The 288,358-nt window shown below is 41.6% G+C and overlaps 2 protein-coding genes, 1 long non-coding RNA gene and 3 gene segments (V, D, J or C); 2 read left to right on the top strand and 4 right to left on the bottom strand.

The window, feature by feature from the left end:
• The first annotated feature begins 41,181 nt into the window (after positions 1–41,181).
• STARD3NL (STARD3 N-terminal like) lies at positions 41,182–80,207 on the top strand. 10 transcript variants are annotated; one of them, XM_077811015.1, is made up of 10 exons: positions 41,258–41,272; positions 51,497–51,920; positions 58,163–58,460; positions 62,954–63,031; positions 65,704–65,781; positions 67,801–67,854; positions 67,939–68,056; positions 72,714–72,812; positions 78,460–78,531; positions 79,685–80,207. In XM_077811015.1, exons 3-9 carry the CDS (start codon positions 58,236–58,238, stop codon positions 78,510–78,512), a joined length of 705 nt encoding a protein of 234 aa, XP_077667141.1. In that variant the 5' UTR covers positions 41,258–41,272; positions 51,497–51,920; positions 58,163–58,235; the 3' UTR covers positions 78,513–78,531; positions 79,685–80,207. The 10 variants fall into 10 exon arrangements, with proteins under 10 accessions (XP_077667143.1, XP_077667141.1, XP_077667144.1 ...); XM_077811014.1 differs by lacking the exon at positions 41,258–41,272 and adding an exon at positions 41,435–41,628; XM_077811016.1 differs by lacking the exon at positions 41,258–41,272 and adding an exon at positions 53,310–53,391.
• A 3,412-nt stretch (positions 80,208–83,619) lies between these two features.
• On the bottom strand, positions 83,620–90,918 carry LOC144261446 (T-cell receptor gamma chain C region C7.5-like). The segment is given in 4 exon segments: positions 83,620–84,286; positions 85,120–85,173; positions 86,708–87,013; positions 90,828–90,918. Coding segments are annotated over 4 exon segments (585 nt in total).
• A 15,905-nt stretch (positions 90,919–106,823) lies between these two features.
• Positions 106,824–125,518, bottom strand: LOC144260166 (T-cell receptor gamma chain C region C7.5-like). The segment is given in 5 exon segments: positions 106,824–107,435; positions 108,554–108,637; positions 109,898–110,203; positions 118,301–118,372; positions 125,449–125,518. Coding segments are annotated over 5 exon segments (675 nt in total).
• Positions 125,519–129,847: 4,329 nt separating this feature from the next.
• Positions 129,848–142,264, bottom strand: LOC144260571 (Ig lambda chain C region-like). The segment is given in 3 exon segments: positions 129,848–130,542; positions 132,028–132,333; positions 142,239–142,264. Coding segments are annotated over 2 exon segments (420 nt in total).
• A 7,388-nt stretch (positions 142,265–149,652) lies between these two features.
• On the bottom strand, positions 149,653–227,678 carry LOC144260165 (uncharacterized). Its single transcript, XM_077808722.1, has 11 exons — positions 227,239–227,678; positions 218,365–218,701; positions 192,790–192,964; positions 190,533–190,619; positions 170,225–170,527; positions 168,973–169,044; positions 167,629–167,769; positions 159,846–159,932; positions 152,790–153,095; positions 151,549–151,620; positions 149,653–150,332 (listed from the first exon to the last, which is right to left on the bottom strand). Exons 1-11 carry the CDS (start codon positions 227,676–227,678, stop codon positions 150,190–150,192), a joined length of 2,163 nt encoding a protein of 720 aa, XP_077664848.1. The 3' UTR covers positions 149,653–150,189.
• A 4,818-nt stretch (positions 227,679–232,496) lies between these two features.
• On the top strand, positions 232,497–239,660 carry LOC144261444 (uncharacterized). The gene is made up of 3 exons (XR_013345271.1): positions 232,497–233,097; positions 233,859–234,144; positions 237,624–239,660. It is a non-coding gene; the product is annotated as an uncharacterized LOC144261444 (long non-coding RNA).
• Positions 239,661–288,358: the final 48,698 nt, after the last annotated feature.

Here is a 288,358-nt window from a genome sequence, read left to right as displayed (position 1 = left end):
ACTGTCTTTACCTCTGTTTCTCTGTGAGGAAGCCGTTGATATGCCTGCATTCTGCTTTGCACTCTGAACCATTGTTTGGTGTTTTTTTCCGGTTGAATGTTTCCGAACTGCATCGACCCCATCATATGTTACCGTAAAGACACTCTGACAAATTGTGCAATGAGCATTTGATCAGCCAGTCTTTGGAGTCTGTTTTGTTTAGGCAGTTGTTATTGAATGTGCAGTTTCTGATGTGAGCATTTTATTTTCAGGGGTGTAGTAGGATCACTCACGTCATCCCCTGATCTTCCATTATTTACTGTGCCTCTCACGTCTCCTTGCTCTTGAGTGACTCAAACCCTCTCTCACACACATGCACAGTGCGCTTGCATGTTGGTGGGCAGACAGCTTCTGAATTTTCAACACTTTTGATCTGTTATCGCTTAAACTGCAGCATCTTTAGCTAGACACAGAAACTTTTAACATCGGATATCCCAGTGTATTCTGACAATAATGCAAATCTTTAAACCCACGTAAAAAAAATCCCGGCAGGTTAAATTTTTTTGGCAACTGAAAAATCCATGAAAAATCCAGTCAAATACCAGCCAGGTGGTAACCATAGCGTCAGCTCTACCTACCCTTAGAGGATCTGGCATCTAGCAGTTTTTGAATAGATCCAGGCCTCAGCCAAGCCTTCTCTCAAGGAGCTAGCATGGGAGGTTATCTCCCTTTCACAGACAGCCAATACTGATCTGGAATTTCCCTTTTTTATTCCTCCCATCACGATTTATGCCTCTTTCAAGACTCGTGGGCTAGAGACGTTTGAACCCATAGGCTCTCATTAACCCCTTCTTGGTTCATGTGGAGTCAATAGGCTGTTCCTTCATGCTGCATATTACTCCATAGCATGATGCAACATGGAATACCTCTCCCTGAGAGGATGAACATATTGGAGTAGAAGGACAGCGACAAGAAAGAGAAGGGCCACACCCATAGTTTGACCATGCCTCCACCATGAGTCAAGTATTGGAATAGGCTTCCAATGGAGGCTGTGGAATCACCAGCATTGGAAGTTTTTAAGAACAGGTTGGACAAACAAGTTGTAAACCTCTGCCTAAGTTTTCTGTGCATGCTGGGCTGCCTTAGCATTACCCTGCAGAACCGCCTCTGTCCAGCCCCTGATTCTCTCTGCTCTAGAGGCTCACTAACCCCTCTTGAATCCAGCTGCCATCTTCAATTACCAGTAATTTACTCTGCTGCTTGATGCAAGGATCTAGCAACCTAATACAGAGTGACTACTCAGAGTCATACATTCTTGTATCGGGTCCCAGGAGCTTTCCCTACTAGTACAGACCAGATGTCAGGTTTTGGCAACCTGGGAAAGGCTTAAGCTGAAAACATGGTTTGTGCACCAGCAGATGCCAGTTTCTAGCAGAGGTATGATTACATTAATTCAGCGTTTCAGTAATTTCAGTATATGTCAGGGAAAAGGAGAGTTTCCCAGTGAGGGAAGTGACAACATAGTGTAATTGCTGAAGCACCTGGGAAACATTTACAATTACAGCACAGTCCTGTTGTAAACAATAGTGCAGTAAACAATAGGTGAGAAGTAGGCTGGGGAGATCCCTTTCATCCGATTATGTTATTGGAACAGTCCATTGATCAGTTCTCTGTCTGCCTCCTGGTGTGCAGTGAGGCATAACATTGCACAAGTCAGGAAATTTTCAGTGAAAGGTTGTACCAGGTTTTCCTGAGGAACACCGCCTGTGAAAATCAAGTCAGAAGCATGGCAATGGCATGTAAAGAAATGTTTTCACAATCAAATCCAGACCCCACAGGGACACCATGTATTGTAGACTCAGTGCCATGGAGTGACTATGCTACAATCCTTCCTGTGTGGGGTGGGCAACTGAATATGTTTCCTGAGCTAACCAAACTGTCCTTCAGAAAAGGTCTTAAAAATCAAGGTCAGATCTCCTAGAAGCCCTGGTGGATTGGCAGGACTTGACTACAGGACTGCCATGCTGTGACACCCTCTGCACACAACAGAAGGCATTTCCAACAATAACAAAACAGAAGCCTGAAATACATTTTCTTCTGCAGTTTAGTAGTGAAGGATGGTGCTGTGCATGGGCAACACTTTATTTTATCCGAGCGTCTGCACCTGGCTAACAATTGTGCAACTGAACTCATGTCAGAATGTAAAACTTCATTTTATAGAGGTAATTGTTTCAAACATTAGGTGGTTCTTTGGGAACTTCCAGCTATTAGTTATAAGAACTCTTAATCACTTCAACATGTTTATATGAAGTATTAATCTCAAAGTTGCTTCAGCTTCAGAATCTTCTCTTCCTATGAGGTTTACAAATACTTTATGTTCTGAGACTAAAAGGTAGATTTTTCAAACGTGCTCAACATTTGTCTAAATCTGCTCCCATTAAAGCTCTCTTTCACCTATACCCTGTTCATAGAGAGGTACTCTACTGACTTCAGTGGAGTTACTGCTGCTTGTGACATCAGTGTAAGGAGGAGAATTAGGCTCTGTATCTTTCTGGAGCTGAACCAGCTTTGTCCTCCTTTAATTCATGGGAGGGCGGGGGGAGAGACTACATTCAGTGTCCATTAGACAAGGGAATAATGGGTGGATCAGATTATAAAGGAATATAACATTTCACATGCATATAGCACCAAGGAAGACATAGCCTTTATATCTACTGTGACGAGATGGCCAATGTTCATATGGTGGGTCCTGCTCTTTTCTTGGGGGGGAGGAGGCAAGACACCACCCTTTGCCCCTGCTCTTGGGCGCCGAAGGCCCTGCTAGTGGCCCGGGAAGGTGGTAGAGGAGGGAAGCAGGGGAGGGGTCTGGGTTTGCTCCTCACTCTGAGTCCCAGTACCTCTCAACCCCTGCAGGTTTCTTACCTTCTTCCCCCTTGGGTGGGGAACCTTTGGTCTTTAGATGCTGGGGGAGGGAGGGAGTCCCTCTGCCCTGCCAGGGCAGGGTCTCACTTCAATTCTCTGGTCTTTCAGCTCTCACAACACACCTCCAAGCTCCAGTCCTCTCTCCTTCCTCCTCTTCCCCTGACTGCCTGAAGCAGGGGGTTTTATTAGGTTCCTGACAGGGCCTTAATTGACTACAGGTGCTCCAATTAACCTGTAGCAACCCTCCCTAGTCTACAGGGAATCATACCTTAATTAGCCTAGGGTTTATATATTTCCCTTCTACACTCTACCACTGCTCCTTGGCCCTCCTGTATCACACTGCAGTGAACACTGACTTGAAACAGATGTCCCACCACAATGTCCTTCTCTTGTATCTGGCAAGGAGACTTGTTTTTGTAAAGCTGCTGAAGAAAGTTATTTGAATATATCTGTAATGGAGATACAATGTCTTACCTTTCTGTTTGTAGCTTTCTTTTGCCCTTTTTCCCTCTCCACTTTGTGTGTGGTGCGTTGCATGTGTTAAATTTAACTCCCTCTCCTTTCTGTGAAGAATACGAAAGAAAAATACAGCTGTAATATGCTAGCTTCACTGTCATAGGTATACAAAGAATAAGAACCCACTTTAATCTGAAGGCCTTTTAACAGTCCATTCAGATCTTGTAGTATTTTCATGCAGTTCAGAGTATTCAGCCACTGATATTCTGTATCTATGAGCTGCCGGGGTCATGTGCTTTTCAGGGTGCTTCTTTTCTGAATAGTTTAGGGAGAGGTTAGATTTCCTTGAGGATGAAGGCTGTTTATCAGTCTAGGCCAAAAACTCCTCCAGTGGTCCCCTTATAATTACTAGGGGAAAGCGACAATAGTCACAATACTCTTCTGTAGTGAAGTTACAAGTCTTTAATGACACCTAATTTGATCTTTTTTTTTTTTTCAAATACTGATAGCCTATTCTTTGAGTCACCTACAATATATTATTATCTTGGATCAGTTTACTTGAAAAAAGACTGTGCAGGGCATAAAATGTCCAGAAGAGGGAGCTGTCTCCCTTCCACAGGCAGTTGTTTCTGGAAATGTTCAGTGAGCTACAATAAATACCTCTGTTAAATCCACAGTGCTTCTCATTTGCTAATCTTGGTTCACCATTACAGATCTGCTGGAAGCAGGCTGGATGTGCTTTTCTTTCCTCTTTTCTCATGGCACTGTTTATTGAAATGAGGCGGGAGAGTAAAGTTTCAGGAAGAATGAGACGACGTGAGCTGATGAACTATTTACTCTGAATTGCATCTAGGAGATGCAGTGTCTCAAAAGACCATGTTTGTGGTTCTGGTTTCTCTGTTTGTAGACCCAGCATGTTACACTGTGAGGAGCTGGCCCTCCAGTTTGACGGTTGCTGGATCCCGTTAAACTGGTGTCAGGAATGCTGGTAGTTGAAACCCAGGATGCTGGCCAAGTCCCATCTCTGTGGTTCAATAACTCTTCTTGTGTGTGTACTTGATCCAGCACTTGACAGGAAAGGATCAGTGGAAGGATGACTCTCCCACGCTTGTTTGGTGGTTGAACGGCTCTGGTGTCTTGTCATTGCAGCTTGATGTTCTTGCGCTGTTTCAGGCCATGGTCACTGACCATAACCTCTTTGCCCATCAGGAATGATCCTTGCAGTGCACATCTTACATGGCTCTAATGTGCAGATCAGTGTCCAGCTGGTGGATCTTTGCTGGCAAACTGCCCAAGAAAGTATTAATTGAATGTGGATTCAACTCATTACAGGTGCAAAATAGTTTCTGCAAAAAATGGAGTTTCACCTTGTAAATGAGGCCATTGGGTATTTCGAAAATGCACCTGATTATGCATCCCAAGGCCCACGTATATTATTTAAAAAAATAAAAAATCCTGCACAGCATTTCACGAGAAAGACAGGTTTTGGGAACCATAAATGAGATACACAACAGTACAGGACCACTCCCTTCACCAGTGAGTGTGACAAAGGGTGGTATCTGCATACTTCACAAATAGAAACACATACAGTTACACAGATATTGTTAATTTGAAGTGAGAAACATTAAATATAAAGTCTGCTAAATAGCCAATAAATATTGCCATCTTTCCCTATTGCTCAATCAGGAAGAAGCCCAATTATCTTTATATCTGAGGTGCACTCGTAACAAAATGCTCTATCATGAGGGGAAAAAGGAAAAGTTTATGAAAGTGTCCTGAAATCCCTAGACCTGCTTACCACCCATGCAAGAGTGCTTGTGCTATCTCATTTGCATGCTATAGTACTTCTCTACCCTTTTTATGAGAGAATAAAACACCTGTGGGAACAAAAGAATCCAGCCAGGGAACAAAAGAATACTAAAGGATTTATGGAACAATCACACAGTGAATATCAAATTCACTTAAAAAAAATCTCCCCAAGAGTGGCACATAAGAAATCCATAGGAAGAAATACATTTGCATAAAATATCCTGTAAACAACTGTGACTAGTAAATGCACAGGAGGGGAAAAGACAAAATATGTCAACTTAGTTATTAGAAATTGTTCAGTTAATTCTAATGGTAATACAAGCATTATTTCCAGTCCCATGAGTACATTCTGGGAGGGAGGGAGAGTGGACACAAGAAGGGAGGGTTAAAAGAAGTTGAGAACAACTTGCTGTGCAAATGATGGATATCTGAGATGCCGTGTATAGAGTAGTGATGGATAACTTAGTTCAGTATTTCTTTGAAATGTTTTGATCAAAATGGCCTTTTTTGAAGAATAGGGTTTTTTTGCAAAAAAGTTGTCAACATTGTTCAAAACTCTTATAAAATGTTGTTGTGCTTTTAAAAATATTTCAAAGTGTGGTTGAAATGGATCTTCTGTTTACCAAAATCCTTTGTTTTGTTAAATGAAAGACTTCAGAAACCATTTCCATAACATTTTGCTATGTTGGATAATTTTATTAAATGAAAAAATTCATGAACAAATGCTTTAAAACCTCAAATGAGCTTTGAATGCTCAAAACAAAAACTAACAATTTTCATGAAAATGTTTTTATTTTTGAACAACCTTTGAGAAAGCAACCTTAACAGTACATAAAGAAAAATATTTGTTTGGTAAGGATAATAATATGGATGTAACTTTGATCTTTGAAGAATACTCCTGTAAATAAAATAAAATAAAATAAAAAAAAATCTCATCAAAATTTCCTCTAATAAACGTAAGTACTTAAATTTAAGAAATGCTTTTAAGATGGAAGTAACAGCCTACATGAGGCCAGAAAACACTCCTGTGTACTGAATAAGTCCAGATTAGCTAAGAAATAATTACTGTGTATAGCTTATTGGTAGTGTTGTAAGGCCCAATCATATGCAGTGCTGAACGCCTCTTCTGAGGTGCTGAGTACTCTCTGCTTACATTGAAGTGGAGGGTGGTCAGCACGCTTAGGAGATCTGGCCTTTTCTGAGTATTCCACGTCAGTGAAGTTGTTTATTTGGAGCTGCAGCTGTATTTTTGATGAACCCTGTTGTTCTGCTGTCTGAGGCTTTGCAGAATGAATATGATAGATGCTTCTTGGGTAACATCCAGTCTGGTGAAAAAATCCCTCAGTGTTGCTTACAGGGTGGTTTCTGTACAATAGTATGTGATTCGTTCATCTTTCAGCAAAATAAAATATTAGACTAAGCTGTCAGGGAAAAAAAACATCTTTAAAACTTCAGACCTTGTTTTTTCCTCCTCCTTTCTAATTTTAAGCTAGTTCCTATTTGCTGGAAAATGTCTGAGTTTCAGTAAATGTCTGAGTTTCAGTAAATCAGATAACAAGAATGGATAAAATGAAGTAATGTCATTTGAAGCTTCCTGCAACTACAAATTAAGATTTTTATTAGTCCTTAAGTGTGTGGGTATGCATGACTACCATTACCACTAATAGAATAAGATTTGGGGCTTTTGGGGAGAGAGAATATGCTCTTTTTTACAGCAGTATGATGGAGTTAATGAGAACCTGTTAGTGCAGTCAGCTTTGACCCACTAGTACACCTGCATTAGGTGTAAAGCCTGGAGGGAGAAGTTAGAAAGGCTGAACCTGGCTCAGTTAGGCCCTGGACTGAGCTGGCTGGGTCTGCCTGGAGAGCTGAGAGGGAAAATTTTCTGACCCCAAATGAAATCACTCTAGAAACTGAAGAAGAGTCTATTAGAGAAGGAGAATGGATACAAAGTAAGGAGGGGGGAAAGAAAAGAGTAGAGGCAGAATCAGATGATGATATCAGCAAAAAAGCAAAGTGGAGGAAGGACAACTCAAACGTTATAATTGTGAGATCCCTAGCCAAAGAAATAAGATGAGGTGATGTTCACCCTGTGAAAGTAGATGACTGGATTAATAACAAGCATAGGGGATATAGTAAGAGCCAGGAGGTAGTGAGATGAGGATCTTCTAGTTGAATGTAAAATCAAAGAGCAAGGGTGATAAACAGCTAAAAACTAAAATGGCGCAGGGAAAGTTAAAATAAGTTGCAGGGATCAAAATATTTGAATGAAACAAAGGGGGTTATATATGAAGTGCCATTAGAACTGACCAATGATGAGATAACAAAAAAGCATAGGAGAATATGAAGTGTTAGTAAATAAGTGACTAATCAGTAAAGGAGGAGGAGAAAGCAAACCATCAACAGGAGGGCTGATTACATTTAAGGGAGGGACGCTGCCTGAGAAATTAATACTAGGGTTTAGAACCTACATCCTCCTTCCCCTAGTGTGTTATAGTGCTAACATTATGGCCATGTACTAAATGAAAATGAGATGTGGTAAATGTACAGGAGAACATTCCTGGGACAATTGCACAGAAGGGGCAGAGGTCAAGTGTAGTAACTGGGATGGTAATCAGAGTCTGGCATAAAAGAGTTTGTATTGCACCAAGACAAGCTAAGGAGATACAAAAGACAAAAATTGTTAATAACATATCTTAAGCAGAAGCTGAAAGGAGACTCTCAAAACACCAGGTGGTGAAAGAAGAGAAAATCAGCACGGGAAAAGGGGAACTGCAGACAAAGCCTCACTCTCTAAAAAATATGATAAACACTGCAGAAAGAATAGGCAATGATATACTAGTAGTAAAGTAGTGAAATAAAGGTTTATTTCAATTATGATAGAGATCATAGAATATCAGGGTTGGAAGGGACCTCAGGAGGTCATCTAGTCCAATCCTCTGCTCAAAGCAGGACTGAGCCAAATTAAATCATCCCAGCCAGGGCTTTATCAAGCCTGACCTTAAAAACTTCTGTAAGATGATAAATTGTTTCTGATTTTTCCCCCCTGATTGTGATGTGCAAAGAAAATTATAGAAAGGGCAGTGGAAAAATACTTGTATATTAACAATCTGTCAATGGCCATATTCATGCGATTTTTGAATGAGCTTTTAATGGTGAAATATGGCTAGCATGGGGATCGCAATCTTTTGTTGGATGTGCACAATTTGATAGCACATAGTCAAGAACTATCCACACAAGCGGATGCTTATAGACTTATTGCCCTTACATTCTGTTTGGGTAAAATTATGGAGACAATGGTGGATGAAAAATAGGACACGGGGCAGCAGGAGAGAATATAAACCACTAAGTATTTAGGAATTATAGTTGATGGCAGCTATAGATTAAAGTTTGACTTTGCCATTTAAAAAGAATAAAGAAAAGTGAGGCCCTGACCAGGAAAGAGAGCAGATCTGTGCTTCTCACTCAGGACAAAGGCCTGTTTGGAGTCAGGGAACTGATTGGCAGACAGAGCCTCCCTGAAGGAAAGCATGCATGCAATAGGGAGCACAAAGTAGTTGGGAAGGAGCAGCGGAAAGTAAGTCTATCCAGGATTTTCTTTGCCGGAGGAGGGTGCTGCAGGGAGCAGGATGACTACAGCTTAATCAGGGACTGCCCTGTCAGGCGAGCAGAAAAACCTCCTCTCCAGCAGAACCGGTTGTATGGCAGAAAGTGCTAAGTACCCCTGCAGTGAAACGATGGAAGAGGCTTAGGGGGAGTGGAGCTGATATACTGGGAGCCTGGGAAGAGGCTGTGCGAAAGGCCTAAGACAGGCCAAGATAGAAAAACCACTGCAGGAAGGAATGGTTATCAGCAAGGGGTGCTAAAGGAGAGTCTGTGGCTATGTCTACACTACGAAATTAGGTCAAATTTATAGAAGTTGGTTTTGTAGAAAGCGTTTTTATACAGTTGATTGTGTGTGTCCCCACACAAATGCTCTAAGTGCATTTAGTTAGCATTTAGTCGGCAGAGTGTGTCCACAGTACCGAGGCAACTGTCGACTTCCGGAGCGTTGCACTGTGGGTAGCTATCCCACAGTTCCCGCAGTTCTCCACTGCTCATTTGAATTATGGGTACAAATCCCAATGCCTGATGGGGCAAAAACATTGTCGCGGGTGATTCTGGGTACATATCAGGCACCCCCTTCCCTCCCTCCCTCCCTCCGTGAAAGGAACAGCAGACAATCATTTCGCGCCTTTTTTCCTGGGTTACCTGTGCAGACGCCATACCACGGCAAGCATGGAGCCCACTCAGCTTACCGTTACCATATGTCTCCTGGATGCTGGCAGACATGGTACTGCATTGCTACACAGCAGCAGTTCATGGCCTTTTGGCAGCAGACAGTGCAGTATGACTGGTAGCCATCGTCGCCGTACTCTAGGGTGCTCTTTTAGCCGACCTCGGTGAGGTCGGTCAGGGGTGCCTGGGCAAACATGGGAGTGACTCAGCCAGGTCATTTCCCTTTTAAGTTTTGTCTCATGGCGATTCAGTCCTGCTGGCAGTCCTACTGCACCATCTTCTAATGAGCAGCCAGGAGACGACGATGGCCAGCAGTCATACTGCACCGTCTGCTGCCAGCAAGATGTATAAAGATAGATGAAGTGGATCAAAACAAGAAATAGACCAGATTTGTTTTGTATTCATTTTCTCCTCCCTTCCTCCCTCCCCCCGTGAAATCAACGGCCTGCTAAACCCAGGGTTTTGAGTTCTATCCTTGAGGGGGCCATTCTGTTTCTCCTTGATGCAAAGCCACCCCCTTTGTTGATTTTAATTCCCTGTAAGCCAACCCTGTAAGCCATGTTGTCAGTCGCCCCTCCCTCCATCAGACCAACGGCAGACAATCGTTTTGCGCCTTTTTTCAGCGCGGACACCATAGCACTGGGAACATGGAGCCCGCTTAGCTCACCGCAGCAATTATGAGCACTATAAACACCGTGCGCGTTATCCAGCAGGATATGCAGAACCAGAACCTGCAAGAAAAGTGAAACCAGGCGAGGAGAAGGCGACTGCAGCGCAGTGACAAGAGTGATGAGGACATGGACATAGACTTCTCAGAAAGTATGGGCCCCGCAATGTGCACATCATGGTGTCAGTTGGGCAGGTTCATGGCGTGGAACGCCGATTCTGGGCCCGGAGACAAGCACAAAGTAGTGGGACCGCATAGCATTGCAGGTCTGGGACGATTCCCAGTGGCTGCGAAACTTTTGCATGCCTAAAGGCACTTTCATGGAATTCTGTGACTTGCTTTCCCCTGCCCTGGAGCGCAAGAATACCAAGATGAGAGCAGCCCTCACAGTTGAGAAGCGAGTGGCGATAGCCCTGTGGAAGCTTGCAATGCCAGACAGCTACCGGTCAGTCGGGAATCAATTTGGAGTGGGCAGATCTACTGTGGGGGCTGTTGTGATGCAAGTAGCCAACGCTATCACTGAGCTGCTGCTATCAAGGGTAGTGACCCTGGGAAATGTGCAGGTCATAGTGGATGGCTTTGCTGCAATGGGATTCCCTAACTGTGGTGGGGCCATAGACAGAACGTATATTCCTATCTTGGCACCAGAGCACCAAAAGCCAGTGAGTACATAAACTGAAAGGGGTACTTCTCAATGGTGCTGCAAGCACTGGTGGATCACAAGGGATGTTTCACCAACATCAATGTGGGATGGCCGGGAAAGGTACATGACGCTCGCATCTTCAGGGACTCTGGTCTGTTTCAACAGCTGCAGCAAGGGACTTACTTTCCAGACCAGAAAATAACCGTTGGGGATATTGAAATGCCTATAGTTATCCTTGGGGACCCAGCCTACCCCTTAATGCCATGGCTCATGAAGCCGTACGCAGGCACCCTGGCCAGTGGTAAGGAGCTGTTCAACTATAGGCTGAGCAAGTGCAGAATGGTGGTAGAATGTGCATTTGGGCGTTTAAAAGCGTGCCGGCACAGTTTACTGACTCGGTTAGACCTCAGCGAAACCAATATTCCCATTGTTATTACTGCTTGCTGTGTGCTCCACAATATCTGTGAGAGTAAGGGGGAGACGTTTATGGCGGGGTGGAAGGTTGAGGCAAATCGCCTGGCCGCTGATTACGTGCAGCCAGACACCAGGCGGTTAGAGGAGCACAGGAGGGTGCGGTGCGTATCAGAGAAGCTTTGAAAACCAGTTTCAGGAATGGCCAGGCTATGGTGTGAAAGTTCTGTTTGTTTTTCCTTGATGGAAACTGCCCCTCTCGCCCTCCGCCCCGGTTTCACTCTACTTTCCTGTAAGCTAAGCACCCTCCCCTCCCCGCTTCGATCACCGCTTGCAGAAGCAATAAACTCATTGTTGCTTCACATTCATGCATTCTTTATTTATTCATCACACAAATGGGGGATAACTGCCAAGGTAGCCCAGGAAGTGTGGTGGAGGGAAGGTGGACGAGGGAAGCTCCGGGTGGGGTGGTGGAGGAAGGAAGGACAAGGCCACACAGCATTTTAAAACTTTAAAACGTATTGAATGCCAGCCTTCTGTTGCTTGGGCAATCCTCTGGGGTGGAGTGGCTGGGTGGCCGGAGGCCCCCCCACCACGTTCTTGGGCGTCTGGGTGAGGAGGCTATGGAACTTGGGGAGGAGGGCGGTTGGCTACACAGGGGCTGTAGTGGAGGTCTGTGCTCCTGCTGCCTTTCCTGCAGCTCAGCCATATGCTGGAGCATATGAGTTTGATCCTCCAGCAGCCTGAGCATTGACTCCTGCCTTCTTTCAGCAAGCTGACGCCACCTACCATCTTCAGCCTGCCACCTGTGCTCGTGGTCATATTGTGTTTTCCTGCACTCTGAGATTGTCTGTCTTCACGTACTTTGCTGTGCTGTCAGTGTGGGAGGACAGCATGAGGTCAGAGAACATTTCGTCACGAGTGCATTTTTTTCACCTTCTAATCTTCGCTAGCCTCTGGGAAGGAGAAACATATCCAGCTGGTGGAGGAAAAAAAAGGGAGAGTGGTAGTTAAAAAGACACATTTTATAGAACAATGGGTACACTCTTTCATGGTAAACCTTGCTATTAACATTACATAGCACATGTGCTTTCATTACAAGGTCGCATTTTGCCTCTTATTGAGGGTCTGCTGGTTTGGTGTGAGAGATCACTCACGCAGAGCCTGGCAGCAGAATTCGGCTTGCAGGCAGCCATGGTAAGCCACAGTCTTTTGGCTTCTTTAACCTTCCTAACATGTGGGAATGGTTTCAAACAGCAGCGCCCTCATTTCCTATGCGAAGTAGCCTTTGGGTTGGCCATTAAAAATGGGTTGGCCATTTAAAAGGAGGGGCTGCGGTTTCTGGGTTCACGTGCAGCAGAAACCCAACTAACCCCCCCCACACACACACCCAATTCTCTGGGGTGATGGCTTTACCTCTCCCCCCACCGCGTGACTAACAGCGGGGAAGATTTCTGTTCAGCCACAGGCAAACAGCCCAGCAGAAACGGGCTCCTCTGAATGTCCGCTTACTAAAACCACCCTATTTCAACCAGGGTGACCATGAATGATATCACCCTCCTGAGGGTAACACAGAGAAATAAAGAACAGATGTTGTTTGAATGCCAGCAAACACCGGGACCATACTCTGCAATGATTCCCAACTACGTGCTACTGGCCTGGCGTGGTAAAGTGTCCTACCATGGACCTCTACATCCAGGAGAGCTTTATGGAGATGTCCCTGGAGGATTTCCGCTCCATCCCCAGACACATTAACAGACTTTTCCACTAGCTGTACTGGCCGCGAATGCCAGGGCAAATTAATCATGAAACACGCTTGCTTTTAAACCATGTATAATATTTACAAAGGTACACTCACCAGAGGTCTCGTCTCCACCTTCAGGGTCCGGGAGCCCGCCATGGGTGGGTTCGGAGGGGTACTGGGTCCAGGTTCAGGGTGATAAACAGATCCTGGCTGTTGGGGAAACCGGTTTCTCCGCTTGCTTGCTGTGAGCTATCTACAATCTCCTCCTCATCATCATCTTCCTCGTCCCCAAAACCCGCTGCCATGTTGCGTCCCACTCCTTGGACAGAGTCAAAGCACAGGGTTGGGGTAGTGGTGGCTACACCCCCTAAATGGCATGCAGCTCATCATAGAAGCAGCATGTCTGGGGCTCTGAACCGGAGTGGCCGTTTGCCTCTCTGTTTTTTTGGTAGGCTTTCCCGAGCTCCTTAATTTTCACGTGGCACTGCTGCAGGTCCCTGTTATAGCCTCTGTCCTTCATGACATTGGAGATTTTTTCAAATATTTTGGCATTTCATCTTTTCGAACAGAGTTCTACCAGCACGGATTCATCTCCCCATATTGTGATCAGATCCCGTACCTCTCGTTCCGTCCATGCTGGAGCTCTTCGGCAATTCTGGGACTGCATGGTTTCCTGTGATGATGAGCTCTGCACGGTGACCTGTGCAGGTGAGCTCGCCACGCTGGCCAAACAGGAAATGAGATTCAAAAGTTCGCAGGCCGTTTCCTGTATACCTGGCCAGTGCATCTGAGTTGAGAGCGCTGTCCCGAGCGGTCACAACTTAGCACTCTGAGATAGTTCCCGGAGGCCAATACCGTCGAATTGCATCCACAGTACCCCAAATTCGACCCGGCAAGACCGATTTCAGCGCTAATCCCCTTGTCGGCGGTGGAGTAAAGAAATTGATTTTAAAAGCCCTTTAAGTCGAAAAAAAGGGCTTCGTAGTGTGGACGGGTGCAGGGTTAAATTGAGATAACACTGCTGAATTCGACCTAAACTTGTAGTGTAGACCAGGCATGTAATGCCATGCCCAGCCACCCAGAGTGCTGGTTTGTCAGTCACATACTTACAAGCAGTTAATTCACATATTAACACCAGAAAAAAATTCTATACCCAAAATAGAATATAGCCAACCATTCAAACAAATACGAATTGGTTTAGAGATGTGAATCTAGCTAAAAATTGCATATTGTAAGTGTAACCAGTGCACATATGAAATCTTTTCAGACTACAGGTGGAAGTTTTTGGGTAAAGATGGTAAGAAAACAAGGAAAAATGAAATTTGTTTGTATTTTTTTGTCAGATTTCTGATTCTATTTCTTAGGTCAAAAATAGTAAAAATTTCATAACGTGATTGAAAATTTGTTTTGGACAAAGTTTTCCAACCAGCTCTAACTTTGGGAGATGTTTGTTTTAATAGCACCAGGGGAGGAATGTTGAAACCATAAAGTTCCATAAGGATTGGAATTGTCCAGTTGGAGAAGCACAGATCTGAAGAAAATATAGCGACAGCAACAGGACCACTTTGAAGAAGGATTCAGCGACAACAGTCAGTGAGGGAAAGTTAGTAGGAAGCTGCATGTCATGCATGAGAAGAACAAGATAAGGGAGGTGAAGAAGGGAACAGAGTTTGTACAGAAGCAGAACCAGGGAGAAAGTGGCAGAAAATTAAAAATGGGCTGTGAAGTCATCCTGTAAAGATAAATCTGCACCAAGCTAACTCTAATGCATTGGTGGAGTAACAAAAAGTCAACAGCAATTCACACTGGTCTATTGTTTAAATATAAAAGGTATTCCTCTCCTTCGCCCCATTGATAAAACTCTTTATTTACCTCGTGTTGGTGAGGAGCAAGTGGATTCAGGGGGTTAAACTTCTGTTACTGAGCTGTTTATATAAGGTCGAATTATGTGGACTTCAGTTAGGCAAATCTCCTGTTGACTTGGAAGGGAGTTTTGTTCAACAATGGACTGCAGAATTTGGCCCATTTTGTGGAGTAGGAATTCAGGGTTTGTAGTCATGACTACTAAAATAGGGATACCTTTTAGTTTTAGGGGTATCCTACACCAGAAAGATATTTTGAACACGTAACCAGATGTTAAAGAAAACAATAGCCTATTGACAGTATTAGGCATCTAAGAATCAAGACTTGCTCCATGATTTTTACCCCAGAGACTGTACCTGCCCAAGTGCTTCAGAGGTTGTAATGATCAGACCCTCCAGTAGGGAACCCTGAAGATGGAACATAAGCAGTATTTATTTTGTAAAAACTAATATTATTTTATATCATATAAATTAATGGGGGTTTCATTTGGATCCCAAGCATCAGCTTTAATGCTTGATCTATCTGAAAATCCTTAGCTTGAAATCTAATGAGGGGTGGATTTATATAATGCCTAACAGGTGTTTTGATAGTCCACTGCCACTGAATCTAGCCTGCGTCAGTACGTTAATGCTAGAATGCTACATACAGTGCCTATCACAGTGGGGACCTGGTCCAGGAGTGGAGCTCTTAGATTCTATGGTAATACAAATAATAATATACCTACACACCATGCTGGAATGTCTCTTTGTGTGCTTTGAATGGGGTAGTTTGTTTAAAGTTAAAAGTGTGTAAGGGTCTCATCTTCAGGCAGCTAAAGATCTGCAATAGGGACATAAAGTAAAGGACTGTGTCTATTTCCAGCAAATGGAGATGCTTTAGCTAGAGCTCCCTCTTGCTGTTTGCATCTGAAGGTTGAATGACTTCTATAGTCGGTACATTGATTATGGCAATGGCAGTAATTTCACAAAATGTACTACTAATTCTCTTGTCCCTTCGATTAGTTTGTTTTTCATTGCTGTGGCCCAAAAAGTATCAGACTGGTGCTTTTATTCCTTTTCTATATTGTAATGAACTCTAAATTCACAAAACCATCATCAGGTATATTTACTGATGTAATTTATGGAATCTACACCACATTTGCCATGATGGGCATTGTCCCAGCTGGAAGTATTTCACTTCTGCCATCGATATACTTCCCACTTAGCAGTGTCCATAAAACTTATTTTTTTAGAGGTGATATGCCAAAAGGTGATAATGGGGAGAGAGATGTATAAACACCCAGGATAAAACTCTCCATAGAAGGAGTTAAAGATGTCATGCCGGAATCCTATCCAGAGTTGTGAAGAATACAATGTGGGTTAAAGTATTCTTTGTCTGGGCCAAAAGACTGTTTCTGAGCTTCTGTTGTTTTGTAAAGCAGCTGCACGAAAGGACATTTAATGGCCAGAGGAGAGCCCTGGACTTAAAATTTCCCAGGAGCTGGAGTTGGAACAGGTGTTAGGCAGTGAGATTGGCATGAAATCCTGGACAGAGACAAACACAAGGCAGGGGTGCTTGACCTGAGGTTTCTTCAAGAGGGAGTTGGCTGTGTGTAGTCTGTTACCACCTCTGTTCTGGCTTAGAGGATTGCATACACATTCTAAATGAACAAATGGTACTAAAAATACCCGACTCTGCATCACTAACTTCTGCTCCAAATGTGAAGCTGATCCACAAGGCAACAAAAATCTGCTACAGTTCAGCAAAGGGACAAGAATATGAACATTATTTAGTAGTAACAATCTACTACTCTGGAACTTGTCACTTCTTCAAGCACTCATCCACTCACAAGTACAGCAAACAATTGTACAGTTCATTAGTTTGGCAACTCGGGGGGAGGGGGGGGGGCGGAGGGGGGGACTGGGGGAGAACTGAAAGGTGTCCTGCAAAGGAAAAAACATGAATCTGTGATTTTTTTAATTCTTCATGACGAATATATTTCGCATTTCCCTCTCTGTTCTGATACAGTAAATTTGTCATCAGCTTTTAACATAAAGTGGGTGATATTTGTTCCAAGTGAAATCAAAAGGATCCAAGGCAGTGACCTTTACATTGCAACTGAGTTCCCAGAAAAGGTCCATTGATTGAAATAACTGAGTTCCCAGAAGAAGTTTTTGTGACTGGATATGTGGGTGGAGCGAACTGGCAACCTCCACTGTTACGTAGAAAGCAAAGGAGGGAATTATAGACCAAGTAGATGATGTACTTGTTGTTGAAAATGCCACCAGATATACTGAGAGGTCTTAATTTCAGTGATATAAATTATCTTAAATTATCTCTATTAAAGATGAGTCTTTAACCCACCCTGTCTAGATCCACGTTAAATTGCAAAAAATGTAGAAGCTTTTAACACAAATGCCATGTTATTCTGAGTTAACATTTTAAGTAAATGTTAGCAGATTATAGAAAAAGATGGAGTTGAATTTATAACTTGAAACAGAAGTTCCTGAATTGGTCTTACAACAGTGTAAGAGTGTAACAGTGGAGAGAGATTGGGGGTGAGGGGCAAGAGAAACATATGGAAAGGCAGCATTCCACCAAACCCTACCCTGGGTCAAAAGTTAGGGTAGACAGCTAAACACTGAGGATGGAGTGGAGGTCAAGGATAATCTAGGCATGGCCCAATATCTAAACAAATACTTTGCCTCAGTCTTTAATAAGACTAAAGAGGATCTTAGGGATAATGGTAGCATGACAAACGGGAATGAAGATATGGAGGTAGACATTACCATATTTGAGGTAGAAGCGAAACTCAAACAGCTTAATGGGACTAAATTGGGGGGCCCAGATAATCTTCATCCAAGAATATTAAAGGAATTGGCTCATGAAATTGCAAGCCCATTAGCAAGAATTTTTAATGAATCTGTAAACTCAGGGGTGTACCGTATGATTGGAGAATTGCTAACATAGTTCCTATTTTTAAGAAAGGGAAAAAAAGTGATCCAGGTATCTATAGGCCTGTTAGTTTGACATCTGTAGTATGCAAGGTCTTGGAAAAAATTTTGAAGGAGAAGGTAGTTAAGGACATTGAAGTCAATGGTAAATGGGACAAGATACAACATGGTTTTACAAAAAGTAGATTGTGCCAAACCAACCTGATCTCCTTCTTTGAGAAAGTAACAGATTTTTTAGACAAAGGAAACGCAGTGGATCTAATTTACCTAGATTTTAGTAAGGCGTTTGATACCGTGCCACATGGGGAATTATTAGTTAAATTGGATAAGATGGGGATCAATATGAAAATTGAAAGGTGGATAAGGAATTGGTTAAAGGGGAGACTACAACGGGTCCTACTGAAAGGTGAACTGCCAGGCTGGAGGGAGGTTACCAGTGGAGTTCCTCAAGGATCGGTTTTGGGACCAATCTTATTTAATCTTTTTATTACTGACCTCGGCACAAAAAGTGGAAGTGTGCTAATAAAGTTTGTGGATGATACAAAGCTGGGAGGTATTGCCAATTTAGAGAAGGACAGGGATATCCTACAGGAGGATCTGGATGACCTTGTAAACTGGAGTAATAGTAATAGGATGAAATTTAATAGTGAGAAGTGTAAGGTCATGCATTTAGGGATTAACAACAAGAATTTTAGTTATAAGCTAGGGACACATCAATTAGAAGTAACGGAGGAGGAAAAGGACCTTGGAGTATTGGTTGATCATAGGATGACTATGAGCTGCCAATGTGATATGGCCGTGAAAAAAGTTAATGCGGTCTTGGGATGCATCAGGAGAGGTATTTCCAGTAGGGATAAGGAGGTTTTAGTACCGTTATACAAGGCACTGGTGAGACCTCACCTGGAATACTGTGTGCAGTTCTGGTCTCCCATGTTTAAGAAGGATGAATTCAAACTGGAACAGGTACAGAGAAGGGCTACTAGGATGATCCAAGAAATGGAAAACTTGTCTTATGAAAGGAGACCCAAGGAGCTTGGCTTGTTTAGCCTAACTAAAAGAAGGTTGAGGGGAGATATGATTGCTCTCTATAAATATATCAGAGGGATAAATACTGGAGAGGGAGAGGAATTATTTAAGCTCAGTACCAATGTGGACACAAGAACAAATGGATATAAACTGGTCATTGGGAAGTTTAGACTTGAAATTAGACGAAGGTTTCTAACCATCAGAGGAGTGAAGTTTTGGAATAGCCTTCCAAGGGCAGCAGTGGGGGCAAAAGATCTATCTGGCTTTAAGATTAAACTCGATAAGTTTATGGAGGAGATGGTATGATGGGATAACATGGTTTTGGTAATTAAATATTCATGGTAAATAGGCCCAATGGCCTGTGATGGGATATTAGATGGGGTGGGATCCGAGTTACCCAGGCAAGAATTTTCTGTAGTATCTGGCTGATGAATCTTGCTCATATGCTCAGGGTTTAGCTGATCGCCATATTTGGGGTCGGGAAGGAATTTTCCTCCAGGGCAGATTGGAAGAGGCCCTGGAGGTTTTTCGCCTTCCTCTGTAGCATGGGGCACGGGTCACTTGCTGGAGGATTCTCTGCTCCTTGAAGTCTTTAAACTACGATTTGAGGACTTCATAGCACAGATATAGGTGTGAGGTTTTTTGTAGGAGTTGTGGGTGAAATTCTGTGGCCTGCGTTGTGCAGGAGGTCAGACTAGATGATCATAATGGTCCCTTCTGACCTAAATATCTATGAATCTATGGAATCCCAGGCTGAGGAAGTATGTAAGGCAGCTGCTTATGTAAACTTTTTTCAATTTCCGGTAATAGGGCCTGATCCAAAAACCACTGAAGTAAGTGAAAAGACTCCCTCTGACTTGACCAGGTTTTGGATCAGGCATGTAATTTTTAATCTCTTGAGGACACGCCTTGTTCAGACTGCACACAGGCATTTGTATGTTTCCACTGAAACATTCCACCAATCTCAGTTGCCTTTAGCTAAAACTGTTGTTTCTTGGGGCTGTGTTGTTTTCCACGTTCCCAAATCCAGAGTGCAGTGAAGAGGGTACCAGAGAGTATTGGGGAGGCAACACACAGTTCCCCAAGCGCAGTGATGAGCGGGCTAGCCAGTGGAGCCATCTTTTGTTGATCAACCAGCCTAAGAGGGGCTGCACTAACTGATGAATAATCTCTTTAATGTTTTGATCCTGCCAGGCACACAAGGGATAATGCAAGAATATAGAAGACCCCCCACCAATGCAAATCCCCAGTTGTGCCCAGTATGGAAGAAGACACACATACCTACAGAAGTGGTCTGTATACACCCAGTCTTGCTGCTAAGCTTCTTGGACTGTGACTTTGCATCTGCTGGCTGCAATCACTATCTTGGTCATGCTTCCATGCACCTCCTTCACTGCATGGCCTGATGGAGCCCCACATTGTGTCCCATGGAGACCACAGCATGGGCTTCACAAGACCCCTGTAAAGAACTCACCATATGCCATCTTCTACCTGCTCAGCCTAGGGATCTCCAGCACAGTCAACAGTTGAAAAGGGTTTTGAAGGCCACTGCTGGTCCTGCTGGTGTCTGTGTGCTACCTGGAATTTAACCAAGACTGCACTGCCAAATCCTACCACTTTGTTGTTTAACATTGCAGACATCCCCACTCAAAGATGGACACACTGAGGGTGATATTGCCACATCAGCCAGTGTCTGAATATTTCCTGTCTGCTCCCACCATATTTGAGGACAATCTTTATGTTCTCATAATCATGTTCACCAGTGTTTTGGTCTCAGCTCCAGACCAATTGATTGCCCTCTGTTTGATAACATTGTTAGAGTCCCCTGGATGTCCATCACCCTTGGAAATCACTCCTCCATTGTTTGGAAGATTTGCTAGCTCAGGCAGAACAACAATGTGGCAAGCTTTGATGCTTTTCCCCTATGTCTCCTAACCCAGGAGCATTCCCAAGGGGTGGTGATCCTCCTTTTCCAACCATGCTGTAATATCACCAAAAAAGGGCACAGCAGGAGTAGGTCCAATAGCTTGGCCTCAAACGGGTACCCTGTCCTACTTAGGTTAACTCATGGTCAACAACCACCTTACAGATATCATGACAGTGGTCACAGGTGATGCATTTGCAGAAGGATGGATGGAGTCTGCTAAACTCATCCCCACTGGAACACTGAGCACTTCCCCATTATGTCTGTCTTCCACTGACAGATGATCTGTGACACTGCAGGTGCCTCGACAGCAATATGTGTCATCTGTTTGCTTTCTTCCCCTTTAGGAGGCTGGTGCTGGCAAGTGAACATGTGTGCAGCTTGGCTCACAGGAGAGGCAGGTAGTTGATGTTAAGAATAGCATTTTTTAAATGTGATTCCACAGCTTCTGTCAGGCTGGAGGGTGTCTTTGGATGCAGCTGGGGAAGGTGTGCCTGTTGGTGTGACAGCAACATATGTGATCTCCACAATATGGCTCACCTTTGGGACCTGTCTTGGGAGAAGGAGGGCCTTGTCTAGGAGCCTGTGGCTGGAGAGAATGGCCAGGTTAGGGACATGAATCAGCAGGGCAGGGAACTAACAGCATGTGACTTAGTTACTTCACCTGACCCCACCTTATCTTTGGTGTGCCTATGCACTGGGGTTACCTCACTTATTACAGGAGGGATTTTTATGGGTGAAGGTCAATTTGAAGGGATGTGGCTGGGGAAGTGGTGGGTCTGCGTATATGTAGTGGCTCCCCCCTAGTCAGCACTCACTCACTTGTGCATTTGCCCCATTGCTTATCTTCCGGATTCTCTTTTATGGTGTTGTCCCAGCTTGGGGTAGGGAGGGGGCTGTGTTCCCTTCCTGTGCATCAGTCTGCCATCTCCAGCTCTGGATGCAGGTCAGGTTGGCATCTACAGTCGTGAACTAGACTCCCTGATGTCCTTTTATCCACCACCGTTCTGGCACGACAGCCGCTTCCTGTCCTGCCTCTACCCTAATGTGCGGATAAAGCTACAGCACAGTGCTGCAAGTGAGTGGGGTGGGGACAATGGGTATGTGAACTTACCTCTCCACAACCTGCAGGTGCAGGGTCTCATCCAGGGGACAAGGGGTTTTGTCCCACCGCTGTTGAGATTTGTTTTCCTTCCTTATTATACCTGTGGGCTCAGCCCACTCCATGGCCTGGAGTGATGCTATTGCTGGTTGGCCATTGTTTTTAGTCAAAAAAGCTAACAGAAAGTTAGGAGCCGTTAGGAAAAGGATAAATAATAAGAGAGTAAATATCTTAATGTCGCTATATAAATCCATGGCACGTCCACCCCTTGAATACTTTGTGCATTTCTGGACACCCCATTTCAAAAAAGATATATTAGAAATGGAAAAGGTACAGAGAAGGGTAACAAAAATGATTAAGGGTATGGAACAGCTTCCATAGGAGGAGAGATTAAAAAGACTGTGACTTTTCAGCTTGGAAAAGAGACGACTAAGGGGGGAGATGATAGAGGTCTATAAAATCATGACTGATGCAGAGAAAGTAAATCAGGAAGTGTTATTTCCTCCTTCTCATAACACAAGAACTAGAGGTCACCAAATGAAATTAATAGGGAACAGGTTTAAAACAAACAAAAGGAAGTATTTCCTCACATAACGCACTGTCAACCTGTGGAACTCTTTGCCAGAGGATGTTATGAAGGCCAAAACTATAACTAGATTCAAAAAAGAATTAGGTAAGTTTCATGGAAGATAGGTCCAATCAGTAAGTCCAATCTTTAAAAAAGGGAAGAAGGAGGATCCTGGGAACTACAGGCCAGTCAGCCTCACCTCAGTCCCCGGAAAAATCATGGAGCAGGTCCTCAAAGAATCAATCCTGAAGCACTTACATGAGAGGAAAGTGATCAGGAACAGTCAGCATGGATTCACCAAGGGAAGGTCATGCCTGACCAATCTAATCGCCTTCTATGATGAGATTACTGTTCTGTGGATGAAGGGAAAGCAGTGGATGTATTGTTTCTTGACTTTAGCAAAGCTTTTGACACGGTGTCCCACAGTATTCTTGTCAGCAAGTTAAAGAAGTATGGGCTGGATGAATGCACTATAAGGTGGGTAGAAAGTTGGCTAGATTGTCGGGCTCAACGGGTAGTGATCAATGGCTCCATGTCTAGTTGGCAGCCGGTGTCAAGTGGAGTGCCCCAGGGGTCGGTCCTGGGGCCGGTTTTGTTCAATATCTTCATAAATGATCTGGAGGATGGTGTGGATTGCACTCTCAGCAAATTTGCGGATGATACTAAACGGGGAGGAGTGGTAGATACGCTGGAGAGCAGGGATAGGATACAGAGGGACCTAGACAAATTGGAGGATTGGGCCAAAAGAAATCTGATGAGGTTCAATAAGGATAAGTGCAGGGTCCTGCACTTAGGACGGAAGAACCCAATGCACAGCTACAGACTAGGGACCGAATGGCTAGGCAGCAGTTCTGCGGAAAAGGACCTAGGGGTGACAGTGGACGAGAAGCTGGATATGAGTCAGCAGTGTGCCCTTGTTGCCAAGAAGGCCAATGGCATTTTGGGATGTATAAGTAGGGGCATAGCGAGCAGATCGAGGGACGTGATCGTCCCCCTCTATTCGACATTGGTGAGGCCTCATCTGGAGTACTGTGTCCAGTTTTGGGCCCCACACTACAAGAAGGAAGTGGATAAATTGGAGAGAGTCCAGCGAAGGGCAACAAAAATGATTAGGAACACATGACTTATGAGGAGAGGCTGGAACACATGATTTATGAGGAGAGGCTGAGGGAACTGGGATTGTTTAGTCTGCAGAAGAGAAGAATGAGGGGGGATTTGATAGCTGCTTTCAACTACCTGAGAGGTGGTTCCAGAGAGGATGGTTCTAGACTATTCTCAGTGGTAGAAGAGGACAGGACAAGGAGTAATGGTCACAAGTTGCAGTGGGGGAGGTTTAGGTTGGATATTAGGAAAAACTTTTTCACTAGGAGTGTGGTGAAACACTGGAATGCGTTACCTAGGGAGGTGGTAGAATCTCCTTCCTTAGAAGTTTTTAAGGTCAGGCTTGACAAAGCCCTGGCTGGGATGATTTAATTGGGGATTGGTCCTGCTTTGAGCAGGGGGTTGGACTAGATGACCTCCTGAGGTCCCTTCCAACCCTGATATTCTATGATTCTATGACCACTAGCCAAGATAGTCAGGGATGCAATCTCATGCTCTGGATGACCCTGCACCTCTGACTGCCAGATGCTGGGAATGGGTGACAGGGGATGGATCACTTGATGATTGCCTGTTCTGTTCATTCCCTGTGAAGCATCTGGTATTGGCCACTGCTGGAAGATATGTTACTGGGCTTGATGGACCATTGGTCTGACCCAGTATGGCCATTCTTAAGTTAAACTTAAGTGAGCTCCCTGCAATTTCTCAACCACTCTGCTTTTCTGAAGGTTTCTCATGTTCCCTGAGACTTCTAGACATTAACTGTCATCCAAACTGTGCAATATTCACTGTTTCAAAGTGAGAACAACAACAACAACAAAAATTGGTTACCTACCTTTCTGTAAGTATTGTTTTTCAAGATGAGTTGCACATGTCCATTCCACTGTAGGTGTGTGCGTGCCTCGTGCAGTACCCATCGGGGTGGTCTGAGTGCTCTCCGCTGCCATGTGCCACTGTGTGCTGGTAGAAGAGGGTGGAGCCATCCCTGACCCCTCTTAGTTCCTTTGTTCTGGATAGACTTCAATAGAGAAGGGAACGTGAGTGGGTTGTGGAGTTGACATGAGCAACACATCTCAAAGAATGACAGTAACAGGAAGGTAGGTAACTGTTTTTCTTCCCTGAGTGCTTAACATGTCCATTCCACTGTAGGTGATTCAGAAGCAGACAAATATGGAGATAGACTCAGAGTCTGCATGAACAGTGATTGTAAGACAACCCATCCAAAACTGGCATCATCCCTGGACTGATAGGAAATGGCATAATGTGAAGCAAAAGCGTGGACAGATGCTGCTTTACAAATGTCTATAATAGGTACTTGCACCAAGAAAGCCGCTTCTTGCCAGCACTCTAGTAGAATGCAACAATGCCCTAGTTGGTGGGGTTGTATTAGCCAACTGGCTGCATAAACAAATGCACAAAGAGAGCTAGGATTAAATCCTTTGGGTAAACACTGATCTGCAATTGCAATAAACAGTGGAGTAGAGGGCCTAAGTGACTTAGCATAAACTTGACGGAAAGCTAGAGCTCTTCTCACATCTTGCAAATGCGGTCTCTCCTCATCTCTATGAGCATGAGGTTTCAGAAAAAAAGTTGGCAAATAGAGTGCCTCATTAACATGAAAATTAGAGACTATTTTAGTAAGAAATTTTGGGTGAGGGAAAAGATAAACCTTATCCTTATGGAAAACTGTATAGGGAGGGTCAGATACTAGGGCTTTTAACTCTCCCACCCTTCTGGCTGAAGTAGTGGCCACTAGATATGCTACCTTCGAAGAGAGCTGCAGCAGAGGGCAAGTTGCAAGGGGTTCAAAAGGTGGTCCCATCAGTTTTGCCAGGACCAAGTTCAGAATCCCAGGAGGGATGGGATCTTGCATGTGTGAATACAATCTGACCAAACCCTTTAGGAATCTGATGATGATCTACTATCCACCAAGATGTGGAAGACCAAAATAGCTGCCAGATTCACTCTCAAAGTGCTAAAAGCCAAAGTCTTTTTTTTTTTTAATATAGAAAATAGCCAGTATGAGCTCCAGGGATGCACTCCGGAAATATGCCTTTCTGATGGGACCAAATGGAGAAACGCTTCCACTTAGTCAGGTAAGTGCTCCTCATTGAGGGTTTTCTGTCATTCAGAAGCACTTTCTGAATGTCCTTTGTACAGGATCTCTCAAATGGTGTTAACCATGAAGCATCCACGCTGTCAGATGGAGGGCTCTGAGGAGCAGGCGACTGTGGTCCTGGGAAATGACATCTGGATCCAACAAGAGAGATAGCAGAGGCTTGATTGAGAAGGCTAGTAGGGTTGAGTACCAGTGATGATGAGGCGAGCATGGTCTTGTTTGCTTTGAACAAGACTGTAATTAGGAAAGGAATCGGCGGGAAGGTCAACAGGAGGAGCTTCTTTCAGGATAAGAAAAAAACAGTTGTCAGTGTGCCTGGGCTGAGACCTCTCCAGGAACAAAACTGAGGGCATTTTCTGTTGGTCTTTGCTGCAAACAGGTCCAAGGACACTGCTGAGGGAAAAATTTCTCCAACTGTGTACAAGGTGTGTAGGCACTTACAGTGGAATGGACATATGCAAACATTCTAAGATGTAACGATAACCAGTTCTTCAAAAATTCTGTATTAATCCTCCAAAAGAAAAGGAGGACTTGTGGCACCTTAGAGACTAACCAATTTATTTGAGCATGAGCTTTCGTGAGCTACAGCTCACTTCATCGGATGCATACCGTGGAAACTGCAGCAGACTTTGTATATACACAGAGAATATGAAACAATACCTCCTCCCACCCCACTGTCCTGCTGGTAATAGCTTATCTAAAGTGATCATCAGGTTGGGCCATTTCCAGCACAAATCCAGGTTTTCTCACCCTCCACCCCCCCACACAAATTCACTCTCCTGCTGGTGATAGCCCATCCAAAGTGACAACTCTTTACACAATGTGCATGATAATCAAGTTGGGCCATTTCCTGCACAAATCCAGGTTCTCTCACCCCCTCACCCCCCTCCCAAAAACCACACACACAAACTCACTATCCTGCTGGTAATAGCTCATCCAAAGTGACTATTCTCCCTACAATGTGCATGATAATCAAGGTGGGCCATTTCCAGCACAAATCCAGGTTTTCTCACATCCCCCCCCCCACCCCCATACACACACAAACTCACTCTTCTGCTGGTAATAGCTCATCCAAACTGACCACTCTCCAAGTTTAAATCCAAGTTAAACCAGAACATCTCGGGGCGGGGGGGGGTAGGAAAAAACAAGAGGAAATAGGCACAAATCTTGGGAGACAGGCCAGTCCTTGCCTACAGACAGCCCCGCAACCTGAAGCAAATACTCACCAACAACCACATACCACACAACAGAACCACTAACCCAGGAACTTATCCTTGCAACAAAGCCCGTTGCCAATTGTGCCCACATATCTATTCAGGGGACACCATCACAGGGCCTAATAACATCAGCCACACTATCAGAGGCTCGTTCACCTGCACATCCACCAATGTGATATATGCCATCATGTGCCAGCAATGCCCCTCTGCCATGTACATTGGTCAAACTGGACAGTCTCTACGTAAAAGAATAAATGGACACAAATCAGATGTCAAGAATTATAACATTCATAAACCAGTCGGAGAACACTTCAATCTCTCTGGTCACGCAATCATAGACATGAAGGTCGCTATCTTAAAACAAAAAAACTTCAAATCCAGACTCCAGCGAGAAACTGCTGAATTGGAATTCATTTGCAAATTGGATACTATTAATTTAGGCTTAAATAGAGACTGGGAGTGGCTAAGTCATTATGCAAGGTAGCCTATTTCCTCTTGTTTTTTCCTACCCCCCCCCCCAGATGTTCTGGTTTAACTTGGATTTAAACTTGGAGAGTGGTCAGTTTGGATGAGCTATTACCAGCAGGAGAGTGAGTTTGTGTGTGTATGGGGGTGGGGGGGATGTGAGAAAACCTGGATTTGTGCTGGAAATGGCCCACCTTGATTATCATGCACATTGTAGGGAGAATAGTCACTTTGGATGAGCTATTACCAGCAGGATAGTGAGTTTGTGTGTGTGGTTTTTGGGAGGGGGGTGAGGGGGTGAGAGAACCTGGATTTGTGCAGGAAATGGCCCAATTTGATTATCATGCACATTGTGTAAAGAGTTGTCACTTTGGATGGGCTATCACCAGCAGGAGAGTGAATTTGTGTGAGGGGGTGGAGGGTGAGAAAACCTGGATTTGTGCTGGAAATGGCCCAACCTGATGATCACTTTAGATAAGCTATTACCAGCAGGACAGTGGGGTGGGAGGAGGTATTGTTTCATATTCTCTGTGTATATATAAAGTCTGCTGCAGTTTCCACGGTATGCATCCGATGAAGTGAGCTGTAGCTCACGAAAGCTCATGCTCAAATAAATTGGTTAGTCTCTAAGGTGCCACAAGTACTCCTTTTCTTTTTGCGAATACAGACTAACACGGCTGTTACTCTGAAACCTGTATTAATCCTGTTTCTCTCATTCATTGTTAGAAGTGTAACAATTACTACCTTCATTTTCTGTTGTTCAAATAACACCAGCCACTAGATGGTGCAGGGGCCAGATGATAGCCTCTAAATTTCATTATCTCTGTTACTTTATGTAGAAGTCTCTGATTTCATGGCATCCAGGTGAATCCTATTAAATGGCAAAAATAGCATGTTAGTTAACTGTTTAAACATTGCACTACTATAAAACATGCTGAGCAGTGCTACGCAGATACAGCATTGAATATTAAGTAGCTATCATTGCTGTGATCCTTGTGAATGTTTCTTCAAGATGACAGTCTTATTTCTATCTAACTCCTCAATGGATTATTAGAGTGTTGCATTGCAGTTCCACTTTGTCACTCTCTTATCACTTGGTGTGCGAATACTTATGTTATACACATTTTTTAGCTCTTCGATAGCATTGTTCATCCATCAATATCAAAGCACTTCGCAAAGGAGAAAAAGGATCAGTGCTCCCCGTTTTACAGCTGGGGAAACAGACAGAAGTGCAAGTCACTCAGCAGGTCAGTGCCGGAGTTTTTAGAATATAACCCAAGTCCCCTGACTCCAAGTCCTGGAGTCTCTCCACTGTACAACACTACCCTGCCCATTTTATGAGAAGAATGTACTTGCAGCCCCATCATTAAGGTTACAACACAGTTCCTGTTTAAAGCTGAATCTTCAAACCTGTGTAAAATCAATATATAAGGTTGGAGCACCTTGAATACTGGTATGCCAGTTAGGAGCCCAGGCAGGGTATGAGGTGCAAATATCTGCTCATTTGATTAAGAAGTTCTCTGAAGACAGCCCTCATTCTATGTACTGTTTTTAAAATTTGTAAAGTCTTCTAATGTGTTTTGCTCAGAGACGGGGAAGAGCAGGAGGGAAACATCGCTGGAATGCTTCCAGGGAGATCCAGCGCACAGTACTCAGAACAGGCCGCTGGGGCCGGTATTGGAGGGCCTGCCTGACCCACTCACTTTCTCCAAGGTATATGTGTATGAGAGGGGAGCATGGGAGAGTAAGTGTGATCATGGGTGGTGTTGGCAGCATACTCAGAGCAGTGGGCTCCCTGAGTGCTGGAGTGCCTCAGCTTTGTCAGGCTGCCTGCTCCTTTGTGATCTCATAATGTGAGCTGGACAAATCACTAGACATCTTATACAGACAGAATACATAAACTGGTAATTGAGTAAAAAGACATGATGCTGCATTAGTGGAGAATATTACAACTGAGTGAGTGTTAAGAAGACACGAGGCTGAAGACCAATGTATTAACAGCTTGAACAGATTTTATTCCCAAGTAATGAATAGGTTGTTCTTTGGCCATCGTATCATTTTGGGGAGCTTGTTGCTAAATTTAGAAAGGTTGTCATAAATTAATGTTTTTAACTACTACTGGATTCTGAAGTCTGTATGACTTCTGAACTTCTGTGTGTAGAGGGAAGTTCTTTGATGTGGATAAGGCTCAGTTGACATCCACATTGACATTGAATCTGGGCTGTGAACCAATAAAAATGTCAATGCAGTAATGTCATACTGCTTGCTAGGGGATGCAATTAATAACCTGTGTGCCAAACTGTATTAGCCCTCTAGCTAATCATATTGCTTGCGTACTTGTATCCATTTTTCTATGATAGGATGAGAATTGAAAAGACAGTTAATATATTTGCAAATTGATGTAAGAATACAGCTGAAGAGGTTGCATATTCATGTTAGACCGTGTGATTCTATCATGAATTTTGTTTAGGCCAAGCATACTGTGTCTGTGTTTGTTTTTAGTATGTTAAAACACACTCTCCAGACTGATCATTGTTTCAATATTTGATAGGCAGAAACTAAGGCCCATTCAAAGGCATATAGGGTGGTGTGTGTTACAACTTACTTACTCATGTGTAAGAGTCTAAGCTGGGGTGTAATTTATACAGAAGAAAGTATATTGGTGTTAACAAGAAAGTGTAAGAAGTCAAAGTGGAGACAGACCTCCATTAACTTACACATTGTTACACCCTTCTGTTAGCTTCTTTTTTTCCATGTTCCTTTGTGTTGCCTCTGTATTTGGGTTACATCGGATTAGACTATTGTTTTCAGTTAAACTTTTTTGCAGTCCAAATACTAAGTTGTTGTGTAAAAGCAGTGTGGCAAGGCACCTTCTCGGTCTCACCAGCCTCAGCTGTTTTTAGTCTTAGTGAGACGGGCTTGGGGTAAAACAGTTCCTCTTGGCTGCACGGGGCAGTCCGCTCCTTCTCTCAGCCAGTCTTTTAGGTTGGTTTTTCTCCCTTATAGGAGGGAATGCAGCCTCCCTTCCTGGTGAGGCTTGCTATCTTGCTGTTCCTCGCCTACTGGCAGCTTGACTCCCCCACTGCGCAGGGTTTAAAAAGCTCTCATGCAGCCCTTAGTTGAAATCAGCTGATCCTAATTGCCCTCAGGTAACTCCCTCTCATCTGATCCTAACTGATCTCTGGTAACTCCTTCTCAGATGAACCTGCTTGACCTATAGTCACCCCTCCTCAGTTGATAGGGAGGAGGGCCTTTTACCCTTCTGGGACTGTTTTCTACCCCACCCTTACAGCTGTCTGTCCTGAGTTTATCACAGCAGGTATAAACTGTGTGTTAGTAAGTGTCTGAGTGAGCCTTAAGTAAATAAATCCATGTATTCATGACTGAATATCGGTGATAGCATAGCAGAAATTTTAGAAGCTTTCATGATCCATCGCTCACTTTGAGCATGCTGCAGCTGACCTTCCAGTGATCTGCCACCACCATACATCCATCTCCTCTCTGGTTGTCTTCTACTACAATGAACATCCACCATTCCTGCACAATAACTTTCTCAAGGTTATTTCCATCTCTATGCCTAATGTGGCCAAAGTACATAAATTTGTACCTGTTTTTCTCCAACATCAAGGTTTGCTTCTCTTCAATACTATTTCTAATGTAGGCATTTGTCTTTTTTTTTTCAGTCCAGGAAATATGCAAGAATCTTCACCAGCACCACCTTTCAAAAACTTCAATTTTATTCTTGTTGGCAGCATTAATGTCCCATGACTCCCATCCATAAATCACTATAGAAAAAATTAGGCTTTTCACCAGTCACACTTTTGTACATTTTGAGAGGCCATAGCTAAGTTAGCCAACTCTAGTGTTCTTACGATTTCTTTGGAACAGCCTCCTTGGTTGTATATATATGATCTCAGATAATTAAATTCATCTGCTACTTCTACAGCTTGTCCAATAATCATAATGTCCACTAACATTCTGTTTTTCTTATAAATGTACATGCATTTTTTTCGTTGCATGCAAGAACAGATCATATTTCTCACTAACTGTTTTTACAGACTCCAACGTTTGTTACATTTCCTTGGCAGTTGTAGCAAGAGTGTTGTGTCATCAGCATATCTGTGGTCAGTTAAGAGGTATCCACCAATGGAGATCCCAGCTCCTTCCACTTTGTCAAAACCTTCCAAGGCTTGTCTCAGAATAATTTCTCTGTATATATTAAAGAGGTCTGGAGGACAAAATACATCCTTGTGTCTCACCCTGCCCAGTGGAAAACCACTCATTGTTTGCCCACATCGTGGTCTGGTGGTAGCAGACTTGCAATGGATTCAATGAGATGCTTTGCAATCCCCATATTTTCTAGAATCCTCCAAGATGGTCATGTCAGATGATGTTGAATGCTTTTGAGTTGTCAATGAAGCACATGATCAATGTATTTTTCAATGATGTAACAGTTGTGATTTGGTCATATGTGATTGGCCCTCCCTAAAACCAGCTTGCTGTGGTGGTAGTTCTGCTTTTAAACTTTATTTCATGCAATCCTGGATTATGTAGAGCAGAAATTTGCTGGCATGCAATATCAGGGAGATAGTACAGTAATTACTTACTCTGTCTCCCTTCTTTAATAAGGGCAGAAAAATCCCTTTATCCAGTCCTCCAGCCAATTTCTAGTCAGCCATATATCACTACAAATTTTCCACATAAGAGCAGTACCGTGTTCATCAATTGCTTTTAACAATTCTGAAGGTATATTATCTACTTCTGGTGCTTTCACACCCTTCATTTTCATAATAGTGTGCCCTACTTCTCACAGGATTGATGGCTCAGATTCTATATGCTTTTGTCATTATGAGTGGCTTTGGCGAGGCACACAGAATGGCACAATAATCTCTCTGTGTGTTTAATATCATCGCCCTCTGTGGGAACTCTGCCCTTGTGATCTTTTATAATGTTTGATTGTGGGGAAAACCTTTTGGTAAGAAGTCTGACCACTGTGAATATATCTTTTGTATTTTTACTCTCTTTATAATTCTCAAGTTCCATATACTTTGGCCCTCATATATTTGCTCTTGTCTCATCTAGTCTGCCTATGAATCTGTCTGCTAATTTCATTATATTCTATCCTACGTTCTTCCATCTCCAGGCCATTCTGTTTCACCCTGCATAGTTTCTTCTGTTAGCTCAAACATCTTCTCAGTTAACCATGGTGCAGTCCAACACTGACTTTTCAGAAGGTGTGCTTTGGCAGTTGCAAGTACGAGGGAGTGTAAGTCAATATAAAATACACATAAAGGGGCTAGAAGTTGTAACATAATAAACATTGACAGATTCCTTTTGAAGTAATTTACGTTCACCTCTGAATTTGGCCCTTTGTGTTTGTTTTGCAGTTCCAGAGTCAAAAGGAATAAGTACAATGGAGTTTGTTGATGAGTATATTGCATTGGTGGCAGCAACCATGGATCATACTAATTACATTTGCAATTAAGTCTGGCCATGGGATAGTTCACCTAGTGGCAATTTTATCATAGGTTTGCATAAATAACAAGTAAATAACTAAAATGTACTTTCTATTTCAAAATGCTTAATTTTCAGGAAAAATTTCCTTTCAGATAATGTAGCCCCTGGACAGAGAAGTGAATTCTTTCCCCACCTTCTATCCCAACTCCTCAAAAAACCTTTCAACTGTTCCTATTAGTTGCAAACCATCACTTTGAAAATTGTATTTCCATTTCAAAATTTTGTACATAATATTGTTACATATAGTCTCTGTTTTTCCAGTTTGCTTACATTGTACACTTGACAGCACTTTGGGGGAAGTCTTGGCCCTACTTGATGTTATTGGCAAAGCTCTCATTGTCTTCAGTAGGGCCTGGATTTTACACTTTGTGTTTAGTCATTTTCACTGTTTTGTTGATGGTCCATTGTAATTCCTGTTTTGTGCATTGTGCTGGGCCAGGGTAAAGTTCTCATGAACCTTTTAGCCTGGGCCCTGCAAGAAAATGCTTACCAGTAATAGTAGTAGCAAACATGAAACAGAAGGGTCAGCAGGCAGGTGAGTGCCTAGATTGAAAGGGAGAGGGCTGGAGGAGTGGACCCAAACATGTTTGCTCTTGGTCCTACCCAAATACCCTTTAAACAGTACTGGAAAAATCAGGCCATATAATTGCAAGGGTTTTCTGATAGAATAATTCATAATTTGAAATAAATTAATCTGAAAAATTATAAATTGATGGTGCCCCATTAATTTAGAGTTTTGCTTCCTCCCCAAATAATCTCTGTGCTAATACTGAGTTGTTCACTGGAGGATATTAACATATTTGTATATTGTTTTACCTTTTTTAAGGTCCTATACAGGTATGAAGTTGTTGGATTCATCTGCATTGCTGGAAATAGTTTTGCCTGTTTCTATAGGCATGATTACAATGAACGTGGGCTTATTTTCTGAAATGACATCTTAGGATGCAAAAGGAGAGGATGGTGGAGTTAGCCTAATAATACAAGAGATTGTCTTGGAATTTACTCATAGAGCAAGAGTACCAGCTCACTTTGTTACTCATACATTTGCAGGCATATAAACATTAACAAATGTATTCAACTCTGAATAGTGAGAACTTGTTTCTTCACTTATTGCATTGAGAAGACTGCAGCCAAGAAATCAGTTATTCTCCAACCAACAATCAAATAATCATAATTGGCAAATGTTCTTGGAACTATTTTTCTCCATTAGAATGCACTTTTACTGGTAAAAGATTAAAAACAATATTTAAGATTTTGTTTTATGTTACCATTTTGCTAATGCTACATTATTGTTGATTGGATTTGTTGTTTTCTAATGAAAATGTGCAGAAAACCATTTGTTTTATTGGAGGGGGTAAATATGTTTAGATGTGCTTAATAAACGTCATTGTTTTTAGTAAATTCTGTTAGCTTTTGTGATAGTACTGATAACAGACAAGTAAAGGCCTGGCAGAGTTTAATGTTCTCCTATTGATACTTTTGAAACTACATGTGTATGGCTCAGGTTATGGACATATGTACAGTATATACAAATAAAAAGAAGAGCTGTGAAAAAGGTCCTGTCTACACTACAAACAGAACAATGTTTAGTGTAACTGGATTGATAGTAGTAGTAAATATTTATATTATGGTATCATACTGTCTGGAGTGGCTCGTGACTGAGAATTTCTACCTTAGGGAGACTGTCAAAAGCAGGGCAGATACCTCAAACTGGTGGTATGTTCTATCATTCGATTTCAACAAACCAGTAACAAATGTGAACTCCTGAAATATTATGATAGTCTTATAATGGAGTCACAGACAGTCCCCTTAGACATCTTGTCACTCAGGCAAGCTGGACTATGTAATAAATAGTCATTTACACAAAAAATCACAAGTATTCCAGGTTACGCCCTCTCCCCAGAGACCAGTCACTCACCCAGGTCGATTTGCGTGCTTTATCTTGCACCAAAGACAATGCTGGTAGCCAATTTTGTACTAAACTAAGTAAAAGTGTATTAGCTAAGAAAAGGGAATGAGAGTTATTGAGAGGTTAAAGCAGGTGAAAATATATGTACAGGTGAGTCACAGTCTGTAATTCCAAATGGTAGCAGAGATGTAGTAATCTGCCAGTTTCCCAAAAGTCTCTCAGGGCTGGGGAGCTCCATCTTCTTGTTCAGTTATTCTGGCCTATTAGAATCCAAAAAGTCCAGAGATGAAGGGTATTTCGCTGAGTCCATACTTACAGTTTCTTCTCACAGAAAACAAGCTGACGGGGTGACCATCTACATAGGCTCTTTCTTTGATTGGCAGAGAGAGGAATAGATCATCACACATGATGATCACTTGCCTTCAAATGCACAAGAATTAGTACTTTCCTGTTAAAGTTCTTCATTTGTGTTACACAAGGCCTCTTTCTTGTTTGATGGGTTATTTAGTTACAGAGGACTACACAATGTAAATGTTTGCTATTACATTCTAACAGAATACAGATAAGTGAAAACAATTCATGTAACATCCCGTTACTTTTCATGAAGTTTTAAAACCAAATATATTTTTAGACATTTAACAATCATTTTGATCTATACTAATACACAAGTCAAACAGCCTGGCTTCCCACTATGCATTTGTAAGTGTTCAGTGAGGCCTGGAGCTTTGGCATGACCTGGCACCTGGTTTGCCAGCATCACATATGGTAGCAGCTAAAGTCCCCAGTTGGGATTAGAGTTCACTGGACTGGGTTGGGTTGTACAAACATATGTCTGTCGGACAAAGGTAGAGTTAATATGCTTTATCATGTGTATATACTGCAGTTTATTGATAGAGTTGACATGTTATTCTTATAAAAAGCACACGGAATCTTTTAAAGGGGATAAGGCAATACACCACTTTTATTGAGAGTACAGACACCCCCGACTTATGCAAGCGTACTGTCCAGAATGCCTTGCGTAAGTCAAAATTTGCGTAAGTCGGAAAAATATCTCCGGCCATTACGCAAATAAATAAATAAATTAAATAAACCCCCCTCCTATTTCTAGCTTACCAAAGTTTTTCTGTAAACTTGGATTTGCCTAAGTCTGGTTTGCGTAACCCTGGAAGCATCTGTAAAATTTAAGCATGCTTCTATTCACACACACACACACCCCAAAAGGTTCTGCAGCTGGATTTTATAGTTAACGGTCCTTAGTGGGTTCGGTCAGTTTCAGTGGCCAGCTGAAACTGAACACGAGAAAGGGGAGCTGGGCCTCTGTTGAACACATTTGAAGCTCCGATGTTGATGCAGAACTAACCCAAAGTCCCAGGGCATTACACCTTTCTTTTATAGTGATAAATTCCCATACAAGTCTCTGGAGCTTGCTGTGTTACACCGGAGCTGTTCAAGGTTGCTCCAATCAGCGTTATTTGGGTTGTTACTGGGAGTTATCCGCAGCTGTTTCTTATCTCATCCCTCTGGCTCCACTCTTTATCTTGTCCTTGGGGTGTATGCCTTTGCTTTAGGGTCATCAGTCTGCCATCCGGGTGAAAGTTGGCGCCTCTCCACTCTTCCACTCCCTTCTTGACCATCTGGCCTAGCTGTCCTTTCTCAGTTAATTACCATACATTCTTCACTCACACCAAACAGTAAATAAGGCAATGACAGCCATAAAACTTGTATCCTTCTAAAAACAATCATTAACACAATCAGTAAAGAATAAACTCAGAACAATTTCTTCTTACTAATTCAAGGCTACAATTTCTTCTTCACCTGGATCACCTGGATCGAATGGTCTTCAGCTGTTGTTAAGACTGCGCTGATCACAAAAAGTCCACCGTTCTTCTCACACTCTTGCCTTTCTTCTCCACATTCGTCTGAAACACTTAACGATGTCATCTTCCCATCTTCTTGGAGGCCGACCGGGTGGTCTTTTCTGTTCTCATGGGTACCACTCAGCAATGATTGCGATCCACCTATTGTCTGTGAGCTGTGCTGTGTGGCCCGCGCATCGCATCTTGTTATGTCTGCTTTCCATGACAATATCTTTCACACCACTGTGTTCTCTGATCATTTCATTTGGGAAGTGATCCAGAAGGGAAATTCCCAACATACCTCGGTCCATTGCCCTTTCAGCTACCGACAGCTGCTGTTCTCTCTTCGTCAGTGGCCATGTTTCACTGCCATACAGCATGGCTGGCAGCACTGTTGAATTGAAGATATTTGTACGTGTGGTCTTGTCGATTTTTCCTTTAAGGACAACCTTGATGGAATTAAATGCACACCATCCTGCCCGAATCCTTTGCGAGAGTTCTCCATTCAGGTCTTGGCGCATATTAACTTCTTGGCCCAAATATATGTACTGTTCCACTTCTTTGATTTCTTCTCCTGCTACCATTATTTGGGCTTTTCGTAAGATGTCTGATTGCATGTATTTCGTTTTGCAGCAGTTCATTTTCAGGCCGAACTGACTGCTTTTCTTGTCGAGTCTTCGTGGCATGCTTTGCAGTTGGTTGGTGCTTTCGGCAATTAGTACGATGTCATCTGCAAATCTGAGATGGGATAATCGTTCTCCATTTTATGTTGACACCACTCCTCCAGCTGATCTTATTCATAACCATTTTGAGGCAGGCGGTGAATAGTTTTGGTGAAATTGTATCTCCTTGCTTTACACCTTTCTTGATTTGGGATGCGGAGGGGAGTTATGAGGAGAGTAATGTCTGTTGTACATCCAGTATTCGCTTCCTTCAACAAACTGATGTACTGCATGTTAATGCCCTGCTCTGCGAGCGCCTTTAATATTGCGTTAAACTCGACGCTATCGAAGGCCTTTTCATAGTCAATGAAAGAAACGCACAGTGGGAATTTGTATTCCATCGCTCTTTCTAGTAGCTGGCTAAGGGTAAATATATGGGATAATATATGGGCGATTATGCTGAAATTTCTTCAAAACCCTGCCTGCTCTCTCGGCTGTTGTTCATCCAGAATCTGTGAGAGTCGTTCGTTATCACCTTTGTAAAGAGCTTGTAGATGTGAGAGAGCAGGCATATAGGGCGGTAGATCTTAAGATTTTCTCGATCACCCTTCTTGTGCAGCAAGATGGGATTCAACTCCTTCCAGCTTGATGGTATTTTTCCTTCTTCAAGATATCTACTAAATCTTAAAGCAAGGGCCTTCCAACGTTTTTCGCCTCCTGCAGAAATAATTTCTGACGTTATTCCATCTTTGCCTGGAGCTTTTCCCTTCTTCATCTGATGTAGTGCACTTCAGATTTCGCTGATGATTATTTGGGGGACGTGTTCTTCTGACTCTTGGAGCGCTGGGAAAGGGACGTTGATTCTTGATTTGAACAGTTCTGTATAGAAGTCCTTGCAGACCTCCTCTATCCCCGCTCTGTCGATTACTGTCTCTCCGTCCTTGTTCTTCAATGCTGTTATGCTCAATCCATACTGTGTCAATTCCCACTTGCATATCCTGAGGCTCTTGTGTGATTCAGCTGTTTTGAGGAGCTTTTCTTTCTGGAAGTTCTCAAAGTTGTCCTTCAGTTTTCACCATATAAGCGTGCACAGAATGGAGTTCTCAAGGTTGTTATCCGAGCTCCTTTTCATGTTTCTCCGCTTCTCCAAGAAGTTTTTTGTTTCTTCAAGATTCTTCCTTTCACCTTCTTCAGCTTTTCAATTTCAGCTGCTTTTATGCAACTTCTCAGCTTGTCAGCAAAGATACTATAGTCCTCGTCACACTTTTCCATCTGGCTCCAGTCAAACCCAGAAATCGCTTTCTTCAGCTTTGCTTCATTGTATATCTTCTGCCGCTGTTTCCTGTTTGCCATCTGTAACGCCTTCTTTTCCACCGCTTAGTTGAAAATCAACTTTGCTCTAAGCAGGCGATGGTCACTGGTAGTGTTGAAAGGCTGCACCACAGAGACGTCTTGAACTATGCGCCTTTTATTGATTAAAATATAGTGATTTCATTCTTGCTCTTCGCGTTTGGCGCGATCCATGTCCACCTTCTTGCGGTCTTCTTTTCGTACCAGGTGTTTGCCACGTAAAGTTCTTTCGTTTCTACCATCGCTACCAGCCTTACTCCTCTTTCATTCTTTTCACCCCTGCCATATCTCCCTATGAACTTTTTGCCAGCTTTCCCTTGCCCGACCTTGGCATTGAATCTCCCATCGTGACAGTGTAAATGGACTTTTGCACGAGGGCTCTTTTGAGCTCTCGGTAGAATTCTTCCACTTCTTCTTACAATTTCTTCTTACTAATTCAAAGCTAGCAAAATGGAGTATAAAGCAAAATAAGCAAAACGGAGTACAATTTTACTTGAGACAGTTTTTTTCCAATTAGGCTTTTGCTTACAGACACATCATTTTATGCGAGGACTTAGCTGTCTAAGGATTGCATAGATATAATAATACCTATATCGTGCTTATCGGTAGATCTCAAAGTGCTTTACTACGAATGTCAGTATCATTATCCCTATTTTACATGTACTAGTTGCAGTGGTGCAGGAGTGATTTTGGCACTGATATATTCAAACCCCAGTTACTTATTCAGTAAGCCTTTGAACTGTGGAGGTATATGCTGCACAGTAATCGAATGTGGAGTGAGAGAACGCAATATAGGTCAGGACAGGAACCCTTTAAGGATTTCAGAAGATGAATTACTGAGGTGACCCAAGAGACATTTAGATATATATTGATTTTCAAATCCCAGTTGTTCAAATAACAAAGCAATTGCATAAAGAAGGATGGGGCTGTTAAAGAACAGTATTTTGTACAGAAAAATAGCATTGGCAGGAGTGTCATTTCTTAGCTGATTCTTAGACAATTAGGCTAACTTAAAAATTTGTAGACACGTTTCTTAAGGTTCGAGCGAACACCTCTTATATATTTCAAAGACTGAAATGTAACTACATGAAAAAAATAGACCAGCCTGACTTTTTTTAAATGGAATTCCACTTTACAATCTTTTATTTATGTTGCAAAAATCATACATTTGAACAACTATGTGTATCACTTTGCCTGACCAGTTCCTGAAAACAAAATTATCTGAGCAAATGCTTCTTATTAGACAAGTCGCAGACTATTAGACACTAATAAGAGATGTTAACTAATATACAGCTATAGATATAGGATGAGTGGCCACTAGACTTGGAGACACCTGAGAACTACTTTATTTATACATACTCAATTCTTAGTTCCCTATTCAAATCAAATCAGGAATTTGTACAGTGCGAGGTAGTGGAGGGGCATGGGATGGTCTTCTCATTGGTTACAGCAGATCTGGAAGGTGATGCTATGGCACTGTATGTGGCATAAGGAGGGGCCACTTTGGCAGCATGAGGAGTAGAATTGGGATGGTGTATCAGCAACTTGTGGGGCACCTTTGTGTCTTGGATTATACATAATTTAAGGCCCTTCATTTTTGGTTTTTATTTTGTGTCCTGGGAATGTCAGTTTTTAAAAAAGAGGTGAAAAATCAGTAAAAACTGAAAATGAAGGGCTAGTGTTTGGGGTGTGTTAGGGATGTCTGCTACTCATGGGAGGTGGCACGAGGGAGCCTTCCATTGCCTACAAGCCTATTGCTGCAGTGGCCGGGTGATCTTGGCTACTGGGACTCATCTCCCTCCCCTCACTGCACTGGGGAAAGCCGAAACAGCTGTGCTGAAGGGCTGGGGTCAGGAGAGGCATCTGTCAGGCAGGGAAAGCAGATGGTGGCAATCACCTGCCTCTCTGCTCGTCTCATTCCCCCACACCCAGTAGCCATCCACTGGCAGTGACCCTCCTCTGCTCAGGCGTGCTGTGCTGTCGGGCAGGGCCTTTGTGAGGCTGATGGAGGTCTGGGTTGGTTTGCCAATTTTGGTTGGACGCATCCTTGGAGGTTTCAGCAAATGACGTAATCTTTAAAGATTCATTTTTAATTCCTGGAGACTCCAGAGCAAATACTGGAGGATTGGCAACCCTAGGTCTGGGTTGTTCCTGCACTTGCCAAATTCAGGTTAAAATCTGATGACTTGGTTTTTCAAAAATCTGGTAATGGGGGGGAGGGGCAAGGAAATGGGCAGACAGCGACACTTAAGGGTTGTGTAAGCGACCGCACTCGCGCAGCAGAGCAAGGGGCCTAAATGGTGACAATTAGATGCTGGGCTCGATATGTTCAGTTTCAGCCGTCCATGGGGCGCTGATAACCCATCTCCTTCTAAAATGGAGCTCGGTCCCTGTGGGAGGGCGGCTCTTGTGGCTGGGTTGCCGGCGACAGCAGGGACGTGATGACCCACACGCCCCGCCCCGCCCCGCCCGCTCTGAGCCAGTAACGCCTCCTCAGTGACCTGCCCCCAACCCCCCACCCGGCCCAACGCGGCCAAGGGAGGAGGAAGCCCCGCCCATGCTCCGCTCGGGGGCCCTCCACCTCCCCATTCGCTGCCGACGCGGGCTCCGCCCCCTGCCGCTCTCGTCACTGTGTGTGTGGCAGTGGCCAGGCCCCGCGGCGGCGTCTGTGAGTGCGCGGCCCCGTACAGCCGCCCCTCCCCCCTCAGCCGGGGCCGCTCCTTGCTACAGCGGCCCCGCCCCCGCCCGGCTGAGGTAAGGCCCCCCCGCTCTTCCGCCCCCCTCCCCCCACCGCTGGCCAGCCCCCTGCTCCCGCGCCCCCCCCCCCCCGGGTGGCTAGATCCCTCCGCGCCCCTCACTGATCTGCCCCCGCTCCGCCCCCTGGGGGCCTCGGCCTGTCTTACCCGCCCCCTCCAGGCCCCGGGGACGCGCCGCCGCCTATCCAGGATCTGAGGCCCCTTAGGCTGTGAGGGCCGGGCAGGCGCAGGCCCGGGCCCGGCTGTGCGGTGGGGCTGGATCGGGTCCTAGCCCCCGGCCGCTCCGGGGCCGGGGGGGGCCGCCCCGGGCCTTGGCCCACTCCGCCCGGCTGCCTGCAAGGGAAGCTGTGACAGGTGGGGGCGGGGGTCCGCCACTTCTGGGGCCTGGGTGGTTGGGTAGCTTGGTTGGGGCTGTTTCATTTTTGTGTCCGTGCAAAGTCAGGCTGGCGGCGGGGGGTGCAGCAGCAGCAGGAGCAGCGTTAAGAAAGTGTCATTGAAGTGCCAGTGACCCATCCCCTGCTTTTTGCCTCGGGGCGTTTCTGTGGGAGAGCAGGTAGGCTTTGAATCAGCGTTGAATAAAGGAGGGGCCAGTCCGCTCATCAAAGTAGAGGTTCCTCTAGAAACCTCCAGCGCTGTGCCCTGCATTCGCTGAAACATCTGTAATATGTGCAGATCAGTCATAGCTGGTTTTCGTGCTGTACAACTAAAGCTTACGGGGTTTTTTTTTCTAGGGGATGTCAGCAGGGGCAGTGGAAACTTCCTAAAATTGGGGGGGCCACCAGTGCCTGAACTGCCCCTTCCCCTCCAAGGCCCCACTTCTGTGCTGCCCCTTCCCCCCTGTGGCCCCGGTCACCCTCACAGACAGTAAAAAGTGGGAGGGCCCTTGCACCCCACCCACCCCCCATGTTCCGGCGCCCCTGGATGTCAATTTAACACCACCCAAGCCTCACTAGAACGTGGGATTTGGGATCCATGTGCAGTACCGTGTTAAAATGAATTGCAATTAAAGTAATTAAATTTGGGATCCATGGCCATGACTGCATTATATGCGAATTTGCGCTATATAGATGTGCGTTCTAGCGAGGGGCCGGTGTCAGGTGGTTCTCAACCCGCTGGCCACTTGCAGCCCAATCAGCACGCAGCTGCAGACCATGTGACATCCTCAGGCTCATATAGGTAGTATATTTATTGTGTGGATGCGATAGAGAGCTGCATTTGTGGCCCACAATGGTAAATCGGTTGAGAACCACTGGTTTAACAAATGGCCTGACATATACAATGCCACAGGAATTCTGTATCTCAGTGTATTGTCTCTGAAAACAGCGAAAACAAATTAATGTGGGCAACTCTTCGATTTTCCATACAGTGTGATCATATAAAGTGAATAATTCTAATGTCAAACTACACCCATTTAATAGTTACGTGAATTGCTGAGAGATGCTTTCTCATCTCAACATCAGGAAAGTTCAAAATTGATTCAGAAGTAGGTTGTGAGTTGAGCTATACAGAGCTGAACATAAATTTCAATTAACTTATACCAGTGAATCGAAAAAAGAGGAGGTCTATATGTTTGGGTTTTTTTTTTTACCAGCAACATTTGTCAACTGTCTACTTTCTGACAGCCATGTTCAAGTGAATACACTGATTGAATTGAGTGTGGATGGTTGGTAACCTTTATCCTTGAAGAAAATTTAAAATAAAGTATTTATATTACTGAGCTAGAAGCATAGATTAATGCACTGTCTGTGCACTGAATGGTGGTTAAGCATTTGAGTTGCCATCCATTTTAGTATTTATATATTATATCTTTGCTTTCATTTTCCATCATAAATGTCTCTTTGTAGTTAACTTTTTCACTTTGGAGGTGGGGAGCAGACATAATGCCAAGATTTAATCAATATTAAAAGCAATCTTTTTTTACTCTTACTGGAACACTGAAACATATGTATTGGTAGTGCTGGAGGTAGAATGCTTGACTAGATGGACGAGTGGTCTGTCCTGGTATTACTGTTCCTTAGCTTGCTGATAGGTTAGTGTTTGAAAAATAAGCCTCTTGACTTCTTTAGGAGTAAGTCAAGAGAGCTGAACTGTGTAACTTCTGTAGCTTTGAACTAGTCTTACATGGACTTGGAATTCATTTATCAGTGCATTGGAATTAAATGTTGTCGTCTCCTTAACTTGGTGATGTATTCTAACTAGATTAAATCTCACGGAAGTTCTTGTCCCAACTTTCTGAAGTCCATTCTCTATCATTATCTAGGGCCATAAGCTAATTTGGAAACTAATAACTTTTTAGACTTGACTTTCCCAGGTGAATTCTAGTGGTCTGCCTGGAAGTTTGATGTGTGATTTAACAACTTTATTTGTTGAAACGTTCTATATAACCAGATCTGGTTTCTAGTGAGTGAGAGAACCTAGACCAGTGGTTCCCAAACTTTAACAACCTGTGAACCCCTTTCACTAAAATGTGAAGTTTCGCGAACCCCCTCCTAAAAATTAATATTTCCATGGATTTTCTCCTTTACCTGAGTATAAATTATAAAAGCAGTGATCTTGGAACTATAAAATTTGTTTTTATGACATATTTATTACACACTATTTATTATGAATTATTATTTAGCATTATAGTATTTTTATTACATTATGAAAACGGCAGCACTCTTCCAAGATCTCACTTTTGTAGCTTGTACACTTTGAATAAACCTGTTATAAGACAAGGCTCCTATGTTTCATCAAGGAGTATCAGATGTGAAACAGCATGAAGGTATTTAAGAAGCCAACTCAAAGAGTTCCTCCTACACAAGCATTCAGCTCTTGAGCAGTCCAGGCAAACAATGCACGTTACAACAAAGCTTAAACTTGTTCTTCATGATAATTTTAAAAACAATACTAGATGCCTATTTAATTTTAAAAATAGCAAAATATATCCACCTCCCTTTCCATTTCTTATAAGGAGTCTTGAAGTTTAAATCTCCACAGTGTGATAGATATGCTTGCTTTGATCTGCTTAGCTCTTGGAAGTCCAGGGGCCCCAGGCTGCTGGCCCCAGGCTCTGTCCGCCATTAGGGAATTTTTTCCTGAGAACCCCCTGTTACGGGGGTTCATGAATCCCAGTTTGGGAACCACTGACCTAGACATGACTTTTACTGTGGCAGTATGTTAAATTCACAATTAGGAATAAGAACAATTAAAATTATTTTTGAAAATTGAATTAAATATGTAAGAGATACTCTAGCAGGTTTTAAAAATCATCTGAGCAATAAATTTGTTGTAAAACTGCATAATCAAACATCATGCTTCTGTGCATCAGCTGATCACTGCAAGGTCAGGAAGGATTTTTCCCTATGGCAGCATTGCAAAAATAGACAGGTACATTTTTATTTGGGATGTGGTAATGGTGGTAATATCTTACTCTAAAGATCAGGCATAATCCTCTGCCAGGCACAGTGTACTCAATTTGTACCATAAGTCTTATCCGGCATGGCAAATAGTCTGTTGTAAAGCTAAAGTTGCCAGAAAATAAAAGGGGCTATCTTACAACTATGTTATTGTTAGGGATCTCTTTCATAGCTATAAAATATGACTTTAAGTGTGAAAATGCTTGCAAAAGCATATCGCATTTTAAAATGACTCAGAATTTCTAAAATCAAATATTTCTTTAAAGGTTCTAAAGAATCCACAGGTATTCTTTGGTTTCCTGGAAAATGCATCTGACAGAGCCTGAGAGATTCCTTATGCCCCTAAAATGTAATTCCTAGTGAATGTAAAAGTTGCTGTATTGAAGACTCCCTTAATCCTACTCAGGAAAATACAATAAAAGCCTCTTATGCCCACACAGTGTTTGGATGATAGCCTGGGGCTCCTAAATTTGAAGTAGTTCATGAGTACAGTCTCATGAATATCTGAAAGTAGGAATACAACTAACTTGGCTCACTAGGGGAAAAATACTGGTGGCTTATCTACATTCTGAGGAATATAGCCTGTCAGGTCAGCATGTGGTAGGGTATGATCCAGTGGGGATCGATTTATCATGTCTAGACTAGACATGATAAATTGACCCCGAGTTTTCTCCCGTCGACTCCTGTACTCCAGCTCCACGAGAGGCACAGGCGGAGTCGACGGGTGAGCGGCAGCAGTCGACTCACCACGGTAAAGATACCACAGTAAGTCGATCTAAGTACGTCGACTTCAGCTACGTTATTCACGTAGCTGAAGTTGTGTAACTTAGATCGCTTCCCTCCCCCCACCCCCAGTTTAGACCAGGGCGTAGTGATAGCAAAGAAAAATAGCTTTAGTTATAGAGAGGAAAGCTACTACTACTTTAATTTTTGCTAATTCATTGTGTGCACGTCAAGATTTTACCAATTAATATTTAACATTTAAAGCCTTAATGGACCATTTTCCTTAAAAGGACCAACTGTTTCAACTGTGATTGGATGGATTGAAACTGATCATAGTCAGTCAAAAAGGAAGGTTTGGGAAAGAACAGGAGAGAGAGGTACTGCAGGAAACACAGGATTCTGGAATTCCTTCTTATTCACTAGAATGAAGTCTGTGGCATTTTTCTGCATAGACTGATTTGTTCGGTGCTTGTTATGAGCTTCATGAGTAGTTATTGCCTTATGTTGTCTGTATATTTTGAGAACCATAGGCTTATAAGGGGGAGCTAGCCAGGTAACCACCTCAAGCCTTCAATGGTTCTTGGCCCATGCTGCTTATAAAAATATTTATAAAATAGATATTGACCCGTGCTCAGTATCTATTTTATAAATTTTATTTAAAGTCAAACTAAAATAAAATTGAGCAAACATATCACCAAACCTAAAAAAATAAAACACTATCAGATTAGAATCAAATCATGATAAAATCAAGCATGTTAGTCTCAGTATTAGATTGGGATCAAATAAATACCAAGAATAACCAGTCCTTGTAAATTCTCAGGAGTTGATGAAGGTGGCTGTCTTCTTGGTAATAAGCCCCAGCTAAAGAATTTTATCAAAGTCCATCAGATCTATACTTTGAAAAGAGTTAAATATTGTAATAGTGAAAATAAATTGTCTGAACCTCAATGCCAATGATAAAGCTGCCTTCTTAGACTTAAGTTTTATTGTGGTGGCTAATCTTTCCTTCCCCCCATCCTAACAGAAATATTATAATACAGACTTCAACAGAACATTCCCGATAAACAGAAGTTTAACAACTCTTATTTACCAGAAATTACATATGACAGTTTAGTCTCCAAGGACTTGTAAACATGGAACATGCTTTAATGCATATCTGTGTGATGGCATTGAGGTCTGTTTAACCTGGGGAACTTCTTTCCCCATGTGGACTTTATGGGTGCACTCTCACAGATGCATACACAGCCATGCTCATGCCTCAAAAATAGAAAGGATGACTCCCAGTGAATAAAAAACAAGCTGACAATAGGAAAAAAAATAATTAAGATAACGGGTTTGTGAGCTCTTTACCTCCCACATTCTTCTAGATTCTTGTAGAACAGGAGCTGGAACTGCAGACGAGGAGCCAGACAGTGATCTCCTGGCACAGAGCTTATCACTCGTGGGCTTCCTTTGGATGCAGGGAAGGTTAGTCAAAGGCTGGTATAGGCTGTTTGTTGATGTTGTGACTTTCTCTCCCCAAGATGTTCAGCCTTGTTGATTCTGGAATATCAATCTTCCCTTAGATGCGTTATTAATTTGATAGTCAAGGTTTCTCAGTCTTACCACTGATGCTTATGGTTTACAAATTTTGCTTGCTTCACCGTGCAACTCTTTCCTCCAAGGTCTTCAGACCAATCAAGTGTGAAGTTTACCATGGAGACATTCAACTGTTTAGTTCAGCTTAAAATAGGTCATCATTTGTTTATCAAGTTGGAAAATCCTACTTAAAGCAGCAATTTTAAAAAATACTGTGGTCCACATCAGAGACAATGCATCTGCAATCACCCCCAAAATGTCAAAAACCTAGACACATAAGATCACATTCTGGAAGCTGATGTGGTCTTAAGACATTAAGTTACAAGTTTACAAAAGTATTCAACATGAAACCCTATGAAAATAATGAATAGGAAAAACCCTAGCACGGCAAAATCAGGTTCTCAGCATTCAGTCATCAGCAAAATAAAATAAATTGAGTCTTAAGACAAATTTCTTTGCTCCAGTTTCTTCTTTGCTAACCCACTTGACCTTGATGATCCCTTGGAATGTATTAACTACTTATGCTAAACAATCTGTTGCACCTTGAATTTAGTTGTTACACTCTGAGTACATTTTCCAGACCTGAAGAAGAGCTCTGTGAACACTCAAAAGCTTCTCTCTCACCAACAAAAGTTCATCCTATACAAGATATTACCTCACCTACCTTGATTCTCCAATATCCTGGACCAGCACAGCTACAAAAACCACTGTATATGATCTAAAAACAAATTATCTTTTTCTTCTGACAATCAAGGCAATTAAAATAACTTTTCTATTTTGGAACTGGGCTATAGGTCAGACAGCTTATCTTCTGAAAGCTACATGTTGATAAAGAAAAATTTCTTTAAATCTCATCAAGATGAAATCCATCTGAAAGATAAAATTTCAAATATTTTATAAGGTCTGTATACCCTTACAAGGTATTCTCACAGTGGGGTGTACTTAAACTTTGTGTGTTGGATAAGGAATATTCTTAAATCATAGGATGTTACAGATAAAAAAGACATGTCATATTTCCTGCCAAAGCAGGATTATTCCATATGGAACTCTTGTAACTTATTTTGGTTCACTGTTAAGTGTTCCAAGTGATAGGACTTCCACCACTGTTCTTAGACTCTTCTGAAGTCTACTACATCTCATACTGTGCTCTATTCCTGGAAATGTCTCCCTGTTATCATCTGCCAAGCACCCTCTTTTTTTAAAAACCCTCCTTAAATTTTTCATATATGTAATCAATAATCCCCACGCTTTCCCCTTTATTGAACGGTTGTAAAAGATTGAGGAGAGGTAGTGTTTTACACTGTAAAACACATGTAATGTCCTGCAGTGCTGTATTCTGTGGTTCTTAAACTGTGTGTCGGGATCCCATTTTAATGGGGTCGCCAAGGCTGGTGTTGGCCCTGGGCCCAAGCAAGTTTGAAGCCCAAGCCCTGCCGCCCAGGGGTAAGATTACATGCCCCCCATCCAGGGCAGAAGCCTTTGAGCTTCAGCTTTGGCCCCTGCACCCAGGGTGGCGGGGCTTGGGCAGGCTTGGGCTTCGGTCCCCCCTCCTGGGGTCGTGTAGTAATTTTTGTTGTCAGAAGAAGGTCATGGTGCAAGGAAGTTTGAGAACCACTGCTGTATTCCATTAACCTGTTCTTTCTGCTCCTGTTTTTGGATTCATTTGGGTAAGGTAGGTGTGGGTATTTGTGTAAGTAGCATGCACAGGCCCATGGGCATCAGCACCTAAAAGATTTTCACTGATAAATAGCTAACTGAGAATAAAGGAAGATAAAGGCATGGGTGAGGCTGGGGAATGTCCCTCACCATGCCTTTTCATTGGTCAAAAGCGCCATGGCAATGGAGACTGTGGAAGTTGCTACAGTAGTGTTCTTGGAATGGTGGAAAACCTCAGATTTGTCCCTTAAAGTAGTCAGCATGAAGGGAAACTCTAGTAATCTGTTGGAGGGATCTGACAGAAGGGATGTCACAACAGGAGAGGAAATGTGCAGAAAAATCTGGGCAATCCAACTTTGTCTGTACTGAGTGACTACATAAAATACAGAAAATCTTTCCTTTTTGTTCAGAGGGAAAAAAATCTCATTAGACTGAAGTATTTGTCAGGAGTGGCATCTACTGTATAAAAATCTCTAGTACTAGATTCATCTTCTGAACCTTGATGGTGATTCTTACACCTCTGTCTTCCACCACTAGCCCATCCCAGTGGATTCTGATTCAAAACTATTGTTGTATTTAACTGTATGTAAATTATTTGCATGTTTCTAGTCATGGTTTGATGATAGAGTATTGTCTGATCAAGTACAAAAATCTGATTAGAATTAACATTTTGTCCAGTTCTTACTCCTTTACAAATACTGACTAAGTGCATGCTGCACATATGTTGGTTGTTTTGAGGTCTTCCTTGACTCGTATATGGTAGCCTAAAATGTTTTTCAAGTCTTGATTAGGTACTGGCCTAGGTGGACAGGGCAAAATATATTAAAATAGTGGTTATTGTAATCATGGTTCTCAACACTTTTGTAAGTTTTGCCTCCCTCTGCTAGCAAAACTGTAATGTGAGACAAAGGCCAATCTTAAACTACTTCAGGGTTGCGGTATTTTTGGTACTGTGGACAGAAGTCTAGGAAGAAACAAGGAAGAGCCTAGAGAAGAATGTAGTTTTAACCAATGCATTTAAGACTACTTTGGAAACGACATACTGATGAACTCAAAGTTAACATACATGTTGGAAAGTATAATCCTGTAGAGTTTTATTTTGCTAAAAACATCAGGGAGGTGTTAGAATGCCTGCAACAGAGCTGTTTTTGTTGTTTGTTTTTTTTTAATCAATGGCTGGACAAAAGATCAAGTGGTGATTATCTCCATTTTCTGTAATTGTTACCTGTTTACTTCTTTGTGCTGTTAAGAGTTTGCATGGCTTGAGCTTTCATTCCCTCTTCTGTTTAGGCTGTTATCAGTAATTGTCTTCATTTTGTATACTTCTAGTGGTTTTTCTATTGCTCTTTCATGGAGCTTTCCAGGTGGACCAGTACGAGTGCTGTGTAGTATCTGTTCCTACTTGAATAGTTATATTCTCCATATGTAGGCTAAAACCTGAATTTGCAGAGTAGGCTATATTATTTGGTCATTCCTATCACTAGATTCTCTGTTTTGATGGTCAAGCTATAATACCAACCAACTGAAATTGAATCTAAGTTTAGGAAGCCTGTTTCTAAAAATTGTTTTGCAAGCAAATCAAGTATTTGGAGGAAGTGACAGTTATTGGGGAAGAGAAAACAATACTTAGCACATAACTAGTGCTGTGTCAAAACCTTCCATAAAGATTAAGACTAGCCTAGGAAAGTGGTATGTATTGAGTGGGGAAGGGGTGAGAGTCTTGAAGAGGATATTTGTGATTTAGATGTAGTTTGGGGTGGGCAGAAGTGACTATTGTAATGGTACTAGTAGCTACCATTCACTATAAGCTGATTTCTCTAAAAATGAGTTCTTCAGTCATCCTAAAAATATTGTCAACATAGAATGGCTTATTGATAGATAATGGTGAATAGAACTGTAGAGGAATTTGTCCAGTGGGATTCAGCAAAGCTTGGTGACAGGCTCAGTCCCAACAACTTCATTAAAATTTGGAAGGGGGTAAAAAGCACAAAATTAATATTACAGGTGTTACTACAGATACTACTTTTGGAGGTGCTCTCCATACCAGTGAAGATAAACGACACAGAACAAATTAGAGGTGAGAAATGTGGGCATGAAACAACCAAAACGAAATTCAAATTAAAGCAACAAACTAATAGTATAGCAGATAATAGGCTGGAGTACAGATTCACTGGCAAGCTGAAAAGTAGTAATGCTTAGAGACCTCGATGTGATAATAGACGGTAATTTAGAGTAGAATCCCAATTTTATTAACATAGATCATTTGAATGAACAGTTATAAACTATTTTTCTGCTGAATGTGCCTTCGGTCCTTCAGCCAACGTTGAAGCAGCTGTACAGGTTTGAAAAGACAGATTTGGTGGCAAAGAAGAGAGGTAGTCCTCTCAAAGAAAGAAATCAGGCACGCTATAAATTCGTTACTGTTCTTTATATACACTATCATTGAATGATTAAGAAGTTAAATTGTTCACTGTATATACTGTAATTATGAGATTTTCAATTTTGATTTTATGAACACGTTCATAACTTTGATGCAACTTTTTGATCTTATGGAAACAATCCCCAGTTAGCCCGTAAAATGGGGTACTAGTGGAATTATTTAATGCCTTATAACAGTAAAACTGGCCAGTGTGACTTTAGGTAGTATTGTTACAAGCATGTCATGGGGAAGGGAAGTAGTAGTCCTTTTTTATATGATTAGTGAGACTGCATTTTTACTTTGCTATGACTGTACATCATTTTACAGTGTTCCCCAGTGCACTCATCCCAAAATTCCTGTCCTGAAGCACTTAGTCTAAAGGCATAAGCAGGTAAATATAGACATTGTAATAACAAGATGTAATAACTCATAATATTATCATTTTTAGGCACTTCAGTTCCACAGTGACTACTCAGAAATTATTTGAGAAGAGGATCAGAAATGATTAGGGTTTGATTTCTGAGGAATACCTAAGAGCTGTGTATTGTAGTAGTGTAGCTGAAGGTTAACAATATCAAGGATGGAGAAATCAAGTAATGAGATGACATCAGAAAAAAAATCAGAAGCAAAATCAAGAAGATTTTGTTGATGGTGAGACCTACATTGTTAGTCCATGAAACATTCAAGGGAAATGGTGAAACTCACATTATTTTGGACACCTGAACGTAAACTAAACAAAACACTGTAGAATTACCTGCAAGAAGTGTCTGCACAGCAGGAGACACACAAGACACAACCAAGTCTTTTCCAGCTCTTAATTTCTTAGATGATGCATATCCTGGTGTAAGATGATCCAGTTGGACAAAATATTAGTAAGTAGAATTGAGGGACAAAATATTAAAGTAGAGGTGATGGGGAGGAATGAAAACAACTTCTGCAAAAAAAAATCTATAGATATGTTTAAAATATTGTTTGGCATGGAACAATTTCCTCAACTTTTGAAAAAATGAGAAAGGTGAAGTTATTATTAAAGTTAACATTTTTGTCATAGGTATTTTTAGTAAAAGTCATGGACAAGATGTGGGCAATAAACAATAAATCATGGAAACTTGAGCCTTGCAGCATGGGGCAGGAGCTGAAGCCTCACCACGCGGGGCTGAAGTTGTGGAGATCATGTAAAATCATAGAATCTGTGACTGACTCATAGCCTTCGTTATAATGTTTAACTTTTCCTTTTACCACTCTGTCTTTTTGAAAGTTGGGGAAATTTTAAAAAGTTGAATGGGGAGGGGAGATTTTTAGTCTGTTAAATTCAGTGGCAAAAAAAGCAGAGGGAGCAAAGACAATGATATTAATTTTGAAAGTGTTTTTAAAAATAAACACAATGAAAACTTCAATTTGAAACAAAATGCAAACTTATTTAGTTATGAATAGGGCCATGAAATATCTGTTATGGACCATGAAATAAACCCTTCCCCATGAAATCTAATCTCCCCCTTGCTCCTGCTTCTAGCTGCAAGTCCCCATTGGGCTGGGGAGGGACAGGACTTGTCCTTCTCCTGCATGGCCACTCCCGGTCTCCGGTCTGTGTGTGGGGAAATGGCCCACCTAGGAGTGCCTTCTCCTGCTGTAGGAAGCTCCCTGCCCAGCACCGGAGGTTCCTGCAGCTGGAGGAGACTCGTGGAATTGGGTCTGATCTCCCCCTGCTCCTGGAAGCTCCCCAGTTAGGGGACTCCTAGCTGTGAGTCCATGCTGGGCTGGGGAGAGACAGGACTTGTCCTTCCCTTGCATGGCAGCTCGGGGCAGGGGGTGGGGGAGGGAAGGGAAGAGAGCTCAGACCCACTTCCGGCTACCTTTTGGTTTGGGCCCCCATGGTTACAACACTGTGAAATTTGAGATGTAAACATCTGAAAATGTGAAATTGACCAATTAAAAAACCCTCTGGCTGTTAAATTGATCAAAATGGACTGTGAATTTGGTAGGGCCCTAATTATGAAATTTCCCATTGAGAAATCAATGTTGTTAATTACTTACCAGTTCAGAGGTTCACCTGGATTTGTTCTGTCTCAGTCAGATAGAAGACCCTTCATTTAAAGTCGCGAGGTTCTTTTGGGTCATGTTCTATGTGGGTAGTATTTTTTACCCTCAGGGGAGAAGCTCCATCTTCTCCTTGTCTTTAATACAAAACAAAATCATCTATCTAGCACACCATCATTTCCTATTAAATGAGCTGATAGTCTGTTTCTTGGCTGCAAGAGTAGATGGTCCAGCTGCCCCAAATGTGCATTCCTCCGCAGCTCAACACTTCCACCCTCCCAAGTATTACCCAGCCTTCCCAAACAGGTAAGTGGCTTTGGGAGAAAGGGGGGATAGCAACATCTATATAACAGATGACATTTTGTATAAATGATCCAGCAAGTTCTATGTCTAGTTCCAGTGCATCCAGTGTATAATTTCACGTATATGACTACTACGATCTAAGGATTCTGGTATCCACATTTTGTATACTCAGTGAATTTTGGGTAGCTTTGTGCCAGTTTATCAAGGTGCATATACTTTTTTTTTTTACTGTTGTTATTTTCCTCAATAAAGATAATAGCCACCGCACAGCTGGAGTTGGAGGGCTGGGCCGGTGCCCGCCACTGCATGGCTGGAGCTGGGGGCCTGCACCCAGGGCTAGAGCTCACTGCTGCGTGGCCAGGGTCCGGAGCTAGGGGACAGAGTCCAGGGCCGCATTGCCAGAGTGGGGGGTCAGTGCCTGCTGCCACATGGCTGGAGCTGGCATTTGCTGCTGCGTCTCAAAGGTCGGCACCTGGGGTCAGCTCCTGCCACCAGGGGTTGGCACCCGCTGCCACAGGGCTGGGGCAGTATGGCTGGAGCCAAGGGTCAGCACCTGCCACTGCGTGGCCAGGGGTCAGCACCTTGGAGCCTGGGACTGGAGCTGGGGACCAGTGCCTGCTGCTGCATGGCCAAAGCAGGGAGGGCCGGCGTCCAAAGCCCCACAGCTGGAGGCTGGGGCCACATGGTTGGACACAGGAACCGGAGTCACGGGTCGGTGCCCAAAGCCCCAAGGCCAATATCTTGAAGTCCAGCCGCTGGAGCTCGCCGCCCAACCACCCTAGGGCTGAAGCCTGAGCCCTGTCATGCCCCCACCGACCCCAGTGGGTTGAGAACTCACCTTGCTCATGCAGCGTTGTGCCTCGCCTGTCTCCAGAGGCTATGCAGGGAGGCACAGCCAGGAGCAACAGGGAGGAAGGGAGAGGGGCCAATGCTTTGCCCCACTCCCTTCATCACCACTCAGGAGACTGTTGTGGCTGCACAAAAAGCCACTGGTGGCCACATTTGAGAAACACTAGAATCTGTGTCCTTAGAGAAGGATTGAAGGATTGTAAGAGTCTTTTCTTTTTTTTCCCTCCCCCCCCCCCCTAATTTAAACAAAAGCGTTCCCTTAACTAAAGAGAATATCTTGGCAATCAAACTTATATTGCAATAAGTTTGATTTGCAAATGTGGGGTGGAGAGTGAGAGAGAGACAATGAGACAGTCTATTGCTACTATACCACAACATTAAACTTTTCTTGTTTGAAAAGAGGAAGGGGTTGGTTTTGAAAATCTTGTAGGCAGGTGTGATATTTTCCTCATTCCATATTTTTTAAGGTACTGGACATCTAGTGCAATTTTGGGCATTGAAAAGACAAAATTGGTCCTCTAGAATTTTTTGAGCCTCAATAGACAAACATCTCTGACAGAGAAGAAACACTGTAATGAGAGCTCACCCTTCTCTCCAAATAGAGTCATAGAAGTTACTGTAATTCTTCCTTCATTTTGGTTAGTGGAACTTTAACAAAGAGTCCCTGAGAGCCTTCTCAAGCACATTGTTCCTCCTGCTAATTCTGTCCCAGATACTGTTTTCTGGTAGTACTCTGCAGCTCTGACATGGAGTGCAGTAGAAAAACTCTCACATGCATAGTTGTATGAGTGCTGGATATCTTACTGTATATATACACCCTTTCTGTGCAGTGTTGTTACTTTTGTATTTTTAGCATAAATCTAAATGTGATACTTAAATACCACTTCCTTTCTCTCCTAGAATAGTTACTTAATTTTACTTTCACTTGACTGAACTGCTGATATGTGCTTTGACCTCTTCTTTCTCTAAAAATAGTAATAGTTTTATTATTTGATGAAAAACGCTTGAACATATTTTCCTGGCTGTTTTTAATTTACTTTAATATTGTGTCCTTCTCTTTGTGTAAGAGACAGAATGGTAGAAGATTAGAGTCTTAGTATTATAAGAAGTTGTACTATAGGTCCCAACTTGAGACATCATGCATGTACAGTGAATAGGACAAAAAAATTGGGGGGAGAGGTGTATTGGTAGGGGAACAAGTATATAAAAATATGACCTGGGTTTTTTTCTAAGCATGGTTTATCTATTAATTGGCTTTTGTTTTTGTGATTCTTTTCTTCAGTATTAGTTGTTGGTGGATTTTACCAGATGTCATTTTTTTGAGCATAAGCAAAAGTTAATTTGTAGTCACTAGGCAGCAGTTGATGAGAACATTTTTCTTTATTTTAAGTGGGTTTTAGGAGAGTTTATGAAGTTCCAAGTTAGAGTTCGTATAACAGACGATTTAACTATGTATCTGACACTGAAAAAATATTGCAACCCTGACTCAACTAACTTAATTAGTTCCATTATTTTTCATTTGACTGGGATTCTTGAATACAACATTTGAGGATCTCAAGAGTATTTGATTTCCTCTTGGGAATTTTCACTTGCACTAGTTTTATTTCTTCTTGGGTGGCTTTTAAGAAATGGTTTGTCATTGGGCTTTCAAAAGTTATGGATTCTGTTACTTCCTATTTTTTATATATATGTTGTATTCAAGAATCCCAGTCAAATGAAAAATAATGGAACTAATTAAGTTAGTTGAGTCAGGGTTGCAATATTTTTTCAGTGTCAGATACATATATATATTTTAACCCTGTTGACTTCTACAGTTTAACTTTCTTGGGGTTGAAGTGTTGCAGTTTTCTTGGAATTGGGGGAGGGGAGGGGGTGAGTTTCACTACTTCACCCTATGTGTGACTTAATAGAGAACAACCTGTACAAAAAAACCCCAGTCTTTGATTTGTAAAAGAATATACTGAGTACAGTATACTCCTGTTTATCCAAAACCTATTATCCAAACCTCCATATTGTTCAAATCCCTTAGTTGTCCACCAGCAGGAGATACATGCCCTCTGCAGAGGAGACAAGGAAGGGGTTTGGATAACAGAGCAGAGATTTACACCCGCACCCAAGGCTAGGAGAAGCCCCTGGCCGCAGCGGAGGCTACCCTGTTGCTGACTGGCTCCTGTAACAGAACGGGGACCACAGGGAGCCCTCTGTGGCTGGGCTGTCACAGGAGTGAGCAGGGCCATGATAGTGGAATTGCTGAGGGCTCCCTGTGTTGCCAAAGGGCTGGTGACAGCTGATTCCTGCAGGCACAAGGTTGTGAGGGTGGTGTCACTGGCACTGCAACAGCACAGGGAGTCCTCTACAGCCTTATGTCACAGGAACGGGGCAGAGCAGAGACCCCTGGCCAGGACTGTGAGGAGGAGGAGAAGCCCCCAGCAACTGGGGAGGCAACCCTGCTGCTGAATGGCTCCTGCCCTCTCAATTATCTGAGCTGCCCGATTATTTGAATAAAATCGGTCTCCCCCATGCTATTCAGATAATTGGGAACATACTTTACTTCCTAAGTCGGCTACAACTGTTTTGTATCAGAAGATGCATAATCTTCAGTTGCAGAAATTGTTTTGGAATAAATATAACACATTTTTTATTAATACTGTTGGAGAAAACTAATCTGTTTTTTATATCTGTTGAAACATATGACCACCTTAGTCAGCTGTCTTTGAGGACATTTCCGGAAAAAAGTGCAACAGCAAGTGGTAGAAAAAACCCCCTGCAGCTGCTTGGTATATGAATAAATGTATCAGTTTGAGACACCCGAGAGCACTTAATATACAAATGCAGCATAGTGAACAGACTTAGGCATCTGTTGACCTTTATATGTTACCATTAAGTTCTATGTATTATAGCTTCACAGAGATACACACTGGTAATGTAACGTGGTGTAAACTATGGGGCAAGATTTAAGATATCGGCTCAATAGAACAGGATACCCAGTAGTAGAGATGTCAATAGTTGTAATGACCCTTTGACTTGTTCCTGTTTCTTTCCCAGCCAAGTCAGTCATACCCTGACCAGTGATAAGTGTGGATGGCAGACACCCTACGTTTAAGAAGTTGTACCAAATAGACCTCTGTTCTCTTACAACTTGTCTAAACACAGAAGTCACACTGGTTTAACTAAAGATGTAATGTTGCTTCAGTTTAGTTAAACCAGTGGATCTTTGTGTACATTTAGACCGGTTTAGCTAAATCAATCTAACATTACATCTTTGGTTATATCAGTACAACTCTCTGTGTGGACCAGACCTCACTTTGCAGACAGCACGTCCCTCATTCCCTTTCTTCAAATTATCTGAAGCTTGACCTGGTCCTGAGTACTTTGACTTACTGCGTAAAAGTTTTAGATACAGTATGCTGGTGTCTGAAAGTCAAGTAATCATTCCATGAAGCAGTGATGAAAGTGATGGAAAGAGTAGGCCCGGCTAGAGAATCTACTTTTACTAATCGTTTATAGAGTTCTTTCTAAATTTGAAGTACCATGCAAGCATTAACTAATCAGTCTGCAAAACATCCATGTGAGGTATTAACCACAGTTTTGCAGTTGGAGACAGCAAGACAAGCTGAAGTAACTTGCGCAAGACCACCCAATCAATCAGTAGCAAACCTGAGATTAGAGTTTGAAAATTTACAACTCTAGACTATGTTTCCTGAGATAAGGCTCACATTGCTATATATTTAAATGTTAATATCCTGTCTCAAAAAGGGATTTATAAGTGAACTTAGAAAATGTGTTAAAAGCATTTTTCAGTACACAGTTGCCAAAGAAACTCAACTGTTGGATTACAGAAAACAGTTCAGGTCTGATTAGATTAAGTTTGCTTAGTAGCAGTCAGTTTGCTATGATTAACATTTTGGATTTGTTCTTTCTAAAGACCTCTCCTCCTATATGGATCAACCTGCTAGTGATGGTGAAGCTGGGAAAAGGCTACTCTAACCACAGCCAGGATGAATCGGCTGCCAGATGATGCAGAAAATGCTCAGAGCAGCAGTCGGGGCTCCTGTCCTTCCTTGCAGGATGTCCATTCCATCAACCCAGCGCAGCTGATGGCAAGGATTGAATCATATGAAGGAAGAGAGAAGAAAGGCATATCAGATGTCAGAAGGACTTTCTGTTTGTTTGTTACTTTTGACCTTTTATTCGTAACCTTGCTGTGGATAATAGAGCTAAATGTGAGTCTTGTTTTTCAAACTTTTTTTAGATTTGTTGTTTTCCATCAGGGGTTGGTGGGCTCAGAAATGGCTAATTGCCACCATTCCCTCCAACTCAAAGTGTGTACTGTCACCCCAGTTTGACATGTTACATTATAACGAATATCTTGCCATCTAACATCAGTGAAAACAGATACCCATTTAGCTCAGCAGTGGCAACTCTGTTTTTAATTGCTGGGGTTTACACTTCATTATTATCCATTTGTATTGTTAGATCTTTTCTGACAACACTTCAATCTTAATCATAATTATTAACTATGTCAAACTAGAACAAGGAAAGTGCAGTGTACTTAACAAAGAATCAAAAAGATTCAAGCTTCCATGAATTTGGATATTAAGTATGAATTTCAGTCTAACAAGGGTTTAGTCTTGTTACCGCGTGACACATTGAAAACAATATTTTCCTGCATTGCTCATCACTTGTGAGAGATATTCCCCTCAGGGGTGCTCTCGGCCAAAGTTTGTTTTGGTTTTTCAAATAAAATATTTGCCTTGTGCCAAGTTTACTCTATGATTGATTTTTAAAATATATTAGTTTTGCTGTTGCTGAGGTCTTCTCCCTTAACTACTTTGATTAATAATCTGGAATGTATCCCCAGAAATATCAAAGTGGCTGTTTGTTGTGGGTAAGCACTGAGATTACTCAATTCAAACAGCTGTTCCTAGGTCCTGGATTTGAAATCATACCAAAAGGTATGTAATAATGTAAAGTCCCATATTTTTGGTATTTACACGTGAAACATTTTATTGTGAAATTTGGATATGAGGTGTCTCTATCTAGACCTTTAACCACATTTTTGAGGAGTTTGACCCAAGAGCAAGCTGAAACAAAAGATTTAATTTCTTAGAGATACACAATTTTGATTTTAAAATATGTCAATAAGAAAACAACTCACATGAAAAGATAGATCTAGATGAGTGGCTCTTTGTGGGAAAGAGGATATACAATCTTCAATTTGTATAGCTTATGAATCTTTTTTTAATAAATTACTGTATAGATTTACCCAGTTAAGATCATCATATTTTTGCAACTAAGGAGGTGCTCTGCTGGACGTGTTTTAGGGAAAGGAGAACATACTTGTACATGTGGTGGTTGTGTCCCAAATTAGATGGTTTTGGGAGGAAATTATTAAAGTGTTTAATCTTATGACAAAATGCTGGCTTTCTAGAGATCCCCTGTCCTGTTTACTTAATGCTCCAGTAAAGGATCTACATTTTAAATAGAATGTCAAATTATTTTTTTTAATTGTTGGCAGCTAATCTTTGTACTGCACATAACTGGAAACATGTGAGCCCTCCTCCTATGGAATTGTGGTATAGTAAAATGTGGACTATCCTTGTAATGGATAAGCCTGCGCACCAAGTGCATATGCAAGAGAAGCACCAAAAGGAGGATAGATATTTAGAAATTTTGTAGCCCTTTCTAGTTTATTCAGTGGAGGAGGGCTCCCTAGCCAGCAAGACCCGAATCTTTAGCCAGGTTCTTTGAATATTAACCTGATCCTGAATAAGTGATATATGATATAGTATGGTAATGTTTTGTTGTAATTCTTCCTCTAGTAAAAATGTAAAGAACCCACGAACACTCCAACATCACAAGATAAAAAGAACATGATTTTTTAAAAAGTTTTAAAATATCATGATTTTTAAACTAGTCTCATGACTCGGGGGTGTGTGGGTATGTGTGTGTGTGTCCAACTCTTGATTTTTAAACACTGGGTGTTGGTGCAATTGATACAGAATCTGCTGTGTTCTGGCTTCCTCACTGGTGAACAACTAGTGTGGTTTGGAGAAGACACCAGTCTTTTCATAAACCAGAAAATGTTTCTCTGCCACTTTTGGACCCGAACTGGTTAGCATCACAAGTTGTTGAACACTTGGTAGTTTAATATAAATCTCAGAGCGGATTGCTTTGTAGGAGTGCTAGGAGGGAGGAGGAAGAGGAAGTGTTTTTTTTGTTTTTTTGCTTACTTCTGTATGACACACTAAAATTGTTTTTCTCCTGACCTTATTAAGATGTTCGTTTCCTGAGGCTGAAGTGCTTACACATCAGGATATTTTTAAACTTTCGGTGCTGTGGTTATGTCAAGTGATTAAAATGGCATATTTGTTATCTCTTGTTTTTCTTACTGGTTTTTTTTCTTTTACACAGTTCTGTTTTCCAAAGGCTTTTGTTCAGGCTGGGTAGCATTCCCCAAGTTTTTTTATGTTATAAACATGGCATAAAGGCAAATAGATGCAAGAGGACAGCGTGCAGAAGGAAGGATTTTTGGCAAGTTGTCTCTGAGAATTGGAAGAGTATTTTGGAGCTCAAATTGAGAGGAGATGGAAGTGTTTAGGGTTGCATTGGCCCCTGTGAGGTATAGAGGGGGGATGGGTGTCAATGACGTAGTATTGGGAAGCATCCAATCTCCCTCGGTTCCATGCCCTTTAGCCTCCTTTGTCTGTAATATCTGTGCACTCTCCCTACTTTAGTTTTGGTCCTGTGGCTATGTGAGGAGTGTAACAATGCACTCTTCCTGTCAGTCAAGCACCACCTCTGTGATTTCAGGTTGTGCTACTTTAGAAATTAAGCAGTTAACATAATTGTCTTTTGTGTGGACTTTTCTTTGGCTTTGCAACAACCTACTGTTGCACTTGAATGGTTCAGGTGAGAATTGAAGCATCCTGTTCCAGCTGTCAAACATCTAAAGTCTCATGCGTCTGGATTGGCAGGCATGTTGTCCTTCCCGGCAAAAAGAGCCTTGTTCTCCAAACCCACAAGGAGGTCAGACCAGATGATCATACTGGGCCGTTTTGGCCTTAAAACATATAACTCTCTGGAACACAGACTTTAGGTTTTCCAAATCTTGGATTTAGAACCCACTCTGAATTGTTCATGTTTATCCATACCAATTTTTTTACACTATGAACAGTGTAATAATGGTAGCCATGTAACTTGCTCATCTCCGATACATGAGTTAGCTGTTACTGTGCAAGTCTCATTAAATTCAGTATTTGTATTCTATAAGTAATAGTGATCTATTTTCACGAGGTTGTATTGTATTGAATTTGGGTTCTTAATCTTTTTCATCCCCAACTTTCAAAAAAAAGGTGTTTGTTTTGTTGCAAATCTAAAAAGAGGTGCTGTCAACAGAAAAGCTAAATACTAAGTAAGTATACTAAAATATTGATACCATATTTTAAACTGAAAAACCAAGCCATTTAAAAACACTAGAGCGTTTAGTCTTTCAACACCCCTGTTAGGTAAGAAGATAGGGAAACAGGTAGAGCTCAAGTGACTTGCCCAAGAAGTTAATATTAATACTTGATCTCATTTTAACAGATAAACTCCTAAGATTTAAAAAAAAATGAGGTAAATTTTAGAAATGAATTGACTTTTAATGGGGCCAGAAATGGAGATGGCTTAGAGCTGCTTTCTGTAGCTCCATCATGATCATCATAAAATGGGGGAAGTCGGGGAGCTGACCCCTGCTTTTGAGAAACTTGCAAGTCGCTATCTGCTGAAACAGTCATTTAGAACTGGTGTTCGTGAACACAGATAGTGAGTGCTTCCCTGTGTGGAGTAAGGAAGTAGTGCAAGTTGATGAGGATTTGCTGTCACTGCACTGCTGTGAGGGAGCACTGTTGTGTCCTGGTAGTAGACAACAGATAACACTCCACTAAAAAAGAAAGAGGAAGACAATTTTTTTTTTCAAGTTACTCTGTCCTGATGCTCTTTGTGAGAGAATTTAAAATAATGTTTTTTACATGAGAAAGTTCTTTGGACTAGCCAACTTATGATTGGCAGGGGAATGTTGAATGAGGTGATGATAAAAGGAGCCTTAAGAAAGGGAAGGAAAAAAGGGACAGTGAAATAGCAGCAGGCCATTAAAGAGTAGTAGAGAAAATAATCTGAACACAAGGTCTTTAACAAAAAAAGGGATACATCTCGAGAGCAGGAAGATGGAAAGAGAACTTGTTGTCCCAACACAGATATAGGAGGTAATTTTTTATTGGTTTCTTGTTTTACGTTGATAGATTTAAATAACTTATTCAGCTTATTAGACATGCAAGGAATTTTGGTTTCTTGATCACGAAATGTGGCAAAATACTTAGGCCTGACTAAGTCTTCCACTAACAGTTTCTTCACTGTTATCTCAGGGTGAGAATCGGGAAGGCAGCCTCAGTAGGTCATAGAGTAATTAAAAATAGTGATAATCTTAGATCCATTAGACTTTTTGAAAATACTAAATGCATTTTGATGGAAAAAAGTACATTTGTAACAATGCCACTCCTCTAATGATGTTTCTAGAATAGTAACTTCTCTGGCCTATATGTTTCTTGTCTTGGAGTCAGGCAGAGAAATGCTTTGAAACAGTTACTTGTACAGTTACAAATGGCAAGTGTTTTAACTTCAGTAATTTCCCAGTTTCTGAAGCTGTAAATGCTAAGACTAATTTGTTCTTTTATAGGTAAATGGGGGCATTGAGACTACCTTAGAAAAGGAAGTCCTGCAGTATGACTACCATTCTTCATATTTTGATATATTTGTAAGTATTTTGTTTTAGAATTTCTTTAAAACATGCTTAATGCAAGAATTGGGATTGTTTTTTTTATCCAGAGAGGCCTTATCTTTTATTATCCCATAGTCTGAGTCCTGTGCCAGGGTTAGATTTTCTTGTAAATTAAAAGAGAGGGAAAATGTACTCTAAATCACATCTCTCTTTAAATTAGGATATATAATCTTATGTTTGGGCAATATTCCAGAAATAGATCCAGCAGTAGTGAGGGAAGAATTGATCCCAGGACAATAGCTGACATCTGTATATGTCAGGTTTGTTGCAGATTTCTGTATTTCAACCAAAGTAAATTATTATTTTAAATTTTTATTAAAATCAATATTTAGATTCTATTTTAAATATGGATGACTATAGACATAATGACCCAGCTGCTTCCCTCTACACACAGGCACTAGGAACAAGGAGGAGGGGGGGAGCAGCACCACCATTGCTCATTCACTCTCCATATGGGTGGACAGAAGCCCTCCACTCTCTCTTTTTTTTGAGACTGCAGCTTTGTGGCAGTGTGAAAGGGGACAAAGTCAGGAAGCAGTATTCTCCACAGCATGAACCATGCAGATATTCACATGCAAATAAATGCTTTTTTTGTCTTTCGATCAGCAGGATTTGTAGGCTGTGCCCCCTTTTTTTTCATAACCGTTAAGGTAATATTAGGCCTTGTCTATCCTAGAGAGAACAACTGTTGACATTGCATTTGTTATATACCAGTTGTTCCACCACTGATGGGTGCATCGAGACTACTTATCTGGAATTAGTGTAAAATGTTGCTCTCATTTCCACACTGGTGCTGCCTTATACCACTTTGGATGACATGGCTGTTATGTTCAACTGCTCCAGCAGCCAAGAGTTGTCCCCTCTGGTGCCTCCCACCATGCCACCTTCAGCAGTGCCCCTGCAGTATCTCCCATCTCATAAAGCTAAAATAGCTATCTGATCATTATGATAATCCTGCAAATAAATCCAGCCTATAGTTAAAGCTGCTTATGTAGAAAAACATATAACTTGGAATGGAAAACTCTTGATAGGAGACATTGAAATCCATAAATGATTTAGAACTTACAAGTAAAACTACTTCTGCCTCTAGCACAAATGTAATTAATCTTATTCAACTTTATACTTAGACTTGGTTGTACTTCCGAAGCTATTCTCAGCTTTGATATTTTAATTGCCAAGGGAAAGACAATTCTCTTAAATTGAAGTGTTTGCCTGTTTCAAGTTTTGTGAAATTTTTTTTGTAAACTCGTTTGAACAGATGATGCTTTACAGGTAGCATGGTCTCAAGTAGGGCCCTACCAATTTCACAGCCATGAAAAACATGGCACAGACTGTGAAATAAGCCCTTTTCTGTGAAATCTGATCTCTGCCGTGCTGCTGGGAGCACCCCAGCCTGGGGCTCATAGCTGCGTGTCCTGGCTGGGCTGAGGAGGTACAGGACTTGCCCTTCCCCTGCACAGCCACTCTCAGGGGGAGATCAGAGCCACCTCTGGGTGCCTTCCCCTGCTACAGGAAGCTCCGGGGTTGGACAACAGCCCAGGAGGTTCTTGCAGCCGGAGGCGGCTCGTGGAGGTGGGTCTGAACTCCCCCTTGGTGCTGGGAACGCCCCAGCCAGGGGCTCCTAGCTGCTAGTCTCAGCTGGGCTGGAAATGGACAGGACTTCCTCCTCACCTGCATGGCGGCTCTTGCGGGGAGGCGAGAATGAGATCTGACCCATGTCCGGGTACCTTTTGGGTTGGGACCCCCACAGTTTCAACACTGAAATTTCAGGTGTAAACATCTGAAAATGTGAAATTGGCCAATTAAAAACCCTCTGGCCATGAAATTGATCAAAATAGATTGTGGATTTGATAGGGAATGGAAGATTGGGAACTCTAATTCAGAATTCTAATCACACCTGTGCCACTGACTTATTCTTTGGCCTTGGGAAGGTTCCATAAGCTCTCTGCGTCAAATTCTTCCTTGTAAAATGTGGGTAACTCTGTGTCTGGAAAAATTATTCACATAGATCTTTGAAAATGTCCAATGCGCAAGACTAATTTTTTGGACACAGAAAATAAGAGTAAAACACAAATGAAAAATTGCAGGCATTCTCTAAAGGGAAACAAATAAGGATGACTATATGAATAGTTGTAAAACCTTTATTTCAGTAAACCTTTTAAATTCTTCAGTTACAGAAATCATTGTATAAATATGTTCATTCCCATCCCATCATTTGTAAGGTAAAATATTTAAAATATACTTACACAGTAACCCATTAGGTATTTGGCAGATTAACTATCTGAAAAGCTTAAATGTTCAGGTCCTGAACTATACACAAATGTACCATGTACCTATGCAGATTTAATGTACTTCAGCTGGGTGTCATACTGGTGCATGCTTGGAGGCCCTCATCTTGCAAACATTTAGGCATATGCTTAATTTTAGTCTCATTGACAGCAGTGTTTTATAACTGAGAAGCCAAAATGTTGAGCTTATATCTTAATAAGCAAATCCACTTTCAAAACTTTTTCCTAATAACCAAATTCCTTTCTTTGTGGTGTCCTGTTCATTTACATTACAAGCAGTTGGTATTTTCAGATAGCTGAATATCTTGCTGTTTTTTATACATTTGGAATTAACCAACAATTTTTTTCTTTTCTCTACAGCTACTGGCAGTCTTTCGATTTAACGTGTTAATACTTGCATATGCAATGTGCAGACTGCGCCATTGGTGGGCAATAGCTGTGAGTAGTAGCCAAGCACAACAGAGTTAACTAGAAATGGGTCAAACTTTGGCAAATTTTAGATGCCTCCAAACAGTATATTGAGAAGCTTCTATATATATTAAAATAAATGTAAGAATGTGCAACAGGTAGCATGCCAAACAAATGAGTCCTGGTCTCGAAAATTTTTATGATCCTTATTTGGTATACAAATAGTACAAGGTAGTGACTCCTGAAGACCCATTTCCATTCTTTGAAGAATTCCAGCTATGAATTCCTTTTTGAAATGAAAATGGGAGGGGATAGATGTGCCTTTTTTTCTTACACTTTCTTATAATGCTCTTAGCACATGTTGCTGTATTTGCCATGCCACTTCACAACCTCTTGTTCCATCTGACTTGGTTTCTTGAGACCAGAGTTTGAAAAATCCAGTTAATCACTGGAAACTAGGCAGCTTTATTCGGGGAGGGTTGTGGGAAAGGAGAATGCCATATTGATACCAGAGTTAGTGTGCAGACATTCAATTACATGCTGCCGCCCCAAACTCTTGAGTTCATGTGTTGTACTCACTTCCACTTTCCGGAGATTTTAGGCATGTTTCACTGTGCTCATCTTGTTCTGTACTCTGATTCAAAGTGCTGCCCATAGGCCCCCTGTAAAATGGGAAATTCTTAAGGTTTTTTGAGTGTATTGGAGTAAAAATACACACAGCTATTTCTGTAACTGATATGAAGAGGAGAGGGAATTTAACACATTTAATGGCTCTGACTCATACTTCCATCCGTATGGTGGTTTACAGTGAATACTGCAGGCTGTAATATAATAAAGCACCTGCTGCTGGCTCATTATATTGTAGATCCAAGAAAGCAATTTTTTTTCTATATTGTGCTGCTATATTTGTTTCATTGGTTGTGTTTGCATTTCTATGTAGAATGTTTTCAAAGGAGCAATATACAATATGTCTTGCACTAGGCTGATTCTGAGCCTGAGTCTCTTGATTCAGTAAAAGTACAGTGTTCTCTTGCTACAGGTGTACATCAAATAGAAATTGCTGCTGAATTTGAGGGACTAGTGATTTTTTTATTCTAAAGTGTGCATCTCAAAATCCCCTTGCCTATAGTTTTGACTTGTAGATTGCATCTTCCATCTTTACACAAGGGGCTGGGAGATAGCAAGCCAGACCCATCACAAGTGGTAAGCATTAGAGGAGATGCAAAAACAGATTAGGAGTTTTTCTGGAAGAAGTGAATCTCATTTTAAATCTCTTGTGTTCTCATCAGAAGAGAACCACATGATTTGCTGTAAATTGGTATTACTTGGAGAGACGTTGGACCATTGTGCATTAACAGAGCCATGTAGTGAAGGATGCATAGTGTCTGTTCACAGTATGTATAGGGCAAGTGAATACCATTAGCCCCTTGCTTTCATGATCACAAATTTCATTCACAAATTTATTTTTATTCTCTCCTATTGCACTTAGCAACCCCCCACCCCAACTTTCCCCAAAAGACTTCACTATTCATACCACTTGAAGTATTTTTCTAAGTTGTTTACCCAAATATAGTAGCTATCTGAGTGTTTGATTCTGTAAAATGGCTCGTAAAATGAATAGCAGGGTAGGTGGGTTGGTATTTGGAGTAATAGCTGTGTTTATTTTTTTCTGAATTAGGTATATCTTTAAATGGGTGATGATTTACAAAATAAGGTATCATCAATATGTAGTTAAATTACAATTTATAATAACTCAGTATCTGCACAGTTTCTAAGTTACCATCTCTGCTGTATCAAAATAGGTGTTTTGAGGCATCCAAATTAAAATGGCTACGCCCGTGGACCCTCAAATTTGAGTTGAAGTTTCAACATCCTGTCACCTCAATCTTATTAATCTGTGACCTTGTTAATTGTTGGGTAACTTTTAATGATATTGCTGTGATTTTGGATTTCATGCCTTAGCGATTAATAAATTACTGTATTGTGCTGAGAAAGTAAATCCACAGTTATTAGTGTAGTTTTAACTATTTTTAACACTGTCTTTTTCAGTTCACAACAGCAGTGACCAGTGCCTTTTTATTAGCAAAAGTAATTCTCTCAAAGGTACGTATTCAGATCAAATTCTGATTTATTTATTTAATATCATGGTTTTCTATGAGGAAAAATGTGGTGTTTTGTTTTTTCAAGTTGTTTTCCCAAGGTGCTTTTGGCTATGTGCTGCCCATTATATCCTTCATACTTGCTTGGATAGAAACCTGGTTCCTGGATTTTAAAGTGTTACCACAAGAAGCAGAAGAAGAAAACAGTAAGTTTACTTGTTATAGTCACCTCAGTTATTGCAGTCCACCTCATACTTTTTTCTACCTTTTACAATAAAAGAGTATTCTCCCCCCCGTCACACTAGCAGATTTTGAGTGGATCTGATCCTTGAGACAAAGTGGGGGAGGTAATATCTTTTATTAGTCCAATAAAAGATGTTACCTCAACCAGCTTGTCTCTCTAATATCCTGGGGCCAACACAGCTGCGATAACACTGAATGTCTTATCCTTATCTTTTCTCCCATCTTCAAAAGGAGGAGGAATTTCTATACAGAAGGAGGTGTGTTTTATCTAGTTCAGGAATGCCAAAATTACACATCATGGGAGGGCCACATTGGCAACTTGCCATAAACCCAATAGTGTGTCTTATTTTCATATATCTTTACATCTTTTAATAAAAAACATTGTATGTAGCTGGGGCAAGTACAATTTTTGGGTGAGTGGAGTGCGGAGCTGAGCTGCTGGCTCCTTCTCTTGAAGGGAGCGAAAGAGTTCAGAATAGACCAGGTGCCTCTAGTTGTTTTTGAAAAAGGATGGAGAAAGGAGAGAATAGTGCTCCTGGAGCTATTGTATCTGTCAGAGTATGGTACCAGGGCATCCTATAAACTGCTGCTCCTTCAAGAAGAGGCAAGTGAGGGGCAGAGGAGGAGCTTGGAGGATGAAGACCTCCTACAGACTTATGGAGCAAAGGTAGAGGGATTCACGTTAATCGACTTTATTTTATTTTTATATGTTTTTAGTAAGGGATAACATTAATTGGGCAGGATCTTGAAAAAGTGCACGTATTTCTACAAGAAACATCCTCTAGTTTCAACCACTGGAAGATTCAGACTGGGTAATAGTACAGTGAACCTTTTGTAATTACATAAACAATTTAAATCTGGTCTGAAACAAGTGACCGTAAGTAAATGTTTGCCTCTAGGTCAATAAATCTTGATCGTGGTATCAACAGTGGAGCTCAGTGTCTTCTCACCAAAGCACGTTACAGTTAATCCAGCACATTGGAGCACCAAATTTTTTCACCCTCTCAATCTCCCTTACCATCAAAAAGAAGATAATTAAATTAGAGGGGTTTGTTTATTTAAAAAAACCCAAAACACTAAATAGGAAAATGTAACACATCATTTTTTGCCTTGCAAATTAGCCAGTTATTTTTATTCTGTCACTTACATCACACAGGATCCCAGCAGCTAAGCAGCCTGGTGAATTCAAAGTCGAGCGTTGTTTTAAAATTAGCAGCCTGGATTTTTAAGTACGTCTTTTACAATGAATACTCATAAGCGAAGAAAAGATTTCTCATGTGCAACCTGCATCTTTTTGAGGTTCAGTTCATAGAAATTGTTGAAAACCTAAATGTGTTTTCCATTTTTGGTGGGTTAAAGGAGATAGTTATAGTTTTGTTCTATAGAAGTCTATTGTTTTGAAGTACAGTGTGCTCTTGTTTGAGTTACTAAGATTTTTAAAGAAAATGCTGTGTTCCCTGGTGTAGAGCATTGTTGTGCAGTTACTTCAGACACTCCACAGAGCTCTTTCCTTCTATTTGAGAATTCCAAGTGCTCAGTATGTCTTGGGATTTCTCCCAAGTTTGTGGTTGTATATGTTCTGTGTTTTTATGTATAATACACCGTATGAAATCTTGCTACAATAGGAATTCTGATCTGGACAGCTGAAAAAATCTCTATAATTACACCACTTGGGGGAAGAAAAATGATATTTTTAAGAACTCCTTTGCTGTGAAGAAAGATAGTCGTGTGTTCCAAGTTAAAGCAAGAATTATGGAAAGTACAATAGTTTTCTTCTTTTTCTGTGTTTTAGAAAAAGATGGACTGTAGGATACTATGATTCTAGTTAAATATTTTCATATGCATGTATTTATTATAACTAGACGTGGGCTAACCACCTGGATAAAACTACCTTGAGCCATTTGAACAGAACCCACATTTATTTTGAGATTTGAAAAAAGAGATTAACTCTATGTATTGTATTTGATTCTCACATATGTCTGTATTTTGTGGTTCCTGCTAAAATATGGAGAGAATTTCCAGACATGCTAGAAGTAAAAGCACTGGAAACCTCATGGGAGCTGCTTCTTGTAAGACTTTCAGAACAGTCTTGTAAGCCAAGAAGTGCAGGTAAACATCCAGGTGTTTGGTGCTTCCCTGCACTGAGCTGCCTAATTTTGAGGTTTACCCATGAGGTGAGGTTTTAAATTGTAGAGCCATTTTTAATTCCTCCTTTGTTTTTATTCTCCTATTGACTCATCACTTGTGATAGCCATTTTGGTCTCCGTTTTCCCACTTGCCACTAATATTTGGTTTCTTAGATTGTTGCCTCCCAAGGAACTGGTTGGCAGGATAAATTGCTATCTGCAAATAAGTGGCTGAGATGGAAAACAAGGTTCAGCTCTGATTAGAAAATAACCTATTATCACACTATGTTTGCCATTAGTTATTTCAGTGTTTAGTACAGATTCAGTGACAGTAACATTTTAAGAAAACAGGGCAGTCCCTATGGCACAGTAAATAAAAGATGGGAAATTTGAATTTGTTCAAGTACCAAAAAAAGTAGGGAGCATTCCTGCATTGGCATGGAAATGCATTAAAAGCCCTAGTACGTCTTCCATGTCCAACACCTGCGATTCTGAGACTGGCTGAATGTAAATGGAACAAGTAACATTACTAATCCACGCAGGCTCATTATGCATGATTTTCCTTTCTTTGCTACCCCAGGGCTTGAATTCATTCCCATAAGTAGAACTTCGTTAGCAAGGATATATTGTATTGCCTGGAGTGAACAGTTCACACTTTAGGGGAAAAAAAAACTGTCCAAAGTAAAGTGGTATGATTGGCACAAATTAATAACTAGAAGGTGTTCCCTATTTACTGGGTGGTATTCATAGCTTTACTCAGAATTATTACTCATCCCTTCAGCTTTACTCAGAATTACCTATCCTCATCATCAAAACAAATAGGACTGTCTGAGATTCAGACTTCTTTTCCACAGCACTCTTTGCTTCTTAGAATCATAGAATACCAGGGTTGGAAGGGACCTCAGGAGGTCATCTAGTCCAACCCCCTGCTCAAAGCAGGACCAATCCCCAACTAAATCATCCCAGCCAGGGCTTTGTCAAGCCTGACCTTAAAAACTTCTAAGGAAGGAGATTCCACCACCTCCCTAGGTAACGCGTTCCAGTGTTTCACCACCCTCCTAGTGAAAAAGTTTTTCCTAATATCCAACCTAAACCTCCCCCACTGCAATTTGAGACCTTTTCTCCTCGTTCTGTCATCTGCTACCACTGAGAACAGTCTAGATCCATCCTCTTTGGAACCCCCTTTCAGGTAGTTGAAAGCAGCTATCAAATCCCCCCTCATTCTTCTCTTCCCGCAGGCTAAACAATCCCAGTTCCCTCAGCCTCTCTTCAGAAGTCATGTGTTCCAGTCCCCTAATCATTTTTGTTGTCCTCCGCTGGACGTTTTCCAATTTTTCCACATTCTTCTTGTAGTGTGGGGCCCAAAACTGGACACAGTACTCCAGATGAGGCCTTACCAATGTCGAATAGAGGGGAACAATCATGTCCCTCGATCTGCTGGCAATGCCCCTACTTATACATCCCAAAATGCCATTGGCCTTCTTGGCAACAAGGGCACACTGTTGACTCCTATCCAGCTTCTCGTCCACTGTAACCCCTAGGTCCTTTTCCGCAGAACTGCTGCCTAGCCATTCGGTCCCTAGTCTGTAGTGGTGCATGGGATTCTTCCGTCCTAAGTGGAGGACTCTGCACTTGTCCTTGTTGAACCTCATCAGATTTCTTTTGGCCCAATCCTCTAATTTGTCTAGATCCCTCTGTATCCTATCCCTACCCTCCAGCATATCTACCTCTCCTCCCAATTTAGTGTCATCTGCAGACTTGCTGAGGGTGCAATCCGCACCATCCTCCAGCTCATTAATGAAGATATTGAACAAAACCGGCTCGAGGACCGACCTTTGGGGCACTCCACTTGATAGCGGCTGCCAGCTAGACATGGAGCCATTGCTCACTACCCGTTGAGCCCAACACTCTAGCCAGCTTTCTGTCCACCTTATCGTCCATTCATCCAGCCCATACTTCTTTAACTTGCTGGCAAGAATACTGTGGGAGACCGTGTCAAAAGCTTTGCTAAAGTCAAGGAACAACACGTCCACTGCTTTCCCCTCATCCACAGAACCAGTTATCTCATCATAGAAGGCAATTAGATTAGTCAGGCATGACTTGCCCTTGGTGAATCCATGCTGATTGTTCCTGATCACTGTCTTCTCCTCTAAGTGTTTCAGAATGGATTCCTTGAGGACTTGCTCCATGATTTTTCCAGGGACTGAGGTGAGGCTGACTGGCCTGTAGTTCCCAGGATCCTCCTCCTTTCTTTTTTTAAAGATGGGCACTATATTAGCCCTTTTCTTGCGATGCTTAGTCCCTCCTCCCCAAATCCCACCCATCAAAGAGTAAGTCCTAACTTTTTGTGAGTTCTTTTGTATTGAAATAATGTCTTGCAGTAACACAACTTACACAGACCACAATGGAAACAAACTTTTTATAATATAGTACCTTACATTCTGACTGATAGTGGTAACAATGATGCACATTTCTAATTACTGCTTTTTTTTAGGGCTCTTACTGGTGCAAGATGCGTCTGAGCGAGCAGCTCTTCTTCAGCCAGGACACCTCTCTGATGGGCAGTTTTATTCTCCTCCTGAATCTGCAGCAGGTAATTTTGTTCAGAGTGTGTATGCAGAGAATAATTTTCTGTTGCTGTTAGGTTTCCTGCAGATTCCCACAGAGCGTATATCTAATCTAAAGGGCAGTGACACAGTAATTTTATAATTTGGGTCCAGAAAATGTGATTTGAATTTATCAGAGTTTGATCTGATTTGATCAATTTGCAGTTTACGCTTCCCAGTTGTAATTTTTGCTACAATATATAAGACACTTGTTGCAAGTAAAATTCCATGTAGCATTTAACACTGCAGAAATAAGACTTATCCATTGCTATAAAGCTTTACAATATGAAGTTACATTTATTTTGAAATCTGTCAGCTGGTCAGTTTGACAACTAAAATAATCTCTCAAATCCTTTTCTAGTAGTGTCAAGAAATATAAAACCTGTTCTTTAGATATCTGATTTTTAGATCTGTTTAGTTAAATAAGTTTACTGTTCAGAGAGGAGACATGATACTGATATATAACCTAATGAATGGAGTAGGGAGGTCTGAGTCCTATCATACATAATACAAAAGCAAGATGACAGTCAATTAAACTGAAAGGCCAACAAATTTAAAACAGATCAGAATTTGAGATCAAGGGATTTCCTGCTCTCATGTCATCAGAAAATCTGAACAGAAATAAGGGCTTGTCTACACTACTGCTTAAGTTGATGTAATTTACGTCGTTCAGGGGCAACGTAAGTTAGTTTCACTTAAAGCAGTGTCTATACCACGCTATGTCGGCAGGAGACACTTTCCCACCAACATAGCTTCCGCCTCTCATTGAGGTGGAGTAATTATGCCAATGGGAGAGTGCTCTCCTGTTGGCATAGTGCATCTTCACCAGACGTGCTATAGCGGCACAGCTGCGTCGATGTAGCATTGTAGTGTAGACTAGCCCTAAGTGTTATAGATAGATAAAGTGTAAGCATGCTGAGTTCTGTTGAGGCAAACTTCACTTGCATCTTAACTACACTTATGGTGCACCTCAATTGGGTCAGTGTAAGAGGTGACTAGACACAAGCCAGAAAGAAACAGCTTTACTATCTGATTCAAGGATGAGTTTGCAGGGAGTGCAGATACTGTCATCTGTTTACTTGTAGAATGAACTACAGCTGAATTCTTTAAGAAACAAATATGGAACCCCACAATACCACGCTAGTCATTTTTCAGAATAGGATTGCACTTTCATGCAGTCATGCTGTCTGTTCATACCTTTTAAAATATGAAATCAAATCAAATATTGTCATCTGCAAAATATTATAAATATCTTCTTGTAATCTTGTAAGGTGTGCTTTATAAATGCCTACTTTGGCATTATTTTTCACAGGTTAATTGAGTTGCTACCCTTACAGTTCCATTAGGGACTCTTCACAGCTCTCTGATCTGTCAGATGTGGGGGGTGAAACAAAAACAATTGTGTCAGATTTCTGTGAGGAGCTTATCTGTCAAGAATCTGGACTTCTGGTCTTGTTACAGTGTTGTAGATAGCTGGCTGAATGGCTTTTGGCACCAAGCAAAACAGTTCCTGGAAGTGATCCCATCTCAGTCCTTCTGCTGCTATCTTGCTGCTGCAGCAGGATCAGAGCAATGCAGTGGTCACCCCAGTGACTGGAGTGAGCCTGGTCCTTCCAGTGGCAGGCCTTTTCCATGCTTGCCCCAGGGCACCTACGGTGTTCCTTGGATGTATCCCAAGCCATTAAAATTAAACCCTGAATTTTTGGAAATCAAACTTTGTTTTTTGTTACTGAAAGTGCAACAAAGAGGAGAAAGTCTTTGCAGTTATTCATAGCTGTATTCCTGCACTAAGGAAATCTACATAGAATGCTTCAGTTCTCAGGTGCTTTGAGGAAGTGTTACAGGTTAGGAAATCTTTCACTGGGCTGAGAGAGAGGCTTGTACAGGATTTAGACATGGTAACAAAAGCTTCAATAACCAGCTGTAGGGTGGAGGTACCCGTAATAAGGAGCAACAACATAAAGGTCACACTGGCAATCTCTGTACAAAGGAGAAACTTACATGGGAAGATCACATATCCATTTTTTAATAACTTTGTACTGGTGATAAATTCAGTATTTTATGTCCATAAGGCTACTATTGACAGTTATTTTGCATGTTATGTGGAGGTTAATGTAGAAGTATCACTCAAGAGCAAGAGTGCAATATAATCAAGGATGATCTTATTATGATGATTTATAACTGAAGAACGGATATTAACTGCTGAATTTAGTATAAGGTTAAACTGTTTAGCATCATAGTATAATAAAGATAGCTGTCGTATAGTTCCATCTAGTGGTGGTAAGAGGCATTAGGACAATTTAGAGCACAGAATAAAACAGCTAATTGCTCCTGTACCCATATGCTTAGTCACCTGTTGTATCTGAGAGATGATGATATCTATCTAGTAGGTTGTAATTCTGAGACATTAAGAATACAGGCTGAGTATCAGAAGTATTGCATCGTTACCCTTGTAACCTTATTTTGAAATCCACAATGCTGCATTATTTCTTGCCTGTAGAATCATGTGAAGATGCATAGAGTAAAAATAAGTCATACAGGTAACTTTAAATCAGAAAATATTTTAGAAAATTATAATGTCCACTGGTTTAATCTGGTTTTCAGTAGATTTTGAGGAATAATGGCAGAAGTAAGCAGCCAGATCTAATCCAATCTAGTGGCACAAAAGCAGAGTTTTAAACAAAAAATTAGGGATATGCTGTCCAGTCTACTGCTACAGACAAGAGAATTGGGGTTTGATAGCAGCCTTTGAGACTGGGATTTTTAAAGTTCTGCTGAAGAGTATACTCATTCTAGAAATGATCCTTACTGCTGTCATGGATTAAAGCTTCCTTAGATTGTGTGAGCCAAGTTTATTGCACACACCAGGGGATCCTTGCATTCTTCCATTCCATCCCACATCCATCCATTCCATCCCTGTCTATCATCTTCCCATCCCTCTCTGTTTTAGGGACTCCCCCCAACCTCTTCCTGACAGGGATTCTGTGTGTCCCATTCCTCTATCCCTCCATGCCAGTGTCCATCAGTCTCTCCATAGCAACAGCTCTGTGTGCATCCCATACCAAAGTCCTTCCAATTTCCCTCTTCCAAAAATGATGTGCCCGCCATTCTTCCCTCCCCTTATGCAAGTTCCCCCAGGGGCTTTCTGTGAACCTCCATTGTCCCCTTCACACCAGGGGCTGTGTGCATGCCCCCACCTGCATGCCCTCCATTCCCCCCATACCATTATTATTTTTGTGAGAGGTGTATCATTCAGGGTGTCAATATGTTACTGTATTGGAAAGACAAGCAGAGGTTGGATAGGGTGTTGTCGTGCTGGAAGGTGTTATTCGGTGCCAGCAACCAGTTGTTTGATCTGTGGACTATTATAGAGGTGCTTAAAGTGTTGTTCCTTGTTTTCCCCATTCTGGTTTTCCAGTTTTCCTCAAAATAAATATGGGTCTGGCCTAGAATATTTCTTGGAATTTTAGAATTGAAAGATATTGAATTATGAACAGAGAAATGCCATCAAGTTGAGTGTAAGACCTTTGCAAGCTCAGCCAATAAATTTAAAGTCAGAAATAGTATAGACAATATCACTGGAGATATAAATTGATGACCATATTTTTCATTGTCAATGAGGAGAGACTAAAAAGAGAATGAGCAACATTGGGATATAATTAGTTTAAGAGATAATAAATCAGAATGTTTCAGTATATATCTAGGTGGTGGTCTAGAATGTCACAAAATAGTTTGCAGTCCATTGGGAAAGCTGGCAAATAAACATCTGATAAAATTTAAGGGACACTCTTAACTTGAAAATCATACGTTTGAAAATTCTGTACCTACTATTGCTAAAAGTAAAACCAGTGATTATTGTAACTAAAAGATGGTAAAAAAAAATTTCTCTATCAGTTCATTTCCTTTGTGTGTCTGATAGCTTTACATAGAGTTACTTTCAACGCTCCCCTTGCTAATCGGCTTCTTCTATGGTAAAAAGACCAATAGGAGAGCAGAAAAATCCTTTACACTTTTTTGTTTTTAAATTTTTAGGGCTTGTCTACATGGCATGGCCACATGCACCAGAGGGGTGTAAACTCTAGAGTGTTCTAAAATATTGCACTCTGCCCCTTAATGCACTCTTAATGCATGTTAATACAGTACTGTGTCATATGGGACGATATCAACACACAGTAGGGACCTTTTAGAGCAAGTCAACAGGGCAGTTAGAGTACAACACATAGGAGCACTTTACAGTTTACACCCTTCTGGTGTACTGTGTAGACAAGCCCTAGTGGAACATGGAATAGTTTTAAGTTAGTCCTTTCAAAAATGTAAAGCTGTGTCCCTTTAAGAGGAATAGCTCAGTTTCAGTTTACTGTACTTACAGCCCCTTTATCTTCAATAAGCAGCTAATGGTTGCTGAGTAACCATTGTGGTGAGAGCAGGTGCTAACTGAGCCAGGCAGCAGTTAGATTTTTACAGTTTCTTTTAAAATTCAACTTCAAAATAATAGAGGCAGTTAAGCCACGACAAAGAATTTTAATGATTTGAAGTAGTTTAGTTTAAAAAAAAAATCCCTTCATGCTCTGTGACTTTTTTACCACAGATTTCATGTGAAAAATATAGCATTACTTTTGTGGTCCACAATCTGGCTTAAAGATAGTGGCACAGATCTCCAGAGTAAGTTTCCCAGGCATTTTTCATCATAAACAGTTACAATCAAATGAGATTCTCACAGGAAAAATAACTGTCCAAGACACATACTCAAAGCTGGAATGGTTCAGAGGCTGAGAAATTTCTCACTGACCGCAAGCAGTGTTCAGTGCCAGGTGTGGTGGGAACAAAGGAATCTATAACTCAAAACATAGCTACAGAACTTCTGTTTGCTGGTCCGCATCTGACCAGTTTAGTATCCCTGTTGAGTTGGCACTAGATTCTGAAGGGACACTCCCTCCAGTGTGGCACAGTAGGTTGAGGTTCTAGGCGGGGGTATAGAAAGGGTCCACCTCCACTCTAAAGGGTTTACTGATTATAGATGTGTGTAGTACAGTGGTTCGAGCTTAAGACTGGGAGTGAAGTTCTCCAGAATTCTAACCCCATCTCTGATACTAATGCATTCTGTGATCTTGAGTACGTATTCCTGTCTCTAAAATGGGGTTAATAATTAACCAATGGTGGTCACAACTGTGCTGTGATAATTCTGATTAGTTCAGTCTTCACGTCATATAAATGGATACCATTATTTCAGTAATTGTGTTTGGATTACTAATGACCTGATGCTTATAAAATACTTTACTGAGGCCTTTACTAGCATTTCCATTTTACACAAAAATCTCTTATTTTAGATTAAACATCAACAGACCCCGGTCGTCGGCGGGTGGCATCGAACCCGGGACCACTGGAGCTTAGTGCATGAGCCTCTACTGCGTGAGCTAAAAGCCGTATGCCTCTTAGCTAAGGCTGCAGAGCAGACTCATTAATCTCTCTCTCTCTCAAGTGGTCTCAGTGCTACTAGCTGGGACAGAACACCACACCCACCCCAGTGTGTGGGTTACATTAGAAAAACCTTATCTTCACAATTTGAACTGGTTTTTTAATAAAGACTCTGAGTTTCTCTTACCAAACTAATAATGTTATTCTTTTCCTGTTTAGGATCTGATGAAGAATCTGAAGAAAAACAGGATAGTGAAAAACCAATTGTATAGCAACTATGAGAGATAACAGGCAAGTCCTTCTTTAGGGAAAATGTCTCTTGCATAAAAAGTCTTTTATTAATCACCTAGGAATTAGCCACAATCCAAATGGTTAATGCTGTTGGAACTGGCCTGTTTCTAATGTCTGAGATGGCTGTTAGGGAGCAGAAGCAGATACATCTGATTGCTGAAAGGGTGAATTAGGACCCACCTACAAGGAGTTCTGAGTATCCCCATTTTTCCTCTTCCTAGAGACAGCAACAGGTGAGGTCAAGGCACACTGGGTACTCTGGTAGGGTCTGAGATGAACTGTCATGGAGCACATAAAAGGAAGTGGGCTAGCCGTGTGTGTGCATCTGTTGGCCCCCTGACATTCCTCCCATTTCTCACCTTGGAAGATGGGGAAGAACAAGAAGTTAGAGGATCTTGAGTAGAAGAGAGAAAGGAGCAGAAGTTACTTTGAGTCCTTTCTCTTAGGTCGGGCCTACGCTGAAAAGTTAGGTCAACATAGTTGCTGTGAAAAAATCCACACATTAGAGTGCTGTAGCACCTCCGCTCCCCTCCCCCCAACGTAGACACAGCTAGGTTAATAAAAGAATGCTGCTGTCCCCTCGGGAGGTCAAGTTCCTACAGCCAGGGAAAAAACCCCTTCCGTTGCTGTAGTATCCATGCTGCGGTGCTACAGTGGTATAGCTATGGTGCTGTATCTGTAGTGTAGACATGACCTAAGTGTAGAATGTTGGCGGATTCTGTGTGTTAAAGTGTTTTAAACAACAGAAAGAAGAGGGACAGGAGACCATACCAGGGTCAGGAAAGGGTTTGGCTACTTGGTGTATGCCTTACGTTTTATGTGTTACCCTCTCTTAATTCTTAGTACAAATTATTTTCTTACCTATCAATTTTATTAACTATTGAAGAAACAGAATTCTTTCTATAATATTTCACAGTAGTCTTTCCCTCAAATGTGCTCACTGTACTAAAACTGATATTGTTTCTAATTGATGGGGAATTAATCCTCTTAAGAGGCTTAAGTTCCTACCTGTCTTTTTTTCATAGCTTATTTCTGATTTTTTTTTTGTGAGTAGTAATGAGATATTGCTCTCTCTTTTTGAGCCTCTCTCTCTCTTAATGTCCATTGTCTTGGATCCAACTCTATTCATCTTGACTTGTTTTATCTCTTACAGAGTGAAAATCTGAATCAAAGGCCATTAGGAAATTGCCTATTTTGAAACTGTAATGACAATGTCTGCAGTTGACTTATTGGTGGAACTGCTAACAAAAGAATTTATTTATTAGCGAGGAAAGAGGAGTGATTCCCGTGTACTATAATACCTCACAAAGTTGTTCTGTTCACATATATATATTAGACTGCCTCATGGCTGTTATGAAAAATTACTCATCCATATTGTATTCAGTGATTCTTGAAGTTGATCTTCTAACGACTAGGTAGCTACTAGAAAGTGTTGTGCTTGTGTAACTAATCAGTAGACCTGGTAATATATTGAAGTAACACTTCTGTATGATGGAAGTATATTTAATGATTGTTTGAATTCACCAGATAAAATTTATTTTACATTGTTAAATATTTGTCTTGTTAATTTTTACATTTTCTTTTTTTTTTAAACTCCATGCTTTTTTTTTAATGGACTTATGCACTCTTTGTAAAATAAAGAAAAATGTTAATAAAAACAATGTGACATATTGCGACATGTTTGTCTGTCCCTTCACGTAGTATGAAGACCTGCCTTTCCAACCTCCTTGTCTCTCACTGGGAAACAAATGGTCTATGTTGACTTTCATTTTTGTATAGATTTTATGGGACAGCACTGTAAAGTTAATTTATTCCTGCCTATTGTGACAGACTCGTGTGGTGGAGTGTAATCTCTAAATATAGCCTGTGCAACAGTAGAATCCTGTTTATTCAAGCAGGAGGCAAATGTGGAATTTATTCTAATAAATGTTTTGGACAAAGTTTTCAATGCAAAGAGTAAACAACTCTGTTTTGGTGAAGGGTTTCAGGAAATGAGCTTCTACAATAATTATGTGGATTGTGGGAGGGTGGAAACTGTAACCTACTTTAAAATGAAATTAAGGCCTAGGATATGAAAACTATTCACAGACAGAAAATCTATTCAGTTTTTATTGATAGTCTCCTTTTTAAGTGGCATTAGCCAGAGAAAACAGGAAACTTTAAACCTATGGGTGTGATTTTTGGGAGTCTCAGTTTTTGGGTGCTCAACTTGGGACACCTCAAAGGGGCCCTGATTTTCAGAAAGTGCTGAGCACCTGCACTTAAGGTGTCACAAATTGGATAACCCCAAATTACTAGTTACTTCAGAATCTTGTGCCATTTGGCTGTTAATTTTAACACCCAGGTGCATAACAGCCATGCTCCTATACCTTCTTATGTGGGTGTCCATGCTTTACTCAGGGTTTAATGAGTAGCAGGTGCCCTGTGATATGATAGCAGTACTTTCAAAACCTAGCCATACATTACCAAGTAGAAAAACAGTGAAACCGTAGCTTTTTTCACAGCTCTATAACAGCCATTAGCAGATCATATTTCATCCAGAGTTGCATGAAGCATTTACTTGAGGGGGAGAATAATCCATGGGTAGTTGCCATAACATGTATCGGTGTTTTGGTAGTGAACGTTACATTATTCAAGTTTTCTGTGTAAGAATCTTACTTGTGCTCTACTGGCAGACGTCACTGTATGGTGTTTATTTCTAGAAGTACCGCATGCTTCCTTCAGACTGTGAATCCCTTGTCATTTTTCTAGCATTTTTATCAACAATTGCTGTTTTATCATCAATGTGCGGTGGGTGGAATTTGTACATTATTCATATTTCTTAGTAACTGTTGCCCTGATTGAATGTGGATTGTCATTCTGGCACTGTGACCTATGAAATCATAACCGGTAGAAAATAGCTATTCAACCGTGTGTGTGGATACAGTATGGTAGGACGCTTGCGCTCATAGTTGACAAGATGGTTATCTCCTGAATGGTATTAACCTCACTAGACAAAATCTAACTTCATGTAATGACTTCATAGTAGGAAGGAGGAACATCAGTGCATGTAGCTTTCCTGCAATCCTCCTAGTCTTGCAGTGGTAGTCTATGTGCATTAATGTGCCTCCAACACACTGTAGATTAAACTGCACTATTTCTACAGATACCATGGTAATAGACTCTGAAGTGTTACTGTACTCTCTACATGTAACTCAGGCATGTCTTTGCATTACTTTGTATTTCCATTAGCTGTGGCTTGTAAATATGTATGTGGTGGGGCGCAGGACTGGCTGTGGTTTAACTGTCCTCATGTTATCTCACACACCAATCACAAGCTACCTTTTCTGAAACAGCAGTGACTAGCTTAGTTTATAGAATTTTCCACTAAATAACCACATCTTCCAGCAAACAAAATAACTCAAGCCTCAAAAATAAACAAGCCTTAAAACAACCCCCGGCTCCCATGTTCAGCATGTAAAAGTGCAGCAGGAGGTCACGTTCGGTGCTCATGAGCCATTGCAGCTGTGAAATTTGCTACCGCAAACTTGATAAACCTCAGTAATTGCTACAAGGTAACTTCACTCAGGGCTGGGGGTAAGCAAAGGCCTTTCCACAAGAAGCTTAAAAACATAAAAATATGTTCTGCTTATGGCTATGAACATAGCTCCCATAAAAACAAACAGAGAGGGCAGAATCGGCACTACAAATCTAATTATTGCAATCTAATTAATTTTTAAAAGTTTCCCCTCTTCCTGCTATCATGTTCAGGGTGTTGTGTAAACAAAATGAAATCATAGTACAAAATAAGTCTCAATGGTAAGTATTTTTGGTAAATATTTTTCTTTAAAACTCAGGCCTGATTCTGAGCTGAAGAGCTATGATAATTTACGTCAGCTGAGGATCTGCTCTGGTCAGAGCAAACTTGGCTTATTAATGTTAGTGGATTGTGCTATGTCTTCTTGTGTTCTGGACTGCAACAGCAGCAATAGGGGTGTGTTTCGTTTTGTTTTTCTCCAAAATATAAATGTGTACTAGAGTCCATCGTAATTGTATATAAAGTATTTGGTCCAAAGATAGCTTTGTAGGTATTTATTTTCACTTAAGCAGGCCAAGCTAGACAATTTAAATACCAGTATGTTTGAAAAGTTTCAAGGCTAAGACATTACCTACTGAATAAGGGCCAGACGCTCCACCCTTATATTGAACAGTACATAGTATCCTAATCTATAACTAATCCTGTTGATTTCATTGGGCAAATTACTCTAAAATGAGTGGGAATGGCAGAATTTGGTACAAAGTACTTAGTTTTCCTGCAAATGTTGCCATCCTTTGAAAACAGAAGTATTTTAGTTACAGTATGTTTTTCCCACTTCCCTGTTCCGTAGGAAACTTTTTTATTAAATTGTTTTGTTGGTTAAGTAATGGAAAACACATCCTATGTATGATTCGGGAAATAACACAATTGTTTTCTTTAAAGAATTTTAACCTCTTCAGAAGTAAATACAAGTATGCAGAACCTGTGTAATCTTCATACAGGATGTGGGAATACTAAGAACATAGCTGCACAGGCTATTAAAGATATACTGCTAATTGTGTATATATGTAAAATACAGCTAATATGATTTTTCCTATATGGATACTGCAAGCATTCAGGGCCCAATGTGGTTGTACTTATGCCAATAATTTGCCCAGACTTGGACAAAAATTTTAGAACAGATTAATATTAATGAAAATAAGGACTTGCAGAGTTTGGAGACGCGGAAAAGTTCAGAGTGATATCCGAGAACTCTTGCCTTTATTTATTGGTTTAAAATGAACTGTTTGAGCTTAAAGTATGCATTAAAGAGAGTATTTCACTTTTTGAAATTCTTTAGGCATGTACTGAAGAGGGTATATCCAGTTAAGATTGTATTTCATTCATTGTAACTTGTATGTTGTTAAAAGATATAATATGGAAGTTTGCCATGTATAAGGCAGGTGTGTGTGTTTAGCTTTACCATTCTTTTCCAGACTTGTGTATGTCTGCCTTGAAAAAACTGTTTAAAAAGTGTTTAGATTTCCTTTAAATAAATAAACTGGACAGAATATTTTGTAATGCTGAATTTTATTTAAAATACATTAATCTTTCCATTTTTAAAACAATTACTCATATTTCAAAGCCTTATTTTGTTTTATAAAGGAAATAAATGAAATTAATAGAAATGAAATGACAAATCATTTTAAATTACAGATTGGGACTCTAGCCCTGCAAATATTTATGGGACGAGTCTTCCCATTGACTTTGCTGAATGCAGTTGGCCTATCCACATCCAAAAAGTTCTTTGTGTGCACAAGTGTTTTTGCAGGATAAGAGCCTAAGAAACTGATCCTGCACTGCTTTGTGATGCAAAATTCCCATTGAAATCAAGGAGCCCTTTAAGTTCCACAGTTTCAAAATTAAAATAATAAAATAGAAAAAATGAACACGTGAAACTGTGCGCTCTTAAGCAGAAGAAGCCATCTGTGCAGAGAAATAACCAACAAAATCAAATTGAAATGCATGTCTTAATATTTAGAGCAAGGTGTTTCATATGAACAGGCTTATGGCAAAGCAAAGTAAATTTCAGACACAAATGCTGACATTGGAAGGTGTAAGAAGTTTAAGGTTTCTTTCCCTGGCGCTTGATTGGACTTCGCGTTCCGTACATGAGGAAGAGTACGATGACGTAGTACATGGTGCTTTTCAGGAGTAAGACAATGTATATTAAATACGCCGTCCTGTGCATGAAACTCACTGTAATAGCAACACAAGATTTAAAAAAAACCCAGTTAATGGTGCATATTCTACAGCCTCAAAGGAAAAAAAAGTATAAAACCATGTGTCTGATAGTGGAAGGTCTATACAGTAATCAACTGCAGTAACTATATTGGTTAAACAGACTATGCATAAATGAGTGTGTCTGCTAACCAGGTCTACATTCCGAATATACCTGCTCATTCAGCAGAGCTGGTAGAAAAGAGGCACTCTCAATGCTGGTATCGCTACTGTCTGCTAAGGAGTAGGCATGATGCTAGTGCTTCTGGCACTGACAGTTTACAGAAGAGTGTTGCCATGATTTTAGGCCAAAATTTTCAAACCTGGATGCTTAAGTTTCTTCTAAGTCCATATTCAAGCAGCTAAATAAAAGTGGTTTGATTTTAAGACTTCTTGATCACCCACAAATTATACTGAAATCAGTTGGGTCATCAAGCATTCAGCACCTTTACACACCATTTGAAAATTTTGGCCTTGGATACTTTTTATAATTTAACATGTTACGTATTAGATTAAAGAACAGTTGCATGTGTTGGCTAAAGAAGAATGACACACGTGGCATGTTAACAGAGCACAACAATTCCCACCGAAACATGTATTTCAGCAGAACCTCTACAGTGTTTAACCTGAGCTGCCCATGGGCATTAGTTACTGGACACACTGCAAATGTTAACTTTCGGCAGTGTTCCACATCGAGAATAGTTATGTGTGGACTATTTACAAGAGAATATTTTCATTTTTGTCTGAACCATATGAAATAGTGCTTAATTCTTAAGTATATTGTAGAGAGAATGAGAATTGGACACAATTACCTGTGAAAAGTCTGTTGGTACAGCCTGCTGTGGTTTGAGTCACTACGGAGGTGTCTGCAAGGATAGAAGCATAACATGTAAAGAGGGCTTTAATTGTCAAATGGGATTCTTGTTGAAAATTAACACACCCATTTCTTGACAGAAGTTCAAAGAAAAAAAAGATGGTAAAAGTATTATAACTACAGTGACTCAAATATTGAAAGTTAATATTATAAAAAATGAGCACCGAGATTCCATCCAGAGTAAATGCTCTGTAGCACGTAGCTGATGTACAAAACCAACTAGAGATAAAACTGGAAAAATGCATATGCTCCTGCAAGTGAGTACTTGTATGCCTTATATCGAGATTTAGGTACTGATGTTGCAATGAGATCAGTCAGTGCAAACCTCTGTGCCTGTTAGGAGCTCACTTGAAGTCTTTGGCATTTGCATGGGTGCAGAGGTCTGGACTAGCCGATCTGATTGCAGGTTCTGGACGTTGGCCCTTCTGTGTATGCAAGTTTCTGTTCATGTCGAGCCAGATGCATTTTGTCCCACCAAATTACTCAGTTGTGTTTGCCCCTTTGGAACGTGTACGTATACTTGGGGGATAAAAACCTGGCCGCCTGAGGCAGCCTGAGATTGTTGGCATTCTGGGTAGGGGTGATGTTGTTTAATAGCTGTACAAGAGATAGAAGAAAATAATCCTGATCAGCATACAGTCTAAGGCCCATGTTTTAGGCATTTTGGATGTGCAAGGGGGGTGGTGGTCGGTGGTCAATAAGCCTATTTTTCCATTGTATTTGAAATAGATAAATTTGTATATGCTCTTATTAATTGCTTCCATGCTGACTGAGACCTGGGGGTAAGATACATACTGCAAATCAATAAATAACCTTAAAATATATTTTTAAGGCGCTTTGAGATGGCACTTTGAGAACTGAAATGTAAGGATAATGGGCTAGATTCTGAGCTAATGTCAATTGGCCTGGTTCTATTAACTTGACTAGAGCTATGCCAGTTTACACCATCTGAGAATCTAGCTATCTGTGAACAGAAGTTGGAAAAATACCTATCCAGTCAAAAGAATGGAGAAAGATTTTGTTCTTAAAGATCTGAGATCTGGTAGAGATAAGAACTAAACAAATCTCTTAATTTATTTTCTCTTTCTCTTGCATTATCTTTTTCATTTTGGTTTGTGTAATTCTTCTGGTCTGCTGCAACAAGTTAGATGCTGTGTGTGTTATTACTTTTGTTGCAATATGTATCACTTGTTCAAAACCAAACACTGTAGGCCGGGTCCGTGGCTGGTGTAAATCTACAGAGCTCCATTGATGTCAGTGGCGTTTTGCTGCTTTACACTAGCTGAGGAGCTCAGCCAACATTTTCAGTCATTATAGAAAGATTTTAAATTGGGGGAGAGGAGCCAAAACTGAGCTTCTGATGGAGAAGCTTCAGTGACAGCCAGCTTATGGAGAGATGGAAACTAATAGTGGCCTGGAGAGCGCAAACCCTTTCAGGAACAGTCATACATTTTACTGTTTTATTGTAAAGAAACGGTGAACTCTTTAAATATATATAGCACTAGTTTTCATAATATAGTATATACCTGTAGATTTGATAGGGACAAAACCTTCTTTGTGTTCATGTTGATATTTGCAGTGATAATTCTTGCCGCTATTTTTATCTACGGTCAGCCAGCTGCTTATTGAGTATGAAAGTTGATTGTCATCAGGGGGCCAAATTTCCCCATGCACTGCATTTTCCTCTGCATTCTTCTTGTCGTCTTCCCAAGTCACCTTAATGACATTTGGGTAAAAATCCTCAATAAGGCATATGTGTGTTACTTTCCCATCTTGTTCAGTAGAAGGAGGCAGAACCTGGATCTTCGTGGGATCGAGTTTTGCTTCTGTCTCTGGATTCATTTTAGAGAGAGAAATGAATGTGTTAGAAATTAAGTAAATTCAGAATTGCAGTATACATGGTATGCTGTGCTTTTGAAACAATAAAGAATTCACAGATTTGAAAGCGGAAGAGAGGCAATTTCATTTCTTGAATCCAACCCCTCGAACTTGCACTCAAGCCCACAATCTTAACTCTGAGTTCAGCATGTGAACAATATTCTGTTGCCAAATGTATTTGAACTATTTAAGTCTATAATATATTGTTACTGCATATTAAATTGTGAAGGTAGGAGTAAATTATCCACTTATGGGATACAGCTTTAGGGAGCTGGAATTGCAGAAGTTTACGTGCTAGAATTGAATGCAGGTTTTTGTGGAACAGAAAACTGCCTACTAACTTTATGTTCTGGTTCATTTCAAAACATTTGTGACTTTGAAAATCTCCCCTTTATTTACCCAAAATGTGTATGTAAAAGACACCACGATAATGAGAGGAAGGGTACAGCTACCCCACAGTAAAAGACATGACCACAACTGGCCCAAGTCTCCTGATTCTGACTTGCAGGGCTGGGGTTGTGCTGCTAAAAATTGCAGTGTAGATGTTTAGGCTTGAGCTGGAGCACAAGCTCTGAAACCCAACAACAGAGGTGGCCTAAGAGCCCAGGCTCCAGTCAGAGCCTGAATGTCTGCACCGCAGTTTTTAGCACCAAAGCCTGAGCCCCACGAGCCCAAGTCAATTGATCCAGACTCAGAGACTTGGTGTAACGGGATTTTTATTACAGTGTAGATGTACCAGAAGGGAAGGGTATTAAAGATTCCACAAACCTTTAAGGCCTCTCTCTTTAAGAATCACTAGAATATTCTATCAGGAGATAAATTTGCCCTGAACTATCTGCATTTACTATTTAAGAACCTGGGTTAGCACCTTTAAAAAGAGAGAAAAGTAATCCACACTAAGAAACTGAACCTTTGTGAAAACATTTTTTATCAATTTTTCACCTTAAAATGATATAAGAACACACAAGATATATTCTAGTGCAGACCCAGCCGATACAACTTCGGGGAAACTGTTGCTGAACACCATTTTGGGAAATTACAGTAAATACAGTAACCTGTATCCCTCAATGACAAATATCAATTACAAAATTAGCAAGGATGATACATCCTGAAATGACTTTGTTCATGTATTTGGCCGGTGTCATGGAGCGTTATGCATAATGCTCAACACTTCTGAAAATCAAGAAACTTAAATGCCCAAATAAGTATTTAGGAGCCTAACTTTAGTCAACCACTTTTGAAAATCTTGATTCTGAAGCATTATTAACAATGGAGCTCTCAACAGAGCTCAGCGATCAAATCTTTGCTGAGGAATAGAGCTGTGGCTCTCAAACTGGTGACCCCTTTCACATAGCAAGCCTCTGAATGAAACCCCCCCCCCCTTATCAATTAAAAACATTTTTTATATATTTAACATCATTATAAATACTGGAGGCAAAGCAGGGTTTGGGGTGGAAGTTGACAGCTTGCGACCCCCACACCCATGTAATAACCTCGTCACCCCCTGAGGGGTCCCGACCCCCAGTTTGAGAACCCCTGGAATAGAGGGAATGTTGAATTTTATTTCATCCCCAAGTTTGTGTAAGTGCATGAAATAAGACTGAACCAGGTCAGAAAAGACTTCCCTACCAAAATCATGATCTGTCTGCTCCTGTTATATGGCTGACAGTAAACGATACATTTTTTTAAACAGTATATTGAATTTACTAGTAATCACAAGAAGTGAGCAGGTTGAAAACACATCTACTGCTGCTAATTTCAAATCCCTATTTGTCATTGTGGGATACAACCAAGAGAATAAGGTTCCCAACCCAGCTAACTGCCAAAGAAGTATTCTCTGCAGAACAAGGCAACGTTCTCATGTTATAAATGTGCACCACAAAGAAGAAACGGAAGGTTGTTGATATTTCAGTAGTGTCAAAGGTCCCCAAATGGGCACCATGTATTCTGTGCGTTTTCTATTTGTTCCAACACTTAATTGCAGGTGAAAAATTAGAGGCCATTTAACAAAATAGTTGGCCTATACTCCACAAAACATTTAGTTGGAATTTTTAAAGGCAGTAAGAAGGGATTTCGGTGCCCAAATCCCTTTCAAATTCAGGCTCCTTTGATAATGTCAGCCATTGTCTTTAGTCAACTGAGACACAAATAGATTAGGCCCTGCTCCCACAAAGTCTTACACATGTGCTTAATTTTATGCTTTGTGAGTAGTCCCCCTGATGTCAAAGCTTGTGAAGGTTCCTTTTCTAAAATGGTTTCAGCTTATTTTTGTGCTGTCTGGCTATTCTAGAGTTTTCTGAAACTACTTGGAACTGAACCAGACTATAACCTTGTAATTAGAGTTGTGTCAAAAAGGATTTAAAATATCTTGAAATTAGAAGGAAATAGATAGCTGAAATGTAAGACTACCTAACCAAGAAAAATCTCTTCATTAAAGAACTCCCTCACTTTGGAAATTGTCACCAATTTAGGGAATTGATTTTTCTGTTCTTTTCAATTTTGATCCTCATGCTCCAGCACTAATTAGTTCAACATTTGGAGCTCAATCTTACATTCCAAATAAACGATAAGCACCCAGGAATACAGGATTGGGCTTGACCAGTAGGTTTACCAAATGATTTACTCACTCAAGTCTTGTTTGTATTCAGAAAACCTTTACATAGCTTCGTGCCCAGTGATGTTGTGCTTTGCAAAAACGAATGATTATTTCTGGCATTTCTCATTAGATGTTTTTAGAAATTGGAGTCACGTTTACATGTTGATACTTCTGCAAGCATGTAGTTTTTTGTATTTGTAAATGGTTAGATGGGTGTCTATCCAATATAAAATCTGAATTTTGTACATATATAAGCAGCATGTGTGTGCGCATAAATGGGCAAAATCTGTTTTAACTATCTCGCCTCATTTTAGGCGAGATATAAAACCCCTTAAGGCCAAAGGGCTTTTTTCCGTTGGCTTCAATGGCCTTTGAATAAGACACTTTAAGAAGATAAGACTCTTAATTTCCAAGTCAATTATAGTTTCCAGTGTGGAGCTACTTGTTGTTTTGGTCCAATTTAACTTTTCAAAACACCTCGCTTGTCTAATTTATTTAAGTGGAATTTTTAACAAGGAAGGCATGCTGTAAAAGAATACACATGATATACTCTTACTACTTTAAATATCACTTCTCTTTTTTAAGACGGCAATTTACTTTGGGCCCTTTGGCTTCCCTCCTTGCTCAAAGGAAATTCCTATTAGTTTCAATGGGAGGTTTTCTAAAGGGAGAATTGCAGGGTTAAGTTGTAATTGACTCAGTGCTACCTCTTTTTGTGTGCGTTTGCAATCTGCATGCCACTTACAGGTAAACTATCATACGTAAATAATGCTGATGTTTGAGAACAAAGTCCTTTATGCCGTCAGAATTTATTAAAAAATAAGTAAATGGTATGCTTGTAATTTTAATTTTGCATTATGTGCTTGGTCCAGCAAAGCGCTGAATGCTCCTATGAAGTTCTGAATGCTTCTCATTTCCCACTGAAGCCAACGGACATTGAGGGTGCTCAGCATCTGGTATTATTTACACCCAAAAGAGAAAAGGATTGTTACGACATTTCTGTTGCTAGCCAGTGACTTATGGTTTCATTAACATTAGTGTTGTTAATAAATTATTACACTCATAATAAAATTTTAGCCAGTGTACATTCTTGCATCGAGATAAATGATTGAGCTTAATTTGATGGATTTTGCCATTATGAAACGTTTAAAATAGTTTGTCTGAAAACTTACTAGTTACGACAAGTTTTGTGCCAGTTCCAAAGATTTTCGCAGCTCCCACAGTGTTACAACTTACAACAAAAACTGCCCAAGGCATGTCCATTCCGAGGGATCAGATCTGAACAAATATTGCTAAATAGGCACAACTGAGAGCCAGTTAATTCAAGCAAGGAAATGGTGGAAATTTCAATACATTGAGCTTACACTGGTATTTTCAAATACTATATATTAATATTAATCAATACCGGGTGAGCTTACATTGGTGTTTTCAAATACTGTATATTAATATTAATTTGGTAGCTTTTAAATTCTGTTTAAACAAAAATCATTCATTTCACTGACAGAGAGGATCTGTTTGACATTTGAGACTTAATGTTGGACTTGTACCTATTTTCTCTTGCCTAGTGGATTGATGGAAAAGGGTATTTCAGTTAAGTTCTGCTGGATGCTCAGTGTTTTTGTCCCTGTACTGCCAGAGTGGTCAAATGGGTGCATTTTTAAAATGCCAAAATAAATAAACATATCATTAGAAAAAATACTCATTTTACAGTAGACAGTGACCTATCTTCTTTTCTCAAGACGTTGTCATGACATCTTTCCACCCACTAACTTCTTACATCTGCTGACTAATATGTACTTGTGATATGAGATGCTAAATCCTGGTCACTGCACTAAGCTGAGTAAAGGGGGTTTCTCTAGGAGAGCTACGTGATGGATGGGAAGATGAAATCTTTCCCCCAACCTAGCTAGAGCATCATAGTCCAGGAGCTTCAGTAAAGTCCATGCAGTTGGCCACCCACTGAGCAGGTGTTTTGGCCAGTTGATTTCACTAGTGTCAGACCCACTAGCCATTCCATGCCCTCACCACTCCCCTACCCCCGATCCCCACTGTTCTTTGGTTTACAGGGGTACCCTAGTATTGCCTCTTTGGCTTGCACCCTGCACTGGATGTTCTCGTGGTCTGAGGCATTGACCCCTACACAAGAGAACAACCCAGCTTTGACTCAGGATGAGTAAAATACCCCTCTATATCAATAATTGTCAATGTGATCACTCATCTGTTTTACTCTCAACTCTGTACATTAACCTCATATTTAGATAGTAAAGACATTCATTCTTCTACTGTAGATTGCATATCACGTTTCCATTGTCCGTTATGCTTTTTGAATAAATTGTGCTCTGCAGTCTCTAATTTTATATTATCACATATAATTTTTTTTCTATGCTACCAGAGAACTTACTTGAAACAACGAGCTTTGTGCCAGAGCCGAAGACTTTGATATAATTGTTGTCACTGTGTTCATGTGCTTTGCAAAAACTCATGGGCCAGATCGTCAGCTGCTGCAAATCAAAGGTGCTCCACTGAGGATCTGGCTCATATAGCTTCCATATGGTCCAATATAGCTTCATATTGTTTGATGTGCAATTGTGAACAGAAGTTGATAGAATCATTTTAATATACTAGGCTTGTGATTTAAATGGCTTTTCCTTACAAAATGGCAAATGCTTGATCCTGTATTCCTCTGACACCCCAAACTCCAATAGATTGCACTGGATGTTTGGAGTACTTCAGGAGTGGACATACACAATAAGTCAAAAACTTCAAATGCATTAGAATTTCCTCAGGCTGGGATCCCTCAGCATCACTTGAAATTTCAATTTTTCTTCTAAAGTGAATTTAGTGCTTGCGAAAGGTGCCAAACTGACAGCACTGGAAACTGCCTACATTGAAAATACTTTAGCATTCTACAACAGTGGCCCAGTGCTTAGTAATGCCATTGTAAAATGTGATGGGTGATTTTGGACCATTGCTGGAGAATCTGTTTTATTTCATGATGGATTTCTCACCTGGTCCAAACAGTGTATTTGAAACCTATTTGCAAAGGTCACCTTTAAAGGATGAGATGGTAAATTATTCTTAATATCCCTTAAATTCTTGGTATTTCTGCTAAAAATGCCAGCAACAGTGTCTATCGTGATGAAGTTTTTTCAGGTGGACACCTGTCCTCTGAAGATTCTTTGCTCACAACTGCACATCCCTTTCTGCCATAAATTTGGATTTGGTCTTTTAGGGCCAATGGGATTTAGATCAGATACTTATGTATTTTTTCCTATAAAGAGTTTGTTATATTCAGTCGTAATGTCAAAAATCAATTCCTAGAACTGTTTCAAAAGGCAGCAAACCAATTAAAACCAACCCTAGACTACTTGAGAATCTTATCAAAATAAATACCAGTAATAGTAGCTCCTTTGTACTTTATAACTAATCTGCACTGATCACTCTGTTCTTAATGCACTCTGTTTTACCAGATCCCAAGTAAGTTCCATCATATAATGGACAACCTTTTAATAAGCATTCCAAATATTTTTGCATTTATTTCTTCTATGAAACTTAATGTATAGTTTTGGTGAATTATTTTTCTTATTTTCAAATAAAATGACCGAGTGCTTCTGAAAGTTGCCATATACATAGCATTATAGACTTAATCCCTTTCTACACAGGAGAGATACAACACAGGCAGGTACAAGGGAAGCTTCTTCACACCATCCCACCAAGCCATGTCAATTTTGTCCTGGAAGGACAACCTCTAGGGCTGAGAGGGGACAGTTCAGTCTCCACATTCAATTCAGTCTTTGGCTTCTGCACTGAGCCTGCCATTAGTACCAGGTTTTTTTCTAGAATATTACATTCAGAAGAATCCAGTTCTAACATTTTAATGTAAACTTCTTTCATGATGACTAGATGCACTTTAATGGATATAATATGAGAAGCACCATTATTCCTATGTCAGGCTTGTTGACAGCACCAAGCTTGGTTCTGTTTCCAAATCTTTTTACTCATCTATTCCACTAAGCAAGAATTCTGAAGAATTCTGGTAGGTATAGACCCTGCTCTCAATTACACTGCCCCGATTCCTGTAATTCTGGAGTCAAATTCAGCCCTGGCACAAACAGCCACAATTTCTTTTGATTTTACTTAGAATTGTGCCAGGATCTGAATTTCTCCATGATCTTAGATTTTTTTCTTTTCTCAGGAGGAACTTACTTAGCCAATATTTGATATTTCTCTTTGAAAAGATATTTTATTACTGAAACATTTGATTGTATCCTACAGGTTTAATACATTAATAAAGCAAGTGAGCAATCTTAGCTCTTCATGCTGTAATAAATAATCTACGCATATCACAGACATGGTTCTCCATTCCTTACACAGTCAAAACAGCTGGTAAAGCTGTGGGAGTTTTACCTGTCAAAGAGTGCAGGATCTTATACAGGTAAGAGGATTTACCTGTATAAGATCCTGCACTCTTTGACAGGTAAAACTCCCATAACTTTACCAGCTGTTTTGACTGTGGTAAGAGGAAAACCGTCCATTTTAAACTATAATGCTAACTAAATTGTATCTACATTCTTAATACCACAGAATATTCACTGAAAGCGACATGCTGATCCTGATCTGATATTTTTAGAATTAATTATGGTAGTGTATGTATTTTAATTGGCAGCATTACAGCAATTTACCTTTAGTTGAGAGCTATAGGGGTACTAAGGTAAACTTGATTGTGAATTCAGGTTTAAAATAGACTGACCGTTCTAGTTGATTTATATAAATGTGCAGAGAGTGATTCTAAGAGAGTAAGGAGCTGATTTTCCTTTGTCCTGTGTTTGTGCAGTCAGTTATACCAATGCAAACTGGGGGTAACATGCAACTTAATCAGAATGGTAGCACTTCCCATCGACTTTTCATGAGCGTAAATGGCTTCCAAGAGCAGGGCAAAGAAGACTCAATCCCTAAGTATATATATTATATAATTGCAAGTGTCAGTTTGCCTGCAATGCCAAGGTACGTCACACAAGAGGACAATCTCTAGGGCCAAATTCTTTCACTTACACTGGTGTAACTACAACATTTCAGCTATGAAGATACTGAGTACTGCAGAGATTGCTTCTTTTGTTTTAAATGAGAAGCATGATGTTGCTTCTTTCAGAGTTGTTTAATTTTATGCATGTTTTTTGTATAAATGAATTTTAATAAATGAAATAGAGTAATATCAAAGCTAAGACAAATTTTTGCAACTGGACCAAGAACCAGCATGCTTATGGTGGCACATCCTCTGAAAAATGACGTTTAGTAGCTGAAATATTAGAAATATTTATTTCCTTGAAAAAAATCTACTTTAAATCCCTCAGTAAATATTGCAGGTTTGCTCTGGGATTGAAAAGTTGATGTATTTGGAATCAAATCATACCAGGTGCCAACAACCCTGACTTGCACTGAAGTCTACAAGAATTGATAGTGTTCAGCACCTAACATTAAGTGCTCAGTACTTCACAAGATCAAGCTTACAATTGTTGACCTTACCTGTAATAAAAAGATTTTCAATGATCACAATAAGTCTCTTTAGCTTTGCATTACTGTAATTACCACATAACTTACCTGTTACAATGAGCTTGGTACCAGAGCCAAATACTTTGATATATCCACTAGAAGTATCACAGTGAGCAAATCCTTTGCAAAATACTGTACAGATCTAGTATCATTATATTGATGGATCATGGTGAAGTTAGATGTGCCACTGAAAATCTGTCCCTAAAATTAATCTGATTCAATATGGTTTAGATTAGCTGTTACTAATAATTTGTGGAAAGGAACAAATTACTTTTAAAATTAGGGTCCACAGGCTGAGGTAATAAAATTAAGCCTGCACGCTGCCATCGTTCCATGATGGTGCTCCTAATGATAACGATAGATTGAGGGTAGAATATAGCTCTTAAATTGGGTATATTCATAACAATTATTTTGGCTAACTTCTGCCATTTGGTGTAATCAGAAATATTTACCCAACAGAAAACATTTGCTCTTCAGAAATATTTGTTTGTCTCAAGGACTAGGCACCCAGCAAGGACCATTTATCAGTATCTGGAGGGAAGACTAAACCTAATTAAAGACACAGAATTCTCTCAATCCCATGAAATCCAAACATGGCTGAAACATTTTAACAATTGGAAATTATCTTTAAAAAATAAAATTGAGAATTGTATTATTGGATCAATTATCGTACTTTATTCAAAGGATTACTCTATCATGTATACCTTCTGTTTATGTAAAAAATAAGCACACCTCTTTATTCACCATCACTATCTGGAACATGATTTACTGCATTTTGGCCTTGTTTTGGCCTTTAATTAAGCGCAAGCTTAAATACGTTGCTGAATACGAACGAAAAGATGTTTAAGTGCCTTTCTGAACTGCAGCTTTTTTTAGGAAAGGAATATCTTAATGCAATTGAGTTTTCTACTAGAAATGTACCTTTTAATGCTACCTAATGCCCAGATCCTCCAAGTGCTGATCATCCTCAACTCCTATTTAAATGAATGAGCATTAAAGAAGCTCAACAACTGATATGAGGGGGTGCTAAATATACAGTATTGTACAAAACCCATAAGGCTCAACACCTCTGAAAATCACGCCACTTAAATACCCCAATAAGTATTTAGGAGCCTAACTTTAGTCAACCACTTCTGAAAATCTTGATTCTGAAGCATTATTAATAATGGAGCTCTCAACAGAACTCAGCGATCAAATCTTGCTGAGGAATAGAGAGAATGTTGCTGCTCGTGTCCAAATCCCGAAACTGATGAGCAAAGTGCCAATTAGTGAACTTCTGCTGTATCTCCTGAATTATTTTTAAATAATTCTGCCACAGTATTAAATTTGTCACTCTTGGAATAGAGCTGATCAAAAAAAATTGCAAAAAAATCACTTCATGAAATTTATAAAAATTGCTGCCTGCTATAAATGGATAAAACAGAACCAAAATATTTTTATTAAAAGTCTGAACTAGAAAGGATAAAAATATTATTTGATCCCTGAATTTCTGTAAGTACATGAAAAAATAAATTCTGAACTAGACCAAAAAAGACTTCCATACTAAAATCGCTATCTGTCTGCTCGTTTCATATGGGTGACAGTAAACAATACATTTTTTTTAAACAGTATATTGAATGTACTAGTTATCAGAAGAAGTGAGCAGGTTGAAAACACATCTACTGCCACTAATCTCTGTTTCCTGTTTGTCACTGTGGGCTAGAACCAAGAGAATAAGGTTCCCAACCCAGCTAACAGCTAAAGAAGTGTTCTCTGCAGAACGAGGCAAGATTCTCATGTTATAAATGTCCATCACAAAGAAGAAACAGAAGGTTGTCGATATTTCAGTAGTGTCAGAGGTCCCCAAATGGGCATCATGTATCTTTTGCATTCTCCATTTGTTCCAACACTTAATTAGAGGTGAACAATTAGAGCCCATTTAACAAAATAGTTGACCTTTTATTTATTTATTTTATTTATTTATTTGGAATTTTTAAAGGCAGCAAGAAGGGATTTAGGTGCCCAAATCCCTTTCAGATTCAAGCTCCTTTAATAATGTCAGCTGTTGTCTTTAGTCAACTAAGACACAAATAGATTAATAAATACTAAAGCCCTGCTCCCACAAAGTCTTACACATGTGCTTAATTTTATGCTTTGTGAGTAGTCCCACTGATGTCAAAGCTTGTGAAGGTTCCTTTTCTAAAATGATTCCAGCTTATTTTTGTGCTGTCTGGCTTTTCTAGAGTTTTCTGAATCTATCTTGAATGGAACCAAACAATAACCCTGTAACTAGGGTTGTATCATAAAGTATTTAAAATATCTAAAAATTTAGAAGCAAATGAAGACAGCTGAGATGTTAGACTACCTAACCAAAAAAAACACCTTCATTAAAGAACTTTCCCTCATTTTGGAAATTGTCACCAATTAAGGGAATTGATTTTTCAGTTCTTTTCAATTTAGATGCTCATGCTCTGGTACAAATTAGTTCAACATTTGGAGCTCAATCTTACATTCCATGTGCACCAAAAACACCCAGGAATACAGGATTGGGTTTGACCAGTAGGTTTACCAAATGATTTACTCACTCAAGTCTTGTTTGTATTCAAAAAACCTTTACATAGCTTCCTGTCCAGTGATGTTGTGCTTTGCAAAAACTAATGATGATTTCTGGCATTTCTCATTAGATGTTTTTAGAAATTGGAGTCACATTTACATGTTGACAGTTTTGCAAACACTTGCATTTTTTTTTTGTATTTGTACATGGTTAGATGGATGTCTATCCAATATAAAATCTGAATTTTGTACATATATAAGCAGCTTGCCTGTTTGCACAAGTGGCTGTGCAGATGCATTAGCAAAATCAGTTTTAAATTTCTGGCCTCAGTTTAGATTTCTGGCTTCACTGCTCTAAAATCCCTTGAGGCCAATGAGATTTTTCTCCTTTGGCTTCAATGGGCTTTGTATAAGACATTTGAAGAAGATCAGACCCTTAATTTCCAAGTCAAATATAGTTTCCGGTGTGGAGCTATTGTTGCTTTGGTCCAACTTAACTTTTCAAAACACCTTGCTTGTCTAATTTAAGTGGAACTTTTAACAAGGAAGGCACGTTGTAAAAGGATAGAATGTGATATATTATTATTTTAAGTATCACTTCTCTTTTTTTCTAAGATGGCAATTGACTTTGGGTCCTTTGGTTTCACTCCTTGCTCAAAAGAAATTCCTATTAGTTTCAATGGGAGGTTTTCTAAAGGGAGAATTGCAGGGTTAAGTTGTGAGTGACTCACTGCTAACTATTTTTGTGTGTGTTTGCAATCTGCATGCCACTTATGGGTAAACTATCACACTTAAATAACGCTGATGTACTATTTGAGAACAAAGGCCTTTATGCCATCAGAATTTTTTAAAAAATAAGTTAATGGCATGCTTGTAATTTTAATTTTGCATTATGTGCTTGGTCCACCAAAGTGCCGAATGTGCCTTTGAAGTTCTGAACACTTCTCATTTCCCACTGAAACCAATGAATATTGAGGACGCTCAGCACCTGGTATTATTTACACCCAAAAGAGCAAAGGATTGTTATGACATTTCTCTATTGCGAGCCAGTGACTTACAATTTCATTAACATTAGTGTTGTTAATAAATTATTACACTCGTAATAACATTTTTGACTCTTTACATTCTTGCATTGAGATAAATGATTGAGCTTAATATGATAGATTTTGCCATTATGAAACATTTAAAATAGTTTGTCTGAAAACTCACTCGTTATGACAAGTTTTGTGCCAGTTTCAAATATTTTTGCAGCTTCCACAGATCAGATCTGAACAAATATTGCTAAATAGGCACAACTGAGAGCCAATGGTGAAAATTTCAATATATTTATGTAATATCATACATTGGTATTTTCAAATACTGTATATTAATATTAATTTGGTAGTTTTTAAATTCTGTTTAACAGAAAATCATTCACTTCATTGACTAGAGAGGATCTCGTTGACATTTGAGACCTATTGTTAGACTTGTATTTTCTCTTGCCTTGTGGATTGATGGAAAAGGATATTTCAGTTAAATTCTGCTGGATACTTAGTGGTTTTGTCCCTCTACTGTCAGAGTGGTCGAATGGGTGCATTTTAAAAATTTCAATATAAATAAACATATAATTAGAAAAAAAATTTACAGTACACTGTGACCTATCCCCTTTTCTCAAGATGTTTCATGACATCTTTCCACCCATCAAACACTATTTTGAATGATTTCCTGAATGGTTTCAAATGTAAAACTGTCTAATCCAATTTTGCTTTCCTGTGCAGTATAATTAAAAGGAATCGTAAAACGCCAGTAGGCTTGGGGATTGGTTATATTCCTATTGAAGTCTCAATGACAAAGAAGAGAGATACTTTGAGATGCATATTTTAGCAACCTAAATGTAGCTGGCCCTATGGAACATTATGCAACAAGGGCCAAATCCTAGTTCGACTTTCTATAGCACATGTTGCGTAGAGTCTCGCTGATATAGACAGGCTACAAAATATGTTGGGCCAAATTCTCGAGAGAGCAGAGATTGAGTTGTACTGATGTAATGAGAGGAGAATTTGATTCAGACTATAGAATATCTTCCTTCATATTGCTTGAGTTTGTTGTTGAGAACAATCACTGATTTAATTGTTGCAAAATTTGGAAAATTCCGTGTCTTATGACAACAGTATTTCAATATGTTGGGGAAGAAACCCGCTAAATTAGTGTGCCTAAATTAGTCCAGAACTGACAGGGACTCTGATCCTGAGGTACTGAGTTGCCTCAACTCCCTTCGAAGTCAGTGGCAGACCAGAACCTCTCAGGACTGGGCTCACAATGCATGTTACAAGCTCAATCCTATACTTATTAAAATATGGGGAATTTTAATGCTGGATCAGACCCTTTTTATTCCTGCACCCCTCCACTCTTTTGTGATGGCATTTATGTTTTAGTATGAATTTGAACTGATTTTGTGCAATAGAAAATTACAATACTAATCTAAAATGCTTATGTCAGTAATCACATATACAGTATTCACAAATATTGGCTCTCTTGGTTCCAGTGCTCATCCTTTCTCCCAAACCTTTCACCTGCCCCTATGCCACCCACTGAGCAGGCATTTTGGCCAGTTGATCTCACTAGTCACAGACCCACTAGCCATTCCATGCCCTCACCACTCACCTATCCCTGATCCCCACAGTTCTTTGGTGCACAGGGGTACCCCAGTATAGTCTCTTTGGCTTGCCCCCCCACAGAGAATGGAACTATGGATGTTCTCCTGGTCTGGGGTATAGACCCCTACACAAGAGATGATTATTCAGATGATTACTCTGTCACATGTACCTTGTGTTTATGTAAAAAAAAGCACACCTTTTTATTCCCCATTATTATATGGAATCAACAAGATTTATTGCATTTTGGCCTTTGTTTTGGCCTTTAATTAAGCGCAAGCTTAAATACGTTGCTGAATATGAATGGAAACATGCTTAAGTGCCTTCCTGAACTGGAGTTTTTTTTAGGAAAGAAAACACAATTGCATTAAGATATTACTACTATAAATGTACCTTTTAATGCTACGTAATGGCCAGATCCTCCAAGTGCTGATCATCCTCAACTCCTATTTAAATGAGTGAGCATTAAAGAAGCTCAACAACTGATATGACGGGGTGCTAAATACATGGTATTGTACAAAAACCATAAATTCTACATTTCACATTTACTGCTAACAATGGGTGGTTCCACTTCAGAATATCTTTGCATAATCATCTCCCAGTGTGATAATACCAAACAAGATCTCCAAACAGTTTACATCATTCTCATTGATTACGCAAGCGTAACTGGTTCGTTCTCAATTAGAGAGACTAGAATGGGTGAAATCCTGACCCCAATGAAATCAATTGCAGTTTTGACCTTGACTTTAGTGGGATCAGGATTTCACCCAGTATATTTATGAATAGCTTGCTTTTGTCATGGATAACAATCATGGTAAATACCCAGAGTAAATGTATGCTTTGAAAACATCTTGAGAAACTTACTTGAAACCAACAGTTTGGTGCCAGAGCCAAAGTACTTTACTCCATACTCACATCATTGAAATCCTCTACAAAAACTAATGAATCATGAAGGTATGAATTTCACTGAATTCAAATTCTGACGTTCATATTTTAAATACAAAGTCCACAATCTAAACAAGGCTTGCTATCGGCTACTTAATTGTGGGAGTATTAAATTGAGTTTATGCGCTTTGTGAATTCCTGTGCCACCTTCCACCAAAAATGGTTTTTGTTCCTTGAAATACATCTCGGCATGGAAGATTGAGTGGGGTGAATTCCTGGTCACCACACACTTTCATTAATTTCAGTGGATGAGCAGGATTTAGTCCTATGATCTCCAATGTGCCTGGATAGGAGGGATGGTCTTGTGGTTAAAGCACCAGAGTGAGACTCAGGAGATTTGCCTTTTTTTCTGGCTCTCCCTCTCTGCCCTTTGTCAAAGCACAATCTCTGTGTTTCACTTTACATTTTAACATGCTCTTAATGTATAGTTTAGAAAATGACATTTGTTACGTACTCAACATTAACTAGCACTTGCATTATTGATTGGACTGTTTCTGTAGCTTTAATCAGATAAATAATATTATACGCAAAAGGGAAAAGATACTTTTGGTAAAACAACTTTCCGAGAACCTGAAGACTGTTGCACCTTCGGCAATTTTCCTCCGTTAATCATCGTACACTGATATAGTCCTAACAATAACAAACTTTTTAATAATCCCACACCTGCTAAATTGAAACCTGTGCTGTGAATTTTACACTTGCTGGCGTTTGTACTCTCTTTCAATGGAGTTGCAAGAGAGATGAACTTGGCCCAATGTTTTAAATGTAAAGCTCTCCATTTCCCTCCTTCCCGATTCTTAACAGCTATTCAGTAAATATTCCAGCCTTTTACTCTTGTATTCACTTGACTCGTTAGGATCATATACTGTCCTCAGTGAACCCAGTGGTGTCCTTGGGAGTTCTAGACACAGGTCAAGAGCAAAACACGGATTATGTGCAAATTCCTTGTTTAATATTTATTTATTCGGTCCAATTTTTTTGTCCTTTGATTCTATTTACCAAAAGAAAAACAACCAAGAATAAAAATACTTACCCGAAACAACTAGTTTGGTTCCTGTGCCAAAGTAGTTGATCCAGCTTGAAGTGTCACGTTGACTTTTCATATTACAAGAAGCTGTGGCACTCTGACCAAAATGGGGAAAATACTTCGAATGAAGCATTCCTGGTTTCTTGACTGTTCGGAGAATTTAATGATTTCACATTTTTGTGCCCCCATAAAGCTGATACCTAAATTCTCCTCCCAGTCACTCTATTTACTTGTCCTTCCAGCTTTTCTGCTAATTAATCCTCACTCCTTTAAAATGGCAACTAGATTACAGCTTCCATTTGATTTTAATGTTGTAAATAGACCGTTGGATCAGGTGGTTCTCAAACATTTTCATTGTGTCTTCCACATATTAAAAGAGAGACTGTTTCATGGACTACAACCCCTCTCCCATTCCCAATAGCATTGACCACCTCCTCCTTCTCTCATCCGCAATCACATCACATCTCTGTAGCAATTGCTTACATGTAAAAATGATACCTGGAAAGAATTTCATTCTTACGTGTATTACTGAAATTGAATAGATGACAATGAGGAGGACCCAGCATTATGTGATCAGCCAGCTCTCTACAGCCTAGCACAAGGAGCTCCATAGACTGCAGCTGGGAGCCTGTACCCTGGTTATATATTTTGCTTTATGTTGGGATTGTTGTAGTTGGTGTGTTACCAATTTACTGGTGTCTTTTTACATGACTGCTGGGGGGGGGCACCAGGGAGGTGGGGGGATATGGTCCTCCTCTGCATACACAGGCATTTTAGAACAGAACAGAGCTAACATCTGAGAGAGCCCACCTCATTTCAGACAAAAGGGGTGGATGACACTCTAGCAATTGGAAGGGAACTAACCAGAGTATTTGATCTCACTCACAGACACAGACACGGCCATCCCCACCTCACTCACCTGCAGAATAATTCTGGGAAATAACTGACAGTGGGTATGAAAAATAGAAAAGGAACATACAGTGAGAGGTTCCTCCCAAATGTACAGGTGGTTGTGTCAAAGGGCTTGTCTACTACCCAAGAGTTTATTGGGAATATCTCCCAGCATTGCCATCGTGCTGGTGAATCTTCCCTGGTGATCCCTGGGAGAACTGGTGTAGTGAGGGCAAAAGCCTTCACTGGCCTGTTACCACCATGTCTTGTAGACCTGCTCTGAGCAGGGTTAAGTGACACCAGCATAAAAACGCCAGCACGAACACTGCTGCACTTGGTGTCCTTGGTGGGGCTCGACTGACGTTAGTGCCACGGCGGGAGGTTTCACAAAATACACCCAAATTATTGAATTTCATCCTATTTCCTTCAGACCATTTCTCCAGTTTGTCTAGATCATTTTGAATTTTAATCCTGTCCACCAAAACACTTGCAACAGCAGGAAGGGAAGCTGTTTAACACCTTTCCTTTTGTAGCAGCGTAGATAACCCTGGCTCATACCAACTGGGATCACCCCAATGCATCACCACTCCGCCACTTCAGTGATGAGCGATAAATGACAGCATAAAATAGGATATGGAAGGCTATAGACTACACAATGATTTCTGTGATAGATTGTAAGGACTGGTCAAAATCTCCTCACTTCTAGGACCCAGGAGCAGTGAATAAAAGAGAAATACAAGAATCATCCTCTCTCCTCCTCCTCTTGCTGACTTTTTCTATTTTAAATGTGCAACCATAATTATACATTCACACAGGTGTTTACATTTAATAAAAATGGGTTTGTTGTAGGTGGATGAAGTGGTAAGAGACAGATACACGTAGGGCCTTGATATCAAGGTGCGTGATATGGACAAACATTTAATTATTGGTGGCACACTTTCATGACAGATGCCTATAAGTTAACGTTGCCTGAAATTTCCCATTACAAGACTCTGTTTTCAGTTGCTTATACCTTTGTCAATCTTAAACTGTTCTGCCTGAAACTTTCCATGCCAGCTTTCTGCTTTAGGCTGATGTTAAAAAAATTAGTTTTGGCAAAACGGTGCAGTCATTTGTAGAAGTAGATTTCAGGAAAATCCATTTTTTGCCCACATCAAAATAATTCTTACACCTGTGTTGTTCACAATGCCGGTGGGAAAAATGCCCAGGTTTGGCCAAAGTTATCAGCCTTTGAAAAAATCTCAGTTTGCACATGTCAGGAGACACTTTGAAGTTGGGCAGCTCCAGTCCCTGAAGACTCCATCTGCAATAAGCACGCTCTAGCTAGCGCCCTCCCAGTTCAGACGTGTGGTCAGTCTGCCCATGTGGCATCCCCACAAAGCTTCTGAGCTGGTGCTTCGGGGGCTGAGCCGGACTTTCCTTGTAATCGCTGCTCAGTGTTGCCAACCTCGGCAATTTTTCACTGACTTGGTGACTTCTGAAAGGCCTCAGCAGCAAACCTCCCCCCCCCACCCCAATAACCCTTTAGCTGGCGACAGGTGACCCTTTGGGTGATCTCTGGGTGATTCAGATGGGCCCTGTCCCTGCTGCCACGGCTGGCCTTTGTGCATGAGCAGCCACCACGGCGCGTGCACAGCTGGGTGGGGATGTGGGGGAGGGGTCTAAACCCCGAATTGTTCCACGTGCGAGTGAGCCGCGGCTGCTGCCATGACGCCTCCACGGCGCGCCCGGGGCAGCAGCTCCCAGCGCCTGTTTCATCCAGCGGGCGGTGGCACCTTTTCCCTCCTCCCACCTGGAGCTATTTCCTCTGCTGCTTTGTGCCCCTCCCCCCACGCAGCACAGCACCAGCGAGCGAGGGGAGAGGCTGAGTAGCTGCAGCCCCCAGTCCCAACGGTGCCCCTCTCTGTGGTATGGGGGGAATGGCTGCAGGTAGAGCCCAGGGCGGGGCCAGGCCTGGTGTTTGCAGCTGGCTCACAGAAAGCAGCCGGGCCTGAGCCGGCACAGGAGCTGTGAGTTGAGGCCTTATTGTGAGGTCCATTTTGCACAGGCAATGGTGGGTGGCGTGGAGTCTCAGGGGCAGAGCCAGGGGAACGGCCACCTGCCCATAGCCACTGCCATGATTTTAGGCACAATTTTCTCCTGGCAAATTTATGAGTGGCAGCAGGCCAGGGTCATATAACAGCAAAAGTTCTCGCGTCCATGACAGTGGTGACAAGCGTGACATAGCTGTATCCTTAGCCACCACGTTTGTTTGCTTTCAATACGTGTGTAGAAGAGGAGGAGGTGGGAGGTGGGGTGACCAGGCAACAGAGAGCCAGGCAGGCAGTGGAGCGAGCAGTGTGAGAAGTGGATGCTGCAGCCACAGGTACGGGGAGGAGCCAGGGAGAACAGCAGCCTGTGTGTGTACATCCCTTGGGGGTTACTGCGGGGGCAGGGATGCAACGATATTCCCAAAACATGGGGTCATGGCACTACTTAGGTTTGGCTCATCGGCCCCCTCCATCTCCACCGCCCAGTTTAGCCACTGGAAAGATTGGGACTGATGTACTGGAGTGCTGTGGGGAGGAGGGGAAGAGTGTTACTGCTGGGGGAGGGGGAGTGTGGAAGGAGCAGTGTCACCAGCCTCAGTGATTTTAGGGGGTACTTTTCACACGTGTTTGCCAAAACCTCAAGTGTTGAGGCTGACAACACTGTTGCTGCTGCAGGCCACTTTAGCACCAGATGTGAGAGCAAGGACCCGCTCTCTTCTGTGTGATCAGTGCCTCCCCACCCCCGCCGCTAGCACCCAGGGGATGAGGAGGAGGAAGCAGCCTGACTGAGAATGCAGAGGGGTGAGGAGTGTGTGTGTGTGTGTGTGGGGGTAACACAGGGAGAGACAGGTGCAGGAGCCAGAGTGTGAGAAGAAGGAGAGTGGGAGGGGGGAATGGTTGGCAGAAGTGGGGGGAAGCAGTGGGGTACAGGAAACATGTGGGGAGGAGGGGACAGGGGGGACAGCAGAGGAGGAAATGGACTGGAGTTAACAGGTGGTGGATCAGATTATAGGGAGTGGCAGAGGGAGGCATATCAGTGTGTATAGGCATGGATGTGGGGGAGGATAGGAGCTGAAGGGGAGGGGTGAATATGAGAGAGGGGGACAGAAACAATTTTGGGGCTGAAGGGACGAGGCATGGTCTAGTGCTTAGTGCTAGCCTGGGACCTGGGAGACGTGGATTTAATTCTGTCTTCTGCCACAGGCTTTCCATGTGGCTTTGGGCAAGTCACTTAGTCTCTACAGACTTCAGTTCTCCATCTGTAATATGGGCATAATAGTACTTCCTTTCTCACAGCGGTGTTGTGTGGATAAATGCATTAGAGTTTGTGAGGCATTCAGATACTACCGTGGTAAAAGCTTGATAAATATGTTACATGGTTGGGTGCAGGGGATGAAAGAAATGGGTCTCTGACCCCTGGGGAATCCTCCCTTGCAGTTCCTAGAATTGATTTCCTTGAAAGATATAAATAATGGACAGGACTCTGCAATGCTGAATTTTATTTAAAATCCATTAATGTTTCAGTTAAAAAAATTAGTCATATTTCAGAAGCCTGTTTTTGTTTATAAAGCAAATAAGTGTAATTTGTAGAAAGAAATGACAAATATTTTTAAATTCTAGATTACAACTCCACATCTGCAAATATTTATGGGACGAGTTTTCCCATTGACTTCACTGAATGCAGTTGGCCTTTCCACAACCAAAAAGTTCTTTGTGTTTTTGCAGGATAAGGGCCTAAGAGACTGGTTTGTGATGCAAAATTCCTATTGAAATCAAGGAGTGTAGCCTCAGCCCTTGAAGTTCCACAGTTATAAAATTAAAATAATAAAATAGGAAATATGGTCACATATAAAACTGTTCGCTCTCAAGCAGAAGAAGCCATCTGTGCTAATTAGAGAAATAGCCAATCAAATCAAATTGAAATGCAAGTCTTAATATTTAGAGCAAGGTGTTTCTTATGAACAGGCTTATGGCAAAGCAAAATAAATTTCAGACACAAATGCTGACACTGGAAGTTGTAAGGAGAAGTTTAAGGTTTCTTTCCTTGGTGCTTTATTGGACTTTGCATCCTGTAGATGAAGAAGAGTACGATGACGTAGTACATGGTGCTTTTCAGGAGTAGGACAATATATATTAAATACGCCGTCCTGTGCATGAAACTGTCTGTAACATCTACAACAACAACAAGTGGTTAATGTTGCACATTCTATAGCCGCAAAGAAAAATAACTATAAAACCATGTGTGATAGCGTAAGATATACATGGTATATGATTGCAGTAATTATAACACCTAATCAGTATCTGATTGTGTCCTCTAAAGAGGTCTACGTTCTGATCAGACCTTCCCCATCCAGCAGAACTGAGAGAAACAAAGAGGCACTCTCAATGCTGGCATCGCTGGTGTCTGCTCAGGAGTAAGCAGAATGCTAGTGCTTCTTATAAATAGGCTGTTGCCACAATTTTAGGCCAAAATTTTCAGACCTGGGTGCCTCCATTTGTTCTGAGTCTGCATCTAAGCAGCTGATCAATCAAGTGGTCTGATTTTCAGAAGTACTGAAATGACACTGAAATCAGTTGGGTCTTCAAGCTTTCGGCACCTTTACGCCCCATTTGAAAAGTTTGGCTTTGAATACTTTTTGTAATTTAACATGTTAAATGTTCGATGAAGGACCAGTGGCATGTGTAGTTTAAAGAACAATGACCCATGAGGCATGTTAACAAAGCACAACAAATCCCACCAAAATATATATTTCAGCAGGACTGCTACAACGTGTAACCTGAGCTGCCCGTGGGCATTAGGTTTTGGACCCTTTTGGTAACCCACAGCAGATGTTAACTTATAGCGACAGGTGCCGACTTTCTCCTTTCCCGGTGGGTGATCCACCCCACTTCACTGCTTCCCCTAAGGTCCCACCCTGGCTCCGCCTCTTCTCCTCCCTGCTCTGCCCCCTTCCCCATGGCCCAGCATCTGCCCCACCTCTTCCCACCATGATCTGCCCCCTCTCCTGAGCGCGCCCTGCCCTTACCCCACTTCTTCCTCCCCCCCTCCGGCCCCTCCCCCAATGCCTCCCACTAAACAGCTGATCGGCAGGTGGCTGGTGGGTACTTAGCACCCACTATTTTTTTTCCATGGGTGCTCCAGCACCAGAGCACCCCCAGAGTTGGAGTCTATCCACATCTAGAATAATGATGTTTGGAGCTTTTAGAAAGAGAGAATATTTTCACTTTTGCCTTAACCATATCAAATAATACTCAATTCTTAACTGTATTGTATAAAAAATGAGAATTACCTGTGGAAATCGTGGTGCCGTTTTCAGCATTCTTGTTACAACCTCCCATGGTTTGAGGCACTACAGTGGTGTCTGAAAAGGTGTCTGACAAAAGCATAACATGTAAAGAGGGCTTTAATTGTCAAATGGGATTCTTGTTGAAAATGAAGGTATACTTTTCTTGATAGAAGTTCAAAGAGAAAGATGGTGAAAGTATTAAAACTACAGTGACTCAAATATGGAAAGTTTATATTTTAGAAAATGAGCACTGAGATTCCATCCACACAGTAAATGCTCAGTAGCACATAACGGATGTGCAAAACCAACTAGAGATAAAACTGGAAAAATGCATATGCTCCTGCAAGTGAGTACTTGTATGCCTTATATCGAGATTTAGGTACTGATGTTGCAATCAGATCAGTCAGTGCAAACCTCTGTGCCTGTTAGGAGCTCAATTGAAGTCTTTGGCATTTGCGTGGGTGCAGAGGTCTGGACTAGCCGATCTGATTGCAGGTTCTGGACGTTGGCCCTTCTGTGTTTGCAAGTTTCTGTTCATGTCGAGCCAGATGCATTTTGTCCCACCAAATTACTCAGTTGTGTTTGTCCCTTTGCAATGTGTACGTATACTCGTTAGATAAAAACCTGGCTGCCTGATTTTGTCTCGAGCCTGAGGCAACCTGAGATTGTTGACATTTTGGGTAGTGGTAATGTTGTCTAATAGCTGTACAAGAGACAGAAGAAAATAATCCTGATAAGGATACAGTCTAAGGCCCATCTCTTAGGTATTTTTGATGTGCAAGAGAGGGATGGTAATAAACCCCTTTTTTCCATTACGTTTGAAAGAGAGACATTTTTATCTGCTGTAATTAATTTATTGTATCTCAGATAAGAACCAAACAGAAATTACTTCTCTTAATGCAAGAGAAAAGGGATTATCTTTTTCATTTTGGTTTCTGTAATTCTTCTGGTCTGCTGTAACAAGTTAGATGCTGTGAGTGTTATTACTTTTGTTGCAATATGTATCCCTTGTTCAAAACCAAACACTGTAGGCCAGGTCCGTGGCTGGTGTAAATCTACAGAGCTTCATTGACTTAAGTGGAATTTTGCTGCTTTACAGTAGCTGAGGAGCTCAGCCAACATTTTTCATTCATTATAGAAAGATTTTAAATTGGGGGAGAGGAGCCAAAACTGAACTTTTGATGGAGAAGCTTCAGTGACAGCCAGTTTATGGAGAGATGGAAACTGATAGTGGCCTGGAGAGTGCAAACCCTTTCAGGAACGGTCATACATTTTACTGTTTTATTGTAAAGAAACAGTGAACTCTCTGAATATATATAGCACTAGTTTTCATAATATAGTATATACCTGGAGATTCGATTGGGACAAAACCTTCTCTGCTTTCATGTTGATATTTACAACGATAATTCTTGCCGCTATTTTTATCTATGGTCAGCCAGCTGCTTATTGAGTATGAAGGTTGATTGTCATCAGGGGGCCAAATTTCCCCATGCACTGCATTATCCTTTGCATTCTTCCCGTCTTCTTCCCAAGTCACCTTAATGACATTTGGGTAAAAATCCTCAATGAGGCATATGTGTGTTACTTTCCCATCTTGTTCAGTAGAAGGAGGCAGGACCTGGATCTTCGTGGGATCGAGTTTTGCTTGTTTGTCTGGATTCATTTTAGAGAGAGAAATGAATGTGTTAGAAATTAAGTAAATTCAGAATTGCAGTATACTTGGTATGCTGTGCTTTTGAAACAATAAAGAATTCACAGATTTGAAAGCGGAAGAGAGGCAATTTCATTTCTTGCATCCAATCCCTCCAAATTGCACTCAAGCACACAATCTTAACTCTGAGTTCAGCATGGGAACGATATTCTGTTGCCAAATGTATTTGAACTATTTAAGTCTATAATATATTGTTACTGCATATTAAATTGTGAAGGTAGGAGTAAATTATCCACTTATGGGTTACAGCTTTAGGGAGTTGGAATTGCAGAAGTTTACGTGCTTGAATTGAATGCAGGTTTTTGTGGAACAGAAAACTGCCTACTAACATGGCTTCCAAACTCAAAATATATTAAACACTTTTTGAATGAATGCTGAGTACAGCTGATGTTTAGGCTTGAGCTGGAGCACAAGCTCTGAAACCCAACAACGTAGGTGGCCTAAGAGCCCAGGCTCCAGTCAGAGCCTGAATGTCTGCACTGCAGTTTTTAGCACCAAAGCCTGAGACCACAAGCCCAAGTAATTTGACCCAGGCTCAGAGACTTGGTGTTACAGGATTTTTATTACAATGTAGATGTACCAGAAGGGAAGAGTATTAAGGATTCCACAAACCTTTTAATAAGGCCTCTCTCTTTAAGAATCACTAGAATATTCTATCAGGAGATAAATTTGCCCTGAACTATCTGCATTTACTATTTAAGAACCTGGGTTAGCACCTTTAAAAAGAGAAAAAAGTAATCTTTAAGCCTTTTCCACACTAAGAAACTGAATCTTTGTGAAAACATTTTTTATCAATTTTTCACCTTAAAATGATATAAGAACACACAAGATATATTCTAGTGCAGACCCAGCCGATACAACTTCAGGGAAACTGTTGCTGAACGCCATTTTGGGAAATTACAGTAAATACAGTAACCTGTATCCCTCAATGACAAATATCAATTACAAAATTAGCAAGGATGATACATCCTGAAATGACTTTGTTCATGTATTTGGCCAGTGTCATGGAGCGTTATGCATAATGCTCAACACTTCTGAAAATCAAGAAACTTAAATGCCCAAATAAGTATTTAGGAGCCTAACTTTAGTCAACCACTTTTGAAAATCTTGATTCTGAAGCATTATTAACAATGGAGCTCTCAACAGAGCTCAGCGATCAAATCTTTGCTGAGGAATAGAGCTGTGGCTCTCAAACTGGTGACCCCTTTCACATAGCAAGCCTCTGAATGAAACCCCCCCCCTTATCAATTAAAAACACTTTTTATATATTTAACATCATTATAAATACTGGAGGTAAAGCAGGGTTTGGGGTGGAAGTTGACAGCTTGCGACCCCCACACCCATGTAATAACCTCATGACCCCTTTGAGGGGTCCTGACCCCCAGTTTGAGAACCCCTGGAATAGAGGGAATGTTGAATTTTATTTCATCCCCAAGTTTGTGTAAGTGCATGAAATAAGACTGAACCAGGTCAGAAAAGACTTCCCTACCAAAATCATGATCTGTCTGCTCCTGTTATATGGCTGACAGTAAACGATACATTTTTTTAAACAGTATATTGAATTTACTAGTAATCACAAGAAGTGAGCAGGTTGAAAACACATCTACTGCTGCTAATTTCTGTCTCCTATTTGTCACTGTGGGATACAACCAAGAGAATAAGGTTCCCAACCCAGCTAACTGCCAAAGAAGTATTCTCTGCAGAACGAGGCAACATTCTCATGTTATAAATGTGCACCACAAAGAAGAAACGGAAGGTTGTTGATATTTCAGTAGTGTCAAAGGTCCCCAAATGGGCACCATGTATTCTGTGCGTTTTCTATTTGTTCCAACACTTAATTGCAGGTGAAAAATTAGAGGCCATTTAACAAAATAGTTGGCCTATACTCCACAAAACATTTAGTTGGAATTTTTAAAGGCAGTAAGAAGGGATTTAGGTGCCCAAATCCCTTTCAAATTCAGGCTCCTTTGATAATGTCAGCCATTGTCTTTAGTCAACTGAGACACAAATAGATTAGGCCCTGCTCCCACAGTCTTACACATGTGCTTAATTTTATGCTTTGTGAGTAGTCCCCCTGATGTCAAAGCTTGTGAAGGTTCCTTTTCTAAAATGGTTTCAGCTTATTTTTGTGCTGTCTGGCTATTCTAGAGTTTTCTGAAACTACTTGGAACTGAACCAGATTATAACCTTGTAATTAGGGTTGTGTCAAAAAGGATTTAAAATATCTTGAAATTAGAAGGAAATAGATAGCTGAAATGTAAGACTACCTAACCAAGAAAAATCTCTTCATTAAAGAACTCCCTCATTTTGGAAATTGTCACCAATTTAGGGAATTGATTTTTCTGTTCTTTTCAATTTCGATCCTCATGCTCGAGCACTAATTAGTTCAACATTTGGAGCTCAATCCTACATTCCATATAAACCATAAGCACCCAGGAATACAGAATTGGGCTTGACCAGTAGGTTTACCAAATGATTTACTCACTCAAGTCTTGTATGTATTCAAAAAACCTTTACATAGCTTTGTGCCCAGTGATGTTGTGCTTTCCAAAAACGAATGATTATTTCTGGCATTTCTCATGAGATGTTTTTAGAAATTGGAGTCACGTTTACATGTTGATACTTCTACAAGCACGTAGTTTTTTGTATTTGTACATGGTTAGATGGGTGTCTATCCAATATAAAATCTGAATTTTGTACATATATAAGCAGCATGTGTGTGCGCATAAGTGGGCAAAATCTGCTTTAACTATCTTGCCTCATTTTAGGCAAGATATAAAACCCCTTAAGGCCAATGGGCTTTTTTCCTTTGGCTTCAATGGCCTTTGGATAAGAGACTTAATTTCCAAGTCAATTATAGTTTCCAGTGTGGAGCTACTTGTTGTTTTGGTCCAATTTAACTTTTCAAAACACCTCGCTTGTCTAATTTATTTAAGTGGAATTTTTAACAAGGAAGGCATGCTGTAAAAGAATATACATGATATATTCTTACTACTTTAAGTATCACTTCTCTTTTTTAAGACGGCAATTTACTTTGGGCCCTTTGGCTTCCCTCCTTGCTCAAAGGAAATTCCTATTAGTTTCAATGGGAGGCTCTCTAAAGTGAGGATTGCAGGGTTAAGTTGTGAGTGACTCACTGCTAACTATTTTTGTGTGTGTTTGCAATCTGCATGCCACTTATAGGTAAACTATCATATGTAAATAATGCTGATGTACTATTTGAGAACAAAGGCCATTATGCCGTCAGAATTTATTAAAAAATAAGTAAATGGTATGCTTGTAATTCTAATTTTGCATTATGTGCTTGGTCCAGCAAAGTGCTGAATGCTCCTATGAAGTTCTGAACACTTCTCATTTCCCACTGAAGCCAACGGACATTGAGGGTGCTCAGCACCTGGTATTATTTACACCCAAAAGAAAAAAGGATTGTTACGACATTTCTCTGTTGCTAGCCAGTGACTTATGGTTTCATTAACATTAGTGTTGTTAATAAATTATTACACTCATAATAAAATTTTAGCCAGTGTACATTCTTGCATCGAGATAAATGATTGAGCTTAATTTGATGGATTTTGCCATTATGAAACGTTTAAAATAGTTTGTCTGAAAACTTACTAGTTACGACAAGTTTTGTGCCAGTTCCAAAGATTTTCGCAGCTCCCACAGTGTTACAACTTACAACAAAAACTGCCCAAGGCATGTCCATTCCGAGGGATCAGATCTGAACAGATATTGCTAAATAGGCACAACTGAGAGCCAGTTAATTCAAGCAAAGAAATGGTGGAAATTTCAATACATTGAGCTTACACTGGTATTTTCAAATACTATATATTAATATTAATCAATACCGGGTGAGCTTACATTGGTGTTTTCAAATACTGTATATTAATATTAATTTGGTAGCTTTTAAATTCTGTTTAAACAAAAATCATTCATTTCACTGACAGAGAGGATCTGTTTGACATTTGAGACCTAATGTTGGACTTGTACCTATTTTCTCTTGCCTAGTGGATTGATGGAAAAGGGTATTTCAGTTAAGTTCTGCTGGATGCTCAGTGTTTTTGTCCCTGTACTGTCAGAGTGGTCAAATGGGTGCATTTTTAAAATGCCAATATAAATAAGCATATCATTAGAAAAAATACTCATTTTACAGTAGACTGTAACCTATCTTCTTTTCTCAAGACGTTGTCATGACATCTTTCCACCCACTAACTTCTTACATCTGCTGACTAATATGTACTTGTGATATGAGATGCTAAATCCTGGTCACCGCACTAAGCTGAGTAAAGGGGGTTTCTCTAGGAGAGCTACGTGATGGATGGGAAGATGAAATCTTTCCCCCAACCTAGCTAGAGCATCATAGCCCAGGAGCTTCAGTAAAGTCCATGCAGTTGGCCACCCACTGTGCAGGTGTTTTGGCCAGTTGATTTCACTAGTGTCAGACCCACTAGCCATTCCATGCCCTCACCACTCCCCTACCCCCGATCCCCACTGTTCTTTGGTTTACAGGGGTACCCCAGTATTGCCTCTTTGGCTTGCACCCTGCACTGGATGCTCTCGTGGTCTGAGGCATTGACCCCTACACAAGAGAACAACCCAGCTTTGACTCAGGATGAGTAAAATACCCCTCTATATCAATAATTGTCAATGTGATCACTCATCTGTTTTACTCTCAACTCTGTACATTAACCTCATATTTAGATAGTAAAGACATTCATTCTTCTACTGTAGATTGCATATCACGTTTCCATTGTCCGTTATGCTTTTTGAATAAATTGTGCTCTGCAGTCTCTAATTTTATATTATCACATATAATTTTTTTCTATGCTACCATAGAACTTACTTGAAACAACGAGCTTTGTGCCAGAGCCGAAGACTTTGATATAATTGTTGTCACTGTGTTCATGTGCTTTGCAAAAACTCATGGGCCAGATCGTCAGCTGCTGCAAATCAAAGGTGCTCCACTGAGGATCTGGCCCATATAGCTTCCATATGGTCCAATATAGCTTCATATTGTTTGATGTGCAATTGTGAACAGAAGTTGATAGAATCATTTTAATATACTATGCTTGTGATTTAAATGGCTTTTCCTTACAAAATGGCAAATGCTTGATCCTGTATTCCTCTGACACCCCAAACTCCAATAGATTGCGCTGCATGTTTGGAGTACTTCAGGAGTGGACATACACAATAAGTCAAAAACTTCAAATGCATTAGAATTTCCTCAGGCTGGGATCCCTCAGCATCACTTGAAATTTCAATTTTTCTTCTAAAGTGAATTTAGTGCTTGTGAAAGGTGCCAAACTGACAGCACTGGAAACTGCCTACACTGAAAATACTTTAGCATTCTACAACAGTGGCCCAGTGCTTAGTAATGCCATTGTAAAATGTGATGGGTTATTTTGGACCATTGCTGGAGAATCTATTTTATTTCATGCTGGATTTCTCACCTGGTCCAAACAGTGTATTTGAAACCTATTTGAAAAGGTCACCTTTAAAGGATGAGATGGTAAATTATTCTTAATATCCCTTAAATTCTTGGTATTTCTGCTAAAAGTGCCAGCAACAGTGTCTATCGTGATGAAGTTTTTTCAGGTGGACACCTGTCCTCTGAAGATTCTTTGCTCACAACTGCACATCCCTTTCTGCCATAAATTTGGATTTGGTCTTTTAGGGCCAATGGGATTTAGATCAGATACTTATGTATTTTTTTCTATAAAGAGTTTGTTATATTCAGTCGGTAATGTCAAAAATCAATTCCTAGAACTGTTTCAAAAGGCAGCAAACCAATTAAAACCAACCCTAGACTACTTGAGAATCTTATCAAAATAAATATCGGTAATAGTAGCTCCTTTGTACTTTATAACTAATCTGCACTGATCACTCTGTTCTTAATGCACTCTGTTTTACCAGATCCCAAGTAAGTTCCATCATATAATGGACAACCTTTTAATAAGCATTCCAAATATTTTTGCATTTATTTCTTCTATGAAACTTAATGTATAGTTTTGGTGAATTATTTTCTTATTTTCAAATAAAATGACCGAGTGCTTCTGAACGTTGCCATATACATAGCATTATAGACTGAATCCCTTTCTACACAGGAGAGATACAACACAGGCAGGTACAAGGGAAGCTTCTTCACACCATCCCACCAAGCCATGTCAATTTTGTCCTGGAAGGACAACCTCTAGGGCTGAGAGGGGACAGTTCAGTCTCCACATTCAATTCAGTCTTTGGCTTCTGCACTGAGCCTGCCATTAGTACCAGGTTTTTTTCTAGAATATTACATTCAGAAGAATCCAGTTCTAACATTTTAATGTAAACTTCTTTCATGATGACTAGATGCACTTTAATGGATATAATATGAGAAGCACCATTATTCCTATGTCAGGCTTGTTGACAGCACCAAGCTTGGTTCTGTTTCCAAATCTTTTTACTCATCTATTCCACTAAGCAAGAATTCTGAAGAATTCTGGTAGGTATAGACCCTGCTCTCACTTACACTGCCCCGATTCCTGTAATTCTGGAGTCAAATTCAGCCCTGGCACAAACAGCCACAATTTCTTTTGATTTTACTTAGAATTGTGCCAGGATCTGAATTTCTCCATGATCTTAGATTTTTTTCTTTTCTCAGGAGGAACTTACTTAGCCAATATTTGATATTTCTCTTTGAAAAGATATTTTATTACTGAAACATTTGATTGTATCCTACAGGTTTAATACATTAATAAAGCAAGTGAGCAATCTTAGCTCTTCATGCTGTAATAAATAATCTACACATATCACAGACATGGTTCTCCATTCCTTACACAGTCAAAACAGCTGGTAAAGCTGTGGGAGTTTTACCTGTCAAAGAGTGCAGGATCTTATACAGGTAAGAGGATTTACCTGTATAAGATCCTGCACTCTTTGACAGGTAAAACTCCCATAACTTTACAGCTGTTTTGACTGTGGTAAGAGGAAAACCGTCCATTTTAAACTATAATGCTAACTAAATTGTATCTACATTCTTAATACCACAGAATATTCACTGAAAGCAACATGCTGATCCTGATCTGATATTTTTAGAATTAATTATGGTAGTGTATGTATTTTAATTGGCAGCATTACAGCAATTTACCTTTAGTTGAGAGCTATAGGGGTACTAAGGTAAACTCGATTGTGAATTCAGGTTTAAAATAGACTGACCGTTCTAGTTGATTTATATAAATGTGCAGAGAGTGATTCTAAGAGAGTAAGGAGCTGATTTTCCTTTGTCCTGTGTTTGTGCAGTCAGTTATACCAATGCAAACTGGGGGTAACATGCAACTTAATCAGAATGGTAGCACTTCCCATCGACTTTTCATGAGCGTAAATGGCTTCCAAGAGCAGGGCAAAGAAGACTCAATCCCTAAGTATATATATTATATAATTGCAAGTGTCAGTTTGCCTGCAATGCCAAGGTACGTCACACAAGAGGACAATCTCTAGGGCCAAATTCTTTCACTTACACTGGTGTAACTACAACATTTCAGCTATGAAGATACTGAGTACTGCAGAGATTGCTTCTTTTGTTTTAAATGAGAAGCATGATGTTGCTTCTTTCAGAGTTGTTTAATTTTATGCATGTTTTTTGTATAAATGAATTTTAATAAATGAAATAGAGTAATATCAAAGCTAAGACAAATTTTTGCAACTGGACCAAGAACCAGCATGCTTATGGTGGCACGTCCTCTGAAAAATGACGTTTAGTAGCTGAAATATTAGAAATATTTATTTCCTTGAAAAAAATCTACTTTAAATCCCTCAGTAAATATTGCAGGTTTGCTCTGGGATTGAAAAGTTCATGTATTTGGAATCAAATCATACCAGGTGCCAACAACCCTGACTTGCACTGAAGTCTACAAGAATTGATAGTGTTCAGCACCTAACATTAAGTGCTCAGTACTTCACAAGATCAAGCTTACAATTGTTGACCTTACCTGTAATAAAAAGATTTTCAATGATCACAATAAGTCTTTTTAGCTTTGCATTACTGTAATTACCACATAACTTACCTGTTACAATGAGCTTGGTACCAGAGCCAAATACTTTGATATATCCACTAGAAGTATCACAGTGAGCAAATCCTTTGCAAAATACTGTACAGATCTAGTATCATTATATTGATGGATCATGGTGAAGTTAGATGTGCCACTGAAAATCTGTCCCTAAAATTAATCTGATTCAATATGGTTTAGATTAGCTGTTACTAATAATTTGTGGAAAGGAACAAATTACTTTTAAAATTAGGGTCCACAGGCTGAGGTAATAAAATTAAGCCTGCACGCTGCCATTGTTCCATGATGGTGCTCCTAATGATAACGATAGATTGAGGGTAGAATATAGCTCTTAAATTGGGTATATTCATAACAATTATTTTGGCTAACTTCTGCCATTTGGTGTAATCAGAAATATTTACCCAACAGAAAACATTTGCTCTTCAGAAATATTTGTTTGTCTCAAGGACTAGGCACCCAGCAAGGACCATTTATCAGTATCTGGAGGGAAGACTAAACCTAATTAAAGACACAGAATTCTCTCAATCCCATGAAATCCAAACATGGCTGAAACATTTTAACAATTGGAAATTATCTTTAAAAAATAAAATTGAGAATTGTATTATTGGATCAATTATCGTATTTTATTCAAAGGATTACTCTATCATGTATACCTTCTGTTTATGTAAAAAATAAGCACACCTCTTTATTCACCATCACTATCTGGAACATGATTTACTGCATTTTGGCCTTGTTTTGGCCTTTAATTAAGCGCAAGCTTAAATACGTTGCTGAATACGAACGAAAAGATGTTTAAGTGCCTTTCTGAACTGCAGCTTTTTTTAGGAAAGGAATATCTTAATGCAATTGAGTTTTCTACTAGAAATGTACCTTTTAATGCTACCTAATGCCCAGATCCTCCAAGTGCTGATCATCCTCAACTCCTATTTAAATGAATGAGCATTAAAGAAGCTCAACAACTGATATGAGGGGGTGCTAAATATACAGTATTGTACAAAACCCATAAGGCTCAACACCTCTGAAAATCACGCCACTTAAATACCCCAATAAGTATTTAGGAGCCTAACTTTAGTCAACCACTTCTGAAAATCTTGATTCTGAAGCATTATTAATAATGGAGCTCTCAACAGAACTCAGCGATCAAATCTTGCTGAGGAATAGAGAGAATGTTGCTGCTCGTGTCCAAATCCTGAAACTGATGAGCAAAGTGCCAATTAGTGAACTTCTGCTGTATCTCCTGAATTATTTTTAAATAATTCTGCCACAGTATTAAATTTGTCACTCTTGGAATCGAGCTGATCAAAAAAAATTGCAAAAAAATCACTTCATGAAATTTATAAAAATTGCTGCCTGCTATAAATGGATAAAACAGAACCAAAATATTTTTATTAAAAGTCTGAACTAGAAAGGATAAAAATATTATTTGATCCCTGAATTTCTGTAAGTACATGAAAAAATAAATTCTGAACTAGACCAAAAAAGACTTCCATACTAAAATCGCTATCTGTCTGCTCGTTTCATATGGGTGACAGTAAACAATACATTTTTTTTAAACAGTATATTGAATGTACTAGTTATCAGAAGAAGTGAGCAGGTTGAAAACACATCTACTGCCACTAATCTCTGTTTCCTGTTTGTCACTGTGGGCTAGAACCAAGAGAATAAGGTTCCCAACCCAGCTAACAGCTAAAGAAGTGTTCTCTGCAGAACGAGGCAAGATTCTCATGTTATAAATGTCCATCACAAAGAAGAAACAGAAGGTTGTCGATATTTCAGTAGTGTCAGAGGTCCCCAAATGGGCATCATGTATCTTTTGCATTCTCCATTTGTTCCAACACTTAATTAGAGGTGAACAATTAGAGCCCATTTAACAAAATAGTTGACCTTTTATTTATTTATTTTATTTATTTATTTGGAATTTTTAAAGGCAGCAAGAAGGGATTTAGGTGCCCAAATCCCTTTCAGATTCAAGCTCCTTTAATAATGTCAGCTGTTGTCTTTAGTCAACTAAGACACAAATAGATTAATAAATACTAAAGCCCTGCTCCCACAAAGTCTTACACATGTGCTTAATTTTATGCTTTGTGAGTAGTCCCACTGATGTCAAAGCTTGTGAAGGTTCCTTTTCTAAAATGATTCCAGCTTATTTTTGTGCTGTCTGGCTTTTCTAGAGTTTTCTGAATCTATCTTGAATGGAACCAAACAATAACCCTGTAACTAGGGTTGTATCATAAAGTATTTAAAATATCTAAAAATTTAGAAGCAAATGAAGACAGCTGAGATGTTAGACTACCTAACCAAAAAAAATACCTTCATTAAAGAACTTTCCCTCATTTTGGAAATTGTCACCAATTAAGGGAATTGATTTTTCAGTTCTTTTCAATTTAGATGCTCATGCTCTGGTACAAATTAGTTCAACATTTGGAGCTCAATCTTACATTCCATGTGCACCAAAAACACCCAGGAATACAGGATTGGGCTTGACCAGTAGGTTTACCAAATGATTTACTCACTCAAGTCTTGTTTGTATTCAAAAAACCTTTACATAGCTTCCTGTCCAGTGATGTTGTGCTTTGCAAAAACTAATGATTATTTCTGGCACTTCTCATTAGATGTTTTTAGAAATTGGAGTCACATTTACATGTTGACAGTTTTGCAAACACTTGCATTTTTTTTTTGTATTTGTACATGGTTAGATGGATGTCTATCCAATATAAAATCTGAATTTTGTACATATATAAGCAGCTTGCCTGTTTGCACAAGTGGCTGTGCAGATGCATTAGCAAAATCAGTTTTAAATTTCTGGCCTCAGTTTAGATTTCTGGCTTCACTGCTCTAAAATCCCTTGAGGCCAATGAGATTTTTCTCCTTTGGCTTCAATGGGCTTTGTATAAGACATTTGAAGAAGATCAGACCCTTAATTTCCAAGTCAAATATAGTTTCCGGTGTGGAGCTATTGTTGCTTTGGTCCAACTTAACTTTTCAAAACACCTTGCTTGTCTAATTTAAGTGGAACTTTTAACAAGGAAGGCACGTTGTAAAAGGATAGAATGTGATATATTATTATTTTAAGTATCACTTCTCTTTTTTTGTAAAATGGCAATTGATTTTGGGTCCTTTGGTTTCACTCCTTGCTCAAAAGAAATTCCTATTAGTTTCAATGGGAGGTTTTCTAAAGGGAGAATTGCAGGGTTAAGTTGTGAGTGACTCACTGCTAACTATTTTTGTGTGTGTTTGCAATCTGCATGCCACTTATGGGTAAACTATCACACTTAAATAACGCTGATGTACTATTTGAGAACAAAGGCCTTTATGCCATCAGAATTTTTTAAAAAATAAGTTAATGGCATGCTTGTAATTTTAATTTTGCATTATGTGCTTGGTCCACCAAAGTGCCGAATGTGCCTTTGAAGTTCTGAACACTTCTCATTTCCCACTGAAACCAATGAATATTGAGGACGCTCAGCACCTGGTATTATTTACACCCAAAAGAGCAAAGGATTGTTATGACATTTCTCTATTGCGAGCCAGTGACTTACAATTTCATTAACATTAGTGTTGTTAATAAATTATTACACTCGTAATAACATTTTTGACTCTTTACATTCTTGCATTGAGATAAATGATTGAGCTTAATATGATAGATTTTGCCATTATGAAACATTTAAAATAGTTTGTCTGAAAACTCACTCGTTATGACAAGTTTTGTGCCAGTTTCAAATATTTTTGCAGCTCCCACAGTGTTGCAACTTACTACAAAATCTGCCCAAGACATTTCTATTCAGAGGGATCAGATCTGAACAAATATTGCTAAATAGGCACAACTGAGAGCCAATGGTGAAAATTTCAATATATTTATGTAATATCATACATTGGTATTTTCAAATACTGTATATTAATATTAATTTGGTAGCTTTTAAATTCTGTTTAACAGAAAATCATTCACTTCATTGACTAGAGAGGATCTCGTTGACATTTGAGACCTATTGTTAGACTTGTATTTTCTCTTGCCTTGTGGATTGATGGAAAAGGATATTTCAGTTAAATTCTGCTGGATGCTTAGTGGTTTTGTCCCTCTACTGTCAGAGTGGTCGAATGGGTGCATTTTAAAAATTTCAATATAAATAAACATATAATTAGGAAAAAAATTTACAGTACACTGTGACCTATCCCCTTTTCTCAAGATGTTTCATGACATCTTTCCACCCATCAAACACTATTTTGAATGATTTCCTGAATGGTTTCAAATGTAAAACTGTCTAATCCAATTTTGCTTTCCTGTGCAGTATAATTAAAAGGAATCGTAAAACGCCAGTAGGCTTGGGGATTGGTTATATTCCTATTGAAGTCTCAATGACAAAGAAGAGAGATACTTTGAGATGCATATTTTAGCAACCTAAATGTAGCTGGCCCTATGGAACATTATGCAACAAGGGCCAAATCCTAGTTCGACTTTCTATAGCACATGTTGCGTAGAGTCTCGCTGATATAGACAGGCTACGAAATATGTTGGGCCAAATTCTCGAGAGAGCAGAGATTGAGTTGTACTGATGTAATGAGAGGAGAATTTGATTCAGACTATAGAATATCTTCCTTCATATTGCTTGAGTTTGTTGTTGAGAACAATCACTGATTTAATTGTTGCAAAATTTGGAAAATTCCGTGTCTTATGACAACAGTATTTCAATATGTTGGGGAAGAAACCCGCTGTACCATGCAGTGTGCCTAAATTAGTCCAGAACTGACAGGGACTCTGATCCTGAGGTACTGAGTTGCCTCAACTCCCATCAAAGTCAGTGGCAGACCAGAACCTCTCAGGACTGGGCTCACAATGCATGTTACAAGCTCAATCCTATACTTATTAAAATATGGGGAATTTTAATGCTGGATCAGACCCTTTTTATTCCTGCACCCCTCCACTCTTTTGTGATGGCATTTATGTTTTAGTATGAATTTGAACTGATTTTGTGCAATAGAAAATTACAATACTAATCTAAAATGCTTATGTCAGTAATCACATATACAGTATTCACAAATATTGGCTCTCTTGGTTCCAGTGCTCATCCTTTCTCCCAAACCTTTCACCTGCCCCTATGCCACCCACTGAGCAGGCATTTTGGCCAGTTGATCTCACTAGTCACAGACCCACTAGCCATTCCATGCCCTCACCACTCACCTACCCCTGATCCCCACAGTTCTTTGGTGCACAGGGGTACCCCAGTATAGTCTCTTTGGCTTGCCCCCCCCACAGAGAATGGAACTATGGATGTTCTCCTGGTCTGGGGTATAGACCCCTACATAAGAGATGATTATTCAGATGATTACTCTGTCACATGTGCCTTGTGTTTATGTAAAAAAAAGCACACCTTTTTATTCCCCATTATTATATGGAATCAACAAGATTTATTGCATTTTGGCCTTTGTTTTGGCCTTCAATTAAGCGCAAGCTTAAATACGTTGCTGAATATGAATGGAAACATGCTTAAGTGCCTTCCTGAACTGGAGTTTTTTTTAGGAAAGAAAACACAATTGCATTAAGATATTACTACTATAAATGTACCTTTTAATGCTACGTAATGGCCAGATCCTCCAAGTGCTGATCATCCTCAACTCCTATTTAAATGAGTGAGCATTAAAGAAGCTCAACAACTGATATGACGGGGTGCTAAATACATGGTATTGTACAAAAACCATAAATTCTACATTTCACATTTACTGCTAACAATGGGTGGTTCCACTTCAGAATATCTTTGCATAATCATCTCCCAGTGTGATAATACCAAACAAGATCTCCAAACAGTTTACATCATTCTCATTGATTACGCAAGCGTAACTGGTTCGTTCTGAATTAGAGAGACTAGAATGGGTGAAATCCTGACCCCAATGAAATCAATTGTAGTTTTGACCTTGACTTTAGTGGGATCAGGGTTTCACCCAGTATATTTATGAATAGCTTGCTTTTGTCATGGATAACAAGCATGGTAAATACCCAGAGTAAATGTATGCTTTGAAAACATCTTGAGAAACTTACTTGAAACCAACAGTTTGGTGCCAGAGCCAAAGTACTTTACTCCATACTCACATCATTGAAATCCTCTACAAAAACTAATGAATCAGGAAGGTATGAATTTCACTGAATTCAAATTCTGACGTTCATATTTTAAATACAAAGTCCACAATCTAAACAAGGCTTGCTATCGGCTACTTAATTGTGGGAGTATTAAATTGAGTTTATGCGCTTTGTGAATTCCTGTGCCACCTTCCACCAAAAATGGTTTTTGTTCCTTGAAATACATCTCGGCATGGAAGATTGAGTGGGGTGAATTCCTGGTCACCACACACTTTCATTAATTTCAGTGGATGAGCAGGATTTAGTCCTATGATCTCCAATGTGCCTGGATAGGAGGGATGGTCTTGTGGTTAAAGCACCAGAGTGAGACTCAGGAGATTTGCCTTTTTTTCTGGCTCTCCCTCTCTGCCCTTTGTCAAAGCACAATCTCTGTGTTTCACTTTACATTTTAACATGCTCTTAATGTATAGTTTAGAAAATGACATTTGTTACGTACTCAACATTAACTAGCACTTGCATTATTGATTGGACTGTTTCTGTAGCTTTAATCAGATAAATAATATTATACGCAAAAGGGAAAAGATACTTTTGGTAAAACAACTTTCCGAGAACCTGAAGACTGTTGCACCTTCGGCAATTTTCCTCCGTTAATCATCGTACACTGATATAGTCCTAACAATAACAAACTTTTTAATAATCCCACACCTGCTAAATTGAAACCTGTGCTGTGAATTTTACACTTGCTGGCATTTGTACTCTCTTTCAATGGAGTTGCAAGAGAGATGAACTTGGCCCAATGTTTTAAATATAAAGCTCTCCATTTCCCTCCTTCCCGATTCTTAACAGCTATTCAGTAAATATTCCAGCCTTTTACTCTTGTATTCACTTGACTCGTTAGGATCATATACTGTCCTCAGTGAACCCAGTGGTGTCCTTGGGAGTTCTAGACACAGGTCAAGAGCAAAACACGGATTATGTGCAAATTCCTTGTTTAATATTTATTTATTCGGTCCAATTTTTTTGTCCCTTATTTCTATTTACCAAAAGAAAAACAACCAAGAATAAAAATACTTACCCGAAACAACTAGTTTGGTTCCTGTGCCAAAGTAGTTGATCCAGCTTGAAGTGTCACGTTGACTTTTCATCTTACAAGAAGCTGTGGCACTCTGACCAAAATGGGGAAAATACTTCGAATGAAGCATTCCTGCTTTCTTGACTGTTTGGAGAATTTAATGATTTCACATTTTTGTGCCCCCATAAAGCTGATACCTAAATTCTCTTCCCAGTCACTCTATTTACTTGTCCTTCCAGCTTTTCTGCTAATTAATCCTCACTCCTTTAAAATGGCAACTAGATTACAGCTTCCATTTGATTTTAATGTTGTAAATAGACCGTTGGATCAGGTGGTTCTCAAACATTTTCATTGTGTCTTCCACATAATAAAAGAGAGACTGTTTCATGGACTACAACCCCTCTCCCATTCCCAATAGCATTGACCACCTCCTCCTTCTCTCATCCGCAATCACATCACATCTCTGTATCAATTGCTTACATGTAAAAATGATACCTGGAAAGAATTTCATTCTTACGTGTATTACTGAAATTGAATAGATGACAATGAGGAGGACCCAGCATTATGTGATCAGCCAGCTCTCTACAGCCTAGCACAAGGAGCTCCATAGACTGCAGCTGGGAGCCTGTACCCTGGTTATATATTTTGCTTTATGTTGGGATTGTTGTAGTTGGTGTGTTACCAATTTACTGGTGTCTTTTTACATGACTGCTGGGGGGGGCACCAGGGAGGTGGGGGGATATGGTCCTCCTCTGCATACACAGGCATTTTAAAACAGAACAGAGCTAACATCTGAGAGAGCCCACCTCATTTCAGACAAAAGGGGTGGATGACACTCTAGCAGTTGGAAGGGAACTAACCACAGTATTTGATCTCTCTCACAGACACAGACACGGCCACCTGCAGAATAATTCTGGGAAATAACTGACAGTGGGTATGAAAAATAGAAAAGGAACATACAGTGAGAGGTTCCTCCCAAATGTACAGGTGGTTGTGTCAAAGGGCTTGTCTACTACCCAAGAGTTTATTGGGAATATCTCCCAGCATTGCAGTCGTGCTGGTGAATCTTCCCTGGTGATCCCTGGGAGAACTGGTGTAGTGAGGGCAAAAGCCTTCACTGGCCTGTTACCACCATGTCTTGTAGACCTGCTCTGAGCAGTGTTAAGTGACACCAGCATAAAAACGCCAGCACGAACACTGCTGCACTTGGTGTCCTTGGTGGGGCTCGACTGACGTTAGTGCCACGGCGGGAGGTTTCACAAAATACACCCAAATTATTGAATTTCATCCTATTTCCTTCAGACCATTTCTCCAGTTTGTCTAGATCATTTTGAATTTTAATCCTGTCCACCAAAACACTTGCAACAGCAGGAAGAGAAGCTGTTTAACACCTTTCGTTTTGTAGCAGCGTAGATAACCCTGGCTCATACCAACTGGGATCACCCCAATGCATCACCACTCCGCCACTTCAGTGATGAGCGATAAATGACAGCATAAAATAGGATATGGAAGGCTATAGACTACACAATGATTTCTGTGATAGATTGTAAGGACTGGTCAAAATCTCCTCACTTCTAGGACCCAGGAGCAGTGAATAAAAGAGAAATACAAGAATCATCCTCTCTCCTCCTCCTCTTGCTGACTTTTTCTATTTTAAATGTGCAACCATAATTATACATTCACACAGGTGTTTACATTTAATAAAAATGGGTTTGTTGTAGGTGGATGAAGTGGTAAGAGACAGATACAGGTAGGGCCTTGATATCAAGGTGCGTGATATGGACAAACATTTAATTATTGGTGGCACACTTTCATGACAGATGCCTATAAGTTAACGTTGCCTGAAATTTCCCATTACAAGACTCTGTTTTCAGTTGCTTATACCTTTGTCAATCTTAAACTGTTCTGCCTGAAACTTTCCATGCCAGCTTTCTGCTTTAGGCTGATGTTAAAAAAATTAGTTTTGGCAAAACGGTGCAGTCATTTGTAGAAGTAGATTTCAGGAAAATCCATTTTTTGCCCACATCAAAATAATTCTTACACCTGTGTTGTTCACAATGCCGGTGGGAAAAATGCCCAGGTTTGGCCAAAGTTATCAGCCTTTGAAAAAATCTCAGTTTGCACATGTCAGGAGACACTTTGAAGTTGGGCAGCTCCAGTCCCTGAAGACTCCATCTGCAATAAGCACGCTCTAGCTAGCGCCCTCCCAGTTCAGACGTGTGGTCAGTCTGCCCATGTGGCATCCCCACAAAGCTTCTGAGCTGGTGCTTCGGGGGCTGAGTCGGACTTTCCTTGTAATCGCTGCTCAGTGTTGCCAACCTCGGCAATTTTTCACTGACTTGGTGACTTCTGAAAGGCCTCAGCAGGAAACCTCCCCCCACACACCAATAACCCTTTAGCTGGCGACAGGTGACCCTTTGGGTGATCTCTGGGTGATTCAGATGGGCCCTGTCCCTGCTGCCACGGCTGGCTTTTGTGCATGAGCAGCCACCACGGCGCGTGCACAGCTGGGTGGGGATGTGGGGGAGGTGTCTAAACCCCGAATTGTCCCACGTGCGAGTGAGCCGCGGCTGCTGCCATGACGCCTCCACGGCGCGCCCGGGGCAGCAGCTCCCAGCGCCTGTTTCATCCAGCGGGCGGTGGCACCTTTTCCCTCCTCCCACCTGGAGCTATTTCCTCTGCTGCTTTGTGCCCCTCCCCCCACGCAGCACAGCACCAGCGAGCGAGGAGAGAGGCTGAGTAGCTGCAGCCCCCAGTCCCAACGGTGCCCCTCTCTGTGGTATGGGGGGAATGGCTGCAGGTAGAGCCCAGGGCGGGGCCAGGCCTGGTGTTTGCAGCTGGCTCACAGAAAGCAGCCGGGCCTGAGCCGGCACAGGAGCTGTGAGTTGAGGCCTTATTGTGAGGTCCATTTTGCACAGGCAATGGTGGGTGGCGTGGAGTCTCAGGGGCAGAGCCAGGGGAACGGCCGCCTGCCCATAGCCACTGCCATGATTCTAGGCACAATTTTCTCCTGGCAAATTTATGAGTGGCAGCAGGCCAGGGTCATATAACAGCAAAAGTTCTCGCGTCCATGACAGTGGTGACAAGCGTGACATAGCTGTATCCTTAGCCACCACGTTTGTTTGCTTTCAATACGTGTGTAGAAGAGGAGGAGGTGGGAGGTGGGGTGACCAGGCAACAGAGAGCCAGGCAGGCAGTGGAGCGAGCAGTGTGAGAAGTGGATGCTGCAGCCACAGGTACGGGGAGGAGCCAGGGAGAACAGCAGCCTGTGTGTGTACATCCCTTGGGGGTTACTGCGGGGGCGGGGATGCGACGATATTCCCAGAACGTGGGGTCATGGCACTACTTAGGTTTGGCTCATCGGCCCCCTCCATCTCCACCGCCCAGTTTAGCCACTGGAAAGATTGGGACTGATGTACTGGAGTGCTGTGGGGAGGAGGGGAAGAGTGTTACTGCTGGGGGAGGGGGAGTGTGGAAGGAGCAGTGTCACCAGCCTCAGTGATTTTGGGGGGTACTTTTCACACGTGTTTGCCAAAACCTCAAGTGTTGAGGCTGACAACACTGTTGCTGCTGCAGGCCACTTTAGCACCAGATGTGAGAGCAAGGACCCGCTCTCTTCTGTGTGATCAGTGCCTCCCCACCCCCACCGCTAGCACCCAGGGGATGAGGAGGAGGAGAAGGAGGAAGCAGCCTGACTGAGAATGCAGAGGGGTGAGGAGTGTGTGTGTGTGTGTGGGGGGGGTAACACAGGGAGAGACAGGTGCAGGAGCCAGAGTGTGAGAAGAAGGAGAGTGGGAGGGGGGAATGGTTGGCAGAAGTGGGGGGAAGCAGTGGGGTACAGAAAACAGTGCGGGGAGGACGGGGCAGGTGGGACAGCAGAGGAGGAAATGGACTGGAGTTAAAGGGTGGTGGATCAGACTAGAGGGAGCGGCAGAGGGAGGCATATTGGTGTATATAGGCATGGATGTGGGGGAGGATAGGAGCTGAAGGGGAGGGGTGGATATGAGAGAGGGGGACAGAGACAGGTTTGGGGCTGAAGGGATGAGGCATGGTCTAGTGCTTAGTGCTAGCCTGGGACCTGGGAGATACGGGTTTAATTGTCTGTTCTGCCACAGGCTTTCCATGTGGCTTTGGGCAAGTCACTTAGTCTCCACAGACTTCAGTTTCCCCTCTGTAATATGGGCACAATAGTACTTCCTTATCTCACAGTGGTGTTGTGTGGATAAATGCATTAGAGATTGTGAGGCATTCAGATACTACCGTGGTAGAAGCTAGATAAGTATGTTACATGGTTGGGTGCAGGGGATGAAAGAAATGGGTCTCTGACCACTAGGGAATCCTCCCCTGCAGTTCCTAGAATTGATTTCCTTTAAAGAAATATATAATGGACAGAACTCTGCAATGTTGAATTTTATTTAAAATCCATTAATCTTTCAGTTAAAAAAAATTAGTCATATTTCAGAAGCCTGTTTTTGTTTTATAAAGCAAATAAGTGTAATTCGTAGAAAGAAATGACAAATATTTTAAAATCTTACAATAGGACTCCACACCTGCAAATATTTATGGGACGAGTTTTCCCATTGACTTCACTGAATGCAGTTGGCCTATCCACAACCAAAAAGTTCTTTGTGTTTTTGAAGGATAAGGGCCTAAGAGACTGGTTCCGCACTACTTTGTGATGCAAAATTCCTATTGAAATCAAGGAGTGTAGCCTCAGCCCTTGAAGTTCCACAGTTACAAAATTAAAATAATAAAATAGGAAATATGGTCACATATAAAACTGTTCGCTCTCAAGCAGAAGAAGCCATCTGTGCTAATTAGAGAAATGGCCAACCAAATCAAATTGAAATGCATGTCTTAATATTTAGAGCAAGGTGTTTCTTATGACAGGCTTATGGCAAAGGAAAGTAAATTTCAGACACAAATGCTGACACTGGAAGTTGTAAGGAGAAGTTTAAGGTTTCTTTCCCCGGTGCTTGATTGGACTTTGCATCCTGTAGATGAAGAAGAGTACGATGACGTAGTACATGGTGCTTTTCAGGAGTAGGACAATGTATATTAAATACGCCGTCCTGTGCATGAAACTGTCTGTAACATCTACAACAAAATACAACAACAACAAGAACAATAAGTGGTTAATGTTGCATATTCTATAGCTGCAAAGAAAAATAACTATAAAATCATGTGTGATAGCGTAAGGTATACATGGTATTTGATTGCCGTAATTATACCACCTAATCATAGTATGCATAAATCAGTATCTGATTGTGTCCTCTAAAGAGGTCTACGTTCTGATCAGACCTTCCCATCCAGCAGAACTGAGACAAACAAAGAGGCACTCTCAGGGCTGGCATCGTTGGTGTCTGCTAAGGAGTAAGCAGAATGCTAGTGCTTCTTTTAGTAGTCTGTTGCCACAATTTTAGGCCAAAATTTTCAGACCTGGGTGTCTCCGTTTGTTCTGAGTCTGTATCTAAGCAGCTGATCAATCAAGTGGTCTGATTTTTAGAAGTACTGAAATTACACTGAAATCAGTTGGGTCTTCAAGCTTTCAGCACCTTTACGCCCCATTTGAAAAGTTTGGCTTTGAATGTAATTTAACATGTTAAATGTTCGATGACGGACCAGTGGCACGTGTAGGTTAAGGAACAATGACCCGTGTGGCATGTTAACAAAGCACAAAAAATCCCACCAAAATATATATTTCAGCAGGACTGCTACAACGTGTAACCTGAGCTGCCCGTGGGGATTAGGTTTTGGACCCTTTTGGTAACCCACAGCAGATGTTAACTTATAGCGACAGGTGCCGACTTTCTCCTTTCCCGGTGGGTGATCCACCCCACTTCACTGCTTCCCCTAAGGTCCCACCCTGGCTCCGCCTCTTCTCCTCCCTGCTCTGCCCCCTTCCCCATGGCCCAGTATCTGCCCCACCTCTTCCCACCATGCTCTGCCCCCTCCCCTGAGCGCGCCCTGCCCTCACCCCACCTCTGCCTCCACCTAGCTCCGGCCTCTCCCCTAAATGCCTCCCACCTGCCACCGAGCAGCTGATCGGCTGGGCCCACCAAACAGCTGATCGGCAGGTGGCTGGTGGGTACTCATCACCCACTATTTTTTGTCCATGGGTGCTCTTAATCTCTTAATCTTTTCTCTCTTGCATTATCTTTTTCATTTTGGTTTGTGTAATTATTCTGGTCTGCTGTAACAAGTTAGATGCTGTGTGTGTGTTATTACTTTTGTTGCAATATGTATCACTTGTTCAAAACCAAACACTGTAGGCTGGGTCTGTGGCTGGTGTAAATTTACAGAGCTCCATTGACTTCAGTGGAGTTTTGCTGCTTTACACTAACTGAGGAGCTCAGCCAACATTTCCAGTCATTATAGAAAGATTTTAAATTGGGGGAGAGGAGTGGAGCCAAAACTGAGCTTTTGATGGAGAAGCTTCAGCTTATGGAGAGATGGAAGCTAATATTGGACTGGAGAGCGCAAACCCTTTTAGGAACAGTAATAGATTTTATTCTTTTATTGTAAAGAAACAGTGAACGCTCTAAATATATATAGAACTAGTTTTAATAATATAGTATATACCTGAAGATTCGATAGGGACAAAACCTTCTTTGCTTTCATGTTGATATTTGCAGCGATAATTCTTGTTGCTATTTTTATCTACGGCCAGCCAGCTGCTTATTGAGTATGAAGGTTGATTGTCACCAGGGGGCCAAATTTCCTCCTGCACTGCATTTTCCTCTGCGCTCTTCGTGCCGTCTTCCCAAGTCACCTTAATAACATTTGGGTAAAAATCCTCAATGAGGCATATGTGTGTTACTTTCCCATCTTGTTCAGTAGAAGGAGGCAGGACCTGCATCTTGCTGGGATCAAGTTTTGCTTGTATGTCTGGATTAATTTTGGAGAGAGAAATTTATTTGTTAGGAATTAAGTAAATTCAGAATTGCATTATACATTGCATGCTTTGCTTTTGAAACCATAAAGAAAGAATACACAGATCTGAAAGTGAAGCAAGAGGCAATTTCATTTCTTGCATCCAATTCCTCCAACTTGCACTCAAGCACACAATCTTAACTTTGAGTTTAGCATGAGAACAATACCTCGTTGCCGAACATATTTTAACTACTTTATTTCTATAATATATTGTTACTGCCTATTAAATTCTGAAGATGGGAGTAAACTGTCCACTTAAGGGTTACAGCTTTAGGAGTTGGAATTGCAGAAATTTACGTGCTTAAATTGAATGCAGGTTTTTGAATTTGGAAAATTCCTTGTTTTATGACAACAGTATTTCAATATGTCAGGAAAGAAACCTGTTCCACTATGCAGTGTGACTAAATAAGTCAAGAACTGACAGGGGCTCTGATCCCGAGGAGCCTCAATGGCAGATCAGAACCTTTCAGGACTGGGCTCTCAATGCATGTTACAGGCTCAATCCTGCACTTATTAAAAATATGGGGAATTTTGATGCTGAATCAGGCCCTTTTATTCCTGCACCCCTCCAATCTTATGTGATGGCATTTATGTTTTAGTATGAATAGAAAATTACAATACTAATCTAAAATGCTCATGTCAGTAATGACCTATACAGTATTCACAAATATTGTATCTCTTGTTTCCAGTGCACATCTTTTCTCCCAGACCTTTCGCCTGCTCCTACACTCTTAACAAGAGAGGAAAAAATAGGATGAATTCAGGGCTCCATCCAAGTCAATGTCAAAACTCTCATTGACATCAACAGGGCCAGGATTTCACCCCTAACGTCTTAAGTCTCCTGACTAATACGTACTTGTGATTTGAGAGGCTAAATCTTGGTTACCGCACTAAAGAGAATAAAGAGGGTTTCTCTCGGAGAGCTACATGATGATGGGAAGATGAAATCTTTCCCCCAACCTACCTTGTGCATCATAGGCTGGGAACTTTAATAATGTCCATGAAGTTGCCCCAACGACTGCGCAGGGATTTTGGCCAGTTGATCTCCCTAGTCACAGAGCCACTGGCCATTCCATGCCCTCACCACTCCCCTACCCCCAATCCCCACTGTTCTTTGGTGCACAGGGGTCCCCTAGGAGTGCACCCCGCACTGGATGGAACTGTGGATGTTCTCCTGGTCTGGAGTATTGACCCCTACAGAAAAGAACAACCCAGCTTTGACAAAAGGTGAGCAAAAAAATTCTATGTCAATAATTAATTGTCAATGTGATCACTAATCCGTTTTACTTCGAATTCTGTACATTAACCTTACATTTAGATACATTCATTCTTCTACTGTAGATTGCATATCACGTTATCAGTCTGTTATCTTTTTTGAATAAATTGTGCTCTGCAGTCTCTAATTTTATATTATCACAAGTAACTTTTTCTCTTTGCTACTGTAGAACTTACTTGAAACAACGAGCTTGTGCCAGAGCCAAAGACTTTGATATCACTGTTCTCACTGTGTTCATGTGCTTTGCAAAATCTCACGGGCCAGATCTTCAGCTGCTGGAAATCAAAGGAGTTCCATTGAAGATCTGGCCCATATAGCTTCATACTATTTGCTGTGCAATTGTGAACTGAAGTTGATAGAATCACATTAATATACTAGACTTGTGATTTAAATGGCTTTTCCTTACAAAATGGCAAATGCTTGATCCTGTATTCCTCTGACACCCCAAACTCCAATAGATTGCACTGGATGTTTGGAGTACTTTAGGAGCAGACATGCAAAATAAGTCAAAAACTTCAAATGCATTAGAATTTCCTCAGGCTGGGATCCCTCAGCATCACTTGAAATTTCGATTTTTCTTCTAAAGTGAATTTAGTGCTTGTGAAAGGTGCCAGACTGACAGCACTAGAAACTACCTACATTGAAAATACTTCAGCATTCTACAACAGTAGTCCAGTGCTTAGTAATGCCATTGTAAAATGTGATGGGTGATTTTGGACCATTGCTGGAGAATCTTTTCTTTAATGCTGGATTTCTCACCTGGCCCTAACAGTGTATTTGAAACCTGTTTGCAAAGGTCACCTTTAAAGGATGAGATGGTAAATTATTCTTAATATCCCTTAAATTCTTGGTATTTCTGCTAAAAGTGCCAGCAACAGTGCCTATCGTGATGAAATTTTTTCAGGTGGACACCTGTCCTCTGAAGATTCTTTGCTCATAACTGCACATCACTTTCTGCCATAAATTTGGATTTGGTCTTTTAGGGCCAGGTGAGATTTAGATCAGATACTTATATATTTTTTCTATAAAGAGTTTGTTATATTCAGTCGGTAATCTCAAAAATCAATTCCTAGAACTGTTTCAAAAGGCAGCAAACCAGTTTAAACCAACCCTAGACTACTTGAGAATCTTATCAAAATAAATATCAGTAATAGTAGCTCCTTTGTACTTTATAACTAATCTGCACTGATCACTCTGTTCTTAATGCACTCTGTTTTACCAGATCCCAAGTAAGTTCCATCATATAATGGACAACCTTTTAATAAGCATTCCAAATATTTTTGCATTTATTTCTACTACGAAACTTAATGTAAAGTTTTGGTGAATTTTTTTTTCTTATTTTAAATAAAATGACTAAGTAATTGTGAAAGTTGTCAGATAGCATTGTAGACTGAATCCCTTCTTCATGGGATAGATACAACACATGCAGGGACAGGGGAAACTTCTTCACACCGTCCCACCAAGCCATGTCAGTTTTGTCCTGGAAGGACAACCTCTAGAGATGAGAGAGGACAGTTCAGTCTCCATATTCAATTCAAACTTTGGTTTCTGCACTGAGCCTGCCATTAGTCCCAGGTTTTTTCTAGAATATTACGTTCAGAAGAATCCAGTTATACCATTTTAATGTAAACTTCTTTTGTGATGACTAGGTGAACTCCCTTAATAGATACAATAAGAGAAGCACCATTCTTCCAATGTCATGCTTGTAGTCCTCATGAAGCTTGGTTCTGTTTCCAAATCTTTTTACTCATCTATTCCACTAAGCAAGAATTCTGAAGAATTCTGGTAGGTATTGACCCGGCTCTCATTTACACTGGTGTAAATCTGGAGTAGCTCCATTTTAAATGAATGGAGGGAAGTCAGTTTAAAAAGAGGAATGACTAGTGTGAGGGCCAAATCAGGACTGCTAACTATATAGGACTTTAAAAGCAATTACTGCTTCTTCAGTAACCTTGTAAATAATGTTGTCCCTGCTAAGAGGTACACTTATACAACATGGGTAATTTCCTGGCCCCAAAGTCATTGCCATTGAGTTCTGTGGAGTCGGGATTTCACCTCATGTTCTTAGAATGGAAAAGCCCCGATTCCTGTAATTCTGGAGTCAAATTCAGCCCTGGCACAAACAGCCACAATTTCTTTTGATTTTACTTAGAATTGTGCCAGGATCTGAATTTCTCCATGATTTTAGGTGTTTTCCTTTCTCAGGAGGAACTTACTTAGCCAATATTTGATATTTCTCTTTGAAAAGATATTTTATTACTAAAAGGTTTGATTGTATCCTACAGGTTTAATACACAAATAAATCAAGTGAGCAATCTTAGGTCTTCATGCTGTAATAAATAATCAACACCTATCACAGACCTGCTTCTCCATTCCTTACACAGTCAAAACAGCTGGTAAAGCTATGGGAGTTTCACCTGTCAGACTGCTGGACCTTATATAGGTAAGAAGATTTAGGAAAACTGTCGATTGTAAACTATAATGCTAACTAAATTGTATCTACATTCTTAATACCACAGAATATTCACTGAAAGCTACATGCTGATCCTGATCTGATATTTTTAGAATTAATTATGGTAGTGTATGTATTTTAATTGGCAGCATTACAGCAATTTACCTTTAGTTGAGAGCTATGGGGTACCATTCTAGCTGATTTATACAAATGTGCAGAGAGTGATTCTGTGAGAGTAAGGACCTGACTTTCCTTTGACCTGTGTTTGTGCAGTCAGTTATACCAATGCAAACTGGGTGTAACATGCAACTTATTCAGAATGGTAGCACTTCCCATCGACTTTTCATGAGCGTAAATGGCTTCCTAGAGCAGGGCAAAGAAGACTCAGGCCCCAAGTATATATTGTGAAACACTATTAAGAATAATTGCAAGTGTCAGTTTGCCTGCAATGCCAACGTACTTCACACAAGATGACAATCTCTAGGGCCAAATTCTTTCACTTACACTGCTGTAACTACAAGTATTCAGCTGTGAAGATACTGACTACTTCAGAGGTTGCTTCCTTTGTTTTAATTGAGAAGCATGATGTTGTTACTTCTTTCAGAGTTGTTTAATTGTATGCATGTGTACAAATTTTAGTTTAAGAAATTTGAGTAATAACAAAGCTAAATAAATTTTTGCAATTGGACCAAGGACCCGCATTCTCAGGCTGGAAATTCCTCTGAAAAATGACATTTAACAGCTGATCTTTAGAAATATTCCTAAATTTAAAGTAGATTTTTTTGAGTTCATCAGTAAAAATTGCAGGTTTGCTCTGAGATTGAAAAGTTGATGTATTTGGGATCAGATCCCAGTAGGTGCTAACTTGCACTGAAGTCTACAGGAACTGATGGTGTTTAGCACCTCACATTAAGTGCTCACTACTTCACAAGGTCGAGCTTACAATTGTTGACGTTACCTGTGATAAAAATATTTTCAATGATCACAATAAGCCTCTTTATCTTTGCGTTACTGTAATTACCACATAACTTACCTGTTACAATGAGCTTGGTACCAAATACTTTGACGATATAGCCCCTAGAAGTATCACAATGAGCAAATCCTGTGCAAAATAGTGTACAGATCTAGTATCTTTATATTGATGGACCAGTAGTTGTTGCTTTAAAATCTGATTTGCTATTTAAATTGCTTTCTGGCCTAGTAGTAAAATAGTAAATAAGTAGAGTGCATGTAAAATAATGTGAAGACCGTGGAGGCGATTTTCAAATGGGTAAAAGACACTTACACATAGAATCATAGAATCATAGAATATCAGGGTTGGAAGGGACCTCAGGAGGTCATCTAGTCCAACCCCCTGCTCAAAGCAGGACCAATCCCCAATTAAATCATCCCAGCCAGGGCTTTGTCAAGCCTGACCTTAAAAACTTCTAAGGAAGGAGATTCCACCACCTCCCTAGGTAACCCATTCCAGTGTTTCACCACCCTCCTAGTGAAAAAGTTTTTCCTAATATCCAACCTAAACCTCCCCCACTGCAACTTGAGACCATTACTCCTTGTCCTGTCCTCTTCTACCACTGAGAATAGTCTAGAACCATCCTCTCTGGAACCACCTCTCAGGCAGTTGAAAGCAGCTATCAAATCCCCCCTCATTCTTCTCTTCCGCAAACTAAACAATCCCAGTTCCCTCAGCCTCTCCTCATAAGTCATGTGTTCCAGACCCCTAATCATTTTTGTTGCCCTTCGCTGGACTCTTTCCAATTTATCCACATCCTTCTTGTAGTGTGGGGCCCAAAACTGGACACAGTACTCCAGATGAGGCCTCACCAATGTCAAATAGAGGGGAACGATCACGTCCCTCGATCTGCTCGCTATGCCCCTACTTATACATCCCAAAATGCCATTGGCCTTCTTGGCAACAAGGGCACACTGCTGACTCATATCCAGCTTCTCGTCCACTGTCACCCCTAGGTCCCTTTCCGCAGAACTGCTGCCTAGCCATTCGGTCCCTAGTCTGTAGCTGTGCATTGGGTTCTTCCGTCCTAAGTGCAAGACCCTGCACTTATCCTTATTGAACCTCATCAGATTTCTTTTGGCCCAATCCTCCAATTTGTCTAGGTCCCTCTGTATCCTATCCCTGCCCTCCAGCGTATCTACCACTCCTCCCAGTTTAGTATCATCCACAAATTTGCTGAGAGTGCAATCCACACCATCCTCCAGATCATTTATGAAGATATTGAACAAAACCGGCCCCAGGACCGACCCTTGGGGCACTCCACTTGACACCGGCTGCCAACTAGACATGGAGCCATTGATCACTACCCGTTGAGCCCGACAATCTAGCCAACTTTCTACTCACCTTATAGTGCATTCATCCAGCCCATACTTCTTTAACTTGCTGACAAGAATACTGTGGGAGACCGTGTCAAAAGCTTTGCTAAAGTCAAGAAACAATACATCCACTGCTTTCCCTTCATCCACAGAACCAGTAATCTCATCATAGAAGGCGATTAGATTGGTAAGGCATGACCTTCCCTTGGTGAATCCATGCTGGCTGTTCCTGATCACTTTCCTCTCATGCAAGTGCTTCAGGATTGATTCTTTGAGGACCTGCTCCATGATTTTTCCGGGGACTGAGGTGAGGCTGACTGGCCTGTAGTTCCCAGGATCCTCCTTCTTCCCTTTTTTAAAGATTGGGACTACATTAGCCTTTTTCCAATCATCCGGGACTTCCCCCGTTCGCCATGAGTTTTCAAAGATAATGGCCAATGGCTCTGCAATCACAGCCGCCAATTCCTTCAGCACTCTCGGATGCAACTCGTCCGGCCCCATGGACTTGTGCACGTCCAGCTTTTCTAAATAGTCCCTAACCACCTCTTTCTCCACAGAGGGCTGGCCATCTATTTCCCATGTTGTGATGCCCAGCGCAGCAGTCTGGGAGCTGACCTTGTTAGTGAAGACAGAGGCAAAAAAAGCATTGAGTACATTAGCTTTTTCCACATCCTCTGTCACTAGGTTGCCTCCCTCATTCATTAAGGGGTCCACACTTTCCTTGGCTTTCTTCTTGTTGCCAACATACCTGAAGAAACCCTTCTTGTTACTCTTAACATCTCTCGCTAGCTGCAGCTCCAGGTGTGATTTGGCCCTCCTGATTTCATTCCTACATGCCCGAGCAATATTTTTATACTCTTCCCTGGTCATATGTCCAACCTTCCACTTCTTGTAAGCTTCTTTTTTATGTTTAAGATCCGCTAGGATTTCACTGTTAAGCCAAGCTGGTCGCCTGCCATATTTACTATTCTTTCGACTCATTGGGATGGTTTGCCCCTGTAACCTCAACAGGGATTCCTTGAAATGCAGCCAGCTCTCCTGGACTCCTTTCCCCTTCATGTTAGTCCCCCAGGGGATCCTACCCATCCGTTCCCTGAGGGAGTCGAAGTCTGATTTCCTGAAGTCCAGGGTCCGTATCCTGCTGCTTACCTTTCTTCCCTGTGTCAGGATCCTGAACTCAGCCAACTCATGGTCACTGCCTCCCAGATTCCCATTCACTTTTGCTTCCCCTACTAATTCTTCCTGGTTTGTGAGCAGCAGGTCAAGAAAAGCTCTCCCCCTAGTTGGCTCCTCTAGCACTTGCACCAGGAAATTGTCCCCTACGCTTTCCAAAAACTTCCTGGATTGTCTATGCAATCTAACTATCATTCCTGGTACCTGCGTGCCATTGAAAATCTGCCCCTAAAATAAATCTGATAAAACATGGTTATGATTAAGCATGAAGAAATTACTTTTTAAATTAGACTCCACAGGCTGATATAAAAAAATTAAACCTGCATGCTGCCATCATTCCATCATGGTGCTCCGAATGATAACGATAGATTGAGGGTAGAATATAGCTCTTAAATTGGGCGTATTCATGAGACTAATTTTGGCTAACTTCTGCCATTTGGTGTAACCAGATATATTCCCCAACAGAAAACATTTGCTCTTCAGAAATATTTGTTTGTCTCAGGTACCAGGCACCCAGCAAAGACGATTTAGCAGTATCTGGAGGAGTATCATTGGAGTATCATTGTATTAATGAACCAGTAGTTGTTGCTTTAAAAAAAAATTGCTTTCTGGCCTTGCAATAAAATAGTGAACAGTATCTGGAGGGAAGAATAAGTGAACAGTATCTGGAGGGAAGAATAAACTTAATTAAAGACACACAATTCTCTCAATCCCATTAAATCCAAACATAGCTAAAACATTAACAATTGGAAATCATCTTTAAAAATAAAGGTGAGAGTTATATTATTAGATCAATTATTGTATTTTATTCAAATGATTACTCTGTCACATATACCTTGTATTTATGTAAAAAAATGCACACCTTTTTATTCCCCATTATCATATGGAATCAACAAGATTTACTGCATTTTGGCCTTTGTTTTGGCCTTTAATTAAGCGCAAGCTTAAATACGTTGCTGAATACGAATGGAAACATGCTTAAGTGCCCTCCTGAACTGGAGGTTTTTTTAGGAAAGAAAACACAATTGCATTAAGATATTCCTACTATAAATGTACCATATAGTGCTACCTAATGGCCAGATCCTCCAAGTGCTGATCATCCTCAACTCCTATTTAAATGAGTGAGCATTAAAGAAGCTCAACAATTGATATGACGGGGTACTAAATACATGGTATTGTACAAAAACCATAGGTTCTACATTTCACATTTACTGCTAAAAATGAGTGGTTCCACTTCAGAATATTTTTGCATAATGATCTCACAGTGTGACAATACCAAACAAGATCTCCAAACAGTTTACATCATTCTCATTGATTACGCAAGCGTAACTGGTTCGTTCTGAGTTAGAGAGACTAGAATGGATGAAATCCTGACCCCAATGAAATCAATTGCAGTTTTGCCTTTGATTTTAGTGGGATCAGGATTTCACCCAGTATATTTATGAATAGCTTGATTTTGTCCTGGATAACAAGCATGGTAAATACCCAGAGTAAATGTATGCTTTGAAAACATCTTGAGAAACTTACTTGAAATCAACAGTTTGGTGCCAGAGCCAAAGTACTTTACTCCATACTCACATCATTGAAATCCTCTACAAAAACTAATGAATCAGGAAGGTATGAATTTCACTGAATTCAAATTCTGACGTTCATATTTTAAATACAAAGTCCACAGTCTAAGCAAGGCTTGCTATCGGCGACTTAATTGTGGGAGTATTAAATTGAGTTTATGCACTTTGTGAATTCCTGTTCCACCTTCTACCAAAAATGTTTTTTGTTCCTTGAAATACATCTCGGCATGGAAGATTGAGTGGGGTGAATTCCTGGTCACCGCACACTTTCATTAATTTCAGTGGATGAGCAGGATTTAGTCCTATGATCTCCAATGTGCCTGGATAGGAGGGATGGTCTTGTGGTTAAAGCACCAGAGTAAGATTCAGGAGATTTGCCTTTTTTTCTGGCTCTCCCTATCTGCCCTTTGTCAAATCACAATCTCTGTGTTTCACTTTACATTTTAACATGCTCTTAGTGTATAGTTTAGAAAATGACATTTGCTAAACAATGGATTATAAATACTGTTATGTACTCAACATTAACTAGCACTTGCATTATTGATTGGACTGTTTCTGTAGCTTTAATCCGATAAAGATTATTGTACACAAAAGGGAAAAGATACTTTCAGTAAAACAACTTTCTGAGAACCTGCAGATTGTTGCACCTCCGGCAATTTTCCTTCGTTAATCATCATACACTGATTTAGTCCTAACAATAACAAACTTTTTAATAATCTCACACCTGCTAAATTGAAACCTGTGCTGTGAATTTTACACTTGCTGGCATTTGGACATTATTTTAAATTTAAATCTCTCCATTTCCCTCCTTCCTGATTCTTAACAGCTATTCAGTAAATATTCCAGCCTTTTACCCTTGTACTCACTTTACTCATTAGGATCATAAACTGCCCTCAGCGAACCCATTGGTGGACGTGGGAGTTCCATACCCAGGTCAAGAGCAATACATGGATTATGTGCAAATTCCTTTTTTAATATTCATTTATTAGGTCCAATTTTTTTGTCCGTTCCCTTGATTCTATTTACCAAAAGAAAAACAATCAAGAATAAAAATACTTACCCGAAACAACTAGTTTGGTTCCTGTGCCAAAGTACTTGATCCAGCTTGAAGTGTCACGTTGACTTTTCATTTTACAAGAAGCTGTGGTACTTTACTTATGCAGCTGTGTCCTTGCTCAAATATCCAGGCACTCTAACCAGTAGCTGGGAAAATACTTCTAATGAAGCATTCCTGGTTTCTTGACTGCTTGGAGAATTTAATGAATTCACATTGTTGTGCCCTCATAAAGCTGATACAAATAGAATCACTGGAAAGAGAATTTATGAATGTCCTTGCAGCTTTTCTGTCAATGAATCCTCACTCCTTAAAATGGAAACTAGATGGTGGCTTCTATTTGATTTTAATGTTGTAAATAGACTGTTGGATCAGGCGGTTCTCAAACATTTTCATTGTGTGGTCCACATACTAAAAGAGAGTATGTCTCATGGACTACAACCCCTCTCCCGTTCCCAATAGCATTGACCATCTCCTCCTCCTCGCATCCGCAATCACATCACATTCTGTAGCAATTGCTTACATGGAAAAATAATACCTGAGAGAGAATTTCATTTTTAGCTGTATTACTGAAATTTAATAGATGGTAATGAGGGGGAACCAGCATTATGTGATCATACAGCTCTCTAGAGACGAACACAAAGAGGTCTATGGACTGCAGCTGGGAGCTTGAACGCTGGTTATATATTTTGCTGTATGTTGGAATTGTTGCAGTTTGTGTTACCAATTTACTGGTATCTTTTCACATGGCTGCTGGGGAGGGGAAAAATATTTTCCTCTGCATACACAGACATTTTAGAACAGAACAGAGATAACATCTGAGAAAGCCCACCTCATTTCAGACAAAAGGGGTGGATGACACTCTAGCAATTGGAAGGGAACTAACCAGAGTATTTGATCTCTCTCACAGACACAGACACGGCCATCCCCACCTCACTCACCTGCAGAATAATTCTGGGAAATAACTGACAGTGGGTATGAAAAATAGAAAAGGAACATACAGTGAGAGGTTCCTCCCAAATGTACAGGTGGTTGTGTCAAAGGGCTTGTCTACTACCCAAGAGTTTATTGGGAATATCTCCCAGCATTGCAGTCGTGCTGGTGAATCTTCCCTGGTGATCCCTGGGAGAACTGGTGTAGTGAGGGCAAAAGCCTTCACTGGCCTGTTACCACCATGTCTTGTAGACCTGCTCTGAGCAGGGTTAAGTGACACCAGCATAAAAACGCCAGCACTAACACTGCTGCACTTGGTGTCCTTGGTGGGGCTGTACTGACGTTAGTGCAACAGCGGGAGGTTTCACAAAATACACCCATTGTTGCCCCTCCACCTAGCAAATATACCAAGTCATGGTCACGCATTATATAGCACGGTAGTTGTTGTATGATTTGGTCTTGCAAGTCTGGAGAGAGCAAAACTGAATGTTAGCCATGGTCTAGTCATCATGCGTAATAACTTGCACTGGTGTTGCATTTTCTATCCTAGAATTTCAATGTACTTCAGTGCATTAAGCTTCAATGTCTATGTGAGGCAGGTATTGTTCACAGCAGGAGAAACTGAAACCCAGAGAGGATAAGTGACTTGGTCATGCAAGAAAGGGTGCGGAGGTGCAAGGGGCAGAGACTTGGGAGAAAGAGGAGGAGGAGAAGAGGTTGGGGTCACAGTCCTGGTGCCAGTCGCCCCCCAGTTCCACACAGGTTCCAGCACCCCGTAGGGGCTCCCAAATTGGCCCCAGCCCTGGGCATGGGCTCCATGGGGCCATGCATTAAACTACTACTGAGTAGAGCAGAAGAATTGCTTATCACACGCCTGCTAATACACGGAAGAATGACATTCACTTTTCTTGCAACAGTGTTACATTGTTGACTCGTATTTAACTTGAGAGTCACTATAAGCCCAGATCCCTTTCCACAGTACTCTTTCCTAGGCAGTTATTTCCCATTTTGTATGTGTGCAATTGATTGTTCCTTCTTCAGTGGAGTACTTTGCATTTGTTCTTACTGAATTTCATCCTATTTCCTTCAGACCATTTCTCCAGTTTCTCCAGATCTTTTTGAATTTTAATCCTAGCCTCCAAAACACTTGCAACTGTAGGAAGGGAAGCTGTTTAACACCATTCCTTTTGAAGCAGCTTAGACAACCCTTGCTCATACCAACTGGGATCACCCAAATGCATCACCACTCCGCCACTTCAGTGATGAGCGATAAATAACAATATAAAATAAGACATTGAAGGCTATAGACTACCAATGGTTTCTTTGATAGGTTGTAAGGACTGGTCAAAATCTCCTCACTTCTGGGACCCAGGAACAGTGAATAAAGGAGAAATAGAAGAATCATCCTCATTCCTCCTCCTGTTGCTGACTTTTTCTATTTTAAATGTGTGACCAAAATTATACATTAACATAGATGTTTACATTTAATAAAAATGGGTTTGTTGTAGGTGGATGAAGTGGTAAGAGACAGATACTGGCAGGGCCTGGATTTCAAGGTGCGTGATATAGACAAACATTTTAATTATAGAAGGCACACTTTCGTGATAGTGTAGTTGGGTGGCTACCCCACTCCTGCAGAACAGGGAATAAAAGCATCCCTGGAGAGGGCTGTGGCTGGGGAAAAGGAGTGAAAGCAGGAAACCAAGCCTGTTTGGGGAAACAGCCATAGCTGTGGCCAGCTCAGTTAGGGCCCAGCTGGTCCTGAGAAGAGGGCTGTGGGCCAGGAGCTGAAGAGGAGGCTCACTCTAGCCTTGGAGGGAGAAGGGCTGTCTGGCTGGGAGCTGAAGATGCGGGAGCAGGAGCTGGAGCTCCTTCCTGGTAAACCCCCAGGCTGCAGGCCTTGGTGAAGGCCTGCACAGGTACTGGGGTTGCAGAGGTAGCTAGCGCTACCCCCTTGCCTGTGATGAGTGGCCATTACAGACTGCAGTCTTCCCTACTGAGTGGGGGCTAGATGATGACTGGCAGTAGCCACTGAGGCAAGGTGGGCTTAGCGGGTTGGGGTTCCCCTGGGATGGGAGACCCAGAGTGTGGTGGGGTACTGCTGGGGCAGCACCCCAAGGTAAAGCGCACTGGGGTCTGGAAGGGACATGGAGCCTGCAGATGGCGCTCCATACTCTGGAAAAGAGCTAATTCCCAGATGACCAGCAGGAGGTGCCACCCTGGTGCATTGTTGCCTTGCTACAGATAGATGCCTGTAAGTTAACATTGGCTGAAACTTCCCATTGCAAGACTCTGTTTTCAGTTGCTTATACCTTTGCCAAACTTAAACTGTTCTGGCTGAAACTTTCCATGCCAGCTTTCTGCTTTAGGCTGATGTTAAAAAAATTAGTTTTGGCAAAATGGTGCAGCCATTTGTAGAAGTAGATTTCAGGAAAATCCATTTTTTGCCCACATCAAAATAATTCTTACACCTGTGTTGTTTACAATGCCGGTGGGAAAAATGCCCAGGTTTGGCCAAAGTTATCAGCCTTTGAAAAAATCTCAGTTTGCACATGTCAGGAGACACTTTGAAGTTGGGCAGCTCCAGTCCCTGAAGACTCCATCTGCAATAAGCACGCTCTAGCTAGCGCCCTCCCAGTTCAGACGTGTGGTCAGTCTGCCCATGTGGCATCCCCACAAAGCTTCTGAGCTGGTGCTTCGGGGGCTGAGTCGGACTTTCCTTGTAATCGCTGCTCAGTGTTGCCAACCTCGGCAATTTTTCACTGACTTGGTGACTTTTGAAAGGCCTCGGCAGCAAACCTCCCCTCACAACCCAATAACCCTTTAGCTGGCGACAGGTGACCCTTTGGGTGATCTCTGGGTGATTCAGATGGGCCCTGTCCCTGCTGCCACGGCTGGCCTTTGTGCATGAGCAGCCACCACGGCGCGTGCACAGCTGGGTGGGGATGTGGGGGAGGGGTCTAAACCCCGAATTGTCCCACGTGCGAGTGAGCCGCGGCTGCTGCCATGACGCCTCGACGGCGCGCCCGGGGCAGCAGCTCCCAGCGCCTGTTTCATCTAGCGGGCGGTGGCACCTTTTCCCTCCTCCCACCTGGAGCTATTTCCTCTGCTGCTTTGTGCCCCTCCCCCCACGCAGCACAGCACCAGCGAGCGAGGAGAGAGGCTGAGTAGCTGCAGCCCCCAGTCCCAACGGTGCCCCTCTCTGTGGTATGGGGGGAATGGCTGCAGGTAGAGCCCAGGGCGGGGCCAGGCCTGGTGTTTGCAGCTGGCTCACAGAAAGCAGCCGGGCCTGAGCCGGCACAGGAGCTGTGAGTTGAGGCCTCATTGTGAGGTCCGTTTTGCACAGGCAATGGTGGGTGGCGTGGAGTCTCAGGGGCAGAGCCAGGGGAACGGCCGCCTGCCCATAGCCACTGCCATGATTTTAGGTACAATTTTATCCCAGTAAATGTATACGTGGCAGCAGGGCAGGGTCATATAACAGCAAAAGTTCTCGCGTCCATGACAGTGGTGACATGCGTGACATAGCTGTATCCTTAGCCACCACGTTTGTTTGCTTTCAATACGTGTGTAGAAGAGGAGGAGGTGGGAGGTGGGGTGACCAGGCAACAGAGAGCCAGGCAGGCAGTGGAGCGAGCAGTGTGAGAAGGGGATGCTGCAGCCACAGGTACGGGGAGGAGCCAGGGAGAACAGCAGCCTGTGTGTGTACATCCCTTGGGGGTTACTGCGGGGGCGGGGATGCGACGATATTCCCAGAACTCCCCAAATCTTGGCATTTGTGTGACTGTCCTTTGACCCCCCCCCACTTCCCTGTTTGCCCCAGGCCCCACACCAAGTGGCATCGTGACCTAGTGCATAGGGTCATGGCACTACTTAGGTTTGGCTCATCGGCCCCTCCATCTCCATCGCCCAGTTTAGCCACTGGAAAGATTGGGACTGATGTACTGGAGTGCTGTGGGGAGGAGGGGAAGAGTGTTACTGCTGGGGGAGGGGGAGTGTGGAAGGAGCAGTTTCACCAACCTCATTGATTTTGGGGGGTACTTTTCACACGTGTTTGCCAAAACCTCAAGTGTTGAGGCTGACAACACTGTTGCTGCTGCAGGCCACTTTAGCACCAGATGTGAGAGCAAGGACCCGCTCTCTTCTGTGTGATCAGTGCCTCCCCACCCCCGCCGCTAGCACCCAGGGGATGAGGAGGAGGAAGCAGCCTGACTGAGAATGCAGAGGGGTGAGGAGTGTGTGTGTGTGTGTGTGGGGGTAACACAGGGAGAGACAGGTGCAGGAGCCAGAGTGTGAGAAGAAGGAGAGCGGGAGGGGGGAATGGTTGGCAGAAGTGGGGGGAAGCAGTGGGGTACAGGAAACAGTGCGGTGAGGAGGGGACACTAGGCCAGCAGAGGAGGAATTGGACTGGAGTTAACGGGTGGTGGATCAGTCTAGAGGGAGCGGCAGAGGGAGGCATATCATAGAGTCATAGAATATCAGGGTTGGAAGGGACCCCTGAAGGTCATCTAGTCCAACCCCCTGCTTGAAGCAGGACCAATTCCCAGTTAAATCATCCCAGCCAGGGCTTTGTCAAGCCTGACCTTAAAAACCTCTAAGGAAGGAGATTCTACCACCTCCCTAGGTAACGCATTCCAGTGTTTCACCACCCTCTTAGTGAAAAAGTTTTTCCTAATATCCAATCTAAACCTCCCCCACTGCAACTTGAGACCATTACTCCTCGTTCTGTCATCTGCTACCATTGAGAACAGTCTAGAGCCATCCTCTTTGGAACCCCCTTTCAGGTAGTTGAAAGCAGCTATCAAATCCCCCCTCATTCTTCTCTTCTGCAGGCTAAACAATCCCAGCTCCCTCAGCCTCTCCTCATAAGTCATGTGTTCCAGACCCCTAATCATTTTTGTTGCCCTTCGCTGGACTCTCTCCAATTTATCCACATCCTTCTTGTAGTGTGGGGCCCAAAACTGGACACAGTACTCCAGATGAGGCCTCACCAATGTCGAATAGAGGGGGACGATCACGTCCCTCGATCTGCTCGCTATGCCCCTACTTATACATCCCAAAATGCCATTGGCCTTCTTGGCAACAAGGGCACACTGCTGACTCATATCCAGCTTCTCGTCCACTGTCACCCCTAGGTCCTTTTCCGCAGAACTGCTGCCTAGCCATTCGGTCTCTAGTCTGCAGCGGTTCATTGGATTCTTCCATCCTAAGTGCAGGACCCTGCACTTATCCTTATTGAACCTCATCAGATTTCTTTTGGCCCAATCCTCCAATTTGTCTAGGTCCCTCTGTATCCTATCCCTCCCCTCCAGCGTATCTACCACTCCTCCCAGTTTAGTATCATCCGCAAATTTGCTGAGAGTGCAATCCACACCATCCTCCAGATCATTTATGAAGATATTGAATAAAACCAGCCCCAGGACCAACCCTTGGGGCACTCCACTTGATACCGGCTGCCAACTAGACATGGAGCCATTGATCACTACCCGTTGAGCCCGACAATCTAGCCAGCTTTCTACCCACCTTATAGTGCATTCATCCAGCCCATACTTCCTTAACTTGCTGACAAGAATACTGTGGGAGACCGTGTCAAAAGCTTTGCTAAAGTCAAGAAACAATACATCCACTGCTTTCCCTTCATCCACAGAACCAGTAATCTCATCATAAAAGGCGATTAGATTAGTCAGGCATGACCTTCCCTTGGTGAATCCATGCTGACTGTTCCTGATCACTTTCCTCTCATGCAAGTGCTTCAGGATTGATTCTTTGAGGACCTGCTCCATGATTTTTCCGGGGACTGAGGTGAGGCTGACTGGCCTGTAGTTCCCAGGATACTCCTTCTTCCCTTTTTTAAAGATTGGCACTACATTAGCCTTTTTCCAGTCATCCAGGACTTCCCCCGTTCGCCACGAGTTTTCAAAGATAATGGCCAATGGCTCTGCAATCACAGCCGCCAATTCCTTCAGCACTCTCGGATGCAACTCGTCCGGCCCCATGGACTTGTGCATGTGCATATTGCTGTGTATAGGCATGGATGTGGGGGAGGATAGGAGCTGAAGGGGAGGGGTGGATATGAGAGACCTGGATATGAGAGGGGGACAGAGACAGGTTTGGGGCTGAAGGGAGGAGGCATGGTCTAGTGCTTAGTGCTAGCCTGGGACCTGGGAGACACGGGTTTAATTCTGTCTTCTGCCACAGGCTTTCCATGTGGCTTTGGGCAAGTCACTTAGTCTCTACAGATTTCAGTTCTCCATCTGTAATATCGGCATAATAGTGCTTCCTTATCTCACAGCAGTGTTGTGTGGATAAATGCATTAGAGATTGTGAGGCATTCAGATACTACTGTGGTAAAAGCTAGATAAATATGTTACATGGTTGGGTGCAGGGGATGAAAGAAATGGGTCTCTGACCACTATGGAATCCTCCCTTGCAGTTCCTAAAATTGATTTCCTTGAAAGAAATAAATACTGGACAGAATTCTGCAATGCTGAATTTTATTTAAAATAGATTAATGTTTCAGTTAAAAAAATTAGTCATATTTCAGAAGCCTGTTTTTGTTTTATAAAGCAAATAAGTGTACTTAGTAGAAAGAAATAACAAATAAATTTAAGTTCTAGATTAATACTCCACACGTGCAAATATTTATGGGACGAGTTTTCCCATTGACTTTACTGAATGCAGTTGGCCTTTCCACAACAAAATGTTCTTTGCAGGATAAGGGCCTAAGAGACTGGTTCTGCACTACTTTGTGATGCAAAATTCCTATTGAAATCAAGGAGTGTAGCCTCAGCCCTTGAAGTTCCACAGTTACAAAATTAAAATAATAAAATAGGAAGTATGGTCACATATAAAACTGTTCGCTCTCAAGCAGAAGAAGCCATCTGTGCTAATTAGAGAAATAGCCAACCAAATCAAATTGAAATGCATGTCTTAATATTTAGAGCAAGGTGTTTCTTATGACAGGCTTATGGCAAAGGAAAGTAAATTTCAGACACAAATGCTGACGTTGGAAGTTGTAAGGAGAAGTTTAAGGTTTCTTTCCCCGGTGCTTGATTGGACTTTGCATCCTGTAGATGAAGAAGAGTACGATGACGTAGTACATGGTGCTTTTCAGGAGTAGGACAATGTATATTAAATACGCCGTCCTGTGCATGAAACTGTCTGTAATATCTACAACAAAATACAACAACAAGAAGAACAACAAGTTGTTAATTTTGCATATTCTATAGCCACAAAGAAAAATAACTATAAAATCATGTGTGATAGCATAAGGTATACATGGTATTTGATTGCCGTAATTATACCACCTAATCAGACTATGCATAAATCAATATCTGATTGTGTCCTCTAAAGAGGTCTATGTTCTGATCAGACATTCCCATGGTATGGTAGAGCTGAGAGAAACAAAGAGGCACTCTCAGGGCTGGCATCGTTGGTGTCTGCTAAGGAGTAAGCAGAATGCTAGTGCTTCTTATAAATAGGCTGTTGCCACGATTTTATGCCAAAATTTTCAGACCTGGGTGTCTCCGTTTGTTCTGAGTCTGCATCTAAGCAGCTGATCAATCAAGTGGTCTGATTTTCAGAAGTACTGAAATTACACTGAAATCAGTTGGGTCTTCAAGCTTTCAGCACCTTTACGCCCCATTTGAAAAGTTTGGCTTTGAATACTTTTTGTAATTTAACATGTTAAATATTAGATTAAGGACCAGTGGCACATGTAGTTTAAAGAACAATGACCCATGAGGCATGTTAACAAAGAATAACAAGTCCCACCAAAACATATATTTCAGCAGGACTTCTACAGCATGTAACCTGAGCTGCCCGTGGGGATTAGGTTTTGGACCCTTTTGGTAACCCACAGCACATGTTAACTTACAGCGACAGGTGCCGACTTTCTCCTTTCCCGGTGGGTGATCCACCCCACTTCACTGCTTCCCCTAAGGTCCCACCCTGGCTCCGCCTCTTCTCCTCCCTGCTCTTCCCCCTTCCCCATGGCCCAGCATCTACCCTACCTCTTCCCCCCATGATCTGCCCCCTCCCCTGAGCGCACCCTGCCCTCACCCCACCTCTACCTCCCCCCCTCTCCGGCCCCTCCCCCCAATGCCTCCCACCTGCTGCCAAGCAGCTGATCGGCTGGGCCCACCAAACGGCTGATCGGCAGGTGGCTGGTGGGCACTCGGCACCCACTATTTTTTGTCCATGGGTGCTCCAGCCCCGGAGCACCCGCAGAGTCGGGGCCTATGCTTACAGCAGTGTTCCACATCTAGAGTAATTATGTTTGGACATTTTAAAAAGAGAGAATATTTTCATTTTTGTCTTAACCATGTCAAATGGTGCTTAATTCTTAACTGTATTGTATAGAAAATGAGAATTGGGACAGAATTACCTGTGGAAAGCGTGGTGCCGTTTTCAGGTTTGTTGATACAACCTTCTGTGGTTTGAGACACTACGGGGGTGTCTGAAAGGATAAAAGCATAACATGTAAAGAGGACTTTAATTGTCAAATGGGATTCTTGTTGAAAATGAAGGCATACTTTTCTTGATAGAAGTTCAAAGAGAAAGATGGTGAAAGTATTATAACTACAGTGACTCAAATATGAAAAGTTTATATTTTAAAAAATGAGCACCGAGATTCTATCCACAGAATAAATGCTCAGTAACACATAACTGATTTGCAAAGCCAACTAGAGCTAAAACAGGGAAAAATGCATATGCTCAGGTAGTGCAGAGCCCTGTGCCTGTTAGGAGCCCGCTTGAAATCTTTGGCATTTGCATGGGAGCGAGAGTCTGGACTAGCAGATCTGATTGTAGGGTCTACACATTGGCTTTTCTGTGTATGCAAGTTTTTGTTTATGTCGAGCCAGATGCATTTTGTCCCGCCAAATTACTCAGTTGAGTTTGCCCCTTTGCAATGTGTATGTATACTAGGGGGATAAAAACCTGGCTGCCTGATTTTGTCTCGAGCTTGAGGCAGCCTGAGATTGTTGGCATTCTGGGTAGTGGTAATGTTGCCTATTAGCTGTACAAGAGACAGAAGAAAATAATCCTGATGAGGATACAGTCTAAGGCCCATCTCTTAGGTATTTTTGATGTGCAAGAGGGGGATGGTCAATAAACCCCTTTTTTCCATTACTTTTGAAAGAAGTACATTTTTATCTGCTGCAATTAATTTATTTTATCTCAGATAAGAACCAAACAGAAATTACTTCTTTTAATTCAAGAGAAAAGGGATTATGTTTTTGATTTTGTTTTGTGTAATTCTTCTGGTCTGTTTTAATAAGCTAGGTGCTGTGTGTGTTATTACTTTTGTTGCAATATGTATCCCTTGTTCAAAACCAAACACTGTAGGCCAGGTCCGTGACTGGTGTAAATCTACAGAGCTTCATTCACTTCAGTGGAGTTTTGCTGTTTTGCACTAGCTGAGGATCTCAGCCAACATTTTCATTCATTATAGAAAGATTTTAAACTGGGGGAGAGGAGCCAAAACTGAGCTTTTGATGGAGAAGCTTCAGCTTATGGAGAGCGCAAATGCTTTTAGGAACAGTAATAGATTTTATTCTTTTATTGTAAAGAAACAGTGAACTCTCTAAATATGTCTAGAACTAGTTTTAATAATATAGTATATACCTGGAGATTCAATTGGGCGAGAACCTTCTTTGCTTTCATGTTGATATTTGCAACGATAATTCTTGTTGCTATTTTTAACTACGGTCAGCCAGCTGCTCATTGAGTATGATTGTTGATTGGCATCAGGGTCCCAAATTTCCTCATGCACTGCATTTTCCTCTGCACTCTTCGTGCCGTCTTCCCAAGTCACCTTAATAACATTTGGGTAAAAATCCTGAATGAGGCACATGTATGATACTTTCCCATCTTGTTCAGAAGAAGGAGGCAGGACCTGAATCATGCTGACATTAAGTCTTGCTTTTATGTCTGGATTCATTTTGGAGAGAGAAATGAATTTGTTAGGAATTAAGTAAATTCAGAATTGCATTATACATTGCATACTTTGCTTTTGAAACAATAAAGAAAGAATTCACAGATTTGAAAGCGGAAGAGAGGCAATTTCATTTCTTGCATCCAATTCCTCCAGATTGCACTCAAGCACACAATCTTAACTCTGAGTTCAGCATGAGAACTATACCTCGTTGCCAAATGTATTTTAACTACTTTATGTCTATAATATATTGTTACTGCCTATTAAATTCTGAAGATAGGAGTAAATTGTCCACTTATGAGTTAGAGCTTTAGGGAGTTAGAATTGCAGAAGTTTACATGCTTGAATTGAATGCAGGTTTTTGTGGAACACTAGAATCTGTGAGAGTGCCTACTAACTTAGCTTCCAAACACAAAATATATTAAACACTTGTTGAATGAATGCTGAGTAGATCTTTATGTTCTGGTTCATTTCAAAATATTTGTGACTTTGAAAATCTCCCCTTTATTTACCCAAAATTTGTGTATAAAAGACACCGTGATAATGAGAGGAAGGGTACAGCTACACTGCAATAAAAGACCTGCGGCATGACCACAACTGGCCCAAGTCTCCTGATTCTGACTTGCAGGGCTGGGGTTGTGCTGCTAAAAATTGCAGTGTAGATGTTTAGGCTTGAGCTGGAGCGCAAGCTCTGAAACCCAGCAACGGAGGTGGCCTAAGAGCCCAGGCTCCAGTCAGAGCATGAATGTCTGCGCCGCAGTTTTTAGCACCAAAGCCTGAGCCCCACGAGCCCAAGTCAATTGACGCAGGCTCAGAGACTTGGTGTAACGGGATTTTTATTACAGTGTAGATGTATCTGAAGCGGAGGATATTAAAGATTCCACAAACCTTTTAATAAGGCCTCTTTTTAAAAATCACTAGAATATACTATCAGGAGATTAATTTGCCCTGAACTAACTGTGTATACTATTTAAGAACCTGGGTTAGCACCTTTAAAATGAGAGTTAGAAAAGTAATCTTTAAGCCTTTTCCACACTAAGAAACGGAACCATTTTGAAATTTTTTTTTATCAATTATTCACCTTAAAATGATATAAGAACACACAAGATGTATTCTATTGTAGACCCGGCCGATACAACTTCGGGGGAAATGTTGCTGAATGCTGTTTTGGGAAATTACAGTAAATATCTTAACATGTATCCCTCAATGACAAATATCAATTCCAAAATTAGCAAGGATGATGCATCCTGAAATGTCTTTGTTCATGTATTTGGCCAATGTATTGGAACGTTATGCTTAAGGCTCAACACCTCTGAAAATCACGCCACTTAAATGCCCCAATAAGTATTTAGGAGCCTAACTTTAGTCAACCACTTCTGAAAATCTTGACTCTGAAGAATTATTAACAATGGAACTCTCAACAGAACTCAGCGATCAAATCTGAGGAATAGAGAGAATGTTGCTGCTCGTGTCCAAATCCCGAAACTGATGAGCAAAGTGCCAATAAGTGAGCTTCTGCTGTATCTCCTGAATTATTTTTAAATAATTCTGCCACAGTATTAAATTTGTCACTCTTGGAATAGAGCTGATCAAAAAAAATTGCAAAAAAATCACTTCATGAAATTTATAAAATTGCTGCCTGCTATAAATGGATAAAACAGAACCAAAATATTTTTATTAAAAGTCTGAACTAGAAAGGATAAAAATATTATTTGATCCCCGAATTTGTGCAAGCGCCTGAAATCATAAATACTGAAGTAGACCAAAAAAGACAGTATAATTAAAAGGAATCGTAAAAGGCCAGTAGGCTTGGGGATTGGTTATATTCCTATTGAAGTCTCAATGACAAAGAAGAGAGATACTTTGAGATGCATATTTTAGCAACCTAAATGTAGCTGGCCCTATGGATCATTATGCAACAAGGGCCAAATCCTAGTTCGACTTTCTAAAGCACGTGTTGCGTAGAGTCTCGCTGATATAGACAGGCTACAAAATATGTTGGGCCAAATTCTCGACAGAGCAGCGGTAGAGTTGTACTGATATAATGAGAGGAGAATTTGATTCAGACTATAGAATATCTTCCTTCATATTGCTTGTGTTTGTTGTTGAGAACAATCACTGATTTAATTGTTGCAAAATTTGGAAAATTCCGTGTCTTATGACAACAGTATATCAATATGTTGGGGAAGAAACCCGCTGTACCATGCAGTGTGCCTAAATTAGTCCAGAACTGACAGGGACTCTGATCCTGAGGTACTGAGTTGCCTCAACTCCCATCAAAGTCAGTGGCAGATCAGAACCTCTCAGGACTGGGCTCACAATGCATGTTACAGGCTCAATTCTATACTTATTAAAATATAGGGAATTTTGATGCTGGATCAGACCCTTTTTATTCCTGCACCCCTGCACTCTTTTGGGATGGCATTTATGTTTTAGTATGAATTTGAATTGATTTTGTGCAATAGAAAATTACAATACTAATCTAAAATGCTCATGTCAGTAATCACATATACAGTATTCACAAATATTGGCTCTCTTGATTCCAGTGCTCATCCTTTCTCCCTAATCTTTCACCTTCCCCTACGCCCTGAACAAGAGAGGAAAAAAATTAGGATGAAATCCGGGCTCAATCCTAGTCAATTGCAAAACTCCCATTGACATCAACGGTGCTGGGATTTCACTCCTAACATCTTACATCTCCTGACTAATACATACTTGTGATATGGGAGGCTAAATCCTGGTCACCACACTAAGCAGAGGAAAGGGGGTTTCTCTAAGAAAGCTACATGTTGGACAGGAAGATTAAATCTTTCCCCCATCCTAGCTAGAGCATCATAGCCCAGGAGCTTAAGTAATGTCCATGCAGTTGCCCACCCACTGAACAGGCATTTTGGCCAGTTGATCTCACTAGTCACAGACCCACTAGCCATTCCATGCCCTCACCACTCACCTATCCCTGATCCCCACAGTTCTTTGGTGCACAGGGGTACCCTAGTATAGTCTCTTTGGCTTGCCCCTCCCACAGAGAATGGAACTATGGATGTTCTCCTGGTCTGGGGTATTGACCCCTACACAAGAGAACAGCCCAGCTTTGACTCAGGATTAGTAAAAAAACCCTCTATATCAATAATTGTCAATGTGATCATTCATCTGTTTTACTCTGAATTCTGTACATTAACCTCACATTTAGATAGTAAAGACATTCATTCTTCTACTGTAGATTGCATATCACGTTTCCATTGTCTGTTATCCTTTTTGAATAAATTGTGCTCTGCAGTCTCTAATTTTATATTATCACAAGTAACATTTTCTCTACGCTACCATAGAACTTACTTGAAACAATGAGCTTTGTGCCAGATCCGAAGACTTTGAAATAACTGTTGTCACTGTGTTCATGTGCTTTGCAAAAACTCGTGGGCCAGATCTTCAGCTTCTGGAAATCAAAGGCGCTCCATTGAGGATCTGGCCCACAGAGCTTCCATATGGCCCAATATAGCTTCATATAATTTGATGTGTAATTGTGAACAGAAGTTGATAGAATCACTTTAATATACGAGACTTGTGATTTAAATGGCTTTTCCTTACAAAATGGCAAATGCTTGATCCTGTGTTCCTCTGACACCCCCAAACTAAAGTGAATTTAGTGCTTGTGAAAGGTGCCATGTTGACAGCACTGGAAACTACCTATATTGAAAATACTTCAGCATTCTAGAGTGTGCTGTCCCGTTCTTAATAATGTTGTTGTAAATTGTGATGGGTGATTTTTGACCATTACTGGAGAATCTTTTATTTCATGCTGGATTTCTCACCTGGTCCTAACAATGCATTTGAAATCTGTTTGCAAAGGTCACCTTTAAAGGATGAGATGGTAAATTATTCTTAATATCCCTTAAATTCTTGGTATTTCTGCTAAAAGTGCCAGCAACAGTGCCTATCGTGATAAAGTTTTTTCAGGTGGACACCTGTCCTCTGAATATTCTTTGCTCACAACTGCACATCACTTTCTGCCATAAGTTTGGATTTGGTCTTTTAGGGCCAGTGGGGTTTGGATCAGATACTTATATATTTTTTTCTATAAAGAGTTTGTTATATTCAGTCGGTAATGTCAAAAATCAATTCCTAGAACTGTTTCAAAAGGCAGCAAACCACTTTAAACCAACCTTAGACTACTTGAGAATCTTATCAAAAAAATATCAGTAATAGTAGCTCCTTTGTACTTTATAACTAATCTGCACTGATCACTCTGTTCTTAATGCACTCTGTTTTGCCAAATCCCAAGTAAGTTCCATCATATAATGGACAACCTTTTAATAAGCATGCTAAATATTTTTGCATTTATTTCTTTCACAAAACTTAATGTAAAGTTTTGGTGAATTTTTTTTTCTTATTTTAAATAAAATGACTAAGTACTTGTGAAAGTTGTCAGATAGCATTGTAGACTGAATCCCTTCTTCATGGAATAGATACAACACAGGCAGGGACAGGGGAAACTTCTTCACACCATCCCACCGAGCCATGTCAGTTTTGTCCTGGAAGGACAACCTCTAGAGATGAGAGGGAACAGTTTAGTCTCCACATTCAATTCAGTCTTTGGCTTCTGCACTGAGCCTGCCATTAGTACCAGGTTTTTTCTAGAATATTACGTTCAGAAGAATCCAGTTATATCATTTTAATGTTAACGTCTTCAGTGATGACTAGATGCACTTCAATGGATACAATAAGAGAAGCACCATTATTCCTATGTCATGCTTGTTGACAGCGCCAAGCTTGGTTCTGTTTCCAAATCTTTTTACTCATCTATTCCACGAAGCAAGAATTCTGAAGAATTCTGGTAGGTCCTGACCCTGTTTTCACTTACACTGGTGTAAATCTGGAGTAGCTCCATTTTGAATGAATAAATGGAGGAAGTCAGTTTAAAAAGAGGAATAACTAGTCTGAGAGCAAAATCAGGACTGCTAACTACATATGACTTTAAAAGCAATTTCTGCTTCTTCAGTATACTTGTGAATAATTTTGTCCCTGCTAAGAAGTACGGTTATACAACATGGGTAAAATCCTGGCCCCAAAGTCATTGCCATTGAGTTCTGTGGAGTCAAATTCAGCCCTGGGCACAAATGGCCACAATTTCATTTGAATATTACTTAGAATTGTGCAAGGGTCTGAATTTCTCCCTGATCTTAGGTGTTTTTTTTTTCAAGAACTTACTTAGACAATATTTGATATTTCTCTTTGAGAAGATATTTTGTTACTAAAATATTTTATTGTATCCTACAAGTTTAATACACTGATAAATCAAGTGAGCAATCTTAGCTCTCATGCTGTAATAAATAATCTACACATATCACAGACATGGTTCTCCATTCCTTACACAGTCAAAACAGCTGGTAAAGCTATGGAAGTTTTGCCTGTCAAAGAATGCAGGATCTTATACAGGTAAGAGGATTTAGGAAAACTGTCCATTGTAAATATAATGCTAACCAAATTGTATCTACATTCTTAATACCATACAATATTCACTTAAAGCAACATGCTGATCCTGAACTGATATTTTTAGAATTAATTATGACCATGTATTTATTTTAATTGGGTAATCACATACACAATATTCACAAATATTGGCTCTCTTGATTTCAGTGCACATTCTTTCTCCCAAACCTTTCACCTGCCCCTACGAGCTTAACAAGAGAGAAAAAAATTAGGATGAAATCCAGGCTCCAACGTAGACAATATAATTGTAAGGTTTTGTTTTTTTTATATAATTTAAGTTGATACACCATGACTAGTGAACTATGTGCTTTGAGCACAGATGCTAGAATATGTTCAACTTAAATGACCCTGTCCCACATCACCAGGATAACTAGGTGGTACTAAGGTAAACTTGATTGTGAATTGAGCTTTAAAATAGACTGACCGTTCTAGTTGATTTATATAAATGTGCAGAGCATGATTCTGAGAGAGTAAGGACCTGATTTTCCTTTGTCCTGTGTTTGTGCAGTCAGTTATTCCAATGCAAACTGGGTGTAACATGCAACTTAATCAGAATGGTAGCATTTCCCATTGACTTTTCATGAGCGTAAATGGCTTACAAGAGAAAGGCAAAGAAGACTCAGACCCCAAGTATATATTGTGAAACACTATTAAGAAACTTGGAAGCGTCAGTTTGCCTGTAATGCCAAGGTACTTCACACAAGACCATAATCTCTTGGGCCGAATTATTTTGCTTATACTGGTGTAACTGCAAGAATTCAGCTATGAAGATACTGACTACTTCAGAGATTGCTTCTTTTGTTTTAATTGAGAAGCATGATGTTGCTTCTTTCAGAGTTGTTTAATTTTATGCATGTTAAAGAATTTGAGTAATATCAAAGCTAAGATACATTTTTGCAATTGGACCAAGGACCAGCATCCTTATGGCGGCACATACTCTGAAAAATGACATTTAACAGCTGATCTTTAGAAATATTAATTAACTTGAAAAAATCTACTTTAAATTTATCAGTAAAAATTGCAGGTTTGCTCTGGGATTGAAAAGTTGATGTATTTGGGATCAGATCCTACGAGGTGCTAACAACCCTAACTTGCACTGAAGTCTACAGGAACTGATGGTATTTAGCACCTCATATTAAGTGCTCACTACTTCACAAGATCAAGCATAAAATTGTTGACCTTACCTATGATAAAAATATTTTTAATGATCACAATAAGCCTCTTTATCTTTGCATTACTGTAATTACCATATAACTTACCTGTTACAATGACCTTGGTACCAGAGCCAAATACTTTGAAAATATAGCCACTAGAAGTATCACAGTGAGCAAATCCTTTGCAAAATACTGTACAGATCTAGTATCTTTATATTGACGAACCAGTAGTTGTAGCTTTAAAAAAAAATCCGATTTGCTATTTAAATTGCTTTCTGGCCTTGCAATAAAATAGTAAATAAGGAGAGGTTTCAGAGTAGCACCCGTGTTAGTCTGTATTCGCAAAAAGAAAAGGAGTTCTTGTGGTACCTTAGAGACTAACCAATTTATTTGATCATAAGCTTTCGTGAGCTACAGCTCACTTCATCGGATGCAACTTCATCCGATGAAGTGAGCTGTAGCTCACGAGAGCTTATGATCAGATAAATTTGTTAGTCTCTAAGGTGCCACAAGTACTCCTTTTCTTTTTGTAAATAAGGAGAGTGCATGTAAAATAATGTGAAAACTGTGGAGGCAATTTTCAAATGGGTAAAAGACACTTAGACATCTAACTATCGTTCCTGGGCACCTGCGTGCCTTTGAAAATCTGCCCCTAAAATAAATCTGATAAAACATGGTTAAGATTGGGCATGTCAAATAAGTTGTGGAAAGGAACAAATTACTTTTTACATTAGGGTCCACATGCTCACCTGCATATTGCCACCATTCCACCATTGTGCTCCTAATGATAAAGATAGATAGAGGGTAGAATATAGCTCTTAAATTAGGTATATTCATGACAATTATTTTGGCTAACTTCTGCCATTTGGTGTAAACAGAAATATTCCCCAACAGAAAACATTTGCTCGTCAGAAATATTTGTTTGTCTCAGGGACTAGGCACCCAGCAAGGTCTATTTAGCAGTATCTAGAGGGAAGAATAAGCTTAATTAAAGACCCAGAATTCTTTCAATCCCATTAAATCCAAACACGGATAAAACATTTTAATAATTGGAAATCATCTTTAAAAAATTGAGAATCATATTATTGGATCAATTATCGTATTTCATTAAAAGGATTACTCTATCATGTATGCCTTGTGTTTATGTAAAAAATAAACAAGATTTACTGTATTTTGGCCTTGATTTGGCCTTTAATTAAGTGCCTGCTTAAATACATTGCTGAATATGAATGGAAACATGCTTAAGTGCCTTCCTGAACTGGAGCTTTTTTTAGGAAAGAAAACACAATTGCATTAAGTTATTACGAATATAAAGGTACCTTTTAATGCTACCTAATGGGCAGATCCTCCAAGTGCTGACCATCCTCAACTCCTATTTAAATGAATGATCATTAAAGAAGCTCAACAACTCATATGATGGGGTGCTAAATATACGGTATTGTATAAAAACCATAAGTTCTACATTTCACATTTACTGCTAACATTGGGTGGTTCCACTTCAGAATATTTTTGCATAATCATCTCACAGTGTGACAATACTAAACAAGTTCTCCAAACAGTTTACATCATTCTCATTGATTACGCAAGTGTAACTGGTTCGTTCTGAATTAGAGAGACTACTATGGGTGATGTTCTGACCCCAGTGAAATCAATTGGAGTTTTGCCCTTGCCTTTAGTGGAAGCAGGATTTCACCCAGTATATTTATGAATAACTTGATTTTGTCCTGGATAACGAGCATGGAAAACATCTTGAGAAACTTACTTGAAATCACCGACTTGGTGCCCGAGCCAAAGAACTTTACTCTGTATTCAAATCATTGAAATCCTATACAAAAACAAATGAATTATCAAGTTATGAATTTTAACATACTAAAATTCTGAAGTTCATATTTTTAATTGAGTGCCCACAATCTAAACAAGGCTTGCTGTCGGCCACTTAATTGTGTGAGTGTTAAATTCCTGTGCCTTCTTCTACCAAAAATGTTTTTCTCCTTGACATATATCACAGCAGGGCAAATGGAGTGGGGTGAATTCCTGGTTACCACACACTTTCATTAATTTCAGTGGATGAGCAGGATTTAGTCCTGTGATCTCCAATGTGCCTGGATAGGAAGGGTGATCTTGTGATTAAAGCACCAGAGTGGGACTCAGGAGATTTGCCTTTTTTTCTGGCTCTCCCTCTCTGCCCTTTGTCAAATCACAATCTCTGTACTTCACTTTACATTTCAACATGCTCTTAACATATAATTTAGAAAATGACATCTCCTAGACAATGTCATTATAAATACTGTTGTGTACTGAACATAAACTAGCACTTATATTATTGATTGGACTGTTTCTGTAGCTTTAATCTGATAAAGAATATTGTACACAAAAGGGAAAAGATACTTTCAGTAAAACCACTTACTGAGAACCTGAAGACTGTTGCACCTCAGGCAATTTTCCTCCGTTAATCATTGTACACTGATATAGTCCTAACAATAACAAACTTTTTAAGAATCCCACACCTGCTAAATTGAAACCTGTGCTGTGAATTTTACACTTGCTGGCGTTTGGACTCTTTCAATGGAGTTGCACGAGAAATGAACTTAGCCCAATATTTTAAATGTAAAACTCTACATTTCCCTCCTTCCCGATTCTTAACAGCTATTCAGTAAATATTCCAGCCTTTTACTCTTGTATTCACTTTACTCATTAGGATCATATACTGCCCTCAGCGAACCCATTGGTTTACGTGGGAGTTCCATACTCAGGTCAAGAGCAATACATGGATTATGTGCAAATTCCTTGTTTAATATTAATTTATTTAGTCCAATTTTTTTGTCCCTTGATTCTACTTACCAAAAGAAAAACAACCAAGAATAAAAATACTTACCCGAAACAACTAGTTTGGTTCCTGTGCCAAAGTACTTGATCCAGCTTGAAGTATCACATTGACTTTTCATTTTACAAGAAGTTGTGGTTCTTTACTTATGCTATTGTGTCCTTGCTCAAATAACCAGGCATTCTGACCAGTTGCTGGGAAAATATTTCTAATGAATTATTCCTGGTTCCTTGACTGCTTGGAGAATTTAATGAATTCACATTTTTGTGTCCTCATAAAGCTGATACATAAATTCTCTTCCCAGTGACTCTATTTGCATTTCCTTGCAGCTTTCTGTTAATGAATCCTCACTCCTTAAAATGGCAACTAGATGACAGCTTCCATTTGATTTTAATGTTGTAAATAGACTGTTGGATCAGGCCCTTCTCAAACATTTTCACTGTGTGGTCCACATATAAAAAGAGAGACTGTCTCATGGCCTACAACCCCTCTCCCATTCCTAATAGTATTGACCACCTCCTCCCTCTCTCATCCGCAATCACATCACATCTCTGTAGCAATTGCTTACGTGGAAAAATAATACCTTGAGAGAATTTCATTCTTAGCTGTATTACTGAAATTTAATGGATGGTAATGAGGAGGAACCAGCATTATGTGATCAGCCAGCTCTCTACAGACCAGCACAAAGACCTCCATAGACTGCAGCTGGGAGCCTGTACCCCAGATACATATTTTTCTGTACGTTGGGATTGTTGTAGTTTGTGGGTTACCAATTTACTGGTATCGTTTTAAATGGCTGCTGGGGCGGGGAAAATATTTTCCTCTGCACACAGACGTTTTAAAGCGGAACAGAGATAACATCTGAGAGAGCCCACCTCATTTCAGACAAAAGGGGTGGATGACACTCTAGCAATTGGAAGGGAACTACCCAGAGTTTTTGATCTCTCTCACAGACGCAGACACGGCCACCCCCACCGCAATAACGTGCAGAATAATTCTGGGAAATAACTGACAGTGGGTATGAAAAATAGAAAAGGAACATACAGTGAGAGGTTCCTCCCAAATGTACAGGTGGTTGTGTCAAAGGGCTTGTCTACTACCCAAGAGTTTATTGGGAGTATCTCCCAGCATTGCCATCGTGCTGGTGAATCTTCCCTGGTGATCCCTGGGAGAACTGGTGTAGTGAGGGCAATAGCCTTCACTGGCCTGTTACCACCATGTCTTGTAGACCTGCTCTGAGCAGGGTTAAGTGACACCAGCATAAAAACACCAGCACGAACACTGCTGCACTTGGTGTCCTTGGTGGGGCTCGACTGACGTTAGTGCCACAGCGGGAGGTTTCACAAAATACACCCAAATTATTGAATTTCATCCTATTTCCTTCAGACCATTTCTCCAGTTTGTCTAGATCATTTTGAATTTTAATCCTGTCCACCAAAACACTTGCAACAGCAGGAAGGGAAGCTGTTTAACACCATTCCTTTTGTAGCAGCGTAGATAACCCTGGCTCATACCAACTGGGATCACTCCAATGCATCACCACTCCGCCACTTCAGTGATGAGCGATAAATGACAGCATAAAATAGGATATGGAAGGCTATAGACTACCAGTGGTTTCTGTGGTAGGTTGTAAGGACTGGTCAAAATCTCCTCACTTCTAGGACCCAGGAGCGGTGAATAAAAGAGAAATAGAAGAATCATCCTCTCTCCTCCTCCTCTTGCTGACTTTCAAGTTCGGCAGCTCCAGTACCTGAAGACTTCATCTGCAATAAGCACTCTATAGTGCCCTCCCAGTTCAGATGTGTGGTCAGTCTGCCCATGTGGCATCCCCACAAAGCTTCTGAGCATGCTGCAACCTTGGTACTTTGGGGCTGAGCCGGACTTTCCTTGTAATCGCTGCTCAGTGTTGCCAACCTCGGCAATTTTTCACTGACTTGGCGACTTTTGAAAGGCCTCGGCAGTAAACCTCCCCCCCCACCCCAATAACCCTTTAGCTGGCGACAGGTGACCCTTTGGGTGATCTCTGGGTGATTCAGATGGGCCCTGTCCCTGCTGCCACGGCTGGCTTTTGTGCATGAGCAGCCACCACGGCGCGTGCACAGCTGGGTGGGGATGTGGGGGAGGGGTCTAAACCCCGAATTGTCCCACGTGCGAGTGAGCCGCGGCTGCTGCCATGACGCCTCCACGGCGCGCCCGGGGCAGCAGCTCCCAGCGCCTGTTTCATCCAGCGGGCGGTGGCACCTTTTCCCTCCTCCCACCTGGAGCTATTTCCTCTGCTGCTTTGTGCCCCTCCCCCCACGCAGCACAGCACCAGCGAGCGAGGGGAGAGGCTGAGTAGCTGCAGCCCCCAGTCCCAACGGTGCCCCTCTCTGTGGTATGTGGGGAATGGCTGCAGGTAGAGCCCAGGGCGGGGCCAGGCCTGGTGTTTGCAGCTGGCTCACGGAAAGCAGCCGGGCCTGAGCCGGCACAGGAGCTGTGAGTTGAGACCTTATTGTGAGGTCCATTTTGCACAGGCAATGGTGGGTGGCGTGGAGTCTCACGGGCAGAGCCAGGGGAACGGCCGCCTGCCCATAACCACTGCCATGATTCTATGCATGATTTTATCCTGGTAAAATGATGCGTAATTCACAGCACAGTCGTGGTAAAAACAGATCAAGTCACTCCATGGTCATGGGTCTCGGCCACCTTTGGATCCACTGGCTCAAAGCGAAGTCACGAACTGTTCATGTGAGGCAGGTGATCAAAGTGACCTAACTGTCTAACACTGCGTGGTAGCAGGGCCCGTGTAATGGGCAAAGTTCCTGGCCCATGACAGTGGTGACAACAGTGACATAGCTGTATCCTTAGCCATCATGCTTGTTTGCTTTCAATAAAAGTGAGGAAGAGGAGCAGGCGGGAGGTGTGGGGAACCAGGAAACAAAGAGCCAGGCAGGCAGTGGAGAGACTATATTACCAGAACTCTCAAAAGTCCTAGATTTTGTGGGACTGTCCTTTGACCCCGCACAATCCTCTGTTTGCCCCAGGCCCCCTACCAAGTGGCATCGTGACCTAGTGCATGGGGTCATGACCCCACTTAGGTTTGGCTCATCTGTCCCTCCGTCTCCATAGCCCACTTTAGCCACTGGAAAGGTTTGGATGTATGCACTAGACCGCTGTGGGGAGGAGGGGAAGAGTGTTACTGCTGGGGAAGGGGGAGTGTGGAAGGAGCACACCGGGTTATTTTGGGGGCTACATTTCACATGTGTTTGCCAAAAACCTCAAGTGTTGAGGCTGACAACACTGTTGCTGCTGCAGGCCACTTTAGCACCAGATGTGAGAGCAAGGACCCACTGTTTTCTGTGTGATCATTGCCTCTCCACCCCCGCTGCTAGCACCCAGGGGATAAGGAAGAGGAGGAAGTATCCTGACTGAGAATGCAGAGGGGTGAGGAGTGTGTGCGTGTGTGCGGGGGAGGATGGGGGACACACAGGGAGAGACAGGTGCAGGAACCAGAGTGTGAGAAGAAGCAGAGTGGGAGTGGGGATGGTTGCCAGCAGTGGGCTACAGGAAACAGTGCGGTGAGGAGGGGACAGGTGGGACAGCAGAGGAGGAAATGGACTGGAGTTAATAGGTGGTGGATCGGACTAGAGGGAGTGGCAGGGGAGGCATATCGGTGTATATAGGCATGGGGGGGGATATAGGATGTGGGGGAGGATAGGGAAGAAGGGGAGAGGTGGATATGAGAGATGGGGACAGAGACAGGATTGGGGCTGAAGGGAGGAGGCATGGTCTAATGCTTAGTGCTAGCCTGGGACTTGGGAGACCCTGGTTTAATTCTTTCTTCTACCACAGGCTTTCCTTGTGGCTTTGGGCAAGCCACTTAGTTTCTACAGACCTCAGTTCCCCCTCTGTATTATGGGCATAATAGCACTTCCTTATCTCACAGCGGTGTTGTGTGGATAAATGCATTAGAGATTGTGAGGCATTCAGATACTACCGTGGTAAAAGCCATATAAATATGTTTCATGGTTGGGTGCAGGGGATAAAAGAAATGGGTCTCTGAACAATAAAGAACCCTTCCTTGCAGTTTCTAGAATTGATTTCCTTTAAAGAAATAAACTGGACAGAATTTTGCAATGCTGAATTTTATTTAAAATCCATTAATCTTTCAATTAAAAAATTAGTCATATTTCAGAAGCCTGTTTTTGTTTTTATAAAGCAAATAAATGCAATTAGTGGAAATGAAGTGTCAAATCATTTTAAGTTACAGATGAGGACTCCACCCCTGCAAATATTTATGGGACAAGTTTTCCCATTGACTTCACTGAATGCAGTTGACCTTTCCACATCCAAAAAGTTCTTTTTGTGCACGTTTTTTTGCAGGATAAGGGTTTCTTTGCAGGTGCCGAGTTTCTTCTTTCCGGGTGGGTGCTCCACCCCACTCCACTGCTTCCCCTAAGGTCCCACCCTGGCTCCGCCTCTTCTCCTCCCTGCTCTGCCCCCTTCCCCATGGCCCAGCATCTGCCCCACCTCTTCCCACCATGCTCTGCCCTCACCCCACCTCTACCTCCCATCCCCGCTCCAGCCCCTCCCCCCAATGCCTCCCACCTGCCGCCAAGCAGCTGATCAGCAGGATAAGCTCTATGTCAACAGGAGAGCGTCTCCTGTGGACACAGTGACTGCCTCTCCAGCAGGTGGAGTAACTATGCCAACAGGAGAAGCTCTTCACTAAAGAGCTACAGCTTTTTAAGTGTAGATCTGTCCTTTATTGTACTGCTAAATCCTCTGGGTCTGCACTACTTTGTGATGCAAAATTCCCATTGAAATCAAGGAGTGTAGCCTCAGCCCTTGAAGTTCCACAGTTACAAAATTAAAATAATAAAATAGGAAATATGGTCACATATAAAACTCTTCGCTCTCAAGCAGAAGAAGCCATCTGTGCTAATTAGAGAAATGGCCAACCAAATCAAATTGAAATGCAAGTCTTAATATTTAGAGCAAGGTGTTTCTTATGAACAGGCTTATGGCAAAGCAAAGTAAATTTCAGACACAAATGCTGATGTTGGAAGTTGTAAGGAGAAGTTTAAGGTTTCTTTCCCCGGTGCTTGATTGGGCTTTGCATCCTGTATATGAAGAAGAGTACGATGACGTAGTACATGGTGCTTTTCAGGAGTAGGACAATGTATATTAAATACGCCGTCCTGTGCATGAAACTGTCTGTAATATCTACAACAAAAAAACAACAACAACAATTGGTTAATGTTGCATATTCTATAGCCGCAAAGAAAAATAACTGTAAAACCATGTGTGATAGCGTAAGGTATACATGGTATTTGATTGCCGTAATTATACCACCTAATCAGACTATGCATAAATCAATATCTGATTGTGTCCTCTAAAGAGGTCTACGTTCTGATCAGACCTTCCCATGGTATGGTAGAGCTAAGGGACACAAAGAGGCACTCTCGGTGTTATTATCGCTGGTGTCTGCTCAGGAGTAAGCAGAATGCTAGTGCTTCTTATAAATAGGCTGTTGCCACGATTTTATGCCAAAATTTTCAGACCTGGGTGCCTCCGTTTGTACTGAGTCTACATCTAAGCAGCTGATCAATCAAATGGTCTGATTTTTGGAAGTACTGAAATGACACTGAAATCAGTTGGGTCTTCAAGCTTTCAGCACCTTTACGCCCCATTTGAAAAGTTTGGCTTTGAATACTTTTTGTAATTTAACATGTTAAATGTTCGATGAAGGACCAGTGGCACGTGTAGGTTAAAGAACAATGACCCATGAGGCATGTTAACAAAGCACAACAAATCCCACCAAAACATGTATTTCAGCAGGACTGCTACAGCATGTAACCTGAGCTGCCCGTGGGGATTAGGTTGTGGATCGTTTTGGTAACCCACAGCAGATGTTAACTTACAGCGACAGGTGCCGACTTTCTCCTTTCCAGGTGGGTGCTCCATCCCACTTCACTGCTTCCCCTAAGGTCCCACCCTGGCTCCGCCTCTTCTCCTCCCTGCTCTGCCCCCTTCCCCATGGCCCAGCATCTGCCCCACCTCTTCCCACCATGCTCTGCCCCCTCCCCTGACGCGCCCTGCCCTCAGCCCACCTCTACCTCCCCCTCCCGGCCCTCCCCCTAATGCCTCCCACCTGCCGCCAAGCAGCTGATCGGCTGGGCCCACCAAACAGCTGATCGGCAGGTGGCTGGTGGGCACTCGGCACCCACTAATTTTTGTCCATGGGTGCTCCAGCCCCGGAGCACCCGCAGAGTCGGGGCCTATGCTTACAGCAGTGTTCCACATCTAGAGTAGTTATGTTTGGACATTTTAAAAAGAGAGAATATTTTCATTTTTGTCTTAACCATGTCAAATGGTGCTTAATTCTTAACTGTATTGTATAGAAAATGAGAATTGGGACAGAATTACCTGTGGAAAGCATGGTGCCGTTTTCAGGTTTGTTGATACAACTTTCTGTGGTTTGAGACATTACGGAGGTGTCTGAAAGGATAAAAGCATAATATGTAAAGAGGACTTTAATTGTCAAATGGGATTCTTGTTGAAAATGAAGGCATACTTTTCTTGATAGAAGTTCAAAGAGAAAGATGGTGAAAGTATTATAACTATAGTGACTCAAATATGGAAAGTTTATATTTTAAAAAATGAGCACCGAGATTCTATCCACAGAATAAATGCTCAGTAGCACATAACTGATTTGCAAAGCCAACTAGAGCTAAAACAGGGAAAAATGCATATGCTCAGGCAGTGCAGAGCCCTGTGCCTGTTAGGAGTCCGCTTGAAATCTTTGGCATTTACATGGGAGTCAGAGTCTGGACTAGCAGATCTGATTGCAGGGTCTGCACGTTGGCTCTTCTGTGTATGGAAGTTTTTGTTTATGTCGAGCCAGATGCATTTTGTCCTGCCAAATTACTCAGTTGAGTTTGCCCCTTTGCAATGTGTATGTATATTCGGGGGATAAAAACCTGGCTGCCTGATTTTGTCTCGAGCCTGAGGCAGCCTGAGATTGTTGGCATTCCGGGTAGTGGTAATGTTGTCTATTAGCTGTACAAGAGACAGAAGAAAATAATCCTGATGAGGATACAGTCTAAGGCCCATCTCTTAGGTATTTTTGATGTGCAAGAGGGGGATGGTCAATAAACCCCTTTTTTCCATTACTTTTGAAAGAAGTACATTTTTATCTGCTGTAATTAATTTATTGTATCTCAGATAAGAACCAAACAGAAATTAATGCAAGAGAAAAATCTTTTTGATTTTGGTTTCTGTAATTCTTCTGGTCTGCTGTAACAAGTTAGATGCTGTGTGTGTTATTACTTTTGTTGCAATATGTATCACTTGTTCAAAACCAAACACTGTAGGCCGGGTCCGTGGCTGGTGTAAATCTGCAGAGCTCCACTGACTTCAGTGGAGTTTTGCTGCTTTACACTAGCTGAGGAGCTCAGCCAACATTTTCAGTCATTATAGAAAGATTTTAAATTGGCGGAAAGAAGTCAAAACTGAGCTTTTGATGGAGAAGCTTCAGCTTATGGAGAGATGGAAGCTAATATTGGACTGGAGAGCGCAAACCCTTTTAGGAACAGTAATAGATTTTATTCTTTTATTGTAAAGAAACAATGAACTCTCTGAATATATATAGATCTAGTTTTAATAATATAGTATATACCTGGAGATTCGATAGGGACAAAAGCGTCTTTGTTTTCATGTTGATATTTGCAGCTGTAATTCTTGCTATTTTTATCTACGGTCAGCCAGCTGCTAATTGAGTATGATTCTGGATTGGCATCAGGTTTCCAAATTTCCTCATGCACTGCATTTTCCTCTGCAGTCTTCGTGCCGTCTTCCCAAGTCACCTTAATAACATTTGGGTAAAAATCCTGAATGAGGCACATGTATGATACTTTCCCATCTTGTTCAGAAGAAGGAGGCAGGACCTGAATCATGCTGACATTAAGTTTTGCTTTTATGTCTGGATTCATTTTGGAGAGAGAAATGAATTTGTTAGGAATTAAGTAAATTCAGAATTGCATTATACATTGCATACTTTGCTTTTGAAACAATAAAGAAAGAATTCACAGATTTGAAAGCGGAAGAGAGGCAATTTCATTTCTTGCATCCAATTCCTCCAAATTGCACTCAAGCACACAATCTTAACTCTGAGTTCAGCATGAGAACTATACCTCGTTGCCAAATGTATTTTAACTACTTTATGTCTATAATATATTGTTACTGCCTATTAAATTCTGAAGATAGGAGTAAATTGTCCACTTATGAGTTAGAGCTTTAGGGAGTTAGAATTGCAGAAGTTTACATGCTTGAATTGAATGCAGGTTTTTGTTGAACACTAGAATCTGTGAGAGTGCCTACTAACTTAGCTTCCAAACACAAAATATATTAAACACTTGTTGAATGAATGCTGAGTAGATCTTTATGTTCTGGTTCATTTCAAAACATCTGTGACTTTGAAAATCTCCCCTTTATTTACCCAAATAAATACCTATTTGTATGAAGTGACAAAAATTGATGATTTTTGCAATTTTTTTTATCAGCTCTATTCCAAGAGTGACTAAATTAATACTGTGGCAGAATTTTCTGCCACAGTATTAATTTAGTCACTCTTGGAATAGAGCTGATAAAAAAAATTGCAAAAATCATCAATTTTTGTCACTTCATACAATTTTTAAAAATTGCTGCCTGCTATAAATTGGATAAAACAGAACCAAAAGTATTTTATTAAAAGTCCGAACGAGAAAAGATAAAAATATTTTTTGATCCCTGAGTTTGTGTGCATGAAATAATAAGTACTGAACCAGGCCAAAAAATACTTCCCTACTAAAATCTGTCTGCTCGTTTCATATGGGTGACAGTAAATAATACTTTTTTTTAAACAATATATTCAATGTACTAGTTATCACAAGAAGTGAGCAGGTTCAAAACACTTTTACTGCCTCTAATTTCTGTCTCCTGTTTGTCACCGTGGGATACAACCAAGAGAATAAGGTTCCCAACCCAGCTAACAGCTAAAGAAGTGTTCTCTGCAGAACGAGGCAAGATTCTCATGTTATAAATGTCCATCACAAAGAAGAAAGGGAAGGTTGTCGATATTTCAGTCGTGTCAAAGGTCCCCAAATGGGCACCATGTATCTTGTGCATTCTCCATTTGTTCCAACACTTAATTAGAGGTGAACAATTAGAGCCCATTTAACAAAATAATTGGCCTATTTGCCACAAAACATTTTGATTGGAAATTTTAAAGGCAGCAAGAAGGGATTTAGGTGCCCAAATCCCTTTCAAATTCAGGCTCCTTTAATAATGTCAGCCATTGTCTTTAGTCAACTGAGACACAAATATTAATAAATACTAAAGCCCTGCTCCCACAAAGTCTTACACATGTGCTTAATTTTATGCATTGTGAGTAGTCCCACTGATGTCAAAGCTTGTGAAGGTTCCTTTTCTAAAATGATTCCAGCTTATTTTTTTGCTGTCTGGCTAGTCTAGAGTTTTCTGAAACTATTTGGAACTGAACCAAACTGTAACCCTGTAACTAGGGTTGTGTCAAAAAGTATTTAAAATATCTAAAAATTTAGAAGCCAATGAAGACAGCTGAGACATTAGACTACCTAACCAAGAAAAATTCCTTCATTAAAAAACTTTCCCTCATTTTGGAAATTGTCACCAATTGAGGGAATTGATTTTTCTGTTCTTTTCAATTTCGATCCTCATGCTCTGGCACTAATTAGTTCAACATTTGGAGCTCAATCTTACATTCCATACGTACCAAAACCACCCAGGAATACAGGATTGGGCTTGACCAGTAGGTTTACCAAATGATTTACTCACTCAAGTCTTGTTTGTATTCAGAAAACCTTTACATAGCTTCCTGCCCAGTGATGTTGTGCTTTGCCAAAACTAATAATGATTTCTGGCATTTCTCATTAGATGCTTTTAAAAATTTGAGTCACATTTATATGCTGACACTTTTGCAAACACATATCATTTTTTGCATTTGTACATGGTTAGATGGGTGTCTATCTAATATAAAATCTGAATTTTGTACATATATAAGCAGAATGTGTGTTTGCATCAGTGGCTGTGCAGATGCATGAGCAAAATCAGTTTTAAATTTTTCGGGCCTCACTTTAGGTCTGATCTAAAATCCCTTGAGGCCAATGGGATTTTCTCCTTTGGCTTCAATGGGCTTTGCATAAGACACTGTAAGAAGATCAGATCCTTAATTTCCAAGTCAATTATAGTTTCCAGTGTGGAGCTACTTGTTGTTTTGGTCCAACTTAACTTTTCAAAATACGTTGCTTATCTAAAAGAAAAGGAGTACTTGTGGCACCTTAGAGACTAACAAATTTATTAGAGCATAAACTTTCGTGAGCTATAGCTCACTTCATTGGATGCACACAGTGAAAAATATAGTGGGGAGATTTTATATACACAGAGAACATGAAACAATAGGTGTTACCATACAGACTGTAACAAGAGTGACCAGGAAAGGTGAGCTATGACCAGCAGGAGAGCGGTGGGGTGGGGTGGAGGGGCGGGAGGAGAAGCCTTTTGTAGTGATAATCAAGGTGGATCCTTTCCAGCACTTTACAAGAACAGTAGGAGAGGAAATAAACAAGGAGAAATAGTTTTACTTTGTGTAATGACACATCCACTCCCAGTCTTTATTCAAGCCTAAGTTAATTGTATCCAGTTTGCAAATTAATTCCAACTCAGCAGTCTCTCCTTGGAGTCTGTTTTTGAAGTTTTTTTGTTGAAGAATTGCCACTTTTAGATCTGCAATTGAGTGACCAAAGAGATTGAAGTGTTCTCCAACTGGTTTTGGAATGTTACAATTTGATGTTACACCATCATAGGGCCTAATCACATCAGCCACACTATCAGAGGCTCGTTCACCTGCGCATCTACCAATGTGATATATGCCATCATGTGCGAGCAATGCCCCTCTGCCATGTACATTGGCCAAACTGGACAGTCTCTACGTAAAAGAATAAATGGACACAAATCAGATGTCAAGAATTGAACATTCAAAAACCAGTTGGAGAACACTTACTACAAAATCTGCCCAAGACATTTCTATTCAGAGGGATCAGATCTGAACAAATATAGCTAAATAGTTACAACTGAGAGCCAGTTAATTCAAGCAAAGAAATGGTGGAAATTTCAATGTATTTTTCAGGGTGAGCTTACATTGGTATTTTCAAATACTCTATATTAATATTAATTTGGTAGCTTTTAAATTCTGTTTAAAAGAAAATAATTCATTTAACTGACAGAGGATCTGTTTGACATTTGAGACCTAATGTTGGACTTTGAAATCTATACATTAACCTCACAGATAGTAAAGACATTCATTCTTCTACTGTAGATTGCATATCACGTTTCCATTGTCTGTTATCCTTTTTGAATAAATTGTGCTCTGTAGTCTCTAATTTTTTCTTCTCACACGTAACTTTTCTCTATGCTACCAGAGAATTTACTTGAAACAATGAGCTTTGTGCCAGAGCTGAAGACTTTGATATCATTGTTCTCACTGTGTTCATGTGCTTTGTAAAAAACTTGTGGGCCAGATCTCCAGCTGCTGGAAATCAAAGGCGCTTCATTGAAGATCTGGCCCATATAGCTTCCATATGGCCCAATATAGCTTCATATTATCTAATGTGCAATTGTGAACAGAAGTTGATAGAATCACTTTAATATACGAGACTTGTGATTTAAATGGCTTTTCCTTACAAAATGGCAAATGCTTGATCCTGTATTCCTCTGACACACCAAACTCCAATAGATTGCACTGGATGTTTGGAGTACTTTAGGAGCAGACATGCAAAATAAGTCAAAAACTTCAAATACATTCGACATACCAAAGGTCTAGAATTTCCTCAGACTGGGATCCCTTAGCATCACTTGAAATTTCTATTTTTCTTTTAATGTGAATTTAGAGTTTGTGAAAAGTGCCGAATTGACAGCACTGGAAACTGCCTATATTGAAAATACTTCAGCATTCTACAACAGTGGCCCAGTGCTTAGTAATGCCATTGTAAATTGTGATGGGTGATTTTAGACCATTGCTGGAGAATCTCTTTTATTTCATGCTGGATTTCTCACCTGGTCCTAACAGTGCATTTGAAATCTGTTTGCAAAGGTCACCTTTAAAGGATGAGATGGTAAATTATTCTTAATATCCCTTAAATTCTTGGTATTTCTGCTAAAAGTGCCAGCAACAGTGCCTATCATGATGAAGTTTTTTCAGGTGGACACCTGTCCTCTGAAGATTCTTTGCTCACAGTTGCACATCCCTTTCTGCCATAAATTTGGATTTGGTCTTTTAGGGCCAATGGGATTTAGATCAGATACTTATATATTTTTTCTATAAAGAGTTTGTTATATTCAGTCGGTAATGTCAAAAATCAATACCTAGAACTGTTTCAAAAGACAGCAAACCAATTTAAACCAACCCTAGACTACTTGAGAATCTTATCATCAAAATAATTATCAGTAATAGTAGCTCCTTTGTACTTTATAACTAAAGATCTACACTGATCACTCTGTTCTTAATGCACTCTGTTTTATTAAAAAAACAAGTAACTTCCATCTTATAATGTGACATATGATCTTTGGGTCTGTCTTTTAATAAGCATGCCAAATACTTTTACATTTATTTCTTCTATGAAACTTCATGTAAAGTTTTGGTGACTTAATTTTCTTATTTTAAAATAAAATGACCAAATGCTTCTGAAGCTTGCCAAAGAGATAGCATTGTAGACTGAATCCCTTTCTACACAGGAGAGATACAACACATGCAGGGACAGAGGAAGCTGCTTCACACCATCCCACCAAGCCATGTCAATTTTGTTCTGAAAGGACAACCTTTAGAGAGGAGAGGGGATAGTTCAGTCTCCACATTCAGTTCAATCTTTGGCTTCTGCACTGAGCCTGCCAGTTTTTTTTCTAGAATATTGTGTTCAGCAGAATCTAGTTATACCATTTTAATGTAAGCTTCTTTAATGATGACTCGATGCACTTTAATGGATACAATAAGAGAAGCACCATTATTCCTATGTCATGCTCGTTGAAAGCAGTAAGCTTGGTTCTGTTTCCAAATCTTTTTACTCATCTATTCCACTAAGCAAAAATTCTGAAGAATCCTGGTAGGTCCCGACCCTGCTTTCACTTGCACTGGTGTAAATCTAGAGTAGCTCCATTTTAAATGAATGGAGGGAAGTCAGTTTAAAAAGAGGAATGACTAGTGTGAGAGCAAAATCAGGACTGCTCACTATCTAGGACTTTAAACGTAATTTCTGCTTCTTCAGTATACTTGTGAATAATGTTGTCCCTGCTAAGAAGTACGTTTACACAACATGGGTAAAATCCTGGCCGAAAAGTCATTGTCATTGAGTTCTGTGGAGTCAGGATTTTACCTCATGTTCTTAGAACAGAAATGCCCCAACTCTCATAAAGCTGTAATCAAATTCATAGCTGGCACAAACAGCCACAATTCCTACTGATTTTACTTAGAATTGTGCCAAGGTCTGAATATCTCCATGATCTTAGGGTTATTTTTTTCTTCAGAGGAATTTACTTACCCAATATTTGATATTTCTCTTTGAGAAGATTTTTTTTACTAAAACATGTTATTGTATACAGTTTATATACACTAATAAATCAAGTGTGCAATCTTAGGTCTTCATGCTGTAATCGACAATCTACACATATCACAGACTTGCTTCTCCATTCCTTACGCAGTCAAAACACCTGGTAAATCTATGGGAGTTTTGTCCATAGAATGTTCACTTAAAGCAACCTGCTGACCCTGATCTGATATGCTTAGAATTAATTATGATAGCGTATTCATTTTAGTAGGCAGCATTACAACAATTTATCTTTAGTTGAGAGCTATAGGGCTACTGAGGTAAACTGATTGTGAATTAAGGTTTAAAATAGACTGACTGTTCTAGCTGATTTAAATTAATGGGCAGAGCATGATTCTGAAACAGTAAGGACCTGATTTTCCTTTGTCCTGTGTTTGTGCAGTCCGTTATACCAGTGGAACTCAGGTGTAACATGCAAGTTAATTAGAATAGTAGTATTTCCCACTGACTTTTCAGGAGCATAAATGACTTCCAAGAGCAAGGCAAAGAAGACTCCGGCCCCAAGTATATATTGTTAAACACTATTAAGAATGTACATGTACATTGGCCAAACTGGACCACCAGTTTGCCTGCAATGCCAAGGTACCTCACACAAGATGACAATCTCTAGGGCCAAATTCTTTCACTTATACTGACTACTTCAGAGATTGCTTCTTTTGTTTTAATTGAGAAGCACAACGTTACATATTTTACAGTTTAATTTTATGCATGTTTATGAATTTTAGTTAAAGAATTTGAGTAATATCAAAGCTAACATAAAAACAACAAGGAGTCCAGTGGCACCTTAAAAACTAAGACTTATTTGGGCATAAGCTTTTCGCAAAGCTAACATAAGTTTTTGCGTCTGGACCAAGGACCAGCATGCTTATGGCAGCACATCCTCTGAAAAATGTCATTAAACAGCTTAGAAATATTAATTAACTTGAAAAAAATCTACTTTAAATCTATTAGTAAATACTGCAGGTTGGGATTGAAAAGGTGATGTATTTGGAATCAGATCCTACAAGGAGCTAACAGCCTTAACTTGCACTGAAGTCTACAGGAATGGATGGTGTTCAGCGCCTCACATTAAGTGCTCAGTACTTCACAGGATTGATCTTACAATTGTTGACCTTAGCTGTGATAAAAAGCTTTTCTATGATCATAATAAGCATCTTTATCTTTGCATTACTGTAATTACCACATAACTTACCTGTTACAATGACCTTGGTACCAGAGCCAAATACTTTGAAGCTATAGCCACTAGAAGTATCACAGTGAGCAAATCCTTTACAAAATACTGTACAGATCTAGTATCATTATATTGATGGACCAGTAGTTGTTGCTTTAAAAAAAATCTGATTTGCTATTTACATTGCTTTCTGGTTTTGCAATAAAATAGTAAATAAGGAGAGCGCATGTAAAATAATGTGAAAATGGTGGGGAATATTTTCGAAAGGGCAAAAGGCACTTAGACATCTAGCTATCATTCCTGGGCATCTACGTGCCATTGAAATTCTGTCCCTAAAATTAATCTGATTCAATATGGTTTAGATTAGCTCTTTCTAATAATTTGTGGAAAGAACAAATTACTTTTTAAATTAGGGTCCACAGGCTGAGATTATAAAATTAAGCCTGCATGCTGCCATCGTTCCATGATAGTGCTCTTAATGATAATGATAGATTGAGGGAAGAATATAACTCTTAAATTGTGTATATTCAGAAGAATAATTTTGGTTAATTTCTGCCATTTGGTGTAATTAGAAATATTGCCCAACAGAAAACATTTGCTTTACAGAAATATTTGTTTGTCTCAGGGACTAGGCACCCAGCAAGGACCATTTAGCGGTATCTAGAGGGAAGAATAAGCTTAATTAAAGACACAGAATTCTCTCGATCCCCTTAAATCCAAACTTAGCTAAACCATTTTAATAATTGGAAATCATCTTTAAAAACAAATTTGAGAATCATGTTATTGGATCAATTATCGTAGTTTATTAAAAGGATTACGTCTATTATATATTCCTTATGTTTATGTAAAAAATAAGCAAATCTTTATTTCTCATTACTGTATGGAAACAAGAAGACTTACTGCATTTTGCCCTTGATTTGGCCTTAAAGTTAAGCACATGCTTAAATGCCTTGCTGAATAGGAATGGACACATGCTTAAGTGCCTTCCTGAAGTGGAGCCTTTTTTAGAAAAGAAAAGACATTTGCATGATTGTTACTATAAATATACCCTTTCATGCTAGCTAAAGGCCAGATCCTCCAAGTGCTGATCATCCCCAATTCTTATTTAAGGAATGAGCATTGAAGAAACTCAACAACTCATGTGACGCGGTGCTAAATATACGGCATTGTATAAAAAAACATAAGTTCTACATTTCACATTAACTGCTAACAATAAGTGGTTCCACTTCTGAATATTTTTACATAATCATCTCAGTGTTACAATGCTAAACAAGATCTCCAAATAATTTACATTATTCTCATTGATTACACAAGTGTAACTGGTTCTTTCTCAATTAGAGAGACTATCATGGGTGAAATTCTGACCCCATTGAAGTCAATTGGAGTTTTGCCTTTGACTTCAGTGGAATCAGGATTTTACCTTATAGATTTATGATTAGCTTGCTTTTTGTCCTGGATATCAAGGATAGGAAATGCCCAGAGTAACTGTCTGCTTTGAAAACATCTTGAGAAACTTACTTGAAACCACCAATTTGGTGCCTGAGCCAAAGTACTTTACTATTCCATACTCACATCATTGAAATCCTCTACAAAAACTAATGAATTATCAAGTTATGAATTTTATCAGACTAAAATTCTGAAGTTCATATTTTAAATACAAAGTCCACAGTCTGAACAAGACTTGCTATTGGCCAGTTAATTGTGTGAGTATTATACTGAGTTTATGCACTTCGTGAATTCCTGTTCCTTTTTGCTACCTAAAATGTTTTTTGCTCCTTCACATACATCAGTGCATGGCAAATTGAGTGGAGTGAATTGCTGGTAAGCAAGCACTTCAATTAATTTTAGTGGATGAGCAGGATTTAGTCCTCCAATCTCAAATGTGGATGGGAAGGATGGTCTTGTGGTTAAATCACCGGAGTGAGATTTGTCTTCGTTTCTGGCTCTCCCTGTGTGACCTTGGGCAAATCACAACCTCTGTGCTTCACTTTACATTTTAACATGCTCTTAATGTATCGTTTAGAAAATGACATTTCCTAGACAATGTGCAGTATTATAAATACTGTACTCAACATTAACTAGCACTTATAGTATTGATTGGACTGTTTCGGTAGCTTTAATCTGATAAAGAACATTACACGCAAAAGGGAAAAGATACTTTCAGTAAAACGACTTACTGAGAACCTGAAGACTGTTGCACCTCAAACAATTTTCCTTCATTTATCAACATACACTGATATAGCGCTAAAAATAACAAACTCACGCGTGCTAAATTGAAACCTGTGCTGTGAATTTTACACTTGCTGGCATTTGGACTCTTTCAATGGAGTGGCATGAGAGACTAATTTGGCCCAATATTTTAAATTTAAAGCTCTCCATTTCCCTCCTTCCTGATTCCTAACAGCTATTCAGTAAATATTCCAGCCTTTTACACAGTTTACTCATTAGGACCAAAACTCCCCTCAGTCAATCCATTCGTGTCCTTGGCAGTTCCACATTCTGATCAAGAGCAATACATGGCTTATGTGCAAATTCCTTTTTTTATATTAAATTATTCAGTACAATTTTTCTGTCCTTTGTTTTTCTTTTGGTAAATAGAGTCAATCAAGAATAAAAATACTTACCGGAAACAACTAGCTTGGTTCCTGTGCCAAAGTACTTGATCCAGCCTGAAGTATCATGCTGACTTTTCGTTTTACAAGAAGCTGTGGTATTTTACTTATGCTGCTGTGTCCTTTCTCAAATAACCAGCACTCTGACCAGTAGCTGGGAAAATACTTCTAATGAAGTATTCCTGGTTTCTTGACTGCTTGGAGAATTTAACAAATTTCACATTTCTGTGCCACCATAAAACTGGTAGATAAATTCTCTTCCCAGATTCTAATTGCATGTCCTTGCAACTTTCCATTAACAAATCCTCACTCCTTAAAACGGAAACTAGATGACAGTTTCTATTGATTTTAATGTTTTAAATAGACTGTTGGATCAGGCGGTTCCCAAACATTTTTATTGTGTGGTCCACATATGAAAAGAGAGATTGTCTCTTGGACTACCTTCCCAATAGCATTGACCACCTCCTCCTTCTCCCGTCGCAATCACATCACATCTCTGTAGCAATTGCTTACATGGAAAAATGATACCTGGAAAGAATTTCATTCTTAGGTGTGTTACTGAAATTGAATAGATGACAATGAGGAGGAACCAGCATTACGTGATCAGCCAGCTCTCTACAGACCAGCACAAAGAGCTCCATAGGCTGCAGCTGGGAGCCTGAACCCTAAATATATATTTTGCTGTATGTTGGGATTATTGTAGTTGGTGTGTTACCAATTTACCGGTGTCTTTTTACATGGCTGCTGGCGGGGGGGAGGGGAAGATGAGGGGATATTGTCCTCTGCATACACAGACATTTTAAAATAGAACAGAGATAACATCTGAGAAAGCCCACATCATTTCAGACAAAAGGGGTGGATGAGAATCTAGCAGTTGTAAGGGAACTAACCAGAGTATTTGATCTCTCTCACAGACACAGAGACCGCCACCTCTACCTCACTGCAGAATAATTCTGGGAAATAACTGACAGTGGGTAAGAAAAATAGAAAAGGAACATACAGTGAGAGGTTCCTCTCAAATGTACAGGTGGTTGTGTCAAAGGGCTTGTCTACTACCCAAGAGTTTATTGGGAATATCTCCCAGCATTGCAATTGTGCTGGTGAATCTTCCCTGGTGATCCCTGGGAGAACTGGTGTAGTGAGGGCAAAAGCCTTCACTGGCCTGTTACCACCATGTCTTGTAGACCTGCTCTGAGCAGGGTTAAGTGACACCAGCATAAAAACGCCAGCACGAACACTGCTGCACTTGGTGTCCTTGGTGGGGCTTGACTGACGTTAGTGCCACGGCGGGAGGTTTCACAAAATACACCCATTGTTGCCCCTCCACCTAGCAAATATACCAAGTCATGGTCACGCATTATATAGCACGGTAGTTGTAACATGATTTGGTCTTGCAAGTATGGAGAGAGCAAAAATGAATTGTAGCCATAGTCTAATCATCATGCATAATAACTTTAACTGGTGTTGCACTTTCCATCCAAGAATGACGATGGACTTTAATGCATTAAGCTTCAATGTCTATGTGAGGCAGGTATTGTTCACAGCAGGAGAAACTGAAACCCAGAGAGCACAAGTGACTTGGTCATGCAGGAGGTGTGCAAAAGAGAGCCAGACATTGAATCCAGATCTCCTGAGGCCCAATCCTGTACTTTAACCTGGAGCTGGGCAGTAATAAGAGCCACCAGGGAGCACAGGCAGCTCTGGGAAGCCCCAGACCCTCTGCCTCACCCTGGGTGGTGTGCTCCAGAGGTGCGGGGATGCAGGGGGCAGAGCCTTGTACTTTTTGAATCAATCCTAAGTATACTGCAATCAAAGACCCCGGCTGGTCCAGGTCTCCTGACTCAAACTTGCAGGGCTGGGGCTGAAGGGCTAAAATTGCAGTGTAGACATTTGGGCTTGAGCTGGAGCGCGGGCTCTGAAACCCAGCGAAGCGGTAGGTGTCAGAGGCCAAGCTCCAGCCCGAGCCTGAATGCCTACACTGCAGTTTTTAGCTGCACAACCCAAGCCCCACAAGCCCGAGCCAATTGACCCAGGGTCTGAGACGAGGTGCCATGGGATTTTTAATGCGGTGTCGCCGTACCCAAGGGGAAGGGAAATAAAGGTTCCAGATACCTTTTAATGAGTCTTCTTTTCAAAAATCACTAGCATATTTGGTCAGGAGATATATTTGCCCTGAACTAAGTATGTATACTACTTAAGAACTTTGGTTAGCACCTTTAAAAAGAGAGTTAGAAAAGCAATCTGTAAGCCTTGTCCACACTGAAAAACTTAACCATTGCTGACAATATTTTTCTTCAATGATTCACCTTAAAATGATATAGGGGATGACCTATGTTCAGTTGAGGACCCACTTAATATCACTTCAGGGGGAACTTTTGCTGAAAGCCATTTTGAGAAATTACAGAAAATACATTAACATGTATCACTCAATGACAAATATCAATTAAGAAATTAGCAAGGATGATACATCCTGAAATGACTTTGTTCATTTATTTGACAAATGTAATGCAGTGTTATGCATAACACTCAGCACTTCTGAAAATCACGCCACTTAAATTCCCAATTAAGTATTTAAGGAGCCTAACTTTAGTCAACCACTTCTGAAAATCTTGATTCTGAAGCATTACTAACAATGGAGCTCTCATCAGAACTCAGTGATCAAATCTTTGCTGAGGAATAGAGGGAAGGTTGCCTGTTGTGTCCAAATCCCGAAACTGTCAAGCAAAGTGCCAAATAGTGAACTTCTGCTGAATCTCCTGAATTATTTTTAAATAATTCTGCCACAGTATTAATGTTGTCACTCTAGAAATAGAGCTGATCTAAACATATTTTTTTCACTTTATGCAATTTTTAAAAATTATCACATGCTATAGAGTTGGATAAAACACAACCACGCTTTTTTTTATTAAAAGTTTGAATTAGAAAGGATGAAAATATCCTCATTTTATCACTGAACTTCTGTACGTGCATGAAATAACAAATACTAAATCAGGTTGAAAAAGAATTCTACACCAAAATCATTATCCATCCACTCGTTTCACACGGCTGACTGCAAGTGATACATTTTTTTAAATAGTATATTGAATGTACGAATTATTGCAAGAAATGAGCAGGTTCAAACACTTTTACTGCAGCTAATCTCTGTCCCCTGAGAATAAGGTTCCCAACCCAGCTAACTGCCAAAGAAGTATTCTCTGCAGAAAGAGGCAACATTCTCATGTTATAAATGTGCATCACAAAGAAGAAACGGAAGGTTGTTGATATTTCAGTAGTGTCAAAGGGGTACTGGGTGTAACATGCTACTTAATCAGAATGTTAGCATTTCCCATTGACTTTGCATGAGTGTAAATGGCTTCACAAGAGCAGGGCAAAGAAGACTCAGGCCCTAAGTATATATTGTTAAACGCTATTAAGAATACATGCAACCACTAGTTTGCCGGCAATGCCAAGGTACTTCACACAAGACGACAATCTCTCGGGCCGAATTCTTTCACTTACACTGATGTAAGTGCAGGAATTCAGCTATGAAGATACTGACTACTTCAGAGATTGCTTTCTCTGTTTTGATTGAGAAGTATGACATTGTTACTTATTTCACAGTTGTTTCATTTTATGCATCTTTATGAATTTTAGTTAAAGAATTAGAGTAATATCAAAGCTAACACAAATTTTTGCAACTGTGCCAAGGACCCGCAAGCTTATGGTGGCACATCCTCTGAAAAATGTCATTAAACAGCTGATCTTTAGAAATATTCGTTAACTTGAAAAAAATCTACTTTACATCTATCAGTAAAAATTGCAGGTTTGCTCTGGGGTTGAAAAGTTGGTGTTTTCAGGGTCAGATCCTACGAGGTACTGACAGCCCTTAACTGCCATCGAAGTCTACAGGAATTGTCTGTTTTCAGCACCACACTGAAAGTGCTCTGTACTTCACAAGATCGAGCTTACAATTGTTGACCTTACTTGTGATAAAAAGCTTTTCTATGATACAATAAGCCTCTTTATCTTTGCATTACTGTAATTACCATATAACTTACCTGTTACAATGAGCTTGGTACCGGAGCCAAATACTTTGATGAGAATACCACTGGTAGTACTAAGTAGCACAGTGAATAAATCCTTTGCAAAAATTTATACAGAGCGGGTATCTTTTTGTTGATGAACAAGTAGGTGTTGCTTTAAAATAAATCTGATTTGCTATATAAATTACTTTCAGACATTACAATAAAATAGTAAATAAGGAGAGTACCCGTAAAATAATGTGAAAACTGTGGGGGAGACTGACAAAGGCACAAAAGACATTTTGGTGTCTAACTATCATTGAATTTCAATGGGCATTGGGCACATAAATGCCATTGATAAAATGGCTTAGATTAAGGGTGTTGAATATTTTGTGGAAAGGAACAAATTACATTTTAGTTTGTGGTGCACTGGCTGAGTTTATAAAATTAAGCCTGTACACTACCATCATTCCACATCTCCCAATGATAACAATAGATTGAGGGTAGAATATAGCCTTTAAAATGGTATATTCATGGGGAAATTTCTGGCTAATTCCTGCCATGTGGTGTAATCAGGAATATTACCAACAGAAACCTTTTTCTCTTCAGCAATATTTGTACAACACCGGGATTAGGCACTCAGCAAGGATGATTTAGCAGGATCGAGAGAGAAGAATATGCTTAAAGACACAGAATACTCTGAACCTCCTTAAATCCAAACATGACTAAAATATTTGAACAATTGAAAATATCTTTTAAAATATCTGTCTCCCTCTATCACGTACCTGGTCTTTATGTAAAAAATAAGCAAAGCTCTTTATTCCCTATTACTGTATGGAATCAAGAAGATTTTACTGCATTTTGGCCATAAAGTTAAACACATACTCAAATTCTTTGCTGAATAGGAATAGAAACATGCTTAAGTGCCTTACTGAACTGGAGTCTTTATTAGGAAAGAAAACACAATTGCATAAATGTATTGTTACTATAAATGTACTCCTTAATGCTATCTAAGGGCCACATTCTGCAAGTGCTGAATGTCCTCAACTCCCATTTAAATTAATGAGCATTGAAGTACCTCAATACCTCACAGGACTGGGTGCTAAATTTACTATATTGCATAAAGAACATAAATTCTACATTTCACATTTACTGCTAACAATAGGCTTAGTTCCACTTCTGAATAGTTTTGCATAATTATCTCACAGTCTTACAATGCTAGACAAGATCTCCAAACACTTTACATTGTTCTCAGTGAAGTGTAACTGGTTCTTTTTGATTTAGAGAGACTAGTATGGGTGAAATCCTGACCCCCAATGAAGTTAATTGGAGTTTTGCCTTTGCCTTCAGTGGAATCAGGATTTCACTCAGTATATTAATGAATAGCTTGATTTTGTCCTGGATAACAAGCATAGTAAATGCCCAGAGTAAGTGTATGCTTTGAAAACATCTTGAGAAACTTACTTGAAACCAACAGTTTGGTGCCGGAGCCAAAGTACTTTATTCCATACTCACATCATTGAAATCCTCTACAAAAACTAATGAATCACCAAGGTATGAATTTCACTGAATTCGGATTCTGACATTCATATTTTAAATACAAAGTGCACAATCTTAACAAGACTTGCTATAGGCCAGGATGTTATGTGAGTATTAAACTGAGTTTTTGCACTTTGTGAATTCCTGTGCCTTTTTCTACCAAAAATGTTTTCTGCTCCTTGACATACATCACTCCATGGCAAATTGATTGTGGTGAATTTGTGGTCACCATGCAATTCCATTAATTTCAGTGGATGAGCAGTATTTAGTTCTTTGATCTCCAATGTGCCTGGATAGGAAGGATGGTCTTGTGGTTAAAGCACCAGAGTGGGACTTAGGAGATTTGTCTTTGTTTCTGGCTCTCCCTGTGTGACCTGGGGAAAATCACAACCTCTCTTCTTCACTTTACGTTTAAACATGCTCTTAATGTATTGTTTAGAAAAAATAAGTACATTTTTTGGCAAAGTATTATAAATATTTTTTTTTGTACTCAACATTGTTAACACACTTATATTATTGATTGGACTGTTTCTGTGGCTTAAATACTATAAAAAGAATATTATACATAAAAGGGAAAATTACTTTCATAAAACCACTTACTGAGAGCCTGAACACTGTTTCATCTCAGAGAATTTTCCTTCATTAGTCATCATACTCTGATTTTACCCTAAAAATAACAAAAGTTTTAAAAATCTCACACCTGCTAAATTGAAACCTGTGCTGTGAATTATACACTTGCTGACATTTGGACTCTTTCAATGGAGTTGCATGAGAGATGAACTTGGCCCAATATTTTAAATTTAAAGCTCTCCATTTCCCTCCTTCCTGATTCTTAACAGCTATTCAGTTAATATTCCAGCCTTTTACACTTGTACTCACTTTACTCATTAGGACCAAATACTCCCCTCAGTCAAATCTTTGGGAGTTCCACATTCTGATCAAGAGCAATACATGGCTTATGTGCAAATTCCTTGTCTTATATTCACTTATTTTGGTACAATTTTTTTTGGTCCTTTGATTCTATTTACCAAAAGAAAAACAATCAAGAATAAAAATACTTACCAGAAATAACTAATTTGGTTCCTGTGCCAAAGAACTTGATCCTGCTTGCAGTATCACGTTGACTTTTCGTTTTACAATAAGCTGTGGTTCTTTACTTATGCTGCTGTGTCCTTGCTCAAATAACCAGGCACTCTGACCAGTAGCTGGGAAAATACTTCTAATTAAATATTCCTGGTTTCTTGACTGCTTGGAGAATTTAACTAATTTCACATTTGTGTGCCATCATAAAGCTGATACATAAATTCTCTTCACAGTGATTCTATTTCCATGTCCTTGCAAATGAATCCTCATTCCTTAAATGAATCCTCATTCCTTAAAATGGAAACTAGACAACAGCTCTATTTGATAATGGTTTAAATAGACCCTTGGATTAAGCGGTTCTCAAACATTTTCATTGTGTGGTCCATATACTAAAAAAGAGATTGTGTCATAAACTACAGTATCCCATTCACAATAACATTCACCACCTCCTCACTCTGTAATCACATCACATTGCTGTGGCAACTGTAGCAATTGCTAACAAGGAAAAATAATACCTGGAAAGTATTTCATTTCTTCGCTGTATTACTGAAATTTAATAGATGGAAATGAGGAGGAACCAGCATTATGTGATCTGCCAGCTCTCTACATACCAGCACAAAACATTTGATGAACAGCTGCTGGGAACCTATATCCTAGATACATATTTTGCTACCCAACTTAATGTTGTTCTAGATTCTGTATTAACAATTTACTGCTATCTTTTTATATGGCTGCTGGGGAGGAGAAAAAATATTTTCCTCTGCATACACAGTCCCTTTAAAACAGAACAGAGATAACATCTGAAGAAACCCAGCTGGAAGATGATTTAGCAAGTGTAAGGAAACGAACGAGAATATTTGCTCTCTCTCTCTCTTTCTCACAGACACCCACACCTGCAACCCCATTCCCCTGAAGAATAATTCTGGGAAATCACTGACTGTGTATGAAAAATTGAAAAGGAACACATATAGAGAGGGCCCTCAAAAATGTGCAGGTGGTTGTGTCAAAGGGGTTGTCTACCCAAGACTGTTTTGGGATCGCTCCCAGCATTGCAGTAGTGCTGGTGAATCTTCACAGGTCAGCATTGGGAGAACTGGTGTAGTGAGAACGATGGTGTTCACCGCCATTTTGTCACCAGGTCTTCAGACGTGCTCTGAGCAGGGTTAAGTGACACCAGCATAAAAATGCCGGCACTAGCACTGCTGCTGTGCTGTCATTGGCCGGGTTGTACTGATATTAGCACAACAGCGGCAGGTTTCACAACATAAGTCCATTGTTGCCCCTCTACCAGGCAAATCTACCAACTCGCAATTGTACGTTCTAGTTGTTATAATATGATTGGTCTTGCCGATAGGGAGAAAGCAAAAGAGAGTTTAGCCATATTGTAGTCATCACACATAATAACTTGCACTCTTGTAGCACTTTCCACATTGCTGTTTGTGTCCAAATCTTGGAGTGGATTAGCAAAGTGCCAATTAGTGAACTTCCGCTGTATCTGCTGAATTATTTTTAAATAATTCTGCCACAGTATTAATTTAGTCACTCTTGGAATAGAGCTGATCAAAAAAAATTGCAAAAAAATGAATCTTTTGTCACTTCATAAAATTTTTAAAAATTGCTCGCTGTTATAAATTGGATAAAAAAGAACCAAAAATATTTTTATGAAAATTCTGAACTAGAAAGGATAAAAATATTATTTGATCCCTGAATTTCTGTAAGTACATGAAAAAATAAATTCTGAACTAGACCAAAAAAGACTTCCATACTAAAATCGCTATCTGTCTGCTCGTTTCATATGGGTGACAGTAAACAATACATTTTTTTTAAACAGTCTATTTACCAGTTATCAGAAGAAGTAAGCAGGTTCAAAACACTTTTACTGCCTCTAATCTCTTTCGCCTGTTTGTCACTGTGGGATACAACCAAGAGAATAAGGTTCCCAACCCAGCTAACTGCCAAAGAAGTGTTCTCTGCAGAACGAGGCAAGATTCTCATGTTATTAATGTCCATCACAAAGGAGAAAGGGAAGGTTGTTGATATTTCAGTCTTGTCGAAGGTCCCCAAATGGGCACCATGTATCTTCTGCATTCTCCATTTGTTCCAACACTTAATTAGAGGTGAAAAATTAGAGCCCATTTAACAAAATAGTTGGCCTATACTCCACAAAATATATTGGTTGGAATTTTTAAAGGCAGCAAGAAGGGATTTAGGTGCCCAAATCCCTTTCAAATTCAAGCTCCTTTAATAATGTCAGCCATTGTCTTTAGTCAACTGAGACACAAATATTAAAAAATACTAAGGCCCTGCTCCCACAAAGTCTTACACATGTGCTTAATTTTATGCATTGTGAGTAGTCCCACTGATGTCAAAGCTTGTGAAGGTTCCTTTTCTAAAATGATTTCGGCTTATTTTTGTGATGTCTGGCTATTCTAGAGTTTTCTGAAACGATTTGGAATGGAACCAAACTGTAACCCTGTAACTAGGGTTGTGTCAAAAAGTATTTAAAATATCTAAAAATTTAGAAGCCAATGAAGACAGCTGAGACGTTAGACTACTTAACCAAGAAAAATTCCTTCATTAAAGAACTTTCCCTCATTTTGAAAATTGTCACCAATTGAGGGAATTGATTTTTCTGTTCTTTTCAGTTTCGATCCTCATGCTCTGGCACTAATTAGTTCAACATTTGGATCGCAATCTTACATTCCATATGCACCAAAACCACCCAGGAATACAGGATTGGGCTTGACCAGTAGGTTTACCAAATGATTTACTCACTCAAGTCTTGTTTGTATTCAAAAAACCTTTACATAGCTTCCTGCCCAGTGATGTTGTGCTTTGCAAAAACTAATGATGATTTCTGGCATTTCTCATTAGATGCTTTTAAAAATTGGAGTCACATTTATATGCTGACACTTTTGCAAACACATATCATTTTTTGTATTTGCACATGGTTAGATGGGTGTCTATCCAATATAAAATCTGAATTTTGTACATATATAAGCAGAATGTGTGTTTGCATCAGTGGCAGTGCAGATGCATGAGCAAAATCAGTTTTAAATTTCGGGCCTCACTTTAGGTCTGATCTAAAATCCCTTGAGGCCAATGGGATTTTCTCCTTTGGCTTCAATGGGCTTTGCATAAGACACTTTAAGAAGATCAGACCCTTTAATTTCCAAGTCAATTGTAGTTTCCAGTGTGGAGCTACTTGTTGTTTTGGTCCGACTTAACTTTTCAAAACACCTTGCTTGTCTAATTTATTTAACTGGAACTTTTAACAAGGAAGGCACGTTGTAAAATGATAGAATGTGATATATTATTATTTTAAGTATCACTTCTCTTTTTTAAGATGGCAATTGACTTTGGGCCCTTTGGTTTCACTCCTTGCTCAAAAGAAATTCCTATTAGTTTTAATGGGCGGTTTTCTAAAGTGAGGATTGCAGCGTTATGTTGTAATTGACTCACTGCTAACTATTTTTGTGTGTGTTTGCAATCTGCATGCCACTTATAGGTAAACTAACATACGTAAATAATGTTGATGTACTATTTGAGAATAAAGTCCGTTATGCAGTCAGAATTTATTTTTAAAAAAGGAAATGATATGCTTGTAATTTTAATTTTGCATTATGTGCTTGGTCCAGCTTCTCATTTCCCACTGAAACCAATGGATACTGAGCGTGCTCAGCACCTGGCATCATTCATACCCAGAAGAGAAACGGGTTGTTACGACATTTCTCTATTGCGAGCCAGTGACTTATGATTTCATTACCATTAGTGTTGTTAATAAATTATTACACTCGTAATAACATTTTAGACTCTTTACATTCTTGCATTGAGATAAATGATTGAGCTTAATTTGATAGATTTTTGCCATTATGAAACATTTAAAATAGTTTGTCTGAAAACTTACTCGTTGTGACAAGTTTTGTGCCAGTTCCAAAGATTTTCGCAGCTCCCACAGTGTTGCAACTTACTGCAAAAACTGCCCAAGACATTTCTATTCAGAGGGATCAGATCTGAACAAATATTGCTAAATACTCACAACTGTGAGCCAGTAAACTCAAGCAAAGAAATGCTGGAAATTTCAATGTATTTTTCAGGGTGAGCTTACATTGGTATTTTCAAATACTGTATATTAATATTAATTTGGTAGCTATTAAATTCCGTTTAACAGAAAATCATTCACTTCATTGACAGAGAGGATCTCATTGACATTTGAGACCTATTGTTAGACTTGTATTTTCTCTTGCCTAGTGGATTGATGGAAAAAGGATATTTCTGTTAAATTCTGCTGGATGCTTAGTGGTTTTGTCCCTCTACTGTCAGAGTGGTCGAATGGGTGCATTTTAAAAATATCAATATAAATAAACATATAATTAGAAAAAAAATTTACAGTACACTGTGACCTATCCCCTTTTCTCAAGATGTTTCATGACATCTTTTCACCCACCAAACACTATTTTGAATGGTTTCAGAGTAACAGCCGTGTTAGTCTGTCTTCGCAAAAAGAAAAGGAGTACTTGTGGCACCTTAGAGACTAACCAATTTATTTGAGCATGAGCTTTCGTGAGCTAGAGATTTCCTGAATGGGTTCAAATGTAAAACTGTCTAATACAATTTTGCTTTCCTGTGCAGTATAATTAAAAGGAATCGTAAAAGGCCAGTAGGCTTGGGGATTGATTATATTCCTATTGAAGTCTCAATGACAAAGAAGAGAGATAATTTGAGATGCATATTTTAGCAACCTAAATGTAGCTGGCCCTATGGAACATTATGCAACAAGGGCCAAATCCTAGTTCGACTTTCTATAGCACGCGTTGCATAGAGTCTCGCTGATATAGACAGGCTACAAAATATGTTGGGCCAAATTCACGACAGAGCAGCGGTAGAGTTGTACTGATATAACTAGAGGAGAATTTGATTCAGACTATAGAATATCTTCCTTCATATTGCTTGTGTTTGTTGTTGAGAACAATCACTGATTTAATTGTTGCAAAATTTGGAAAATTCCGTGTCTTATGACAACAGTATTTCAATATGTTGGGAAAGAAACCCGCTGGACCATGCAGTGTGCCTAAATTAGTCCAGAACTGACAGGGACTCTGATCCTGAGGTACTGAGTTGCCTCAACTCCCATCAAAGTCAGTGGCAGATCAGAACCTCTCAGGACTGGGCTCACAATGCATGTTACAGGCTCAATCCTATACTTATTAAAAATATGGAAAATTTTAATGCTGGAGCAGATCCTTTTATTCCTGCATCCCTCCACTCTTCTGTGATGGCATTTATGTTTTAGTTTGAATTTGAATTGATTTTGTGCAATAGAAAATTACAATACTAATCTAAAATGCTCATGTCAGTAATCACATATACAATATTCACAAATATTGGCTCTCTTGGTTCCAGTGCACATCCTTTCTCCTAGACCTTTAACCCGGTCCTATGCAGAGAGAAAAAATTAGAATGAAATCCAGGCTCCATCCAAGTGAATGTCAAAACTCCCATTGACATCAACAGGGCCAGAATTTCACCCCTAATGTCTTACATCTCCTGACTAATGCATACTTGTGATACGAGAGGCTAAATCCTGGTTACCACACTAAAGAGAATAAAGGGGGTTTCTCTAGGAGAGCTACATGATGGATGGGAAGATGAAATCTTTCCCCCAAACTAGCTTGAGCATCATAGGACTGAGAGCTTTAATAATGTCCATGCAGTTGCCTCCCCACTGAGCAGGGATTTTGGCCAGTTGATCTCCATAGTCACAGAGCCACTGGCCATTCCATGCCATCGCCACTCACCTACCCCCGTTTCCTCTATTCTTTGGTGCACAGAGGTCCCCTAGAATTGCCTTTTTGGCTTGCATCCCGCACTGGATGGAACTGTGTATGTTCTCCTGCTCTGGGGCATTGACCCCTACACAAGAGAACAACACAGCTTTGACTCAGGGTGAGCAAAAAAAATTCTATGTCAATAATTAATTGTCAATGTGATCACCAATCCATATTACTTTGAATTCTGTACATTAACCTCATATTCATTCTTCGACTGTAGATTGAATATCACATTTCCATTGTCTGTTATCCTTTTTGAATAAATTGTGCTCTGCAGTCTCTAATATTATATTATTGCATGTAACTTTTTCTCTATGCTACCATAGAACTTACTTGAAACAACGAGCTTTGTGCCAGAGCTGAAGACTTTGATGTCAGTGTTCTCACTGTGTTCATGTGCTTTGCAAAAACTCATGGTCCAGATCTTCAGCTGCTGGAAATCAAAGGTGCTCCATTGAGGATCTGGCCCATATAGCTTCCATATGGTCCAATATAGCTTCATAATATTCTATGTGCAATTGTGAACAGAAGCTGATAGAATCACTTTAATATACGGGACTTGTGATTTAAATGGCTTTTCCTTACAAAATGGCAAATGTTTGATCCTGTATTCCTCTGACACCCCAAACTCCAATAGATTGCATTGGCTATTTGGAGTACTTCAGGAGTGGACATGCAAAATAAGTCAAAAACTTCAAATGCGTTCGACGTACCAAAGACTTAGAATTTCCTCAGGCTGGGATCCCTCAGCATCACTTGAAATTTCTATTTTTCTTTTAATGTGAATTTATAGTTTGTGAAAGGTGCCAAATTGACAGCACTGGAAACTGCCTGTACTGAAAATACTTCAGCATTCTACAACAGTGGTCCAGTGCTTAGTAATGCCATTGTAAATTGTGATGGGTGATTTTGGACCATTGGAGAATCTCTTTTATTTCATGCTGGATTTCTCACCTGGCCCTAACAGTGTATTTGAAACCTATTTGCAAAGGTCACCTTTAAAGGATGAGATGGTAAATTATTCTTAATATCCCTTAAATTCTTGGTATTTCTGCTAAAAGAGCCAGCAACAGTGCCTATCGTGATGAAGTTTTTTCAGGTGGACACCTATCCTCTGAAGATTCTTTGCTCACAACTGCACATCCCTTTCTGCCATAAATTTGGATTTGGTCTTTTAGGGCCAATGGGATTTAGATCAGATACTTATATATTTTTTCTATAAAGAGTTTGTTATATTCAGTCGGTAATGTCAAAAATCAATACCTAGAACTGTTTCAAAAGACAGCAAACCAATTTAAACCAACCCTAGACTACTTGAGAATCTTATCATCAAAATAATTAACAGTAATAGTAGCTCCTTTGTACTTTATAACTAAAGATCTACACTGATCACTCTGTTCTTAATGCACTCTGTTTTATTAAAAAACCAAGTAACTTCCATCTTATAATGTGACATCTGATCTTTGGGTCTATCTTTTAATAAGCATGCCAAATACTTTTACATTTATTTCTTCTATGAAACTTCATGTAAAGTTTTGATGACTTAATTTTCTTATTTTAAAATAAAATGACCAAGTGCTTCTGAAACTTGCCAAAGAGATAGCATTGTAGACTGAATCCCTTTCTACACAGGAGAGATACAACACATGCAGGGACAGAGGAAGCTGCTTCACACCATCCCACCAAGCCATGTCAATTTTGTCCTGAAAGGACAACCTTTAGAGAGGAGAGGGGATAGTTCAGTCTCCACATTCAGTTCAATCTTTGGCTTCTACAATGAGCCTGCCAGGTTTTTTCTAGAATATTGTGTTCGGAAGAATCTAGTTATACCATTTTAATGTAAGCTTCTTTAATGATGACTCGATGCACTTTAATGGATACAATAAGAGAAGCACCATTATTCCTATGTCATGCTCGTTGAAAGCAGTAAGCTTGGTTCTGTTTCCAAATCTTTTTACTCATCTATTCCACTAAGCAAAAATTCTGAAGAATCCTGGTAGGTCCCGACCCTGCTTTCATTTGCACTGGTGTAAATCTAGAGTAGCTCCATTTTAAATGAATGGAGGGAAGTCAGTTTAAAAAGAGGAATGACTAGTGTGAGAGCAAAATCAGGACTGCTCACTATCTAGGACTTTAAAAGTAATTTCTGCTTCTTCAGTACACTTGTGAATAATGTTGTCCCTGCTAAGAAGTACGTTTACATAACATGGGTAAAATTCTGGCCCAAAAGTCATTGCCGTTGAGTTCTGTGGAGTCAGGATTTCACCTCATCTTCTTAGAACAGAAAAGCTCCGACTCTCATAATTCTGTAATCAAATTCATAGCTGGCACAAACAACTACAATTCCTACTGATTTTACTTAGAATTGTGCCAAGGTCTGAATTTTTTCATGATCTTAGGGTTATTTTTTTCTTCAGAGGAATTTACTTACCCAATATTTGATATTTCTCTTTGAGAAGATATTTGGTTACTAAAACATTTTATTGTATCCTACAGTTTTAATACACTAATAAATCAAGTGTGCAATCTTAGGTCTTCATGCTGTAATAAATAATCTACACATATCACAGACATGCTTCTCCATTCCTTACACAGTCAAAACAGCTGGTAAAGCTGTGGGAGTTTTGCCTGTCAAATAGTGCAAGCTCTTTTAAAGGTAAGAGGATTCAGGAAAACTGTCCAAATAAATTGTATCTACATTCTTAATACCATAAAATATTCACTTAAAGCAACATGCTGATCCTGATCTAATATTTTTAGAATTAATTATGACCGTGTATTTATTTTAATTGGCAGTATTACAAAAATTTACCATTTGTTGGGAGCTATAGGGGTATTGAGGTAAACTTGATCGTGAATTAAGGTTTAAAATAGACTGACCGTTCTCGTTGATTTATATAAATGTGCAGAGCATAATTCTGAAGAGTAAGGACGTGATTTTCCTTTGTCCTGTGTTTGTGCAGTCAGTTATACCAACGCAAACTGGGTGAAACATGCAACTTAATCAGAATGGTAGCATTTCCTCATTGACTTTTCATGAGTGTAAATGACTTCCAAGAGCAAGGCAAAGAAGACTCAGGCCCCAAGTATATATTGTTAAGAATACTTGCCACCGCCAGTTGGCCTGCAATGCCAAGGTACTTCATACAAGATGACAATCTCTTGGGCCAAATTCTTTCATTTACATTGATATTGCTACAGGAATTCAACTATGAAGTTGCTGACAAGATTGCTTCTTTTCTTTTAATTGAGAAGCATGATGTTACATATTTTACAATTTAGTTTTATGCATGTTTATGAATTTTTGTGAAAGAATTTGAGTAATATCAAAGCTAACATGAATTTTTGCCTCTGGACCAAGGACCAGCATGCTTATGGTGGCACATCCTCTGAAAAGTGTCATTAAACAGCTGATCTTTAGAAATATTAATTAACTTGAAAAAATCTAATTTAAATCTATCAGTAAATATTGCAGGTTTGCTCTGGGGTTGAAAAGTTGATGTATTTGGGATCAGATCCTACGAGGTGCTAACAACCCTAACTTGCACTGAAGTCTACAGGAATGGATGGTGTTCAGCACCTCACATTCAATGCTCAGTACTTCACAAGATCGATCTTACAATCGTTGACCTTACCTGTGTTAAAAAGCTTTTCTATGATCACAATAAGCCTCTTTATCTTTGCATTACTGTAATTACCACATAACTTACCTGTTACAATGACCTTGGTACCGGAGCCAAATACTTTGAAGTAATAGCCAGTAGAAGTATCACAGTGAGCAAATCCTTTACAAAATACTGTACAGATCTAGTATCATTATATTGATGGACCAGTAGTTGTTGCTTTAAAAAAAATCTGATTTGCTATTTACATTGCTTTCTGGTTTTGCAATAAAATAGTAAATAAGGAGAGCGCATGTAAAATAATGTGAAAATGGTGGGGAAGATTTTCAAAGGGGCAAGAGACACTTAGACATCTAACTATCATTCCTGGGCACCTGCATGCCATTGAAATTCTGTCCCTAAAATTAATCTGATTCAATATAGTTTAGATTAGCTCTTTCTAATAATTTTTTTGTAAAGGAACAAATGACTTTTTAAATTAGGGTCCACAAGCTGAGATTATAAAATTAAGCCTGCATGCTGCCATCGTTCCATGATAGTGTTCTTAATGATAATGATAGATTGAGGGAAGAATATAGCTCTTAAATTGTGTATATTCAGGAGAATAATTTTGGTTAATTTCTGCCATTTGGTGTAATTAGAAATATTGCCCAACAGAAAACATTTCCTTTACAGAAATATTTGTTTGTCTCAGGGACTAAGCACCCAGCAAGGACCATTTAGCGGTATCTAGAGGGAAGAATAAGCTTAATTAAAGACATAGAATTCTCTCAATCCCCTTAAATCCAAACATGGCTAATCCATTTTAATAATTGGAAATCATCTTTAAAAACAAATTTGAGAATCATGTTATTGGATCAATTATCGTAGTTTATTAAAAGGATTACGTCTATTATAGATACACCTTACGTTTATGTAAAAAATAAGCAAATCTTTATTTCTCATTACTGTATGGAAACAAGAAGACTTACTGCATTTTGCCCTTGATTTGGCCTTAAAGTTAAGCACATGCTTAAATGCCTTGCTGAATAGGAATGGACACATGCTTAAGTGCCTTCCTGAAGTGGAGCCTTTTTTAGAAAAGAAAAGACATTTGCATGATTGTTACTATAAATATACCCTTTCATGCTAGCTAAGAGCCAGATCCTCCAAGTGCTGATCATCCTCAATTCTTATTTAAATGAATGAGCATTGAAGAAGCTCAACAACTCATGTGACGGGGTGCTAAATATACGGCATTGTATAAAAAAACATAAGTTCTACATTTCACATTTACTGCTAACAATAAGTGGTTCCACTTCTGAATATTTTTACATAATCATCTCAGTGTTACAATGCTAAACAAAATCTCCAAATAATTTACATTATTCTCATTGATTACGCAAGTGTAACTGGTTCTTTCTCAATTAGAGAGACTATCATGGGTGAAATTCTGACCCCATTGAAGTCAATTGGAGTTTTGCCTTTGACTGCATTGGAATCAAGATTTTACCTTATATATTTATCATTAGCTTGCTTTTTGTCTTGGATAACAAGGATAGTAAATGCCCAGAGTAAATGTATGCTTTGAAAATGTCTTGAGAAACTTACTTGAAACCACCAGTTTGGTGCCCAAGCCAAAGTACTTTACTATTCATGCTACAGTTCATATTTTAAATACAAGTTCACAGTCTGTACAAGACTTGCTATTGGCCACTTAATTGTGAGAGTATTCAACTGAGTTTATGCACTTTGAGAATTCCTGTTCCTTTTTGCTACCAAAAATGTTTTTTGCTCCTTATCATACATCAGTGCATGGCAAATTGAGTGGAGTGAATTGCTGGTAAGCAAGCAGTTCCATTAATTTTAGTGGATGAGCAGGATTTAGTCCTCCAATCTCAAATGTGGATGGGAAGGATGGTCTTGGGGTTAAAGCACTGAAGTGGGACTCAGGAGATTTGCCTTTGTTTCCTGCTCTCCCTATGTGACAATGGGCAAATCACAACCTCTGTGCTTCACTTTACGTTTTAACATGATCTTAATATATAGTTTAGAAAATGACATTTTCTAGACAATGCATTATAAATACTGTTGCATACTCAAGATTAACTAGCACTTATAGTATTGATTGGACTGTTTCGGTAGCTTTAATCCGATAAAGAACATTGTACACAAAAGGGAAAAGATACTTTCTGTAAAACCACTTACTGAGAACCTGAAGACTACTGCAATTTTCCTTCATTAATCAAGGTACACTGATATAGCACTAACAATAACTCACTCATACCTGCTGAATTGAAACCCGTGCTGTGAATTTTACACTTGCTGGCATTTGGACTCTTTCAATGGAGTACACGAGAGATTAATTTGGCCCAATATTTTAAATGTAAGGCTCTCCATTTCCCTCCTTCCTGATTCTTAACAGCTATTCAGTAAATATTCCAGCCTTTTACCCTTGTACTCACTTTACTCATTAGGACCCAAACTCCCCTCATTCAATCCATTGGAGTCCTTGGCAATTCCACCTTCAGATCAAGAATAATACATGGTTTATGTTCAAATTCCTTGGCTTATATGCAATTATTCAGTACAATTTTTCTGTCCTTTGTTTTTCTTTTGGTAAATAGAATCAATCAAGAATAGAAATACTTACTGGAAACAACTAGCTTGGTTCCCGTGCCAAAGTACTTGATCCAGGCTGAAGTATCACGTTGACTTTTCTTTTTACAAGAAGCTGCGGTACTTTACTTATGCTGCTGTGTCCTTGCTCAAATAACCAGCACTCTGACCAGTAGCTGGGAAAATACTTCTGATGAAGTATTCCTGGTTTCTTGACTGCTTGGAGAATTTAACTAATTTCACATTTCTGTGCCACCGTAAAGCTGATACATAAATTCTCTTCCCAGTGATTCTATTTGCATGTCCTTGCAACTTTTCCGTTAACGAATCCTCACTCTTTAAAATGGCAACTAGATGATGGCTCCTATTTCATTTTAATGTTGTAAATAGACTGTTGGATCAGGTGGTTCTCAAACACTTTCATTGTGTGGTCCACATCTTAAAAGAGAAATTGTCTCATGGACTACAACCCCTCTCCCGTTCCCAATAGCACTGACCACTTCTTCCTTCTCCTGTCGCAACCACATCACATCTCTGTAGCAATTGCTTACATGGAAAAATGATACCTGGAAAGAATTTCATTCTTAGCTGTATTACTGAAATTTAATAGATGGTTATGAGGAGGAACCAGCATTTTGTGATCAGCCCGCTCTCTACAGAGCAGCACAAAGAGCTCCATAGACTGCAGCTGGGAGCCTGAACCCTAGATACCTATTTTTCTGTATGTTGGGATTATTGTAGTTTCTGTGTTACCACTTTACTGGTATCTTTTCACATGGCTGCTGGGGAGGGGAAAAAATTTTTCCTCTGCATACACAGACGTTTTAAAACAGAACAGAGATAACATCTGAGAGAGGCCACCTCATTTCAGACAAAAGGTGTGGATGACAATCTAGCAATTGGAAGGGAACTAACCAGAGTATTTGATCTCTCTCACAGACACAGACACGGCCACCCCCAGCTCACTCACTTGCAGAATAATTCTGGGAAATAACTGACAGTGGGTATGAAAAATAGAAAAGGAACATACAGTGAGAGGTTCCTCTCAAATGTACAAGTGGTTGTGCGAAAGGGCTTGTCTACTACCCAAGAGTTTATTGGGAATATCTCCCAGCATTGCAGTCGTGCTGGTGAATCTTCCCTGGTGATCCCTGGGAGAACTGGTGTAGTGAGGGCAATAGCCTTCACTGGCCTGATACCACCATGTCTTGTAGACCTGCTCTGAGCAGGGTTAAGTGACACCATCATAAAAACACCAGCACGAACACTGCTGCACTTGATGTCCTTGGTGGGGCTCTACTGACGTTAGTGCAACAGCGGGAGGTTTCACAAAATACATCCATTGTTGCCCCTCCACCTAGCAAATATACCAAGTCATGGTCACGCATTATATAACATGGTAGTTGTAACATGATTTGGTCCTGCTGGTATGGAGAGAGGAAAACTTAATTTTAGCCATGGTCTAATCATCATGCATAATAACTTGCACTGGTGCACTTTCTATCCAAGAATTCCAATGTACTTCAGTGCATTAAGCTTCAATGTCTATGTGAGGCAGGTATTATTCACAGCAGGAGAAACTGAAACCCAGAGAGCACAAGTGACTTGGTCATGCAGGAAGCGTGTAAAAGAGAGCCAGGCATTGAATCCAGATCTCCTGAGGCCCAATCCTGTACTTTAACCAGGAGCTGGACAGTAATAAGAGCCACCAGGGAGCCCAGGTGGCTCTGGGGAGCCCTGGAACTTCTACCTCACCCTGCATCCGATGAAGTGAGCTGTAGCTCACGAAAGCTTATGCTCAAATAAATTGGTTAGTCTCTAAGGTGCCACACATACTCCTTTTCTTTTTGCGAATACAGACTAACACGGCTGCTACTCTGAAACCTGTCACCCTGGGTGGTGTGCTCCAGAGGTGTGGGACTGCCGGGGGCAGAGCCTTGTACTTTTTGAATCGATCCTAAGTACAGGTTTACATTCTGGTTCATTTCAAAACAACTCCAGGAGTACTCAGAAATGGAGTGTGTAGACAATATTTTAACTTTTTTAAGAGAGCTAAGATACGGTGTTGTGTTTTGGCACACTCTCAAAATTCAAAATCAGCCAAATGGATTTGGCTCAAATTTTCCAAAATTGTTTATCTTTAATTGCTGGGTTACACAGATGCTGTCTCAGTCTTGAGAATAATCAGTTTGAACTCTGATGCTATCCCATAGAAAAGCACTTCACTAATGTAAATAAAGGTGCATTTCCTGATCGTGTAATCAATAACTATCAAGGAAATCAAAGTGAAGGCAACCTTAACATCCACACCACTCTCAATTCTCTTACTTAACCAGTGAGCATTTAATAAACTAGGGGAGATTTTTAAAGGCACATATGGTAGGTAAAGACCTACTTTGAAAATCTCTCCTTTAGTTAACCAAAACTTTGAGATTAAAAAACACAATGATAATGTGAGGAAGGGTATGTCTACACTGCAATCAAAGACCCTGCTGGTCCAGGTCTCCTGACTCAGACTTGCAGGGCTGGGGCTGAAGGGCTAAAATTGCAGTGTAGACATTTGGGCTTGAGCTGGAGCGTGGGCTCGGAGAACGCAGTTAATATACCTTCAGGGGGAAATTTTCTGAAAGCCATTTTGAGAAATTACAGAAAATATATTAACATGTATCACTCAGCACTTCTGATAATCACGCCACTTAAATACCCAATTAAGTATTTAGGAGCCTCACTATAGTCAACCACTTCTGAAAATCTTGATTCTGAAGCATTATTAACAATGGAGCTCTCAACAGAACTCAGCGATCAAATCTTTGCTTAGGAATAGAGGGAATGTTGCCTGTTGTGTCCAAATCCTGAAACTGATGAGCAAAGTGCCAATTAGTGAACTTCTGCTGAATCTGCTGAATTATTTTTAAATAATTCTGCCACAGTATTAATTTTGTCACTCTAGAAAAAGAGCTGATCTAAACATATTTTTTTCACTTTATGCAATTTTTAAAAATTATCACATGCTATAGAGTTGGATAAAACACAACCACGCTTTTTTTTATTAAAAGTTTGAATTAGAAAGGATGCAAATATCCTCATTTTATTACTGAGTTTCTATACGTGCATGAAATAATAAATTCTAAATCGGGTTGAAAAAGAATTCTACACCAAAATCATTATCCATCCACTCGTTTCACACGGCTGACTGCAAGTGATACATTTTTTTTAACAGTATATTGAATGTATGAGTTATTGCAAGAAATGAGCAGGTTCAAACACTTTTACCGCAGCTAATCTCTGTCTCCTGTTTCTTATTGTGGGATACAACCCAGAGAATAAGGTTCCCAACCCAACTAACTGCCAAAGAAGTATTCTCTGCAGAAAGAGACAATGTTCTCATATTATAAATGTGCATCACAAAGAAGAAACGGAAGGTTGTCGATATTTCAGTCTTGTCGAAGGTCCCCAAATGGGCACCATGTATCTTGTGCATTCTCCATTTGTTCCAACACTTAATTAGAGGTGAAAAATTAGAGGCCATTTAGTTAGCCTATACTCCACAAAATATATTAGTTGGAATTTTTAAAGGAGCAAGAAGGGATTTAGGTGCCCAAATCCCTTTCAAATTCAGGCTCCTTTGATAATGTCAGCCATTGTCTTTAGTCGACTGAGACAAAAATAGATTAATAAATACTAAGGCCCTGATCCCTCAAAGTCTTATACATATGCTTAACTTTATGCATTGTGAGTAGTCCCACTGATGTCAAAGCTTGTGAAGGGTCTTCTGCTAAAATGATTCCATCTTATTTTTGTACTGTCTGGCTAGTCTAGATTTTTCTGAAACTATTTGTAACGGAACCAAACAATAACCCTGTACCTGGGGTTGTGTCAAAATGTATTTAAAATATTTTGAGTTTTGAAGCAAATAAAGACAGCTGAGATGGAAGAAATCCTAATCAAGAAAAATCCCTTCATTAAAGAACTTTCCCTCATTTTGGAGATTGTCACCAAATAAAGAGGATTGATTTTTCTGTTCTTTAAAATTCAGATCCTCATGCTCCAGCACTAATTGGTTCAACATTTGGGGCTCAATCTTGCATTCCATATGCACTGAAAACAGCCAGGAATGCAGGATTGGGCTGAACAGTATGTTTACATTACAGTAGGTTTACCAAATGATTTACTCACTCAAGTCTCGTATGTATTTAAGAGACTTTTGCAGAGCTTCCTGCCCAGTGATGTTGTGATTTGCAAAAAATAATGATTATATCTGGCATTTCTCTTAGCTGTTAAGAGCCTGTTTTTTTAAAAATTGGAGTCACATTTACATGCTGACTTTTGCAAGCACATGTCCAGATTGGGGATTATTGTATATGTACATGGAATGCAAGATGGAATGAGTGTCTATCCAAAATAAATTCTGAATTGTGTACATAAATAATCAGCAAGTGTGTGTGCAGAAATGGATATGTTGATACATAAGCAAAATCAGTTTTAAACGTGTGGCTTCACTTTAGTCCAGAACTAAAACCCATTCAGGTCTATGGGATTCTTTCTCTTGGCTTCAATGGGCTCAGGATAAGACAGATTTCTGGGAAGATCAGATCTTAATTTCGAATGGTTTCCAGCATGGAAGTACTTCTTACAAGATCTGAATTTCTCCTTGATCTTAGGTGTGTTGTTGTTTTTTTTAGGAGAAACTTACTTATCCAATATTTGATATTTCTCTTTGAGAAGATATTTTATTACTAAAACATTTTATTGTATCCTTTAGTTTTAATACTTAATAAATCAAGTGAGCAATCTCAGGGTCTTCATGCTGTAATAAATAGCCTACACATATCATAGACTTGCTTCTCCATTTTTTACACAGTCAAAATATCTGGTAAATCTATGGGAGTCTTGCATATGCAAAGAGTACAGGAAACTTGTCAATTGTAAACTGTAATGCTGAGTAAATTGTAACTATGTTGTTAATACCACAGAATATTCACTTACAGCAACACACTGATCCTGATCTGATATGTTTAGAATTAATTATGATAACAAGAGCAGGGCAAAGAAGACTCAGGCCCTAAGTATATATTGTTAAACACTATTAGGAATACATGCAACCACTTGTTTGCCTCCAATGCCAAGGTACTTCACACAAGACGACAATCTCTCGGGCCGAATTATTTCACTTACACTGATATAGCTAAAAGAAAAGGAGTACTTGTGGCACCTTAGAGACTAACCAATTTATTTGAGCGTAAGCTTTCGTGAGCTACAGCTCACTTCATCGGATGCATACTGTGGAAAGTATAGAAGATCTTTTTATACACACAAAGCATGAAAAAACGGGTGTTTACCACTACAAAAGGTTTTCTCTCCCCCCACCCCACTCTCCTGCTGTGGGGACAATGTATACCTTCAAATCAGCGGCACTGCTATGGGTACCCGCATGGCCCCACAGCATGCCAACATTTTTATGGCTGACTTAGAACAATGCTTCCTCAGCTCTTGTCCCCTAACGCCCCTACTCTACTTGCGCTATATTGATGACATTTTCATCATCTGGACCCATGGAAAAGAAGCTCTTGAGGAATTCCACCATGATTTCAACGATTTCCATCCCACCATCAACATCAGCCCGGTCCAGTCCACACAAGAGATCCACTTCCTGGACATTACAGTGCTAATAAATGATGGTCACATAAACATCACCCTATACCGGAAACCTACTGACTGCTATTCCTAACCTACATGCCTCCAGCTTTAACCCTGACCACACCACACGATCCATTGTCTACAGCCAAGCTCTGCGATACAACCGCATTTTCTCCAGCCCCTCAGACAGAGACAAACACCTACAAGATCTCTATCAAGCATTCTTACAACTACAATTCCCACCTGCGGAAGTGAAGAAACAGATTGATAGAGCCAGAAGAGTTCCCAGAAGTCACCTACTACAGGACAGGCCTAACAAAGAAAATAACAGAACGCCACTAGCCGTCACCTTCAGCCCCCAACTAAAACCCCTCCAACGCATTATTAAGGATCTACAACCTATCCTGAAGGATGACCCAACGCTCTCACAAATCTTGAGAGACAGGCCAGTCCTTTCCTACAGACAGCCCCCCAACCTGAAGCAAATACTCACCAGCAACCACATACCACACAACGGAACCACTAACCCAGGAACCTATCCTTGCAACAAAGCCCGTTGCCAAGTGTGCCCACATATCTATTCAGGGGACACCATCACAGGGCCTAATAACATCAGCCACACTATCAGAGGCTCGTTCACCTGCACATCCACCAATGTGATATATGCCATCATGTGCCAGCAATGCCCCTCTGCCATGTACATTGGGCAAACTGGACAGTCTCTACGTAAAAGAATAAATGGACACAAATAAGATGTCAAGAATTATAACATTCATAAACCAGTCGGAGAACACTTCAATCTCTCTGGTCACGCGATTACAGACATGAAAGTTGCGATATTACAACAGAAAAACTTCAAAACCAGACTCCAGCGAGAGACTATTGAATTGGAATTCATTTGCAAATTGGATACAATTAACTTAGGCTTGAATAGAGACTGGGAGTGGCTAAGTCATTATGCAAGGTAACCTATTTCCCCTTGTTTTTTCCTAACCCGCCCCCCCCAGATGTTCTTGTTAAACCCTGGATTTGTGCTGGAAATGGCCCACCTTGATTATCATACACACTGTAAGGAGAGTGGTCACTTTAGATAAGCTATTACCAACAGGAAATTGGGTTTGTGTGTTTGGGGGGGGTGGGGAGAAAACCTGGATTTGTGCTGGAAATGGCCCAACTTGATTATCATACACATTGTAAGGAGAGTGATCACTTTAGATAAGCTATTACCAGCAGGAGAGTGGGGTGGGGGGAGAGAAAACCTTTTGTAGTGGTAAACACCTATTTTTTCATGCTTTGTGTGTATAAAAAGATCGTCTATACTTTCCACAGTATGCATCCGATGAAGTGAGCTGTAGCTCACGAAAGCTTATGCTCAAATAAATTGATTAGTCTCTAAGGTGCCACAAGTAATCCTTTTCTTTTTGCGAATACAGAATAACACGGCTGTTACTCTGAAAACTGATATAGCTGAAAGAATTCACAAAAGCACCATTTCAAACTGCTCTGACTAGATGCTGAAAAGCATTTGAGCAACCGGAATGACCCTTCCTCATCTTTACGCTAAGGAAATAGGATTGGAAACTTATTCCTGTATATGGGCATATGCTGTCGAGAGGCATCCACAGGCTACTCTTCTAGTCAGTGGCTAAGAAGGATTTGTCACTCAAGAACCATGAGGAAGGGAAGCTGTTTAATGTCATTCTTTTGTAGCAACTTGGGTAACCCTCGCTCATAGCAACTGGGATCGCCTTAATGTGTCACCACTCAGACACTGCAAGGATGAGTGATAAATAACAATATAAAATAGCCATGAAAGGCTACAGACTACCTGCGGAATCTGGGTTAGGTTGTAAGGACTGGCCAAAGTCTCCCCACTTCTAGGCCCCAAGAACAGTGAATAGAAGGATGATCTTCTTTCCTTCTCCTCTTGCTGACTATTTCTATTTTAAATGTGCAACCATAGTTATACATTCACATAGGCTGGATCACAGTTGCTAAAACTTTTTTTTTTTTTTTAAATCAGCCTTAAGCAGAAAACTGGCATGGAAAGTTTGAGTCAGAACAGTTTAAGTTTGGTAAAGATAAAAGCAACTGAAAAGAGTGTCTTTTAATGCGAAGATTCAGGCAAGCTTAACTTGCAGACATCTATAATTAAAGTGTGCCACCTTTAATTAAAATGTTTGTCTATACCACACACCTTGAAATCCAAGCCCTGCCAGTGTCTCTCTCTTATCACTTCATCCACCTCAATAAAGTCATTTTTATTAAATGTGTCTGGCTTCATACTCTTGAAAGGCTGTGACTCAGAATGCAGAGTGGGTTTTTGTATGGGTTGTCTATGGCTTTCTAGTACTGTGCGATCCCAGGCGGCACAATAATAGGTTGCAGCATCATCTTGGGTTAGTTGGTGTACTCTGAGATTAGGGGTGGACCCAGAAACATCATTTCTAGCTTCAAACTTTTTGCTATCAAAGCCTTCTTCCATAAAAGCTGATCCTGATCCAATATACAGAATCCTCTTTGGAGCTGCCCCAGGGTTCTGTCGATACCAGTGTATATAATTAGTGTTAAAATCAAAACCAGAAATTTTACAGCTCATACGTGCACTTTTAGATACCGTTCTGGTGACAGACAATGGAGTTTGTAGCAGAGTTATTTGTGAATATCCATCTAGAAAGAAAAAAGGAGAAATGATACTATAAACCTGAAGCCGAAGGAATTTGGAAAGTGTTTGGTAGCTGAAGGAATGTGTACATGTGGGAAAGAACAGAATGGAAAAATGACTTACAAGACCATGTCGAAATCACAATAAGAACCTGCAGCAGTAACATTCTTGCTGGCTGGGTTGAACTTGAAACAGAGGACTATGAAATAACCCCTCAGTTGGAGAGAGGTGCAGCTGGGGAGAGGAAATGGGTTGTTTAAGCCGTTTCCAATGATAGCTCTCCTGGCTGCAGATATGTGGGGCTAAGTTTTCAGAAGAGTCAAACTATGTATGTAGTCAGGTGGTCAGAAGCTAAAATCCCAGGAGGGGGGAGGGGGCTGAAGTCTCATCTGTTTTCATAAACCAACTGGAGGGGTAAAAATGTTTGCAAATCAAGGATTGTGTCCTCCAGATAATGCAGCCACACATTCTAAAGCAGAAGTGAAGGCAAGTATGGTAAAACTTGTGTAGTTGTTTGCATAGAATCCCATCTGATTGCCATCTGTCAGGGGCTTTATTTTTGGTTTGTTTTACAGGCAGAGGAAGCAGGGGCATGCACAGGAATTTAAATTTGACCTTTTGGATGGGCACGTTGGAACAGTGTCCGGGGGTCGGGGACAGGAGCAGGGGCTGGGTCAGTGCATGGCCAGGACTGGGGCACTGAACAGTGGTCGGCCGCCAGGGTTGGAGTAGCGGCCAGGGCTGGGGCTGGAGCTGGAGCAGAAATGTATTTTTTTAGATGAATACTGGAGGGGGGGGGGCTGTGCCCCTGCTTGCCCCCACTTGTGCATGCCCCTGGGCACAGGCATATTAGGAGAGCATGTAAAGTGGTTATTAGCACGCTTCATTGCTGCTAGAGGTGCCTAAATCTGTGCTCACATGGGCCAGCACGGATGTCCATGCTGGCTGGGCAGGAGCACGCTCCCTCCCATTACAAATCTGAGTCTGCGTCTTCTCTCAGGTGTACACATAGTCACTGGGCTGCACACCCGTCATTGTCAGTTCAGTTGTGTGCTATTGGTGCCGTCTACTGGATTCTGTATTACCCATTTACTGGTATCTTTTTACATGGCTGCTGGGGAGGGAAAAAAATATTTTCCTCTGCATACACAGACACTTTAAAACAGAACAGAGATCTGAGGAAACCCACTTGGAAGATGATTTAGCAAGTGTAAGGAAATGAATGAGAATATTTGTTCTCTCTCTCTCTCTCTTTCTGTGTCTCACAGGCACCCCCCACCCCCATTCCCCTGAAGAATAATTCTGGGAAATCACTGACTGTGTATGAAAAATTGAAAAGGAACACATATAGAGAAGGCCCTCAAAAATGTGCAGGTGGTTGTGTCAAAGGGGTTGTCTACCCAAGACTGTTTTGGGATCGCTCCCAGCATTGCAGTAGTGCTGGTGAATCCTCACAGGTCAGCACTGGGAGAACTGGTGTAGTGAGAACGATGGTGTTCACCGCCATTTTGTCACCAGGTCTTCAGACGTGCTCTGAGCAGGGCTAAGTGACACCAGCATAAAAATGCCGGCACTAGCACTGCTGCTGTGCTGTCATTGGCCGGATTGTACTGATATTAGCACAACAGCGGCAGATTTCACAACATAAGTCCATTGTTGCCCCTCTACCAGGCAAATCTACCAACTCGCAATTGTACGTTCTAGTTGTTATAATATGATTGGTCTTGCCGATAGGGAGAAAGCAAAACAGAGTTCAGCCATATTGTAGTCATCACACATAATAGCTTGCACTCTTGTAGCACTTTCCATCCAAGAATTTCAATGAACTTTGATGCATTAAGCTTCAATGCCTATGTGAGGTAGGTATTATTCACAGCAGGGGAGACTGAAACCCAGGGAGGTTAAGTGACTTGGTCACACAAGAAGTGTGTGAAAGAGGGCCAGGCATCAAATCCAGATCTCCTGAGGCCTTATCTTGTACTTTAACCATAAGACCATCCTTCTTCTCCCAAAATGCAGACACACACCTTCCTAAGACTGAAAGAGCAACTGAGGTCAGAAAGAATGGATGATGCAGTCTCTCAAGAAGAATTTATTCTCTAGGAAGAAGTAAGTTCCCAAATCCTATGAAGACTCTGTAGACTATGTTGCTGATCTCAATAAGTGACAAAAGAAAAGGTAAAGTCAGAGTGGACTGTGTTTCATGCAGCCTGGTCTCCCTTTTGAACTGAGATATAGAAATCTTTGGCAATGACATCTAGCGTTCTAGCTCCTGACATTTATCTGCATAGAGCTAGTCTGGGTGAGCTAGTTTATCATCAACAAAAAGAGAGCAAATAATAGGTAAAAAATTCAAAAGCACCTAAACAAATTAGGAATCCAATCCCATTAAATGTCATGATTGTTGGACTCCTGATTCATTTTAAGTACTTTTGAAAATTTAACCTGATATCTGCAGGAACTTTAATGTGATCCAGTTTGCCTCATTCACAAAAGCACCATTTCAAACTGCTCTGACTAGATGCTGAAAAGCATTTGAGCAACTGGAATGACCCTTCCTCATCTTTACCCTAAGGAAATAGGATTGGAAACTTATTCCTGTATATGGGCATATGCTGTCGAGAGGAATCCACAGGCTACTCTTCTAGTCAGTGGCTAAGAAGGATTTGTCACTCAAGAACCATGAGGAAGGGAAGCTGTTTAATGTCATTCCTTTTGTAGCAACTTGGGTAACCCTCGCTCATAGCAACTGGGATCGCCTTAATGTGTCACCACTCAGACACTGCAGGGATGAGTGATAAATAACAATATAAAATAGCCATGAAAGGCTACAGACTACCTGCGGAATCTGGGTTAGGTTGTAAGGACTGGCCAAAGTCTCCCCACTTCTAGGCCCCAAGAACAGTGAATAGAAGGATGATCTTCTTTCCTTCTCCTCTTGCTGACTATTTCTATTTTAAATGTGCAACCATAGTTATACATTCACATAGGGGGTTTAGATTTAATAAAAATGACTTTATTGAGGTGGATGAAGTGATAAGAGAGAGACACTGGCAGGGCTTGGATTTCAAGGTGTGTGGTATAGACAAGCATTTTAATTAAAGGTGGCACACTTTAATTATAGATGTCTGCAAGTTAAGGTTGCCTGAATCTTCCCATTAAAAGACACTCTTTTCAGTTGCTTTTATCTTTACCAAACTTAAACTGTTCTGACTCAAACTTTCCATGCCAGTTTTCTGCTTAAGGCTGATTTAAAAAACAAAAAAAAGTTTTAGCAACTGTGATCCAGCCTTTTGTGAGAACTAGATTTCAGGAAAATACCTAGTTTTTCAGACATTAAATCATTTTTACTACTGTTTCTTTGAGAATCTCTAGGATTCCCATATTTGCAGCAGGGACTTGAAATTTGTGAAGAGGATGGCCTTTGTGTCAGGGATGTGTTTACTAATCCTGTGGGAAAAATGCCCAAATTTGTCCAAAGTTATGAACCTTTGAAAAAATCTCACTTTGCACATGTCAGTAGTAACTTGTTTGAGTCTGGCAGCTCTAGTCAGCAGAAGCAGTTTGGGAGGGGGGATGGTTGCCAAAAGTGGGGGTGTGCGTGGGGGGAAGCTTTGGAAGACGGGAAACAGTGGTTAGGTGGGGACAGCAGAGGAGGAAAGGGACTAGAAGTAATGGTTGGTGAATAGGAATAGAGGGGGGGAAGGGGCAAAATTTGGGTGCATATAGGCATGGATACGGGGGGACGAATGGATTAAAAAGGAAGCGAGCAGAAGATGGAGGATGGGAGTGATAGGAGCAGAAGGGAGAGGGGACAGAGTCAGTGCTGGGGAGGAGGCATGGTCTAAGGCTTAGTGCTAGCCTTGGACTTGGGAGACCTGGATTTAATTCCGTCTTCTACTATAGGCTTTCTATGTACTTGAGTTCCCCATCTGTAAAATGGGGAAAATAATACTTCCTTACCTTTCAGCTGTGTTGTGAGGATAAATGTATTAGAGACTGTGAGGCACTCAGATACTGTGGTAACTTAGATGGTTGGGTGCGGGGGATGAAACAGAAGGGTCTCTAACCACTAGAGAATCCCACCTTGTAGTTCCTAAAATTAAACCCAGGAATCCTGAGTTTCAGTATTTCTCTACTTTCAGCAAATACATGTGAAATGTGTATATCATCCCTCTTTAGTGCCTGATCCACATAGAGGATAACAGCCTAGTAGTGATACCAGTTACTCTGTTAGTAGAAGTGACAGAGGTCTATGAATGGAACCTCTATTTTTGTTTCTGTTTTTTAAATTAGGACACTGTATAAAAAAAGACTACTTTAATAGACAATTAAGGTTGCAAAATCAAGCACTCAGAAGTTAGCAAATGCCAGACTTAATGTTGCCCAGGCAACCTTAATTTGGTCCCCTTATGTATATGTGTTACGATACAGTCTTTAATTTCATGATCACACACTTTTTCTTCTGCAGGACTCCTGTTTCATTTTGTGCACAGGGTGGTTGGTGCTCTGGGGTTGAATCAGGGCTGTGTACTGAAGGAGGCTGTTGTATGTAGGACCCTGGACTCATTTGCTGCAGAATTTGGAAGGTGTCTGGTGGATGTGGGAGGGGCTTGCAGGAAAGGGAAGGCTGGTCTCATGATAAAGGCAGTTGGGTGTCAACAGGGATCATTGGATTCTATCCCTGCCTGTGCCTCAGAGTTCCTGTGTGATGCTGGGCAAGTCACTTAAACTACAATATTCACAGCTGGACACACATTATGTGCGTCTCCTTTTCTGGGTGGCCTCCTGGGACCTGATTCGCAGAAGCTCTGAGTGCTCATGACTGCAACTGAAGTTGGTCGGAGCAGTGCTTTGAACATATCAAGTGCTACAAATATGTGAAGTACAATGGAAAATCAGGCAGTAGATGTCTCAGGTTGAGCACCCAAAATTAGTGGACACTTATGACAATTTTGGCCATAATCCTTCTGTGCCTCAGTTCCCCCATAGTAAAATGGGGTTACTAACACCATTTAATCTCACAGGGCTGTTGTGAAAAGAAATTCATTAATGTTTGTTAAGTACCCAGATAGTACAGTGACCGCAGCATAGAAATGCCCTTGGTTGGATGGTCTGCGTTAAATAAGGCTTGGGGCCACATCATGGATGTGGAGGATAAAGAGAAATAGTGAATAACTAGTGAGTCACTGCGTGAGGTAGGGGTCCTATGCAAAAATAATATATGGTCTATCATAATACCAGGAAGAGGCAAGTGTATATTTCATATCACCAACAGGGATTTTACAGTTAATTGTCTGGGAGGGTGTTCATAAACAGGGGCTACCCCCTCCCCCGCTTCATTTATCACAATTGTCAAGTGTGGGGTCAGGTCTACACTACCGCTTAAGTCGATCTAACCTACATTGCTCAGGGTGTGAAAAAGCCACCCCCCTGAGCGACCCAAGTTACAGCTACCTAAATGTTGTCTACACCAGCACTATGTCAGCAGGAGATGCTCTACCACCTACATCGCTTTCGCCTCTCTCAGAGGGGAGTAATTATGCCCAGAGGAGAGCTCTCTCCCATTGGCACAGAGCATGTTCACCAGACTCACTCTGGCGGCGCAGGTGCATTGGAGCTGATGTAGTGCCCTCAGATCTTAGCCTTAGTCTAGGGCTTTTATAAACAACTATGCCATTCTACCAGCCAACACTCATTTGCACGAACAGTTATACGTACACAATATTTTGCTGCCATAGGTGACAGTCTGCTCTGTAGACTATCCAGATGCTTAAAGTTAAGCATGTGGGTAAGTGTCTGAAAAATCCTCTCCAAAATTTGTTTTGGCTTAACACAAAATAAAACCTAGTTTGATATTTCTCACCAACATGAAAAACTGAAATATTTTGTTCTCACCAAAGCATTTTCTGTTTCTTTGTGTTTCATTATGTTTTATTTTGGGGAGGGTTTTACCTTTTTGGTGTTTTTCAAAATAAATCTGACTAAATTTCAGAACAAAATGTTTCAAAATGAAAAGTCAAAATGTTTCATTTTGAAAATGTTGAAATGAAATTTCAACATTAAAAAAATCATTTTTTTCAGCGACATTATTGGTAAATTCAACCCAAATTTGCAAATAGTTTTGGTCAAAATGAAATTGCATTTTTTGGGGGGAATAAACTATCTGTCAAAACAACTTTCACCTGCTCTAAAAGGTGTTGTGATGATTTGTAACAAAATGTAGTTCAAAACTGCAGTTCTGTGCTATTGCTCTTCCTGTCACATTGCAGAAACCAGTCAGGAGTTTGTGCTGTTGGTTCCAAGTTGAGAGGAAGGAGAAGGGATGTGTCTGGCTTCATACTCTTGAAAGGCTGTGGCTCAGAATGCAGAGTGGGTTTTTGTATGGGTTGTCTATGGCTTTCTAGTACTGTGCGATCCCAGGCGGCACAATAATAGGTTGCAGCATCATCTTGGGTTAGTTGGTGTACTCTGAGATTAGAGGTGGACCCAGAAACATCATTTCTAGCTTCAAACTTTTTGCTATCAAAGCCTTCATCCATAATAGCTGATCCTGATCTAATATACAGAATCCTCTTTGGAGCTGCCCCAGGGCTCTGTCGATACCAGTGTATATAATTAGTGTTAAAATCAAAACCAGAAATTTTACAGCTCATACGTGCACTTTTAGATACCGTTCTGGTGACAGACAATGGAGTTTGTAGCAGAGTTATTTGTGAATATCCATCTAGAAAGAAAAAAGGAGAAATGATACTATAAACCTGAAGCCGAAGGAATTTGGAACGTGTCTGGTAGCTGAATGAATGTGTACATGTGGGAAAGAACAGAATGGAAAAATGACTTACAAGACCATGTCGAAGTCACAATAAGAACCTGCAGCAGTAACATTCTTGCTGGCTGGGTTGAACTTGAAACAGACAACTATGAAATAACCCTTCAGATGGAGACACAGGGAGAGAGGTGCAACTGGGGAGAGGAAATGGGTTGTTTAAGCCGTATCCAATGATAGCTCTCCTGGCTGCAGATGTGTGGGGCTAAGTTTTCAGAAGAGTCAAACTATGTATGTAGTCAGGTGGTCAGAAGCTAAAATCCCAGGAGGGGGGAGGGGGCTGAAGTCTCATCTGTTTTCATAAACAAGCTGGAGGGGTAAAAATGTTTGCAAATCAAGGATTGTGTCCTCCAGATAATGCAGCCACACATTCTAAAGCAGAAGTGAAGGCAAGTAGGGTAAAACTTGTGTAGTTGTTTGCATAGAATCCCATCTGATTTCCATCTGTCAGGTGCTTTATTTTTGGTTTGTTTTACAGGCAGAGGAAGCAGGGGCATGCACAGGAATATAAATTTGACCACTTTTGGATGGGCACGTTGGAACAGTGTCCGGGGGTCGGGGACAGGAGCAGGGGCTGGGTCAGTGTCCAGGGCTGGGGCTGGAGCAGTGCATGGCCAGGGCTGGGGCAGTGAACAGTGGTCAGTCACCAGGGCTGGAGTAGCGGCCAGGGCTGGGGTTGGAGCTAGAGCAGAAATACGTATTGTTTTAGATGACTACTGAGGTGGGGGCTGTGCCCCTGCTTGCCCCCACTTGTGCATGCCCCTGGGCACAGGCATATGAGGAGAGCATGTAATGTGGTTATGAGCACGCTTCATTGCTCCTAGCAGTGCCTGAATCTGTGCTCAGTTGGTCACGTGGGCCAGCACTGATGTCCATGCTGGCTGGGCGGGAGCATGCTCCCTCCCATTACAAATCTGAGTCTGCATCTTCTCTCAGGTGTACACATAGTCACTGGGCTGCACACCGGCCATTGTCAGTTCAGTTGTGTGCTATTGGTGCCCTCTACTGAGATATAACACGTGCTCGTGTACATTAATAACTGACCTTTTCCTGTCTTCCAAAAAAGGCCATTTGTACACTTAATTACTAGTATGTAATTTTGCTTCAAATGTGCAGGTAAAATGTTGCCACAAGATTTCATTTTAAAGATATAATATAAGCACATACCTATGAGATATTAAATAGCATATGTGATGGAGTGTGTACCGCACACTGGCAAAGAAAGAGTTAACCTGGGCCCCTGCCAGACAGCAATTAGTGTAGCCAGTTGCATCTGGAGGGTGGGCCAGGCCTAACTTAGAATTATGCTCTGCTGGGTAGGACTGGGTTGGTGAATTAAGGATGAATGCTAGCTGGGAGGAGTAGGCTGTCTCTCGCTGCTTGCTACAGGGTTCTTGTATTGAAACCCAGAGTAGAGGGAAGGTCTGCCTGATTGCCCATGTTCCCCTACTGGCTGCCAAGGAAGGTGAGATAAGGGGTATAAGGGTTACTGAGCCCCAAGTTGGGCTGAAGATCTGTCGTAAGGTCATTGGACTGTTTTCTGTGACTCTCTGTAACTCTGGAAGAGGTGGAAGTGAATGTGACCTGGTGGAGGGCTGAGGCACAAGGAGTAGACCACAACAGGGCTGGAGTGGCTGTTGGCAGGAGGCACCCTAACCTACAAAGAGGTGTTAGGAAGGGGGCTCTGGAGACTGAGCAGAGAACTGATCAGAGTTGGTAGTGGAGGGAACTGTGGGGATAGGCTTGGAGCTGGTAAGGGAACCTGTCCTTCCTGGGCAGGATGGCTAATGTACAATGAATTACTTTCATCTCTTAGTATTCTCCTAACCAACTCAAACCCACCCTCAAATCCTTACACCCTGTCTTATAAAACTCCAAATGCACAATAGTTTTCCTCCAAGAAACTCCTTTATCTGCTAATGAGTTACAAAAAAAAAAAAAACTGTACAGGGACTGGGTAGCAGTTTGTCTGTTTAAACAGCCTGTTTTGGAAAGTGTCATCTCTGGATCTGCTTGACCTTTAATTCTGCTTGATTGCACTTGCACAAATTATTGACTGGTGCTACTGGGCCACCAGACTGTGGTATGAAAGTCAGGATTTTCCTTCTCTGTATTCCTCCAAATGTTCTTAAAAGCCCTTGATAGATACTGTGATACCCTGATTAGTGTATATGTGCAAAGAACAAGGATGGTACCCCAAATGCTCAGCTATGGGGCATAAACCCAGTCCTGCTCGCAGCTAAAGAAAACTCTTCCTCAGCCCAAGTGGAGGGGGCTGTGCTTTGGGATAGAAGGATCTGAAATGTATCCCTGCTGCTGCCAGGGAGTGCCAAGGCCACAGTGAGTAGCATAGCGACAATTTCAGTGGTCATGGATTTCTTTCTTTTCATTAAATGATGGAATGGAAATTCCACTCAGCTCTGACCGGGACATTTTCCAAATGTCAGTTAGACTTATCTGTCTACACTAGACATTTTTTCCCTAAAATTTCTCTCAGTTTCTACCCTGGGTCCGTTCCACTGATGGAAGCAAGTACGGGAACACTGCTGTAGAAAGGTACCTGTGGCTGCCAGCAGATTTATGTCTTTCAGGGTGTGTTGTCACTCTAGATTTACCTTGGCTCTTATCCTGGTTTTAGCCAAAACCCCTCTCTCCTCCTCTCACAAAACCCTTATGCCCAGGCTTGTGTGTGTTTTGAACCTGGGCTTGCTTGCCTGGCTGGGAGTGTAGATTTACAGCCTGGGTTTTGCTCTAAGGTAAGACCAAAGCTGCCCACTTGCAGTGGAGGTGCAGCTGAATCCCAGGTTGTGGAGCTCAGGTTTTGATAGTCCTCTAATGCCATCCCACAATTCCCTGGGGCTGTATTTTCTGGCCTTCTACCTACGGTACTAACTTCCCATTCACCTCAACTGGCTTTTATACCCGGTCGGCATTTAACCCTTCGTTTAATCCAGCCTGTTCTACCTCTGCCCTGCTCACCTCAGTTGAACAGCTTGAGAAGATCCTGTCCCGGCAGGTCCTAGCTGGTCAAAGCATCAGGGTTCTCATTGCTCTCTGGTGTGAGCACGGCAAAGAACATGATTTTGGGAGGTGCACCTGAAACCAGCATCTGTGCGAGAGCATCTGCAAGAGGCTGGCAGAGGAGGGGATCCAGCAGATGGCTCTCCAGTGTTGGGAGTGAATCCGGGGCCCATCTACCTGCACTTACTCCAAGGAGATTAACTGGGTGTTCACCGCCACCCTGAGTATGGATCCCTCCCTTCTTGCGTGACAGGCTTTTTGAGCTGGGACAGTCTGAGTTCTAGACTGGTGCAGTGGGGTGATGATAGCACCACAGGGTTCTCTGGTGGCAGAGGAGCAGAAAAGAGCCCAGACCTGGACTAGACCCGGGAACAGACTTTGTGGCTAGCGGGGCTGGGGAAAGTCCTAGGTCTATGCTCTGAGGATGTGTGTGGGCCCAGGAAGTACGGTGGAGAGGAAGCACCAATGGAGCCAGAGCTGCTGCTGGGAAGTGGCCACTGCTGCCACTTTTGTTGTTACTATGGGGGAAAATCCCAGCAGAAGTGGGACAGATTTCTGAGTTACAATCAATAAAACTATTGTTATGGAGGATATTGATGTGCTATAGGGTGGCCTTAAGTTCAGTTGCGGGTGGAAGCCATGCCGGTTCCCTCGTCCCCCTTCCTTCAACCTCCCCACCATGTGTGATCCAATTGGGGGGTGGAATCTAAATGTACAACTGTTGATTTATTTTAGCAACTGTTGCATTGATGGTGGGAGGGAATCTGATCTGGGACTACAGGTTTAGCAAGCTTAAGTACATGTTTCCACATATTCTTCTTTCAAAAGCTGTCACGCTGTAGTGCAGTTATTCCAATACTAGTATTACAGCGCTATGGCAGGAAGACTGCATTAGAATATAGCCCAGTGGCTGTACCATGTGACAACTTCTCCTGGTGACAATGGCATTGTGGTGTTGTGCATGCGTGGCACAATGTCTGGGGCGTCGGGGGATGTGTGGAGGCAGTTCCATTGTCAGCAAGTTTCTGCACCCTAGTTCAGAAGCCTGGTAATGTTTGTCTAAATTTTTTTCCCACTCCTAGTTCGTGATTTTTCTCCTCTATTAAAAAGTCCTTAGGCTTAAAGACGGTCAGGGATATTCCTGGACAGGGCGAACATCCAGCAATCACCCTGGGGGTGCTGGAACAGTTTGTAAATAGTCAGGGTGCTGAGAGCCATTTAACCAAACTGTAAAGCCTGCATATAACGGAAACCACTTCAAGACATGGGGTGCAGCAGCATCCCTAGTTCCAGCACCTATGACCACTCCGGTAGCTTACTAGCCCTCTCCATTCATTGATTTGCTGTTCAGTCAGCAGGGGAAAAATGTCATCATCTTGATAGATGGCCGTCTATCACAGGCTTGGAAAAGCTGCTTTCTCTTCCAATCAGGGTCCAAGTTGACAGATAGGATAAGGGCTGTGTCTAGTTTCATACACTTGGCTCAGAGTGGGTTTTTGTACAGGCTGTCTATGGCTTTCTAACACTGTGCGAACCCAATAGGCACAATAATAGGTAGCTCCATCGTTGGGAGCTATTTCATTTACTACTAGGGTAGAGATGGGCTGGTCAGGCTTCTTAACACAATTAAACTTTTTCTTATCGGAGTCTTTGTCGAAGACAGGTTTTTCAGATGAGATGTACAGAATCCGCTCTGGAGCTTCACCAGGTCTGTGTCGGTACCAGTGTATAACAGCACTCCCGAAATTCTGAATGCCAGAAGCCTCGCAGTCTATACGTGCAGTTTTACCTTCTGTCCTGGTAACAGACAACTGAGCTTGTCTCAGATGTATTTGGGCACATCCGTCTAGAAAGAGGACAAGAAAAGAAAACCTGAAATTAACACAGAATGAATCTGGAGCATGGTGAGTTGTGACTCAGTAATGTACAACTGTGTAGAAAAAGGATAAAAAAGAAACTTACAAGACAAAATCGAAGCCAGAATAACAACCTGAAGTAGTAACATTTTACAGGTTTTGCTTGGTCCTGCATCTAGGAGAAATGTGACTGCTGGGATGGACAGAGTGGTGCTTTTGGGGACAGGAAGTGACTCATTTAGTTAACACGGGATGAGGTTTTGCTGGCTGCATATGCTAATTTAAGATAAGGTAGAGTTATGGCTGAAACTCATCCAAAGTTACTTTTATCAAAGAGCATTATCTGGCATAAAGCAAACTCTTCCGCTATCATTAGACCAGTGTAGATTGCATCATGGAAGTCTGGGTAATGAAGGATTGGTCTTTGAATTATTTATATTACAGTGTTTTCCAGAGGCCTCTGTCCAGGTGGTGTCCCCATTGTGTGAGGTACTAAACATAGCAATATATAGAGTGACTGTCCCAAAGATTTTCAGTCTAAAAGGGTATTTGCACCAGCAGAGAATTTTTGGTACTTCATATTTAAATATACCATATCCCCCTGCCCTCCGCAACCAGAGTTGTCATTTGCCAGCAGATTTCTTGTAGGAGTCGCAGCAGGAGTGGGTCTTGAGAGGGATTCGAAGGAGAAGAGGCTACTGGTTTAGGGATTCAGATGGGTGGGGGGGCATTCCATACATAAGTGGTGGAACAAAGCACCAAGATGTTTGTGGGCCGGGATGCAAACTTTGCTCGTTCGTTTCTACAGTGCCCTGTGCAGTGTGGACCAGATCTGTGACTGGGGTTCCTAGCTGTGACTGTAACTAATACAAAGATGAAGGGACTGGGAGAGCTGTGTTGATGTCACAGTGAAGACTAATTTTCTTGGGGGTTATTTTCCTTCCCTGTTGAAGATGGGAGCTGCTGCCCTGAGGGGTGCTGTCGTCGGTACAGCACTCGGAACCCTTCTGAAGATATTAAGCACTTCCCAGGATCCTGCTCTCACTGAGTTTCCCGGATGTTAAGTAGTGGAATATCGCTTCTTACTTCAGTGTGAGACTATCCCTCTGCTCGATAAATGGAGTGATGTACAGATAGTGGCTATTATGTCTGTGTGCTAATGCCCTCTATTGATATAGGATGGATGTGCAATTGTACATTTGCTGTCAATTTTGTCCTACTTCTGAAAAAGGGCCAACTCTACACTGATGTCTTTGTCGAATTAATTTACGAGTAACCTCATGTTTTCTTAAATACTTCTTTGTTTCCTTGTGATCAGAGCTAATCCGATCCATGATGTCTTTTCTATATTGTAGCTCCATTAGTGTTCTTGTGTCTTTCTAGCATCATTCACTTCTGCCCTTCTTTCAAATATCATCTCCAATCACACGCTTTCCCCATGGGTTCTGAAGAACCTGACTCCATTTATCCCCGTTGCTCTAGTAACTCACCTTAGACTATAAAATCCCTGGGGCAGGGACTCTTATTCTGTAAAGTTCCCTGAACGTTCATGCGAAGATTGAAATTCTACAGCATAATATCAGTTCAAGCAGAGTGTGGCCTGCTGTCACACCATGTGTTTTCTGCTGAACTGACTTCAGAGAGTAAAGATAGGCTGGTCCTTCAGAACAGAACTCTGTGGTTTTTATAAAGTGAACAAAAAGCTCTTTGTGGTTCAGGGCTAATTAAACAGCAGAAAAGCAACCAAAATAAACTGACTCCTGTTTCCATCGGAGTAATATCAAAATGTAAATTGGCCAGGCTGGTTTGCAGTGCCATTAGGTGACTTGTGGTCTGATCCAAAGCCCACTGAAGTCAATGGAAAGACACTTAGGGCTTGTCCCAATAGCCATTGAGATCCACAACTGGAATCTCTAGACACTAACATGAGGCTCTGTACCTGGGGAGGATACTATGCAGGATGAGCCCCAGTTCCTGGGGAGTTATAAGGAGGTACATTATTGCACCTGCACACTGGGTCCAACACTCCTGTTTTACTTTCACTTGCTTCCTGTTTCAGCAGATGAATGATGTCTGGATTGGGAGACTGTAGTGTCAGGCAGTTATAGGGTGAGAGCCTGGCCCCATTTCCTTCTCTAGAGCCAGATTTTTCACCCCAAGTGTTCTGCTCCTCTAAAGTGATGACAAATCTGCACCCACTCAGCCCATGATAACCCCCACAGACAGCTACTGACTGTCGGCTTCACCTAATATTCAGCAGGAAGATTTTTTTTTTTTTTTTTACAGGGCAAGGGGCAGCTAAACACACAACTTCCATTGACTTGTAACGAGATTGGGTGCCTAACTCCCCTGTGTGCCCTACGTGACCTCCTGTTCTTCTAGAGCTGACCTGTTCTTAGTGATGTATTTGGAAAATATGCACAAAATCAGCAGTTGCTGTTCATATCTAGCTGCAGAAACCAAAGAAGGTTATAGCTCAGAATGCAGAGTGGGTTTATGTACAGGCTGTCTACAGTTTTCTAACACTGTTGCCCAATAGTAAGTGGCAATGTCATTGGAGGTTATTTTGTTTATGGTCACTCTAAGTGTACATTGACCAAACTTCTTTTCAGCATTAAACTTTCCTTTATCCGAGTCTCCATCTGAGACAGATAGCACTGAGATGAACAGAATCAGCTCTGGAACTGCACCAGATCTCTGCCTACACCAGTGTATAGGATCCTTGCCAAAATCCTCAGATAGAGAAACGTGACAGTCAATTCATAAGGTTTTATTTCCTTCCCTAGTGATGGATAGCTGGGGTTGTGTCAGACGCACTTGCGAGGAGCCATCTATGGAGAAACAAAGATAAAATATAAAAATAAAACTGAAATAATGTGAAGACTTTCCAGAAGCTGCTGTCATGTACCAATGTACGCGGAGAGCAGTGTGAGTAGGGTGACCAGATTTCCTGATTTTTATAGGGACAGTCCTTCTATTCAGGGCTTTGTCTTATATAGGTGCCTTAACCCCTCCCCCCGTCCCAATTTTTCACACTTGCTATCTTGTTACCCTAAGTGCGAGCAACACACTTACAGGAGCAAACCATAGCCAGAACAAACGTCTCTAACAGCAACATTCTTGCTGCCCTTGTTAGAACTCCAGCCAGGGAATGTAAATGACGGTCTTGAATGGAGAGAGAGATGTAGACGGGGAGAGGAAGTGACTCATTTAGGTAACCTCAGTTAAGTGGTACTGGCTGTAGAAGATTTATTGCAAGGTAAGGTAGAGTTACTGCTGCTCAGTATGACAGCTTTGACCTTGAGTGAGGGTCAACCCTAGCACTGGCGTCAAATAGATTCCTTGGGTGTGTTTCAGGATCAGTGTTCATGATTATTATTACTGGTGTTTATTACTTATATTGCTGTAGCAACCTGAGATACTGGAACTGGGCCCCAGGGGGAAAACAAAGAGGCAAAGTCCTGCCTCACACTGCTGACAGCCTAAAAATACGAGTGACCTCTCCAGCTTGTGGGAAAGGGAAACGTCAAAATACCTTTATTTTATTGTTTATGCACAAATACACTGGTTTTTGTTTTCTCCTAACTCACCCCTAAAGCTCAGTCATTGTGTGTTAGCAGATTTCTTGTACATCCTGTGGAATAGAAATCTTGCAGAGGAGAAGGTAGCGATGTTCTCTATGAGTTGAGGGCCCTTTTCCATGAGTATGTGGCAGTATGGAAGAAAGCACAAATGAATTGGTTGGAAAATGTAATAGGCAGGTGGTGGACAAGAGTGGGGAAGAGAAGAGCTGCTGACCATGCAGTTAAAACTGTAGTAGTCTTTCTGTCATTCACTTGCCCAGGGAAGTTGCTGAGCCTTTCCTGATGGAGAGACTGAGTCAGTGCCCTCGGATCGCATGGATACCAGTGGAAGTTGATGGTGTTCACGACATTTCTGGAGACACTGAGCATCTGGCAGAATTCAGCTGTAGCATATTTTTCAGTCTTTAATTCTTCAGTTTTTCTCCTACTTAATTGTGATACTTGGCCATTTTACATCTCATTACTCATAACAGTGCTAATATATCTGTGTGCTCATGCCCTTGACTGAAATGTATGGCCCTGTTCATGGACACTTCGTTTCATCCCATCTCTGAAAAAGGGCCAATTTATACCTGAAGGTGTCGCACAATTGATTTACAAGCATATTCTTTTATTCAATATTAATTTTTATTGTCTTGCAGTGAGGACTAATCCACTGCAGAGAACTCTACATGAAGTAGAGAATGACTCTGTTCAGCTCTCATTTAGTGGTCAAAGGGCCACCAAGAAAGTGGTGATCTGTATATTTCAAAAGCTATTTTTGTGAACAGACAATTCATTTCTCTATTAAACACAGAATAAAACAGCATGATCCCCCACAAAGGATTTCATTAAGCTGTATAGGGCCTATGTCACATGGCTGAGCAAATCTGGAACCATCCACTAAGGGTACTGTGTGTGCGCACGCATATTCACGCCTTCACAGGCTCCAGGTCATTAGAGCATACGACAATTGCTTTTAACGTTCTACACTATAGCGCTACTAATTTACATTTATACGACTATACTTTCCACGCTATCCAAAGAAACGTAGCAACAAATATACCGTATTTCAAAAGCAGAGTGACGAAGTATATAGATGGAGTGCTACCTCTTATAACCTTTCTTTGAACAGATCTAGCTGGTGGAAGGGAGTTAGGGCCAGATCGCTAAAGGAATTTAGGAGCCTGAACTTGGTCAACTGGAGAAACTTGGTCTGAATTCCAAGGATTTAAAAATCAGTTTGTACACAGGCAGCCATTTTCTAATCATGAGACCAGGAATGATCTCACAAAGAGGGCTGTACTGGATGTGGATGAGTGCGGACGTTTAAATGAGACTGAAAGCCTCCCGGTAGAATTCTTGATGATGAGAATTCTCTGAGCCCTGCCTCGTTAATTAAGGGCTGACTTACCTCTGACTCTTATGGGGATGTACAAGGGAGAGGAAGATTTTGAGTAAGTTGACTCACATTAATAGTCTCATTGATTCAACTCGGTTTATTCAGGATAGATGGTTGTTTTCAAAATTGACTCCTCAGGTAGTCTCATAATCCTCCATCTTCCACTAGCTCAGTTATATTGAAACAAGAAAATTCAATTAGAGTAATTCATTTGCTGTGTTTTTATTTTCATACACATTTATATCCTGTTAAATGGCGTTTGTGATAAAAAAATCTATAGGGTTCTCTGGTTTTAATTTTACCGTTTAATTTATATGGAAGCATACAGTTCTAGGATGGAAACGCTGTAATGACTGCTGTAAATATACAATATTCCTGATCAAACAATCTTACCTCTGAAGAATCAACATCATCCCTCTTCTTGACATATGAAGAGAGCCCCTTTACAGAAGGTCTAGTTCAGTAGTTCCACTGAATGGTGAGTGACGGTCTCCAGGGGGTATGTTGTTGATGTCTGGGGGCCTGATCCAAAGGTCATTGAAGTGGCTGGGAGTTCTTCTACTGACTTCACTGGACTCTGGATGAAACTTGAAAAGGCCTGTCCTGTAAGGTGCTGAGCACCTTCATCTCCCATTACAGGAACAGGAACTCACAAGGCCAGGGCATTATGGCTTTAAATCCCACCAAAAGTAAAATGAAAATCCCATTCCTAGTACTAAAATGTGGGGCAAGATTCTTCTGAGTGTACTTGAGGTGTTTTTTGTTTACCAAAAATCTCATTACAATAATGGTGAAGTAATTGGAATCCAAACCTGCTAGATATTTAAACAGTAATTTGTTGGTTTCCTGTCTTAATGATGAAGTAGCTGAAAACTGACACATCCTGTTTTGTTAAAAGGATGTTTGTGGTATGGGGACGTGGGAGGAAATTCAATATTAATTCAGTAAAATTTTGTGTCACTGTATCATTTACTCCCTTCACCATTTGCTCCATGTTACAGAAAGGAGCACTTTCTGAAAAAGGTAGACTTAAGAAATCTCAGCTGCTAATGCCTAGGTCAATGTTCCAGACCTTGCTACAGCCCTTTGAAAATTCTGGGTTTTTTGGGGGGAACACAGTGGGATAACTTTGCATTGAGGACTGGGTCATAACTTTTTAAAATATACATAATAATTGCCGGTACAATGATCAAGGGACTAGAAGGAAAAGAGTCTCCCAACTCAAGTATAAGATCTTATTATGACTTGATTGAATTCCATACATAAGTCTGAGAACTACTGAAAATAAACTGAACACTTTGCTCATACAGAGCTTATTCTCTTAAAGTGCTAAGTGACCCTGGAAGTGGTGAGGGCTCACCTCTCATTAGTGCCTACAGATGATGATGAGAGCACCCACTACCTTTTGGAAATAGCTCAGTATCTTGCAGGATAGAGCACTGTTGCGGTTTAAATACAAGACAGGACAAGCTTTAAGCAAGCAAGCAGGCTGGTTTGCCGACGGGCTGGTCTGCCTGTTAGCTTTCTTTCTTTCTTTCTTTTGCGCATTACATATTTTAATATATAAAAGGAATACACTGGCTTTGTATAATATTTTTATTTACCGCATTTTTTGCTCTCGGGCCTTGAGCCCAGTCCTGGAAGGCTTCCCATGGTTTATGTTATTTGGGCGAGATTCTAAGGTTCATGCCCTTGAGAGGAGCCGTGTGTGCACTGCTCCTACACAACACGCCGGGTGTGCCCTGCATGTTGCCAAGTGCATGAACCCTGCATGAATGCTACAGAGCACCTTTCATTTGGAGATTAGAAAGCGCTTTAATCAATCTTTAATACAGGAAAAAAGAAATGCCAAACATCTTCCTTACTGACGCAGAGGATGACGTGAAGAATACACTTACAAAACTTGCATAGGATAAAAAATTGGGTTGAGTTGCAGACACCAGTGAGGACCGAGAAAATATGAAAAGCTTTCAGAATATCAGGAAAACTTACTGACATTGATCTCAATCAGGCATGGAATCATCTCTCAAAGGAGGAGATGAAGCCCCATTTTGGAGACCTTTAAAACTAGACTAGACAAAACACTAGAAAATACTTTGTAGGGAATAGTTCTGCCTTGGCAGGAAGATGGACTGGATGCTGTAATAGGTCTTCCATTTCAAACCTTTCTGATTTTATGAACCTTAAATACATGTAAATGAATTCTTTAGAAATAAATATGTAAGTACCACACTCCTGTAAATGTCCCATGTTCATGATTTGTTGTGGACCAAATGGTTTCCTTAACATACGTGCCAAGAACTTGAATGGATATTAATCTATATTGGATATCCTGAACGGTGTCTGTAAGTGACATGCATATGTATTACTCTCTAAATTGTATGTGAGTGAGTACCATATATAATCCATTGATATTAACAGGAGCCCCACATGTCCATCAACAATACAATAGCCAGTTTCCTTTGCTTATTTGTAATGATGATGAAAAGTTCTCAGTCAAAGCTGATTGATGGTGAAATGAGCTATCAGAGGACATAAGTGAGCCAAAAACCTATCCATTCTCAGGAGCGGCTGGAATTCCTGGAACCTAGGATAAGGTATTCCATTTCCACTCTGCTGTAATGGACATGGCTAGAGGGAGGTACTGCATTACTGTGATCCCTAACTCCCACAATGGCTCCTTAGGGCCATTCCTAGCAGGGCACAACTAAATGCGCTAAGGTGTAGTGGGAGCAAAACTAGCCACTAGCTGACCCCAGCACTATGGCAGCACAGAGATGGCATCCAGCCACCTTTGTCACCAAGCTCAGTCTTGCATCGAGTGCAGTGCAGATGAATATGAGGATCGGGCCCTTTTCCATGGGAAGGAAGACCCCAGGATTTCCTGTGCCCTTCTCACATTTAGAATGAAGAGCTTGTAAGCTATATATTTTGCTACTGTTCTTGTCTTAGCTCCTCAAGTGTAGCACATGTAAACTCGGAACCAAGTTAGTTATTTTATGTTGGGCCACTGAAACTGAGTAGCAAACTCCTGTATTCTGTGTACACTACAGCTCCAGCTGTGGAGCTGTCCTGAAAATTCCCAGTGGAGATGCATACTGCTGTTTGTTCCCTCCTAAAAAATGTCTACCCCTCACATTCCCTATTCACATTTACACTCCTGCCCCTCACCTGTCCCCAGTTATTGATTATCCCCACCCCATTCTCCCTCATTCGCTCACTCCCCAGTGTCTCTGGTCACACATTGCTTTGTGAAGTCAAATGGGTAGTGACTGTTCAATCACTTGCTCTGCCTTTAGAGCTGGAGCCAGCACTGGTAGGCAGTCACTGGATGTCAGCTTTGTGCCACCCACTAGGTAAACTCCCACTTCCCTGGCTCAGGCAAATCCCTACACAACTTGGGCTGGCCGAACGGGAGTTCACGCTGGCCGTGGTTTGTGGGACTGAGGCTCCGCCTGTTGTGTAGGCTGGTGTGCCTGGGCCAGGGGCAGGGCTCAGCCTGTTCTGCTGCAGCAGTAACATGAGAGTTGAGCCCCACACACAGAGCTGTGGTGGTTTTTGGGCAGGGTTGCAGGAAGCTTGTGGCACTGTGTAAAATCCCATGTGGCATAGTAATAGCGGCCGCTGTCTGTCTCTTCCAGCTTGTGCACCAGCAAGTTAGAGATGGTTTTTGTCCCATAGTCTGAGACCTTCTTACTGGAGAAGCCTGCCTCTCGCTTTAACTCCGACCCAGAGAAAGTGAGGTACAGCAGCCTGTGTGGGACCTCTCCAGCTGGGGCTTGGTACCAGTGGATGTAGGTAGAGTCCGATCCACCAAACACCTTGCAAGTGAATTTGGCAGAGCTGCCTTGAAGTGGCTGCTTTCTGAGAGAGAGCTGCTCCTGCTCCAGGTGAATGGCCCACAGAACAGCTGGAAGGCAAAAAGAGAAAGCAACCATGAGGAGACAGCACCTAGACACATTTCCCTCTTCAGAGAGCAGTAACATGTACATGGCCTTGCAACCTGTAAGTTCTTGAGGAAGGTACATGGGCTTAATTATCCGTTGCCTTGCACCTTGTATAGGCATTTATGTCTCTGTAAATGTGAGGGGGAAATGGATAAAGCCTCTATCTCTTGTGTGAGTGGACGATCAAGTTCACTTTACACCTGGGCAAAGATGGTGTGAGCAATTACACAAGGTACAGGGCAGTGAAGAATCAGACCCTTTATCCAGTGATGAGCTGCCAAAATCTTAACAACCGGTTTCCCCCCTCACCCCAGCACTGATGTCCATGCTGGCTGGGCAGGAGCATGCTCCCTTCATTACAAATCTGAGTCTGCGTCTTCTCTCAGTTGTACATATAGTCACTGGGCTGCACACCGGCCATTGTCAGTTCAGTTGTGTGCTATTGGTGCCCTCTACTGAGATATGACACGTGCTCGTGTACATTAATAACTGACCTTTTCCTGTCTTCCAAAAAAGGCCTGTTTGCCCATGTTCCCCTACTGGCTGCCAAGGAAGGTGGCATAAAAGCCCCCTGAGATGAGGGGAATAAGGGTTACTGAGCCCCCAAGTTGGGCTGAAGATCTGTCATAAGGTCATTGGACTGTTTTGTGTTACCCCTTCCTGGGTTATAGAGAACAGGGCCAGCTCTAGGCACCAGCTAAGCAAGCTGGTGCGTGGGGCGGAGCTGCTGAAGGAGCTGCACTCCGGCTGTTCTTGGGGCGGCACTCCAGGAGCAGCCCCGGCGGCAATTCGGCGGCAGCTCCCTCCGATGTTCCTGTTCTCTCCGGCGGCGGCGTATTTGGCAGGTTTCACCTCTGCACCTTTTTTGCTGCTTGGGGCGATAGAGAGTGGGACTGAATGTGACCTGGTGGAGGGCTGAGGCACAAGGAGTAGACCCCAGCAGGGCTGGAGTGGGCACCAGAGGAGACGACTTTGCCAGCCACATGGGGGCATTTTGATGGTGAGTTACCCTTTGACAGCATATTTAATTATTATTAATGTTCAGACATAGGTATACATTGCACTTTGGAGAATGTATAAATTATTGTAATATAGTGGCCAGAGATCATCTGAAGATTCACTTTTCTCTTTTCAGCCTTTGTAGCTGAAATGCCAACATGAACTTCTTTCCCTACCCCACAAAGAGGTGTTGGGAAAGGGGTTCTGGAGACTGATTATAGAACTGATCAGGGTTTGTAGTGGAGAGGACTGTGGGGATAGGTTTGGAGCTGGTAAGGGAACCTGTCCCTCCTGAGTAGGGAGCTAATATACAATGAATTACTTTAATCTCTCATTATTCTTCTAATCAACTTAACACCTCAAATCCTGACACCCTCTTTTATAAAACTCCAAATGCACAATAGTTTTCCTCCAAAAAACTCTTTTTATCTGCTAATGAGTTACAAAAAAAACTGCACAGGACTGGGTAGCAGTTTCTGTTTTGGAAAGTGTCACCTCTGGATCCACTTGACCTTTAATTCTGCTTGATTGCACTTGCACAAATTATTGACTGGTGCTACTGGGCCACCAGACTGTGGTATGAGAGTCAGGATTTTCCTTCTCTGTATTCCTCCAAATGTTCTTAAAAGCCCTTGATAGATACTGTGATACCCTGATTAGTGTATATGTGCAAAGAACAAGGATGGTACCCCAAATGCTCAGCTATGGGGCATAAACCCAGTCCTGCTCGCAGCTAAAGAAAACTCTTTCTCAGCCCAAGTGGAGGGGGCTGTGCTTTGGGATAGAAGGATCTGAAATGTATCCCTGCTGCTGCCAGGGACTGCCAAGGCCACAGTGAGTAGCATCGTGACAATTTCAGTGGTCATGGATTTCTTTCTTTTCATTAAATGATGGAATGGAACTTCCACATGGCTCTGCCTGGGACATTTTCCAAGTGTCAATTAGCCTCATCTGTCTACACTAGACTTTTTTTCCCTAAAATTTCTCTCAGTTTCTACCCCGGGTCAGTTCTACTGGTGGAAGCAAGTACGGGAACGCTGCTGTAGAAAGGTGCCTGTGGCTGCCAGCAGATTTATGTCTTTCAGGGTGTGTTGTCACTCTAGATTTACGTTGGCTCTTACCCTGGTTTTAGCCAAAACCCATCTCTCCTCCTCTCACAAAATCCTTATGCCCAGGCTTGTGTGTGTTTTGAACCTGGGCTTTCTTGCCTGGCTGGGAGTGTAGATTTACAGCCAATGGCTATTATCTTTGAAAACTCATGGCGATTGGAGGGGGTCCCGGACGACTGGAAAAAGGCTAATGTAGTGTCTATCTTTAAAAAAGGGAAGAAAGAGGATCCGGGGAGCTACAGTCCAGTCAGCCTCACCTCAGTCCCTGGAAAAATCATGGAGCAGGTCCTCAAGGAATCAATTCTGAAGCACTTAGAGGAGAGGAACAGTCAGCATGGATTCACTAAGGGCAAGTCATGCCTGACTAATCTAATTGCCTTCTATGACGAGACAACTGGTTCTGTGGATGAGGGGAAAGCAGTGGGCGTGTTATTCCTTGACTTTAGAAAAGCTTTTGATACGGTCTCCCACAGTATTCTTGCCAGCAAGTTAAAGTAGTATGGGATGGATGAATGGACGATAAGGTGGACAGAAAGCTGGCTAGGTTGTTGGGCTCAATGGGTAGTGATCAATGGCTCCATGTCTAGTTGGCAGCCGGTATCAAGTGGAGTGCCCCAAGTTTCGGTCCTGGGGCCGGTTTTGTTCAATATCTTCATTAATGATCATAGAATCATAGAATATCAGAGTTGGAAGGGACCTCTGGAGGTCATCTAGTCCAGCCCCCTGCCCAGAGCAGGACCAGTCCCCAACTAAATCATCTCAGCCAGGGCTTTGTCAAGATCTGGAGGATGGTGTGGATTGCACCCTCAGCAAGTTTGCAGATGACACTAAATTGGGAGGAGAGGTAGATACGCTGGAGGGTAGGGATAGGATACAGAGGGACCTAGACAAATGAGAGGATTGGGCCAAAAGAAATCCAATGAGGTTCAACAAGGACAAGTGCAGAGTCCTGCACTTAGGACGGAAGAATCCCATGCACCACTACAGACTGGGGACCGAATGACTCGGCAGCAGTTTTGCAGAAAAGGACCTAAGGGGTACAGTGGATGAGAAGCTGGATATAAGTCAACAGTCTGTCCTTGTTGCCAAGAAGGTCAGTGGCATTTTGGACTGTATAAGTAGGGGCATGCCAGCAGATCGAGGGACTGTTGCATTGATGGTGGGAGGGAATCTGATCTGGGACTACCAGCTTAGCAAGTTTAAATACATATTCCCACATTCTTCTTTCTATAGCTGTCACACTGTAGTACAGTTATTCCAATACTAATATTACAGCGCTATGGCAGGAAGACTGCATTATAATAAATCCCAGTGGCTGTACCATGTGACCAAGTCTCCTGGTGACAATGGCATCTTGGTGGTGTGCATGCACGGCACAATGTCTAGGAGCTTGGGGAGGGGGTGGAGGCAGTTCCATTGTTCGCAAGTTTCTACAACCTATTCTGGAAAACTATCCCTCAGTCTCTCTCAGACCCTTGGGAGGCAGGCCAATCCTTGCTTTCAGACAGCCCCCCAACCTGAAGCAAATACTCACCAGCAACTACAAACCACACCACAGAAACACTAACCCAAGAATCAACAAACCTCGTTGCCTACTCTGTCCTCGTATCTACTCTAGCGACACCCTCATAGGACCCAGCCACACCATCAGAGGCTTATTCACCTGCACATCTGCTAATGTGATATATGCCATCATGTGCCAGCAATGCCCCTCTGCTATGTACATGCTCCAAACTGGACAACCTCTCCATAAAAGGATAAATGGACACACATCAGGAATGGTAACATACAAAAGCCAGGAGAACACTTCCATCTCCCTGGACTCAATAACAGATTTAAAAGTAGCCATTCTTCCACAAAAAAAACTTCAAAAACACTTCAAAGAGAAACTGCTCAGTTACAATTCATTTGCCAACTTAACACCATCAATTTGGGCTCGAATAGGGACCGGGACTGGCTGGCTCACTACAAAAGCAATTTTCCCTCTCTTGGTATTGTCGCCTCCTCATCCATTATTGGGAGTGGACCACATCCACCCTGACTGAATTGGCCTTCTGCACGGATTCTCCACTTGAAAGGTAACTCCCTTCTCTTCAGATGCCAATGTATATTTATGCCTGTATCTGTAATTTTTATTCCATGCATCTGAAGAAGTGGGTTTTTACCCACGAAAGCTTATGCCCAAATAAACCTGTTAGTCTTTAAGGTGCCACCGGACTCCTCGTTGTTTTTGTGGATACAGACTAACACTGCTACCCCTCTGATAATTTGTAGATAGTCAGGGTGCTAAGAGCCATTGAACCAAACTGTAAAGCCTGCATATAATGGAAACCACTTCAAGCCAGATGGTGCAGCGGCATCCCTAGTTCCAGCACCTATGACCACTCCGGTAGCTTACTAGCCCTCTCCATTCATTGATTTGCTGTTCAGTCAGTAGGGGGCAAAATGTTGTTGTCGTTGTCTTTATAAATGGCTGTCTATCACAGGCCTGGAAAAGTTGCTTTCTCTTCCAACCAGGGATCTTCAGCAGAACAACATCCTCCAAAGGTTGTCGCTGCCTGTGATAGTGTTAAAACCAATATTGCTAACAGCCCCATGGTCTGCGTGTCCCGACCCCTGTATCGAGCCCCAGAAATGGTAGCAAGCATATAGAACATTCAGGGAGGGAGTTGATGGGAATGGCTTTCTAAAGATGATTAACCAGAAATGAAGGAGGAATTGGATATCTGACTTATACTATAAGTATCTCCAGCATGTGGTCAATGACATGCTATGCTGTACCTATAAAAGTTAGCTTTTATTACACCCTTTCTAAATCTATACCTGCCATACTTAAAAACATCAGTTGTATGTGATGGTCTTGTATCTAGCTCAGAGGAAATGAGTATCTACTCGTGCTTTCAGATGATTAAGATTAAGAAGGCAACTGTGTGTGGAGGGGGGGGGTGTACACTTTTGAAAGTCTGTGGCTCAAATACAGAGTGAGGTTTTTGTACAGTCTGTCTATGGCTTTCTAACACTGTGTGATCCCAGTAGGCACAGTAATAGGTACCCATGTCATTGTCGGTTAGTCTGTCTACCCTTAGGGTACAGGTGGACTTTTCAGTTGTCTTGTCAACCCTAAACTTGTTCTTGTCAAAACTTGATTTCTCAGCTTGTGTCTTAAAGTAGAGTATCCACTCTGGAGCTTCTCCAGGTCTTTGTCGATACCAGTGTATAACAGCACTCCCGAAGTTCTGAATGCCAGAAGCCTCACAGTCTATTTTTGCAGTTTTACCTTTTCCCCTGGTAACGGACAACTGAGCTTGTTTCAGACGTATTTGGGCACATCCGTCTAGAAAGAGGACAAGAAAGGAAAACCTGAAATTAACATAGAATGAATCTGGAGCATGGTGAGTTGTGACTCAGTAAAGTACAACTATGTAGAAAAAGGATAAAAAAGAAACTTACAAGACAAAATCGAAGCCAGAATAACAACCTGAAGTAGTAACATTTTACAGGTTTTGCTCGGTCCTGCATCTATGAGAAATGTGACTGTTGGGATGGACAGAGTGGTGCCTTTGGGGACAGGATGTGACTCATTTAGTTAAAACGGGATGAGGTTTTGCTGGCTGCATATGCTAATTTAAGATAAGGTAGAGTTATGGCTGAAACTCATCCAAAGTTACTTTTATCAAAGAGGATTATTTGGCATAAAACAAACTTTTCCGCTATCATTAGACCAGTGTAGATTGCATCATGGAAGTCTGGGTAATGAAGGATTGGTCTTTGAATTATTTATATTACAGTGTTTTCCAGAGGCCTCTGTCCGGGTGGTGTCCCCATTGTGTGAGGTACTAAACATAGCAATATATAGAGTGACGGTCCCAAAGATCTTCAGTCTAGAAGTGTATTTGCACCAGCAGAGAATTTTTGGTACTTCATATTTAAATATACCATATCCCCCTGCCCCCCCCAACCAGAGTAGTTATTTGCCAGCAGATTTCTTGTAGGAGGTGCAGCAGGAGTGGGTTTTGAGGGGGATTTGAAGGAGAAGAGGCTAGTGGTTTAGGGATTTGTGTGGGTGGAGGGGGCATTTCACACATAAGTGCTGGAAGAAAACACCAAGATGTTTGTGGGCCGGGATGCAAACTTTGCTTGTTTGTTTCTACAGTGCCCTGTGCAGTGTGGACCAGATCTGTGACTGGGGTTCCTAGCTGTGACTGTAACTAATACAAAGATGACGGGACTGGCAGAGTCATGTTGATGTCACAGTGAAGACTAATTTTCTTGGGGGTTATTTTCTTTCCCTGTTGAAGATGGGAGCTGCTGCCCTGAGGGTTGTGCTGTTGCCGGTACAGCACTCGGAACCCTTCTGAAGATATTAAGCACTTCCCAGGATCCTGCTCTCGCTGAGTTTCCCAGATGTGAAGTAGTGGAATATCGCTTCTTACTTCAGTGTGAGACTATCCTTCTGCTCTATAAATGGAGTGGTGTACAGTGGATATTATATCAGTGTGCTAATGCCCTCTACTGATATAGGATGGATGTGCAATTGTACATTTGCAGTCTATTTTGTCCTACTTCTGAAAAAGGGCCAACTCTACAATGATGTTTTTGTCAAATTAATTTACGAGTAACCTCATGTTTTCTTAAACACTTCTTTGTGTCCTTGTGATGAGAGCTAATCCAATCCATGATGTCTTTTCTATATTATAGCTCCATTAGTGTTCTTGTGTCTTTCTAGCATCATTCAATAAGCGATGCTTCCACGTCTGCCCTTCTTTCAAGTATCATCTGCAATTACACTCTTTCCCCAGGGGTTCTGGAGAACCTGACTCCATTTATCCCCATTGCTCTAGTAACCCTCCTTAGACTATAAAATCCCTGGGGCAGGGACTCTTATTCTGTAAAGTTCCCTGAACGTTCATGCGAAGATTGAAATTCTACAGCATAATATCAGTTCAAGCAGAGTGTGGCCTGCTGTCACACCATGTGTTTTCTGCTGAACTGGCTTCAGAGAGTAAAGATAGGCTGGTCCTTCAGAACAGAACTCTGTGGTTTTTATAACGTGAACCAAAAGCTCTTTGTGGTTCAGGGCTAATTAAAAGGAGAAAAGCAACCAAAATAAACTGACTCCTGTTTCCATCGGAGTAATATCAAAATGTAAAGTGGCCAGGCTGGTTTGCAGTGCCATTAGGTGACTTGTGGTCTGATCCAAAGCCCATTGAGGTCAAGGGAAAGACACGTAGGGCTTGACCCAATGGCCACTGAGATCCACAGCTGGAATCTCTAGACACTAAAATGAGGCTCTGTACCTGGGGAGGACACTATGCAGGATGAGCCCCAGTTACTGGGGAGTTATGAGGAGGTACATTATTGCACCTGCATACTGGGTCCAACGCTCCTGTTTTACTTTCACTTGCTTCCTGTTTCAGCAGATGAATGATGTCTGGATTGGGAGACTGCAGTGTCAGGCAGTTATGGGGTGAGAGCCTGGCCCCATTTCCTTCTCTAGAGCCAGATTTTTCATCCCAAGTGTTCTGCTCCTCTAAGGTGATGACAAATCTCCACCTACTCCGCCCATGATAACCCCCACAGACAACTACTGAGTGTCGGCTTCACCTAATATTCAGTGGGAAGATTTTTGTTTTGTGTGTTTTTTTTTAACAGGGCAAGGGGCAGCTAAACACACAACTCCCATTGACTTGTAACGAGACTGGGTGCCTAACTCCCCTTTGTGCCCGAGGCGACCTCGTGTTCTGCTAGACCTGACCTGTTCTTAGTGATTTATGTGAAAAATACGCACTAAATCAGCAGTTGCTGTTCATATCTAGTTGCAGAAGCCAATGAAGAGTTTCTGCAGCTGGCTCCAGGCTGAGAGGAATTTTAAGAGAGGTGACAGTGGCCTCATACACGCAAAAGGCTGTGGCTCAGAATGCAGAGTGGGTTTTTGTACAGGCTGTCTAATGTTTTCTAACACTGTGCGATCCCAAGAGGCACAATAGTAAGTAGCAATGTCACTGGAGGTTATTTTGTTTATGGTCAGGGTACAGGTAGACTGGTCAATCTTGTTTTCAGCATTAAACTTTCCTTTATCCGAGACTCTGTCAAATTCAGACTGCGTTGAGATGAACAGAATCCGTTCTGGAGCTGCACCGGGTCTCTGTCTATACCAGTGTATAGGAGCCTTGCCAAAATGCTCAGATAGAGAAACATGACAGTCAATTCGTAAGGTTTTATTTCCTTCCCTAGTGATGGACAGCTGAGGTTGGGTCAGACGCACTTGCGAGGAGCCATCTATGGAGAAACAAATATAAAATATAAAAATAAAACTGAAATAATGTAAAGACTCTCCAGCAGCTGCTGTCATGTACCAATGTATGCGGAGAGCAGTGTGAATAGGGTGACCAGATTTCCTGATTTTTATAGGGACAGTCCTTATATTCAGGGCTTTGTCTTATATAGGTGCCTTAACCCCTCCCCCCGTCCCAATTTTTCACACTTGCTATCTTGTCACCCAAAGTGCAAGTAACACACTTACAGGAGCAAACCGTAGCCAGAACAAAAGTCTCTAACAGCAACATTCTTCCTGCTCTTGTTAGAACTCCAGCCAGGGAATGTAAATGACGGTCTTGAATGGAGAGCGACATGTAGACGGGGAGAGGAAGTGACTCATTTAGGTAACCTCAGTTAAGTGGTACTGGCTGAAGAAGATTTATTGCAAGCTGAGATAGTTACTGCTGCTTAGTATGACAACTTTCACCCTGGGTGAGTGACAACCCAAGCACGGGCGTCAAATAGATTCCTTGAGTGTGTTTCAGGATCAGTGTTCATGAATATTTTTACTGTCGTTTATTACTTATATTACTGTAGCAACCTGAGATACTGGAACTGGGCCCCAGGGGGAAAACAAAGAGGCAAAGTCCTGCCTCACGCTGCTGACAGCCTGAAAAAAGAAGTGACCTCTCCAGCTTGTAGGAAAGGGAAACGTCAAAACCCCTTTATTTTTTCTACATATATATTTTTTTACCATGTCATTGTTTATGCACAAATACACTGGTTTTTGTTTTCTCCTCTCTCACCCCTAAAGCTTCAGTCACTGTGTGTTAGCAGATTTCTTGTACATCCTGTGGAATAGAAATCTTGCAGAGGAGAAGGTAGCGATGTTCCATATGAGACGAGGGCCCTGTTCCATGAGTATGTGATAGTATGGAAGAAAGCACAAATGAATTTGTTGGAAAATTTAATAGGCAGGTGGTGGACAAGACGGGGAAGAGAAGAGCTGCTGACAGTGCAGTTAAAACTGTAGTTGTCTTTCTGTCATTCACTTATCACTTGCCCAGGGAAGCTGCTGAGCCTTTCCTGATGGAGAGAATGAGTCAGTGCCCTCGGATCGCATGGATACCAGTGGAAGTTGCTCAGTGTCCCCAGAAACATTGTGAACACCATCATCTGGCAGAATTCAGCTGTAGCATATTTTTCAGTCTTTAATTCTTCAGGTTTTCTCCTACTTAATTGTGATACTTGGCCATTTTACATCTCACTACTCATAACAGTGCTAATATATCTGTGTGCTCATGCCCTTGACTGAAATAGATGGCCTTGTTCATGGACGCTTAGTTTCTGTTCAGCTCTCATTTAGTGATCAAAGGGCCACCAAGAAGTTGATGTTCTAGATATTTCAAGAGCTATTTTTGTAAACAGACAATTCATGCTGTTTTATTCTGTGTTTAATAGAGAAATGATCCCCCACAAAGGAATTTGTTTATCTGTATAGGGCTTATGTGAAATTTCTGTCAAAATGCACTCATCCTATGGGCCTTCAAAACCTAATTCTTCTTCGTGGTGTGTGTGTGTGTGTGTGTGTGTGTGTGCTTGACTGTATGGCAGAAGGTAGAAAAGAAGTAACCAGTTTTTTTTTTTTTTTTTTTTAAAGGGGATGTCACATCACTGCAGTCCTTGTTTTCCTTCCTTCATTATCCATCCAAGTATTTATCCACAAACCCTAAACTGAGAGGAGTACTAGAGGAATCAGCTCTGTGGGGCAAGGACTTTGATCATTTATTTGCTCGTAAGGTGCATTCATGTGTATGGCTAGATATAAAAGATACACTCTCCTGAAGCAGATATTTCTATTACATCTCATCGAACAAACTGGTATCGTAGACTAAATATGAAACCAGTCGTTAGAACTGACCTTTGTGGTTTTATGAGCAGGCATCTGCTGGACTAACAAGCTCTTCACTGGTAAAATGCTAATTAGAAACAGGAAAAAGATTCAAGCTATTTCCCCTAGCAGTGTTGCAACATATTTTACAGTAGCAGTCTAGTTTCCAGTGCATTTGAGTAACTAACTGCACAAAGATTACTGGAATATATAGGCAGTATTAAAATGAGTTTATGGACCAGGTGATAGGCTAACTAACCCTCCATAATGTCAGTAACCAGGAGATTTTTCATTAGATCTGCATATTGGATTGAACACCCAGACTGACTCTCCTGTCCTTCCTGTTTCAAGGAATGCCCAATCTCGACCTAATTCAATTGTCGTGCCAGCTCCCTTATGCAAACTGGTAACTGTATCAAACCTTAGTCACTCCCCGAGAGAGCAACTGAAAACGTTGCTGCCCTGACTATTTAGCTGCCATGTGCAACTACTTGGTCCTGTCATTTGGCAGAGACAGGTGGGATCTTACTGTTTGCAAAACTTGTGCAAGCAACAGTTGTGTTGCTTTTATCTCTTGTTGCGGAACCCAGTAAGGTGTTTCTGCGTCTGCTTCCATCATGAGAAGCAGGATGAGGAGGTAACTGTAGTTTCTTGCATTCAAAAGGCTGTTGTTGAGAATACAAAGTAGATTTTTGTACAGAATGTGAATGTATTTTTGATGCTGTGTGATCCCAAGCGGCACAGTAATAAGTAGCCATGTCACTCTTGCTTATTTTGTTTACTGTCAGGGTGCAGGTTGACTTGGAGAGCTGCTTATCTGCCTCAAACTTTCCCTTCTCAGAATCCTGGTCAAAGACGGGTTTTCCTGATGAAAGATAGAGAATCCGTTCCAGAGCTGCATCAGGTCTCTGTCGATACCAGTGTATATAAGCAGTACTAAGGGTTATGCCAGAAACATGACAGTCAATTTGTGCAGTTCTATCTTCTGCTTTGGTGATGGATAGTTGAGATTGTACCAGTTCTTGGGCCTCTCCGTCTGCAGAGAAAAGAGACAAATGCCATTTAATCTGAAATTGAATGAACATGGAGGATCTCCAATCATTGCTCAGTAAGGTGCCTGCATGGAGAAGCCTAGAGTGTAAAAAGCAACTTACAAGACCAAACTACTGAAGCAACAAGATAAACTTGCAATAGTAACATTCTCACTAAGTTATGATGAGCCTGCTACTGAGAAAGAAAGGAATATGAATTCTGATCTCAGAAAAAGGGAGGGATCACTTGAGTAGAGGAAGTGACTGGTGAGCTATTTCAAGGCAATACAGATTTGCATTTGCCTTATATAAAAGTTCCATATATGAACATCTCCTAACCTTCCCTCATGCTATTTAGCAACTCTTCTGACTGCTGCCTTGTTTAGAACTTTTGAACAAGAGTATCAGATTTTTGTAGCAATGGTTACAGGTACTGAGGTTCTCTGTTTTCCCCCCGCCCCCTTTTTTAAACTTAAACATCAGCAGATTTGATTATGGAATAATGCTCTCAGCATGAAAAAGGCAACTAATCTAGCTTTTTCAAGCAATGATGAAAATAGATCACTAAGTGTTGATGCCAAGTCCATTGAAGTCAATGGGAAGTTCTTCAGTTGATTTCCATGACCTTTGGAATAAGCCCCAATTCCTAGGGAGAATTTACTCAGGAATTTTTCATCTTATCTAACTCAGAGTCCCCTCAAGTTTATAGATCTGATAGAATTGTTGTCAAGGAAAAGAAATCAGTAATCTCTTAAATAAACACATTGTTCTTGCACTTTGAGTTTGGATGAGGCAAAAGTCAAATTAGAGATGCTTCAATGATTAACTCTTTGTTTTCACTTACATCAGTAGATTCCCGTTGTTTCATAAGGGGTTTCATATGCTGTTTGTGAATTCTGTTGCTATATACACCCTGTCTGCGAGTTTCCGTTTGGGTATCTGTTAGTGTTTATTCCCCCAACTCCACAAGAGTATGTAACTTTTATTGGGTGACCTTCATCTCTGTGCAGAGAGCCAGAACAAGATCCTTACACAGTTTTAGCCCCACTAAAGTCCTGTTTTGAGGGTTTAAGTGAGAAGTAAGTGCAGTATAAACCTTGTCCTTGCCCCTCTACAAAGCACTGAATCTATAACATTGTGAATATACTTTGTATGCTATCCAAAGAAACATAGCAACAAATATACCATATTTCAAAAACAGTTATTAAGTATACTGATGGAGTACTACCAGCATTGTCCCTGGTGCTTTTTTTTTCAATCAACACAAACTTCTTAACTTTCTTTGACCAGACCTAGCAGGGGAAAGGGAATTAGGGTCAGATCCTTAAAGGTATTTAGGAGCCTGAACTTGGTCACCTGGAGAAACTTGGTCTAAATTCCAAGGATTTAAAAATCATAGTCTGTACCCAGGCAGCCATTTTCCTAATCAGGAGACCAGGAATGATCTCACAAAGAGGGCTTTACTGGACGTGGATGAGAGTGGACGTTTAAATGAGACTGAAAGCCTCCCTGTGGAATTCTTGAGGGTGATGAGAATTGTCTGAGCCGTGCCTTGTTAATTAAGGGCTAACTTACCACTGACTTATGGGGATGCACAAGGGAGAGGAAGGTTTTGAGTAAGTTGACTCACATTAATAGTCTCATTGACTGAAGTGGGTTTATTCAGGAGAGATGGTTGTTTTCAAAATTGACTCCTCAGGTAGTCTGATAATGCCCCATCTTCCTCTGGCTCTGTTATATTGAAACAAGAAAATTCAATTAGAGTAATTCATTTGCTGTGCACTTATTTTCATACACATTTATACTCTGTTAAATGGCCCTTGTGATAGAAATCTACAGGGTTCTCCAGTTTTATTTTTACCATTTAGTTTCTATGGAAACATGCAGTTCTAGGATGGAAACGCTGTAATGACTGCTGTAAATATACAATATTCCCGACCAAACAATCTTGCCTCTGAAAAATCAACATCAGCCCTCGTCTTGACATCTGAAGAGAGCCCCTTTACAGAACTTGTAGTTCCACTGCAAAAGGGTGAGTGAAAGTCTCCAGGGAGTGTGTTGTGGATGTCTGGGGGCCTGATCCAAAGCTCATTGAAGTGGCTGGGAGTTCTTCCACTGACTTCACTGGGCTCTGGATGAAACTTGAAAAGGCCTCTCCTGCAAGGTGCTGAGCACCTTCATCTCCCATTACAGGAAACAGGAACTCTCAAATCCAGGGCCTTATGGCTTTAAATCCCACCAACAGTAAAATGAAAATCCCATTCCTAATACTAAAATGTGGGAAAAGATTCTTCTGAGTGTAGTTGGCTTTGTTTGTAAACAACAACAACAACAAAAACCACAAAAAACTTCATTGCAATAATGGTGAAGCAATTGGAATCCAAACCTGCTAGATGTTTAAACAGCAATTTGTTGGTTCTTGTCTTGATGAAGCATCTGAAAAGCGACACATCCTGTTTTGTTAAAAGGATGTTTGTGGTATGGGGAGGGAGGGACCAGGGGAAATTTGCTGTATGAACTTTTTATTCTCAAGACATCTTGTAGCTTCACAAAATAAGCTGTTAATGGTTCAATATTAATTCAGTTAAAAATTTTGTGTCACTGTATCATTTTCTCCCTTCACCATTTGCTCCATGTTACAGAAAGCAGCACTTTCTGAAAACGGTACCCTTGAGAAATCTCAGCTGCTAATGCCCAGGTCCATGTTCCAGATCTTGCTACAGCCCTTTTTGAAAATTCTGGGGTTTTTTTTTTTGGTTTTTTTTTTGGTTTTTTTTTTGAGGAACACAGTGGGATAACTTTGCATTCAGCCCTGGGTCATAACTTTTTAAAATATACATTACATAATTGCTGGTATAGTGGTTAAGAGACTAGAAGGAAAACAGTCACCCAACTCCAGTATGAAATCTTATTATGACTTAATTGAATTCTGTACATAAGTCTGAGAACTACTAAAAATAAACTGCACACTTTGCTCATACAGAGCTTATTCTATAAAGCACTAAATAATGATGGAAGTGCTGAGGTCTCACCTCTCATTAGTGCCTACAGATAATGATGAGAGCACCCACTACCTTTTGGAAATAGCTCAGTATCTTGCAGGATAGAGCACCTTTCCTTTGGAGATTTCAAAATACTTTAATCAGTCTTTAATGCAGGAAAAAAGAAATGCCAAACATCTTCCTTATTGATGCAGAGGATGGCGTGAACAATACACTTAGAAAACGTGCATATGATTAAAAACTGGGTTGAGTTGCAGACACCAGTGAGGACAGAGAAAATATGGAAAACTTAGAATATCAAGAAAAGTTACTGACATTGATCTCAGTCAGGCATAGAATCATCTGTCAAAGGAGATGATGGAAGTCCCATTTTGGAAACCTTTAAAACTAGACTAGACAAAACACTAGAAAATACTTTTGTGGGGAATAGTTCTGCCGTTGCAAGAAGATGGACTGGATGCTGTAATAGGTCTTTTCCATTTCAAACCTCTCTGATTTTATGAATCTTAAATATATGAAAATGAATTCTTTGGAAATAAATATATAGGTACCACACTTCTGTAAATGTCCCATGTTCATGATTTGTTGTGGACCAAATGGTTTCCTTAACATAGATGCCAAGAACTTGAATGGATATTAATCTATATTGGATATCCTGAACGGTGTCTGTAAGTGACATGCATATGTATTACTCTCTAAATTATATGTGAGTGAGTACCATATATAATCCATTGATATTAACAGGATCCCCAAACATCGAATAACACTACAATAACGAATTTCATTTACTCATTTGTAATGATGATTAAAAGTTCTCGGTCAAAGCACAGAGATAGCATCCAGCCACCTTTGTCACCAAGCTCAGTCTTGCATCGAGTGCAGTACAGATGAATATGAGGATTGGGCCGTTTTCAATGGGAAGGAAGCCCCCCAGGATTTCCTGTGCCCTTCTCACATTTAGAATGAAGAGCTTGTAAGCTATATATTTTGCTACTGTTCTTGTCTTAGCTCCTTCAGTGTGGCACATGTGAACTCAGAGGTGCCAAGTTAGTTTATTTTATATTGGGCCACTAAAACTGAGTAGCAAACTCCTGTATTCTGTGTACACTACAGCTCCAGCTGTGGAGCTGTCCTGAAAATTCGCAGTGGAGATGCAAACTGCTGTTTGTCCCCTCCTAGAAAATGTCTTCCCCTCACCTTCCCTATTCACTTTTACACCCCCGCCCCTCACCATTCCCCAGTTATTGATTATCCCCACCCCATTCTCCCTCATTCGCTCACTCCCCAGTGTCTCTGGTCACACATTGCTTTGTGAAGTCAAATGGGTAGTGACTGCTCAATAATTAGAGCTGGAGCCAGCACTGGCAGGCAGTCACTGGATGTCAGCTTTACATAGTGGGTGGTGCAAACTCCCACTTCCCTGGCTCAGGCAAATCCCTACACAACTTGGGATGGCCAAATGGGAGTTCACACTGGCCGTGGTTTGTGGGACTGAGGTTATGCCTGTTGTGTAGACAGGTGTGCCAGGGTAGGGGCAGGGCTCAGCCTGCTCTGCTGCAGCAGTAACATGAGAGTTGAGCCTCACACACAGAGCTGTGGTGGTTTTTATGCAGGGTAGCAGGAAGCTTGTGGCACCGTGTAAAATCTCATGTGGCACAGTAATAGCGGCCGCTGTCTGTTTCTTCCAGTTTGTGCACCACCAAGTTAGACATGTTTTTTATCCCATAGGCTGAGAATTTCTCCTTGGGGAAGGCTGCCTCTCACTTTAACTCTGACCCAGAGAGAGTGAGGTACAGCAGCCTGTGTGGGGCCTCTCCAGCTGGGGCTCGGTACCAGTGGATGTAGGTAGAGTCCGATCCACCAAACACCTTGCAAGTGAATTTGGCAGAGCTGCCTTGAAGTGGCTGCTTTCTGAGAGAGGTCTGCTCCTGCTCCAGGTGAAGGGCCCACAGAACAGCTGGAAGGCAAAAAGAAAGCAGCCACGAGGAGACCACACCTAGACATATTTTCCCCCTTCCGAGAGCAGTAACACGTACATGGCTTTGCAACCTGAAAGTTCTTGAGGAAGGTACATGGGCTTAATTATCCATTGCCTTGCACCTTGTATAGCCATTTATGTCTCTGTAAATGTGAGGGGGAAATGGGTAAAGCCTCTAGTGTGAGTGGACGATCAAGTTCACTTTACACCTGGGCAAAGATGGTGTGAGCAATTACACAAGGTTCAGGGCAGTTAAGAATCAGACCTTTTATCCAGTGATGAGCTGCCAAAATCTTAACAACCGGTTCTCCCCATCATGGTTCCTCCCCCACTCTGAACTCTAGGGTACAGATGTGGGGACCTGCATGAAAAACCTCCTAAGCTTATCTTTACCAGCTTAGGTCAAAACTTCCCCAAGTACAAAATATTCCACCCTTTGTCCTTGGATTGGCCGCTACCACCACCAAACTAATACTGGTTACTGGGGAAGAGCTGTTTGGATGCGTCTTTCCCCCCAAAATACTTCCCAAAACCTTGCACCCCACTTCCTGGACAAGGTTTGGTTAAAAGCCTCACCAATTTGCCTAGGTGACTACAGACCCAGATCCTTGGATCTTAAGAACAATGAATAATCCTCCCAACACTTGCACCCCCCCCCTTTCCTGGGAAATGTTGGATAAAAAGCCTCACCAATTTGCATAGGTGACCACAGACCCAAACCCTTGGATCTGAGAACAATGAAAAAGCATTCAGTTTTCTTACAAGAAGACTTTTAATAAAAATAGTAGTAAATAGAAATAAAGAAATCCCCCATGTAAAATCAGGATGGTAGATACCTTACAGGGTAATTAGATTCAAAACATAGAGGATAAACCCCTCTAGGCAAAACCTTAAGTTACAAAAAAGATACACAGACAGAAATAGTTATTCTATTCAGCACAGTTCTTTTCTCAGCCATTTAAAGAAATCATAATCTAACACGTACCTAGCTAGATTACTTACTAAAAGTTCTAAAAGTCCATTTCTGGTCTATCCCCGGCAGAAACAGCATATAGACAGACACACAGACCCTTTGTTTCTCTCCCTCCTCCCAGCTTTTGAAAGTATCTTGTCTCCTCATTGGTCATTTTGGTCAGGTGCCAGCGAGGTTACCTTTAGCTTCTTAACCCTTTACAGGTGAGCGGAGCTTTCCCCTGGCCAGGAGGGATTTCAAAGGGGTTTACCCTTCCCTTTATATTTATGACACCCCCTCACCCCGCGAGGGGGTTATGGCCCACCCCCACCCCCTGGGACTCCTGCCCCATCCAACCCTCCGCATTCCTTGATGCCTCCCTGGACTGGGCAGGAGGGTCTCGTGGGCCACCGTAGTGGGTGCCCACCCTGCCCCAAAGAGCCAGAGGAACCTGCCGAGGGGCAAGGTGGGGAGTCCCAGCGGTGCTTACCTGGGGCAGCTCCCAAGAAGCATCCGGCAGGTCCCTCTGGCTCCTAGGGGCGGGATAGTGTAGCTGGGGGGGAGCGGGTGCTCCCCCCACTGATCACATTAAAAGTAGCGCTTTAGGCTACAACTCCATGGGTGCTCTGGGGCTAATTTGGTCAGTACAGAGCACCCACTGGCAGCTCCCCGCCTGGCCCCAGGTCACCTTCGCTCTACCCCTGAATGCGCCGCCCCACTCTGCTTTCCTCCCCCGCGCCCCTGCCACCCCGGCTTCCCGCGAATCAGCTGTTCACACGGGCGCTGGGGACTGAAGCAGAGACCAGGTCAGGGTCCAGGGCTGGGGCTGGAGCAGTGCACGGCCGGGGCTGGAGCAGAGAACAGTGGTCAGTCACCAGGGTTGGAGTAGTAGCCAGGGCTGGGGTCAGAGCTAGAGCAGAAATTCAAATTTTTTTATAAGAATACTGGAGGTGGGGCATATTAGGAGAACACATAATTTGGTTATGAGCACGCTTCATTGCTCCTAGTGGGGCCTGAATCTGTGCTCAGTTATTCACGTGGGCCAGCACCAATGTCCATGCTGGCTGGGCAGGAGCACGCTCCCTCCCATTACAAATCTGAGTCTGCGTCTTCTCTCAGTTGAACATATAGTCACTGGGCTGCACACCGGCCATTGTCAGTTCAGTTGTGTGCTATTGGTGCCCTCTACTGAGATATGACACGTGCTCGTGTACATTAATAACTGACCTTTTCCTGTCTTCCAAAAAAGGCCTGTTTGCCCATGTTCCCCTACTGGCTGCCAAGGAAGGTGGCATAAAAGCCCCCTGAGATGAGGGGAATAAGGGTTACTGAGCCCCCAAGTTGGGCTGAAGATCTGTCATAAGGTCATTGGACTGTTTTGTGTTACCCCTTCCTGGGTTATAGAGAACAGGGCCAGCTCTAGGCACCAGCTAAGCAAGCTGGTGCGTGGGGCGGTGCTGCTGAAGGAGCTGCACTCCGGCTGTTCTTGGGGCGGCACTCCAGCAGCAGCCCCGGCGGCAATTCGGCGGCAGCTCCCTCCGATGTTCCTGTTCTTTCCGGCGGCGGCGTATTTGGCAGGTTTTTCCCCCCCCCACCACCTTTTTTTTGCTGCTTGGGGCGATGGAGAGTGGGACTGAATGTGACCTGGTGGAGGGCTGAGGCACAAGGAGTAGACCCCAGCAGGGCTGGAGGGGGCACCAGAAGAGACGACTTTGCCAGCCACATGGGGGCATTTTGATGGTGAGTTACCCTTTGACAGCATATTTAATTATTATTAATATTCAGACATAGGTATACATTGCACTTTGGACAATGTATAAATTATTCTAATACAGTGGCCAGAGAGCATCTGAAGATTCACTGTCCTCTTTTCAGCCTTTGTAGCTGAAATGCCAACATGAACTTCTTTCCCTACCCCACAAAGAGGTGTTGGGAAAGGGGTTCTGGAGGCTGATTATAGAATTGATCCGGGTTTGTAGTGGAGAGGACTGTGGGGATAGGTTTGGAGCTGGTAAGGGAACCTGTCCCTCCTGAGTAGGGAGCTAATATATACAATGAATTACTTTTATCTCTCTCATTATTCTTCTAATCAACTCAAACCCTCAAATCCTGACACCCTCTCTTATAAAACTCCAAATGCACAATAGCTTTCCTCCAAGAAACTCTTTTTATTTGCTAATGAGTTACAAAAAACTGCACAGGACTGGGTAGCAGTTTCTGTTTTGGAAAGTGTCATCTCTGGATCCACTTGACCTTTAATTCTGCTTGATTGCACTTGCACAAATTATTGACTGGTGCTACTGGGCCACCAGACTGTGGTATGAGAGTCAGGATTTTCCTTCTCTGTATTCCTCCAAATGTTCTTAAAAGCCCTTGATAGATACTGTGATACCCTGATTAGTGTATATGTGCAAAGAACAAGGATGGTACTCTTCCTCAGCCCAAGTGGAGGGGGCTGTGCTTTGGGATAGAAGGATCTGAAATGTATCCCTGCTGCTGCCAGGGAGTGCCAAGGCCACAGTGAGTAGCATCATGACAATTTCAGTGGTCATGGATTTCTTTCTTTTCATTAAATGATGGAATGGAACTTCCACATGGCTCTGCCTGGGACATTTTCCAAATGTCAATTAGCCTCATCTGTCTACACTAGACTTTTTTCCCTAAAATTTCTCTCAGTTTCTACCCCTGGGTCAGTTCTACTGGTGGAAGCAAGTACGGGAACGCTGCTGTAGAAAGGTGCCTGTGGCTGCCAGCAGATTTATGTCTTTCAGGGTGTGTTGTCACTCTAGATTTACGTTGGCTCTTACCCTGGTTTTAGCCAAAACCCATCTCTCCTCCTCTCACAAAATCCTTATGCCCAGGCTTGTGTGTGTTTTGAACCTGGGCTTTCTTGCCTGGCTGGGAGTGTAGATTTACAGCCTGGGTTTTGCTCCATGGTAAGACCGAAGCTGCCCACTTTTCAGTGGGAATGCAGCTGAATACCCAGGTTGTGGAGCTGAAGTTTGATAGTCCTCTAATGCCATCCCACAATTCCCCAGGGCTGTATTTTCTGGCTTTCTATCTACACTACTTGCTGATCTTAAACACAAAAAAGAAGCTTACAAGAAGTGGAAGATTGGACAAATGACCAGGGAGGAGTATAAAAATATTGCTCAGGGATGCAGGAGTGAAATCAGGAAGGCCAAATAATACTTGGAGTTGCAGCTAGCAAGAGATGTTAAGAGTAACAAGAAGGGTTTCTTCAGGTATGGTTGCAACAAGAAGAAAGTCAAGGAAAGTGTGGACCCCTTACTGAATGAGGGAGGCAACCTAGTGACAGAGGATGTGGAAAAAGCTAATGTACTCAATGCTTTTTTTGCCTATGTCTTCCTGAACAAGGTCAGCTCCCAGAGTACTGCACTGGGCAGCACAGCATGGGGAGGAGGTGACCAGCCCTCACTGGAGAAAGAAGTGGTTCGGGACTATTTAGAAAAGCTGGATGAGCACAAGTCCATAGGGCTGGATGCCCTGCATCCGAGAGTACTAAAGGAATAGGTGGATCTGATTGCAGAGCCATTGGCCATTATCTTTGAAAACTCATGGCAATCGGAGGAGGTCCCGGATGACTGGAAAAAGGCTAATGTAGTGTCCATCTTTAAAAAAGGGAAGAAAGAGGAGCCGGGGAGCCACAGTCCAGTCAGCCTCACCTCAGTCCCTGGAAAAATCATGGAGCAGGTCCTCAAGGAATCAATTCTGAAGCACTTAGAGGAGAGGAAAGTGATCAGGAACAGTCAGCATGGATTCACTAAGGGCAAGTCATGCCTGACTAATCTAATTGCCTTCTATGATGAGATAACTGGTTCTGTGGATGAGGGGAAAGCAGTGGGCATGTTATTCCTTGACTTTAGAAAAGCTTTTGATACGGTCTCCCACAGTATTCTTGCCAGCAAGTTAAAGTAGTATGGGATGGATGAATGGACGATAAGGTGGATAGAAAGCTGGCAAGATAGTTGGGCTCAACGGGTAGTGATCAATGGCTCCATGTCTAGTTGGCAGCCGGTATCAAGTGGAGTGCCCCAAGTGTAGGTCCTGGGGCCGGTTTTGTTCAATATCTTCATTAATGATCATAGAATCATAGAATATCAGAGTTGGAAGGGACCTCTGGAGGTCATCTAGTCCAGCCCCCTGCCCAGAGCAGGACCAATCCCCAACTAAATCATCCCAGCCAGGGCTTTGTCAAGATCTGGAGGATGGTGTGGATTGCACCCTCAGCAAGTTTGCAGATGACACTAAATTGGGAGGAGAGGTAGATACGCTGGAGGGTAGGGATAGGATACAGAGGGATCTAGACAAATAAGAGGACTGGGCCAAAAGAAATCCGATGAGGTTCAACAAGGACAAGTGCAGAGTCCTGCACTTAGGACGGAAGAATCCCATGCACCGCTACAGACTAGGGACCGAATGACTCGGCAGCAGTTCTGCAGAAAAGGACCTAGGGGTTACAGTGGACGAGAAGCTGGATATAAGTCAACAGTCTGTCCTTGTTGCCAAGAAGGCCAGTGGCATTTTGGACTGTATAAGTAGGGGCATGCCAGCAGATCGAGGGACTTGATCGTTCCCCTCTATTCAACATTGGTGAGGCCTCATCTGGAGTACTGTGTCCAGTTTTGGGCCCCACACTACAAGAAGGATGTGGAAAAATTGGAAAGCATCCAGCGGAGGGCAACAAAAATGATTAGGGGACTGGAACACATGACTTCTGAGGAGAGGCTGAGGGAACTGGGATTGTTTAGTCTGCAGAAGAGAAGAATGAAGGGCATTTGATAACTGCTTTCAACTACCTGAAAGGGGGTTCCAAAGAGGATGGATCTAGACTGTTCTCAGTGGTAGCAGATGACAGAATGAGGAGTAATGGTCTCAAGTTGCAGTGGGGGAGGTTTAGGTTGGATATTAGGACAAATGTTTTGACTAGGAGGGTGAAGCACTGGAATGCATTACCTTGGGAGGTGGTGGAATCTCCTTCCCTTGAGGTTTTTAAGGTCAGGCTTGACAAAGCCCTGGCTGGGATGATTTAGTTGGGGATTGGTCCTGCTTTGAGCAGGGGGTTGGACTAGATGACCACCTGAGGTCCCTTCCAACCTTGATATTCTATGATTCTATACTAACTTCCCATTTAAATGCCTCTACTGGCTTATACCCAGTCAGCATTTAAAACCCTTGTTTCATCCAGCCTTCTCCACCTCTGCCCTGCTCAGCTCAGTCGAACAACTTGAGAAGATGTTGTCCTAGCTGGTCAAAGCATCAGGGTTCTCGTTGCTCTCTGGTGTGAGCATGGCAAAGAACATGATTTTGGGAGGTGCACCTGAAACCAGCGTCTGTGCGAGAGCATCTCCAAGAGGCTGGCAGAGGCGGAGATCCAGCCGATGGCTTTCGAATGTTGGGAGTGAATCAGAAACCTTAAGGGTGCCTATCACAAGGCAAAGGATGCCAAGCAAATGTCTGGCAGTGGACTATCTACCTGCCCTTACTCCGAGGAGATTAACTGGGTGTTCACCACCACCCTGAGTATGGATCCCCCCCTTCTTGCATGACAGGCTTTTTGAGCTGGTACAGTGTGAGTTCTAGACTGGTGCAGAGAGGATGAGGACAGCACCACAGGGTTCTCTGGTGGCAGAGGAGCAGGAACAGAGCCAGAACCTGAACTAGACCCGGGAACAGTCTCTGTAGCCAGCTGGGCTGGGGAATGTCGTAGGTTCATGTTCTGAGGATCGGTTTGGGCCCAGGGAATGCGCTGGAGAGGAAACACCTATGGAGCCAGAGCTGCAGTTGGGAAGTGGCCACTGCTGCTAACTTCGTTACAATGGGGGGAAATTGCTGCATAAGTGGGAGAGATTTCTGGGTTACAAGCAATAAAACTATTGTTATGAAGGATATTGATGTGCTATAGGGTGGCCTTAGCTTCAGTTGTGGGTTGAATCCATGTCAGATCCCTGGCCCACCTCCTCCAGCCTCCCCACCATGAATGATCCAAGTGGGGGGTGAAGGGAATTTAAATGTGCAACTCTTGATTTGTTCTAGCAACTGTTGCATTGATGGTGGGAGGGAATCTGATCGGGGACTAACAGTGCTACCCCTATGATAATTTGTATATAGTCAGGGTGCTAAGAGCCATTGAACCAAACTGTAAAGCCTGCATATAATGGAAACCACTTCAAGCCAGATGGTGCAGCAGCATCCCTAGTTCCAGCACCTATGACCACTCCGGTAGCTTACTAGCCCTCTCCATTCATTGATTTGCTGTTCAGTCAGTAGGGGGCAAAATGTCATCATCTTAATAAATAGCTGTCTATCACAGGCCTGGAAAAGTTGCTTTCTCTTCCAACCAGGGATCTTCAGCAGACCAACATCCTCCAAAGGTTGTCGCTGCCTGTGATAGTGTTAAAACCAATATTGCTAACAGCCCCATGGTCTGTGTGTCCCGACCCCTGTATCGAGCCCCAGAAATGGTAGCAAGCATATAGAACATTCAGGGAGGGAGTTGATGGGAATGGCTTTCTAAAGATGATTAACCAGAAATGAAGGAGGAATTGGATATCTGACTTATACTATAAGTATCTCCAGCATGTGGTCAATGACATGCTATGCTGTACCTATAAAAGTTAGCTTTTATTACACCCTTTCTAAATCTATACCTGCCATACTTAAAAACATCAGTTGTATGTGATGATCTTGTATCTAGCTCAGAGGAAATGAGTATCTACTCGTGCTTTCAGATGATTAAGATTAAGAAGGCAACTGTGTGTGTGTGGGGGGGGTGTACACTTTTGAAAGTCTGTGGCTCAATACAGTGAGGTTTTCGCACAGCCTGTCTATGGCTTTCTAACACTGTGATATCCCAGTAGGCACAGTAATAGGTACCCATGTCATTGTCGGTTAGTCTGTCTACCCTTAGGGTACAGGTGGACTTTTCAGTTGTCTTGTCAACCCTAAACTTGTTCTTGTCAAAACTTGATTTCTCAGCTTGTGTCTTAAAGTAGAGTATCCACTCTGGAGCTTCTCCAGGTCTTTGTCGATACCAGTGTATATAAGCATTCCCGAAGTCCTGAATGCCAGAAGCCTCACAGTCTATACGTGCAGTTTTACCTTTTGTCCTGGTAACAGACAACTGAGCTTGTCTCAGATGTATTTGTGCACATCCGTCTAGAAAGAGGACAAGAAAAGAAAACCAGAAATTAACATGCATCTGGAGCATGGTGAGTTGTGACTGTGTAGAAAAAGGATAATAAAGAAACTTACAAGACAAAATCGAAGCCAGAATAACAACCTGAAGTAGTAACATTTTACAGGTTTTGCTTGGTCCTGCATCTATGAGAAATGTGACTGCTGGGATGGACAGAGTGGTGCCTTTGGGGACAGGAAGTGACTCATTTAGTTAACACGGATGAGGTTTTGCTGGCTGCATATGCTAATTTAAGATAAGGTAGAGTTATGGCTGAAACTCATCCAAAGTTACTTTTATCAAAGAGGATTATCTGGCATAAAGCAAACTCTTCCGCTATCATTAGACCAGTGTAGATTGCATCATGGAAGTCTGGGTAATGAAGGATTGGTCTTTGAATTATTTATATTACAGTGTTTTCCAGAGGCCTCTGTCCGGGTGGTGTCCCCATTGTGTGAGGTACTAAACATAGCAATATATAGAGTGACTGTCCCAAAGATCTTCAGTCTAGAAGTGTATTTGCACCAGCAGAGAATTTTTGGTACTTCATATTTAAATATACCATATCCTCCTGCCCCCCCAACCAGAGTAGTTATTTGCCAGCAGATTTCTTGTAGGAGTCGCAGCAGGAGTGGGTTTTGAGGGGGATTTGAAGCAGAAGAGGCTAGTGGTTTAGGGATTTGTGTGGATGGGGGGGGGCATTCCACACATAAGTGCTGGAGGAAAACACCAAGATGTTTGTGGGCCGGGATGCAAACTTTGCTTGTGTGTTTCTACAGTGCCCTGTGCAGTGTGGACCAGATCTGTGACTGGGGTTCCTAGCTGTGACTGTAACTAATACAAAGATGACGGGACTGGCAGAGTCATGTTGATGGCACAGTGAAGACTAATTTTCTTGGGGGTTATTTTCTTTCCCTGTTGAAGATGGGAGCTGCTGCCCTGAGGGTTGTGCTGTTGCCAGTACAGCACTCGGAACGCTTCTGAAGATATTAAGCACTTCCCAGGATCCTGCTCTCGCTGAGTTTCCCAGATGTGAAGTAGTGGAATATCGCTTCTTACTTCAGTGTGAGACTATCCCTCTGCTCGATAAATGGAGTGGTGTACAGTGGATATTATATCAGTGTGCTAATGCCCTCTACTGATATAGGATGGATGTGCAATTGTACATTTGCAGTCTATTTTGTCCTACTTCTGAAAAAGGGCCAACTCTACAATGATGTTTTTGTCAAATTAATTTACGAGTAACCTCATGTTTTCTTAAACACTTCTTTAGCTCTCATCACAAGGAAACAATCTGATCCATGATGGCTTTTCTATATTATAGCTCCATTAGTGTTCTTGTGTCTTTCTAGCATCATTCAATAAGCGATGCTTCCACGTCTGCCCTTCTTTCAAGTATCATCTGCAATTACACTCCTTCCCCAGGGGTTCTGGAGAACCTGACTCCATTTATCCCCATTGCTCTAGTAACCCTCCTTAGACTATAAAATCCCTGGGGCAGGGACTCTTATTCTGTAAAGTTCCCTGAACGTTCATGCGAAGATTGAAATTCTTCAGCATAATATCAGTTCAAGCAGAGTGTGGCCTGCTGTCACACCATGTGTTTTCTGCTGAACTGACTTCAGAGAGTAAAGATAGGCTGGTCCTTCAGAACAGAACTCTGGTTTTTATAAAGTGAACAATAAGCTCTTTGTGGTTCAGGGCTAATTAAACAGCAGAAAAGCAACCAAAATAAACTGACTCCTGTTTCCATCGGAGTAATATCAAAATGTAAAGTGGCCAGGCTGGTTTGCAGTGCCATTAGGTGACTTGTGGTCTGATCCAAAGCCCTTTGAGGTCAAGGGAAAGACACTTAGGGCTTGACCCAGTGGCCACTGAGATCCACAGCTGGAATCTCTAGACACTAACATGAGGCTCTGTACCTGGGGAGGATACTATGCAGGATGAGCCCCAGTTACTGGGGAGTTATGAGGAGGTACGTTATAGCACCTGCACACTGGGTCCAACGCTCCTGTTTTACTTTCACTTGCTTCCTGATTCAGCAGATGAATGATGTCTGGATTGGGAGACTGTAGTGTCAGGCAGTTATGGGGTGAGAGCCTGGCCCCATTTCCTTCTCTAGAGCCAGATTTTTTCCCCCAAGTGTTCTGCTCCTCTAAAGTGATGACAAATCTGCACCCACTCAGCCCATGATAACCCCCACAGACAACTACTGAGTGTCGGCTTCACCTAATATTCAGTGGGAAGATTTTTGTTTTGTGTGTTTTTTTTTTTAACAGGGCAAGGGGCAGCTAAACACACAACTCCCATTGACTTGTAACGAGATTGGGTGCCTAACTCCCCTTTGTGCCCGAGGCGACCTCGTGTTCTGCTAGACCTGACCCGTTCTTAGTGATTTATGTGGAAAATATGCACTAAATCAGCAGTTGTTGTTCATATCTAGTTGCAGAAGCCAATGAAGAGTTTCTGCAGCTGGCTCCAGGCTGAGAGGAATTTTAAGAGAGGTGACAGTGGCCTCATACACGCAAAAGGCTGTGGCTCAGAATGCAGAGTGGGTTTTTGTACAGGCTGTCTAATGTTTTCTAACACTGTGCGATCCCAAGAGGCACAATAGTAAGTAGCAATGTCACTGGAGGTTATTTTGTTTATGGTCAGGGTACAGGTAGACTGGCCAATCTTCTTTTCAGCATTAAACTTTCCTTTATCCGAGACTCTGTCAAATTCAGACTGCGTTGAGATGAACAGAATCCGTTCTGGAGCTGCACCGGGTCTCTGTCTATACCAGTGTATAGGAGCCTTGCCAAAATCCTCAGATAGAGAAACATGACAGTCAATTCGTAAGGTTTTATTTCCTTCCCTAGTGATGGACAGCTGAGGTTGGGTCAGACGCACTTGCGAGGAGCCATCTATGGAGAAACAAATATAAAATATAAAAATAAAACTGAAATAATGTAAAGACTCTCCAGCAGCTGCTGTCATGTACCAATGTATGCGGAGAGCAGTGTGAATAGGGTGACCAGATTTCCTGATTTTTATAGGGACGGTCCTTATATTCAAGGCTTTGTCTTATATAGGTGCCTTAACCCCTCCCCTCCGTCCCAATTTTTCACACTTGCTATCTTGTCACCCTAAGTGCGAGCAACACACTTACAGGAGCAAACCGTAGCCAGAACAAAAGTCTCTAACAGCAACATTCTTCCTGCTCTTGTTAGAACTCCAGCCAGGGAATGTAAATGACGGTCTTGAATGGAGAGCGACATGTAGACGGGGAGAGGAAGTGACTCATTTAGGTAACCTCAGTTAAGTGGTACTGGCTGTAGACGATTTATTGCAAGGTGAGGTAGAGTTACTGCTGCTCAGTATGACAGCTTTGACCTTGAGTGAGGGTCAACCCTAGCACTGGCGTCAAATAGATTCCTTGGGTGTGTTTCAGTGTTCATGATTATTATTACTGGTGTTTATTACTTATATTACTGTAGCAACCTGAGATACTGGAACTGGGCCCCAGGGGGAAAACAAAGAGGCAAAGTCCTGCCTCGCACTGCTGACAGCCTGAAAAAAGAAGTGACCTCTCCAGCTTGTAGGAAAGGGAAACGTCAAAACCCCTTTATTTTTTCTACATATATATTTTTTTACCATGTCATTGTTTATGCACAAATACACTGGTTTTTGTTTTCTCCTCTCTCACCCCTAAAGCTTCAGTCACTGTGTGTTAGCAGATTTCTTGTACATCCTGTGGAATAGAAATCTTGCAGAGGAGAAGGTAGCGATGTTCCATATGAGACGAGGGCCCTGTTCCATGAGTATGTGACAGTATAGAAGAAAGCCTTTATGAATTTGTTGGAGAATTTAATAGGCAGGTGGTGGACAAGACGGGGAAGAGAAGAGCTGCTGACGGTGCAGTTAAAACTGTAGTTGTCTTTCTGTCATTCACTTATCACTTGCCCAGGGAAGCTGCTGAGCCTTTCCTGATGGAGAGAATGAGTCAGTACCCTCGGATCACATGGATACCAGTGGAAGTTGATGGTGTTCACAATGTTTCTGGGGACACTGAGCATCTGGCAGAATTCAGCTGTAGCATATTTTTCAGTCTTTAATTCTTCAGGTTTTCTCCTACTTAATTGTGATACTTGGCCATTGAAGTTGATGTTCTAGATATTTCAAGAGCTATTTTTGTAAACAGACAATTCATGCTGTTTTATTCTGTGTTTAATAAAGAAATGATCCCCCACAAAGGAATTTGTTTATCTGTATAGGGCCTATGTGAAATTTCTGTCAAAAATGCACTCATCCTGTGGGCCTTCAAAACATAATTCCTCTTTGTGGGGTGTATGTGTGTGTGCTTGACTATATGGCAGAAGGTAGAAAAGAAGTAACCAGATTTTTTTTTAAAGGGGATGTCACATCACTGCAGTCCTTGTTTTCCTTCCTTCATTATACATCCAAGCATTTATCCACAAACCCTAAACTGAGAGGAGTACTAGAGGAATCAGCTCCGTGGGGCAGGGACTTTGATCATTTATTTGCTCGTAAGGTGCATTCATGTGTATGGCTAGATATAAAAGATACACTCTCCTGAAGCAGATATTTCTATTACATCTCATCGAACAAACTGGTATCGTAGACTAAATATGAAACCAGTCTTTAGATCTCAACTTTGTGGTTTTATGAGCAGGCATCTGCTGGACTAACAAGCTCTTCACTGGTAAAATGCTAATTAGAAACAGGAAAAAGATTCAAGCTATTTCCTCTAGCAGTGTTGCAACATATTTTACATTAGCAGTCTAGTTTCCAGTGCACTTGAGTAACTAACTGCACAAAGATTACTGGAATATATAGGCAGTATTAAAATGAGTTTATGGACCAGGTGATAGGCTAACTAACCCTCCATAATGTCAGTAACCAGGAAATTTTTCATTAGATCTGCATATTGGATTGAACACCCAGACTGACTCTCCTGTCCTTCCTGTTTCAAGGAATGCCCAATCTCGACCTAATTCAATTGTCGTGCCAGCTCCCTTATGCAAACTGGTAACTGTATCAAACCTTAGTCACTCCCTGAGAGAGCAACTGAAAATGTTGCTGCCCTGACTATTTAGTTGTCCTGTGCAACTACTTGGTCTTGTTGTTTGGCAGAGACAGGTGGGATCTTACTGTTTGCAAAACTTGTGCAAGCAACAGTTGTGTTGCTTTTATCTCTTGTTGCAGAACCCAGTAAGGTGTTTCTGCATTTGCTTCCATCATGAGAAGCAGGATGAGGAGGTAACTGTGGTTTCTTGCATTCGAAAGGCTGTTGTTGAGAATACAAAGTAGGTTTTTGTACAGAATGTGAATGGTTTAGTAATACTGTGTGATCCCAAGCGGCACAGTAATAGGTAGCCACGTCATTCTTGCTTATTTTCTTTACTGTCAGGGTGCAGGTCGACTTGGAGAGCTGCTTATCTGCCTCAAACTTTCCCTTCTTAGAATCCTGGTCAAAGGCGGGTTTTCCTGATGAAACTTTCCCTTCTTAGAATCCTGGTCAAAGGCGGGTTTTCCATCTCCTAACCTTCCCCCATGCTATCTAGCAACTCTTCTGACTGCTGCCTTGTTTAGAACTTTTGAACAAGAGTATCAGATTTTTATAGCAATGGTTACAGGTACTGAGGTTCTCTGTTTTCCCCCCGCCCCCTTTTTTAAACTTAAACATCAGCAGATTTGATTAAGGAATAATGCTCTCAGCATGAAAAAGGCAACTAATAGAACTTTTTCAAGCAGTGATGAAAATAGATCACTAAGTGTTGATGCCAAGTCCATTGAAGTCAATGGGAAGTTCTTCAGTTGATTTCCATGACCTTTGGAATAAGCCCCAATTCCTAGGGAGAATTTACTCAGGAATTTTTCATCCTATCTAACTCAGAGTCCCCTCAAGTTTATAGATCTGATAGAATTGTCAAGGAAAAGAAATCAGTAATCTCTTAAATAAACACATTAATTTGACTTTTGCCTCATCCAAACTCAGAGATGCTTCAATGATTAACTCTTTGTTTTCACCTACATCAGTAGATTCCCGTTGTTTCATAAGGGGTTTCATATGCTGTTTGTGAATTCTGTTGCTATATACACCCTGTCTGCGAGTTTCCGTTTGGGTATCTGTTGGCGTCTATTCCCCCAACTCCACAAGAGTATGTAACTTTTATTGGGTGACCTTCATCTCTGTGCAGAGAGCCAGAACAAGGTCCTTACACAGTTTTAACCCCACTAAAGTCCTATTTTGAGGGTTTAAGTGAGAAGTAAGTGCAGTATAAACCTTGTCCTTGCCCCTCTACAAAGCACTGAATCTGTAACATTGTGAATATACTTTACATGCTATCCAAAGAAACATAGCAAGAAATATACCATATTTCAAAAACATAGTTATTAAGTATACTGATGGAGTGCTACCAGCACTGTCCCTGGTGCTTTTTTTTCAATCAGCACAAACTTCTTAACTTTCTTTGACCAGACCTAGCAGGGGAAAGGGAATTAGGGTCAGATCCTTAAAGGTATTTAGGAGCTTGAACTTGGTCACCTGGAGAAACTTGGCCTGAATTCCAAGGATTTAAAAATCATAGTCTGTACCCAGGCAGCCATTTTCCTAATCAGGAGACCAGGAATGATCTCACAAAGAGGGCTGTACTGGATGAGGATGAGAGTGGATGTTTAAATGAGACTGAAAGCCTCCCTGTGGAATTCTTGAGGGTGATGAGAATTGTCTGAGCCGTGCCTTGTTAATTAAGGGCTAACTTACCACTGACTTATGGGGATGCACAAGGGAGAGGAAGGTTTTGAGTAAGTTGACTCACATTAATAGTCTCATTGACTGAAGTGGGTTTATTCAGGAGAGATGGTTGTTTTCAAAATTGACTCCTCAGGTAGTCTTGATAATGCCCCATCTTCCTCTGGCTCTGTTTATATTGAAACAAGAAAATTCAATTAGAGTAATTCATTTGCTGTGCACTTATTTTCATACACATTTATACTCTGTTAAATGGCCCTTGTGATAGAAATCTACAGGGTTCTCCAGTTTTATTTTTACCATTTAGTTTCTATAGATGGAAGCAGTTCTAGGATGGAAACGCTGTAATGACTGCTGTAAATATACAATATTCCCGACCAAACAATCTTGCCTCTGAAGAATCAACATCAGCCCTCGTCTTGACATCTGAAGAGAGCCCTTTTACAGAACTTGTAGTTCCACTGCAAAAGGGTGAGTGAAAGTCTCCAGGGAGTGTGTTGTGGATGTCTGGGGGCCTGATCCAAAGCTCATTGAAGTGGCTGGGAGTTCTTCCACTGACTTCACTGGACTCTGGATGAAACTTGAAAAGGCCTCTCCTGCAAGGTGCTGAGCACCTTCATCTCCCATTACAGGAAACAGGAACTCTCAAATCCAGGGCCTTATGGCTTTAAATCCCACCAACAGTAAAATGAAAATCCCATTCCTAATACTAAAATGTGGGAAAAGATTCTTCTGAGTGTAGTTGGCTTTGTTTGTAAACAACAACAACAACAAAAACCACAAAAACCTCATTGCAATAATGGTGAAGCAATTGGAATCCAAACCTGCTAGATGTTTAAACGAAATTTGTTGGTTCTTGTCTTGATGAAGCATCTGAAAAGCGACACATCCTGTTTTGTTAAAAGGATGTTTGTGGTATGGGGAGGGAGGGACCAGGGGAAATTTGCTGTATGAACTTTTTATTCTCAAGACATCTTGTAGCTTCACAAAATAAGCTGTTAATGGTTCAATATTAATTCAGTTAAAAATTTTGTGTCACTGTATCATTTTCTCCCTTCACTATTTGCTCCATGTTACAGAAAGCAGCACTTTCTGAAAACGGTACCCTTGAGAAATCTCAGCTGCTAATGCCCAGGTCCATGTTCCAGATCTTGCTACAGCCCTTTGAAAATTCTGGGGTTTTTTTTTGTTTTTTTTTGTTTTTTTTGAGGAACACAATGCGATAACATTGCATTGAGGACTGGGTCATAACTTTTTAAAATATACATTACATAATTGCTGGTATAGTGGTTAAGAGACTAGAAGGAAAACAGTCACCCAACTCGAGTATGAAATCTTATTATGACTTGATTGAATTCTGTACATAAGTCTGAGAACTACTAAAAATAAACTGCACACTTTGCTCATACAGAGCTTATTCTATAAAGCACTAAATAATGATGGAAGTGCTGAGGTCTCACCTCTCATTAGTACCTACAGATAATGATGAGAGCACCCACTACCTTTTGGAAACAACTCAGTATCTTGCAGGATAGAGCACCTTTCCTTTGGAGATTTCAAAATACTTTAATCAGTCTTTAATGCAGGAAAAAAGAAATGCCAAACATCTTCCTTATTGATGCAGAGGATGGCGTGAACAATACACTTAGAAAACGTGCATATGATTAAAAACTGGGTTGAGTTGCAGACACCAGTGAGGACAGAGAAAATATGGAAAACTTAGAATATCAAGAAAAGTTACTGACATTGATCTCAGTCAGGCATAGAATCATCTGTCAAAGGAGATGATGGAAGTCCCATTTTGGAAACCTTTAAAACTAGACTAGACAAAACACTAGAAAATACTTTTGTGGGGAATAGTTCTGCCGTTGCAAGAAGATGGACTGGATGCTGTAATAGGTCTTTTCCATTTCAAACCTCTCTGATTTTATGAACCTTAAATACATGTAAATGAATTCTTTGGAAATAAATATGTAAGTACCACACTTCTGTAAATGTCCCATGTTCATGATTTGTTGTGGACCAAATGGTTTCCTTAACATAGATGCCAAGAACTTGAATGGATATTAATCTATATTGGATATCCTGAACGGTGTCTGTAAGTGACAGGCACATGTATGACTCTCTAAATTATATGTGAGTGAGTACCATATATAATCCATTGATATTAACAGGAGCCCCACATGTCGAATAACACTACAATAACCAGTTTCCTTTGCTCATTTGTAATGATGATTAAAAGTTCTCGGTCAAAGCACAGAGATGGCATCCAGCCACCTTTGTCACCAAGCTCAGTCTTGCATCGAGTGCAGACGAATATGAGGATTGGGCCGTTTTCCATGGGAAGGAAGCCCCCCAGGATTTCCTGTGCTCGTCTCATATTCAAAATGAAGAGCTTGTAAGCTATATATTTTGCTACTTTCTTGTCTTAGCTCCTTCAGTGTGGCACATGTGTACTCAGAGGTGCCAAGTTAGTTTATTTTATATTTGGCCACTGAAACTGAGTAGCAAACTCCTGTATTCCGTGTACACTACAGCTCCAGCCATGGAGATGTGCTGAAAATTCGCAGTGGAGATGCAAACTGCTGTTTGTTCCCCCCTAGAAAATGTCTTCCCCTCACCTTCCCTATTCACTTTTACACCCCCGCCCCGCACCTTTCCCCAGTTATTGATTATCCCCACCCCATTCTCCCCCATTAGCTCACTCCCCAGTGACTCTGGTCACCCATTGCTTTGTGAAGTCAAACGGGTAGTGACTGCTCAATAATTTGTTCTGCCTTTAGAGCTGGAGCCAGCACTGGTAGGCAGTCACTGGATGTCAGTTTTGTGCCACCCACTAGGTAAACTCCCACTTCCCTGGCTCAGGAAAATCCCTACACAACTTGGGTTGGCTAAATGGGAGTTCACACTGGCCATGGTTTGTGGGACTGAGGCTATGCCTGTTGTGTAGACAGGTGTGCCAGGGTGGGGGCAGGGCTCAGCCTGCTCTGCTGCAGGAGTAATATGAGAGTTGAGCCCCACACACAGAGCTGTGGTGGTTTTTGTGCAGGGTTCCAGGAAGCTTGTGGCACTGTGTAAAATTCCATGTGGCACAGTAATGGCCACTATCTGTTTCTCTCATCTTGTGCACCAACAAATTAGAGATGCTTTGTCTCCCATAGGCTGAGAACTTCTTACTGGAGAAGACTGCCTCTCGCTTTAACGCCGACCCAGAGAGAGTGAGGTACAGCAGCCTCTGTGGGGCCTCTCCAGCTGGGGCTCGGTACCAGTGGATGTAGGTAGAGTCTGATCCACCAAACACCTTGCAAGTGAATTTGGCAGAGCTGCCTTGAAGTGGCTGCTTTGTGACAGAGATCAGCTCCTGCTCCAGATAAATGGCCCACAGAACAGCTGGAAGGCAGAAAGAGAGAAAGCAGCCATGAGGAGACAGCACCTAGACACATTTCCCTCTTCAGAGAGCAGTAACGTGTACATGGTCTTGCAACCTGCAAGTTCTTGAGGAAGGTACATGGGTTTGATTATCCATTGCCTTGCAGCTTGTATAGCCATTTATGTCTCTGTAAATGTGAGGGGGAAATGGGTAAAGCCTCTGTTTCTAATGTGAGTGAACGATCAATTTCTGTTTACACCTAGGCAAAGGTGGTGTGAACAATTACACGAGGTACAGGGCAGTGAAGAATCAGACCCTTTATCTGTGAGGAACCATCCAGGATTATGGATCCTGATTTCCCCATTTCAGTACCCCAGTTTTATTTCAGTGCAATGCCATTGGCTTCACTGGAATGCACCAGCATCAAGCGCTTACATTGGACTCAAGATTCAGGCCCATGTTGGGTTTTTTTTGTGAACAGTAAATACAGAATAAAATCACTAACTACAGTTAATGTGTCCAGTAAACTTACCAGAGAAGAAGCAAGCAACGAGGGCTTGTAGACATCCCACCATCTCTCCTTAACTTGCTGTACCTTTTCAGGAAGGAAAGTTATTGAAGTTTAATGGTGCTCAATTTTGTCAAAAGAAAAATACTGTTACCCAGTCCTGACTGAAGAAAGCAAGAAATGAGGATATTGCTACTGTTCTTACTGTACTGGCTGGTTTCCTATTGGTTTGGGAATGGGGGGAATAGGGAGAGTATGTGAGAGAGAGCCACTAACCATTTTAGGCTCTTAGGTCCAGATCCTAATTCAGTGATTAGGATGATTTCAGTGGAAGTTAGGAGACTAAATACTTCTGAGAATTTTGGCCTTAGTGCATTCTGCTCCCATGGAAGGAGAGATCCACGTAGCGAATTGTAGTGCACTCTCCCACCATTAATGCCCTGTGTTAAGACACTAAACTAGGACTCGGGAGGTCTGAACTCTGTTCACAGCAATGCCATAAACGCTGTGCATGACCATAGGCAAGTTACTAAGAGCCTGATTTTCAGAGGTGCAGAGTACCCACTGCTTCTGTTGAGTTCTGCTGGAGGGAGAAGTGCTCAGCTCTTCTTGAAAATTTGGCCCATAATCTCCTGTTCTCCATCTGTGAAATGAGAACTATTGTTTCTTTTTATGTCTTGTCTATTTAGACTATAACGTCTTTGAGGCAGGAACCATCTTTCACTGTGGTCTAGAGCATTTAGCACAGTGGGACCCCTCTCTTTCAGTTGGGGCCCATAGACCCTAAATCATGAAAATAACAATTTTACTATTATAGTGGAAACCAAAGGTCCTAATTAGGATTAGGGTCCCACTGTCCTAGGTGGTGTTCAGATGTGCAAAAAGGCATGGCTCCTGCCCCAAACAATTTACCATCTAATAAGAAAGTCATATCCCTCTCCCTCCATCCTTCATATAGAATCAAATAAACCTGAATACATCATTTGTAAAACTCTTAGAGCAGGGAATATTTTCATCACATGATTATACAGTTCCTAGCACAAAAGAGGTCTCCATCAGTTTGGGTGCTAACTCAATAGAAATAATATTACTGTATTTGCATTTGAAAAATGTAACTGGATAAAAATTTTCCTGTTGCAATTAAAAGAAACAACTAGAAGCACTTGGGTGTTCAACAGATACATATGCAAAGAAAGAGAAGCAAATAAAGCTTCATAGAATCTGGGAGATGCAAAAAGCAGACCCCACTTTGATGTCCTCTTAGTGCTGTCAGTGTCCGCACTACTGTGTTCAGTGCTCAGATACCATGGTAATGGACATTTTAGGAATGCCTTACTCAAACAGTTAGCTACTTAAATAGATTAGATCAAAAATAGCTACGATATCGAGAATAGAGTAAGATCACTGAATTACCAATGTAACATAAAATGGATGTGCAGCCAGCCTGCTCACTAGGGATTTGGTAGCTGGCAAGGAAGTTCCCCATGTCTTCCTGGAAATGTCAATGCCCTTTCCTTGTTTGGTTTGAAGAGCTTGAAAGTTGTCAGGAACTGTACTGCTTCTCTTGCATTAATCCACTGAGTGCTTCTCTGTTTGTGTATAATATGCAGTAAAGTTAGTTCTGTTATGTTTCCTTGTCTACCCTCGACCCCTACTGCTATGGTGACAGAATTCCTGCATCCTGTGTATTCTAGGGCTCCCACCATTGCTGAGTGTGGAACACGGGAAAAACTGGTTCTAAAGCCTTGTCTGTGTTAATGTAATGTCATGTCCCTGAGTGGGTTGTCAGAATCAGGGACTGAAAGCATGAGCTCAAAGAGCCAGCAATGTTAGCCAAGGCTGTAGCAGGCTATTCAGTCTCTTTCTGTTGCCCAACCATGGCTAGCGTGAGATAAGAGCATCACACTGAGGGGGTTCAATCAGCACATCTCCGTACCTTTGTCTACCATTGTTCACTTGGCCAGCAAGTTGCAGATCCAGGGATGGTGACAGCAGTAGGAGGGAGAGAGCACAGTCAATGCAGTGTTTTTACACTGCATGATTTAGACCTGGTTTGAATAGGGTTAAACAGTGAAGTAGCAAATACTCCTGCACCCTGGTTAGTGCTCCAGTCATTGCAAAAATTCACAGTGGATGTGAATTAAGTGACTTGCTCATCTGAGCAAACTAGAAATTCTCTTCCCCGTTCACCTACCCCCAATCCTCTGCCATCTTTTCTACTCCCCACTCTGTTGTCCCTTATTCTCTCTTCCCCCCACCCCATCATTCTCAAGTCACTTGTGAAATAGTCACACCACAAGACAATTATTTGTTCTGCCTTTAGAGATGGAGCCGTTATTGCTAGGTAGACGCTGGGGAAGTTGGCCCAGTGCCACTCACTAGGAAAGCTCCTACTCCCACTTCCTGGGATAAAGGGGTATCAGCATGGGTGGATGGATCTGGGGCAGGAGTCAGTCTGCTGTATTGGCTATGGTATGTGTTTGAGAGGCTGTCTGCCCTATAGATAGGGTTGCCTGGTGTCCGGTTTTCGACTGGAACACCCAATCAAAAAGGGAACCCAGTGGCTTTGGCCAGCATTGCTGACTGGGCTGCTAAAAGTCTGGTCAGAGGCACAGCAGGGCTAAGGCAGGCTCCTTGCCCCCACGTGGCTCCCAGCAGCGGCCAGCATCTCCCTGTGGCCCGTAGGCGCCAGCTCAGTAGCTCCCATTGGCCAGGAGTCCCCCTCTGCCTAGGAGCTGGACATGCTGGCCTCTTCCAAGCGCCATGCTGAGCCAAGATAGGCAGGGAGCCTGCTTTAGCCCTGCTGCACTGCTGATCCAGAGCCGCCTGAGGTAAGGACCACCCAGCTGGAGCCTAAATCCCGAACCCTCTTCTGTACTCCGGCTCCAGGCCTGAGCCCCCTCCTGCGCCCCAAACTCCTCATCCCTGGCCCCAACCCAGAGCCTGCACCCCCAGAGAGATGAAAGTGAGAGAGCGTGGGGACAGCGAACCATGAAGAGAAAGGAGATGGAGTGAGCGGGGGGGGGCCTCAGAAGGGGCAGGAAAATGGTGTTAGGGTTGCCAACTTTTTCTAATCACACAAAACCAATCTATAGAGTGGGCTAAGGGTGGGGCTCGGTGAGCTCTGCAGCAGCAGTAACGTGAGAGTTGAGCCCAGCCCCCCAGGCTGTGGTGTGTGTGGTTTTGGGGGAGTTTTTTATGCAGAGCTGCTGGAGGTTTGTGTGTTAAATCCCATGCGGCACAGTAATAGTGGCCACTCTCTGCCTTTTCCAGCTTCTGCACCAGCAGTTTGCAGAAGCTATGGCCTTGAAAATAGGTGTCTAGTTTCCCACTGGAGAAGCCGACCTCCTAGCTAGGGTCAGGCTTGGAGTAAGAAAGGTAGAGCAGCCTCTGTGGAGCCTCTCCAGTTGGGGCTCGGTACCAGTGGATATAGGTAGAGGTCGATATGCCAGACAATTTGCAGGTGAATTCAGCAGTGCTACCCATATGAGGCTCCTTTGTGATGGAGATTGGTACCTGCTCCAGGTGAATGGCCCACAGCACAGCTGGAAGACAAAAGGAGGATAAGGAGCAATGAGGAAATGGCTGCTAGAAATAATCCCTCTACATGGAGCAGCAATGTCTGTCCTATACAGAGTCAATGCTGCTTAGACTGAAGGGACGCGGAGGTTGCTTCTCTGCTGCCTTTCACCTTGTATGTTCATTTAGAAGTGTGCATGGTGAGGGTGAAGTGTGTCATTTCTGCCATGGATGTGAGTGAGAGGACAATTCTGATCTCATGGTTTTTTCTCTCTCAGGCACAGGTGTCCATGACTGCACAAGGTGCAGGGGAGTGGAGAACTGCACCCCTGGTGTGTGGATTATCTGTAAAGCTCCATACACACTCAGGGGTGCTGAGTCTCCAGTCTTACTCCATAGCTTTCACTAAGGTGGCCCTGGAATAAAACTGTTGTAACTCTGGGGATCCAAGCCCACAATGCTGCATAAATAACCATAAATAATAAACAGAACTGAGTTCATCGAACTTACATGGCAAGAGGCAAGCGAAGAGAATTTCCAGAAATCCCACCATGTCTCCTGAAATTGCTCTGGCTCCTGAGGAGAAATAAAAGCACAAGAAGTCAATGCTGCTCAGTCTTCAGTGACAAATACTCAAATGCTGAAAGAAAAAGATGGGAGCAGGCTGCCCAGTCCTGAGCAGAAGAGATGAGGTGCTGTCATTCTCACTGTGTCAAAGAGTTTTCAATTTATTTAAGAGTATGAGAGGGGACACATGTCAGCCCAGTGTGTGAGCCACGAACCAAAAACACACTGCTCACTGCATTCTCTTCACCCTGTACGAGAGAACTACGCAGTCATACGTCTTGATTCTTTAAAGTTTGTATGCTTCAACTAGTTAATGTTAAAATAATTCTTAGTCAGTTAAACTGGGGAAGGGCCAAACCATGACTGACTCTCAAAAACTCCACACCAGATCCCTCCATTGCAACAGGCAGGGGGTGCTGTCATTGGAAATAAAACACAAACTCATCCCTTCTTGGGAACGTCACTGCCTGCTCACATGCTTCCTCTATTCCTTTTTTTGTTTCAGTGAAATGTAAGACAAAGGTCATGTTAACTTCCCATCATTAAAGATCCCGTGGAATCTTTTGTAAGAATATGAGCCTATGCCCAATGCTGAAAGTATTTCTGTGCCTAACTCCTATTGATTTCAATTTATGTTAGATACCCATAAACCTGGAAGATGTTGGCTCTAGTGTTCTTGTGAAAGTCCAATTTAAGTACTTCCATTCCACTCACCTAAACTTCCCCCTGGAGTTTCAGTTCGAGATGGTGTAATCCTCACTTCCTCTCCAAGCTGTTGTGTAGGCTCATTACATTTCACCCCTGAGACAGCTGCATTACAATATAGATAGGCTTGGAAGGATTCGATTGTTATTGGTAATGGAGGTTCATGTTGATTTCACGGTGTGTGTGCATGCCCGTGTGTATATCGTGTGTGAGGAAGTCCCGATGAAGATGTCCTCACTGAGTTTCTTTCATATTGTTTTTAATCCCCCAAAATGAATATTCTTTTGCAGCGCTTGCAACTCAAACATTGCAGCTTTGGGCCAGGACGTAAAAACCAAAAAGTGAAACTGAATAATTTGTAGTCCTTGTCCAAGTGGAAACAAACGGAAAAGGTAAATCTAAGAAGACTGGGAGCATAAAGTGGGTTTATTATGGCTGCTTTGCATTGCAGAAGTAGTTGCATCAGAGTGAATCAGGCAGTGGATTTAAAAATTTCTTTTATTATTATAAAATGATGATTTGAGGTATTTATTTGAAACAGTTAAAAATAGCAGGGTGGGGTTGTGTGTGTGTGTTGGTTTTATTTTATTTTATTTTTACCCTGACTATTCCTCTTTTAAACCAAATCAGCTGAATGCTCGTAGCTATTCATTACAGAATTGCTAAGGGGAGAAAGTATGGTTTGATTTTTGGTGTATGCTTTAATATGTATAAGTTTCCTAAGGTGGTTTGCTATAATGGTGTGATACTGTGCACTGAGTAATATACAGGGTTGAAAGTAAAATTTCTCTCTTACCAGTACGGGGAGGGGGGCAGGGGACACGTTTCCTCCCCCCCCCCCGAAAGGGGCGGGGCCTCAGGCAGAAGGGACGGGGTTGTGGGGAGTCAGCCTCCCCCAGCCAGCCAGCCCGCCCACGCCGCCCAAGGCTCCAGCTGTGATTTAAAGGGCCCGGGGTAGCTGCTCCTTTTGCCCCCACCCGTGTTGGTGGCCCAAGGGGGGCAGGGACATTAAAGCACTGCAGGACCGCCGATGAGGACGTGCAAAAGGAGCAGTCCTTTCAGCAGGGTCCTGTAAAGCGCTTTAAAGTCAGCGGTACGGGCCGGGTACAAGGGGCCACTTTTTACTGGTACGCAGTACTGGCCTGTACCGCCTTACTTTCACCCCTGGTAATCTACTTTATATTTGCCTGCAGGTCTCAATAGCCAATTATGCAACACTGGGTTTGCTTCTATCATTTCACTTAATTTGCTTTGTGTATCTGCACAGATTACCCCTTCCTCCAAGATGATAAATATTGCACGCAATTCCTGCTTGAAGACTGAGCAAAATAACGGGTCAGATTAGCGCGATACAGATTCAAGCTTCTGGGACCCCCTCGTGGTGATAAAGGAGTAAAACTCTAGGGATCAGTTTTAATAGGCTAGTACTGAAATGTGAAGAAAGGTGGTTTCGGTAACTGTAGCTGACAATTTTCTGTGATGTTACATTGTATCAATCACTCTTTCTTCAATGATTTTTTTTTTAAACCCACATAGATGAGGTGATTTTTAGTGAACAGTTGATGCCAGAAAAGCACACAAAGAATGAAGTTTGTAATTCCAGTGGTAGGAAAGTGCTGTACCAGGACAGAGGAGATCCTATTGTGAAATATGCACAGACCACTAGAGGCCAAATGCTGATCGCATTTATAGAAATGCGAGACCATGGCTGGCTCTGGCATTGCCTGTCTGTAACTGGTGTCAGAATTTGGCATAATTCTAATGAGCTGGTGATTGTACTATACATCCAAAAGTGATATTCCTGTAGCTGACATTCTCTAGGCCAGACTCTGCCCTTCATCACAGCACATGTTCAAGAACATGATGTAATGTTGAGCAGAATTTGGCCCACTGTTCCATGGCTCCCCAGTGGTCTTCCAGCTCCTGGGGATTGCTGGGCCCAGGATGCTCCTGCCTTGCCTACCTTCTCCCGGGAGTTTCCCCATCAGCCAAAGTGGAGGGGGAGGTGGTGGTTGCAGCGCAGACCTGCCATGCTGGTGCTTTGCCACCCGGGGTAGTTCTTACACAAGGGGAATCCTCAGAGCCAGCTATGCCACCAGAATGGTACGAAGTGATGGAGTGGGTCCTCCTGTGTGTGGAGCTGCTGATCATCATCTTTTGTAGTCAATGCTCCTGTGAGCTGTGAAGCCAAGGCAAGGCTGTCGTATTATTCAGGGTTCACAGCTCTGCTTTGAAGGAACAGCAGGTCTTTGGCATTATTACTATTTTCAGGCAAACTCAATGCATTTCAGGGGTGGTGAGGAGCAGAGCTGGTGCCTCAGCTCTAACTACCTCATCAGCCCCCAGAGCCTCACTCCTCTGTGACAGAATTATTAATTTCCACCTGGGCAATTCGGCTCTCTCCAGCCTCTGAAGGTTCCACTTTCCATGGCCTCCAAAGCCCTCTGTAGTTCTCTGAATCGCTAGTTCTTGGTGTTTGTGGATGGACTGAAACTGTGTGCACTTCTACCTGTTATCCCTTTCATTGGTGCTGTTAGAACTGCTTGGGAACTTTGTTTCACCAGGATTTATCATGGTGAGAATCCAAACATACAGTATTATTGCCTTCCAAAATGACTTCAGCTTTGTAGAATTTGCATTCATTGGAACTGCATCCCCTTTAATCTCAGAAAGCCTTCCAGTGTGTGTTTCTCACTTGTTCTTCCCTTTCAGTGATTTAAAATGTTGGCTTCTTGACAAACTGAAAAGAAACAGGCTTATTTTAAATGCTGCTGACCAACTGGTGCACACAACAAGAATCCACGGTGTGTTTCCATGGGGTCTGGATATGGGTAATTATTCAAGATCGGTACATTTGGGAAGACAGAGTCCAAATACCCAGAGGAGCTTTACTGTATTCATTTTAACCTGGGTTGAGAATTTGCTACAGCCTACAATTCCTGTCTCTGCTGCTTCATTTCAAATGAAGTTTGATTTTTAAAATTCAGTGTTCCATGAAACTAAAGCAAAACTTTATATTTTGCAAGAACACAGACTAAGGGGTGTTCGTTTTGTGTAATACACTGCTGCTTGCTTATTTCAATCAAGTCCATTCCAATCACTTTGACTCCCATAAGCAACTAAACTGGTTGCCCATGTGGCCAGCAGAGAGCATAGCAGAGCTTGCACAGTGAATGGTGATGGTTATAATCTTGTTAATGCCTGACTGACAAACATAACTTTAGTTGTATTCAGTTCTCCTAATCACACGGGTCTGTTTGTTGTTGTTTTTTTCCTATTCCATGCAACAATGTGGCTTTATTTATTAAGCAACAACTTATTGTTATTCTTGATTGATTGGATTATCCAGCAATACTTGCTTAGAGCAATCAAAACAGATACTGGTGTTTTTTTAAATATAATTGATTTGGTTCTTGAGCTTTTGATAAACTTAACCAGTGAAAAGCCAAACCCTTCTCAAACTGCATGGTGTAAATAGCTGGGTTCTGTGCTGTGGCAGTGTGAGGGTCAAGGAATCCTCTTCTTACTCAGACACTGGGGAAGCAGTGGAGCTATGGGGGAGGAGTGGAACTGCTCCTGTGACTCCCCGATCTCTGATGTGTTGGTGGATGGTTTTGGGGTGTGGTGTGTGGAAGTGAGAGAGGTTGGGAGTGTTTAATGTGGGAAAGGGAAGCTAAAAGAGTTTTTTTCAATTAGTTCTAAACACAGTAAGACCTCTGGTCATCCTTCACTCTTGCAGTAGTGAGTCCCGTAGCCTAGGTCCAGCTCCTGTGAAATGTCTTTCTCTATCTCTCTTGTACAAGCCTCCTCTTGTCCTGGTGGAATGTAGCTATCCTGACAGGGCACTTTTCCACAAAGAGAGGCAAGTTCTGAGATAGGCAGAGCAAATCCCATGCAGGGCTTTGAATATCAGGCCAGATACTTTAAACAACTCTTGGTGACATCCTGCTGTGACCCAGTAACCTCTTGATGCCAACTGGCAGAGGGCACAGGGGGTTATAGGAATCCCCTGGGAGTGATGTCTACATAACAGTGCACCAAAGGGTGGCATGTGGGGGCTCTACTAGCCAGTAATGCCCTGGTCAGCTTAGTCACCGTGAAATGAATGTGCGGGTAATGGTTAAGAAGTCCTGTATCTATACTGGAAATTAAAGCCTTGAAGTTTAAAAGCAGGTCACCAGATTCTGTACGGTCAGGGGATAGGGGATACTTCTCTCTCTTTGTCTGGTCAGGTGTGTATTGTGCATTGTATTTCTCACAATGCAAGCCTAGTTGCATGCAAAGCCAGATGCCAATTTAAAGATTACAAGGTAAACAAGCGAGAGAGTCCAGAGGGAAGAACAGTTAACAGGGGGTTTCTGTCCCATCCCTTGAAGAGCCAAGGCCAAAAGCACTGGTTGGGAGGTGGGGTGGCTGAGGTCCCTTAGTGTTGTCCATCACTGGTGGCAGGCGCAGCACATTCCCCTTGGCTCTGGGACTACCACCTCAGCCCGCAGGGCACAGTTTTCCTGCAGCAGGCAGGAGAGTGATCGATCCAGCTGTGAAGAGATGGGAGGCAGAGAAAGGAGACTGAACCTGTTACCCCAGTCAGAGCAGGGGTTCAGCCCCAGAGAACCCCCAGCCTGGGCCTGGAGTAGAGGGGTGAGGTGAGCGACACAGAGACCAGTTTGGTCGAAGAGGGAAGGCACTGACAGACGGCTCATGGTGAGATGGAGTGGGTGGGATAAGCTGGGTTGTGGCGTGTGAAGAGTTAAGGATGTTACGGAAGGGGTGGGGCAGCCACCTTGTGGATGGGCAGTTGGGGTGTGTGGTGGGGAACTCCAGGTTTGGGCAGAAAGGGGCAGGGGAACTCTGGGTTTGGCAGGGGAGCCTAAGTTGGCAAAACGGCTGAGCAAGCCCAGCTGCTGGGGACAGCCTGAGGACGGTCCCACTGGCAGCTTCATGCTCCACCCTGGTGAGGGATGGATGACTGGGGAGGGGACCATGTGCATCCTGCAATGGGGGGAATGTGGCTCCTATCACAGATAGCAGAGATGGGAGGGGAGAATAGGACAGATCAGTGCCCTGGGAAGGGAGGTCCTCTGACTCCACCCCCCCCCCCCCGCAAAACAGCACATCCACACCCCACTGCTGGCCACCAAGATGGAGGTGACAGCTCAGTGCACAGAGGAAGGTCCTGGATACTCCCCGCTGCAAAATAGCAACATGCCACCCTCACCCCCATTGTCCACACCAGCGCTATGTCAGCAGGAGATGCTCTACCGCCAACATCTCTTTCACCTCTCCCAGAAATGGAGTAATTTAAGCCAACAGAAGAGCTCTCTCCCATCGGCACAGAGCGTCTTCACCAGATGCACTCTGGCGGCGCAGGTGCTTTGGAGCATCTGCACTGATGTAGTGCTTCTGGTATAGACTAGCCATCAGAGAGCTTAGCCTCAGTCTAGAGCTTTTATAAAGAAATATGCCGTTCTACCAGCCAACACTCATTTGCACAAACAGCTATACATGTGCAATATTTTGCTGCCATAGGTGACTGTCTGCTCTCTAGGGATGGTCGACTATCCAGGTGCTCAAAGTTAAACAAGTGTGTAAGTATCTGAAAAATCCCCTCCAAAATTTGTTTTGGTTCAACCCAAAATAAAACCTATTTTGATTTTTCTCCCCAAAATGAAAAACTGAAATATTTTCATTTCTGATTGAATGAAACATTTTGTTCTTCCACAGCATTTTTTGTTTGTTTGTGTTTCATTATGTTTTATTTTTGGGAGGGTTTTACCTTTTTGGGGTGGTAGTGTGATTTTTTTTGTGTTTTTGGGATTTTTTTTAAAGTAAATCTGACTAAATTTCAAAACGAAATGTTTCAAAATGAAAAGTCAAAATGTTTCATTCTGAAAATGTTGAAATGAAATTTCAACTTTAAAAACATTTTTTTCAGTGAAACTATTTGTACATTCAACCCAAATTTGCAAATAGTTTCGGTCAAACTGAAATTGTATTTTTTGGGGGGGAATAAACTGTATCTCAAAACAACGTTGGCCAGTGTGGCAGTGATTTGTAACAAAATATAGTTCAAAACTGCAGTTCTGTGCTGCTGTTCTTCCTGTCATATTGCAGAAACAAGTCAGGAGTTTCTGCTGTTGGTTCCAAGTTGAGAGGAAGGATAAGGGATGTGTCTGGCTTCATACACTTGAAAGGCTGTGGCTCAGAATGTAGAGTGGGTTTTTGTATGGGTTGTCTATGGCTTTCTAGTACTGTGCGATCCCACGTGGCACAATAATAGGTTGCAGCATCCTCTTGGGTTAGTTGGTCTACTCTGAGATTAGAGGTGGACCCAGAAACATCATTACCAGCTTTAAATTTTTCTCTGTCAAAGCCTTCATCCATAGAAACTGATCCTGATCTAATATACAGAATCCTCTTTGGAGCTGCCCCTGGGCTCTGTCGATACCAGTGTATATAATCACTGTTAAAATTAAAACCTTTTCCAGAAATTTTACACCACATATATGCACTTCTAGTTTCTGCTCTGGTGACAGACAATGGAGTTTGTATCAGAGTTATTTGTGAATATCCACCTAAAAAGAAAAAAGGAGAAATAATATTATAAACCTGAAGTCAAAGGAATTTGGAACGTGTCTGGTAGCTGAAGGAATGTGTACATGTGGAAAAGAACAGAATGGAAAAATTACTTACAAGACCATGTCAAAGTCACAATAAGAACCTGCAGCAGTAACATTCTCACTGGTTGGGTTGAATCTGAAACAGATGACTATGAAAAAGCCCCTCAGATGGAGAGACAGAGAGAGGTGCAGCTGGGGAGAGGAAATGGGTTGTTTAAGCCGTATCCAATGATAGCTCTCCTGGCTGCAGATGTGTGGGGTAAGTTTTCAGAAGAGTCAAACTGTGTATGTAGTCAGGTGGTCAGAAGCTAAAATCCCAGGAGGGGAGGGGGCTGAAGTCTCATCTGTTTTCATAAACCAACTGGAGGGGTAAAAATGCTTGCAAATCAAGGATTGTGTCCTCCAGATAATGCAGCCACACATTCTAAAGCAGAAGTGAAGGCAAGTAGGGTAAAACTTGTGTAGTTGTTTGCATAGAATCCCATCTGATTTCCATCTGTCAGGTGCTTTATTTTTGGTTTGTTTTACAGGCAGAGGAAGCAGGGGCATGCACAGGAATTTAAATATGACCGCTTTTGGATGGGCACGTTGGAACAGTATCCGGAGGTCGGGGACAGTAGCAGGGGCCAGGTCATGGCCTGGAGCTGGGGCAGTGAACAGTGGTCAGCTGCCAGGGCTGGAGTAGCGGCTGGAGCTAGAACAGCAATGCACATTTTTTTAGATGACTACTGGTGGTGGGGGGGGCTGTGCCCCTGCTTGCCCCCACTTGTGCATGCCCCTGGGCACAGGCATATTAGGAGAGCATGTAATGTGGTTATGAGCACGCTTCATTTCTCCTAGCAGTGCCTGAATCTGTGCTCAGTGGCTCACGTGGGCCAGCACCGATGTCCATGCTGGCTGGGCAGGAGCACGCTCCCTCCATTACAAATCTGAGTCTGCGTCTTCTCTCAGGTGTACACATAGTCACTGGGCTGCACACCGGCCATTGTCAGTTCAGTTGTGTGCTATTGGTGCCCTCTACTGAGATATAACACGTGCTCGTGTACATTAATAACGGACCTTATCCTGTCTTTCAAAAAAGGCCATTTGTACACTTAATTACTGGTATGTATTTTTGCTGGTGTAGGTAAAATGTTGCCACAAGATTTCATTTTAAAGATATAATATAAGCACATCCCTTTGAGATATTAAATAGTATATGTGATGGAGTGTGTACCACACACTGGCAAAGAAAGAGTTAACCTGAGCCCCTGCCAGACAGCAATTAGTGCATCCAGTTGCATCTGGAGGCTGGGCCTGGCCTAATTTAGAATTATGCTCAGCTGGGTAGGACTGGGTGCGTGAATTAGGGATGAATGCTAGCTGGGAGGAGTAGGCTGTCTCTCGCTGCTTGCTACAGGGTTCTTGTACACTATTGAAACCCAGATAGAAGGCAGGCCTGCCTATGCTCCCCTACTGGCTACCAAAGAAGGGTGGCATAAAAGGCCCCTCAAATGAGGGGTATACGGGTTACTGAGTCCCAAGTTGGGCCGAAGATCTGTCATAAGGTCATTGGACTGTTTTGTGTGACTCTCTGTAACTCTGGAAGGGGTGGGACTGAATGTGACCTGATGGAGGGCTGAGGTACAAGGAGTAGACCACAGCAGGGCTGAGGTGGCTGTTGGCGGGAGGACCAGAGGAGACAACTTTGCCAGCCACATGGGGGCATTTTGATGGTGAGTTAGCCTTTGACAGCATATTTAATTTTTATCAATGTTAAGACATCTGTATACATTGCACTTTGGAGAATGTGTAAATTATTGTAATACAGTGGCCAGAGATCATCTGAAGACTCACTGTTCTCTTTTCAGCCTTTGTAGCTGAAAAACCAACATGAACTTCTTTCCCTACCTCACAAAGAGGTGTTAGGAAGGGGGTTCTGGAGACTGATTATAGAACTGATCAGGGTTGGTAGTGGAGGGGACTGTGGGGATAGGTTTGGAGCTGGTAAGGGAACCTGTCCCTCCTGGGTAGGGTAGCTAATATACAATGAATTACTTTAATCTCTCATTATTCTTCTAATCAACTCAAACCCTCAAATCCTGACACCCTCTCTTATAAAACTCCAAATGCACAGTAGCTTTCCTCCAAGAAACTCCTTTATCTGCTAATGAGTTACAAAAAAAAACTGCACGGGACTGGGTAGCAGTTTCTGTTTTGGAAAGTGTCATCTCTGGATCCACTTGACCTTTAATTCTGCTTGATTGCACTTGCACAAATTATTGACTGGTGCTACTGGGCCACCAGACTGTGGTATGAGAGTCAGGATTTTCCTTCTCTGTATTCCTCCAAATGTTCTTAAAAGCCCTTGATAGATACTGTGATACCCTGATTAGTGTATATGTGCAAAGAACAAGGATGGTACCCCAAATGCTCAGCTATGTGGCATAAACCCAGTCCTGCTCGCAGCTAAAGAAAACTCTTTTTCAGCCAAGTGGAGGGGGCTGTGCTTTGGGATAGAAGGATCTGAAATGTATCCCTGCTGCTGCCAGGGAGTGCCAAGGCCACAGCGAGTAGCATCGTGACAATTTCAGTGGTCATGGATTTCTTTCTTTTCATTAAATGATGGAATGGAATTTCCACTCGGCTCTGCTGTCTACATTACACTTTTTCCCCTCAAATTTCTCTCAGTTTCTACCCCGGGTCAGTTCTACTGGTGGAAGCAAGTACGGGAACGCTGCTATAGAAAGGTTCCTGTGGCTGCCAGCAGATTTATGTCTTTCAGGGTGTGTTGTCACTCTAGATTTACCTTGGCTCTTACCCGGGTTTTAGCTAAAACCCCTCTTTCCTCCTCACACAAAACCCTTATTCCCAGGCTTTATGTCTTTTGAATCTGGGGTTGCTTGCCTGGCTGGAAGTGTAGATTTACAGCCTGGATTTTGCTCTAAGGTAAGACCAAAGCTGCCCACTTTGCAGTGGGGATGCAGCTGAATCCCAGGTTGTGAAGCTCAGGTTTGATAGTCTTCTAATGCCATCCCACAATTCCCCGGGGCTGTATTTTCTGGCCTTCTACCTATAGTACTAACTTCCCATTCACCTTGACTGGCTTTTATACCCAGTCATCATTTAACCCCTTGTTTCATCCAGCCTGCTCCACCTTTGCCCTGCTCAGCTCAGTCGAACAGCTTGAGAAGATGCTGTCCTGGCATGTCCTCGCTGGTCAAAGCATCAGGGCTTGTTGCTCTCTGGTGTGAGCACGGCAAAGAAAATGATTTTGGGAGGTGCACCTGAAACCAGCATCTGTGCGAGAGCATCTGCAAGAGGCTGGCAGAGGAGGGGATCCAGCAGATGGCTCTCCAATGTTGGGAGTGAATCAAAAACCTTCAGGGTGCCTATCACAAGGCAAAGGATGTAAGCAAAAGTCCGGCAGTGGCCTAATCTACCTGCCCTTACTCTGAGGAGATTAACTGGGTGTTCACCACCACCCTGAGTATGGATCCCTCCCTTCTTGCATGACAGGCTTTTTGAGCTGGGAGAGTGTGAGTTCTAGACTGGTGCAGAGGGGATGAGGACAGCACCACAGGGTTCTCTGGTGGCAGAGGAGCAGGAACAGAGCCAGGACCTGGACTAGACCCGGAAGAGACTCTGTGGCCAGCTGGGCTGGGGAAAGTCCTACATCCATGTTCTGAGGATCTGTTTGGGCCCAGGGAATGCGCTGGAGAGGAAACACCAGTGGAGCCAGAGCTGCAGCTGAAAAGTGGCCATTGCTGCCACCTTTGTTGTCACTATGGGGTGGGGGGGGAATTGCAGGAGAAGTGGGAGAGATTTCTGGATTACAACCAATAAAACTATTGTTATGGAGGATATTTATGTGCTATTGGGTGGCCTTAGCTTCAGTTGCGGGTGGAATGAATGCCAGTTCCCTGGTTCCCCTTCCTCCAAACTCCCCACCCTGTGTGATCCAAGTGGGAGGTGAAGGGAATTTAAATGTGCAACTCTTGATTTGGTCAAGCAACTGTTGCATTGATGGTGGGAGGGCATCTCATACCGGTTTAGCAAGCTTAAGTACATATTTCCACATATTCTTCTTTCTATAGCTGTCACACTGTAGTACAGTTATTCCAATACTAGTAATACAGCACTATGGCAGGAAGACTGCATTATAATAAATCCCAGTTGCTGTACCGTGTGAAAACGTCTCCTGGTGACAATGGCGTGGTGGTGTTGTGCATGTGTGGCAAAATGTTTCGAGGGTTGGGGACGGGGCAGAGGCAGTTCCATTGTCTGCAAGTTTCTGCACCCTAGTTCAGAAGCCTGGTAATATTTGTCTGAATTTTTCCCCACTCCTGGTTAGTGATTTTTCTCCTCTATAAAAAAAAATTCTTAAGCATCAAGACAGTCAGGGACATACTACACTGAATGAGAGTGTGTGGCACAATCTCTCACCATAAAGAAACTGAGGAAGCACCTGATCAGCACCGTATACAGCAAACAGGAGAATATCAAGAATGAGCTCTCAAAACTGGAGACTCTCATACAAAACCAACCTTCCACACAAACTTCCACGTGGCTGGACTTTACAAAAACAAGACAAGCCATTTACAATGCCCATTTTACTTCTCTATAGAGGAAAAAGGACAGTAAACTATCTAAACTCCTGCATGCCACAGGGGCCTACAACAGTGGTACTCTTAACTCACCCAACAATATTGTTAATCTATCCAACCACACACTTAGCCTGGCAGAAGAGTCTGTCCTATCTCGGGGACTCTCTTTCTGCCCCACCACCCCCATGCACATGATACAGTTCTGCGGTGATCTGGAAGCCAACTTTCGCAGTCTCCGACTCAAGGAATATTTTCAACACACCACTGAACAGAGCACTGACCTACAGGAACCCTCCTCCCAACACTACAAGAAAAAGAATTCTGCGTGGACTCCTCCTGATGGTTGAAATGAACAACTGGACTTCATCGAGTACTTCCACAGAAGTACACAGGGAGAATTGTGAACAAACAGCATCACTTGCCCCATAACCTCAGCTGTACAGAACACCACGCCATCCACAACCTCAGAAACAACTGACATTATAATCAAGGGGCCTGACAAAGGAGGTGCTGTAGTCATCATGAACAGGTCTGATTATGAACAGGAGGCTGCCAGGCAACTCTCCAACACCACATTCTACAGGCCACTATCCTCTGATCCCAATTAGGAGTACCAAAAGAAACTAACCATCTGCGCAAGAAACTCCCTGCTACAGCATGGGAACAAATCTACACAGACACACCCCTGGAGCCCCGACCAGGGTATTCTATCTGCTACCCAAGATCAATAAACCTGGAAATCCTGGATGCCCCATCATCTCAGGCATTGGCACTCTTACAGCAGGATTATCTGGCTATTTGGACTCTCTCCTCAGACCCTACGCTACCAGCACTCCTAGTATCTTTGAGTCACCACTGACTTCCTGAGGAAACTACAATGCATTGGTGATCTTCCTGAAAACACCATCCTGGCCACCATGGAGGTAGAAGCTCTTTACACCAATATTCCACATGAGGATGGACTAGAAGCTGTCAGGAACAGTATCCCTGATGAGGCCACAGCACACCTGGTGGCTGAGCTTTGTGACTTTGTCCTCACCCACAACCATTTCAGATTTGGGGACAATTTATACTTTCAAGTCGGCGGCACTGCTATGGGTACCCACATGGTCCCACAGTATGCCAACATTTTTATGGCTGACTTAGAACAACGCTTCCTCAGCTCTCGTCCCCTAGCACCCCTCCTCTACTTATGCTACATTGATAAGATCTTCATCATATGGACCCACGGGAAGGAGGCCCTTGAAAAATTCCACCTGGATTTCAACAATTTCCACCCCACCATCAACTTCAGCCTGGACCAGTCCACGCAAGAAATCCACTTCCTGGACACTACAGTGCAAATAAGTGATGGTCACATAAAAACCACCCTATACGGGAAACCTACTGACCACTATACTTACCTACATGCCTCCAACTTCCATCCAGGACACATCGCACGATCCATTGTCTACAGCCAAGCCCTAAGTTACAACCGCATTTGCTCCAATCCCTCAGATAGAGACAAACACCTACAAGATCTCCTTCAGGCATTCTTAAAACTACAATAGCCACCTGGGGAATTGGGGAAACAGATTGGCCAAGCGAGATGGGTACCCAGAAGTCCCCTACTACAGGACAGGCCCAACAAGAAAGATAACAGAACACCACTGGCCATCACATTACAGCCCCCAGCTAAAACCTCTCCAGTGCATCATCAACAATCTACAACCTATACTGGAAAATGATCCCTCACTCTCACAGACTTTGGGAGGAAGGCCAATCCTCTCTTGCAGACAGCCCCCCAACCTCAAGCAAATACTCACCAGCAACTACACACCACACCAAAGAAACACTAACCCAGGAACCAATCCCTGTAGCAAACCTCGTTGCCTACTCTGCCCTCATATCTACTCTAGTGACCCCCTCAAAGGACCCAGCCACACCATCAGAGGCTCATTCACCTGCACATCTACTAATGTGATATATGCCATCATGTGCCAGCAATGCCCCTCTGCCATGTACATGGTCCAAACCAGACAGTCTCCACAGAAAAGGATGAATGGATACACATCAGACTTTAGGAATGGTAACATACAAAAGCCAGCAGGAGAACACTTCAATCTCCCTGGACACTCAATAACAGATTTAAAAGTAGTCATTCTTCAACAAAAAAACTTAAAAAACCGATTTCGAAGAGAAACTGCAGAACTACAATTCATTTGCCAACTTAACACCATCAATTTGGGCTTGAATAGGGACGAGGAGTGGCTGGCTCACTACAAAAGCAATTTTCCCTCTCTTGATATTGACACCTCCTCATCCGTTATTAGGAGTGGACCACATCTACCCTGACTGAATTGGCCTTCTACATTGATTCTCCCCTTGTAAAGTAACTCCCTTCTCTTCGTGTGCCAATATTTATTTATGCCTGTATCTGGAATTTTCACTCCATGCATCTGAAGAAGTGGATTTTTTACCCATGAAAGCTTATGCCCAAATAAACCTGTTAGTCTTTAAGGTGCCACCAGACTCCTTGTTGTTTTTGTGGATGCAAACTAAGACGGCTACCCGTCTGATAATTTGTATATAGTCAGGGTGCTGAGAGCCATTGAACCAAACTGTAAAGCCTGCATATAATGGAAATCACTTCAAGCCAGGAGGTGCAACAGCATCCCTAGTTCCAGCACCTATGACCACTCCGTTAGTTTACTAGCCCTCTCCATTCATTGACTTGCTGTTCAGTCAGTAGGGGGCAAAATGTCATTGTCTTGATAAATGGCTGTCTATCACAGGCCTGGAAAAGTTGTTTTCTCATCCAGTCAGGGATCGTCAGCAAACCAACATCCTCCAAAGGCTGTCCCTGCCTGTGATAGTGTTAAAACCAATATTGCTAACAGCCCCTGGGTCTGTGTGTGCCGACCCCTGTATCAAGCGCAAAAAATGGTAGCAAGCGTATAGAACATTCAGGGAGGGAGTTGATGGGAATGGCTTTCTAAAGATGATTAACCAGAAATGAAGGAGGAAGTGGATATCTGACTTATACTATAAGTATCTGGAGGGTGTGTCAATGATATGCTATGTTGTACCTATAAAAGTTAGCTTTTATTACCCCCTTTTTAAATCTATACCTGCCATACTTAAAAACCTCAGTTGTATGTGATGGCCTTGTATCTAGCTCAGAGGAAATGAGTATCTACTCGTGCTCTCAGATGATTGAGATTAAGAAGGCAACTGTGTGTGTGTGTTGGGGGGGGGGGTGTATGCTTTTGAAAGTCCGTGGCGCAGAATACAGAGTGAGGTTTTTGTACAGCCTGTCTATGGCTTTCTAACACTGTGTGATGCCAGTAGGCACAGTAATAGGTAGCCATGTCATTGTAGGTTAGTTTGCCTACTGTTAAGGTACAGGTGGACTTTTCAGTTGTCTTGTCAACCCTAAACTTGTTCTTGTCAAAACTTGATTTCTCAGCTTGTGTCTTAAAGTAGAGTATCTGCTCCAGAGCTTCTCCAGGTCTGTGTCGATACCAGTGTATAACAGCACTCCCGAAGTTCTCAGTGCCAGAAGCCTCACAGACGATACGTGCAGTTTTATTTTCTGCCCTGATAACAGACAACTGAGCTTGTCTCAGATGTATTTGGGCACATCCATCTAGAAAGAGAGCAAGAAAAGAAAACCAGAAATTAACATAGAATGAATCTGGAGCATGGTGAGTTGTGACTCAGTAATCTACAATTGTGTAGAAAAGGGTGGAAAAGGAAACGTACAAGACAAAACCAAAGCCAGAATAACGTTGTGGAGCAGCAACATTGTACAGGTTTTGCTTGGATCTGCATCTATGAGAAATATGACACTTACGTTGGGATGGACAGAGAGGTGCATTTGAGGAGAGGAAGTGACTTATTTAGTTAACAGGGGATGAGGTTTTGCTGGCTGCATATGCTAATTTAAGATAAGTAGAGTTATGGCTGAAACTCCTCCCAAGTTAATGCTCTTTGATAAAAGTATCCGGCATGAAGCAAACTCTTCCACTATCTTTAGACCAGTGTGGTTTGCATCATAGAAGTCTGTGTAATGAAGGATTGGTCTTTTCATTATATTACAGTGGTTCCAAGAGGCCTCTGTCCATTTGGTGTCCACATTGTGTGAGTTACTGTACATAGCAATATATGGAGTGACTGTCCCAAAGATCTTCCGTCTAAAAGGGTATTTGCACCAGCAGAGAATATTTGGTACTTCATGTTTAAATATACCATATCGTCCACCCTCCCCAACCAGAGTTATTATTTGCCAGCAGATTTCTTGTAGGAGTCGCAGCAGGAGTGGGTCTTGAGAGGGATTCGAAGGAGACGAGGCTAGTGGTTTAGGGATTTGGGGGCGGGAGCATTCCACACATAAGTGGTGGGGAAAAAAAGCACCAAGATGTTTGTGGGCAGGGATGCAAACTTTGTTGCTTGTTTGTACAGTGCCTTGTGCAGTGTGGACCAGATCTGTGACTGGGGTTCCTAGCTGTGACTGTAACTAATATAAAGATGAAGGGACTGGCAGAGCCATGTTGATGTCACAGTGAAGACTAATTTTCTTGGGGGTTATTTTCTTTCCCTGTTGAAGATGGGAGCTGCTGCCCTGAGGGGTGCTGTCGTCGGTACAGCACTCAGAACGCTTCTGAAGATATTAAGCACTTCCCAGGATCCTGCTCTCACTGAGTTTCCCGGATGTGAAGTAGTGGAATATCGCTTCCTACTTCAGTGTGAGACTATCCCTCTGCTCGATAAATAGTGATGTACTGACAGTGGCTATTATGTCTGTGTGCTAATGCCCTCTACTGATATAGGATGGATGTGCAATTGTACATTTGCAGTCAATTTTGTCCTCCTTCTGAAAAAGGGCCAACTCTACAATGATGTTTCTGTTGAATTAATTTACGAGTAACCTCATGTTTTCCTAAACACTTCTTTGTTTCCTTGTGTTCAGAGCTAATCCGATCCATGATGTCTTTTTTTCTATATTGTAGCTCCATTAGTGTTCCTGTCTTTCTAGCATCATTCAATAAGCGATGCTTCCACGTCTGCCCTTCTTTCAAGTATCATCTGCGATCACACGCTTTCCCCAGGGGTTCTGGAGAACCTGACTCCCTTTATCCACATTGCTCTAGTAACCCTCCTTAGACTATAAAATCCCTGGGGCAGGGACTCTTATTCTGTAAAGTTCCCTGAACATTCATGCTAAGATTGAAATTCTACAGCATAATATCAGTTCAAGCAGAGTGTGGCCTGCTGTCACACCATGTGTTTTCTGTTGAACTGGCTTCAGAGACTAAAGATAGGCTGGTCCTTCAGAACAGAACTCTGTGGTTTTTATGAAGTGAATAATAAGCTCTTCGTGGTTCAGGGCTAATTAAACAGCAGAAAAGCAACCAAAATAAACTTACTCCTGTTTTCATCGGAGTGATATCAAAATGTAAAGTGGCCAGGCTGGTTTGCAGTGCCATTAGGTGACTTGTGGGCTGATCCAAAGCCCATTGAAGTCAATGGAAAGACACTTAGGGCTTGACGCAATGGCCATTGAGATCCATAACTGGAATCTCTAGTCAGTAACGTGAGTCTCTGTACCTGGGGAGGATACTATGCAGGATGAGCCCCAGTTACTTGGGAGTTATAAGGAGGTACATTGTTGCACCTGCACGCTGGGTCCAAGGTGTCTTGTGCAATTAATTTACAAGAACCTCTTTCTTTTTTCAATATTAGTTTTTTATTGTCTTGCAGTGAGGACTAATCCATGGCAGAGAATTCTACTTTAAGTAGAGAATAACTCTGTTCAGCTCTCCTTTAGTGATCAAAGGGCCACCAAGAAAGTAGTGATCTGTATATTTCAAAAGCCATTTTTGTGAACAGACAATTCATTTCTCTATTAAACACAGAATAAAACAGCATGATCCCCCCACAAAGGAATTTGTTTAGCTGTATAGGGCCTATGTCACATGACTGAGCAAACCATCCACTGGAGGGTAGTGTGGGGGTGTGCGTGCACACAGAGCCTCCAATTCATTAGAGCATATGACAATTGCTTTAAACGTTCTACACTATGGCACTATTAGTTTACATTTATACCATTATACCCTGATCCAGTCTGTCATGTTTTCACCATCTTCCCCTTCTTCAAATTTCTGTCAAAATGCACTCTTCTCATGGGCCTTCAAAACCTAATTCCTCTTGGTGCTTTTTTATTTTTTGTAGGGATGTCACATCACTGCAGTCCTTGTTTTCCTTCCTTCATTATCCATCCGAGCATTAATCCACATTTCTCTAGTAACTCCTCTCAGTTTAGGGGATCAGCTCTGTGGGGCCAGGACTTTGATCATCTATTTTCTCGTAAGGTGCATTCACATGTATGGCTAGATAGAAATATCTGCTCCAGGAGAGTGTAATTTTTACAGTACATCGCATCTAACAAACTGATATCGCAGACTAAATATAAAACTGTTCTTTAGAATCGAATTTTGTGGTTTTATGAACTGGCATCTGCTGGACTAGCAAGCTCTTCATAGGTAATATGCTAATGGAAGCAGAGTCAGGTTGAGCTCTACCCTGACATCTGGTGATGAATTGTGGAAAAGGACTTTAAGGGCTGATCTTGTTTGCATGAGCATGATGGGACTGCTTGCCAAAATGGTCACTTTGGCTGCTGTGGGATCCCCAGTTTCTTTGTTATTGGGGCAGGAGTAATGAAGTGTTGTTATCCTGGTTATGTGAATCAAAGACAGTAGAACTGTACCTGGCATTTTATGACAGAGGGACTTGCCCACAACTAAGTAGCACTCGCTAGGCAAGGGACATAAGTTCTAGAACCCAGTGAGCTGAGAGAGGCTGGGGACAGGTATGTGTACCTGGTGGTGTGGGCCCCTTCCGAGGGCCCTAAATGCCAATTGTACCCCCTCCTCTCTCCACTGTGTAGTATCAGAGCTAATTTTCATTCTATTAGGAGTCTGGTTACAGGCTGCTGAGCGGAATTCACTTTGGGCTAATGTTGCACCTGCACTGAGGCTCCCCTACTAAAAGCTGAAATCACTAAAGAGCTAAAATTACTAAGAGCTGAAATCACTGAGTGCTCTTAAGTAGTGTGTGCGGGGGGTGGGGGGGGGCTGAAGATATATCGGTGAGCAGCTAGTGGGATGTCTGCTGGAGATGAGAGGCTCTTGGGATGGCTGGTGGAGCAGCTCTCAGGACGGTTGGCAGAGCAGAGTGGCTCGCGTGATGGCTAGCGGAGTGGAGCAGCTTGCGGTGAAGGCTGCAGCAGACCCCTGCGGAAAGGCAGGGCAGTCGTCCGCCAACACAAGCAGCGGAGCACGTAAGGTGCCCCCATACTTCCCCCCCCTTTTCCACCCAGACTGGGAGGTAAACTCTGCAGATGAACTTTTGAACTCTGGGGCTGCGCTGTACTTTTGGGATTTTGGGTGACTTTTGGGTAGCTGGACTCAACAACCAAAGGGAAAGGACGCAGCTCAATCTGCTTGGGGGTGGGTCTTCTGGTTCATGATTCGTGTTTTTGAACCCTAGTTGTGGTGTTTCCCCAACATAATGCCGCATTGTTTCCCTCCTTTATTAAAAGATGGTGGGTTTTTTTGTTTTTCTTTTTGGTACACTCAGACTCTGTACTTGCAGGAGGGGAAGAATTGCCTCTTAGAGGCGCCCAGAGGGGTGGTATGTAATTGTCCCAGGTCACTGGGTGGGGGCTCGAGCCGGTTTTGCATTGTGTAATTGAAACAGAACCCCTAGATACTGAACCCGGCCCTTGTTGCTGCCAGCTCCGACGAGCAGAAGGGTTACGCTAATTAGAAACAGGAAAAAGATTCAAGCTATTTCCTCTAGCAGTATTGCAACAAATTTTACATTTAGCAGTCTAGTTTCCAGTGCACTGGAGTAACTAACTGCACTAAGATTACTGGAATATATAGGCAGTATTAAAATGAGTTTATGGACCAGGAGTATATATACTGTCAGTAACCATGAGATTTTTCATTAGATCTGCATATTGGATTGAACAACCTGGACTGACTCTCCTGTCCTTCCTGTTTCAAGCAATGTCCAATCTTGACCTAATTCAATTATCATGTCAGCTCCCTTATGCAAACTGGTAACTGTGCACCCGTAACAAACCTTAGTCACCCCCCGAGAGAGCAACTGAAAATGTTGCTGCCCTGACTATTTAGTTGTCCTGTGCAACTACTTGGTCTTGTTGTTTGGCAGAGACAGGTGGGATCTTACTGTTTGCAAAACTTGTGCAAGCAACAGTTGTGTTGCTTTTATCTCTTGTTGCAGAACCCAGTAAGGTGTTTCTGCATCTGCTTCCATCATGAGAAGAAGGATGAGGAGGTAACTGTGGTTTCTTGCATTTGAAAGGCTGTTGTTGAGAATACAAAGTAGGTTTTTGTACAGAATGTGAATGATTTAGTAATACTGTGTGATCCCAAGCGGCACAGTAATAGGTAGCTGCATCATTCTAGCTTATTTTCTTTACTGTCAGGGTGCAGGTCGACTTGGAGAGCTGCTTCTCTGCCTCAAACTTTCCCTTCTCAGAATCCTGGTCAAAGACGGGTTTTCCTGATGAAAGATAGAGAATCCGTTCCAGAGCTGCATCAGGTCTCTGTCGATACCAGTGTATATAAGCAGTACTAAGGGTTATGCCAGAAACATGGCAGTCAATTCGTGCAGTTTTATTTTCTGCCCTGGTGATGGATAGTTGAGATTGTACCAGTACTTGGGCCTCTCCATCTGCAAAGAAAAGAGACAAATGCCATTTAATCTGAAATTGAATGAACATGGAGGATCTCCAATCATTGCTCAATAAGGTGCCTGCATGGAGAAGCCTAGAGTGTAAAAAGCAACTTACAAGGCCAAACGACTGAAGCAACAAGATAAACTTGCAATAGTAACATTCTCACTAAGTTATGATGAGCCTGCTACTGAGAAAGAAAAGTATATGAATTCTGATCTCAGAAAAAGGGAGGGATCACTTGAGTAGAGGAAGTGACAGATGAGCTCATACTCATAGACTATCAGAGTTGGAAGGGACCTCAGGAGATCATCTAGTCCAACCCCCTGCTCAAAGCAGGCACAATCCCCAATTTTTTTTGCCCCAGATCCCTAAATGGCCCCCTCAAGGACTGAACTCATAACCCTGGGTTTAGCAGGCCAATGCTCAAACCACTGAGCTATCCCTCCCCCCCCATTTCAAGGCAATACAGATATGCATTTGCCTTACATAAAAGTTCAAAAGTTTTGTGATAGCATGAGTGAAGGTTAGGAGATGTTCCTATCTAGCAACTCTTCTGACTGCTGCCTTGTTTAGAACTTTTGAAAAAGAGTATCAGATTATTATAACAATAGTTGCAGGTATTGAGGTTCTCTGCACTCCCTTTAAAAAAAAACATAAACATTAGCAGATTTGATCAAGGAATAATGCTTTCAGCATGAAAAAGGCAACTAATAGAACTTTTTCAAGCAGTGATGAAAATAGATCACCAAGAGTCTGATGCCAAGTCCATTGAAGTCAATGGGAAGTTCTTCAATTGATTTAAATGATCTTTGGAATAAGCCCCAATTCCTAGGGAGAATTTACTCGGGAATTTTTCACCTTATCTTAACTCGGAATCCCCTCAAGTTTATAGATCTGATAGGATTGTTGTTAAGGAAAACAAATCAGTAATCACTTAAATAAACACATTGTCCTTGCAC

This window comes from Eretmochelys imbricata, chromosome 2 (genome assembly GCF_965152235.1).
Source record: "Eretmochelys imbricata isolate rEreImb1 chromosome 2, rEreImb1.hap1, whole genome shotgun sequence".
NCBI classification, from domain to species: domain Eukaryota; kingdom Metazoa; phylum Chordata; order Testudines; family Cheloniidae; genus Eretmochelys; species Eretmochelys imbricata.
This window is presented reverse-complemented; position numbering and strand designations above follow the sequence as displayed.

Coding starts and splice junctions, on each gene's coding strand:
- STARD3NL (XM_077811017.1), top strand. CDS start 58,236: ATGAATCGGCTGCCAGATGATGCAGAAAATGCTCAGAGCAGCAGTCGG. Junction 65,782..67,800: donor GCCATTGGTGGGCAATAGCT/GTGAGTAGTAGC, acceptor TGTCTTTTTCAG/TTCACAACAGCAGTGACCAG. Junction 68,057..72,713: donor AGAAGCAGAAGAAGAAAACA/GTAAGTTTACTT, acceptor GCTTTTTTTTAG/GGCTCTTACTGGTGCAAGAT.
- LOC144260165 (XM_077808722.1), bottom strand. CDS start 227,678: ATGTACCTTCCTCAAGAACTTACAGGTTGCAAGGCCATGTACATGTTA. Junction 151,621..152,789: donor TCGCCCAATTGAATCTCCAG/GTATATACTATA, acceptor TTATCCTTTCAG/ACACCCCCGTAGTGTCTCAA. Junction 150,333..151,548: donor CGGCACCACGCTTTCCACAG/GTAATTCTGTCC, acceptor ATTTTGTTGTAG/ATATTACAGACAGTTTCATG.